This window comes from Oncorhynchus masou, chromosome 33 (assembly GCF_036934945.1).
Source record: "Oncorhynchus masou masou isolate Uvic2021 chromosome 33, UVic_Omas_1.1, whole genome shotgun sequence".
In the NCBI taxonomy this organism is placed as follows: domain Eukaryota; kingdom Metazoa; phylum Chordata; class Actinopteri; order Salmoniformes; family Salmonidae; genus Oncorhynchus; species Oncorhynchus masou.
This window is the reverse complement of record NC_088244.1, coordinates 22,445,353-22,703,570: the sequence shown is the minus strand read 5'-3', so window position 1 is coordinate 22,703,570 and position 258,218 is coordinate 22,445,353. Positions and strand designations below refer to the sequence as shown.

The 258,218-nt window shown below is 42.7% G+C and overlaps 11 protein-coding genes, 1 long non-coding RNA gene, 2 other non-coding genes and 3 pseudogenes across 23 annotated transcripts; 8 read left to right on the top strand and 9 right to left on the bottom strand.

Annotated features, from left to right (window-relative positions):
* The first annotated feature begins 3,319 nt into the window (after positions 1-3,319).
* On the top strand, positions 3,320-16,374 carry LOC135528038 (actin-related protein 5-like; annotated as a pseudogene).
* A 4,433-nt stretch (positions 16,375-20,807) lies between these two features.
* On the bottom strand, positions 20,808-25,192 carry LOC135527540 (B-cell receptor CD22-like). Its single transcript, XM_064956040.1, has 3 exons — positions 24,631-25,192; positions 24,125-24,195; positions 20,808-23,931 (listed from the first exon to the last, which is right to left on the bottom strand). Exons 2-3 carry the CDS (start codon positions 24,177-24,179, stop codon positions 21,986-21,988), a joined length of 2,001 nt encoding a protein of 666 aa, XP_064812112.1. The 5' UTR covers positions 24,180-24,195; positions 24,631-25,192; the 3' UTR covers positions 20,808-21,985.
* Positions 25,193-29,795: 4,603 nt separating this feature from the next.
* LOC135527539 (NADH dehydrogenase [ubiquinone] 1 alpha subcomplex subunit 4-like 2) lies at positions 29,796-32,314 on the bottom strand. The gene is made up of 4 exons (XM_064956039.1): positions 32,023-32,314; positions 30,775-30,860; positions 30,388-30,448; positions 29,796-30,176 (listed from the first exon to the last, which is right to left on the bottom strand). Exons 1-4 carry the CDS (start codon positions 32,062-32,064, stop codon positions 30,120-30,122), a joined length of 246 nt encoding a protein of 81 aa, XP_064812111.1. The 5' UTR covers positions 32,065-32,314; the 3' UTR covers positions 29,796-30,119.
* Positions 32,315-50,638: 18,324 nt separating this feature from the next.
* LOC135528037 (NADH dehydrogenase [ubiquinone] 1 alpha subcomplex subunit 4-like 2) lies at positions 50,639-54,263 on the bottom strand. Its single transcript, XM_064956802.1, has 5 exons — positions 54,178-54,263; positions 54,013-54,071; positions 52,857-52,942; positions 52,470-52,530; positions 50,639-52,259 (listed from the first exon to the last, which is right to left on the bottom strand). Exons 2-5 carry the CDS (start codon positions 54,052-54,054, stop codon positions 52,203-52,205), a joined length of 246 nt encoding a protein of 81 aa, XP_064812874.1. The 5' UTR covers positions 54,055-54,071; positions 54,178-54,263; the 3' UTR covers positions 50,639-52,202.
* A 6,800-nt stretch (positions 54,264-61,063) lies between these two features.
* Positions 61,064-61,133, top strand: trnap-ugg (transfer RNA proline (anticodon UGG)). Its single transcript has one exon. It is a non-coding gene; the product is annotated as a tRNA-Pro (tRNA).
* Positions 61,134-62,549: 1,416 nt separating this feature from the next.
* Positions 62,550-70,475, top strand: LOC135528036 (B-cell receptor CD22-like). Its single transcript, XM_064956801.1, has 3 exons — positions 62,550-62,623; positions 62,969-63,046; positions 65,657-70,475. The coding sequence occupies exons 2-3, from the start codon at positions 62,974-62,976 to the stop codon at positions 67,366-67,368; spliced, it is 1,785 nt and encodes a 594-aa protein (XP_064812873.1). The 5' UTR covers positions 62,550-62,623; positions 62,969-62,973; the 3' UTR covers positions 67,369-70,475.
* Positions 70,476-86,234: 15,759 nt separating this feature from the next.
* LOC135527537 (neurexophilin-2-like) lies at positions 86,235-93,437 on the bottom strand. The gene is made up of 2 exons (XM_064956038.1): positions 93,188-93,437; positions 86,235-88,676 (listed from the first exon to the last, which is right to left on the bottom strand). Exons 1-2 carry the CDS (start codon positions 93,239-93,241, stop codon positions 87,906-87,908), a joined length of 825 nt encoding a protein of 274 aa, XP_064812110.1. The 5' UTR covers positions 93,242-93,437; the 3' UTR covers positions 86,235-87,905.
* A 7,914-nt stretch (positions 93,438-101,351) lies between these two features.
* Positions 101,352-101,465, top strand: LOC135528580 (U5 spliceosomal RNA). Its single transcript, XR_010453564.1, has one exon. It is a non-coding gene; the product is annotated as a U5 spliceosomal RNA (small nuclear RNA).
* A 72-nt stretch (positions 101,466-101,537) lies between these two features.
* On the bottom strand, positions 101,538-114,263 carry LOC135528033 (SH3 and cysteine-rich domain-containing protein 3-like). 3 transcript variants are annotated; one of them, XM_064956800.1, is made up of 13 exons: positions 113,868-114,130; positions 113,268-113,329; positions 112,935-113,013; positions 110,508-110,661; positions 110,300-110,397; positions 110,113-110,173; positions 109,937-110,034; positions 109,746-109,809; positions 108,024-108,076; positions 107,806-107,900; positions 107,626-107,677; positions 104,985-105,122; positions 101,538-102,896 (listed from the first exon to the last, which is right to left on the bottom strand). In XM_064956800.1, the coding sequence occupies exons 2-13, from the start codon at positions 113,282-113,284 to the stop codon at positions 102,798-102,800; spliced, it is 1,008 nt and encodes a 335-aa protein (XP_064812872.1). In that variant the 5' UTR covers positions 113,285-113,329; positions 113,868-114,130; the 3' UTR covers positions 101,538-102,797. The 3 variants fall into 3 exon arrangements, with proteins under 3 accessions (XP_064812872.1, XP_064812871.1, XP_064812870.1); XM_064956799.1 differs by lacking the exon at positions 113,868-114,130 and adding an exon at positions 114,181-114,263 and having other exon boundaries at positions 109,937-110,173; XM_064956798.1 differs by having other exon boundaries at positions 109,937-110,173.
* A 222-nt stretch (positions 114,264-114,485) lies between these two features.
* LOC135528034 (uncharacterized) lies at positions 114,486-116,530 on the bottom strand. The gene is made up of 2 exons (XR_010453502.1): positions 116,351-116,530; positions 114,486-114,847 (listed from the first exon to the last, which is right to left on the bottom strand). It is a non-coding gene; the product is annotated as an uncharacterized LOC135528034 (long non-coding RNA).
* LOC135528032 (methyl-CpG-binding domain protein 5-like) lies at positions 114,806-127,678 on the top strand. Its single transcript, XM_064956797.1, is given in 16 exon segments — positions 114,806-115,014; positions 115,889-116,095; positions 116,440-116,548; positions 116,896-117,035; positions 117,221-117,323; positions 117,407-117,575; positions 120,921-121,999; positions 122,084-123,059; positions 123,408-124,208; positions 124,211-124,323; positions 124,439-124,556; positions 124,796-124,941; positions 125,211-125,891; positions 126,104-126,156; positions 126,332-126,398; positions 126,514-127,678. Coding segments are annotated over 14 exon segments (4,557 nt in total). The 5' UTR covers positions 114,806-115,014; positions 115,889-116,095; positions 116,440-116,509; the 3' UTR covers positions 126,586-127,678.
* A 455-nt stretch (positions 127,679-128,133) lies between these two features.
* Positions 128,134-152,755, top strand: LOC135528030 (kinesin heavy chain-like). 4 transcript variants are annotated; one of them, XM_064956796.1, is made up of 29 exons: positions 128,134-128,704; positions 130,334-130,421; positions 130,695-130,768; positions 131,051-131,155; positions 131,300-131,348; positions 131,462-131,517; positions 131,681-131,768; positions 132,369-132,493; positions 133,061-133,165; positions 133,508-133,656; positions 134,080-134,228; positions 134,763-134,947; positions 135,197-135,265; positions 136,765-136,971; positions 137,255-137,401; positions 139,485-139,673; positions 139,920-140,037; positions 140,429-140,490; positions 140,592-140,701; positions 140,869-140,970; positions 141,101-141,161; positions 141,302-141,373; positions 141,483-141,587; positions 144,454-144,670; positions 144,938-145,103; positions 145,226-145,311; positions 150,496-150,523; positions 150,678-150,763; positions 150,931-152,755. In XM_064956796.1, exons 1-28 carry the CDS (start codon positions 128,576-128,578, stop codon positions 150,754-150,756), a joined length of 3,120 nt encoding a protein of 1,039 aa, XP_064812868.1. In that variant the 5' UTR covers positions 128,134-128,575; the 3' UTR covers positions 150,757-150,763; positions 150,931-152,755. The 4 variants fall into 4 exon arrangements, with proteins under 4 accessions (XP_064812868.1, XP_064812867.1, XP_064812865.1 ...); XM_064956795.1 differs by having other exon boundaries at positions 140,589-140,701; positions 145,229-145,311; XM_064956793.1 differs by having other exon boundaries at positions 140,589-140,701.
* A 9,278-nt stretch (positions 152,756-162,033) lies between these two features.
* On the bottom strand, positions 162,034-167,540 carry LOC135527433 (uncharacterized). Its single transcript, XM_064955964.1, has 6 exons — positions 167,312-167,540; positions 165,075-167,091; positions 164,747-164,939; positions 164,038-164,234; positions 163,145-163,318; positions 162,034-162,150 (listed from the first exon to the last, which is right to left on the bottom strand). Exons 1-6 carry the CDS (start codon positions 167,538-167,540, stop codon positions 162,135-162,137), a joined length of 2,826 nt encoding a protein of 941 aa, XP_064812036.1. The 3' UTR covers positions 162,034-162,134.
* A 3,713-nt stretch (positions 167,541-171,253) lies between these two features.
* Positions 171,254-190,389, top strand: LOC135528029 (poly(rC)-binding protein 2-like). 4 transcript variants are annotated; one of them, XM_064956792.1, is made up of 13 exons: positions 171,254-171,413; positions 172,362-172,495; positions 172,781-172,804; positions 173,418-173,450; positions 173,686-173,802; positions 174,271-174,402; positions 174,756-174,884; positions 175,061-175,135; positions 178,362-178,403; positions 187,073-187,145; positions 187,262-187,317; positions 188,960-189,129; positions 189,239-190,389. In XM_064956792.1, the coding sequence occupies exons 2-13, from the start codon at positions 172,427-172,429 to the stop codon at positions 189,273-189,275; spliced, it is 957 nt and encodes a 318-aa protein (XP_064812864.1). In that variant the 5' UTR covers positions 171,254-171,413; positions 172,362-172,426; the 3' UTR covers positions 189,276-190,389. The 4 variants fall into 4 exon arrangements, with proteins under 4 accessions (XP_064812864.1, XP_064812862.1, XP_064812863.1 ...); XM_064956790.1 differs by having other exon boundaries at positions 178,362-178,421; XM_064956791.1 differs by having other exon boundaries at positions 174,756-174,887.
* Positions 190,390-190,506: 117 nt separating this feature from the next.
* On the bottom strand, positions 190,507-201,958 carry LOC135528028 (mitogen-activated protein kinase kinase kinase 12-like). 2 transcript variants are annotated; one of them, XM_064956787.1, is made up of 14 exons: positions 201,739-201,958; positions 199,559-200,121; positions 198,520-198,703; positions 198,097-198,288; positions 197,791-197,949; positions 197,532-197,690; positions 197,224-197,332; positions 196,932-197,041; positions 196,470-196,586; positions 196,058-196,192; positions 195,171-195,882; positions 194,998-195,065; positions 194,459-194,717; positions 190,507-191,750 (listed from the first exon to the last, which is right to left on the bottom strand). In XM_064956787.1, the coding sequence occupies exons 2-14, from the start codon at positions 200,058-200,060 to the stop codon at positions 191,583-191,585; spliced, it is 2,874 nt and encodes a 957-aa protein (XP_064812859.1). In that variant the 5' UTR covers positions 200,061-200,121; positions 201,739-201,958; the 3' UTR covers positions 190,507-191,582. The 2 variants fall into 2 exon arrangements, with proteins under 2 accessions (XP_064812859.1, XP_064812860.1); XM_064956788.1 differs by lacking the exon at positions 196,058-196,192.
* A 493-nt stretch (positions 201,959-202,451) lies between these two features.
* LOC135527432 (aladin-like) lies at positions 202,452-211,656 on the top strand (annotated as a pseudogene).
* A 904-nt stretch (positions 211,657-212,560) lies between these two features.
* Positions 212,561-249,852, bottom strand: LOC135527536 (collagen alpha-1(II) chain-like; annotated as a pseudogene).
* Between the last annotated feature and the right edge of the window lie 8,366 nt (positions 249,853-258,218).

The following is a 258,218-nucleotide window of genomic DNA, read 5'->3' as shown; positions in this document are numbered from 1 at the left end:
GACCAATTTAGCTTTGGGTTACAGAGGCAAAGATTTATTCAGCAAAGATGAAAGAGGGATGTCTGAAGGGGGAGAGATACTGAAGGCCTATAACCTGCTAACATGCACCAACTGGGGGCAATAGACTCAGATAGTTGCCATGGCCACAATAATTGGTTGGCAAGACTCAAAGGAACACAGGTTGTCTGTCTGAAAGCCTCACTAGATGAAAAGGGAAGCCACTCAAGCCAATCTAGAGCCCTAACAATGGGAAGGGATCTAAGAAAATATAGCATCCTGGATTGAGAAAAAACGGAGCATTTTGGTTTAGAATAGAGAAATGTAATCTGCTGCTTATACTAAATGGTCCACAAGGACATGCAATTTCCATAGGAATAGATAAATAAACACACACACAATTTTGAAATCTTTCCTTGGATCCCCTATGAAACACGAACACAACTTACACATACACACAGACACTACACACCCAGGGATTCATGCAAAGTGACAGGTGCACAAACACATTAATAACTCTATGGCCCAAAAATATCGTTATGCTTACAGGGCTTAAGACTGAAGAGAGTGGTAGTGACAGTCTCTGTGTGTGAGGGGGCGGGGTAGTGTTTAGGGGTTGTAGGGCGTTTGGTTTGCTGCTGTGGCTCTGGTATCAGGCAGTCTAGCAGTTAAGAGCCTTGGGCCAGTAACTAAAAGGTCGCTGGTTTGAATCCCGAGCCAACTAGGTGAAAAATCTGTCGATATGCCCTTGAGCAAGGCACTTAACTCTAGTTGCTCTGGTAAGAGCATCTGCTAAATTACTCAAATGTAAATATCAGAGGTAGCAGTAGAAATCTCAATGCATACCTCAGCCTATTATGTAAACGGTGTTCACTTTCCCTCATTCATTTATGTCACAGATAGTTGGAGGTTCTCTTATTATTTCACCAGTCCTGCATGCAAAGATTCAAACGGACATTTCACCATTTAATCTCATGATCAGCACAGAGAGAGATGCAGCAGGAAAGATCACTCTTTTAGGTACTGACAATTGTAACATTGCTATTCTACTACCTCAACTAAATTATAAGAATGATAATATTAACAGAGTAGTAACATGACAATAACCCAATAAATGTCTTAAGAGTCTTGCAGGAACAGTTGAATATGACAGCTGATGACAAGCTAATTAGGATCTCTCTACCCTGCTTCTACAAAATGGAGGAGCTACATCAAGGCAGTCCCAAAGCGCTTGTAGCCTAATTGTTCCTCTGTGGCTCATCACGGTATGACATGCACAACAAGCAAAGGTTCCCAGTGTTAGCGACAGAGGTACAATGTCACGTCTTGCCTTCTGGGAGCCTATGTGGGAGATGACCTAGATCTGCTTATTAACATTAGAGGAGGTCCCCTGACTAGAGCTTTGTGCCTGAGCAGTGAACTGTGCCTCTGATTCAATGACACAGCATCAAGCTACAACATTCCCTGCTCTCAAATCTGTGCTAACCCGCCAATCAAGTCCCTGGACTGAAATAAATATGGAATGTATCCACCATTTGTTTGATTACACAGGGCATATGCCTGTTGTCTCTAAATTAAAGTTTTGTATGATGCATGAATGATCTGATATGTAAGACCCTTGAGCTTAATTCTGTGGTTTTGTAACAATGGTGGCACAGAAAATGCATAGGTGAATGCCAAGTACTCCTCTTATTGACTAGCTCATGATACACTATTGATGAAAGGATGCAGCATGGAGGGCCCTGTTTTTTGGACAATCATGTCACATGACCTGGATTTGAACCTTTATTTAAACCTTTTCCATCAAACTGTCATTATTTATTTTTATGTCAGATGGTCCAGCACCATCCTCAGATAATTATTGCTTTAATTTTTGGTGTAATTCTAATTTCTGGAAAGGCTTAAAATAAAAAGGTTAAAGGTGAAATATGCAGAAATTGCTCTGCAATTTCCTGGTTACTAACTTTCTAATAGTTCACCTAATTTCAGTTTTTGTGACAAAAAAAACCCCAATACATTGTGTAGAGAATTATTGTACCATCTAAACCACTGTGAAATATATTTTCAATAACCAAAAATATTGTATTTTCAGCTGTTTGAAGTTGGTGTACAAAACCGAAAGTAAAAGACAAAAAAAAAAACAGAACAGGAAGCATAGATATCGTGCACGTCAGAGGAGGCTGGTGGGATGAGCTATAGGAAGATGGGCTCATTGTAATAGCTGGAATGGAATTAATGGAATGGTATCAAACACATCAAACATATGGAAACCACGTTTGGCTCCGTTCCATTTATTCCATTCCAGCCATTACAATGAGCCCAACCTCCTATAGATCCTCCTACCAGCCTCCATTGCCACACATAGAACAGATATACCGCTTCTTAGATTCACTTTCAATGAGAATGACAGATCTATAACTCACATTTCTATGTGAATTTGCTTGTGGCACCCAGAAAGTTTAAAAATCTAGGTCATGTGACATGGTAGCCCAAAACACAGGATCCTAAATGGTGTTTCTGGTTATGGGCTGATACTCATATCAGAGGCGAATAAGGATAGATCATCTTCATTTGACCCCTTACCGACAGAGTGATAGGGGACAGACCGTTTGGTGGTGGAGTGTCTATTGTCAGTGCCAAAGGCACCCTATATATCACCAGCTGAGGCTCCACTTTGCCCAGTCAATTGACAGTAATACTGTAAGTGCCAGACCAGAATAAATCGAGACCTTTTCAGATATAGGGGTTGATAGGGATAGGATATCATATAACCATAAGAATAGATTGATAGGAGTAGCTCATCATTTCTTCCAGGACTTAATTCAGAATGCCCAAAAGATGAATTCATGCTTTGTTTGATGCATATTCATCCCAAATGCATGAGACCAGCTTTCATTGCCCCCTCTGTTGGCAAACACTCATTCATGTATGTGGTCTTTAATCCATTAATCCTACTTTAAAAGGGTTCTGGGTTATACAGTAGGTTATCACACCCAGTCTGTACTTACATTAACATGTTCATTGAGGAAACAAAAAATAATGTAGATAAAGCCATGCATCCGTATAAAAACAATAATGGTAGTAAATGACACTGACAGATGCCAGTAAACAGACTACAGAATGTATAAATACATAGTCATAAAATAATAGTTGTTAGGGGGATCTACTATAATAGAGGATGTAATATATACATATTTTAACATTGAACTACCTTCACCTTAATAAAACGATTGTTACCTTGTAAAAATGTTCTGAGCATCCCGGAACGTTTGGATGCTCACACAAGCCTTCGAGTCGCCCGTATTTTGTAGTAACACCTTTTCAAAATGACTTCCAAAACAGACACAACTTGCAAAATATTTTAATTTCAAGACTACAAATTATCTCCCGAGATGATTGTTTAAATTGCTGTCGAATGCTTACAACCAACACCGGTCCCGATGGTAATAGATAACGGCTATTTTCAAAGGAGGCCCGGTTGATCATGCAAAGGGAACTAACTACAGTAGGCGCTCCATGGCTTCTGTTCAAATCCTTGGCGGCGAGGAACAGAGGGACAGCGCGCAGTGAATCCCAAATCCGTAATGACATCTCCAACCTCGAGCCCTTGTGATGGCTCATAAAAAGCTGGTTCGACTGAAATGTGGTTGTAAACTTCAAGATACAGGAGCTGATGTTTCATTCAGCCACCTCTGAGATGGCGCTGATGTGAGGTGTTTAAGTTGTGTTCCACATTTTCTTTGTTGCTTGTCCTGTTGACTGTTGTACCTTCTCACTCTTGAATACAATTTAGCTAACTAGATAGATGCTCGTTCAGGCACATCTGATGTAGTTTCTCTCCCTCTGTTTTAGGGCAGTGAAGAACATCGGATAGTTCTCACAGAGACGCCCTGCAACCCGCTGCACAGTCGCCAGATGATGTCAGTGCTGCTCTTTGAGTGCTACAGAGTCCCAAATTCAGTGGTGGGGGACTCAAGTAAAAGTGAAAGTCACCCAGTAAAATACTACTTCTGTAAAAGTAGTTGGCTTTAAATATACTTAAGTATCAAAAGTAAATATAATTGCTAAAATATACTTAAGTATTAAAAGTAAAAATAATTTCAAATGCATTATAAAGCAAACCAGACGGCATAATTAGTTATTTATTTTTTATTTACAGATAGCCAGGGGCATGCTCTAACTCTCAGACATAATTTACAAACAAAGCATGTGTTGAGTGAGTCCACCAGATCAGAGGCAGTAGGGATGACCAGGGATGTTCTCTTGATAAGTGTGTGAATTACATAATTTTCCTGTCCTGTTAAGCATTCAAAATGGAGCGAGTACATTTGGGTGTCAATGAAAATGTATGGAGTAAAAAGTAGAAGTTGTCAAAAATATAAATAGTAAACTAAAGTACAGATACCCCAAAAACTACTTAAGGAGTACGTTCAAGTATTTTTTACTTAAGTACTTTACACCACTGCCCTCATGTATCCTATGGGGGGGATAGCCTGCACGGCATATATTACAGCACCGCTCTCTGCAACCCCCCCCACACACACACACGGGCATTGTCCTGTCCTCCAGCTACCACTGCGCTCACATACTACCTGTTATCAATGAAAGGTAGACACAGTAACATGAGGTTTTAGGTGACTCCACTCATACTCAACCAGGTAGCCAGATCTGTCTATTCTTTTGCCAAATCCTCTATTGTTTGTTTTCATGCTAGAGGAGTTGGGAAAAGAACCAACAGATGTCGCTGCTATCTCACCAGATGTAACATGCTGTCCTCTGGTGTTTCCCCAGGCTGGATGCATGTGAACGTGGGCAGGAGCCAGGCGGTGTCCTACCTCCAGCGTCTGTTCCAGCTGAAGTACACTGGTCACCTGGCGGCCGTCACCTCATAGAGAGCTGCTCCACAAACACAGCTACACAGCCAATGACTACCACCAAGGTCTGTCTGCCATGGCGCCAGAGAGGTCTATTGAGATTGTATGAAACAGTATGTGGTGCTTTGCTTTATAGAGAGAGTCAGGCAATGAATCACATCTCTCTCTCCTTCAGAGCTGGAGAAGTGGCGCAGTGCAGAGTTCTATGAGCAGCAGGTGCACCGCATGTAGCTGCCATTCTCTGCCAAGGTTCTGGGCGGCGTGGTGATTGTGGAGGAGATGCAGGAGAGACGCGCCCAGCAGCTGCGCAGGCTACAGGAGATAAACGCCTGGCGCAGGGAGGAGATGCTGCAGCAGGACCAAGAGCGTCTGGATAAACTATTGGCCCTGCAGGCAAGAACCATTATCTTTTAACCACTTCGTCAACCATGACCCTTAACTGCTGTGCAATTTCTCACTTAAATTGTACTCCAAAAAAAAAACATTGAATCCAAAGTTTACCTAACCGTACAACCCTATGCACAAGGACTATTTTTAACAATTTACACGGAACATTTTAAAATATTTAAAAACTATGCAGATGCAAAGTTTGGTAACAGAATTTCGTTAAAATTTTAATGTGTCCGCGTTTTCCAAAAGCTCTTACATATCTGCTTCAAATTAGGATTCAATAATTCCTGAGGAAAGAATGGGGTGTCAGCTATGGCATGACACAATGACTTTGAAAAAATATCTGTTGGTAAGTGAGGTGGACTTACACCTGGTAATGGAATTGCAGTATCACGGGTCCCTGATCTGTACTCCACAGAAATGGATATGAATGTCATTCTCTTCATAGTGATGTATCCTGAACAGGTACACAAAGGTATAAATATGCAATATCCTATTTTGCATATTTGGGTATTATTGTACACAATGACTATTATTTTAATGAGCTCTGTCCCAAAACAAAACCACATTTGTTTGGTCAGGACTGGACAAAATCTGAACTAATAGCAGTCTTTCACAATTTTGAACATTAAAATACAGCAGAATAGAGCTCAGTAGAGTAGAGTTCAGAACATTATACAACGGCTGGGTCTAATCCTGAATGCTGATTAGTTAAAAGCGCATTTCAGCCGGTGTCTATTCCACAAATTACTACCGGCTAAATCTATGACGTCAAAATGCCTATTCATTCTGTTCCATCTGACTGCGCAATCCACTGTCTCGGTAACCCAGACAGGGAAGTTATAAACTTGATCTCCACTATAAAAATAATCGAGACATTATCTCATATTTCCTTTCGACTAACATTTAGTTTTCAACAACAGAGATTTGTATAAACCCGTCTGTCTCCCCGACATTTGTAACATTGTTTCAATTTTCAAATTCGATTTCCAACTGTTCCATAGTAATGAACGTGTAATTTTCGAGAATCAGGACGAGAGAGAGAGAGGCAGGCAGCGTTACTCAGCCATTAGAAATCATAAATCAGCTGGATATGTACAAAGAAATCTCAATTGGAAAAAGGTGAAACGAAGTGCAGCTAGTTTGCAGTCTTTCCAGCTTCAGTTTGAAGTTAATGTTAACTGTGTTTGTTGGCTAGCTCCTCTGAACAAGTGTCCTAATGAGAGAGCACATTTTCTATGCCAGGTGAAATCGTGCCTCATTAGCTCATTGTTATGGATGTATCCAAATAAATGTCAATAGAAAACAGCTTAATCAAATGCATCTCCTGTTATTATTCTGTCTGCACTGTTTGGCGTGACTGTAAATGAACAGTAGTTGGCTAGCAAGCAAGGGATCAGAACTTTGGCAGTATGGCAATGGAACATTTAGAATGAATGACTGGGTCGCGTCCATAGATACAAAACAAAAAGACTGAACAACTGGGTCGAGTCTCTGGCAACTGAATCAATAGAACGAAAGACCAGCCGGCTTGGGTAGTAACCCTAGATATTTATTTATAGACTAATAAAAATCAGTAACGGATTTAGACATGGGCGGAATCTTGCTGGGGGTGGTTAGTCAAGGGCGCCATACTAGCTAGAACCGCCACTTACACTTGAAACAAACAGCAAAACTGAGAACTGCAAACAAAAATGCTTTCTGCTACTAAGATCAGTGAAGGACTGCCCGTTCCATGATCTCGCCATCACGGTTGACAACTCCATTGTGTCCTCCTCCCAGAGCGCTAAGAACCTTGGCGTGATCCTGGACAACACCCTGTCGTTCTCAACTAACATCATGGCGGTGGCCCGTGCCTGTAGGTTCATGCTCTACAACATCCGCAGAGTACGACCCTGCCTCACACAGGAAGCGGCGCAGGTCCTAATCCAGGCACTTGTCATCTCCCGTCTGGATTACTGCAACTCGCTGTTGGCTGGGCTCCCTGCCTGTGCCATTAAACCCCTACAACTCATCCAGAACGCCGCGGCCCGTCTGGTGTTCAACCTTCCCAAGTTCTCTCACGTCACCCCGCTCTCTCCACTGGATTCCAGTTGAAGCTCGCATCCGCTACAAGACCATGGTGCTTGCCTATGGAGCTGTGAGGGGAACGGCACCGCAGTACCTCCAGGCTCTGATCAGGCCCTACACCCAAACAAGGGCACTGCGTTCATCCACCTCTGGGCTGCTCGCTTCCCTACCACTGAGGAAGTACAGTTCCCGCTCAGCCCAGTCAAAACTGTTCGCTGCTCTGGCCCCCCAATGGTGGAACAAACTCCCTCACGACGCCAGGACAGCGGAGTCAATCACCACCTTCCGGAGACACCTGAAACCCCACCTCTTCAAGGAATACCTAGGATAGGATAAGTAATCCTTCTCACCCCCCCCCTTAAATGATTTAGATGCACTATTGTAAAGTGGCTGTTCCACTGGATGTCAGAAGGTGAATTCACCAATTTGTAAGTCGCTCTGGATAAGAGCGTCTGCTAAATGACTTAAATGTAATGTAAATGTAAATGAAATGTAGCCTAAACTGACAACCGTGCGAAGAGCAGAAACCTACACTAAGGGGGGATTCTAGCTCCAAACACTGGCTTCTCGGCCATGATCACATTCATATAACGGGATACCAATATATTCAAATAATGATTGACATATTGTCATTAACTTTATTTTAATTAATTTATTCATACTATTTCATCCTTCCACAATATATAGTCACGAAAAATATCTAGGGTTACTATCCAAGCCAGCTGGTCTTTCGTTCTATTGGTGCAGTTGCCAGAGTCTCGACCCAGTTGTTCAATAAGAACACATTTTTATTTTCAATAACGGCCTAGCAACAGTGAGTTAACTGCCTTGTTCAGAGGCAGAACGACAGATTTTTACCTTGTCAGCTCGGAGATTCGATCTTGCAACCTTTCAGTTACTAGTCCAACACTAGGCTACCCTGCAGCCCCAATATACTATGGCTGTCAGCCAAACAGCATTCAGGCCTCGAACCATCCAGTTTATAACAGACCGTATGACAAAACATTTATTTGTACTGCTCTAATTATGTTGGTAACCAGTTTATAATAGCAATAAGGCACCTCTGGGTTTGTGGCATATGGCCAATATGCCACAGCTAAGGGCTGTGTCCCCTTAGCCATGGTATATTGGCCATACACCAGACATCTTTGTCCTTCGTCGCGTCGTATGTATATCTTTTTATATCTTTTTCTTCGCATATCTTTTCAAATATTTTTTCTAAACCTCAACTTCAAAATACTCTCCTGAAACCCACCTCACCCAATGTGGTGTGGATCTGTTTTTTCTAAAGTATTTTTATTTACCTCGGAACCACAATCCCCCAACAGAATGCTAGCCAGCTCACTAGATACTAGCTAGTAGTCAGCTAACCACTACTAGTAGTCATCAGTTAACCTTTAGCTCGGAAAGCTCTTGCCAGTTTGTACAATGCGACTCAAACCACAGCATACTGAACCTATTTTCTCTCCATATCCCCGGATTCCTACCGCAAGCTCTGAACCTTTTCACCTGGATCATCGCAGCTAGCTAGCTGCTATCCGAGTGACTACTCCTGGCTAACGTCAGTCCCAAAGCAAGCACCAATTAGCCTGGAGCTAGCCCACGCTAGGCCCATTCTCCCGGCTAGCTGAAGTGGCCCATCAGCCACTCCTGGGCTACAATACCCGAACCCCTTCTACTGCCAGTACACGGCACGGAACCCCACCGATCCTTCAAGACTGGACTACCGACGTAATCTCCTCGAGGGGGTACTCAACTGCCCCCTACGTTGCGACGTCCCCCTGAATGCCCATCTGCTAGCCGCGGCCCGCTAGCTGTCTAGAGCATATTGGACTGTTAGCTGAATAGATCCATTGGCCAATTTCTTGGGCCGCTATACCTATTTTGCCAATTGGACTTGGACCCCTCTGCTACTCGGAACCCTACAAAACCATCACGACTGGTCTATCAACGTTACCGCACGCAGAGCCTAAAACAGACTTTCCTCCATCGCCACGTCCCTCTTAGGCCCTTCTGCTAGCTTGCTAGTTTCGGCCTGCTAGCTGTCTGAATCGCCGTGTCTCCAGCCAGCCCAACCACTCACTGGACCCCTATGATCACTCGGCTACACATGCCTCTCCCTAATATCAATATGCCTTGTCCATTACTGTCCTGGTTAGTGATTATTGTCTTATTTCACTGTAGAGCCTCTAGCCCTGCTCAATATGCCTTAACCAACCATTCAGTTCCACCTCCCACATATGCGGTGACATCACCTGGTTTAAAAGTCTCTAGAGGCAATCTCTCATCATTACTCAATGCCTAGGTTTACCTCCAATGTACTCGCATCCTACCATACCTTTGTCTGTACATTATGTATTGAATCTATTCTATCTCGCCAAGAAACCTGCTCCTTTTACTCTCTGTTCCGAATGTACTCGACGAACAGTTCTGATAGCCTTAAGCCATACCCTTATCCTACTCCTCCTCTGTTCCTTTGGTGATGTAGAGGTTAATCCAGGCCCTGCAGGGCCTAGCTCCACTCCTACTCCCCAGGTGCTGTCATTTGTAGACTTCTGTAACCGTAAAAGCCTTGGTTTCATGCATGTTAACATTAGAAGCCTCCTCCCTAAGTTTGTTTTATTCACTGCTTTAGCACACTCTGCCAACCTGGATGTCCTAGCTGTGTCTGAATCCTGGCTGAGGAAGACCACCAAAAACCCTGAAATTTCTATCCCTAACGAGTAATATTTTCCGACAAGATAGAACTGCCAAACGGGGCGGTGTTGCAATCTACTGCAGAGATAGCCTGCAGAGGTCTGTCTTACTATCCAGGTCTGTACCCCAAAAATTCGAGCTTCTACTTTTAAAAATCCACCTTTCTAGAAACAAATTTCTCACCATTGCCGCTTGCTATAGACCCCCTCTGCCCCCAGTTGTGCACTGGACACCATATGTGAATTGATTGCCCCCCATCTATCTTCATAGCTCTTGCTGCTAGGTGACCTAAACTGGGACATGCTTAACACCCCGGCCATCCAACAATCTAAGCTTGATGCCCGCAATCTCACACAAATTATCAATGGACCAACCCCAAATCCATAAACACGGGCACCCTCATAGATATCATCCTAACCAATTTGCCCTCTAAATACACCTCTGCTGTTTTCAACCAAGATCTCAGTGATCACTGCCTCATTGCCTGCATCCGTAATGGGTCTGCGGTCAAACGACCATCACTGTCAAACGCTCCCTAAAACACTTCAGCGGGCAGGTCTTTCTAATCTACCTGGCCCGGGTATCCAGGAAGGATATTGACCTCATCCCGTCAGTAGAGGATGCCTGGTTATTCTTTAAAACTGCCTTCCTCACCATCTTAAATAAGCATGCCCCGTTCAAGAAATTCAGAACCAGGAACAGATATAGCCCTTGGTTCTCTCCAGACCTGTCTGCCCTTGACCAGCACAAAAACATCCTGTGGCGTACTGCATTAGCATCGAATAGCCACCGTGATATGCAACTTTTCAAGGAAGTTTGGAACCAATATACACAAGCAGTTAGGAAAGCTAAGGCTAGCTTTTTCAAGCAGAAATTTGCATCCTGTTGCACAAACTCAAAAAAGTTCTGGGACACTAAAGTCCATGGAGAATAAGAGCACCTCCTCCCAGCTGCCCACTGCACTGAGGCTAGGAAACACTGTCACCACTGATAAATCCACTATAATTGAGAATTTCAATAAGCATTTTTCTACGGCTGGCCTGTGCTTTCCACCTGGCTACCCCGATCAACAGCCCTCCACCCCCCACAGCAACTCGACCAAGCCTCCCCCATTTCTCCTTCACCCAAATAGCTGATGTTCTGAAAGAGCTGCAAAATCTGGACCCCTACAAATCAGCCGGGTTAGACAATCTGGACTCTCTCTGAAATGATCTGCCGAAATTGTTGCAACCCCTATTACTAGCCTGTTCAACCACTTTCGTATTTTCTGAGATCGTATTTTCTGAGATTGGAAAACTGCCGTGGTCTTCCCCCTCTTCAAAGGGGGAGACACTCTAGACCCAAACTGCTACAGACCTTTATCTATCCTACCCTGCCTTTCTAAGGTCTTTGAAAGCCAAGTTAACAAACAGATTTACCGACCATTTCAAATCCCACTGTACCTTCTCCGCTATGCAATCTGGTTTCAGAGCTGGTCATGGGTGCACCTCAGTCTCGCTCAAGGTCCTAAACAATATCATAACCGCCATCGATAAGAGACATTACTGTGCAGCCGTGCTCATCGATCTGGCCAAGGCTTTCGACTCTGTCAATCACCACATTCTTATCGGCAGACTCAACAGCCTTGGTTTCTCAAATGATTGCCTCGCCTGGTTCACCAACTACTTCTCAGATAGAGTTCAGTGTGTCATGTTGTTCGGACCTCTGGAACTCTATGGGGGTGCCACAGGGTTCAATTCTTGCTGCTAGTGATTCTCTGATCCGCCTCTACGCAGACGACACCATTCTGTATACTTCTGGCCCTTCTTTGGACACTGTGTTAACTAACCTCCAGACAAGCTTCAATGCCATACAACTCTCCTTCCGTGGCCTCCAACTGCTCATAAATGCATTAAAACTAAATGCATGCTCTTCAACCGATCACTGCCCGCACCTGCCCGCCCGTCCAGCACTACAAAAGCACTACAGTAAACTATCCTTCCAGACTCACATTAAGCATCTCCAATTCAAAATGAAATCTAGAATTGGCTTCCTATTTTGCAACAAAGCATCCTTCACTCATGCTGCCAAACATACCCTCGTAAAACTGACCATCCTACCGATCCTCGACTTCGGCGATGTCTTTTACAAAATAGCCTCCAATACCCTACTCAACAAATTGGATGCAGTCTATCACAGTGCCATCCGTTTTTTCATCAAAGCCCCATATACTACCCACCACTGCGACCTGTACGCTCTCGTTGGCTGGCCCTCGCTTCATACTCGTCACCAAACCCACAGGCTCCAGGTCATCTGCAAGTCTCTGCTAGGTAAAGCCCCACCTTATCTTAGCTCACTGGTCACCATAGCAGCACCCACCCGTAGCACGCACTCCAGCAGGTATATCTCACTGGTCACCCCCAAAGCCATTTCCTACTTTGGCCGCCTTTCCTTCCAGTTCTCTGCTGCCCATTACTGGAACAAACTGAAAGAAAAAAAAGGGGAAAAAAATGTAAAAAATAAAAATTGCTGGAGACTCATATCTCCCACAGATCACTGCACCTGTACATAGCGATCTGTAATATAGCCCATCCAACTACCTCATCCACATACTGTAGTTATTCAATTATCTTACTCCTTTGCACCCCAGTATCTCTAATTGCACATTCATCTTCTGCACATCTATCACTCCAGTGTTTAATTGCTAAATAGTAATTACTTTGCCACTTTGGCCTATTTATTGCCTTACCTCCTTAATCTTACCTCATTTCCACACACTGTATATAGACTTTTCTATTGTGTTATTGACTACGTTTGTTTATTCCATGTGTAACTCTGTGTTGTTGTTTGTGTCGCACTGCTTTATCTTGGCCAGGTTGCATTTGTAAATGAGAACTTGTTCTCAACTGGCCTACCTGGTTAAATAAAGGTGAAATAAAATAAAGATGTTAAGTGACTCCAAAATGACACACTACATTATTTACCATTAATTTCTATTGCACACAAAATAATCTCAAACACAACCAAAACAAAGAGAAAATGCAGCCAACAAATTTGTAGAGTCACAAGCTTGCGTGTTAGGAATTTTTGACTAATTTCATATACATAAGTGGGGGCGGACTATGTACAAAAAGTCATGTAATTTCTAACATGTCATTGTATGTTGTGTGTGGCCGTGTGAATAGGAGAGGTTGGAGGACGGGTACATGGAGCAGTTCCATAAGAACCTGGTACAGCTGAACATGGGACTCTGCTGAGGAGCTGCAGTCCTACATCAACAAGCTGAGCCTGGTGGTGGGTCAGGGCAGGCAGCGACTCTTACAGGTCATCATAGGGTCTAGCTACAATGAACGGAGCAAAGAGATCCTTGACAAAAACCTGCTCCAGAGAGCTCAGGACCTCAGACTGGGGCAAAAGTTCACCTTCCAACAGGACAGCGACCCTAAGCACACAGCCAAGACAACACAGAAGTTGATTCGGGACAAGTGTCTTAATGTCCTTGAGTGCCCCAGCCAGAGCTCGGACTTGAACCCGATCGAACATTTATGGAGAGACCTGAAAATAGTTGTGCAGCAGCGCTCCCCATCCAACCTGTTAGAACTTGAGAAGATCTGCAGAGAAGAATGGGAGAAACTCCCCAAATACAGGTGTGCCAAGCTTGTAGCGTCATACCCAAGAAGACTCGAGGCTGTAATTGCTGCCAAAGGTGCTTCAACAAAGTACTGAGTAAAGGGTCTGAAAACTTATGTAAATGTAATATTACATTTTTTTTATATATACATTTGCAAAAATGTCTAAAAAAACTTTTTGTTTCGTAATTATGGGGTTTGTGTGTAGATTAAGGATGTAAAATAACTATTTAATCAATTTTCAAATAAGGCTGTAACGTAACAAAATCTGGAAAAAGTCAAGGGGTCTGAATACTTTACAAATGCACTATATACAGAAGTATGTGGACACCCCTTCAAATTAGTGGATATGGCTATGTTAGCCACACCCGTGGCTGACAGGTGTATAGAATCAAGCAGAGCCATGCAATCTCCTTAGAAAAACATTGGCAGTAGAATGTCCTTACTGAAGAGCTCCGTGACTTTCAACGTGGCACCGACATAGGATGCCACCTTTACAACAAGTCAGTCAGCCGTGAAGTGGTAGGCCAAACAAGTACACAGAACGGGACTCCTGAAGCGCGTAGAGCATTTAAAATCAGCTGTCCTCAGTTGTAACACTCACTACAGAGATTCAAACTGCCTCTGGAAACTACGTCAACAACAACTGTTTGTCGGGAGTTTTATGAAATGGGTTTCCATGGCCAAGCAGCCGCGCACACAAGCCTAAGATCACCATGCGCAATGCTAGGCGTCGGCTGGAGTGGTGTAAAGCTCGCCGCCATTGGACTTTGGGGCAGTGGAAACGTTCTCTGGAGTGATGAATCATGCTTCACCATCTGGCAGTCCGATGGACAAATCTGGGTTTGGTGAATGCCAGGAGAACCTGCCTGAATGCATAGTGCCAAATGTAAAGTATGGTGGAGGAGGAATAATGGTCTGGGGTTGTTTTTCATGGTTCGGGCTAGGTCCCTTAGTTCCAGTGAAGGGAGATCTTTATGCTACAGCATACAATGACATTCTAGACAATTCTGTGCTTCTAACTTTGTGGCAACAGTTTGGAGAAGGCCCTTTCCTGTTTCAGCATGACAATGCCCCCGTGTACAAAGCGAGGTCCATACAGAAATGGTTTGTCGAGATCGGTGTGGGAGAACTTGCACAGAGCCCTGACATCAACCCCATCGAACACTTCTGGGATTAATTAGAATGCTGACTGCAAGCCAGGCCTAATCACCCAACATCAGTGCCCGACCACACTAATGCTCGTGGCTGAATGGAAGCAAGTCCCTGCAGCAATGTTCCAACATCTAGTGGAAAGTCTTCCCAGAAGAGCGGAGGCTGTTACAGCAGGAAAGGGTGAACAAACTCCATATTAATGCCCATGATTTTAGAATGAGATGTTCGACAAGCAGGTGTCCATATACTTTTGGTCATGTAGTGGTTAAGGTTGGGATGAAGGTAGTGCAATAATATTATATACCAGCAGTATAAATACTCAGTGACTTGTACAAGTTTTAATTTAAACAATATGGTGCTAAGGAGAGGGCCATATTACACTTACTTGAGCAGCATAGTAAACCCCTGTTCTGACTCTCTCCTCCAAATGTTGGTACCCTTCCCCAGATCTGTAGCTCAACACAATCCTGTCTCTGCGCTTTACAGACAATTCCTTTGACCTCATGGCTTTGGTTTTTGCTCTGACGTGCACTGTCAACTGTGGGACCTTATATAGACAGGTGTGTGCCTTTCCAAATCATGTCCAATCAATTGAATTTACCACAGGTGGACTCTAATCAAGTTGTAGAAACATCTCAAGGATGATCAATGGAAACAGGATGCACCTGAGCTCAATTTCGAGTCTCATCGCAAAAGTTCGGAATACTTATGTAAATAAGGTATTTGTTTAAAAAAGAAAACATTTCTAAAAAAACGTTTTCTCTTTGTCATGATGGGGTATTGTGTGTATATTGACGAGGAAAATGTTTTATTTAATCAAATGTAGAATAAGGCTGTAACATAACAATAGGTGGAAAAAGCCAAAGGGTATGAATACTTTCCGAATGCATTGTATATCATGGTGCTGTGCATTTTGGGATTTCATAGCACAGATGATGAGGGACCAATGGACCACTCTTATTGAATGGTTACTACAATAGACCTGTCTGAAGGCATTGGGCTGTTTGATTGTGTTAGTCCTTTTTATACTTCATCACAAGTCAAATTTGTGGTTTTACTTGTGTCGTTTATATAATGCAATCAAGCTTTGTTCAAGATTCATTCAAGGATATGTTGTAAAAAAAAAAACATCTAGATGCCACAAGCAGGCATTTGCTGTCAAACATCACAAAAACACACTGTATATATAGGGACAATGTTCTGTGTAAGACTTTCAAGTTCCTCTTTATTGTATGCGCTATCTAGATTAAAGAGGTGCAGTACACCATTATGCCACAAGGTGGTATTACTCCACAGCTTTTTTGTTATAGAGATAAACACAGCAGTGCTAGTCTGCCCAACAGGTTTGGAACCTGTCGAAGGAGGAGAATAACAGAGATATGATTGATGGTTGTGTAAACTTTTGTGGTTATTGTACAGCTGGCAGCATCATAAGGCAACTCCATCTGTAAATACACTCACCACACAGGAGTGGCAGGAGGGCAAAGCCAGCCATACATCGTCTCAGCACAGGATTTACAGGCATTTGCAGACACTGAGTCTGACTTGGATGAACCCAACCCAATAAAGTGTCTAAATTATGATCAGATGCATTAACAAGCCCTCATAATTATCCCAGAGGACTGATCTACGGCGGAGAGGAACAAGTGCAATCACATGTATATCTTCTCAGAACACACGATGAACAACCTCAGAACCAAAGATGATGGTTAACTAGTTGTTCAACAGGAAGTATTATGACCTTTGCAGCCGTAGAACCACAAGTCAAATAAATGGTTATTACAGCATGATAAACATCCAGTGATCCTTTACTGTACAAAGCTTTCAGCCAGATCCAAAGGGGACGACAGGGAGCATTTTTTACCCCATAGATAGACAATGGAGCAGCTCCAAAGGGGACGACAGGGAGCATTTTTTTACCCCATAGATAGACAATGGAGCAGCTCCAAAGGGGACGACAGGGAGCATTTTTTACCCCATAGATAGACAATGGAGCAGCTCCAAAGGGGACGACAGGGAGCATTTTTTACCCCATAGATAGACAATGGAGCCGTTCCAAAGGGGACGACAGGGAGCATTTTTTACCCCATAGATAGACAATGGAGCAGCTCCAAAGGGGACGACAGGGAGCATTTTTTTACCCCATAGATAGACAATGGAGCAGCTCCAAAGGGGACTACAGGGAGCATTTTTTACCCCATAGATAGACAATGGAGCAGCTCCAAAGGCAAACAAGACAATAATCACATCAACAGAAAAGTATGATGCAGCGCGTCAAAACAAAACACTTATTTCACTAAACTACTTGATATGACACAATCAAAAAATCTAATGTATAAAAGAGAGGGCATTCATTCTATTTTCCAGTCAAGTGGGGAACACCACAGGCTTCTAACCAAATACAATTATCATATTTGACCACCTGACAAATGCACCATCATCACAATTGAGAGAAAACATGCTTTTGTCCAACAACACCACTCCAGCATGTCCTGCTGTGATCCGGAGGACAAAAATCCATATTAAACAGTGCAGAGGCAATGAACGAAGGCTTCACCTTCAGGTCTGTGTGGGAGGATGGTGAAGTGATGTTCTCATGGTGATTTATGAACAATAAAAGGAAGGAATGACTTATTCAGTATGCTGTTATTCTTCCATGTTTTATTTCTGTGATTTGCAGTACTAGTATAATGAGGGCAGCTTCACCTTTTTAAAGAGGAAATTCACCCCAAAACACTTCTGAGCCCTTCATAACACTTGCCTGGCTGTTTTGTCAGTACTCCAGACAGTTTAGGTCCATTGTTTTGAGTAATGCTGACTTTCCGAAATTACCTAAAATGCATTAAAAACGGTGTATTTATTGTTACGTTAACAGTGATTGGTGTCTCTGCATTGAATTGTCAAATACATGTGTTTAATAAAAAACAAAGACCTACTTTGGGATAGCGCAAAGATATTCCATAAAGTCTGTAATCTGGTAGATACTGTTCTTTGTGGTTCTAAAGTGGATAATTACTGGAGGCGGGACGAAGGAGTGTCTTATACTACTGGTCTTCAAGAAAGGAAATCAGAACGACAGGAAGTAAACAAAGAGATGGTAGCTCGCCATTAGTAATCTCTGAAGTAAAGTAAGGCAAATAACGTTAATAGTCAAGTAGCTGGGTGACATTGGCCAAAATGAAGTGCAATAATGTTTGGGTCAGATACCAATACACTACATATTTCAACTCTTTTCATGACTGCGATGGAGCTTTGTGTCCGGCATGGCTGCAAGCGATCCGAAATCCTGTTTATGGTTTCGATACGACGCCTGAAGTAATTTACCAGCTGCGGTTGACCGTGTCCAGTGATCACTTTATGGCCACTGACTGCAATGGGGACACCTGCTTGTCAAATATCTCATTCCAAAATCATGGGCATTAATACTGAGTTGGTCCTTTCTTTGCTGCTATAACAGCCTCCACTCTTCTGGGAAGACTTTCCACCAGATGTTGAAACATTGCTGCGAGGACTTGCTTCCATTCAGCCACAAGAGCGTTAGTGAGTTCGGGCACTGATGTTGGGCGATTAGGCCTGGCTCGCACTCAGCGTTCCGCTTCATCTCAAAGGTCAGTGCTCTGTGCAGGCCAGTTAAGTTCTTCCACACTGATATCAACAAACTATTTCTGTATGGACCTCGCTTTGTGCACGGGGGCATTGTCATGCTGAAACAGGAAAGGGCCTTCCCCAAACTGTGGCCACAAAGTTGGAAGCACAGAATTGTCTAGCATGTCATTGTATGTTGTAGCATTAAGATTTCCATTTACTGGAACAAAGGTGCCTAGCCCAAGCCATGAAAAACAACCCCAGACCATTATTCCTCCTCCACCATACTTTACGTTTGGCAGTATGCATTGGGTCAGGTAGCGTTCTCCTAGCTTTCGCCAAACCCAGATTCATCCGTCGGACTTCCAGATGGTGAAGCGTGATTCATCACTCCAGATAATACGTTTCCACTGCTCCAGAGTCCAATGGCGGCAAGCTTTACACCACTCCAGCAGACGCTTGGCATTGCGCATGGTGATCTTAAGCTTGTGTGCAGCTGCTCGGACATGGAAACCCATTTCACGAAGCTACCAAAGAACAGTGCTGACGTTGCTTCCAGATGATTTTTACGCGCTTCAGCACTCGGAGGTCCCATGAGCTTGTGTGGCCTACCACTTCCCTTCTGAGCCGTTGTTGCTTCTAGACGTTTCCACTTCACAATAACAGCACTTACAGTTGACCGGAGCAGTTCTTGCAGGGCAGACATTTGACAAACTGACTTGTTGGAAAGGTGGCATCCTATGACTGTGCCACCTTGAAAGTCATTGAGCTCTTCGGTAATGCCATTCTACTGCTAATGTTTGTCTATGGAGATTGCATTGCTGTTTGCTTGATTTTAAACACCCATCAGCAACGAGTGTGGCTGAAATAGCCGAATCCACTAATTTGAAGGGGTGTCCACATACTTATGTATCTAGGAAATGTTCTTCCCTCACAGGAGGCTTCTGAGCCTGTTTTGAGGCCTGATTACAATTAGGTTCTTACAGCAGATTGAATATGTTTAGTTAATTTACTTTTTGGTAGTTTGTATGATATGTTATTTATTTTTTACCCAAACGGGATCCTTATTATCCACCCGCACAGTAAGTGGTGGAATGCACATCTAATAGTTGCGAACGACATTATACCATAGAGGACGAAAAACTTCCCATTTTATCAGGTGTGGCACATCGTTTCCAGTTGATCCTGGGGATTCTGAAGAAAGTCTCCAACACCAGGATGTGATGGCAGACAAGAATTCGGAGTGTTTAGTTATATACATACACGCCATCTTCTGCTGCATCATATCGGAGCAAGCTGGTCCCATTGTCGACAGCTGAGACATTCACTGTCTGTCGGTAGAGCTTGCCATCTCCTGCAACTGCACCACCAGTCACAGCGCGTTCTGGGAAGAGCCTGTGTTTCCTCAACATCTGGCCGTTCTCGTCTCTCGAGCTCTTTTCTCTCTGTCAGCCTGCAAATGGAACAACTCAGTCTTAGTAAACTCCGGCTCAAACCGATATGGCACAACAGTCCCATTTTGAAAAAAAGGCAGGGCTCCAATTTCCTCTTCGTTCTTGATCTGACATTCTTTACTCTATTTCATTTTGACGAGGGCAGCAAATAATGAGAGGGAGTGAAAACAGAAACATATTGTTTTCAACCTTCAACCACGACCGCCTCGGAAGTCCCAAATCGCGACGCACATTCTTATACTTCCTGGATTTCAATATGAAAATAACAAAATGCATTGGTAAAAATGTGCCTACTGAAACAAGTTAGCTGAAAATTTGTACAGAGAAAGTCATTACGAGGACTATTGTGGTCATGGGAGGCCAGAGCAGTGTGTTTGGGAGGTATTTACAATGGACTTTAACGTTGCATGGGGTTTCTATGGGGAAGGCGCGGGTATTACCTACATCTAAATACTCAAGCAATGGACCTAAAAAACTGTCTGGGGTACTGACAAACGACCAGGCTAGTGTTTTATAAAGGGCCCAGAAGTGTTAAGGAAATCGTTCTTCTTGCAAATCATGTAAACAAACCAAATCATGTAAACACTATATTAATCTGACTATCCACAATACTCATATTATTGTGTGCGTGTAACCATGTTCATTGATAGCAGTACTATTCTCACTGTCAGTTACTTTTCCACTACTACTAATATCACTACTACAGCTACTAGAACATCTACTATCTGTAGTACTAACAGAGATGGAGCCTCCCTGTATGTAAGAATATTACAGCACCTGCCAAGCAGTCTGGATCTTTATATCACAGAAAGTGCCCTTGTCGTGTAAATGCAGGGTTGCTGGTCAAGTCCCATTTCAGCTGTCCCTTCTCAATTTGTGTAATACTTCTACTACCCTGTGAACATAACGTTGTCTAGGTTGTCCACAGCGTCAGGAAATTGTCATGGTCCCCTGTTTGCTGGGTACTACCACACGTTTTTGATTATTTTATTACATTTAGTAAAGAAACACAATTTAGACAATATAAGAAACATTTGTTCCCTTCAAACATTTTGTCAGAGCCATACCCTTCACAAACACATAAGCTCTGAGGTTACATGTCTATTATACACTGAGTGCACAAAACATTAGGAACACCTTCCTAATATTGAGTTACATCCCTCAGAACAGCCTCAATTCATTGCAGCAGGAACTCTACAAGGTGTCAAAAGCCTTCCACTGGGATGCTGGCCCATGTTGACTCCAATGCTTCCCACAGTTTTGTCAAGTTGGCTGGGTGTCCATTGGGTGGTGGACACACGGAAAACTATTAGGTCTGAAAAACCCAGCAGCGTTGCAGTTCTTGACACAGTCAAAGCGGTGTGTGTGGCACCCATTACCATAACCTGTTCAAAGGCACTTGCATTTTTTGTCTTGCACATCACCCTCTGAATGGAACACACACACAATCCATATCTAAATTGTCTCAAGTCTTAAAAATCCCTCTTTAACCTCTCCTCCCCTTCATCTACACTGATTGAAGCGTTGCACAGGTGATATCAATAAGAGATCAAAGCTTTCATCTGGATTCACCTGGTCAGTCTGTCGTTTAAAGAGCAGATGTTCCTAATGTTTTGTACACTCAGTGTACAGTCTCACTGAGATGCATTTTTCAAAAGCTTTTAATGCTTAACAATATCACCGTACCTATCATGAGTCACATCTTACACCACACTAAATGATCCGGGTGAGTAACTGAAGACAGAACAAACGGAGGTAAGTTTAAGGCAAGCAAAACGTAAAAAACAACAAAACAAATTATATCCAACTTGAGGCTGATACTATGGCACAACATACTATTCATGGCTAACGATCCGGCAGGGAATGGATGTCAGGTCCGGGCTTATGAAGAGGAGAGATGATGATCAGGACCAGGTGTGCAGATAGCTGATGGGATACAGGTGCGGGTAATCAGAACTCCCAACTGGCTACATTGCCCGGCAACCAGACAGGGTGCGTTCCAGGACGCCGGAAAAAACACTCCAGGACAGAACACAGGCAAAAAACAGACTCAGGAAACGGGATTCGTGACAGTTTTTAAATTCATCTCAGTAGGATTACAGTGACAGTAGGCCTGGGAAACTGGATAAGAGGATAAGAATGTACCTTCTTGTGTTCAGGTTCTGGGTTTGTAGACTGTGCTATAGGTTGCAGATGGATCTTCAGCTGCGTGTGCTGCAGGATGGGGGGCAACACCTAGGCGATTGAATTTTAATACAGCATACTGGACTTTGTCCTGTTTCTCAGGGTTAGGCAGTTGGACAGTGGAGTAAAGAGGTTCTTCATGGTTTCTGGAGTGAGATAGGTGGACATTGGCATAGATCCTGACGTCCTCATCTGTGTCCGCATTCTGTGCTGCAGTTGGGGCTGTCCTCAGGATGGTTTCGTACAGGTGACTAGAGCCTCCCTGTCCATCCTCGTCTGTGTCCACTGTCTGTACTGCAGGAGGGGTCATGGCCATGCCTGAGATGGTGTCATACAGGTGACTAGAGCCTCCCTGTCCATCCTCTGCTGTATCCCGTGTGTCAGTTGATTTGGGAGCCCTCTTTCTGAACCACAGAAAGCTAAATAGGAGAATGAGAACCAGAGCAACCACTGTGATTCCTAAAGCTATGTTAATACTAGGTTTTTTTCCTGATACTATGATCAATCTAACTGTGGAGTTCTTAGCTCCCATTTCATTCTGTGCCTCACAGTAATATTCTCCACTGTCCTCCGATCTGATGTTGATGATGCGATAGATCAGACCGGATTCTTTTGGTGTGTTGATGTTCCTCTTATACCAGGTGTATTTCTGAACTGGTGGGTTGGCATCACTGTGGCAGGTCAGAATAACTGAACTGCCCTCCACTATTTCACCAGAGGGACCGATTGACACTGAGATGTTCTTTGGTTTGTATCTGACAGTTAGAGTCACTTCAGGAGAGTGGAGATTCTCATGGCCTTCTACAGCACAGGAGTAGCTGCCTGCATCCTCACTGCTGACTTGGCACAGGTGCAGGCTGTTGGAGTAGTTGTGGCTGTTTGGTATAGCCTGTCTGTTCTTATACCAAATGAAGACTGTGTTGTCACCCAGTCTACAGTTGGCTGTACATGTCAGTTTGGCCATTTCCCTCTCAGAGACAGACATAGGGTTAATCTCCAACAGGACATATGTGACAGTCAGGTATACACCGGGTGAACTGACATATTTCTCTTCTGCAGTTACTAATCTGAATTTGTACTCAGCTGAGTCACTGTCTTTAAGGTCTTTGATTCTCAGGGTGCAATCACTGTCCTCATTTCCATGGTACTCCAGACGATCCAAATAGTTTGGGTCCTTCTTCAGATCTGTAGGCTCCTTTGTAGACTTTCCTTGAGTAAACCAGAATGTGTCTTTGGGTATATGACCATTGGGATATGTGTAAGTGCAGGATATGTCCACTGATGACCCCTTCAAGGCACAGATACTCCTTTTGCCGTAAATCACTCTCCAACAGTTCTGGCCCACGGCACACACTGCAGGAGAGCGGTGGTCCTCGTAACCTTTTACAGCACAGGAGTAACTGTCTTCATCAGAACTCAAGACACTGTAATTTTGTGACACATATTCATGTTGAGGCTTTCCATTTTTGTACCAGATGTAGTCAGGATTGGGGTTGTCACTCAGAGTACAGGTGGTGCTGCAATTCAGTATCACCCATGATCCCTTTGTCACATAGGTAGTCACCTTCAGGTCTGTCACGGAGATGAATATATCTTTCTGATATATCCAGCCGTGTATGTTGGTTTTAAATCCGAAGCAATACTCCGCTGTGTCATTCTCTCTCAGGTCTGTGATTTTCAGAGTGCAGTCATTGTGATTATTCCCAAGGTACTCAACACGACCTGCAAACGCTTGTTGTTCCATGATGTTATAAGTATACCCCACTGTGACGTTCCACCATTTATACCATTCTGTTTCTATGATCTCATTCCCACTGGGATATCTGTAAGTGCAGGAAACATCTACTGATAATCCCTTCAACGCACATATTCTTGTCCTGGTGAAAGTCACATCCCAGCCATACTCTCCCAGTACTCCTGAGAAACAAACACAGGAAAAATATCAAAATGAGCATGAAAATGTACCATATACACCAGAACAACCTTCAAACGCTTCTTGTCCTGATCATCTTTTATGACATTTTAGATGTTTCTCAAAAGTGAAACCCGGAAATTATAAAAAAAAAAGTACTTTAGAGAAAAGTGAACGAGTATTGATACAAATCTGTACCTGCCACAGATAACAGGAAAACCCCAAACATACTTCCTGCTGCTCTCAGGGCCATTGCTGCATTTCCCTCCCTGAGGTATCAAAAACATTGAAATAGTTTAAAAAACACTCTTTAGCTGTTCAATACCTAAATGGTGGTGTAAATAATATCTTATTGAACATATAATAAGCATTGTAATACACAATATTGCTCTAAGCTTGTTTTTTTCTCACAGAAGCCAAATACATTGGGCGGCAACATACACATTTTACTGAATCATATAAATATTTTTTAAATGTTCTTGACATTTTAAGAAATGTTAAGAAATAAACTAAACTAAATGAATTAAACTACAGTCCAGATGTATATCTTACAATCAGATACCAAAACATGCTAACAGAAAACTTTAAGTGAAAGAATGTATCACATCAAATAGCATGACTGTGTCCAGAAGAATATGGTTAAAAACGCATGATGAGATCATTGGGAGAAAAATATATTTTAAGATATATTCCATCATACTTACAGAGGTGGAGAGGTCTGGTGAATGTAGAGCTCTCTGGCAGTGCATGGAATGAAACGGAAGAGTAGGCGTGGGCTCTGTGGTTATATTAATTACCAAGAAAAAAAATTGATTAAACGACGATGCAAAACTGACTCAACTTTGATGCATTTCTTGTTTTCAAATCAAATCAGATTTTATTTGTCACATACACATGGTTAGCAGATGTTAATGTGAGTGTAGAGAAATGCTTGTGCTTCTAGTTCCGACAATGCAGTAATAACCAACGAGTAAACTAACCTAACAATTCCACAACTACTACCTTATACACACAAGTGTAAAGGGATAAAGAATATGTACATAAAGATGTATGAATGAGTGATGGTACAGAACGGCATAGGCAAGATGCAGTAGATGGTATCGAGTACAGTATATACATATGAGATGAGTAATGTAGGGTATATAAAGATAAAGTGGCATAGTTTAAAGTGGCTAGTGATACATGTATAACATAAAGATGGCAAGATGCAGTAGACAATATAGAGTACAGTATATACATATGAGATGAATAATGTAAGGTATGTAAACATTATATTAAGTGGCATTGTTTAAAGTGGCTAGTGATACACTTTTACATCAATTTCCATAAATTTCCATTATTAAAGTGACTGGAGTTGAGTCAGTATGTTGGCAGCAGCCACTCAATGTTAGTGGTGGCTGTTTAACAGTCTGATGACCTTGAGATAGAAGCTGTTTTTCAGTCTCTCGGTCCCTGCTTTGATGCACCTGTACTGACCTCGCCTTCGGATGATAGTGGGGTGAACAGGCAGTGGCTCGGGTGGTTGTTGTCCTTGATGATCTTTATGGCCTTCCTGTGACATCGGGTGGTGTAGGTGTCCTGGGGGGCAGGTAGTTTGCCTCCGGTGATGCATTGTGCAGACCTCACTACCCTCTGGAGAGCCTTGCGGTTGTGGGCGGAGCAGTTGCCGTACCAGGCGGCGATACAGCCCGACAGGATGCTCTCGATTGTGCATCTGTAGAAGTTTGTGAGTGCTTTTGGTGACAAGCCAAATTTCTTCAGCCTCCTGAGGTTGAAGAGGCTCTGCTGTGCCTTCTTCAAACGCTGTCTGTGTGGGTGGACCAATTCAGTTTGTCCATGATGTGTACTCTGAGGAACTTAAAACTCACTACCCTCTCCACTACTGTCCCGTCGATGTGGATAGGGGGGTGCTCCCTCTGCTGTTTCCTGAAGTCCGCAATCATCTCCTTTGTTTTGTTGACGTTGAGTGTGAGGTTATTTTCCTGACACCACACTCCGAGGTCTCTCACCTCCTCCTTGTAGGTCGTCTCGTCGTTGTTGGTAATCAAGCCTACCACTAGTGTCGTCCACAAACTTGATGATTGAGTTGGAGGTGGGCATGGCCACGCAGTCGTGGGTGAACAGGGAGTACAGGAGAGGGCTCAGAACACACCCTTGTGGAGCCTCAGTGTTGAGAATCAGCGGGGTAGAGATGTTGTTACCTACCCTCACCACCTGGGGGCGGCCCGTCAGGAAGTCCAGTACCCAGTTGCACAGGGCGGGGTCGAGACCCAGGGTCTCGAGCTTGATGACGAGTTTCGAGGGTACTATGGTGTTAAATGCTGAGCTGTAGTCGATGAACAGCATTCTCACATAGGTATTCCTCTTGTCCAGATGGGTTAGGGCAGTGTGCAGTGTGATTGTGATTGCGCCGTCTGTGGACCTATTGGGGCGGTAAGCAAATTGGAGTGGGTCTAGGGTGTCAGGTAGGGGGGAGGTGATATGGTCCTTGACTAGTCTCTCAAAGCACTTCATGACGACGGAAGTGAGTGCTATGGGGCGGTAGTCGTTTTCTCAGTTACCTTAGCTTTTTTGGGAACAGGAACAATGGTGGCCCTCTTGAAGCATGTGGGAACAGCAGACTGGGATAAGAATTGATTGAATATGTCCGTAAACACACCAGCCAGCTGGTCTGCGCATGCTCTGAGGACGCGGCTGGGGATGCCGTCTGGGACGGCAGCCTTGCGAGGGTTAACATGTTCAAATGTTTTACTCCCGTCGGCTGCAGTGAAGGAGGTTTTGGTAGCGGGCCGTGTCAGTGGCACTGTATTGTCCTCAAAGCGAGCAAAGAAGTTATTTAGTCTGTCTGGGAGCAAGACATCCTGGTCCGCGACGGGGCTGGTTTTCGTTCTGTAATCTGTGATTGACTTTAGACCCTGCCACATAGGTCTTGTGTCTGAGCCGTTGATTTGCGACTCTACTTTGTCTCTATACAGACACTTAGCTTGTTTGATTGCCTTGCGGAGGGAATAGCTACAGTTTTTGTATTCGGTCATGTTTCCGGTCACCTTGCCCTGGTTAAAAGCAGTGGTTTGCGCTTTCAGTTTCGGGCGAATGATGCCATCAATCCACGGTTTCTGGTTTGGGAATGTTTTAATCGTTGCTGTGGGTATAACATCGCCGATGCACTTTCTAATAAACTCGCTCACCGAATCAGCATATTCGTCAATGTTGTTGTTGGACGCAATGCAGAACATATCCCAATCCACGTGATCGAATCAGTCTTGAAGCATGGAATCAGATTGGTCGAACCAGCGTTGAACAGACCTGAGCGCGGAAGCTTCTTGTTTTAGTTTTTAATCCACCAACCAGAAGACAATTTATTTTTTAAACATTTTGATTACTATTAAATATAGTCTACACATTTTCATTATGAGGAACATAGTTAATAAATGTCCGTTTTGATCATTATAGGTCAAAGAGGTCCATATTGCTTGTTTCTCTAATCTGCTCCTCCAGGGTGTAAGGACAACCACTTGGTTGACCTTTGACCCCAGTGTATGGACGGTGCCCGGGCGGAGTGGGTACTGGATCTTGTGTTCATAACAGGCAAAAAGAACACCTGCCTAGATGACAAGAGTGCTCTCACCCCAGGAGGACTCGGACTAGGTACGGCATTATATGAGAAGAACTTACTGTACTGTGGCATGTGTTAGTTTAGTGGTGTTCATTTACTAAAGGGACTAAACAACTTATAACCTCACTCCTTCATTGTTTTCTGTCAAGATCTAATTTATTGATTGCTGTACAGATGTAGTATCTTAATTTGAGTCAGTTTTCTACAGCAGGAAAAGAATTGTGCAGCAACAGGAAATGTGAATTTTTATGTGGATTATAATTAAGCTATATTTTTTTGTAGGGATTGGTACATTTTTCATAAGGGGAAATCAAGTCTGAAATGTCAAAGTGGAAATTACAAACTTCAGAAGCCTTTTTAAACATTGAATATACTACAAGTTTTAAATGTCCTGCATTGCAGGAAAGTTCTTGTGATCAAATGAATATCCTACATCTGTAGGAGTCCCTGCCTTGACATCGAGGCAGTTCAAGGAATCGGACTTTGAGAAGGTGGTGGAGTTTATGATAAGGGGATCCACATTGACCAGGATGTGAAGAAGAAGACCAGTAAGAAGGGATACATGCACATAGCTGACACAGGCCATGTGGACTGGCCAGACATAGCTTATTATCCCATTGCAAACTTGTACCAAACTATAACACTTCAGTTCACTTTATTATGGGTTCAGCTTAGAACAAGTCCAGAATGGGAGATAAAGGGAAAAGCTTGTGAAACCAAAACAGTTTGGAGGACCATTAAAACATTTAGAGAGAATGACAGTAATATATAGTATAAAGACTTGACCACTGTAAGCTAACCATGGTATATCCCTGTCCTGCACAGGAAGCTTCCAGGGCTTTAAGTCCTTCTTGCTGCAGGATCCAGGGACAGTGGCCTGTATCACTGACCTGTGCCAGAGGGTGGAGGAGTTCACACGGCTGTTCCCCATGCCTGGCTTCACTGAGAGAGACACAGGGAGACTGGACTTTAGGCCCAGGTTATGATCCCATCCTTCAGCCAGATAGTGCAGTAGTTGTGTAGATGAACAAAAGTACAATCATCTAATCTGTTAGTCTTTCCAGGAGAAGAAACTTTGTTCTAATTCTGCCAGACATTGATAGCTGCTATATGGTTCATAAGGAGATTTTTTGTATTCCAATTTTGCTCAATATTTAATCGTATCAAGTTACTGTGATACTACGTTGTATATAGTGCAATTCTTGTTATACTCCTATTCACCTGATGTGTAGAGAATTGACATAGAGATGTTTTCTCCTTCACATTTCTCAGTGCGAATTGAGCATGTGTATATGTCTTGTTTAGAAGAGAGGAGGCTCTGAGATTTCCTAAACAGAGCAGCATTTGTCCCAGAGGGCAGAATATAAGCCTGAGTGGAAGGGTTTGCAAATTCTCAGTCATGCCTGTTATGTGTCAATCATTTTGGATGTTCATTTAACATACGTGATATGTATAAGTGTGTTTGCCCGTTTGTGTTTGCATGTTTTGGTGCACAACTGCACATACAGAACATCCATACAGTGTGTGTGTGTGTGTGTGTGTGTGTCTTCTCTCTATGCTTGTGCCAGAGGATTGTGCTTCCACAGTAACAGGCCACAGTCCAGCTGTCATAAAGGTCAGAGAAAATTTAAATTCTGCTGACAGAAAAACAAACATCTGCTCATCCTGCACTCAGCTCCATCTCTCCGCCAGTTTCTCACGACCTGACAACTCTGACGCACTCTCCTCTGTTTGGTTGTGTTTGTTTGTTTACTTTGTGGCTCCCCCCCCCCCTGTTTTGTGGCTTTTAACCGTCCTATGGGAACTAATTTGTTCCCTTGTGTTCTTTGCTACAAGGGTCATCAGCCTGCCTATTTTGTGGTTTTCCATCCATTCCATCCAAAACAGATCAAAGTGTTTTATATGTGGACATTAACCCGTTGTATGTATGCCTCTGGATCGTCTGAGTGAGGGTGATGGAAAGAGTGCCTGCGTGTGGAACAGTACAAGTGGGTACGTGTTGCCCTGTACGCTGTCATATGTCAAGGTGACGAAGGGTGTCTGTTTTTTGGCTAGCAGTGTCTGTTGTTGTGGAGATGAAAGGCACTGCACTCTCTAATCTCATAGCTGGATATGTGTACAATGCAGTGCTCTGTTGTATGTGAGAAGAAAGAAACACCATATACCCAAAACAACAGCTGACACTGTGTTACTGACTGATGGCCTATGTTCAGCTAGAGTCATGAATGTACACATGATTAGAAATTCACTCTCTAAATTCTAGAAACATTTTATTTGGACAACATTTCCATTCAGAAATTGAGCTTAATAATTTCTTTCATTTTGTGAAGAAATCTATGCACACTCTTGCCTGTTATCATAACGAGCACCTTCGTTGTTAGATTTAGTGACTGCCAAACTAACAATGAAGTGTTTATGATAAAACAAACAGACAAATTTAGATTTGATCAGCAACGTTATGGATCAATTTCCAAATATTCGTATAGAAGCATTGAGAGAAGAATACTTCACAGATTTGAATTCTTCAGTGACGTTCTTCGGGCTGGACTTGGTGCCGTTAGGATAGAGGGAAGATACTCAGAATTGAGGTCCCTCCTTCTTCAGGTTCTTGTAGTCAGTATCGATGGCCACAAACTGGGGAAGAAGACAATATGGCAGGATTTACATAATTCTCTTGGCTACTTATATTGATGCAAAATAAATGATTGGCTTAACTCATGCTATTGATAGGCTACATTACTATTACATTGTTGTCAAGTCAAACAAGAATGGAATAAGATGCAGTAAACACACACTTTTTGGAGCTAAAGTGTGTTTATTGCTGACAGTGTTGGCAGTACTGTACCTTGTACTGGTAGGTAGGGTCAAGCTGATTCCAGGGCTCAGGGTTGTTCTTCTTGTTCCAGCTGTACAGTGACACAGCAGTCAAAACAGGCCGAAGTAGGACAAACACAAATGGGATTAGAGGGAACTGGGTTAGTCTGCCTACGATCAACTATTCATGGGTCAGGTCCAGTTTCAAAAACTCGCAGCAGCATAGCCCGTTAGTAGTGATATGGGAATTGATGCCCCAGAACGGCACAAGAGGTGGGATTACCTCTTGTGCCTTATGATGTTAAAGGGAATTGGCATCCACTACTATATGTTTTAATTGGATAGTATTAAGAAATTGATTAAACCATAATAATTTAAAAATAAAATGGACAATAAGGAAAATGGTAAAGAGTCTTACGTGACATGGGGCCCCTTTGCAAGACGGACCAAATACAAGGAGGCTCCTCCCATTCCCAACAAGATGAAGAAGAACTGGGGGATGAGCTATGAGAGAGTAAGAAGAAAGAGGAAGATAGCATGACCATTGCATTCACTCTGAGGCATAGAAATGTGAACATTTCTACATAACCTTTGTCAATACAGTGTTCCAATGACCAGCTAATCAAGCTGATTACACAGGGAGGGATCCATTATAGACTTTGCTCTGTCATTCTTTAGATCACATGACATATGATTATCCCGTTGTGTGTCTGTGTGTCTGTGCATGAATACGTTCATGCCTGTGTGTGTACTTTTCAGAGCGACTCCTCATGTGGAACTTCCTCTTTCATACTATATACCAGTGTTTCATAACTCCAGTCCTCGAGTACCCAAAACAGCACAAGTTTTTGTTGTAGCCCTGGACAAACTCCCCTGATTCCACTCATCCAGGTTGAATCAGGTGAGTTTGCCCGATTACAAACTTTGATCACTTAGTTGTACTATTTCATTAACAAAGACTGTGTCTGTTGCTCTCTCAAAAAGTTGGTATAGCTTTAATAAGCCTATGTGAATGTAGTCAAATAAATGCAGACCTAGTTAGTAAGTAGTTTACTCAGACGTGACTCTGGTAGGGAACGCTGTGGCGCTGTCCAAGTGCTGATCCTACTACACAGGGCTGTTAGGCTTGCTGGCATCCCTTGGGTTGTCAAGTTTGTTTCATAGCTCCCATTTAGACGAAAGTCAAGAATTTACATCAGATTATCTGCTGTTGAGGACATCTGAGCTAATGTATGAGATGGTAATAGCTTTCTAACTACATCGGTCATATTGCTAGTCATCTTTTTAAATAACACTGTCAATAAACAGAAAAACGAATAGCTTGTTTTCTGTGCCCCTCCTCTTTTAACAAACCATTCACCAACAACTTCAACACAAGACAAAAACACATTTTCAACCCCCCCCCCCCCCAAAAAAAAAAAAAAAATGATGTGTCACAGTTCATTAGTGAAGCCTGTTCAGGGTTGGAACTTTTGTTTAATTTCAATTACCCTGATGACACTATAGGAAACAATGTATGTTTTACTTTGATAATTTCTTGATTCCATTGAGCAACAACTGGTAGCATATTACACACCGACAACAGAAATTATGAAACTTTCATGACATATTATAGACTACTAACTCCCTTGAGGTAATAAAACATAAAACAAAAATAAGTACTTACCCCTGGATGCTTCTTTACGTGTTCTATCGCTATTTTAAACATATTTGCTTACAGTTTCTAAACGTTTTTATTATTATATGATATTAATTTCAAGATTATTATATTAATTTTAACAACAGTAATTTGTCTTGTATTTCGTTTTTGCGGACGCGTTATGCAGACACCCAAAAGCTTGTTTGAGACTATCCGAGATTAGCGGTAAATCCCAAACCAGCCCCTCGCCACTAACAACCACTGAATTTATAAATTAACGCTACGAACTCGCTCCGAGGTCCGTTGTCACGTGTTGCCGACGTAACTCGGAGGGTGACTTCCAGAGTGGCGAGGAGAGCAATAAATCCATTAACTTCGGGACACACTCGTGACTTGAATGATGCAATTCCTGTTCTACATTCAAATAATAAAATGTAAAATTGTTATTTTACAAGATATATACACTCTAAAAAGAAAAGGTCACTGGAGTATCCTGTTTTTAAACATTTATTTACTAGGCAAGTCAGTGAATAACAAATTCTTATTTATAATGACGGCCTACCCCGGGCCAATTGTGCACCACCCTATGGGACTCCCAATCGCGGCCGGATGTGATACAGCCTGGATTCCAACCAGGGACTGTAGTGGCACCTCTTGCACCAAAATGCAGTGTCTTAGACCACTGCGCCACTCAGGAGCTCAAATTCATCAAGTTGAAGCTGTGGGGGAACCCCTATAAGTTCTTTGAAGAACCCTTTAAAAGGGTTCTTCAAATAACTAATTTTAATGGATCCTCAAAGGACCCTATGAATAACTTTTTGGGGTTCATTTTTGAGTTACCCCCTCCCCTTTTATTATTATTAATAATACACATACCAATAAGAACAATAACACAATATTTTAGTTGTCAGTGTTTATTATGATTTTAGTGGCAAAGCAGAATAAAAAAATATATATATATATGAGGTCAACTCCCAGCAGAGTCCCAAGTCCAATGGGTATATCCTCTGGCCTGTTGATGTTAATGTGTTGATGTTCTCCGTATCCATAGCCAGAATGATTTTGCAGTGCATGGTGATCGAACAGGTTTCCTGTTATATTCATCAGAGGTGTAGGGAATCCAAAAAAATAGTAATTATACAGACGATTAACAAAACATGCGCACAACAGTAATCCTACCTTGGTTTTTGTGGTAAATGTGAATATAAAAAACTGTTTTGATAATGTTTTCCATTTACATACCTTGTCCATAATGTAAAGGCCTATGGGCTATTCATTGAAGAGGTAAGGGAGGAGGATGTTATATGTGATCTGCATAACGTACCAATACCAATTGACATACCTTTGTATGCCTCCTCCTCTGTATACCTACAGACACATGTTTCAGTTGGGTAGTTAGGTTCCTGCAAGAACCCCCGTCAACTAAGGAGGTTCCTCGATCAAATCAAATTGATTTATATAGCCCTTCGTACATCAGCTGATATCTCAAAGTGCTGTACAGAAACCCAGCCTAAAACCCCAAACGGCAAGCAATGCAGGTGTAGAAGCACGGTGGGTAGGAAAAACTCCCTAGAAAGGCCAAAACCTAGGAAGAAACCTAGAGAGGAACCAGGCTATGAGGAGTGGCCAGTCATCTTCTGGCTGTACTGGGTGGAGATTATAACAGAACATGGCCAAGATGTTCAAATGTTCCTAAATGACCAGCATGGTCAAATAATAATAATCACAGTAGTTGTCGAGGGTTCTTGGAAGAACCTTTTGGGGACAATTTTTAGTGCCAAGAACCCTAAGGTTCTTCAAAGAACTTTGAGGATCTTAGAAGAACCCTTATTGAACCCCTCATTTTTAGAGTGTATCCTCAGTAAAAGTAAAAATGTTTATTTGGGAGGTATTTCATTATTTACATGTGTCAAGCATTGAAAACAAACAAATATACTTGCCATACAATTAGACATTTGCATTATCATACTCATTTCAAGATTATTATATTCATTTTGACAAAAGTAATTAGAATTTTATTTTTGCGTACGTGTTGCATACGTTGCGTAATGCAGACTTGTTTGTTTGAGCGTGTTTGAGCAGAGGTGATGGTAACCAGGTAAAACTCCGGAACCTAGTTGTAGCAAGGACCTTAAGGGTCGCCCTGACTGGGGCAAGTAAACTGAGCCGTCGGGCAAATTAATCCCACTCTAATATTGCCCAAGGAGATTTTTTTTCTGAAAACAACAAAACTAAGGAATTCCAGCATAGCCTAGCTAGTAGCTAAATCTGGGCATTGCCAAAGCAGTCATTTAAAAAAAACTGCTACACAGGAAGCTAACTTGGTCAGGGCGAGAAGAGTGAGAGACACTTTATCCTATTGCTTCATGCCATCACACATGCACAGAGATAACTCCTATTAGACAATATAACTAACATGGCTGAGTTTGCTTTCGATAGGTTGCATCATGTGGCGGCATGTGGACCTATATAGGCTACATCTGTAATAAAAAAGTTACACGTGCATTAGAACAATCTAGCAAACTATGTCATCCCTATTTGTTAATTTGATGAATTCCAGTTGTTCATTTTGGATTAAAAAAAGGCATAGCTAGCCTAGCCAACAGAAGTTTGAATATAAATTAAATTTGATAATTCACATTTTCTCTTAACATAAATACATTGGCTTAGGCTATACACACATTACATTACCGTTTATTTTCCCTGGACCAGATGGGACAGGACGCATAGTAGGCTACAGTTGATCAGACTGATAGCCTACAGCATGCCCTATAACACAATATATAAACACATCTACAAAACAGTATACCAAATAACACTACACAACCTTTTTACACAGAGGTATTTATACATTTAGGCCTCAACAAAAATACCAAAGGCTTCAAGAGCATTTAGGGTTTGCTTTGCTGAAACAGTATGTCAGATCGCTAATGTTTATATGTACTGTAGGCTGCTACAACATTTCGGTGAAGAGTTTTTACTTGTGTCTGTCGGAAGTGAGTTATTTTTAACGCTTGCTAAAATAATGCTAGTGGAAAGTGGAGAGCCCAGTCTGTTTTCTATAGACGTGTGCATAGCAACAGGAAGTAAGGGTGCTGCAGCATCCACTGAAAAATCATTAAATATTTTAATTTAGCGGACTGATATAGACATCTGTTGTGAAGGCAAAAACATTTTTCACATCTCTGCTTTGGCCAAACAAAAGGTACTTGTATAATTAAGAACCATATCTTGCAGGATTCAATAGTTGGAATTGTAAGAGTTGTTGCCCTGTCCCTTTCTCTGTGATGTCATTCGAATGGCATCCAGAAAGAACAGCACCCTGTCCCTTTCTCTGTGATGTCATTCGAATGGCATCCAGAAAGAACAAAACCCTGTCCCTTTCTCTGTGATGTCATTCGAATGGCATCTAGAAAGAACAAAACCCTGTCCCTTTCTCTGTGATGTCATTCGAATGGCATCCAGAAAGAACCAAACCCTGTCCCTTTCTCTGTGATGTCATTCGAATGGCATCCAGAAAGAACAAAACCCTGTCCTGAAATATTTACATCAAAAGGTGAAAGTTATGGGCAAAGACACCAAACATCCACATCAAACTAAAAAATGTTCTTAATCAAATAACATGGAAAACAACCACTTTTCGTGCAGTATTAATTTACCATATTTACAAACCACTAAGTGCACATTACTGTATTGTAGCCTAAAGGTTAGGTTTGTACCTGTAGACTTTCCATCACCATGAAGAAAAACTATGCACAATACAGTCATTGAATACATTGAAACATCAAGTGGTTTGTGATGATTAGACGTAATGATGTGGCTCAGTTGGTAGAGCATGGTGCTTGCAACTCTAGGATTGTGAGTTCGATTCCCACATAGGAGCAGTATGAACATTTATGCACTCACTACTGTAAGTTGCTCTTGATCAGAGCATCTACTAAAATGTTAAAGGCATGAATAGACTATTTCAGTTTAAAAATACGTTTCATTTGCAAAGTTTTTCAAGAAACTGGAAAACATACATATCAAGCAAGTATTTTATATTCCACATGTATTATCAGATCAGCTGTTTTGAACTGATAAGTATTATAAGCGCAGAAATCGACCCTGCCGCACGAGCATGCTTTTGCGGCACAGTCGATAGCGTGCTATAGAAGGTTGAGGGTTCGAGACCTGCTCCCTGCCTGTTTCATTGCATTGGTGTCGGAAGGGATCGGACCTTGCATCCACGATAGTGCGTGTGCCTGGCAGTTGAGCGCGTTCCTGTAAGACGTGGAGTCGTAAACTAGCGCGAGGACGCGCTCTTTGAACGGAGGGAGTAGTGTAACACCCTGGGTTTATAACCGCGGAAATCGACGAGCGGCAGAGCATGCTTTTGCGGCACAGTCGATAGCGCGCCGGATCCCGGACTCGAGACCTGCTCCTTGCTGTTTCATTACAGTATCATACAAATGCTGGTGAACAATCAAATACATATAGTATTTTTTTTCTCTCACAAAAGTAGTGCACTGGGCCTTTACTAGTCCTGTATTAGTGGACCCATACAGACATTTTCACCGCTGGCAATGTTTTTTCGTTCCTGCATTGCCTACCCCCAAACTACTTCCCACTGCTATGTTTGTGCGTCGTCAGCTGTTTATTCACCGGTACCCGCTAGCAATTGCTAATAACCCATCCACAACCTCCCGACTATATGTGATGAAGTGAAAATCTGAGGCCCGCACCCGACCCTAAACCGCTAATAGCCTATAGTGCTGTAGAATACAGTCAGATGGCAGAACGATTTTTTTGGAATAGGTGTAGGATTTTTTTTGTTGTTGCCTGATTTAGATAGGTTATGTTTCTCCTTATAATTTCAGACATTTTGGTAGGCTATTTCTTAGTCAATGTGTCTATAATTAGACACATGCCGCCTCTCTTCTGTCGTTATATGTTGCCTAGTCTAAGACTAAATAAACCCTTGCTCACCAGAATCATGTCATACATCGATAGAATTAATGCTTCAATCGAGTTGACACCAGTAAAGTTTTCTCTGTCATCTGCTTCTTTCGCGGAGCAAGGGCTTTTAGGGATCAGGAGAAAATGCAATAACAAACAAAATGGCCAAATGATGTCAGGTTGACTGGTTGTAAGGAAATAGAAAGCTGTGAAAACGACCCAACATGAAGATATTTCTGATAAGATATCAGTTTGGCTTGGATGCATATTTTATGTGGTTGAAATAGGCAACTGTCTACTTTTATGATTCTGATAAAGATAGGACCTCAACAGAAAGTATCTAACCGAGCATTTGCGTTCTATCAAGATGCTGAAAGAAATCATATTCTCCACTCCTGTCCCCCGGTCAAAATGTAAGCTACATTTGGTGTAATTGTACTGCAAGAAATGCTTAATTCAGCAGGAGTTAATATGGCGGCTATGTGAGAGGTTGTAGACCTACATACAGACAGTGTCCAGATTTCGGTTTCCATTTAACCCATCTGAACAGAATTTGCATAGCGCCTCACAATCATCACACATAACATAGCCTGCTATCATTCTCTTTTACTACTTCACCAAATCTTTCCCAAACATTACTTTCCAGGCCGTCCATTCTCTTTATTTTCATCTCTACATTTCGCAGCGTTTCTCTTATTCAATTAAACTCCAATATTGTCTTTTTTTCCTTCGTGGATGGATTTTTCGTCAGAGGGTGAATGGCACACATACACAATCCACAAGTGCCTTTGAACGGGGTATGGTAGTAGGTGCCAGGCGCACTGGTTTAAGTGTGTCAAGAACACACTTAAATCTGTGTATTAAAGTATTCAAAAGTTTAGTATTTGGTCCCGTATTCTTAGCGCGCAATGACAACATCAAGCTTGGGACGACAAACTTATTGGATGCATTTGCCGTTTGATTTGGCTGTGTTTCAAATTATGTTGTGCCCAATAGAAATTAATGGTAAATCATTTATTGTGTTATTTTAATTTTTAAATAGAATAGAATGGGTTTCTGAACACTTCTACATTCATGTGGATGCAACCATGATTACCGGTAACCATGAATGAATCGTGAACTCCAAATGTCAAATCCAAAATGCTGGAGTATAGAGCCAAATTAAAAGTTTTAGCTTGACTCTCCAAATAATTACTATATCTAGGAGAGTGTAATCATGCATACTTACAGAGATGGACAGGTCTGGTCAATGTAGAGCTAATACTGCTAGTATATGGAATGAAACAGCAGGGGAACAGTAGGCAAGAGGTCTGAGGTAAACACCAATTAATCATTTATGAAATTACAGAACTAGCATCTTTCACCTTTGATACATTTCTTGTTTTTATCCACCAACCCAAGTGGGCTCCCGAGTGGCACAGTGATCTAAGGCAGGGGTTGTAGTGATGCCAGGGGCGTCACTACAGAACTTGGCTCGATTTCAGGCTGTATCACAACCGGCTGTGATTGGGAGTCCCATATGGCGGTGCACAATTGGTCCAGCGTCTTTCGGGTTAGGGTTTGGTAGGTGTAGGCCTTCATTGTAAATAATCATTTGTTCTTAACTGACTTGCCTAGTTAATAGAGGACAACTTTATTTTAAAGCTTTATTTTGATTAATATAAAAATGTGTTTATATATTTTATTATCTAGGCCTCCACATTTCCATAATTTAGCACATAGTTCATAATTGCCAGTTATGACAATAAGAGTTCACAGAGATCCTTACTGCTTGTCTCTCTAATCTGTTCCTCTAGGTGGTACAGACAACCACCTCTTCCTGGTTTACCTTCAACCCCTGGGTGTGGACTGTGCCGGGCAACTCATAACTTCACTCCTCAATTGTTTTCTGCGCAGTAGTTGTATAGATGGACAATTGACAAATACAATTATCTGTTTGAAAAATAGTTACTCATCCTCTTCCTCTGTCCTAAAAAGGATGGAGGAATAAGCTTTTGATCTCTAATTCTGCAGACTTTGATAGGTGCACTAGGGTTCATAATTAGATGTTTTATTCCAATGTTGCACAATACGATCTTGTTAGTACAATTGTGATCATATTCCTATTAAAGGGGATATCAGAGGTTGCAACATCCATTTTTGGACTTATAAATTATTTGTATATGTACCCATTGATTCTTGAAGACTGCACAGTAGTTTATAAATGCCCCATGAGCCGAGTTCAACTGCCGTACCCCATCAGAATCCAAAACATAAGCTTGTTTTACTCCAATGTCTGTAAACAAAGTCAATGTAAACAAACACTATATAGCCTCAAAACATGGTTAAATCTATCATTTTGATACAATGGATCAAATCAAATTTATTTATATAGCCCTTCGTACATCAGCTGATATCTCAAAGTGCTGTACAGAAACCCAGCCTAAAACCCCAAACAGCAAGCAATGCAGGTGTAGAATCCCAGTGGAAAGAGGGGAACTGGCCAGGCAGAGACAGCAAGGGCGGTTAGTTGCTCCAGGGCCTTTCCGTTCACCTTCACACTCCTGGGCCAGACAACACTCAAGCATATGACCCACTGAAGAGATGAGTCTTCAGTAAAGACTTAAAGGTTGAGACCGAGTTTGCGTCTCTCACATGGGCAGGCAGACCATTCCATAAAAATGGAGCTCTATAGGAGAAAGCCCTGCCTCCAGCTGTTTGCTTAGAAATTCTAGGGACAATTAGGTGGCCTGCGTCTTGTGACCGTAGCGTAATTGTAGGTATGTACGGCAGGACCAAATCAGAGAGATAGGTAGGAGCAAGCCCATGTAATGCTTTGTAGGTTAGCAGTAAAACCTTTTAATCAGCTCTTGCCTTGACAGGAAGCCAGTGTAGGGAGGCTAGCACTGGAGTAATATAATCAAATATTTTGGTTCTAGTCAGGATTCTAGCAGCCGTATTTAGCACTAACTGAATTTTATTTAGTGCTTTATCCGGGTAGCCGGAAAGTAGAGCATTGCAGTAGTCTAACCTAAAAGTAACAAAAGTATGGATACATTTTTCTGCATAATTTTTGGACAGAAAGTTTCTGATTTTTGCTATGTTAATAACTAGGGGGCAGTATTTTCATTTTTGGAAAAATAACGTTCCCAATGTAAACGGGCTATTTTGTCAGGACTAGAATATGCATATAATTGACAGCTTAGGATATAAAACACTCTAAAGTTTTCAAAACTGTAAAAACATTGTCTGTGAGTATAACAGAACTCATATTGCAGGCGAAAGCCTGAGAAAAATCCAATCCGGAAGTGACTCATGTTTTGAAAGCTCTGCATTCCGATGCGTCCCTATTGAGCAGTGAATGGGCTATCAACCAGATTCCTTTTTCTACGTATTCCCCAAGTTGTCTACAGCATTTTGACGTAGTTTCACGCATTTATGTTGAAGAATGAGCGTAAGCGACTATATTGCGTAAGTAGTCACCTGATGGCTCTCAGAGTGATTCTTGCGTAAAATACAGAGGTAGCCATTTTCCCTCTCGGTCCTACTGAAAATACAGCTGTCCCGGTGGATATATTATCAAATAGATATTTGACAAACACCTTGAGGATTGATTATAAACAACGTTTGCCATGTTTCTGTCGATATTATGGAGCTAATTTGGAATATTTTTCAGCGTTTTAGTGACCTTAATTTCGGGTCGATTTCTCAGCCAAACGTGAAGATCAAACGGAGCTATTTCGCCTACAAAAATAATATTTTTGGAAAAAAGGAACATTTGCTATCTAACTGGGGGTCCCGTGAGTGAAAACATCCGAAGCTCATCAAAGGTAAACTATTTAATTTGATTGCTTTTCTGATTTTCGTGACCAGGTTGCCTGCTGCTAGCTAGGCAAAATGATATGCTAAGCTATCGATAAACTTACACAAATGCTTGTCTTGTCTTCAATATATTTCACTTGTGGTTTAATGAATCTGAATATTTTCTAGTAATATTTATGTCCGTTGCGTTATGCTAATTAGTGTCAGATGATGATTACGCTCCCGGATCCGGGATTTGTAGTTACAACATTAAGTAGATGGAAAAAAGATGTCCTTGAAACAGTCTTGATATGTTCGTCAAAAGAGAGATCAGGGTCCAGAGTAACGCCTAGGTCCTTCACAGTTTTATTTGAGACGACTGTACAACCATTAAGATTAATTGTCTGATTCAACAGAAGATCTCTTTGTTTCTTGGGACCTAGAACAAGCATCTCTGTTTTGTCCGAGTTTAAAAGTAGAGAGTTTGCAGCCATCCACTTCTTTATGTCTGAAACACAGGCTTCTAGCGAGTGCAATTTTGGGGCTTCACCATGTTTCATTGAAATGAACAGCTGTGTGTCATCCGCATAGTAGTGAAAGTTAACATTATGTTTTCGAAAGACATCCCCAAGAGGTAAAATATATAGTGAAAACAATAGTGGTCCTAAAATTGTCAGTCCTTCCATCCATAGCTTTGTATATGAATTTCACTGAAGTAGAGACAGGGAGGACACTGTTATTGTTTCTACAGCTGATTGCCCCTTTAACCTATGTCATAATGTAATTGCCCTAAATGGGAGATAATTGTTATAGATTATTGTTATTTCCTTCTTCTCTCTGTGTGATATTGTTATGATATGGGGGGTAGCATGAGGCACATACAGTGCCTTGCGAAAGTATTCGGCCCCCTTGAACTTTGCGACCTTTTGCCACATTTTAGGCTTCAAACATAAAGATATAAAACTGTATTTTTTTGTGGAGAATCAACAACAAGTGGGACACAATCATGAAGTGGAATGACATTTATTGGATATTTCAAACTTTTTTAACAAATCAAAAACGGAAAAATTGGGCGTGCAAAATTATTCAGCCCCCTTAAGTTAATACTTTGTAGCGCCACCTTTTGCTGCGATTACAGCTGTAAGTCGCTTGGGGTATGTCTCTATCAGTTTTGCACATCGAGAGACTGAATTTTTTTCCCATTCCTCCTTGCAAAACAGCTAGAGCTCAGTGAGGTTGGATGGAGAGCATTTGTGAACAGCAGTTTTCAGTTCTTTCCACAGATTCTCGATTGGATTCAGGTCTGGACTTTGACTTGGCCATTCTAACACCTGGAGATGTTTATTTTTGAACCATTCCATTGTAGATGTTGCTTTATGTTTTGGATCATTGTCTTGTTGGAAGACAAATCTCCGTCACAGTCTCAGGGCTTTTGCAGACTCCATCAGGTTTTCTTCCAGAATGGTCCTGTATTTGGCTCCATCCATCTTCCCATCAATTTTAACCATCATCCCTGTCCCTGCTGAAGAAAAGCAGGCCCAAACCATGATGCTGTCACCACCATGTTTGACAGTGGGGATAGTGTGGTCAGGGTGATGAGCTGTGTTGCTTTATGCCAAACATAACGTTTTGCATTGTTGCCAAAAAGTTCAATTTTGGTTTCATCTGACCAGAGCACCTTCTTCCACATGTTTGGTGTGTCTCCCAGGTGGCTTGTGGCAAACTTTAAACGACACTTTTTATGGATATCTTTAAGAAATGGCTTTCTTCTTGCCACTCTTCCATAAATGCCAGATTTGTGCAATATACGACTGATTGTTGTCCTATGGACAGACTCTCCCACCTCAGCTGTAGATCTCCGCAGTTCATCCAGAGTGATCATGGGCCTCTTGGCTGCATCTCTGATCAGTCTTCTCCTTGTATGAGCTGAAAGTTTAGAGGGACGCCAGGTCTTGGTAGATTTGCAGTGGTCTGATACTCCTTCCATTTCAATATTATCGCTTGCACAGTGCTCCTTGGGATGTTTAAAGCTTGGGAAATCTTTTTGTATCCAAATCCGGCTTTAAACTTCTTCACAACAGTATCTCGGACCTGCCTGGTGTGTTCCTTGTTCTTCATGATGCTCTCTGCGCTTTTAACGGACCTCTGAGACTATCACAGTGCAGGTGCATTTATACGGAGACTTGATTACACACAGGTGGATTGTATTTATCATCATTAGTCATTTAGGTCAACATTGGATCATTCAGAGATCCTCACTGAACTTCTGGAGAGAGTTTGCTGCACTGAAAGTAAAGGGGCTGAATAATTTTGCACGCCCAATTTTTCAGTTTTAGATTTGTTAAAAAAGTGAAATATCCAATAAATGTCGTTCCACTTCATGATTGTGTCCCACTTGTTGTTGATTCTTCACAAAAAAGTACAGTTTTATATCTTTATGTTTGATGCCTGAAATGTGGCAAAAGGTCGCAAAGTTCAAGGGGCCGAATACTTTCGCAAGGCACTGTAGATAGACAACATACTACACTTCCACACCTCATCCCTAGGGGCAGCAGCAACCGGTTTAAGTGATGTGCTCTGCCGGGAAACATTGATAATTACTCCGGTGTGGGCCATAAGGATGATTGGCAGTCCGGGAGAAAGAGGATGCTAGGAGCCTCTCAGCCGGCCTATATTTGTTTCTTTGTGTTAGTTAACCTATTTTGTTGGGCATGCCTTTTTGTAGTTTGTTTTTTGTACATATTTATTTTGCCACCATGAACATATAAGTAATCTGCTTGGACTGGCCAACCAAGAGAGCAACATCAGTGATTGCTGCTGGTGATTCTCTGATCCACCTTACGCAGATGACACCATTCTGTATACATCTGGCCCTTCTTCTGACACTGTGTTAACAAACCTCCAAACAAGCGTCAATGCCATACAACACTCCTTCCGTGGTCTCCAACTACTTTTAAATGCTCGTAAAACTAAATGCATACTCTTCAACCGATCGCTGCCCACCCAACTAGCATCACTACTCTGGACGGTTCTGACTTAGAATATGTGGACAACTACAAATAACTAGGTGTCTGGTTAGACTGTAAACTCTCCTTCCAGATTCACATTAAGCATCTCCAATCCAAAATTAAATCTAGAATCAGCTTCCTATTTCACAACAAAGCATCCTTCACTCATGCTGCCAAACATACCCTCGTAAAGCTGACTATCCTACCGATCCTTGACATTGGCGATGTCATTTAGGGGCGGCAGGTGGCCTGGTGGTTGGAGCATTGGACTAGTAACTGAAAGGCTATTTACAGATGGGCTGTGTACAGCTGCAGCGATCGGTAAGCTGCTCAGATAGCTGATGCTTAAAGTTAGTGAGGGAGATATAAGTCTCTAACTTCAGCGATTTTTTAAATTCGTTCCAGTCATTGGCAGCAGAGAACTGTAAGGAAAGGTGGTCAAAGGAGTGCGTGCTACGGGTGGGTGTTGCTATGGTGACCAGTGAGCTGAGATAAGGCAGAGCTTTACCTAGCAAAGACTTATAGATGACCTGGAGCCAGTGGGTGTGGCAATGAATATGTAGCGAGGGCCAGCCGACGAGAGAATACAGATCGCAGTGGTGGGTGGTAAATGGACCTTTGGTGACAAAACGGATGGCACTGTGATAGACTGCATCCAGTTTACTGAGTAGAGTGTTGGAGGCATATTCTAGATTTAATTTTGGATTGGTGATGCTTAATGTGAGTCTGGAAGGATAGTTTACTGTCTAGCCAGACACCTAGGTAGTTTTAGTTGTCCACATATTCTAAGTCAGAACCGTCCAGGTCAATGAAGACGGCTGCACAGTACTGTCTTTTATTGATGGCGGTTATGATATCGTTTAGTACCTTGAGCGTGGCTGAGGTGCACCCGCGACCAGCTCTGAAACCAGATTGCACCGCGGAGAAGGTACGGTGGGATTCGAAATGGTCAGTGATCTGTTTGTTAACTTGGCTTTCAAAGACTTTAGAAAGGCAGGGCAGGATGGATATAGGTCTGTAACAGTTTGGGTCTAGAGTGTCACCCCCTTTGAAGAGGGGGTTGACCGCGGCAGCATTCCAATCTTTAAGAATCTCAGACAATACGAAAGAGAGTTTGAACAGACTAGTAATAGGGGTTGCAACCATGGAGAGCACATCATTTTAGAAAGAGAGGGTCCAGATTGTGTAGCCCAGCTGATTTGTAAGGGTCCAGGTTTTGCAGCTCTTTCAGAACATCTGCTATCGGGATTTGGGTGAAGGAGAAGCTGGGGAGGCTTGGGCAGTAGCTGTGGAAGGTGCAGAGCTGTTGGCTGGGGTTGGGGTAGCCAGGAGGAAAGCATGGCCAGCCGTAGAGAAATAGTTATTGAAATTCTCGATTACCATGGATTTATCGGTGGTGACCGTGTGTCCTAGCCTCAGTGCAGTGGGTAGCTGGGAGGAGGTGCTCTTATTCTCCATGGACTTTACTGTATCCAATAACTTTTTGGAGTTAGAGCTAAAGGATGCAAATTTCTGTTTGAAAAAGCTAGCCTTGGCTTTCCTAACTGACTCTGTGTATTGGTTCCTGAATTCCCTGAAAAGTTGCAAATCGTGGGGACTATTCGATGCTAGTGCAGTATGCCACAGGATGTTTTTGTGCTGGTCGTGGGCAGTCAGGTCTGGAGTGAACCAAGGGCTATATCTGTTCTTAGTTATACATGTTTTGAAAGGGGCATGCTTATTTAAGATGGTGAGGAAATTACTTTTAAAGAACAACCAGGCATCCTCTACTGACGGGATGAGGTCAATATCCTTCCAGGATACCCGGGCCAGGTTGATTAGAAAGGTCTGCTTGCAGAAATGTTTTTGGGAGCGTTTGACAGTGATGAGGGGTGGTCGTTTGACCGCGGACCCATAGCGGATGCAGGCAATGAGGCAGTTATCGCTGAGATCTTGATTGAAAACTGCAGAGGTGTATTTGGAGGGCAAGTTGGTCATGGTAATATCTATGAGGGTGCCCATGTTTACGGATTTAGTGTTGTACCTGGTGGGTTCCTTGATAATTTGTGTGAGATTAAGGGCATCTATCTTAGATTGTATGACGGCCGGGGTGTTAAGCATATCCCAGTTTAGGTCACCCAACTGAACGAACTCTGAATATATATGGGGGGCAATCAATTCATATATGTTGTCAAGGGCGCAGCTGGGAGCTGATTGGGGTCTATAACAGGTGGCAACAGTGAGAGACTTATTTCTGGAGGTTCTAATCTTTAAAATTAGAAACTCGAACTGTTTGGGCATCGACCTGGAAGGTATGACAGAACTTTGCAGGCTATCTCTGCAGTAGATTTCAACTCATCCCCCTTTGGCAGTTCTAACTTGACAGAAAATGTTATGTTTTTGCTGTTGTTGCAGCTGTTTTTATTAACACTATTTGAAGGGGTTGGTCATTGACACATGTTTAATATTACATAAACATAACATGTCAAATGTGCCATGACTTAATGTGTTGTTTTTCCTCTTTAATGTTCAAGGTACTGGATTGTTCTTACTTCTACTACTAAAGTTAAAAAGCATTAGATTGGTGTAACATGGGCAAAAACAGTTTCCTTCCACCATATTTCTTTGCACCAGTCTAGGAGCTTATCCTTTAAATCAAATTCACATTAGGATTGTTTTATAATTTAAACATTACCAAACCTATTTCCTGTACAAAATATGCATGTTTTTATCAAACTGAAACTAAATAAAACTAGTAAATCAAGTCTGAAAACAAGCTGAAACTAAGCTGAATTTCAAATAAAATCTAGAATAGAAATCAAAACAAATAATACATTACAGTCAGCACAGTCAGTAGGTTAGTTATTGGTTTTGTAACTGTGATTTTGTGTAGATGGAGGATGTGGCCTTCAGAGTTCCTAAACAGAGAAGCATTTCCTCTGGCATTTCCTCTCACTGTAGACGAGTAGTGTAGTAATGGACAAGGGGTTGCTAGAATTAGAGCAAACAGAGGATCTCTTAGAGCCCCTGTTAGAGAACACCACACACATGAACACAAAGTAAACATAAATATTATTTTGTTGACCAAAACGTGCCAACCATCTTATTTATGGAATCTTGTGGTGGTTGTGAGAATGACATAACTTGAAGTTCTCAATGTGTCTTGTCTCGTGACTTGTCTGTTTATTTAGAACATTGTCTTTCTCCCTTTACCAGATTCTTCTGTTGTTCATCAGGGAAAATAATGTTTTCAGCTCTATTACTTTTTACTGCAATGCTGTATGTAATACCCTGTTAAAATCATGTATTAGAAACACTACGTTGTCGTACAGCCTTTGCTGTTGAGCCGATGTTGATTTGCATTGCATCAAACAAACGTGTTACTTTCATGTGAAAACTTCAAAAAGATGACCTGTCAATAATTTAAGAATCACGTTTGGTTGAGTTCTTTAGTGTGCTGCCCCCTAATTATTTTCATATATTGTGATTGATTGCATCAATGTGGACTAGAGTATATAGCTCGCCATCATCGCTTCAACAAGTGTTAGCCTAGATTTTGTCGGATCGGGCGCTCGAGAGGATGGCCTTGTTCCGAAACAACCTGAGGACTTTCAATACTTGTTTCAATGGAACACATTGGGATTCGCTCTGGGAATCACTACTCGGAGAAGACCATTCACACAGCGTCTGTCGGAGAAAGACAGGTCGAGTGGTGAAAGAGGTGAGCACATCCCTCTTTATAGCGTCACTCGCATCACTCGCCCGTCCTTTGGTCATTCTCACTTCTCTTCCTTGCAAAGAACACTACTCCTTTGAAGCTGTCCTCAGCCCTACATGAGCCTGGTCTTCAGCCTGACATGAGTCCTGTCTTCAGCTCAACATGAGTCCTGTCTTCAGCCCAACATGAGTCCTGTCTTCAGCCTGACATGAGTCCTGTCCTCAGCCCTACATGAGTCCTGTCTTCAGCCTAACATGAGTCTGGTCTTCAGCCTGACATGAGTCCTGTCTTCAGCCCGACATGAGTCCTGTCTTCAGCCCAACATGAGTCCTGTCTTCAGCCCGACATGAGCCTTGTCTTCAGCCTAACATGAGTCCTGTCTTCAGCCCGACATGAGTCCTGTCTTCAGCCTAACATGAGTCCTGTCTTCAGCCCGACATGAGTCCTGTCTTCAGCCCAACATGAGCCCTGTCTTCAGCCCGACATGAGCCTTGTCTTCAGCATGACATGAGCCTTGTCTTCCTGCTTAACTGTTCTCAGGCTAAACACTATCACTGGCGAACGTACAACCTCCACTCTTTTCCTTTGTGCTGACCAACTGATTGAAAGTGTTTGCTTCGTGTAGAATTAACTATTTTTGCTTAGAGCCATAGGTAGACATAGGTAGACAATTTCCATTCAGAAATTGACCATACTTTTTATTTAGACTTAACAAAAATATAAACATAAAAAACATAAAAAAGTTGGTTTCATGTTTCATGAGCTGAAATAAAAAATACTAGACATTTTCCTTACATAAAAAAAGCTTATTTCTCTCAACTTTTGTGCACAAATTTGTTAATATCCCTGTTCGTGAGCATTTCTCCTTTGCCAAGATAATCCATCCACAAGACAGGTGTGGCATATCAAGAAGCTGATTAAAGGGCCTCCCGGGTGGCGCAGTGGTTAAGAGACTTCAGAGACTCTGGGTTCGCGCCCAGGCTCTGTCGTAACCGGCCGTGACCGGGAGGTCTGTGGGGCGACGCACAATTGGCCTAGCGTCGTCCGGGTTAGGGAGGGCTTGGTCGGTAGGGATGTCCCTGTCTCATCGCGCAACAGTGACTCCTGTGGCGGGACGGGTGCATTGCACGCTAACCAAGGTTGCCAGGTACACAGTGTTTCCTCCGGCACATTGGTGCGGCTGGCTTCCGGGTTGGATGTGCATTGTGTTAAGAAGCAGTGCGGCTGGTTGGGTTGTGTATCAGAGGACGCATGACTTTCAACCTTTGTCTCTCCCGAGCCCGTACGGGAGATGTAGCGATGAGACAAGATAGTAGCTACTACAACAATTGGATACCACGAAATTGGGGAGAAAAGGGGTAAAAATCAACAACAACAAAAACAAAACAAAAAAAGAAGCTGATTAAACAACATAATCATTACATAGATGCACCTTGCACTGGGGACAACAAAAGGCAGTTTTGTGCAGTTTTGTCACACAACACAATTCCACAATTCAAGTTTTGAGGGAGCGTGCAGTCGGCATGCTGATTGCAGCAATGTCCACCAGAGCTGCTATCAGTTCATTGAATGTTAATTTCTCTAGCATACGTCGTTTTAGAGAATTTGGCAGTATGTCCAACAGGCCTCACTACCACAGACCACGTGTTACCTCGCCAGTTCAGGTCCTCCACATCCGGCTTCTTCACCTGCGGGATCGTCTGAGACCAGCCACCCAGACAGCTGATGAAACTGTGGGTTTGAACAAACAAAGAATTTCTGCACAAACTGTCACCCATTGAACATGTTAGGGGTGATCTGGATCGATGTGTACGACAGCGTGTTCCAGTTCCTGCCAACATCCAGCAACTTCGCACAGCCATTGAAGAGGAGTGGGACAACATTCCACAGCCCACAATCAACAGCCTGATTAACTCTATGCAAAGGAGATGTGTGGCGCTGCATGAGGAAAATGGTGGTCACAACAGATATTGACTGGTTTTCTGATCCACGCCCCTACCTTTTTTTAAAAGATATCTGTGACCAACAGATGCACATCTGTATTTCCAGTCATGTGAAATCCATAGATTAGGGCCTGTTTGGTTCTGAATATTATGCAGAAACACAGGAGGTTCCTCTTACTGGTATGGTCATGGCCCTGCCTAAGTATGACCCTCATGGGCGTAGAAATGTGTGTGTGTGTGAGAGAGATAGGACTACAATCAGATGGTCTTCGGGGTGGGCTCCTGTGGCCCCCCTCCCAGCAGTGTTTTCTCTCTTCAACTGTTGACCTTATCTTGAGTAGAGTTCCACATCCCTCATGATCCTAGTTCATCAGCAACTGGTCTGCCTTATCAAGGACTGAAACTAGACTCTTGGCCTTTGTCTCCCTCCTTAGGAACATTCATATTCAACAATAATACATTTGAACAAATTATGAAATTTCTGCACATTCCCTTTTCTCACTCAGTCACTTTCCACACACCAAGTTCCTCTTTACCCTTCCTTGACCCCCAACATACACATTTCTTATAGATGAAAACAGGGTTGGGGAGTAACGGATTACATGTAATCTGTTACATGTAGGGGATTACAAAAACCCGGTAACTGTAATCCGTTACGTTACTAGCAAAAATATTGTGGTCAGATTACAGATACTTTTGAAAAACTAGATGATTACTTTGAGGATTACTTTTAAATTCAGAAAGGATGTTGAGAAAAAAAAACTTTGACACTTCTCTGTTTTCTCAATGACATTCAACACAGCATTGAAAAAAGGCACAAGTTTAAGTTTGTTCCACCTGAGCAAGTCTGACCACAAGTCAGAGACACTATGATGACACACTAAATGTGTTTGATGGATTGTGGGAAAAGAGCAGGAATAGGCATTCGTAGGCTACAGTCTAAGCTATGTCTTCCAATGGTACGACTGCTGTCGGCATCCAAAGATTATCCAACTTAAATAAACGCTTGGAGGTAAGGATGACAGTAGTGGTGTAGTCTACGGCGATATGGATATCACTTATTATTGATATCTACATAGCACATTGATGTGAATCACACTGCTGCTCTCTCATTTAGCTATTTGCTCCTTACGGATTTTGGTTGTAGTGGATGGCAGTTCAGAAATCTAAATGTGTATTTGAACCCAATAATGGTTGAATTCAAGAAGTTTAAGCTGCCTATCAATCATTGTGAAAATGCACTCTTGCAACAGTTGCAGAGTGCTGATACCAGCCTATGGAATAAAAGTGGGGCTTTTATTGCTCAATCGAATTCATGCTGATTAAAAATAAATCAATCCATAGGCCTAATGAACAAATGCTCAAACAAATAGATTTAAAGGGGCAATCTGTAGTTGCTACATCCATTAATACATCCATCCATATACAGTATGCCCATTGATTCTTGAAGAAAATAACTTATGAATGCCTCATGAGCTTCACATTCCATGAGAACCCAAAATATGACCTTGTTTTTCTCCAGTGTTTGTAAACATTGCAAATGTAAACAAACACTATATAGCCACATAACATAGTTACAACAATACTTTTGTTATCATGGATGGTCAGTCCTTGCATCCATAGCTCTGTCTATTAATCTGAGAGTGGTTACATTTATCCAGGCCCATCCCTCAGCTTTATACCAAAACAGAGGCGGGGCACCGTTTTGTTATTGTTTCATCTGTGGATTTGCCCTTTAAACAGCTGCATATTTTCAAGTTTATCAAAGTGTCACCAACAAAAAAAGTTACACAACAGGCCTATAGCAAATGCAGCATATGACATTCGTTTTTCACATGTAAATAGCACTTTTCAGTGGTGCTTAAAGCATGCCATTCCATGAGAGCAGCATTTATTAATGAGCCCAATCAGTCCTCCATGACAACAGAATCATAAACAACAGTGTAGGGCTGGCTAATAAGTCCTTTGTTTTGGGGTTACACTCAGGTAAACTATTTAGCTAATCTATTCTTCCATATTTCCAAGTCCTATTCTTGAAGATCAAGGGGTATAACATTTATTGGAATGTCTGGAATTCTGATAGACTTTGATTTTTAAATGTAAATATATAATTTAATTGTATTATTATATGTAGTAGAAAGCGATGGGTTAGAAGAACCTACATAACCAACCCATAAAGTAAAATTTAACATCCATATATGACCAGCTATGTAAACTTCAACATGGATTTATCCTGCAATAGATCTGGTTCAATTGGTAACATACATTTTGTCTTCTTCTAATGCCTCTTAAGGGGAAAGTAATCTAATAGTAATCCAAAAATTATGTTACTGAGTACAATTTTGGACAAGTAACTAGTAACTGTAAACGATTAAATTTAGATAGTAACCTTCCCAACCCATCATGTAAAGTAATCACTAAGTTCTGGTATGGTAACATGAATAAGTATATTTCAAGCTAGAATCCAAAAGGCCAGGTTAGTTTGTTTCAAATGACTGATTTCCTTATATGATCTGTAACTCAGTAACATTTTTGAAATTGTTGCATGTTGCATTTTTATATTTTTGTTCACTGTAATTTGGTGAACAAATCTATGCACACTCTTGCCTCTTTTCATAATGCGCACATTCATGGTTAAATTTAGTGGCTGTCAAACTAACAATTAAGTGTTTATGATAAAACAAACAGACACATTTATAGATTTGATCATCAACATTATGGATCAAACTCCCAATATTTGTATACATTAGAAGTGTTGAGAGACAAATTCTTCTCAGATTTGAATTCTTCAGTGACGTTCTTCGGGCTGGACTTGGTGCTGTTAGGATAGAGGGAAGATACTCAGAATTGAGGTCCCTCCTTCTTCAGGTTCTTGTAGTCAGTATCGATGGCCACAAACTGGGGAAGAAGACAATATGGCAGGATTTACATAATTCTCTTGGCTACTTATATTGATGCAAAATAAATGATTGGCTTAACTCATGCTATTGATAGGCTACATTACTATTACATTGTTGTCAAGTCAAACAAGAATGGAATAAGATGCAGTAAACACACACTTTTGGAGCTAAAGTGTGTTTATTGCTGACAGTGTTGGCAGTACTGTACCTTGTACTGGTAGGTAGGGTCAAGCTGATTCCAGGGCTCAGGGTTGTTCTTCTTGTTCCAGCTGTACAGTGACACAGCAGTCAAAACAGGCCGAAGTAGGACAAACACAAATGGGATTAGAGGGAACTGGGTTAGTCTGCCTACGATCAACTATTCATGGGTCAGGTCCAGTTTCAAAAACTCGCAGCAGCATAGCCCGTTAGTAGTGATATGGGAATTGATGCCCCAGAACGGCACAAGAGGTGGGATTACCTCTTGTGCCTTATGATGTTAAAGGGAATTGGCATCCACTACTATATGTTTTAATTGGATAGTATTAAGAAATTGATTAAACCATAATAATTTAAAAATAAAATGGACAATAAGGGAAATGGTAAAGAGTCTTACGTGACATGGGGCCCCTTTGCAAGACGGACCAAATACAAGGAGGCTCCTCCCATTCCCAACAAGATGAAGAAGAACTGGGGGATGAGCTATGAGAGAGTAAGAAGAAAGAGGGAGATAGCATGACCATTTCATTCACTTTGAGGCATAGAAATCTGAGCATTTCTACATAGCCTTTGTCAATAAATGGTTAGGGTTGTGAGTGACATCAGCAGAACGGTTGAGGATAGATGTTCAGCAGATGTTCACCATGTGAAATTAACTATTTACAGTGAAAACAAGGCCTTTCTTCCATAGAAAAACATTACCTACAGCCCTAACATAACCATGACGCACCCATGGACTCCACTAAGCTAGCTAACCATCCTTCCACGAAACCCATAATGACTTAAAAGTCAATCAACCCAAAAGCATTTTTTACCTCCATTGGATACAATGGTCTTGCAGTTCAAAAAACTAGTAAGAGCCTTGTTAGAATGAATTCTGAAAAGGATATTGGTCACATTTTTACATTCTTGAAACTGTCCTGTCTGTGTCTGTCTGTGACTGTATATGTCTCCGTCTGTCTGTGACTGTCTGTGACTGTATATGTCTCCGTCTGTCTGTGACTGTATATGTCTCCGTCTGTCTGTGACTGTATATGTCTCCGTCTGTCTGTGACTGTATATGTCTCCGTCTGTCTGTGACTGTATATGTCTCCGTCTGTCTGTGACTGTATATGTCTCCGTCTGTCTGTGACTGTATATGTCTCCGTCTGTCTGTGAGAGGAATGTCTGCCTGATACTGTTTCAGAAAAAAACATTTAACGGGTCAAAATGCAGAAGTGAAGCCTATTTAGAGTTTAAACTTTTATTTCATTTTATTTTGCCTAATGACACTCATCATATGGGTTTAATTCAGAGGGGTTGGGTTAAATGCGGAAGACACATTTCAATTGAGGCATTCAGTTGTTCAACTGAAAAGGTATCCCCCTTTCCCTTTCTCTAACTGATGTTTGGAACTGCCATCTCAAGTCATTTTGATTAATCACTTGATTCCATTGAGCAACAACTGGTAGCATATTACACACCGACAACAGAAATGATGAAACTTTCATGAAATATTATAGACTACTAACTCCCTTGAGGTAATAAACCATAAAACAAAAATTAGTACTTACCCCTGGATGCTTCTTTACGTGTTCCATTGCTGTTCTAATCATCTTTTCTTACAGTTGCTCTACTTTTTGTCAAAATAATAATTTAAAGATTAATACATTAATTTCAGCAACAGTAATTTGAATTCTATGTCAAAAAAGCTTGTTTGAGACTATCCAAGATTAGACCTGTTGCGTTCTCTGTCCGGGCGACTGCTCGCAGGATTGAGGAGAGGAGAGGAGGAAGGTGAAGATGCTATCTGTTCCTCACAATTACATCTGGCCTCTTGGGACTTTTGTGCACGTACTAGCCCATCAACCGGGATTTAGAGCAAAAACATCCAATTGAACTATTTTCTGTGTGCATAGAATGATTGTTGTTGCCAACAAAATATACATTTAAAAAAACGTTAAGTTACTTGCAAAAACATTTTTTACAAAGTTGTTACGACTTCTCTAGCATTCTCAGAAACCCACTTGGCTGATTTCCTTTGGACCCCATTCCCTTGGGACAAGACTGGAGGAAATGGAAAGAAAAGAGATACAAATATTTGTCCTAGTAAAGCTCATTACACTAACTACTGTAGTTCCCCTAACATTTGTTTTTCTGCTTATGGAACTTTCACCGGGCACAGACATCACATAGCATCCACATCTGTCATTACGTTGAGTATAGTATAGAGTCGATAGATGAGGCATAAAATATTCAGAGAAGACAAAGGATTTAAAATGATTTTATACATACAGTTTGTTCAGGTTTGTACTGGTTTGGGTGAAAAGTTTTAAGGAGTCAGAGAAAGGTCTGGGCAGCATAAACAAAGTCAATTATCACCAACCATTTTTTTGTTGTATTATAGCCTAAAGGTGGTTTATTAAATTCTTCCCATTTTTTAATGACTTTGTCAAGCAACTTGTTCTTAAAGTAATTATTTGCCTACCTCCTCATGCCTTTTGCACAATGTCTCTTTTTTTTCTCTTTTGTTTTCTACTGTGTTATTGACTTGTTAATTGTTTTCTCCATGTGTAACTCTGTGTTGTCTGTTCACACTGCTTTTCTTTATCTTGGCCAGGTCGCAGTTGCAAATGAGAACTTGTTCTCAACTAGCCTACCTGGTTAAATAAAGGTGGGGGGAAAAAAGGCCCCGTGCAGTCAAAAACGTGATTTCTCCTACTTAATATATATTTCCACACTATGAGGTTGGCAAAAATACTGTGAAATTGTGAAAATAATGATAATACACTTTTAGTGTAAGAGCTGTTTGAAAAGACCACCTGAAATTTCATTACATTTTGGCTTGCCTGGTGAAATCACCAGGCAGAAAATGTGTTAATTAAATAAAATACAAAAGTATTAATCCAGAAGGGCAATTCATTTCAGAGCTGACAGGGTGCTTCAGACAGGACAAACACACACAGACAGTATAATACAAAAAAAACAGTTACAAATCCGTCCTCCTGACCTGCTGCTCAAAGAATGAGCCCAGACTTCTGAGATCAACCCTGGGGATTTTAGATGAGGTGTTCACAACGGCTTGGAGGCACGGGAGGTTGGTGGCAACTTGGGGAGAATGGGCTCTGGTAATGACTGGAGTGGATAGGGTGGAACAGTAACAAATACATCAAACACATGGTTTCCACGGTTTCCAGGTGTTTGATGTCATTCCATTTGCTCCATTCCGGTAATTATTATGAGCCTCCCCCAGTAGCCTCCTGTGCTTGGACAGAGAGAGATGTGAACTAGCATTATGAAGGAGAAACAGAACACTCTTGATTAAAGAAACTGTAAAAGGTTTGCAATATTGATTTGTGGACACCTGAGGAAGTATTGTCTCTGGTGGGCTTTTTTGATGATGGTTTCTGTGTTTTGCTCAAACTTCAGGATGTAATCAAAGACGGTACCAAGATATTTAAACTGGTCAACACTGTCCACCTCCTCACCATGGATGATCACCAGGTCCATCCTGGCGGACTCCCTCTGATGTTGACAACCATTTCCTTAATCTAGGAGACATTCAACTCCAGCAGCGCACTGTCACACCAGTAAATGAAGTACTGGAGGGCCAGGCCGTGGTCCTGCTCAGACCCTGAGAGGAGTGAGAGGAGGACTGTGCCATCAGCAAACTTAAAAATATGTCAGTTGGCATGGTGTAAAGCAAGCGTATTAAACTCTTACCCTACGAGGTCCGGAGCCTGCTGCTTTTCTGTTCAACCTGATAATTGCACCCACCTGGTGTCCCAGGTCTAAATCAGTCCCTGATTAGAGGGGGGAAATGAAGAACAAAATGCAGTGGACTGGCTTTAAGGTCCAGAGTTGAGTTTGAGGGGTGTAGAGAATAAAACGATGGGTGACAGTATGCAACCTTGTGGTGAATCTGCGCAATTGAGTAGGGTGTCTGGCATGGCACCATTTGCATCGACCCTCTGTGGCCTGTCAGTTAAAAAATTCATAATCCAGGGGATAAGGCAGTGGTCAATTGAACTGTGAGTCAAGTTTTCTGGCGAGAATGGCAGGCTGCATGGTGTTAATTACCTTGACTAACCTGTACCCCCGCACATGGACTCGGTACCGGTACCGGTATATAGCCTCATAATTGTTATTTTATTGTGATACTTTTATTTACTTATTTATTTTTAGCAAATATTTTCTTACTTTAAAATAAATTATGCATTGTTGGTTAAGGGCTTGTCAGTAAGCATTTCACGGTAAGGTCTGTTGTATTTGGCGCATGTGACAAAATTTGATACTGTTGGAGACCTGCCTCAGGTGGAGTCACTCTGTCTGTGGTTGACAACTATCACGGTGATCAAGGATTCACAGATGAAACTGACCTGCAGAACCATCTCCCCTTTGAGTGACAACCCCCACCTACATCTGGTACAAGAACAAACAATATCTACAAATAAACTCTTCCACTTGGTACATATATTCAGTCAACTGTGAGGATGCAGGCAGCTACTACTGTAAATGGATTAATTGTGTCAGGAAAACAAACACCTGTTAAGAATTAAGCTATAAGAATCACAGCTGTTGCTGTGGTTCTCATTCTCCTCCTCTGCCTTCGGTGGTTCAGAAAGAGGGCTTCTTAATCCACGTCTGTCACAAGGGACATAGCAGAGGATAGACAGGGGAGGCTCTGATGTGGTGAAATTCAATCGCCCTGGTGTTTCCCCCCCAATCTACAGCACAGTCAACAAACCCAGAACCCGAACACAGTAAGGTACATTCTGATACTCTTATCCAATGTTTCCCAGGCCTCCTACTGGGTCGCTGTAATCCTACTGAGCTGAGTTTAAAAACATTGTCTTGTTTATTTGGAGGGTCACGCAATATTTTGATGTATAAAGCATATATTTCAAAGAACCTGCAGTGACCCTATCACTGTACAAGACAATACAGCAACAATTCCAGTGTAGTGAGGTGTAAGATGTGACATATTTTTGCTGGTTAACATTGTTAAGCTTCAGTCAATTTTTTAAAAGCTTTTACTAAAATGCACCTCAGACTTGTATCCTCGGGGTGTGTGAAGGGTGGGGGGGGTGTGAAGGGTGGGGGTGTGTGAAGGGTGGGGGGTGTGAAGGGTGGGGGGTGTGAAGGGTGGGGGGTGTGAAGGGTGGGGGGGTGTAAAGGGTGGGGGTGTGTGAAGGGTGGGGGTGTGTGAAGGGTGGGGGTGTGTGAAGGGTGGGGGTGTGTGAAGGGTGGGGGGGGTGTGAAGACATTTTTAAAGGGAAATTGGATAGCACCTCATTTTAAGGGGTCCTTATTAAAGTGTATTTACATGAGCAATTACACTTTACGAAGCATTATAAGTAATTGTAGTAATTCATAATTACATTGTAATAACAACATGTAACTTGGTGGTAGTTAGTCTGTAATTACAGGAGTGTAACAATGAATGCTTGTTACCCTGCTTGTTACAAATGTTAAAGTTTTCAATAGCATCCCAATGCACCATATTTCAGCCTGCACATAGCATGTGAAAGTGTTAGCCAATTGAAAACCGACCACCTCATTGACACAATGCTTCAATTAAGGGCTCTGGAGTCTGATGCCCATGCCCAATCGCAAAAACGGTTCACAACAAAAAATACTTTAAATTGTTAAATCATTTAACAGTGCATTTAACAATACTTCAACCATTAATAAAACATTTTTTGACACATTCATAAAAAGCTATAGTTAGAATTGTGAGAATCATTCATGCTTGTCAAATTATAAGCCTAAGTCTATTAAGCTTGGCTGAATAATTTATAAATGCACTTCAAATGTTAAACTCTTATTCCAAAGACAAACTCTTATTCCGTGATGCAACACTGCAAGGGTTTCATTGTTTAGGAACATTCTCACGTTTGGATGGGATTCATTGGTGCAATTATTTATTTAAACCAGAAATTAAGGCATCATGTCAAGATCTGCACAGCATGATCGAAATAAGGCAGACTTCGAACGTACCCACATGTGTTGACACTGACATCATGTGAACAGGGTCGAGTGTGCAAAATCCAGACATGAAAGATCGCCATGAAAGAAACAAGGAATTGTAGGTCAACACAGGAGTGAGAAAGTACATTTACCATGCAATTTGTTTAGCTTGTTTGGAGATTAATTCTGCAGGATTATTTAACATAGGTAGTTAGCTAGCGTTTGCTGGCTCATCTTAAATGGCACTGACTGACACTATAGTCTCCACCTACAGAATAAACTTTCCAATGTGATCTGTTGATTTGTTTTTGATTAGCTTGCATGGTAGCTAGCTATTTATTTCTAACCTTGGCGAGCTAGTAAATAGGCTATGTTCGCTACTCACTAGCGAACTAGCTAGCAAGCTATCGTTAGCTGGGCTCGATAGTCTTATCTTCTCTGAACCTTATTCTTAGTGTATCTGTTACCCATGGGTATTACGTGAGACACACGCAGAAACGAGGAAGAGCTCCGCTTTGGTGTTTTGAAAAAGTTGGTTGTTTGCTGTTTTGAAAGTGTATCGGAAAGTTTATAGTAGCTAGCTAACTTTTTAGTTTGGATCCCGCGACACAGTTGGCATCAGTTGCTGAGACTGCTAGTCTCTGTCCAGTGATCCTGCTGACCAAGTACAGTTCTGAGGAGCTATTTGGGGTTGCAGCAGGGTTTTCTTGAGGGCTTGAATGCAGCCCACAACGTGGTTAGCCATTGTGGCAGGCCTCACATATTGTCCCAGGTTTGTGGCTGTCTAGATCCCTGCTCTTTGTTGTTTTCAATCTTCCCTGTGACCTGCCCTGTCTGGAACAGCGAGGAGCAACATCGTAAATGACACTGTTAGCTACCATAACAAAGACAAAAGCCGTCAGGTGTACCGTTGAGTACAGTGGTGTCTCTCTATCACACGTGGAGGATCTTTTAAACAAACATAAAGAGTTTACAGTTGTTACAACAACAAGAAAATAGCGTCAAGTGTGTTGTCCAAATACTTGTGGATTCTACTAATAAAAGAATGGACGACCTGACCATCGGACTGTACAGATGAAGTCGGACGTTTACACACACTTAGGTTGGTGTCATTAAAAGTAGTTTTTCTACCACTACATACATTTCTTGTTAACAAACTATAGTTTTGGCAAGTTGGTTAGGACATGTATGACACAAGTAATTTTTCCAACAATTGCTAACTGACAGATTATTTCACTTATAATTCACTGTATCACAATTCCAGTGGGTCAGGCTAATTGACATAATTTGATTCAATTGGAGGTGTACTTGTGGATGTATTTCAAGGCCTACCTTCAAACTCAGTGCCTCTTTGCTTGACATCATGGGAAAATCAAAAGAAATTAGCCAAGACCTCAGAAAAAAAAGTCCACGTTCATCTGTACAAACAGTAGTACGCAAGTATAAACACCATGGGACCGTGCAGCTGTCATAACGATCAGGAAAGAGATGCGTTCTGTGTGCTAGAAATGAACGTACTTCGGTGCGAAAAGTGCAAATCAATCCCAGAACAACAGCAAAGGACCGTGTGAAGATGCTGGAGGAAACAGGTACAAAAGTATCTATATCCACAGTAAAACGAGTCCTATATCGACATAACCTGAAAGGCCGCTCAGCAAGGAAGAAGCCACTGCTCCAAAACCGCCAGTTTGCAACTGCACTTGGGGACAAAGATCATACTTTTTGGAGAAATGGGGTTCACTTTAAATAGTTTAATACTGTGTAATAAGTAGCGACAACCTTGTACTCATGCAGATACAGTATGTACTCTGTAGTGTATTACTGTGTTGATTTTCTCACTTGGATGGCGCTTTCAGAAGATGACGATTACATTGTCAGAATGGGTAACCTACTTTGGAGGTACACAATAATTACAATTAAGTACACCTCAAGATAGACTTTATTTTAAGTATCTGAATCTTGTGTAACACCTAGTGATTCAATTCTACTTATGCAGATATTACATGTACTTTGGTGTACTTGTGTGTGTGTGTCCTCTCACTTGGATGGCAGGGAGGTTCAGGTTGTCATAATGAGTAACGTTACACAATATGTTTGTAACGGGTTTCTTCCATCTCCTCCTCTGACGAAGAGGTGGAACAAGGATCGGACCAAAATGCAGCGTGGTTCGTTAGATACATCTTTAATGATGAAGAAAACACGAACAATACAAAACAACAAACGTCGAAAACCGAAACAGCCCTGACTGGTGCAACAAACACAGAGACAGGAACAATCACCCACAAACACACAGTGAAACCCAGGCTACCTAAATATGGTTCCCAATCAGAGACAACGATAATCACCTGACTCTGATTGAGAACTGCCTCAGGCAGCCATAGACTAATCTATACACCCCACACAACCCCAAGACGAAACACACTACAAATAAACCCATGTCACACCCTGGCCTGACCCAATAAATGAAGATAATAAATATAGACCAGGGCGTGACAATGTTTTTATTATAATCTGGGATGACAGCTGTATAGTAGACCCCAGTCAGTGAGGTTGACCTACAGTATATCTGATCTGTTTTTGTAAACTCAACCAAGTTAACCCAGATAGTATACTTTTGGGAGGCAAGTGCTCGCAACAACATTGAGTGAAGATCCTGTGTGGCTCAGTCGGTAGAGCATGGCGCTTGGAACGCCAAGCGTCGTGGGTTCGATTCCCGCTGGGACCACCCATATGTAAAAGTAGTGGCCCCAGCCGACTTGTAAGTCGCTTTGGACAAAAGCGTCTGCTAAATGGGATATATATATATAAGATTTGGATGTGCGCATTCACGGGTAGGTAATTAAAGCCTATTGAGGCTACAACCTTTGTAATTTTTGACACCCAGCACATCTGTCCACAAGAGATTACAACCAAGCGACAGTTATTACTGAATTGGATGCAGCTGAGAAAGAAATCATCCCTACATTTGTGAATTCAGTGAAAACATTTGTAACAAGCATGGTAAACAAGCATCTGTTGTTACACTTCTGTCAATACAGACTGTAATTACCACCAAGTTACATGTTATTAGCATAACATTGAGTTACTACAATTAACTACAATACCTGTTAGTGTAATTACACATGTAATTACACTGTAATATGGACCCCTTAAAATTAAGTGTTTTCAGAAATCAGTAAACAAAACAAAAAAACATTTGTGGTTAGTATTGTAGCAACTGAGAGGGGAAAACTGAAATGTCATCTCTGCAGTTTCAGGGCAAGGGCACTACTTTCTGTTCCATTAGGTTCAGACTGCTTGGCAGGTGCTGTAGTATTCTTACATACAGGGAAGCTCCATCTCTGTTAGTACTACAGATAGTAGATGTTTTAGTAGCTGTAGTAGTGATAGTATTAGTAGCGGAGATGTAACCTACAGTGAGAATAGTACTGCTGTCAATGTCCTCACCAGATAGAGCTGAGACAGCAGTAGTAATGGGGCTACAACAATGAAGAAAGTCATGAGCATGATGGTTTTGAGCCAGTCTGTCCATACCCTGGGGTCAAAGGTCAACTAGGACAAGGTGATTGTCTGTACTCCCTGGGAGGAGCATGGTAGATATACGTAACAAGACCATTGGGATCTCTTTCTATCATCTTCTACATTTTTGTAGCAGTATATTTTATTATATATATATATATATATATATATTTTTTTTTTAACTAGGTTTAACTAGTTTAACTATTTAACTAGTCAGTTAAGAACAAATTCTTATTTACAATGATGGCCTACTTGTAAAGCATAAACATTTATGAACAAATGGCTTTTGAAAGGAGAGGTAGGGAATTTAGAATGGTATTTTCAAGAAAATGCTAAATTATGAAAATGTGTAGATTATAAATAATGATGCATGCTACAATACTTGACCTTAAAGCTTTAAATAAAGTTGTCATCCAATGAGAGTTGTTGGTGGGTAAAGTGCTTCTACACCTGCATTGTTTACTGTTTGGGGTTTTAGGCTGGGTTTCTGTACAGCACTTTGAGATATTAGCTGATGTAAGAAGGGCTTTATAAATACATTTGATTTGAATTGATTAAAAGTAAGCCACTTCTGCACATTCATTTTGTCTACTTCTGATTGATGTTAACCATAGACCACACGCCTACTGTTTCCTCTACTGTTTCATTCCTTGAACTACCAGCAAGAGCTCTACATTGCCAAACTTCTCCACCTCTGTAAGTATGCTTGGTTATATCGTGAACATTTTTGCACCCCTAACGATCACATTTAATATGTTATTGGTTATGAACAATATTCTTCAGGACACAGTAACACTAATGAAATACTTATTTTCCACCATAATTTGCAAATAAATTCATTAAAAATCCTACAATGTGATTTTCTGGATTTTTTTTTTCATTTTGTCTGTCATAGTTGAAGTGTACCTATGATGAAAATTACAGGCCTCATCTTTTTAAGTGGGAGAACTTGCACAATTGGTGGCTGACTAAATACTTTTTTTGCCCCACTGTATATATAAATAATACATGTTGTTGACAATCTTTGTTTCTTGATAATAGACTGCATGGTGGGAAATGCAAAGATGGCCTTGAGAACAACAGGAAGTGTGATTGTGGTTTTCATCTTGTCAGTGTCAGGTATGACTACAGTCAAAGTTTTAAAATCTCTCTTATGGTTATTCACTCTTGTGAAATATCTCAAATGCTATAAATCAATTCAGAATAATGTCTCTGAATGTTGTTATGTCTATAGTAGGGCTGTGGTGGTCATGAAATGTTGTCAGCAAGTAATTGTCATGCAAATGACTGCCGGTCTCATGCCAATTGACCGTTAATGAACTTAAACATTTTTACCACCTCTGGACTTCCATGCATACAAGCTGCTTATGCGTGCCTTTGGAACATCTACATTTTAAAAAGTTGAACAAATCAATTTAATATAGCCTAACTACAGTTGTCAAACTCATTTCATGGACTGCCTAATGTATGTCATTTAGAGAAAAAAAAGCATGCGCTCTGATCCTTCCTGCAGAGAGAGAGACAAATGCATTGCTGCTCTGCTTGTGTGGCAAACAATTTAGGGGATATATAATATATATAATAATATATAGTCAATGGATGATGACCTGCTGCCTGCTGCATAGGCAGTGAGTGGAGTTCGAGTTTGATGAAGCAAATTTTCACCATAAAAATGCTATTTTATAATAAAGCATTCCATGCATCCTCGCATTTGCAGACTTATGTAAGAGAGCCTACTATTCCCAATGTGATGATTAAATAGGATAGTCATAATTTAGACTGATAATATAACTCAATCACTGTTTGAAAAAAATACTTTAATGCAGCACATAGTGGCGTAGGCCTAACGTAGCCCTAGGCTATAGTATAGGTTATATCAGATACATTTCTTCTCCTTTCTTTGCACAGGAAAATGTTGGCCTTTTATAAACACATTTCATACAATTAATTCTACTACACTTAATATGACGGGAGGCACGAGCTGAGTCTTTTTTATTACGACAAAAAATTACAGGGTAGCCTACTCTCCTGACACTGTCAAACATATCAATTAAAAGGATGTTGTCTGATCCATATAATAGGCCTATGAAAAGGGGAGACGAAAACAATATGACATCCATCTAACCTGGAAGAAGAAACTATTGTCCGAAAACAAACAAAAGTGGCACTGACCCAATGATAGTCAGTGGATATGCACACTCACCGGGCATATGGTCTCTGTTCTCCACTGGTGCCTATAAAATAGGCTGCAATTTTTCCATGTGTTGTATTAAAAAAATATATATATATATTGCGATATGCCAGGCTGGGTCTCTCTGCTTTCCACTGACAGTTGCAACTCAACAATCATCTATTTGTTATTTTCAGCTCATGCTGCCCAAATCGTGGACCCTTCTGACTGTAACCTGTGCGATTTAAAACAATCCACAGCTTTTTGTAACGGTTCTCGTCTGTCGAAGGAGAAGTGGATCAAAATGCAGCGTGGTAGTTATTCATGTTCTTTAATAAATGAACTAGACATGAAATAACGAACAAAACAAAGAACGACCGTGAAAACCTATACAGCCTATCTGGTGAACACAAACACAGACAGGAACAATCACCCACGAAATACTCAAAGAATATGGCTGCCTAAATATGGTTCCCAATCAGAGACAACGATAAACATCTGCCTCTGATTGAGAACCACTCCAGACAGCCATAGACTATGCTAGATACCCCCACTAAGCCACACACCCAATACCTAACAAAACCCCAAGACAAAACACACCACAATAAACCCATGTCACACCCTGGCCTGACCAAATAAATAAAGACAAACACAATAAACTTCGACCAGGGCGTGACACTTTTTATATTTAAGAAGCATATGACCCTCTGTGGCCAAATTATGCTTTCTGTTGTTGTTTATTTTGAATTATTTTATTTATGTCTGTTTTCAGAAGTAAGCTAATAGGCTATATAATGTTGGCAATGAAGTGATTTGCTTCCTCTAGCCTTTTGTACACACTGCCTATACTCCAGTGTCTTACTCACACAATCACACCATATGGCCTCTACTCACTAATAGGGAAAGGGGGACACCACCTAGTTAGTTGTACAACTGAATGCGTCTTCCACATTTAATCAGACAGTATACCACGGGTATAACAAAACATTTACTTGTACTGCTCTAATTACATTGGTAACCAGTTTATAATAGCAATAAGGCACCTCAGAGTTTGTGGTATATTGCCAATATACCACGGCTAAGGTCTGTATCCAGGTACACCGTGTTGTTGTGGTTAAGAACAGCCCTTAGCCGTGGTATATTGGCCATATACGACACCCTCTCTGGCGTTATTGCTTAACTAGAGCACTGAGTACCAGGCTATTAGCGAGGGCCGTTAGCAAGTTGGTAGGCTACGCATCAGTAGCATTCATTTGCGCAGTTTTGGATGAGATTACCATGACCAACGGTCACAGGGAATTTGACTGACTCGTGACTGCTGGTGTGGTGGTAATACAGTCACCTCAACAGCCCTGGTCTATAGTACATTTTTATGTTCATTTTGATAGCTGTCCTTCACACCTCACACAGATGATGATCTGTGGTTTGGTTTATGTTCACACTTATCTCAGCAGCAGTGGAACAAAGTGCACTTCATAGGCAAAGTGAGCAAGTAGGTCAGGTTGACTTTTGTGCATATTTATGCTGCATTTTTTAAATTGTGTGTGTGTGTGTTTCAGGAGGACTGGGTCAGTTCATTGTGACTTACAACAAAACCAGTATCTTTGCCTTGAAGGGGTCATCAGTGGACCTCCCCTGCTCTTACACATATCCCAGTGGGTATACAGTCACAACAACACAATGGCATAATTGGAAGTATAGGCAGTATAATAATGAAATGATGCACCGATCAGAGTATTCAGGTCGTGTTGAGTACCGTGGGAATAAGATCAATGACTGCACCCTGAGAATCAGAAACCTGAGAGAGAGTGACTCAGGAGAGTATCGCTTCAGATATGAAACCATCACCCAACACACATGGAGCTACATTTGGAGACCTACCTCAGGTGGAGTCACTCTGTCCGTGACAGACCTGAAGGTGTGGTTGACATCTACCATAGTGACAGAGGGATCACCGGTGGCACTGACCTGCAGATCCATCTCCCCTCTGAGTGACATCCTCGCCTACGTCTGGTACAAGAACAAAAAATATCTACAGTACAACTCTTCAATTTGGTACATATATTCAGTCAGCAGTGAGGATGCAGGCAGCTACTCCTGTGCTGTTAAAGGTCACGAGGATTTCCACTCTCCTGAAGTGACTCTAACTGTCATATACAAACGTAAGAACATCTCAGTGTCAGTCAGTCTCTCTGGTGAAATAGTAGAGGGCAGTTCAGTGACTCTGACCTGCAGCAGTGATGCCAACCCACCAGTTCAGAAATACACCTGGTACAAGAGGAACATTACGACACCAAAAGCACCAGGACAGATATATAACATCTCCTACATCAGTTTGGAGGACAGTGGAGAGTACTACTGTGAGGCAGGCAACAAGTATGGACTTATCAACTCTTCCTCCGTGTTTGTAAATGTTCAGTATAGACCAAAGAACACCTCAGTGTCAGTCAGTCCCTCTGGTGAAATAGTGGAGCGCAGTTCAGTGAATTTGACCTGCAACAGTGATGCCAACCCAGCAGTGCAGAAATACACCTGGTTTAAAAAGACTGTCATCTCACCAAAAGCATTCGGTCAGATCTATAGCATCACCAACATCAACTCTGAGGACAGTGGAGAATATTACTGTGAGGCACAGAATGAGAAAGGAGCTAGTAACTCTACAGTTAGATTGATCATTGTATCAACAAAAAAACAAACATCTAGTATTAACATAGCTGTAGGAATCACGGTTGTTGCTCTGGTTCTCATTCTCCTATTTAGCTTTCTGTGGTTCAGAAAGAGGGCTCCCAAATCAACTGACACACGGGATACAGCAGAGGATGGACAGGGAGGCTCTAGTCACCTGTATGACACCATCTCAGGCATGGCCATGACCTCTCCTGCAGTACAGACAGTGGACACAGACGAGGATGGACAGGGAGGCTCTAGTCACCTGTATGACACCATCTCAGGCATGGCCATGACCCCTCCTGCAGTACAGACAGTGGATACAGATGAGGAGGATAACATCCACTATGACAGTGTCCACTTCTCTCCCTTCAGAAACCAGGAAGTGCCTATGTACTCCACTGTCCAGCTGCCTAACAAGGAAATCCAATACACTGTGGTAAAATTCAAGCACCTAGTTGTTGCCCCCCAACCTGCAACACATGGAGCTGAGGATCAATCTGCAATCTACAGCACAGTCAACAAACCCAGAACCTGGGCACAAGAAGGTACATTCATATGCTCTCATACAGTGTTTCCCAGGCCTCTTACTGGGTCGCTATAATCCTCCTGAGCTGAATTTAAAAACATTGTCTTGTTGATTCACACAATATTTTGATGTATAAAGTATAGATTTGAAGGAACCTGCAGTAACCATATTACTGTCCAAGACAATACAGCAACAATTTATAGTATTGTGAAGTGTAAGATGTGGCATAATAGTTTTGTTTATGAACGTTGTTAAAGCTGCAATATGTAACATTTTTGGGCAACCTAACCAAATTCACAAAGAAATGTGAGTTATAGATTTGTCATTCTCAGTGAAAGCAAGTGTAAGAAGCGATAGATACATTCTATGTGCACCATTTGTATGCTTCCTGTTCTTAAAGGGATTCTTTTTTTAAACTACAAAACAGACATGCACCATTTTCACATATGTTGTTTAACCAAAAAAGTGTTAAACAAATCAAAATATATGTTATATTTGACATTCTTCAAAGTAGCCGTCCTTTGCCTTTCGTGACAGCTTTGCACACTGGTACTGTATATCAGATAGGAGCAGACAAAAGGTCCTTCAATATGCCTTTGAAGGCTATATTCACAAAATAAAAATAACAGAGACGTGTAACACAACAAGCAGGAGGTCTAGGATAGAGGCAAAAGCCTTCCTGTCCCCATGTAAAAGAGATAAACCCCACCAGCTGACTATCAAGGCAGGGGCAGATGAAAAAAAGGAGCAACATTGTGCCTTCACTGCAGGGTATGTCTCACAATTTGTTTTCTTTAAATCAAACGCATACTATATTGTATACAATATCAGCTGTAGCTAGCTGTATGCTAACGTAAACAACCAACACCCTCACTCCAACACAGTTCTATGCTAACTCCACAGGTTACTGCTCTCATGTTGTCAGGCTGATCCACACCCTGGATCTTTGGAGAGCCCAAGATAAAATGTCCACTACAAGTCTGCCACAACAGTGGTATAAGTCGAGGCAAGAAGATTGATGCCAAGCCTATTACAGCTGTCGTGCTGGCAAAGGCAAAGTGAGTTGGAAGAGTAGACCAGTCTACTGCAAGGTCAGGTCACCCGTGATACAAATCAGTATTCAACGTCCATCCACGGCTGAGGACGTTGGGAGATGATATGGAAACTGGCCACTAGAGGCAAGAGTGAGCGATGTTACCTTCAAGTAGGTTTAGGGTTTGCTGGAGCAATAGGATGGTTGGTGGATGGTTACATGTTCAAATCCAGTAAGAGAAACATTTTGCATTTTTTTAAAGTCTATCCCAAACCCAACCTTACGTTAACCATTTTGAGTTAATGCCTAATCTTAAGATTTCGGGGGTTAATGCTTCAACTCCTTGTTCGCACACGCTTTTTCAGTTCTGCCCACAAATTTTCTATATGATTAAGGTCAGGGCTTTGTGATGGCCACTCCAATACCTTGACTTTGTTGTCCTTAAGCCATTTTGCCACAACTTTGGAAGTATGCTTGGTGTCATTGTCTGTTTGGAAGACCCATTTGCGACCAAGCTTTAACTTCCTGACTGATGTCTTGAGATGTTGTTTCAATATATCCACATAATTTCCCTTCCTCATAATATATCCACATAATCTTCTTTCCTCATGATGCCATCTGTTTTGTGAAGTGCACCAGTCGCTCCTGTTCTTCGGCTTGCAAGCCTCCCCCTTTTTCCTCCAAACATAATGATGGCCATTATGGCCAAACAGTTCTATTTTTGTTTGATCAGACCAGAGGACATTCCTCCAGCATCTTCACAAAGTCCTTTGCTGTTGTTCTGGGATTGATTTGCACTTTTTTCGCACCAAAGTACGTTCATCTCCAGGAGACAGAACGTGTCTCCTTCCTGAGCGGTATGACGGCTGCGTGGTCCCATTGTGTTTATACTTGCGTACTATTGTTTGTACATATGAACGTGGTACCTTCAAGAGTTTGGAAATTGCTCCCAAGGATGTACCAGACTTGAGGTCTACAATTTTTTTGAGGTTTTGGTTGATTTCTTCTGATTTTCCAATGATGTCAAGCAAAGAGGCACTGAGTTTGAAGGTAGGCCTTGAAATACTGTCACGTCTAAACAAGGTGGGTGGAATCAGGCGCAGAGAGCAGATAGCGATATTACAGTTTATTCTCCGGCGAACAAGAAACACGGTCAACCCAACACACACAGGGTGAACAATCCAACACAGGATAAAGACAAACCAGAGAATATGAACACAAGATACACCAACTGACATGAATACACAAATAACAATCCTGCACAAAACAGGGGCGGGACAACCTACGACATATACAGACACTAATTAACTAAACAACACACAGGTGAAACCAATCAGACAAAACCAACAGATACATGAAAAGGGATCGGTAGTGGCGAGTAGGACAGTGACGACGACCGCCGAGCACCGCCTGAACAGGCAGGAGAGTCAACCTCGGAGGAAGTTGTGACAAATACATCCACAGGTACACCTCCAATTGACTAAAATGTAAACTTCTGACTTCAACTGTACCTATACAGATATCTATCTGTCTGTGTGCATAGGTGTGAGAGGACCAGTGGAGATTTTAACATGTAAATCTTGGTGGGGCAAACTCAACCAATTCATTTTTTGATGCATGCCAGCAAAAGCCACAACACATCAATGTATTCTTTTATTAGGCCTATGTGGTCTAAAAAGGAAGGATATTACAATCATGAGGATCCACTTTTATAGACAATATACAGACAGCGCTGTCAGAAATATGTGTATAGGTGGCAGGGAAGTCAGGCGCAGGAAAGTCAAACGAGGTGTAAAATGGAGTCTTTTAATAAATGTTCAAGTAACATGCTCCATAACACTAATAAGAAAATTGAATATAAACAAATATGGGTACTGACAATAAACACTGACAATAAACAATCTCTGACAAAGACATGAGGGGAAACAGAGGGTTAAATATGCAACAGGTAATGAATGGGATTGAAAACAGGTGTGTGGGAAGACAAGACAAAACCAATGGAAAATGAAAAATGGATCAATGATGGCTAGAAGACCGGTGACGTCGAACACCGAGCACCGCCTGAACAAGGAGAGGCAACGACTTCGGCAGAAGTCGTGACAAGCGCATTGCGCAAACAAAACAGCCCTCGCAATATTAACTGGAATTACATGGGATTACAAAAGTATTCAGCCCCCTTAAGTTAATACTTTGTAGCGCCACCTTTTGCTGCGATTACAGCTGTAAGTCGCTTGGGGTATGTCTCTATCAGTTTTGCACATCGAGAGACTGAAATTTTTTCCCATTCCTCCTTGTAAAACAGCTCGAACTCAGTGAGGTTGGATGGAGAGCATTTGTGAACAGCAGTTTTCAGTTCTTTCCACAGATTCTCGATTGGATTCAGGTCTGGACTTTGACTTTGCCATTCTAACACCTGGATATGTTTATTTTTGAACCATTCCATTGTAGATTTTGCTTTATGTTTTGGATCATTGTCTTGTTGGAAGACAAATCTCCGTCCCAGTCTTAGGTCTTTTGCAGACTCCATCAGGTTTTCTTGTATTTGGCTCCATCCATCTTCCCATCAATTTTAACCATCTTCCCTGTCCCTGCTGAAGAAAAGCAGGCCCAAACCATGATGCTGCCACCACCATGTTTGACAGTGGGAATGGTGTGTTCAGGGTGATGAGCTGTGTTGCTTTTACGCCAAACATAACGTTTTGCATTGTTGCCAAAAAGTTCAATTTTGGTTTCATCTGACCAGAGCACCTTCTTCCACATGTTTGGTGTGTCTCCCAGGTGGCTTGTGGCAAACTTTAAACAACACTTTTTATGGATATCTTTAAGAAATGGCTTTCTTCTTGCCACTCTTCCATAAAGGCCAGATTTGTGCAATATATGACTGATTGTTGTCCTATGGACAGAGTCTCCCACCTCAGCTGTAGATCTCTGCAGTTCATCCAGAGTGATCATGGGCCTCTTGGCTGCATCTCTGATCAGTCTTCTCCTTGTATGAGCTGAAAGTTTAGAGGGACGGCCAGGTCTTGGTAGATTTGCAGTGGTCTGATACTCCTTCCATTTCAATATTATCGCTTGCACAGTGCTCCTTGGGATGTTTAAAGCTTGGGAAATCTTTTTGTATCCAAATCCGGCTTTAAACTTCTTCACAACAGTATCTCGGACCTGCCTGGTGTGTTCCTTGTTCTTCATGATGCTCTCTGCGCTTTTAACGGACCTCTGAGACTATCACAGTGCAGGTGCATTTATACGGAGACTTGATTACACACAGGTGGATTGTATTTATCATCATTAGTCATTTAGGTCAACATTGAATCATTCAGAGATCCTCACTGAACTTCTGGAGAGAGTTTGCTGCACTGAAAGTAAAGGGGCTGAATAATTTTGCACGCCCAATTTTTCAGTTTTTGATTTGTTAAAAAAGTTTGAAATATCCAATAAATGTCGTTCCACTTCATGATTGTGTCCCACTTGTTGTTGATTCTTCACAAAAAAATACAGTTTTATATCTTTATGTTTGAAGCCTGAAATGTGGCAAAAGGTCGCAAAGTTCAAGGGGGCCGAATACTTTCGCAAGGCACTGTATTACTGAACTTTTTGTTTAAAAAAGATTTGAATAGGAAGAGTCTGTCACTGGAAAACATTGTTACAGACCGAAGAACATTATATATTATCCCCTCATCGTGAAGAAAAGCACATTAACTAATTATAGTAGGCAAAACAATGAAATCATTCCAACATTGCCTACAATTATGAATATGATACTAATGATAAGCAATATAACAATTTAGATGTACAAACTATGGCATAAGGGAATGATGAATGGATAAGAGGCAAACCGTAATTTTGATTAAGACATTAACGAGCAAGTAGTCGATATAACTATTTGTTCAGCACTTTTGAAATGTACAGTGACAGAATTCAGAACATGGGCTTTTCTTGCAGTATTCTCCCTGTACACCAAGTCAGAACCATAAGATAAATAACGGGAGCATATAAGCAGTCACTGAAAGCTCTTACAATATTTGATGACATCTCTCTAAAACAGGCAATAGGCTACATGTGCACCACTAAGTCAGAACATTAAGATAAGTTCTGAGGGGGAGAGGGACCAACTTCTTAAGATGAAACACGTGGGCTATTGACAGCTTACTACACAACATACACTTAGTATTACTTTCTTAGCTGCTGTATACATATCTCCCTGGTTGGCATATTACATAATTTATTCCGCAGTATACAAGACATATTTTGTCATCAAAGTCTGACATTCTCTGGATTTATGGCATTTTCAAGACAACTGGGAACTTGATTGGAAAAAAACAAGGTTTAATCATGACGTCCGAGTTCCAGAGTTGGAATTCCGAGTTGGATGACCGTTCAAAACCCTCCACCGAATAGCAGGCAGGGGAAGCTAAATAGTGATTGCTTTGTGATGCTATTGGTTCCTTCCAAACCACTCATTGTCGAATTGTCGACTTCTATAATGTTTATATCAAATAGCCGATGAGCACCGAAAATGTTTATCTGTAATTTCTCTTCATATGACAAGGATTGAAAAGGATTTGCCAGTAGATTATTCGATGTGATTCATGATGACTGCTTGTATGAGGTTGACATGATCAGTCCAATCAAATGGTAGATATAATGTGATTTGAAATCATTTTATCTGTGGCCAATGACCTTGAGCCTTCTTGGAAGGGCAATTCTAATGTAAATCTATGGCAGCACCCAAGGGGGATTTGAATTGCCTTACTATAGTGTCCCCATGAGCGACAGAACACTGAGCCAATTATGGAGCAACTAGAGAAGATTACCAACGCATTTGCTCTGTATTCTCACTGGCTGCCCCGCCACCACAGGAAGCACTGAGCTAGGCTGAAACACCTGCATTTTGGAGCTGCCCTACTCAAGAAAGAGACCATGTTAGTATGAGGCTTTATTAACTCAAGAAAAACATTTTTTTACAGTGTCTGCAAACTGATATGTGGCACAAATGAATGCCAAAATAACATGAAAAACATTTTTATTGTGTTACATTTTTTGCTAAACAGTTGGAGCTCCAAACAGGTGGGGCTCTGTCGCCACTGGAGAGGACTAGCCAGCCCACTTCTTATGAATCACACACTCCCCAACAACTCAGAGTTTGTGAGAGGTAGAGGGGTTTAGGAAATGTTTGAATTATTATAGCTAACCATTTGTAGTAGTATTGTAGCAATTGCTACATGCAGGGAAGCTCCATCTCTGTCAGTACTACAGATAGTTGATGTTTTAGTAGCTGTAGTAGTGATAGTATTAGTAGTGGAGATGTAACCAACAGTGGTAATAGTACTGCGATCAATGTCCTCCCCAGATAGAGCTGAGACAGCAGTAAAAAGTAGGTTACAACAATGAAGAAAGTCATGAGCATGACAGTTTTGTGGCACCGTCCATCCATACTCTTGGGTCAAAGGTCAACCAGGAAGAGGTGGTTGTCTGTACCACCTGGAGGAGCAGATTAGCAATACAAGCAATAAGGACCTCTGTGACCTACTATTGTTATCTTTTAAGATTTAGCAGGGTTTTTGAAAGGAGAGGGAAAAAATAGTATTTTCAAGAAATGCTCAATTAAGAAAATTTGTAGAAAATATTATATAAATGATACATAATACTAAAAAGGAAAATACATCTTTAAAAAAAGGTGTCCTCTGATGATGGATGTTGGTGAGTAAAAATAAGAAATGTATCAAAGGTGAAGGAAGTCAGTTCTGCGCCATAGTTTAATCTATTTTTAATTGATGTTAACCACAGACAACATGCCTACTGTTTCCCCTGCTGCTTCATTGCACTACCAGTAAGTACATTGAGTACCTCCACCTCTATGAGTATGTGCATCAGAATTCTTGATTGGAAAGAGCCTGCTATGACTATATCACCGTACAAGACTATACAGCAACAATTCTACTCCACACTGAAGTGAAGAAGGTGACATTTTTTGCTTGGTGACATTTGTGTAAAGCCTTTGTAAAAATGCATCTCAGTAAGACTGTAAAATCAACCTCAGTTCTTGTGAGTTTGTGATGGGTAGGGGGTTTGAGGAAATGTTTTTCTAATCCATGTAATATGCAATGGTGTGTGTTCATGGGTACCAAGGGAAGCCAGTCTTCCCCCAGAAATGTACCAAGAAAAAAAGAAAATTGCATATAAAATAATGTATCTTTCATCTCTCTGCGTTTTATCATTTTCCTTCAATTCACAAGAGGCTGAATGTATCTCACCGGAGAAAGCATCCAAGCTAGCGAAACAACGCCCCTTTGTCTCTGTATGTGTAGCCCATCTATCTGATGCTGTCTGGTCAAAAAGAGTATGACATTGTTGCCACCCATAGCATTGAATGCAAGGGAAGCCAGCGAGCAACTGGCCTCCCTTGATTAAAAAAGTATACAATAGTAGCCAATCAACATTGAGCTAAACTGAGCTAGCTCAGCTGTGAATGGTCCTAGTGCACCAAGGGAATCCAGTAGGGATTTGTCTTCACATTAAAATACTAAAAATCATTGACAGAACTTGAATTGTTGCATCTCATTGTATTGTTGTCCTCCGGTGGATAGATAGCTAGCTATAATGGTCCCTCATCTAAATTAGCCATGGATGGAGATAGGGATTTGGACTTGTGGTTTTACTTAAGGCTAATGTTAGCTAGTTGGCTCATTGTTGCTCATGAAAGGAAGTTACGCTAGTGAGCAAGCATTTTAGCCAGGTAGCCTAGGACAATAAAAAGTACAAGCATCAGTGGCGTTCAGTGCTGTTTATGAGGGAGGACAACAACAAAAATCATAAGCGTGGCCTTATTTCTATTACAGCATATTGGATTGCTGTCATTCATCCAGTTCAATGTAACATCGATAGGTTTAGGCTACTACATGATACTCAAATTTTCCCTATACCCATTATGAGGTTGCTACAACTTAGCCTAGCCTATGAATGAAAGTTTACAATGTAGGTGCATACAGGTCGAGAGACAGTGTCATGTCTTGTTATGTCTGTTCCTGTCCTTTCTCTTCATTCTCTCTCTCTGCTGGTCTTTTTAGGTTACCTTCTCTGTCTCTCATCCTTCAGCTGTTCTACATTTCCCCTAACTAGCTCATTCTCTCTTTCCCCATCTGTTCTCTCTTCCCCCTCTGATTAGGTCTCTATTTCTTTCTCTGTTCCTGCTACTTTCAGTGTCTGATTCTTGTTTGTGTTTTTTGATGCCAGAAGCAAGCTGTCGTCTCGTTTGCTTCCACCTTGTCCTGTCCTGTCGGAGTCTGCCTGGCAGGAGCATCCTGCACTATACTAACGTTCTTTTGTTCTGCTGACAACGTTGGAAGAGGATTTATGCCATTCCTGTATTTTCATTAAAGAACTCTGTTTTCTGTTAAAACCGCTTTTGGGTCTTCACTCAAGTTCATAACAGAAGAATCAGACCAAGAATGGACCCAGCGGCTCCGGACCCTTTTCACTCCGCCGTCGAGATCCAGGGAGCGATGCTAGGCAGACACGAGGAGGAATTGTCTGCTGCTCAACATGCCGTTGAGACCCTGGCCGTTCAAGTCTCCGACCTCACAAGACAGGTTCACCAACTCCTCCTCGATCCACCGCCCACTTCCAGGGTTTCCGAGTCTCCGGAGCCCAGGATCAACAACCCGCCGTGTTACTCTGGGGAGCCCACTGAGTGCCGCTCATTCCTCACTCAGTGTGATGTGGTGTTCTCTCTCCAGCCCAACACTTACTCCAGGAGCGCAGCCCGCATCGCCTACGTCATTTCTCTCCTTACCGGACGGGCGCGTGAGTGGGGCACGGCAGTCTGGGAGGCGAGGGCTGAGTGTATTAACCAGTATCAGGACTTTAAGGAGGAGATGATACGGGTTTTTGACCGTTCTGTTTTTGGCGAGGAGGCTTCCAGGGCCCTGTCTTCCCTATGTCAGGGGAATAGATCCATAACGGATTATTCTATTGAGTTTCGCACTCTCGCCGCCTCTAGTGACTGGAACGAGCCGGCTTTGCTCGCTCGTTTTCTGGAGGGTCTCCACGTCGAGGTTAAGGATGAGATCCTCTCCCGGGAGGTTCCTTCCAGTCTGGACTCCTTAATAGCTCTCGCTATTCGCATAGAGCGACGGTTTGATCTTCGTCGCCGAGCTCGTGGAAGGGAGCTCACGTTCTCCGTTGCTCCCCTCTCCACATCACTGCCACCTGCCGCATCACTGCCACCCTCCTCCGCCGGCTCGGATGCTGAGCCTATGCAGCTGGGGGTATTCGCATCTCGGCCAAGGAGAGGGAACGGAGAATCACCAATCGCCTGTCTCTACTGCGGCTCCGCTGGTCATTTTGTCACCTCATGTCCAGTAAAAGCCAGAGCTCATCAGTAAGAGGAGGGCTACTGGTGAGCGCAACTACTCAGGCCTCTCCTTCTGGATCACGCACTACCTTTCCGGTCCATCTCCGCTGGCCCGGTTCATCTGCTTCCTGCAGTGCCTTGATAGACTCTGGGGCGGAGGGCTGTTTTATGGACGAGACCTGGGCTCGGGAACATGACATTCCTCTCAGACAGTTAGGGGAGCCCAGGGCCTTGTTCGCTTTAGATGGTAGTTCTCTCCCCAAGATTCAGCGTGAGACGCTGCCTTTAACCCTCACTGTCTCTGGTAATCATAGCGAAACCATTTCTTTTTTAATTTTTCGTTCACCTTTTACACCTGTTGTTTTGGGTCATCCCTGGCTAGTGCGCCATAACCCTTCTATTAATTGGTCTAGTAATACTATCCTATCCTGGAATGTTTCTTGTCATGTAACCTGTTTAATGTCTGCTATCCCTCCTGTTTCCTCTGTCTCTTCTTCACAGGAGGAGCCTGGCGATTTGACAGGGGTGCCGGAGGAGTATCACGATCTGCGCACGGTGTTCAGTCGTTCCAAGGCCACTTCTCTCCCTCCACACCGGTCGTATGACTGTAGTATTGATCTCCTTCCGGGAACTACTCCCCCGGGGTAGATTATACTCTCTGTCGGCTCCCGAACGTAAGGCTCTCGAGGATTATTTGTCGGTTTCGCTCGACGCCGGTACCATAGTCTCCTCCTCCTCCCCCCGCCGGAGCTGGGTTTTTTTTTGTTCAGAAGAAGGACGGGTCCCTGCGCCCATGCGTGGATTATCGAGGGCTGAATGACATAACAGTTAAGAATCGTTATCCGCTTCCTCTTATGTCTTCAGCCTTCGAGATCCTGCAGGGAGCCAGGTTTTTCACCAAATTGGACCTTCGTAACGCCTACCATCTCGTGCGCATCAGGGAAGGGGACGAGTGGAAGACGGCGTTTAACACTCCGTTAGGGCACTTTGAATACCGGGTTCTTCCTTTCGGCCTCGTTAACGCTCCAGCTGTCTTTCAGGCACTAGTTAACGACGTCCTGAGAGACATGCTGAACATTTTTGTTTTCGTTTACATGGACGATATCCTGATTTTTTCACCGTCTCTCTCGATTCATGTTCAGCACGTGCGACGCGTCCTCCAGCGCCTTTTGGAGAACTGTCTTTATGTGAAGGCTGAAAAGTGCACTTTTCATGCCGCCTCTGTCCCTTTTCTCGGTTCCGTTATTTCCGCTGAGGGCATTAAGATGGATCCCGCTAAGGTCCAGGCTGTCATTGATTGGCCCGTTCCTAAGTCACGCGTCGAGCTGCAGCGCTTTCTGGGCTTCGCTAATTTCTACCGTCGTTTCATCCGTAATTTCGGTCAGGTGGCAGCTCCTCTCACAGCCCTTACTTCTGTTAAGACGTGCTTTAAGTGGTCCGTTTCCGCCCAGGGAGCTTTTGATCTTCTTAAGAATCGTTTTACATCCGCACCTATTCTTGTTACACCTGACATCTCTAGACAGTTTGTTGTTGAGGTTGACGCGTCAGAGGTGGGCGTGGGAGCCATTCTTTCTCAGCGCTCTCTCTCTGACGGCAAGGTCCATCCTTGCGCGTTTTTCTCTCATCGCTTATCGCCGTCAGAACGTAACTATGATGTTGGTAATCGCGAACTGCTCGCCATCCGCTTAGCCCTAGTCGAATGGCGACAGTGGTTGGAGGGGGCGACCGTTCCTTTTGTCGTTTGGACTGACCATAGGAACCTTGAGTACATCCGTTCAGCCAAACGACTTAATGCGCGTCAGGCTCGTTGGGCTCTGTTTTTCGCTCGTTTCGAGTTTGTTATTTCTTATCGTCCGGGCTCAAAAAACACCAAACCTGATGCTTTATCTCGTCTCTTCAGTTCTTCTGAGGTCTCCACCGACCCCGATGGGATTCTCCCTGAGGGGCGTGTTGTCGGGTTGACTGTCTGGGGAATTGAGAGGCAGGTAAAGCAAGCACTCGCTCACACTCCGTCGCCGCGAGCTTGTCCTAGGAACCTTCTGTTCGTTCCCGTTCCTACTCGTCCGGCCGTTCTTCAGTGGGCCCACTCTGCCAAGTTAGCCGGCCACCCCGGCGTTCGGGTACGCTCGCTTCCATTCGCCAGCGTTTCTGGTGGCCCACTCGGGAACGTGACGCGCGTCGATTTGTCGCCGCTTGTTCGGTCTGCGCGCAGACTAAATCTGGGAACTCTCCTCCTGCCGGCCGTCTCAGACCGCTTCCCATTCCCTCTCGACCGTGGTCTCACATCGCTTTAGATTTTATCACCGGACTGCCTTCATCAGCGGGGAAGACAGTTATTCTTACGGTTGTCGATAGATTCTCTAAGGCGGCTCATTTCATTCCTCTCGATAAGCTCCCTTCTGCTAAGGAGACGGCTCAGATCATTATCGAGAATGTTTTCCGAATTCATGGCCTTCCGTCTGACGTCATTCCGACAGAGGCCCGCAGTTCACGTCTCAATTTTGGAGGGAGTTTTGCCGTTTGATTGGGGCTTCCGTCAGTCTCTCGTCCGGCTTTCATCCCCAGTCTAACGGTCAAGCCGAACGGGCCAATCAGACTGTTGGTCGCATTTTACGCAGTCTTTCTTTTCGTAACCCTGCGTCTTGGTCAGAACAGCTCCCCTGGGCAGAGTACGCCCACAACTCGCTTCCCTCGTCTGCTACCGGTCTATCCCCTTTTCAGTGTAGCCTCGGGTACCAGCCTCCGCTGTTCTCATCTCAGCTCGCCGAGTCCTGCGTCCCCTCCGCTCAGGCTTTTGTCCAGCGTTGCGAGCGCACCTGGAAGGGGGTCAGGTCGGCACTTTGCCGTAATAGGGCGCAGACTGTGAGGGCCGCTAATAAGCGTAGGACCAAGAGTCCTAGATATTGTTGCGGTCAGAGAGTATGGCTCTCCACTCAGAACCTTCCCCTTAAGACAGCTTCTCGCAAGTTGGCCCCGCGGTTCATTGGTCCGTTCCGTATTTCCCAGGTCATTAATCCTGTCGCAGTGCGACTTCTTCTCCCGCGCTATCTTCGTCGCGTTCACCCGGTCTTCCATGTCTCCTGTGTTAAGCCCGTTCTTCGCGCCCCCGCTCGTCCCTCCCCCCCCCCCCCCCATCCTGGCCGTGGTCATCAGTACCTAGTGGATTGGGAGGGGTACGGTCCTGAGGAGAGGAGTTGGGTTCCCTCTCGGGACGTGCTGGACCGTTCGCTGATCGATGATTTCCTCCGTTGCCGCCAGGTTTCCTCCTCGAGTGCGCCAGGAGGCGCTCGGTGAGTGGGGGGGGGGTACTGTCATGTCTTGTTATGTCTGTTCCTGTCCTTTCTCTTCATTCTCTCTCTCTGCTGGTCTTTTTAGGTTACCTTCTCTGTCTCTCATCCTTCAGCTGTTCCACATTTTCCCTAACTAGCTCATTCTCTCTTTCCCCACCTGTTCTCTCTTCCCCCTCTGATTAGGTCTCTATTTCTTTCTCTGTTCCTGCTACTTTCAGTGTCTGATTCTTGTTTGTGTTTTTTGATGCCAGAAGCAAGCTGTCGTCTCGTTTGCTTCCACCTTGTCCTGTCCTGTCGGAGTCTGCCTGGCAGGAGCATCCTGCACTATACTAACGTTCTTTTGTTCTGCTGACAACGTTGGAAGAGGATTTATGCCATTCCTGTATTTTCATTAAAGAACTCTGTTTTCTGTTAAAACCGCTTTTGGGTCTTCACTAAAGTTCATAACAGACAGTGACACGTGGACAGACAGTGACACATTCAATTCTGCCTTGTAATCATTAGTCCAACAGTTGCAAACAGGTTTATTTTGGGCAAATTCAGGCATTTTTATCCCTGTTTCGTTAGTTTCTGCTTAAGAAAGGTTTTTCAACAGAATCGGCGGAACGAATACGCCACTGATCACGCGTAAACACCACGTTGTATTCCTTCTCGCCTCTATGCACTCTCCTCCATCCTTTGTGGACTTCAATGCACAACACATCAGCTGTATGTGACCAGGCCAAAAAAACTTTCCAAGCCAAATCATATATCATACCTGCTACACACAACCTACATCATTGTCCCCTTATCACCACTTCATTAAGTCAGGGTTTCGATTTGACTCAGCCATGCCTTAAAGTACAACTGTTCACAAAACATTTGTAGTAAATTAGTATTGTAATAAAGCTCACTAGACCACATGAGTGGTGGGGAAAGTACTGGAGCAGAGTAGCTTGAAGCTGCCACCACATTTCTTTGACCTGTACATTCCAGCGTCAAAGGATGGTACACAAACTCAACACAGATATAGCAAACAATGATCTTCATTAACTACACATTTGCATAAGACAACTTGCATGAAATGCTCAGACCTACTAAATTCCTGCAGTCTTTGTAACCCAATCAGGAGTTCTCCAATGACCCGAAGTTGTAAGGCACACAGGCTGTTAGGTGTAACAGATAATATGCTAAAAAGTAACATTACACACTAGTGAGATATACAGTTAAGGAGAACTGAACATCTAAGGTTCTACTACTACTACTTCACCCCAAGTAGTAGTAGAAACGGAGCCTAGGTCAATAAAATACAAGCATGCAAACTCATTGCACACAGGAGCATAATAACCTACACATGGTCCAGAGAACCTCACGTGATACTGCTTCAAAAGCAGGGAAGATGGTTCGCATTCCTAGAAACCACACTATTCTATCTGGTTCTGCAAATTCCTTCTCACTACCAGTCTTTGTTGCCGGCTGCCCTACTCAGCAGCAAACAAGAACCTCCCCCCCCCCCGTTAAGGTGAATGTAATGCAGAGACTTGCAAGGGCTATAAGACCAATGTTCATCAAAGCACAGCTCCCCCGCCAAGACCTGCCTGCGCCTTATATCAGTTTCTCCGAGTCTTGGGCAGAGTCTTACAAGCAGTCACAGGTGCAAGCAATTAGTTCATGATTTGGTGAAGACCTCCCTTGCAAGCTATGTCACGTCCTGACCTTAGTTCCTTTTTTATGTCTCTACTTTAGTTTGGTCGGGGAGTGAGTTGGGGTGGGCATTCTATGTTTGTTCTGTGTGTTATAGTTCTATGTGTTTGGCCTGGTATGGTTCCCAATCAGAGGCAGCTGTCAATCGTTGTCTCTGATTAAGAACCATACTTAGGTAGCTTGTTCCCACCTGGTGTTTGTGGGTAGTTGTTTTCCATTTCAGTGTTTGCACCATACGGGACTTTTTCGGTTTTCATTTATTCTCTTGTTCTTTTGTATTTAGTGTTCAGTTAATTAAAGGAAATATGAACACTTACCACGCTGCGCTTTGGTCTACTACTTCTTCCTCAGACGAACATCATTACAAGCTGTCCCACAATTTAGAGGGGAAAGCTGAAATGGGACTTGAACCAGCAACCCTGCAGTTTCAGGGCAAGGGCACTACTTTCTGTGCCATTAGGTTCAGACTGCTTGGCAGGTGCTGTAGTATTCTTACATACAGGGAGGCTCCATCTCTGTTAGTACTACAGATAGTAGATGTTCTAGTAGCTGTAGTAGTGATAGTATTAGTAGCGGAGTGACCTACAGTGAGAATAGTACCGCTGTCAATGTCCTCACCAGATAGAGCTGAGACAGTAGTAGTAAGGGGGCTACAACAATGAAGTCATGAGCATGACGGTTTTGAGCCAGTCTGTCCATACCCTGGGGTCAAAGGTCAACTAGGACAAGGTGGTTGTCTGTACTCCCTGGGAGGAGCATGGTAGATATACATAACAATACCATTGGGATCTCTTACATTTTTGTAGCACTATATGTTATTATATTCATTTATTTAACCTTTATTTAACTAGGTATGTCAGTTAAGAACAAATTATTATTTACAATGATGGCCTACTTGTAACGTATAAACTGACATTCATGAACACATGGCTTTTGAAAGGAGAGGTAGGGAATAAAGAATGGTATTTTTAAGAAAATGCTTAATTATGAAAATGTGCAGATTAGAAAAATGATGCATGCTACTATACATAAAACATTAAGCTTGGCACAACTGTGCCACAAGCAGAATTACAGAAAACAGTGTGTCTAATATACAGTAATTAATGTGAGATGGGGAAGAAGAGACAAGTGGTCTTCTCCAGTTGGTCATAGTCTGGCCTGTCTGAGGCTACAGTACATGAGAGAGGGGAGCGATCTTCAAAGAGTTAGGAACAATGACATGTTTAACATGTACCAGAAGCCATGTCACACATTTGGTTCAAGTTTAGTAATCACATCTAGTTTGTCGGTCATTGATTCAAAGTAGATGGAGGTGGCTGAGATCCTCTTTGTATCAGACATGTCGCCATGACTTAAGCTGTAACATGGGAGGTAAAACACATCGTAGTTGAGACAGCAAAACCACAGTAGTTTTTCAAACATGAAGATATTACTCTGGACTTGCCTTAATCAAGGATAAAGATGAGTTCAAGATTACATTTAAGTCAGTCAAAATCTGTCCTCTAAATTACATCTCTGGTGTCTTCAACCAGGATCTCAGCGATCACTGCCTCATTGCCTGCGTTTGTACGCAAACGACCACCCCTCATCACTGTCAAAGGCTCCCGAAAACACTTCTGCGAGCAGGCCTTTCTAATCAACCTGGCCTGGGTATCCTGGAAGGATATTGACCTCATCCTGTCAGTAGAGTAGAGTAGATGCCTGGTTGCTCTTTAAAAGTGCTTTCCTCACCATCTTAAATTTTATTTTACCTTTATTTAACCAGGCAAGTCAGTTAAGAACAAATTCTTATTTTCAATGACAGCCTAGGAACAGCGGGTTAACTGCCTGTTCAGGGGCAGAACGACAGATTTGTACCTTGTCAGCTCGGGGGTTTGAACTTGCAACCTTCTGCTTACTAGTCCAATGCTCTAACCACTAGGCTACCCTGCCGCCCCGCTCTAACCACTAGGCTACCCTGCCGCCACTAAGCAGGCCCCGTTCAAAAAATGTTGAACTAAGAACAGATATAGCCTGTGGTTCACCCCAGATTTGACTGCCCTCGACCAGGACAAAAACATCCTGTGGCGTTCTTCATTAGCATTGAATAGCCCCCCGATATGCAACATTTCAGGGAAATCGTAAAATAGCAGACCCAATTACCTCATCCATATTGTTATTTATTTATTTTTTGCTCTTTTGCACCCCAGTATCTCTACTTGCACATCATCATCTGCGCATCTATCACTCCAGTCTTAATGCTAAATTGTAATTATTTCGCCTCTATGTCCTATTTATTGCCTTACTTTATTGCCTACTCTTCTACATTTGCACGCACTACATAGATTGTTCTATTGTGTTATTGACTGTACGTTTGTTTGTAACTCTGTTGTTTTTGTTGCACTGCTTTGCTTTATCTTGGTCAGCTCGAGGTTGTAAATGAGAACTTGTTCTCAACTGGCCTACCTAGTTAAGTAAAGGTGAAATAAAAAATAAAACATGAGACCCACCTGGATAAAGAAAGTTGCTTTCATTGAACCAATCTAAAATCAGTAAAAGGGGACTGACTGTCCTCCATCGGGCAGGTCTATCCATCAGGCAGCAAAGTTAGCGGGCGAGCCTGAGTAGGTGTTACAGGAATTAAATTCCTATATGTTTTAATACCCAATTCAAATTAAACACTCTGTCAATTCCTAAGAATTTGTAAGACTCTTATTTGCATAAAATGGACAGAGACCAGTCTCAAAATCAACCAGCAGCGTTTATTCTCGAGAGTACTGAACATGATACAGTTTACCACAGGTTATAAACTGAAAATGACGTCATTAGTTTTCAAACTATCCCGTCTCTTCTTCACCCTGGTACAATGGCTGTATAGTTCTCAAGCCTTCGCACATCATCTCTCCTTATTTAGATGATTTATGACCCGAGCCAAGGTCTGCCTGTGTAGATAAGCATTCTAGCCAGTCTGGCGATAAGTTCATTCATTTCTACCAAGGAACAGACAGTCATTGTTCTACTTCTTGATTATAATTACACACATTATACTCAGTACTAGGATAAAAATAGAATTCATACATATACAGTAACATAATAGTATTCTGATTAGTCAGTCCTGATTGAAATGTACACATAATTATTGATTTAAAAAAATCCCTTAACAGTAGGGCTGGACTTTCACCCCTCACAGGGCTTGGTCCAGGTCAAAGGCAGGCAGCGCCCACTTCTGACAGAGCACCTCAATCTGGTCTTCCACCTCTGAACGACCATAGGACCTAAGACAGCACAGGGAAACGTTTCAGTAATGATATGAGGCTGTATAAATCAATTAATCCATCAAAGTTTATCTACTGTAACGTTCAAAGGTAGGATGAAACCTGAAGAGGAACCAGACAGGTGCCGTCCATTCTGACAGGTTAAGATCAGGGTACATACACTGTGACCATTACATGTACTGACAGTGTAGCAAAATTGTAACTCAGAGGTAGACGAATTCTTATGGCTTTTGTGGAATGTTAAAAGACAATAGTGACATTCACTGTAGTGACCTTCATGGCAGACCAGTGCATATTTAATGATCATACTCAGTTACTATCCATTCAAGATGAACAATCCCAGTTACCGTTGTTCAGTGTATTTCTCTGGGTTCTTGTTGTTCGGACAAGAGCCTTAAGCCTCCAGAGCAGCTTGACAGCAGAAGTTCTAACAAGTCAAACAGACATGGTCAAATTATATATTTGAATAATTATAGAAAGATAATTACTACCCAAATTGAGATTGGCCTGACACGGAGTTAGAGAAACAGGTTCTGGATTTCAGGCTAGCATTCAACTTCCATTGATTGAAAACCCTCACTTGCCATCAAATGTATGCATGACTGTAAGCCACTTTGGATAAAAGCATCTGCTAAATGGCGTTTTTATTATAATGTTATAACAGAGGAGACAAATAATATACATGTACATCTTATGTAGAATCACATTGATAGAAAAACCCAGGACAACAAACACATGAAGATGCATGTTGCATTGGCAAAATCATTCTGGGGTTGACTTCCCATGTGATGCATCATATCAGTGTAAATGACGTCACTTACACAAACATCCGAGAGAGAAACAACTGCTGCTCAGGGAGGGAGAATAGAGAATAGCATCTTTCTCTCCCTCCCGGTGTATCTCTAGTGTTACCCTAAAACTGTCAGTGTGTAGGGATCTTTCAGTCACACATCAGTGGTATTTCAATGGCACTTCACTGTGACTGAGGAGTCTTTGCTACTTGAGGGTATATCATTCTCCCATGCAACTCATTCCTCCTCCACGTTCTTAGAGAACCTGAGAGAATGGATATATGATGGGATCAATCATGCAATCCAATAGAAGCTTTTGACAGTTTTGACTATTTCCAAAGTCTCTGTTGCGCTGTGGTGTTGAATGTGTAACAGCATCTGCACATTTGAATTTCTCTCATTTCCTCTCCTACTTCAATGTGAATGACTTAAGATGAGGGAACTCCTATAATTTAGGATGAGAAATTAATAAATAATCTGATCATGTATAACTTCTCAATAAAACATCAACATTGGTTTTAACAGACCAGCATTGGTCACCCAACCAATCAGTCATTAATTCTGTCAGTCACATTTTCTCCTACCTTCCTTTCTCTGGGTATGTTTCTGTTTCTCTCTATCTCCATCTCTTTGTATCTTTGGATGATTTTGTAGTTTAAACTCTAGCCTCAGTGGCAGGGTTAGGGTCCACATCTCTGGCTAGGCTGTCCTGCCCTGTCCATAGCTCCACACTGGCTAAAGCACACTTGGACACCTGCAGGGGAGGCTGCCCCTCTCACCCCACTGCTAAGTAAACAATAGATTACTGCGCACATGTGGGAGAGATACAAAGTAATCAAGGTTTGTTTATTTACTGGCCAAACCCTTGCTGCATGATATTATGCAACATCTCTTACTTTGGCCAGAGGGATGTTCAATTAGCATTTTGCTAAATAATGTTTGGTTTAAAATGGTAGAATAAACCTGTCTAAATAGCAGTCAATATAGTAATGGTGATACACACCATAATGACCATTTCTATAGTCCAACAGCCAAATCTGAGATGAATCATTTAGGGTTTAAACCTCAGATTAATCACTCAAGGCAACATACTGACCTATTTTTAACAAATCATTTACAAATCAAGAAAAGTCATAACCATGCATCTGCCAAAAGATATGACAAACGTATAGGTGCAATATGCCTATTGAAAAACTGTGAAAGACAGCTACGTGTATTATCCTAGTAGTATCTATAAACTTGCACATTGTCGGCTGGTTTAAAAAACACTTCACACATTGCAATAGCAGGTAAGTATACAGGTAAGTATACGCAGGACATACTCACTCACCAACACTATTTGTGGCAGTGATAGAGAGAGCATGTCTTGAAGCGCCGATAATGAGATAGTGAAATATTGACGGGACGCATGCGAATTGAGCACTAATTCACACAAATTAAATTCCAGATCTTTGTTTCTGTCCAGAACAGCTGCTTTATTTCTGTACAGTACAGTTAGTTTTCCTTACTAATGTTGTTGTCCCAACTCATTAGGAAACTTAGTGTGTGATGTATGAACTCAATATCACATCAAGCAAAAAACCTACTCATTTTAATATGCATTTCAAATCTACATTTTGCTTTCCATCATACATCATTTCATATCTGCTTGTAAAAGTTAATAAAATGTAGATTCCGTATGTGAATCATACAGTATGACCAAACTCAATAATCAACATCCAGATACCTTGCCTTGGTTGCGTTAGGATACCCCCAAACTAACAGGGAAAATGTTCATGTAAGGGGCAACGTGTGACAAATAAGCAGAACATTTCCCCAAACATAACCACAAGTAACAAAAGCAGGGATTAGTGTTGTGCTGGAATTGGCATGCACATAGGGCATCACTCCCCCCAAGTCAATATTTTACCACAAATAGTTTACAAAATAATCTTACTATTATCCTACTTGATCTTCTGTCTTCTACCCTTCAGTGGTGAATTTTTTTTTTTAGGTTATTGTCCATATGCTGCTGACTTCCATTCTACTAAACACAAAGCTCTCCATCTGAATGTCTGTGTGAGGCCTGAATGTTGGTGTGGGACCATCCATCCTTGCCGTTCAGCACAAGCCCCTTTCTCCACTGGGATAGGAGATGTAGAAAAACATGCCTTATCAACCTTTCTCGTTCATCGACTATCCTCGTCCACCAAATTGCTGGAGATCTGCCTAGAAGTTGTAGTCTGGACAGACCTTCTGCACCAGTTTGTAGTCGGTGCTGAGAAAAGAGATGAATACACAGAAGACCTTGAAGGGCTTGGCACAGATCCAGGCGGCGTGAGACTGGGTGTGTTCTGAGTAGCAGGTCTGGGAGGGGTCATAGAGGCAGGGTTTGGTCTTCTTGGCCCTGTTGGTCCTCTGGTACTCCACCCTGCAGTTGAGGGCCTTCATCTCTTGCAGGTGCGCATTGATGGTAGACTGTGGCTGATTCTGGAACTGGAGCTCCGGGCTTCCCACATCATCCCATTCCACGGGTTTGGAGGGAGGAACAATGCTCATTGAGATATTCCCCAGATGGGACGAATTGTGATGGAAGTACACACTGAAGGTGCCGTTGATGTGGTCCACTATCTTACTTGTCACCAGTAGGCTGAACTTGGTGGTTTTGATGTTGAGGTAGAAGTTTCCCCAGCCAAAGGTCTTCTTAGCTTTGATAGGTGCTTTCATGGGGGGCTTGGGTTTGGAGTGTAACTGTGACTGATCCAGGGGTAGGGAGAGGTTCTGTGACCAGCCATGTGGGCCCACAGAGCTATAGTTTGGGGACTTAGTCTTGGTGGATACGATCTGGAAGTCTTTGGAAAGGTGTTTGACTTTCATTGCAGCTCCAATGTTTCCATCTACCCCTAACCTTCTTATGTCATAGGGAGAGGGCTGTGAGAGGGAGTCAAATGTGCTGAGGTTCAGATAGTCCAAGGTCTTCACAGCATCCTCCTTTTGCACCTGTGAACACATGAATGAAGGATACATTTAGTGTTTTTTTTATTTCTCTGCCAGTCTGTGTCTCTCTCTCTTTCTCTGTATCTAACAAATTGTTGTCAATCGTCACGTGCCTGGAGGCTTTATATGGATATAACCTTGATCAAGTACATTAGGTAGAAACCTACTGATCAGTGTGGACATAATCCTAAAAATACAATTAAGAGGACATGAGCGTTAATGGGGAATTGACTAAGACATGCTAAAAATGATGGGATGATGTTATGAGCTCATGAAAATGTATGAAAAGATGGTTCATCTCATCGGTCCATTATCCACTCAAAAAAACATTCGATGCAGTCTCTTTGTTCATGGCCTGAGCCATTGTAGTCCAGGAGTGTTTAATTGGTTGGTTGTGTATAACATTAGATTATAGACTCTGCTGCAGTAAGCTGCACCCTTGTTAACGGTGACTGTCAGACACAGCTGAGGGTGAAGTCAGCTTGGCTCCATGTCCTCTGCTGTAACCATCTGTCTTGAACCCTTCAAACGAATAAACATATCTCCGTTTTGGAAGATTTTGGTGATATGGTATATTTCTAGTTATACAGTGGATATGAATCATCCAAAGTCTTGGTATAATATGTAGATTATAAATAGACAACATGTACATGACATTTCCAAGTCAGTTGACAGCTCTGGACATTACAGTGAATTTATAATAAGAAACATAGAAACCCATGGCCATGGCATAATCTGTCAATTTTCTTCAAACTGGAACTGGCAAAGGTTGACCTCGTTCATTTTCAGGCTAAAATAGAAAGGGAAGGGCCTCCCAAGTGGCACGGTGGTCTAAGTGCTAGCTGTTCCACTAGAGACTCTGGGTTCAAGTCCAGGCTCTGTCGCAGCCAGCCGCGACCAAGAGATTCATGGGGCGGGGCGCAATCGGCCCAGCATCATTCGGGGTAGGAGTGGTTTGGCCAGCACACCAGTGACTCACTAGCAACTCACTAGTGCGCACTAGTGACCCCTGTGGTGGGCCGGGCGCAGTGCACGCTGACACAGTCACCAGGTGTACGGTGTTTCCTCAGACACATTGGCATGGCTGGCTTCCGGGTTAAGTGGGCATTGTGTCAATGTGGACAATGTGAAATGGCTAGCTAGTTAGCGGTGGTGCGCGCTAATAGTGTTTCAGTCGGTGACGTCACTCGCTCTGAAACCTAGAAGTAGTTGTTCCCCTTGCTCTGCAAGGGCCATGACTTTTGTGGCACAATGGGTAACGATGCTTCGTGAGTGACTGTGGTTGATGTGTGCAGAGGGTCCCTGGTTCAAGCCCAGGTTGGGGCGAGGAGAGGGACGGAAGCTATACTGTTACATCAAGAAGCAATGCGGCTTGGTTGGGTTGTGTTTCGGAGGACGCACGGTTCGACTTTCGCCTCTCCTGAGTTCATACGGGAGTAGCAGTGATGGGACAAGACTGTAACTACCAATTGGATACCATGAAGAAGGGGTAAAAAAAATGTATAAATATTGTAAAAATGGAAAACGAATAGTGTTCTTCATCAATTATCCTTGGAAGGAACTTTATAAGGATTCTCACTGTCCTAGAAAGCCTACCACTTGTCAACATGTTCCATAAAAAGACAGAAATATTGATAAACCCATAAGTCTTTTTTGATTTTTATCAATCCAATATTTCAAATCAAATCAGAGTTGGCCATGTACCATACAGCATAGAATATTCCCAATCCTACCCATTCATTGCTAATTTGATATATTCTTGCTATATACCCTGATCCATCTCACTGTATGTTAGCCTACACAGCATCAATGTACAGTATACTTATAACTACACTTCCCCTCCCTGTATGTCTTCTTATAACTACTCTCCTGGCTGTAATACACTGTCTAACAAAAGTTCCGTTACAGAACCCTCAGCAGGCTAATGAACTCTGAGCCACTGCATTCATCTCCTCCACTACAGGGTGATGTGTCAGCCATGCCCGTGGCTCTGTGTCAGGGTGTCTGTATGCCAGGCCATGGCTGGGTTAGAAGACAACCTTACATGGGGAATCTCAGCTCATGGCAATGGGGATGACCGTGAAAGATGACAACATGGTTCTCACTGCTTTATTGTCTAGCATGGGAAATAATCATTACTGTACTCACATGATCATCATACATGAGAATGATGTTGGGGAACTCTGAAGTGAAGAAAAAAGTTTTGAGACACTGCTTATGGCCATCAGCTTCTGTGAAAGGAATATCTAACCAAAATGGTGCTGCTGTTTAAGCTTAGGTATTGTGATGTGCGCCTCAGTGAAGCGCCCTACCTGAGTTGCCGCACTATGATAAATGTGTTAGACAAACTACAGTGAGCAATAAATGAACCGTATGATTCTCCAGATTGTGTATGCTGAGCAAATGATCAGTTTAACCAGACGCAGCTGTCAACCCTTAGGATGATGTTTACAGGCAAACCATATCCATCAAATGCTAATTTGTAACTCATATATTTCCAGTGATTATTAGTGCATGAATAGAAAGGTGTTGACTCTAAGCAAAAATGCATTATAGCCTATAGGTTGATTGCATGAATTCAGTCTGTCTAGAAAATAATCCCAGTTCAATAAGAATGGGTGTTCTTCAACCTTAGTGGGAATTCTTTGAATTAATTCCTGATTTTTTTTCAGTGCATTCATAACAGGTAATGAATTTTTCTAAATGTGGAAACAGTGTCATTACTGGGCAAAAACTGGTTCAATCGTTGTTTCCACTTTATTTCAGCAAAGAAATTCAATGTGATGACGTTGAATCAAAGTGGAAAACTGATTGGATTTGAGAAAAGCTATCAAAGTAAGGGAATTTCATCTTTTTTTGCATCCAACTTTTAACCTAAATCACATGACATGGTGACATTTTCTGTTGATTTCACATTGAATTCACATCAGTTGACAACTCAACCAAATGTAAATCAAAACTAGACATCTGTGCCCAGTGGGTAATTAATGCCATTAAGTAAGAGAACATCTTGAGACCTTACAAATGCATAGACGCAACTATCAGTTGGAATTATTCATCACCATGAGACATTTTTAGGGAACCAGAGTCCTCTGGGGTATGTTGAAAATAAGATAATAACTTAGATAAAGAGAAATGAACTTTGACTAAGTTCTACCCAAAGCCATTATCCAATGTTATTGCGATCAACATATCTCTTCATAGCCTACAACATCATAACTATCAACCTCTACAATAGATATAAAGAATGTCTTACCATTGATTTCCATATGTAATCTATGGCTTTGTGGTAGTGTGAGGTGCACTGAAGAACTACTCCCTCTATGTTCAGCGTAATAATTATCCACATCATTTATATGATCCAGTTGTTTTCTTGCTCCAGGGATAGATGTGCGATACAATGAATTTAATCTAGGACATATTTATGCTTTATTATACTGAACAAAAATATAAATGCAACATGCAACAATTTCAAAGATTTTACTGACTTACATTTCATATGAGGAAAACAGTCAATTGAAATAAATTAAATTAGGCCCTTATTTATGGATTTCACATGACTGGGAATAAAGATATGCATCTGTTGGTCATAGTTACTTTAAAAGACACGGGACTCAGGAACTTGTCATTATATTTCTGTGCACTCAAATTGCCATCAATAAAATGTAATTGTGTTCGTTGTCCTTAGCTCATGCCTGCCCATACCGTAACCCCAATGCCACCATGAGGCACTCTGTTCACAACGTCAGCAATCAGCTCGCCCACACAACGCCATACACGTGGTCTGCGGTTTGTGAGGCCGGTTGGACATACTGACAAATTCTTTAAAGCAACTTTGGATGCGGCTTATGGTAGAGAAATTAACATTCTCTGGCAAGAGTTCTGGTGGAAATTACTGCTGTCATAATGGCAATTGCATGGTCCCTCAAAACTTGAGACATCTGTGGCATTTTTTTGTGTGTCAAAACTGCACATTTTCGAGTGACCTTTTATTGTTCCCAGCACAACATGCATCTGTGTAATGATCATGCTGTTTAATCAGATTCCTGGTATGCCACACCTGTCAGCTGGATGGATTATCTTGGCAAAGGAGAAATACTTACTAACAGGGATGTGAACAAATTTGTGCACAAAATTGGGGGAAAAAATCCGCTTTTTATGGAACATTTCTGGGATATTTTATTTCAGTGCATGAAACATGGGACCAACATTTGACATGTTGCCATTATATTTCTGTTCAGAGAGGTTTGGTGCATCAAAGTGGTCACTGGTCAGGTTCACAGTTTACTCACTCCTCTTCTCAAATAAGAACCAAAAGCAATTGGGCAACGCCACAGACATATGGACGGCACCTAAACATGAATGGGCACAAAGAGCCAAGTACTATTGTTATTTTATAAAAGACACATGGAAAAAATACAGCCACACATTTTTACTTTAACTCTCTGAATAGCACCTGTTTATCTGAAAATGATTGCCTGCACTTGTCACGTGAAATATGTGAAATAGCTTACCGTTGGTAGAAGCCACAGACTGAAGGTGGCAAAGTTGATTAATAGTACCCTCATTTCTTCTCTGAATGTCTTATGTTGACGTACAAATCTAGACACCGGGGCAATCAATCAAAGTCTGACAGCAATCCACTTGGAAGAAAACGTAGAACCCTTTAGACTAACAAGAAAGTCAAATCACATTTTGTTAGTGGCTTCAATAACATTTTATCGTGAGGTCCATGGCTCTGTGAAAACAGGATGAACTGGGAGGAAAGAGAACATCAGGAAATTGTTTGAGAGATCCACCCTGCTTATATTATTAGACAGCCCCTGTATTTTCATTTGCGCTCTCACGCTCTCCCTCGCACACTCTCTCTCCCTTTCTGTCTGTGCCATACATGCACATGTCAGTTTTCTTCTCATCATTGTATAATGAGAGCAAATTAGAACTCATGTAAAAGAGCATAATTTCACAAACCACCTACACTTTGTAGCTGGCATTCTTTTGAAATTGACCATGGTAAATATAGATCATGGTCCAAAAATTACAATTGTGAAGCTATTATAATCATAATTATATACTCCAATATGTACGCTATCAACTGTGGGCAGCATGTGAGAGCATTAAAATCATAAAGACGCTCTCATGAATCTGGTAATACATTCCAGGGGAAATTTTACAGGATGGTGGTATGGAGGCTTGTTACCACTCTGCTACTGTCTATCTGTCACTAAACCTCCTGGCTCGTTACGACTCTTACCCAGAGATGTGACTTCTTAAGCAGCACAATTTGACAGCCTACCCCTATGTTCCTGGTTCTGCCACTGGGAGGCTGACACAATGACAGGAAATCTCTCCCTGGGGAGTGGGGAATATAAAGACAGTACCAGCATAGTGTCAGTATGTGTGCAGAATGTGGATAGAGTTTCTGTAGTCTATTGGTGGTTGCTGCTGACTATCTTATGTACAGTCTTGGTATGTGTGTGTGGAAACAGCCTGATAAGGCAGGGAAATTATTGTTTCTCAATTGCCCTCTTGTCTTTCTTTTTTTACCATGTGGTCCAAATTTCTTTGTCAACATGCACTGAACCAAAATCTAAGCGCTGAAATAAAAGATCCCAGAAATACTCCATTTGCACAAAATGCTAATTTTGCTCAAATTTTGTGTACAAATGTGTTTACTTCCCTAGTGCGCATTTCTCCTTTGCCAAGATAATCCATCCACCTGACAGGTGTGGCTTATCAAGAAGATGTTTAAATAGTATGATCATAACACAGGTACACGTTATGCTGGGGACAATAAAATGCCACTCAAAAATGTGTAGTTTTGACACACAACACAATGCCACAGATGTCTCAAGTTTTGAGGGAGCGTGCAATTGGCATGCTGACTGCAGGAATATTCACCACAGCAGTTGCCAGAGAATTTTATGTTAATTTCTCGCAGTGGAGCAGGTAGACAACTTCAAGTTCCGTCGTGAAGAAGGCACGACAGTGCCTCTTCCACCTCAAGAGATTGAAAAAGTTTGGCATGTGCCCTCAAATCCTCAAAGTTCTACAGCTGTACCATTGAGAGCATTTTGCCTGGCTGCATCACTGCCTGGGAAGGCAATAGCACAACCCTTGATCGTATGGCACTACAGAGGGTGGTGCGGACAGCCCAGTACATCACTGAAGCCGAGCTCCCTGCCATTTAGGACATTTATATCAGGCGGTGTAGTAGGAAGGCCCGGAAAATCGTTAAAGACTCCAACCACCTATGCCATAGACTATTCTCACAGCTTCTATCCCCAAGTAATGCGCCTGATAAATAGTTAACAATATAGCTACACTGACTATCTAAGTTAACCTTGTACAGTGAGGGGGCAAAAATATTTCATCCCCTGCTGATTTTGTACGTTTGCCCACGGACAAAGAAATTGTCCGTCTATAATTTTAATGGTAGGTTTATTTGAACAGTGAGAGACAGAATAACAACAAAAAAATCCAGAAAAATGCATGTCAAAAATTGATTTGCATTTTAATGAGGGAAATAAGTATTTGACCACTCTGCAAAACATGACTTGGTACTTGGTGGCAAAACCCTTGTTGGCAATCACACAGGTCAGATGTTTCTTGTAGTTGGCCACCAGGTTTGCACACATCTCAGCAGGGATTTTGTCCCACTCATCTTTGCAGATCTTCTCCAAGTCATTAAGGTTTCGATGCTGACATTTGGCAACTCAAACCATCAGCTCCCTCCACAGATTTTCTATGGGATTAAGGTCTGGAGACTGGCTAGGCCACTCCAGGACCTTAATGTGCTTCTTCTTGAGCCATTCCTTTGTTGCATTGGCCGTGTGTTTTGGGTCATTGTCATGCTGGAATACCCATCCACGACCCATTTTCAATGCCCTGGCTGAGGGAAGGAGGTTCTCACCCAAGATTTGACGGTACATGGCCCTGTCCATCGTCCCTTTGATGTGGTGAAGTTGTCCTGTCCCCTTAGCAGAAAAACACCCCCAAAGCATAATGTTTCCACCTCCATGTTTGACGGTGGGGATGGTGTTCTTGGGGTCATAGGCAGCATTCCTCCTCCTCCAAACATTGCGAGTTGAGTTGATGCCAAAGAGCTCCATTTTGATCTCATCTGACCACAACACTTTAACCCAGTTGTCCTCTGAATAATTCAGATGTTCATTGGCAAACTTCAGACGGGCATGTATATGTGCTTTCTTGAGCAGGGGGACCTTGTGGGTGCTGCAGGATTTCAATCCTTCACGGCGTAGTGTGTTACCAATTGTTTTCTTGGTGACTATGGTCCCAGCTGTCTTGAGATCATTGACAAGATCCTCCCGTGTAGTTCTGGGCTGATTCCTCACCATTCTCATGATCATTGCAACTCCACGAGGTGAGATATTGCATGGAGCCCCAGGCCGAGGGAGATTGACAGTTCTTTTGTGTTTCTTCCGTTTGCGAATAATCGCACCAACTGTTGTCACCTTCTCACCAGCTGCTTGGCGATGGTCTTGTAGCCCATTCCAGCCTTGTGTAGGTCTACAATCTTGTCCCTGACATCCTTGGAGAGCTCTTTAGTCTTGGCCATGGTGGAGAGTTTGGAATCGGGTTTTTAAAATTGTTATTCTGTCTCTCACTGTTCAAATAAACCTAATGATAGACTGATCATTTCTTTGTCAGTGAGCAAACGTACAAAATCAGCAGGGGATCAAATACTTTATTCCCTCACTGTATCCTCATTGACCTTTTTATGTTTTTCTCTCTATGCACACTCACCGGGCCGTACACACTCACTCCATCTACTCACTCACCGGGCCCTACACACTCACACACTCACTCCATCTTCTGCTCACTCACACATAATAAACACATTCATTTATATTGACTCTACACACACACGCACACCCATTCAAATACAAGCTGCTGCTAATCTGTTGATATTATATCCTGATGCCCGTTCACCTTACCCTTATACATATCTACCTCCATCACTCCAGTATTCCTGCACATTGTAAATATGGTATTGGAATTGACTCTGTATATAGTATGCTTACTTACTTATTGTGTTGTTCATATTTTTTCTTATTTCTCATATGTTTTTTTTATCTAGGATTACAATGTTCCTGATTCTTGCATTGTTTGATTTTGAGTTTGCAATCAAGGCATTTCACGTACATGTGAACATTTGCATGTGACATTAAAACTTGAAACTTGAGTTGGACAATATTCCACAAGCCACAAACAACAGCCTGATGATCACCTCTAAGCAAAGGAGATGTGTCACCTGAGGCAAATGGTGGTCACACCAGATACTGACTGGTTTTCTGATCCACGGCTCTACCTTTTTTGTTTTTACTGTATCTGTGACCAACAATACCTGTTTTCCCAGTCATGTAAAATCCATAGATTAGGGCCAAATGAATTTATTGATTTATTGTAATTGACTGATTTCATTATATGAACTGTAATCTTTAAATTGTTGCATGTTGCGTTTATATTTTTGTTCAGTATAGCCTAACATAGGATGTAGCACCTACCATCGGGAGTCTATGTAAAAAAAAAAACAGGGTAAGAAAACAGTTGAGTAGCCTACCTGCTAAGAGTACTTTGTGTCTGGTGTAGCAGGCCAGTAAATAGGCCTATTTATATGCAACATTTTCTTCAAGATGTATTGTTACAATTTCTATGTATAGGCCTGCTATGTGCTACTTTTACCAGACTAGATTTCTAACTCTTAGTAGGTGTACAATGCCACTACTTGTGCCATAGGTGTGTGCATGACCTTCACAGTGATCAGTAGGGCATCAAAGTAACCAAGAGGCATGTTCATTTCGAGGCCCCTGACCTCCCATTTCAAGGCCCAACAGGGACAGGGAGGGTGATGTAATGAATTGAATTTGAGAAGCTCGTGGAATTTCAACAAATCTGGAATCAACTTTCTTTTTAAACCTCTACGGGATCGGTGTTCCTAAACCGGGACGGTTGTTGCTCAATATGCGATAATGTGACTAGAAAACGTTGTGTATAACAGCCAACTTTCCGGGACATAGACATGTCTTATATGGGCAGAAAGCTTATATTATTGTCAATCTAACTGTATAGTCCAGTTTACAGTAGCTATTACTGAAAGGAAAAATACAGTGCTATTGTTTGAGTATAGTACACAACAACAAAACTTTTATCACGGCAACTGGTTTGATACATTCACCTCTGAAGGTAAATAATGTACTTACATTCAGTAATCTTGCTCTGATTTGTCATCCTGAAGGTCCCAGAGATAAAATGGAGTGTAGGTTTGTTTTAAAAAATACATTTTTATGTTCAAATGTCGGAACTTGGTTCTACAGTTTGACCCCACTGCTGTCTCTGGCTCCACACCTACCCCGCCCGGCCATCTAGATATGTGAAGGTTAGTGTATTTTCTGTAGGGAAGCTAATGATCCATCATGTATGAAATTCCTGGGAGTGTGTCAACTTTATTTTTTTATTACCATAGCAATTTTGTGTGTTCTCTATAGCTATGTACTTAAAAATGCATACATTTACCAAACATTTACCATACATTTGGCAAACTCCTGGCAGACTTGATGCAAAATATTGAGTGAGTGAGGAAATTCTTCACTGGATTAGTCTGAAACTTTGCACACACACTGCTACCATCTTGTGGACAAAATTGAAGTTATACCTAGGATCCTATCTTTTAATGTATGCTCTTTCTCTTGCATTTCAAATATGATGAAAACACATGTTTTTGGTTTGTATTATCTTTTGCCGCGTCTAATTTGTTATATTCTCCTACATTCATTTCACATTTCCAAAAACTATGCATATCATTGCTTCATGTCCTGAGTTCCAGGCAGTTAGATTTGGGTAAGTCATTTTAGGCTAAATTGAAAAAAAGGGTCCGATCCTTAAGAGGTTTTTCAAAGTAGGCTACACTTTTCTGTGAAACTAACAAATTCTGTGAAACTGACACTATCACAGCCTATTGTGAAATAGACACAAATTTAATGGAAATTCATGACAGGCACAAGAAAAATAACTTTCTTGTGTAATACACAATTTCTTCACAACGCATTTCTTTTTACACACGTATCTTTTTTTATAGCATATTTGTGTACATTACACAAATTCCAAATAGTTTTGGCTAACGTTAGCTAGGGTAGCTAGGTGGCTAACATTAGTTAGGCTAGGGGTTACAGTTAGCGTTTAAGGTTAGGGTTAGCTTTAGGGGTTAAGGTTAGGTAACAAGCTAGGTAAGTAGTTGAAGAGTTAAAGTTAGGAGTTAGGTTAAAGGGTTAGAGGAAGGATTAGGGGAAGGGTTAGCTAACATACAAAGTAGTTGCAAAGTAGCTAAGAATGTAAGTAGTTGCAAAGATGCTAATTAGCTAAAACGCTTCATTTGTCAATGATGAGATTTGAACACATAACCTTTGGGACACCCATCCAACCAGCCAACCTCCATCCTATTGTTTATGTCTTAAGTAACCTACTGTCTTTATGTTATTGAAATGCACGGTATACAAAATTGGAGGTCAATTATTTCCTCCCCTAATTCTGTCTATTCCCCAGCTCTAATCCCGGCTTCAGCATGAATTGTGGTGTCTTTGTCTTACCCGGTTCTGACGCTGTTCCTGTCCCGTTCCATGTCTGTGCTAAATTAAATGTTCAACTCTCCGTAGCTGCTTCTCATCTCCAGCGTCGGTTCTTACACCAGTCCTAATTGTTTAAAAATATATATTTTGGCACTCTGATTAAAGCCAACTTATCATCTTGTGATTTCTTTATTCTGTATTAGCTAAAATTATACAGCATTATACAGCATGCAGGCTTTTAGCATAGCCCCTTTTACACACCTGCTGGTTTACCCATGTGTAAATGTAATTCAAATTGCAAAAATAGAAGTGTATAATTTGATTTTTTATCAACTTTTGCATAACGACCATTTAGATGGAATATAATCAATCTATGTTATTAGATTTGTTCAACATATATTGTGCAACCTTTTACTTCATATTATGAGGCGTGTCTTTAACTTGCTTCAAAGTAGCCTATAGCTAAAATCCCACCATAGAAACGTTGAGGCAATTATTTTATAGACTTCCTCACATGCGTTCTCCTGTTCTATTGGTTTTCTTTCAACTTTCTTTAATTGTCTATCAGTCAACAGCCTTATCCTAGTCATATTAACAACCCATGATAGTTGTTTCATCTTTAGATCTTCCCTGTTTCAAAATCTCTAACAGATATTTCTATCTCAGATATTTCCCGTAATTGCATTTTGGAACATTCGCGCATAGGCCTACTGCCATGTGCACATTGCTGTGCTTAAAATGTGAAGAAATAATAGTTTATCAACATTTTAAGCTAAATGTTCTGATCAGTTCCATCAGCCATATTAACAGATGCAGCATATACCACCACTACACTACTTTGATACGCATTTTGGGGTGAGTATTAAGAAGTGAGTATATACACAATGGCCACTGAAAAATAAGTGGGTATATGGCGTTTTACCCATGGACACCTGCTACTACACCTAGGACACCTGCTACTACACCATTGAGAGAAAGCCCCATTGTCCCATTTTTTTAGGGTGGCAGGTAGCGGTTAGCATGGCCAGTAACCGAAAGCTAGCTGGTTTGAATAACCGACTGACAAGGTGAACAGTCTGTTGATGTGCCCTTGAGCAATGCACTTCACCCTAATTTGCACCAGGTGTGCCATACAACTATGGCTGACCCTGTAAAACAACACATTTCATTGCACCAATCTGGAGTATGTGACAATGCAACATTTTCATTTATTTTTTATTTATCCATTATCCTTCACACCGTCACGGGCCACGGCCCTCTTTTCAGAACACCCAAGAGTGATTTACATAATTTGATAGTTCAAATTTACTTATGATAGTGTCAGTGTCACAAAAGTGACAGGGCCATCTCAAAATGGTTGAAGCCAAACTGCCACCGTGCGCGCTGCAGCGTTTATGTTCTGTCATGGTGGTGTGTAGTACTTAGTATTGACCAAAGCGTGTCGCTAGAATTATTTGTATGATGAAAACAGTTTGGATCATATCGATTTTGCATGAAGTTGATAAATTACCATATACAGAATGATGCTTTATAAATATACACTTATGCATAATAAAGGCTTCCAGATCTAATGAAGTTAGTTAAGGTTACGACAGACGAGTTTAGAGAACGTAAGCTTTGTTTGAGAAATGCACGCACTAAAGTGGGGAGAGATGTTAGCTATACCACATAAGCATGTAAATGTGTTGAACGCAGTGGCTCAGTAAAATGCAGACGTAACGCATTTGAATTGAGTTTTTTTCTCCCTTTTTGAGTTAATGACCTTTATTGACAGCTATAAAATAATTCTCCAGGCATAATTCGATTGAATAAAAGTCGTTGAGTATGGGCACTGTACTATAAATATTCGAAAATTAGGAAGTGGGTGTAAATAATTCCCAGCCTGCCTTTCGCGCATACATTTAGGCTATTAAATATATAAATATAATAATTCTTCCAAATTTTGCCATTAAAATTGTGTGATTAATTGAATTTCAAGTTGCGAAGACTGCGATACTCTGACCTTACAGTTTGGGTGATATTGCTATGTAAACCATTATCGGGTTTTATAATACATTGAAATGTGAGGGAGCCGTTTCCTTCGTTTTGTAGTACGCTCTAGTATATTTTCAGATCGCTTAAATCTTTCGCCTTTTTACTAACGATTTCCGTGGAAAGGAACATTGAGTATCAACACATTTTTTAATGTCCGGCTGTATGGTTGCACATTCACTCTTGTGAATTAAAATGATAGTTTGTTGAGGAGGTATATATACATATGTGTTCTAACCATACAATGTTCTGTTGTATGTCCGTCTATTCAAATTGTCACCATTAGAGCCATGCTTGCGGGTGAATATATAATAGTATTAGATATCTATATATTAAAATATTAAATTTTGAATAAATGTAAGACACTATTTACAATAATTCCATGTGACACTGCTAGCATTCACACAGGATAATGAAGGCTGCATTCTCCCCATCACAGGATCAATACATGACACAAGTAGTATCTGTATTGACTATTTTGTAGACAAGCTGAACCTCTTTAGGTTGGACACAAAAGTCACGAATCATGGTACACACAAGAATCAGTGAATGCAAAATACTGATTCAAAAATAGAGGACTTTATTTCGAATTGTGAATTGATTTCACCACAATGATGGTGTCACAGAGGATGCATATCAAGTAAGACAATAAATGGGAAAAGCCTGCACTCCGCTGTTAGTACTAAAATTAGTACATAAATTCATAACAAATGACTGTTGCGTAATGTTACAATATTGTATCAATGATTTCAACTTCATTTGTCTGGCAAAAGTTTGTGGGTCTCTGTCAGCCAGGCTTACATTGTCTATTGCTCTAAAAATACAACGAATACACAGCACACTGTTATGTTAAAGATGATAAAAGACCGGCCCAAGCTAAAATAAAATTACAACATGCTCTTTAACAAGCCCTCTTGAACATTTGCATCAAGGGGAAAATGAAGCACTAGAATTTCAGCTGACTATATATAAAAAAGGAACTATTACAATAAGAGTAAGCAATACATTAGCCTCCAAGACAATTAGGTTTGCATAACAAAAACAATGTAAAAATCCTAGTTACTTAATAGATACAGTCAGTAGTTACAGCCATTGGGTTTAGAAACTTTTTTTGCTTCAAGTTTCTGAACATGTAGTTTCAGGTTGTCCGGTTTTGATCACATTAAAATGGCACAAACATGTTCACTTTTTAGGTGTCCACCACACACTCCTGGTCCTACGTCACACGTCTCTGTCCAGCTCGGATTGCATGGATAGCTGATCCAGTTCACTAGGGTGGGTAGGCTGCAGTATTAAGTTACACTCAACACAATTTACAGAGCTCAAAGAGCTTACACATTCACCAGATCAGCTCTATAGGCCCCTAAAAGTGGAAAATACAAGTGTTAGTGTAACTGTTGTGTTAGAAAATGTTGTGATCATGTGTTTAGGTCTTGGGTTTGGTGTTATGTGGTTATGGTCCTGGTGTCGGTGTGACTCTAGACCTGTGGTTGTGATCCGGTCAGGCTCAGATCTCCTGGAGCAGGTCAGTGGGAAAGAAGCCCAGCTTGCGGCCTGTGCTGACCTTCAAGTAGCCATTCACCTCCTCTCCCTTCTTCACCACGATCTGCAACACAAAGAGAATGGAGGACAGTGTTATGGCAAAGTACTTAAGTAAAAAATACTTTAAAGTACTACTAAAGTTTTTTGGGTATCTATATTTTACTTTATTTTACTATTTAAAGTACCAGCCAAAGGTTTGGACACACCTACTCAGTTAAGGGTTTTTCTTTATTTTTTGCGTTTGAGCCAATCAGTTGTGTTCTGGCAAGGTAGGGGTAGTATACAGAAGATTTGGTAAAAGACCAAGCCCATATTATGGCAACAACGGCTCAAATAAGCAAAGAGAAATGACTGTCCATAATTACTTTAAGACATGAAGGTCAGTCAATCTGGAAAATTCAAGAACTTTGAAGGTTTCTTCAAGTGCAGTCACAAAAAACATCAAGCGCTATGATGAAATTAGCTCTCATGAGAACCGCCATAGAAAAGGAATACCCAAAGTTACCTCTGCTGCAGAGGATAAGTTCATTAGAGTTAAATGCACCTCAGATTGCAGCCCAAATAAATGCTTCACAGAGTTCAAGTAACAGACACATCTCAACATCAACTGTTCAGAGGAACCTGTGTGAATCAGGCCTTCATGGTAAAATTGCTGCAAAGAAACCACTACTAAAGGACACTAATAAAAATAAGAGACGTGCTTGGGCCAAGAAACATGAGGAATGGACATTAGACCAGTGGAAATCTGTCCTTTGGTCTGATGAGTCCAAATTTTAGATTTGTGGTTCCAACCGCCATGTCTTTGTGAGACGCAGAGTAGGTGAACAGATGATCTCCGCATGTGTGGCGTCCACCGTGAAGCATGGAAGAGGAGGTGTGATGGTGGGGGATTCTTTGCTGGTGACACTGTCAGTGATTTATTTAGAATTCAAGGCACACTGAACCAGCATGGCTATCACAGAATTCTGCAGCGAATACACCATGCCATCTGGTTTGCACTTAGTCCCACTATCATTTGTTTTTCAACAGGACAATGACCCAAAACACACCTCCAGGCTGTGAATGGGCTATTTGACCAAGGAGAGTGATGGAGTGTTGCATCAGATGACCTGGCCTCCACAATCACCTGACTCAACCCAAATGAGATGGCTTGGGATAAGTGAAAGAAAAGCAGCCAACAAGTGCTCAGCATATGTGGGAACGCCTTCAAGACTGTTGGAAAAGCATTCCTTATCAAGCTGGTTGAGAGAATGCCAAGAGTGTGCAAAGCAATCAAGGCAGATGGTGGCTACTTTGAAGAATCTAAAATAAAAAATATATTTTGATATGTTTAACACTTTTTTTGGTTACTACATGATTCCATATGTGTTATTTCATAGTTTTGATGTCTTCGCTATTATTCTACATCACTACATTCCAAAAGAAAAGAATGTACTTTTTACTCTTTACATTTTCCCTGACACCCAAAAGTACTTTAGAATGCTTTGCGTGACAGGAAAATAGTATAATTCACGTACTTATCAAGAGAACATGCCTGGTCATCCCTACTGCCTCTGATCTGCTGGACTCACTAAACACACATTCTTTGTTTGTAAATTATGTCTGAGTGTTGGAGTGTGCCCCTTGCTATCCGTAAATACAAATGACAAGAAAATGGTGCAGTCTTGTTTGCTTAATATAAGGAATTATAAATTATTTTACTTTATGTTTACTTTTGATACTTACGCATATTTAAAACCAAATACTTTTATTCAAATAGTATTTTACTGGGTGACTTTCACTTTTACTTGAGTCATCTTCTATTAAGGTATCTTTACTTTTACTCAAGTATGACAATTGGGTACTTTTTCCACCACACATGACCAGACACACACGCATTGTAGCAACAGTCATTACAGTCACTGTCCACATGCACACATTCATCCATACTGCTCATGATCATAAATCAGTTGACATCAGTTTCTTGTGCAAAGAAAAACTAAGAAACGTTATTTTCATAGACAGACAGCTGACCTGGGTCAAATACTTGAGCTGGGCTTGATTCAGTGTGACCAGCAGTAGCGAAATAAAGCACACCTCAGTTACACTACTTTCAACTGCTGTATGCAACAGTATTTGACTCGGGTCTGATACAGAGACACCCGTTTCTTACCTGGTCTTTTTTCAGTGTTATCTGACCCATCTCTCGGTTTCCCACGACGGAGCGCGTCACCTTGAACACCCTCTCTCCCGTTTTTATTCTAATGATGTAATTGGTGGGGAGGTAACCTGTCTTCTCCCCAATCTTCCCCTGAGAATAAAAAATTGCCCTTATTTACAATGGTGACAATAAAATAGAAAGTAGATCTCATGAGGCAGTATTTATTCTTTTTTTATTTGATTTATTCAACCTTTATTTAACCAGGTAGGCCAGTTGAGAACAAGTTCTCATTTACAACTGTGATCTGGCCATGAAAAAGCAAAGCAGTGCGACAAAAGCAACAACACAGAGTTGCACATAAACAAACAGAGTCAATAACACAATAGAAAAATCTATGTATAGTGTGTGCAAATGTAGAAAAGTAGGGAGGTAAGGCAATAAATACAGTGGGGCAAAAAAGTATTTAGTCAGCCACCAATTGTGCAAGTTCTCCCACTTAAAAAGATGAGAGGCCTGTAATTTTCATTATAGGTACACTTCAACTATGACAGACAAAATGAGGGGGAAAAATCCAGAAAATCACATTGTAGGATTTTTTATGAATTTATTTGCAAATTATGGTGGAAAATAAGTATTTGGTCAATAACAAAAGTTTATCTCAATACTTTTATATACCCTTTATCAAACGTTTTCTGTAAGTCTTCACAAGGTTTTCACACACTGTTGCTGGTATTTTGGCCCATTCCTCCATGCAGATCTCCTCTAGAGCAGTGATGTTTTGGGGCTGTTGCTGGGCAACACAGACTTTCAACTCCCTCCAAAGATTTTCTATGGGGTTGAGATCTGGAGACTGGCTAGGCCACTCCAGGACCTTGAAATGCTTCTTACGAAGCCACTCCTTCGTTGCCCGGGCGGTGTGTTTGGGATCATTGGCATGCTGAAAGATCCAGCCACGTTTCATCTTCAATGCCCTTGCTGATGGAAGGAGGTTTTCACTCAAAATCTCACGGTACGTGGCCCCATTCCTTCTTTCCTTTACACGGATCAGTCGTCCTGGTCCCTTTGCAGAAAAACAGCCCCAAAGCATGATGTTTCCACCCCCATGCTTCACAGTAGGTATGGTGTTCTTTGGATGCAACTCAGCATTCTTTGTCCTCCAAACACAACGAGTTCAGTTTTTACCAAAAAGTTATATTTTGGTTTCATCTGACCATATGACATTCTCCCAATCTTCTTCTGGATCATCCAAATGTTCTCTAGCAAACTTCAGACGGGCCTGGACATGTACTGGCTTAAGCAGGGGGACACGTCTGGCACTGCAGTATTTGAGTCCCTGGCGGCGTAGTGTGTTACTGATGGTAGGCTTTGTTACTTTGGTCCCAGCTCTCTGCAGGTCATTCACTAGGTCCCCCCGTGTGGTTCTGGGATTTTTGCTCACCGTTCTTGTGATTATTTGACCCACGGGGTGAGATCTTGTGGGGAGCCCCAGATCGAGGGAGATTATCAGTGGTCTTGTATGTCTTCCATTTTCTAATAATTGCTCCCACAGTTGATTTCTTCAAAAAAAGCTGCTTACGTATTGCAGATTCAGATTCAGAGGATAAATAACAATATGGGGATGAGGTAGTTCGGTGTGCTTTTTACATATTGGCTGTGTACAGGTACAGTGATCAGTAAGCTGCTCTGACAGCTGATGCTTAAAGTTAGAGAGAGAGATATAAGACTCCAGCTTCAGTGATTTTTGCCATTTGTTCTAATCATTGGCAGCAGAGAACTGGAAGGAAAGGCGGCCAAAGTAAATGTTGGCTTTGGGGATGACCAGTGAAATATACCTGCTGGAGCGTGTGTTCGGGTGGGTGTTGCTATGGTGACCAGTGAGCTGAGATAAGGCAGGGCTTTACCTAGCAAAGACTTATAGATGACCTGGAGCCAGTGGGTTTGGCAATGAATATGTAGTGAGGGCCAGCCAACGAGAGCATACAGGTCGCAGTGGTGGATAGTATATGAGGCTTTGGTGACAAAACAGATGGCACTGTGATAGACTACATCCAGTTTGAGTGTTGGAGACTATTTTGTAAATGACATCGCCGAAGTCAAGTCAAGTCAGTCAGTTTTACAAGGGTATGTTTGGCAGCATGAGTGAAGGAGGCTTTTTTGCGAAATAGAAAGACAATTCTAGATTTAAATTTTGGATTGGAGATGTTTGATGTGAGTGTGGAAGGGGAGTTTACAGTCTAACCAGACACCTAGGTATTTGTTGTTGTCCACATATTCTAAGTCAGAACCGTCCAGAGTAGTGATGCTGGATGGGCGGGCAGGTGCGGGCAGCAATCAGTTGAAGAGCATGCACTTAGTTTTATTAGCATTTAAGAGCAGTTGGAGGCCTCAGAAGGAGTGTTGTATGGCATTGAAGCTCGTTTTGAGGTTAATTAACACAGTGTCCAAAGGGCCAGATGTATACAGAATGGTGTCGTCTGCGTAGAGGTGGATCAGAGAATCACCAGCAGCAGCAAGAGTGACATCATTGATAAATATAGAGAAAAGAGTCGGCCCGAGAATTGAACCCTGTGGCACCCCCATAGAGACTACTAGCAGAGTCATTGCTAGTTTTGATCATTGTCAGCTTGCATGAACATTTTTCAGGAACACTTACCCTCCACCATTCCTCATTTGCATCATCAATTATAGTGATTCGATCACCAGGACTGAAAGACACAAAGGTTTGTATATTATTTATCAAATTGTATCAAATGTTTCATATTACCACAAGACTTAAATGTTGGGACATGAAACCTAATTCATACAATATAAGGAAATGTATTGGTAAACCCACTGGAAGTCAAGGTCGTCTTTCTCAATAGCCTTGAAGCGATACAGAGCCAGGTAGTAATGTGACTGATTTCCCATGTTTCCCATCTCCTTCTTTTTCTGTGGCAAACATACACCAATGTTTATTTAACTACTAATTGTATTGATGTACCAGACAGGGTGTTATTATTGATATTTACATGGTTAGTGTATACATGATGTCAGGCAGTTTCAGTCCCTTACCTTGTCATCTGCTTTGTCAGCCTTGTCTCCTTTCTTATCCCCCTCTGGCTTTCCTATAAGGACATCACACAGGGTCTTTGTAGAGTTTCAATACAACAATGGTCAACTCCACAACTTTATAGTCAGTATTACATTAATTTTACGTTGCTCCTTGACATTCAGCGTAAGATACATTGTTTGTTCTGTACTGGATGTCATTCTGGTTAGTCTGGGAAAAGATTGACATACATACAGTACCAGTCAAAATTTTGGACACACCAACTCATTCCAGGGTTTTTCTTTATTTGTACTATTTTCTACATTGTAGAATAATAGTGAAGACATCACAACTATGAAATAACACATGGAATAATGTAGTAACCAAAAATGTGTTAAACAATTTAAAATTTAAAATATTTTAGATTCTTCAAAGTAGCCACCCTTTGCCTTGATGATAGCTTTCCACACTCTTGTCATTCTCTCAACCAGCTTCACCTGGAATGCTTTTCCATTAGTCTTGAAGGAGTTCCCACATATGCTGAGCACTTGTTGGCTGCTTTACCTTCAATCTGCAGTCCAACTCCTCCCAAACCACCTCAATTGGGTTGAGTCGGGTGATTGTGGAGGCCAGGTCATCTGATGCAACACTCCATCACTCTCCTTGGTCAAATAGCCCTTACACAGCCTGGTGGTGTGTTGGGTCATTGTCCTGTTGAAAAACAAATGATAGTCCCACTAAGTGAAAACCAGATGGGATGGTGTATCGCTACAGAATGCTATGGTAGCCATGCTGGTTCAGTGTGCCTTAAAATCTTAATAAATCACTGACAGTGTCACCAGCAAAACACCCCCACGCATCACATCTCCTCCATGCTTCACGGTGGGAACCACACATGCAGAGATCATCCGTTCACCATCTCTGCATCTCACAAAGACACGGTGGTTGGAACCACAAATCTAAAATTTGGACTCATCAAACCAAAGGACAAATTTCCACTGGTCTAATGTCCATTGCTCGTGTTTCTTGGCCCAAGCAAATCTTTTCTTATTATTGGTGTCCTTTAGTAGTGGTTTCTTTGCAGCAATTCGACCATGAAGGCCTGATTCACGCAATCTCCTCTGAACAGTTGATGTTAAGATGTGTCTGTTACACATCTGTGTCTGTTACACAACTGATTGGCCAAAACGCATTGAGAAGGAAGGAAATTCCACAAATTAACAAGGCACACCTGTTATTTGAAATGCATGCCAGGTGACTACCTCATGAAGCTGCTAAAGAGAATGCCAAGTGTGTGCAAAGCTGTCATCAAGGCAACGGGTGGCTACTTTGAAGAATCTTAAATCTAAAATATGTTTTGATTTGTTTAACATTTTTTTGGTTACTACCTGATTCCATATGTGTTATTTCATAGTTGTGATGTCTTCACTATTATTCTACAATGTAGAAAATAGTAAAAAATAAAGAAAAACCCTGGAATGGGTAGGTGTGTCTAAACTTTTGACCGGTACTGTATATTGTTTAGCAACTGCTTGACAACCAACCACCCCTTATGCTTTGGTTTATTTATCATTCACTTTGATGAGCTTCAATATAATTTCATATGGCACAATAGGTTTAAATAAAATACGTTGTTTTAAATAAATAAAGTGTATTTTTCTATAGTTGATGCAGTGGAACCATAGATGGCATCACCTTGAATTGTCACATGCTTCAATATGGTCATGCTCATCCTTTTTCAATACCTTCTGCCTGCTCATCTTCTTTGGGTTGTTGGGATTCCTCTTCCTCCATCATCATCATCATCATCTTGGAGGGAAAAAAAGATGGTTAACATGCCATTTATGATCCCTATGCAAATGGTTGTCAGTAAATTACACCACTTATTGTCATTAATTTATTTTTTGGCTAATATGGACACGAGGTCCACACTCACATTCTTCTTGTCCTCAGACCCCTTCTTGCGCTCCTTGTTTGCCATGACGACCCCAACCCGCAGGGTGTCAAACACAGGGTCGTTACGGTTGGAGTGGGCTAGACAGGAGGGAAGCAACAGAGAGAGCACATAGTAAAAAATAAGTTGAACACTTGTTGAGATGGTTAGTGTCTTACCTGCATCTGTCTGGTCACTACTGTATAGAGGGGAGCTGTAGGCCCGTCGGAAACCTGGGGGCTATAGGAGAGACAGCAAAATTAATATGTAGAATAATTGTTGTTTTTGGCAACTGCATGCAATGGCAACTTGATCATGTTCTGACATTATAATGACTATCTAAATTATGAATTGAAAATGTCTTACAATTTTGCCAAAGCACTTCTGATACTCGACATAGGACTGGCATGAGTGATGGATGTTGGTCTTGCAGTTTTTGCACCGTAGAGCAAACTTGTTGTTGACTGAAAGGTTGAAAAGTCAACTATAAGAAGCTAGTCAGTATTATTAAGCTTCAACTTTACAGATACTATTAATAAATACAAGAGCCACTGTGGCCAATGTTATAACTTACGGACTATCATACGAGCACAGACGTCACAGAACTTGGGCGTCTTGCAGTAGTGGTCCTTGAACTTGTGTGGTTTGTCATTCACCAATATAACAACGGGCTCAGGCTCGGGCTCCTTCTCCTCCACTTCCACCTCCTCTTCATAAATAAAGTATACCTGCAGAGAGGGTGCCTATGTCTCAATACCTTTACAGATGTCCTTCCTTTCCCCTGCCTGGTGACCGCTGATTGGATTGGTATATATTGGATTGGTATATATATTATATATTTCTTATTTGCATTGTTTTACTTTTAAATCTGTGTATTGTCTAAAAATTGTTCAATATTACTGCACTGCTGGAGCTAGGAACACAAGCATTTCACTACGCCCGCAATAACATCTGCTTAGTATGTAATTTGATTTGATTCAGCTGGAGGTAGAACGTTTTTATTGAAATCCAAAGAATCAGTCTCATCAAAACAATGATTTCCTATCATGATTGTTATTTATATCATACAGTGCATTTGGAAACTATTCAGACCCCTTTCCTTTTTCCACATTTTGTTATGTTACAACCTTATTCTAAAATGTATTATATTAGTATTTCCTCATCAATTTACACACAATACCCAATAATGACAGAGAAACAGGTTTTTAGAAATGTTAACAAATATACTAAAGATAAACAGAACTACCTTATTTACATAAGTATTCAGACCCTTTGATATGAGCCTCAAAATTGGGGCGGCAGGGTGGCCTAGTGGCCTAGTGGTTGGAGCGTTGGACTAGCAACCGGAAGGTTGCGAGTTCAAACCCCCGAGCTGACAAGGTACAAATCTGTCATTCTGCCCCTGAACAGGCAGTTAACCCACTGTTCCCAGGCCGTCATTGAAAATAAGAATTTGTTCTTAACTGACTTGCCTGGTTAAATAAAGGTTAAAAAAAATTGAGCTCAGGTGCATACTGTTTCCATTGATCATCCTTGAGATCTTTCTAAGACTAGAGTCCACCTGTGATAAATTCAATTGATTGGACTTGATTTGGAAGGGCGCACTATATAAGGTCCCACAGTTGACAGTGCATGTCAGAGCAAAAACCAAGCCAGGAAGTCAAAGTAATTGTCCGTAGAGCTCTGAGACAGGATTGTGTCGAGGCACAGATCTGGGGAAGGGTACCAAAAAATGTCTGCAAAACCTAAAGAAAAGCAAAGATACCTTAATAGAATATTGTAAAAGTGAAAGTCACCCAGTAAAATACTACTTGAGTAAAAGTCTAAAAGAATTTGGTTTTAAATGTACTTAAGTATCAAAAGTAAATGTATGTATATATCCTTTCACATTCCTTATATTATGCAAGCGGCACAATTTTCTTGTTTTAAACATGTATGGATAGCCAGGGGCACACTCCAACACTCAGACATCATGTACAAACAAAGCATCTGTGTTTCGTGAGTCCGTCAGATCAGAGGCAGTAGGGTTGACCAGGGATGTTCTCTTGATAAGTGTATGAATTGGACCATTTTCCTGTCCTGCTAAGCATTCAAAATGTAACGAGTACTTTTGGGTGTCAGGGAAAATGTATGGAGTAAAAAGTACATTATTTTCTTTAGGAATGTGTTAAAGTACAGATACACCAAAAATCTACTTAAGTAGTACCTTAAAGTATTTTTACTTAAGTACTTTAAACCACTGTCAATAACACAGTGGCCTCCATCATTCTTAAATGGGAGAAGTTTGAAACCACTAAAACTCTCTAGAGTCAGCCGCACGGCCAAACTGGGCAATCAGGGGAGAAGGGCCTTGGTCAGGGAGGTGATCAAGAACCCGATCACTCTGACAGAGCCCCAGAGTTCCTCTGTAGAGGTGGGAGAACCTTACAGAAGGGCAACCATCTGCAGCACTCCACCAATTCGGCATTTATGGTAGAGTGGCCACTCCTCAGTAAAAGGCTCATGACAGCCCAAATACAGATGTGCCAAGCTTGTAGCGTCATACCCAAGAGAACTTGAGGCTGTAATCGCTGCCAAAGATGCTTTCAGTGTTTAATTTTTGATACATTTTCCAAACATTTCTAAAGAGTAGTTTTTGCTTTGTTATTATGGGGTATTGTGTGTAGTTTGATGGGGGGGGGGGGGGGAATCAATTTTAGAACAAGGCTGTAATGTAATAAAATGTGGGGAAAGTAAAGGGGTCTGAATACTTTCCCGACTGCAGTGTAGAAAAATGTCCATTGAAACCATTATTTCACTTCTGGAGAGTAAGTGGTAAATGAAAAAGGCTCTGTGGATTTAGCCCACAGTGTCACCTTACTGCAGAATATAAATAGGGGAGCAGAGAGCCTCACATATTAAACTAATGAGGTTACTGTATTCTGACCATCCTAGTTGGCTGCTATTTTAAACTGTTTGAGGGATGGTGTTACCAACAGTGGCAGATTGTCATGCTACTCACAGTATTGTCTTCTTCTTTCACAATATTGTCAGGGGCTGTGGGGTTATCGTGGATATCCACAGAATGTTTATCTTCAAGTCTAACTCAGAGAAACAAACAGAGACCATTAAGTAACATCAACAAACAAGGATATCTGACATATATTTAAGGGCAGATATTGCAGTAGTATTGTTACGGTGGCTGAGCTTTACATTTTTACCAAGTTTTACATGTCTATTGCAATGAAAAATCTAATACTTAAATCTTTCCCTCGTTGTTTTGTTTAGAAGCAGGTAAATCTATTAAAAAGGAATATCCTATGTATTCAGTTCAGCAACAGGAGAGCAGACTCACTGGTCATATTGGGCCATGGTGTAGTGTGTGAGCTCTCACTCTCGTCCTGCAGTGCTACCCACCTAAGACAGAATACAGTTTAGGGGAACAGAAACACTGGCTCTCAATTTGAATGGGACCATTTTAATGAGACACGTGACCCAATCATGTCCTCTCCTCTCGCATGTAGTAAAGGGGGGAGGGGGAGATTATTTACTCGCCTGCACACACACACACACACACACACACACACACACACACACACACACACACACACACACACACACACACACACACACACACACACACTCTCTCCAAAATACACTCGTCCACTCTACTATTTTGGGGCAGGGTAACTCAATCTCATCATGGCTAAATTTGGGTGCCTTGCCAGACTGGGCATGAGATGAGAGATTCTGAAAAATTACAATGATATAAAACCAGAATCAGTCTTAGTGAGAATTTGACTATTCGGTCCCCTCTCAATAATGAAACTTATAGAATTTGCTATATATCTAAATGATAAAATATATGATATCTATTTAGAAAAGGACTAAGCTGAACAGATCACACATATACACAAAAAAAGGGGCATGCAATATAGTTACAGTTTAGACATACTTGTTCCTACTGGTTGCTAGTCCAGTCAATGAAGAAATTAAATCTGGTATGTGGATGTATGGTAAAGGCTTTCTTCACCAGTTTCCTTTCATGTGTGATGAGCAACCTGTCACACCGGAGGCCTCCGAACCATTCCAACTCTTGATATTTCCCTTTTCAGGTTTATGCAGGTAATTTCCAAAAAGCGATCCAATGGTTAGTGGTTAGAGCAGAGGGGTTGGTGAGTGAGTGAGTGGGGGACTGTAAAAGCAGGCATCAGTTTGAGTGAGTGAGACAGCTGGGTACCGGTGACGAGGGGAAATCTGATACTCACACCCATTCCTTGGCCCTGTAGATCGGTCATGGCTAGATGAGATCCAGCTTTATCTCACTAAAATGGGGGAAAAAATACTTTTGATGTTAATTTGACACAAGCTGTATCCCTTCTAGCCATGACCCCGCAGACCCCTGTCACAGCCTGAGAGGACAGGCCAAGACACACACAGCCAACTGTTGGCTTACTATACAAACTGCAGGCATAATCAGTATTGTTTTAGTTGCTCTCATTGTTGTCAACATCGTTATGACAACAATAATTATATTTCTATGGAAAATACTGACAAAGGAATGGAATGGAAATAGGCTATGTTTATCTTTATTGTACTGCCAGGTTAAAGAACATTTTAAACATAAAGAAAAACTTGTAGTTTATATATAAGGAGAGGATCTACATAATATATTAAGAAAAAGTACAGTATTGTATTGTGAAAGACTGATGGTAGTAGAGGTAGCTAATCCATGGAAGAAAACATGACATTCTACAAAAGCCTATTTTTCCCTAGCCCAGTTGAAGAACAGAGAACCATGGCCAGTTTATTCTTCATTTGGGGGGCCGCGTCAGCTACCACTACAAAGGTCCGGTTGCATTGTGGGTACAATAGTCCCTCGCCGCCCCATTGCGCATGCTCCATAGAAAACTCCATTATTTTTTTGCACGGAATCTGCAAGAAAAAATAATAACTGTGAAATAGAGATTAAAAGATGCATCGGATGAGCTCCATTTTTTCTAAACATACACCAGCTTGATCGAACAGTGTCTGGAGATAACGACTGAATAATTTGGCGACACGATCAGACATCCTTGGGTCTTGGGACACTCCAGAATCAAGTAAATTTCTGTCAACGCTAGCTAGCCATCTAACGTTAGCCTAGCCCCGAGATCATAGGCGCAGTAAAATGAAGCATTATTGTCCTTTGTTTTTAACGAGACGGGCAGATGCAGCTAGAAAGACGGATAGTTGATTGATGGCGCAAATCATTTGAACTGGAGGGTTGATCACCACATTGTCTGTCTAGATAAAGTTAACATCCAAAACAATTTAGCGTTAGTAAGCCAGCTAGCTAACTCTGTCCGGGGTTCTCCCGCGAGCTTACTGGAGAAGACTCCAAAAACTTCGCGACCTTGTTTGAGAACAGAATGGTAGAATACATTTCGCACAAATGGTCGTTAGCTAGCTAGCATGCATGACAATATATAAACAAATTTCTCCCAAGTTCCCATTATTGAAATGTTACTATTTTGCAAGGTGTGTCTGTCAATCTGTTACGACACTTTAGACTGCAATATTAGCTAACTAACGTTAGTTGGATGAAGGTAGCCTAGCTAGCTATGTAGGACAATCATTGCTGTGACTGTGATTTAACTTTATGTGCCATTTCTGTAATGGCTATATTATAAAGTATAGTGTGCATGTGGGCTAGATAACTATTATCAAGTTACAAATGCTGTTTTCCCTTTCAATTTCAACATCCAGCTGCACACACCACCAGTCTCATTTAGCTCGCTAACTATCTAGGTAGCTATTTGATAATAGGTCACTCAATTGAAATACCACTACAAGGCCTATCCTAATATATGCATCCCCTTCCTCGAATGCTATGTGGCTGTGTTTCAGAATCGAGAGATTCTTTTTGTTCATCATTTTCACGTATTATTTTTTTAGGGCTTTCTAACGTCAGGTCTATCTCAATCTTCTTTGCAGTCAAACTGTGGCCTTAGTGTCAGCTGCAGAGTTTTGGAGGAGTTGACCTCTGAAGCAGGGCCAGAAAACTTAACGTTACTTCTTGGAGAGTTCTGCAAGGTGTTGGAGGGTGGTTGGCAGAGTGTGTGTGCTTCTCCCCTGACACAATGGCCTTCACACGGTGGATACCATAGCCAATAATATATTTGGCATTTCAAAGATGACAAGGTAGGCTTGAGAACATGATATCCTTCCTCACTTATCAGGCTAGCCCAATAACAGGCTAAAAGAGCCTAACCTTACTCCAAGTCCAAGGACCTTACATGTTCTTTTTAGAGGCGAAATGCCCCTGGCATCCAAAACAGCTAAATACTCCATCTCAATGTGAATGGATTCTCAGTTGCGGTACGATTCTAGAAACATAATGCCCTCTACTTTCATATCACATCAAAATAATTTCACAAATGCAAAATATATACTTACTGTACACTGTTTTAACTGGTTTTAACACAGTTGCAGCCAGCAGTATTTTTCAGTGACAAGTTTGTGGCGTCCGTCTTCCGTTTACACAGGTGTTCGGAGACGCAGATAGCTAATTAGCACAATTGGTCGACTCTGTTTTCCGTAAACAGACGCTGTAACATGGAAATATGGCCGTGTGGGAACCCCAACCCTATAAAGGTGTGTAGTAATTTAACCTTTTTTTCCTAACAGATATGAAAGATAAGATATGTTTTCAAAACCGTACCGCAAGTGATGTGTGTAAACGTTTAGCACAAGCTTAACAAAGCTACCCTGGCCAGAAGATACTCTCCACAATAGGTGCTAAAGGTAGTTAGCATTGATGAATGGGCTATCATCAGGCATGCTTTATGTTAGACTTTATATTGGTTTCTACGAGTTGGAACTCTGGTTGTCTTTTTTTGTGGGAAAACATTGGTGTCAGAATCTCAGTATAGTGGTCGTAATAGTTGTTCATCAAAGCATGTATTCATTCTACATTTGTTCCTGCTTCTTCTATCCCAAAGGTGCTGCAAAGCAGTTTTTACAAAATGATGGGAGGCAGTGAGAGTGGCAGTGGAGACAAGGATGGAGTCCACTCTGTGGCAATACAAGTCCCCATTGGCTGGCAGAGGAGAGCGAAGGACGGGCTTGTGGTGTATGTCAGGTAAGCAAGTTCAGTAACACAGGCGGGTATAATACTGTTTATACTTGTGTTGTAAGCATATATGGGCCATTATAATGTTTTCATTTCCCAAAAGCTGGTCTGGAGCAGGGAATTGTAAAATATATTTGATTTCCCCTTCCCTTTATTTCATCACTCATCTCCTGCATCCCTGTCCATTCCTACAGTCCAAGTGGCGCAGTCCTGTCCTCACTGGAAGAGGTTAAGTCATATCTGTTGACCGATGGCACATGCAAGTGTGGCCTCGAGTGTCCGCTGGTCATCCACAAGGTGACTCCCTCTACATCTCACTTATCGTCTCACAACCGGTTTTGACTGGGGTTTGCTGAATGTATGTTCCTTTGTCTCTGCAGGTGTTTAACTTTAGCCTAGGGGTCAAAATTCAACAGCACAGCCAGCCGGTGGGGAAGGCAGAGCAGGACATGACAAAGCTCTGTAACCATCGGAGGAAAGTGGTTGCCATGGCAGCGCTCTGTCGCAGTATGCAGGCTTCACAACTGCCCTATGTTGCCCGTCACACAGGTAAATACAGTGCCTTCAGAAAGTCACACAGATAACTATAGTGCCTTCAGAAAGTATTCACACCCTTTGACTTTTTCCAAATTTTGTTCAAAATGGTATTCAAATGGACTTAATTGCCATTTTTTGTCAACAATCTACACAAAATACTCTGTGAAAGTGGAAGAAAAATTCTAACATTTGAATAAAAAAATAACAATAAAACACTATCTTGATTAGATAAGTATTCAACACCATGAGTCAATACATGTTAGAATCACATTTGGCATCTGTAATCACTTTCTCTGTAAGTCTCTGAGATTTGCCCACCTGGATTGTACAACATTTGCACAAAAATCCCCTTTTTCTTCAACCTCTGTCAAGATGATTGTTGATCATTGCTAGACAGCCATTTTCAAGTCTTGCTGTAGATTTTTAAGCTGATTTTAAGTAAACTGTAGCTGGGCCACTTGGGAACATTTAATTTTGTCTTGGTAAGCAACGCCCGTGTATACTTGGCCTTGTGTTTTAGGTTATTGTCCTGCTGAAAGGTGAATTTGTCTCCCAGTGTCTGTTGGAAAGCAGACTGAACCAGGTTTTCCTCTAGGATTTGACCTATGCTTAGCTCTCTTACGTTGATTTTTTTATTGCAAACACGATGCATGCTCTGGTATATTTGCATTCTGTACAGGCTCCCTTCTTTTCATTCTGTCAATTAGGTTAGTATTGTGGAGCAGCTACAATGTTGTTGTTCCATCCTCAGTTTTTTTCCTATCACTGCCATTAAACTCTAAATGCTTTAAAGTCACTATTGGCTTCATGGTGAAATCCCTGAGCGGTTTCCTTCCTCTCTGGCAAGTGAGTTAGGAAGTACACCTGTATCTTTGTAGTGACTGGGTGTATTGATACAGCATCCAAGTGTAATTAATAACCACATGCTCAAAGGGATATTCAATGTCTGCTTTATTTGTATTTTTACCCATTTACCAATCGGTGCCCTTTGGGAGTTATTAGAAATCCTCCCGGGTCTTTGTGGTTGAATCTGTATTTGAAATTCACTACTCAACTGAGGGACCGTACATATAATTGTATGTGTGGGGTACAGAGATGAGGTAGTTATTCAGAAATCCTGTTAAACTCTATTGCCCCGAGTTCATGCATTTATTATGTGACTTGTTAAGCAAATGTTTACTCCTGAACTTATTTAGGCTTGCCATAACAAAGGGGTTGAATACTTTTTGACTTATTTAAACATTTCGAAAAACATAATTGAATACATTTTAAATTTGAGCTGTAACACAGAATGTGGAAAATGTCAAGGGGTGTGAGTACTAGATCTAATGTAACAGAAATGAAGTGCTTTCAGGATCATTAAACGGCTATTGATGGTCAGGTACCAAAACATTTTTACATTGTGCTATTCAAATAGTGCTCTCAGAAATGTCATTAATCATGCTGGTTAGGGCTGTGACAATATGGGATTTTTAGTAACAATTAATTGCCATGGTTATTGTTGTAATTGCCATTTTTTGTGAAAAAATGTTTTGAGCTTGTAATGTATTATAATACTGCATCTTTGAAAATGAGCTACGACATACCTATGATACAACACAGCTTTGGTGACAAAACAAATGGTTATGACCACTTAACTTTTGGAAACGAAGCTTCTACTCCTGACCATGCCTTTTTTCTCGTGAAATGATTAGGCTACCAACTTTACCCACTTCATGTAAAAATTATTAAAAACTGCTATTGGGTAAACTACATCTACAGTGCCTTGCGAAAGTATTCGGCCCCCTTGAACTTTGCAACCTTTTGCCACATTTCAGGCTTCAAACATAAAGATATAAAGCTGTATTTTTTTGTGAAGAATCAACAACAAGTGGGACACAATCATGAAGTGGAACGACATTTATTGGATATTTCAAACTTTTTTAACAAATCAAAAACTGAAAAATTGGGCGTGCAAAATTATTCAGCCCCCTTAAGTTAATACTTTGTAGCGCCACCTTTTGCTGCGATTACAGCTGTAAGTCGCTTGGGTTATGTCTCTATCAGTTTTGCACATCGAGAGACTGAATTTTTTTCCCATTCCTCCTTGCAAAACAGCTCAAGCTTAGTGAGGTTGGATGGAGAGCATTTGTGAACAACAGTTTTCAGTTCTTTCCACAGATTCTCGGTTGGATTCAGGTCTGGACTTTGACTTGGCCATTCTAACACCTGGATATGTTTATTTTTGAACCATTCGATTGTAGATTTTGCTTTATGTTTTGGATCATTGTCTTGTTGGAAGACAAATCTCCGTCCCAGTCTCAGGTCTTTTGCAGACTCCATCAGGTTTTCTTCCAGAATGGTCCTGTATTTGGCTCCATCCATCTTCCCATCAATTTTAACCATCTTCCCTGTCCCTGCTGAAGAAAAGCAGGCCCAAACCATGATGCTGCCACCACCATGTTTGACAGTGGGTATGGTGTGTTCAGGGTGATGAGCTGTGTTGCTTTTACGCCAAACATAACGTTTTGCATTGTTGCCAAAAAGTTCAATTTTGGTTTAATCTGACCAGAGCACCTTCTTCCACATGTTTGGTGTGTCTCCCAGGTGGCTTGTGGCAAACTTTAAACAACACTTTTTATGGATATCTTTAAGAAATGGCTTTCTTCTTGCCACTCTTCCATAAAGGCCAGATTTGTGCAATATACGACTGATTGTTGTCCTACGGACAGAGTCTCCCACCTCAGCTGTAGATCTCTGCAGTTCATCCAGAGTGATCATGGGCCTCTTGGCTGCATCTCTGATCAGTCTTCTCCTTGTATGAGCTGAAAGTTTAGAGGGAGTTTGCAGTGGTCTGATTCTCCTTCCATTTCAATATTATCGCTTGCACAGTGCTCCTTGGGATGTTTAAAGCTTGGGAAATCTTTTTGTATCCAAATCCGGCTTTAAACTTCTTCACAACAGTATCTCGGACCTGCCTGGTGTGTTCCTTGTTCTTCATGATGCTCTCTGCGCTTTTAACTTTATAATTTTGCACGCCCAATTTTTCAGTTTTTGATTTGTTAAAAAAGTTTGAAATATCCAATAAATGTCGTTCCACTTCATGATTGTGTCCCACTTGTTGTTGATTCTTCACAAAAAAAATACAGTTTTATATCTTTGTTTGAAGCCTGAAATGTGGCAAAAGGTCGCAAAGTTCAAGGGGGCCGAATACTTTCCCAAGGCACTGTACTTGAAAAGGAAGTTGAATCTCACCCCCTACTAATGTATTAAGAATTATGAAGGAAAATGTGAGTTCATGGTTATTGCCCATAATTGTCGGTTACACTATTATACAATTATTGTGCAAGCTCTAATGTAGATTTTTTGTTGTTGCAGAGGTCACCAGTGGCATTATGGAGAACAGAGATCCTAAGAGGATGAGAGTGGACAGGGAAGAAAAAGAACGTGGCACTTACTCCTCCAAACACAATCTCGTCCAGTCCAGGCCCAACAATAACCTCCACCCCAACTCTTGTGGCAGTCCTAAAAATTCTCCCCAACTTGTGTATTCTTACAATGGCTCCTCACCCCTCTCACACAATAGCACTAACTCTTATCACACGCCTGATATTTTGAGGAGACTGCCACCTCCTCTCAATCTCGCCCCCAACACCTCTCCATTCTCCAGCTATGGGGCACCTCAGAGGTCCCCACACACACCAACGCCTCAGAATCTCAGTCAGGGTCAGAGGGCACCACAGACTCCAGAAGCCCTCAGATCTCCTCATATGGGGCCCCTCTCTCCCCCTCCTCCCTCCTCCCCTGGGACACTGGGGAGGGGAGGGCAGAGTCATCAACATTGTATCATCGTTGGGTCTCCCCTGTCCCCCTCATGTTCCCCCTCTCCCTCTGTGAGTATGAACTGCCCCTCTCCCCGCCAGCGCTCACGCCACCCCTCCGCCTCTTCTGCTCACTCTGAGCAGGGGGTGGGAGGGGTGGTGCTTGGTGGCTACGCCCCCAGAAGGATATCCTCTTCCTCCTCACACTCTCCTATACCAGGGGGGTCCCCTATCCTCCATTTCTCAAAATACAAGCTTGAGGACATCTTAGAGCAGTTTAAGAACTCTGGCAACAGTAGCACTAATAATCACATCCTTCACCCAAACTCACTGAGCAACCAAAACAATCCTCATATCCTCTCTCTAGCTCTTGAAAAGGTTGGGAGGCCCACAAAGGCACCTGCTTCTGTCTCAGGCATGGAGATCAGTGCTGGTCCTTCTGGTTTGCCTCTTGGAAAGTTCTTGAACCACCAGAAGCAACCCCACCCAGCTTCTTTTCCTGCCAGTAGTCTCCTCTCGGCAGCAGCCAAGGCCCAGCTGGCCAGCCAGATGACTCACAACCAGAGCTCCAATTCGCGCAGCATCCTCAACTCAGCCCTCTCTTTGGAGGTCTCGAGGGAGTCTAAGCAATTGAAGGTAACAAACAGCACTTTACACAACAGCCTTCCCTCAATCGCTAGGCCCCTGTCTGCAGCCTCCCCCCTGCTTTCTCTCTCCCAGCCCCTAGCCTCCAGTCCCCTTCACCTCTCCCGTACGGACCGGACATCCCACAGGAAGCGGCAGCGGCGTTCGCCCACAGTGCTCAGCATGCTGAAGGAGTCCCAGATGACCGGTCCCAGAACCCCCGGCGACGTGCTCAACCTCTCCTCGCACTCTCAACCCTCCTCTACCTCAGCCTCGCCCTACCCCGCCATGTTAGAGAACCACCTCCAGGCCCTAAGGCTCTCAGTCCGGCACTCTGGCACACTCGCAGGGCCCCAGAAGCAGCCTGACGGCGCCCTGGATTTCACAACAATCATGGCAGGTCAACCGGATCCCCCCACCCAGCCTCTCTCTGCTCTGCTTCACCTGCTCAGTGTGCAGAACGCTCAAGCCACTGGAGCCCAGCCCGGCTCTGGACACTGCACAGGAGGCATGAGGCAGAGCCCCAGGCAGTCTCCCTCGCCCTCCCATTTAAACATCAGACCATTCCCCGTGCAGTCCCCCACTAATCACAGTACCACACAAGGCCCATCACAGCCCCTCTCTCCCTCTCAGTCAAAGTCCAGGCGAGGTAATGCACAGTCTCCGTCTCGACCACATACGAGGACTAGTCCCAAACAGAGACGGTCTCCTTCCATGGCCCTGTCCAACGCTCAGTCAGCACAATATTGCAGTAGCCCCTCGCCCACCCCACACACCCCTAATAGGCTGTGGCAGGCCCAAAACCAACCTATGGATGCCACCACCATCCAGTCACCCATTGGCCAGGCCTTTCCTGAAGTCAGTGAATCAATGGAGATGGAGAGCATGTCAACACTAGGCCCTGGTCTCAACAGCACCTCCAACCATAGCAGCAGCGTCACCAGCTACAGCAGCACCACCTCCCCCAGACCCCTGGATCTCAGTAACCACATGCTGGCACTGCTGGCAGCCTCTTCCACCACACCTCTTGGGGAGGGGGGCCTGGACAGAAGCACCGGCAACAACACTACAGGTGAGGATGAACCTTTAAAATGTTGTATTGTCACTTACACCGACCGGATAGGTGCAGTGAAATGTGTTGTTTTACAGGGTCAGCCATAGTAGTATGGCTCCACTGGAGAAAATTAGGGTTAAGTACCTTGCTCAAGGGCACATCAACAGATTCTTTACATTGTTGTCTCAGGTATTCAAACCAGCGACCTTTCAGTTACTGGCCCAACGCTCTAACCGCTAGGATACCTGAGGCCTAGGAAAATACACCAATTTTTCATTAGACGTGTTAAGATTTGTTGAGTACTGTCTGTTTTGAAAAAGAACATTCATCATGCCGTTAATCCTGGTTCTCTCCAATCCTCTCTAGGGGTACAAGAGCCTCAGAGTGTTGATCATCAGGGCTCCACAGTGACCAAACCCCCGGGAGGCTGCAGCCCCCAGGCCCTGGGGGACTCTACTTGCTCCTTACCCCTGGCTGAAGCCTTCCCCTTCATGAGTCAGGAGCAGCTTCTCCAGCTTCTATCTGCCACGGCCGGCCTGCCCTCCCTCCTGGACCCCACCATCCTGGGCTCTCTGCCCCTGGGCCTGTGGATTGGCGGTCAGCAGGGTCACCTCCCCATCTCCAACACACCTCAGCAACACCATCAACTACCCGATCAACAACTACTACAACAATCAGAACAACAACTACTGTTACAGCATGAGCAACAGCAGAAACAACACCAGACTGCCCATCTGAACCACAACTTTCCATTTAGCTTATTCCCCTGTCTAATGGGAGGTCAGGGAGAGCTGCCTCTGAATCTCCTGGGTCTGTTGAACCCACTGCTACCCCCTTCTGCTGCCCCTACCCCAGGCCAGGAGTGTGATCTGGGGATGGGGGAGAAACTGGGCCTCCAGGCTCTCCTCATGGCCTCCCTGCTACTAGGCCAGCAGCAGACTGCCATGTTGCCCCTGTCTGGGCTTGGCCAGCTGAGCCTGGACCTCCCCTTCCGGCAGCACATCCCAGCCCTGTTGGACGGTTTGTCTCTGGATAAAGGGTCTGGACTCCTGGACCCGTCATCCCTCCCCGGCCCTGGGCTCCTTGAGGCCCTCCAGGGCCTGCTTCCCCCAGCTGATGGGCCGCTCCAGGCCCTGCAGTCGCTCCTGCTCTCCACCCCCCTGCCTCCCCGGCCTTCCTTTCCCTCAGCCCTGATCTGCTAACTGCTGCCCTGGGCTCTACTGGCCTCCCGCCTGCCTCTCATCTCCCCCTAACACAGCAACCCCAACAACCCCCACCTCAGGTAGGTTCTCTCCCTTAGCCTGGTCCTCTACCCTGTAGTTTTCCCTTGTCAAATAGTTAACACTGTATCTCTATTAGAGATGTCAGTTTGATGTTTTGATCCTGTCTCCATCCAGGTCTCAGCTTCAGGCCATGATGGGGGGATGGAAACTCTAATCCCCCTGTCTGTCCAGGGAAAGGACAACCCTGGCCTCCACCAGTTACTGCCTACTCTCCTCAACCCAGGGGTTCTAGGTTAGTCACAGCAACATTCATTTACACTGCTATAAATATCAAGGTTTTGTTGTCAATTACAAATGCGGAATCATAGTTAGTCTTTTCTATTACATTTCACTTTATTAATAGTGAATTATTTACAAACTTTGGGAACAGCTACAACAAAGCTATATCTTGTACATTACCCACATATTGCTTAGAATGTCACCGTATCCCATTCACAAACTGTTTTAATGATGAACCATGTGTATTTGTAGGAGACCTGTCTGCTCTGACCAGCCTCCACAGTCTGCTGGGGCTAGGTGCAGGCCCTCTCTTCCTGCCCCCCGTACAGGCCTCTGCCTTGGGCATGCCTCTGCTCCAGGGCCCTGATGGGGCCATCAACCTCCTCAACAACATCCAGGTACTTGTTGTGTTCCACTTATTTTTTTTAGGAGTGGCGCCGTCCTACTCCTTTTGTACATTTTGTTGATTTATTGAAGAGATTGAAAGGCCAAGGGAAGGAGGGGGAGTAAAATGCCAGTGTGGCGGATTCGAACCCATGCCGACTCTGGCATACATGTGTGCCGGGATCAACGGCTGTAACCACTGGACCACACAGGCCATTGTTTTCCACTCCTGACACAAGCCTTGTCTTGTGATTTTTGAAATATCTGTATCTTCCTTCTTCAGCTCAACATGGCACCACCCTCAGAGGGAGAAAAGGCCATCTCCTTACAGGAAACAGACAGCTCCTCCCTTCAGGAGGATATTCCAGCCAATCGGCTTACCCCAGAGACTGCACCCAGCCCCTGTCCCGCCCTGGCCCCCGTATCCCAGCGTGGAGAGGGCTCCGTGGTGAGCGTCCTGGACCCCTACGCTTCCTTCATGGACACTATCTACACCTCCTTCCTCCAGGTCAGTGCTAAAGAGCAGGAAGCAGTTCAGTCTGGGGCGGATGCCTTCGGTGCCTTACCGCCCTCCTACCCTGGGGAGCGCCGTTCCCCCTCCGCTCTCCTCCCTCAGGTCAGTGCCCCCCTCTCCCTGAGCCCTCGGCAGGCCTGCACCCTGAGGAACCCGGACCTGTCCCGGCTCAATATGGAGGCAGCCCACTCCCCGGCTCAGGGCACCCCTAAACCCAGCAACGATGGCTCCAACACGCCCCCGCAGAACAAGTTGGAGTTCCCAGAGTGTCACACTAACCCTCCTCTGCTTCCCATCTACCTGGAGGAAGCCAAGACAGACTCGTACAGCCAGGCTGTGTCAGATCGGCAGGGGGACAGACCCCAGGCAGGAGGGTACCAGAGTCCCAGAGACGGGAGCAGCTGCCCCAAGGAGGAGACTGGGGGTCTACAGCACACGGAGCAGGGCAGGGTGAGTCTGGCTGCTGTTTCCTTTAGTTTATTGTCCGGGTTTAAATACAGTCAAAAAGGATCCCTAAATCCATCCTCCAAGCGCCAAGGAGGTCATTTTGTTTTACCACTGCATGGCTAAAAATGCCATTTAGACACAATATTGCATTACAAGCAGTGAAAGATTTATGTAATTTGTGCCTTATTGATTACAGTGTCCCTTCTCCCTTTCAGAACCAAACTGCACAAATGGGGGGGGCCAGAAGAGGCAGGAAAAGGAAACAAACGTGAGCTCATTTTGATTCTGTACTTGAATCTTTGATAACGAAGAGCACCGATTTACTATTCTGCCCATCTTCTCGATGGCACTTATAACACTGCCACTTTTCCAAAGAACAAGGAAATTTAATACCAGTGTAAATATACTGATATTATTGTGTGTGTTTAAAAAAAACAAATCAGGCTACAGAATGTGCTAGAGGACTTCAGAGAACTGGATTCTCCAGCCCTAGAGGAACCTAAACCCAGGGTAAAACACTAGACCACCCCACAACCCTTAACTTCATTAGACCTATTATATCAGTTTGTCCCTTAGTGTCTGCCGTCCAGGCTGCTAATGATGATGTGATGTGTGTGTGTTGTAGGTGGTGCTGCTGAAGCCTGAGAGGTCGGTCCGGGGCAGGAGGCGGCGGGGAGCCAGGTCCCAGAGACAGTGACGGGAGCAGGTTCACCCCAACCCCACCCCTATCACTGCTTTATATTGTCTAAGCTCCCCCACTCTGTTTTTACACTGCACTAATATATTGTCATGCCAACCTCTTACCTTTTGAATGGGAGTGAACTAGATGAGAAAATGAAAAATAGTTATGTGGATGCTTTCACTTAGGTCCTCTCTTAAGTCTGTGTGGTTGCTTGACATTGTGATTGATTGAGATCCGTTATGATGTAAGTGTTAGAATTATGTCTACAAAAAACTGCACTGTTTCTCAGTGTGTTTACTGTGAGTCAGGATAAGAGTATCTACTTGAATGACCTACATTTGCGCTCTGTTTGAGATTGTATGATGTCTGTGTGCGTGTGGATTGTGCACATTTGGGTGTTCAAGATGCTCAAGGTAGAAGTTGCCCCTGACCACAGATCTAGAATCAGATTGCTTGGGGAGGGTGTTGTGTATCACCAAGCAGATGAGTTAGCCAGCTAAATGTACTGTCTAAATAATCTGAAGTCACATTTTCAAATTAATAAAGATAGATGTGAAATTGGCAAGACTCGACACTTCCAACAACCCACATTCAAGATGAGCTTTCTTATAGAACCTGCTCTATAAAGTGGTCATGCTTTGTGATACACCCCTTTGTATGTTCTCTGTGGTGTGTTTAGTAAACAATGCACATTTCAATTAGGTCCTTTCACAGGGGAATGGCTGATGAAAAAGTGTGAGCTATGTGTGCGTTTTTAACTCAATGTATTTTTGGGTGGGATGTAGTTGTACTTTCTCTCATTGTCCTTCAGATCGCTGTGCTATACACTATTGCAGCCCAGTAATGCTGGCATATCTTATTTAAATGAAAAGAAGCAGATTATGCAATTTCTACACATGGAGATTTGTAAATATGTACAGTTAATGTGTTTTATTTTATATTGTTAGAGACAATGAATTGTGAATTTTCGGGGAATTGTAATTAAGTATTTTCTCATTCTACCCTTGCTTTCAATACTTATGTTAAAAGAATATTCAATTGTTGACTGTAGCTTTCTTTTTTATATGGGAGTCTTTTTTTTATTTAATATTAAACTATTTACAGAAAATGTGCCTCCTTGTTTGATGTTGGCAGCTTAAATCTACTGAATTTTCTAGCAAGTAACCACCCTCTTATTTGCAAAATTTTACGTGTTGCATCAGTAGAAAGGACCACGAGCCCAAACTCTGCTTTTGATCAATAAATGTAATTCCTTCCCATCGTGAATGTGGTTAGCTTTACATTCCGGGAAGAATGTCTTCCTAGCAGAGAGAAGAAACAATCCAAACGACAAAACGTTCACAACTGAAAAAGCAACATAATTTACTTAAGTCTTGGTTGCATATGAAATCTTTCATTTATATATAGTTGAATCAAGCAGTTGATTCCATAAAACGGAATAGGCGTACGTAAATGACGTGGTGATGCTGCTGATAGGCTACATCCGGTGCCTGGATGCTGATATGGACGCTGAGGCGGGTACCACTTTAAGGGAAGAGGCAGACCACGCCCTACGCTCCACACAGTAAAGCAGTCTCACCTTCAACCAGCCTGACCGACTGTGCCGCCATCTATCTGACAACGACACATCTGAGAAAAACACCCGTGACTACGTCCATCTTTCAAGATTTAGCCAGAGGAGGAATTTAGCAAAAAAATCTATATATTCTTACAAGAATGTAACCCATTGCGATTTTAATTATAATATACATGGCCTAATTTTGCTGCGACATGCCCGAAGCATCATTTTTGGCCTCTAAATCGTAGTTTATCTGTTGTCAACTGTCAAGCGTTACCTCTGAGTTGAAATATTGTTCTACCTTTACGTTTAAGACATACGTTGAAGGGCGTTTCTGGTTGCATCTTAGCAGATCGTTCATTAATTATTTTACGATCGGCGGGCTGCAAATTGCTTTAATCTGATTCTCGATCAGTTTATTCCAACCCCATCCATTGAATTTGCGCAATGGCCGATGTAACCTCAGAATGTAATATCAAAGTTTTGTGTCGCTTTCGCCCCCTGAATCAATCGGAGATTCTGCGTGGGGATCAATTTATCCCTACATTTCAAGGAGATGACAGTGTCAACGTTGGGGTAAGGCGCTTTGTTTCTCATATGCTCATTAATAAATAATTAACCTATTATGTTTTCGTTTGGACTGCCAATAATAACAATGATTTGTGATTGAAATTAGGCCCTACCTGATTATTTACAATCGTTATTACTGCGTACCCTAGCCTGTAAAGGCAAATGTGATTCTATTCAGTGCAGTCGGCTCAGTGTAGGCCCATTTACTGGTCACGTTTTATTTTCTGCAGTTACATCGGCCCCCATAAAATCGACACCAATTTACATGACCCTTTTCCCTGCTTAGACTATGGATAACATACATGAAAACGGGCTGAAGATGCTACACGCCTATTTGGGTGATCAACCTAGCCTGTATATAACACCAGTGTAATGAAACAGGCAAGGAGCAGGTCTCGAACCCTCGACCTTCTAGCCCGAGGTCCGGTGCGCTATCGACTGTGCCGCAAAAGCATGCTCGTGCGGCAGAGTTGATTTCCGCACTTATAAACCCAGGTTCGTTACACGATTGCTTTGATTATCGGGGAGACATTCAGGCTGCTGTTTTTCCTGTTGTAATGAGTTGGTTCTTAGGTAGTGACAATGGTACATTAGATGTATGTACAAGGAATGTAGATACTGTAGGCCCAAGATCAATGCCAGTACATAAAACACAATGCCGCTTAATCAGTCCCTCTTCAGACAGGCCTACTAGTCTTTATGGGTCGATCAGGGCCAGGACAGAGTGGAAAGAGATGGTGGATTCATTTAGAGCTTAGCTAAGGATGTTCATGGAAACCTTAGACTGACCTCTTCAGTCATAATTCTTAACAATGGGCCAAGAACCTGTTCTCTTATTGCACATGGAGGAGAGGATCAATATCATTCTACTGTTTAGAACGGATCCACTCTCCTCTGTGCCAGACTGACTCTGTGGACAATGATTTTGTCATGGGGATGCGTCTGTAGTGCTAGTGATCAGATACTCTTCTGTTTTTCTAAAAGGATTGAAATTCAATATATTATAGGCCTACAATGCAAGTTTGAAGGATCCTATATGCATTCTGACTGATTTCCATATTTGAAGACCTGCTGTGTTAAAATCCAGTCTGAGTCAAATTCTTGGTTATGTGTCATCTGCTTCAGTCAATGATAACCTATATGACATCATTTCCCAAAGGCTTACATGACTAGCATGTGGTGAAGAGACAAGCAGGGTTGCATTCAAGATCACATCGTTGTGAGACGTTGTGAGATGATTCTAAACCTTTTTGGTCGGCATGCAGATTAAACACTATGCCCGCCAAACTCTATCCTTGGACGTTTTGGAAACGGGATTATTTCTCTACGGTTTTAATACTGATTGTCTCTGACCTTTTTTCATCTGTCCCTTTAATTGAATCCGTGATTGACAAACATATATTGTCTATCACTATCCATAAATAAGGAACCAAGAACAAACTTGATTGCATTTCCATTGTTTGTTTGTTTGGCATATACAGTATACATGAAATAGCGATGCTAATTGGAAAGACAATTGGAGACAAGAAAATGTCCCTCATTATGTCTAGGCTATATCTTGCTTCATCCTGGTCTGTGTAGTTCCAGCTACCATTTTTGGTTTACAAAATGACCTAATGTCTTTGTGTCTCCCAGGGGAGGTCCTATGTGTTCGACCGGGTTTTCCCCACCAACACCACTCAGGAGCAGGTCTACAATGCCTGTGCTAAGCAAATTGTCAAGGGTAAGGACCAGATACTGTCAACAATGGCAGAACAACATCCACATGCAGTGGAGGTGTAGAGAGAGAAATGAGAGATCGACATGGGGTTTTGACTCATCGGTTGATTAAACCAGTCGGTGACATCATACAGTATTACTTGCTGCCGTTGTTTCCCATAACTGTTCATATTAAATGTTGTTGGTGTTTTTTTTATTTTCAGACTTGAAGGCCTGAAGAAATTCTTTCATTTGTATAATTTCCTCAAATTATCTTGGTTTCCCTCTGTTTATATAGATGTGCTGGGTGGATACAACGGCACTATTTTCGCATATGGACAGACTGCCTCTGGGAAGACTCACACCATGGAGGTACAGTGGGAGTCATTACAATGATGAGAAAAACGAATATACATAATCCAGTATTTTAAAATACTTTTTATCTTCTTAAAAAGTGATGATCTCGCATTATGAAATAACTCCATAAATCAGCATAATTATGGCTTCAGTTTGGTTTCAATCAAAATGTAATACCCCGGATCTTGCTTTGGGGGCATTTGTAACCCCTCTGGTAAGTCTTTTTGGAAAAACACTGCTTGTAATGATACGAGGATTTTAAACACCAGAGACTGACTGCACAGTATGTCTTTATAGGGAAAACTGCATGACCCCAATCAGATGGGCATCATCCCCAGGATTGCAGAGGACATCTTCAACCATATCTTTGGCATGGATGAGAACCTGGAGTTCCACATCAAGGTTTGGATTCATCTCCATCTCCTCAACCAAATTTAGGATGATACCACAATGACTCAGTGGCAATAACTATTGCTCTTACATGAAGCCACAGCATGTTTGACTTTTGATTGTGATTATCTTATCTTTTCTCTTTCCTCTTCTAAGGTTTCATATTTTGAAGTCTATATGGACAAAATTCGTGATCTCCTGGATGGTTTGTACACAGTTTACCGAAATGTTATATACCAAGTCCACATCCAATGTCAGTACTGAGCCAAATCTTCTTCAAAGACTGTCTGCTCTAAATGTTATTTATTTATCTTGTAGTGACCAAGACTAACCTGGCTGTTCATGAGGATAAGAACAAGATCCCATATGTAAAGGTGGGTTTACCAAGGCCAACCATACCTAACTACCCCAACATCTGTTTATAACTGTGCATTAGATTTTCCAATAAAAAAGGAGCATGCATATTCATTATTAACCCTTTATTATCTCACTCCTCTACCATCCCTGTCTCCCCCTTCCCCACTCCCTGTGATGTAGGGTTGCACTGAGCGCTTTGTGTCCAGCCCTGATGAGGTCATGGATGTCATTGACGAGGGGAAAAACAACCGCCATGTTGCCGTGACCAGTAAGCCTTCAGAATGTTTCATTCCACCACTATTCATCTAAGAAGATAATCCAGTGTCATGTTTTTCTGCTAGCAGGAGAGTTGCATGGTTAGTGAAGTGTCTGGTGACAGTTCAGCCATGTGACTCATTGTGGCTTATATAGTATCACTTCTCCCCACTTGTATTCTACTTACAAGCTGTATCTCTACGTATATGGAGGACCTTCTCAATTACAAGGGTCCAACTGGGTGTCTGCTGGCTAATGTAATGCTGACTCACTGTAGCATAGTCATAACACTGTAATGGGCTCAGGTCTGCTGATAATGAGTTGGTACTATAAGATAGGAGCAGCTTACTAACATGAGCCTTTATTCTGGGCACTGTAGGTCACATCAGGAGAATGACTCCGATATTGGTCCTATCCTGAAATGGTTTTTATAGAGTACATTGCGTACTCTCATTTGCATCGTATATCAGTGAGAAACTTGCATTATTGATCCAGAAAAACATTGATTCTGCCCATCAAAATAAACAAAACACACGTAAATCCCTTAATACACTATAGGCTTATTTTGTGCAAAGATGCTCATTCGACTCCATGTTGTTCTCTCTCCCCATAGACATGAATGAGCACAGCTCTCGCAGTCACAGCATCTTCCTGATCAACATCAAGCAGGAGCATACGGAGACAGAGCAGAAGCTGTGTGGGAAACTCTATCTGGTGGACTTGGCTGGTAGTGAGAAGGTAAGACATGTCTGTCTGTCTGCTTGTCTGGTTTACCTGGCTGGGTTAAGGTGAGAGAGACTATGGACTGCTAAAGCCATTTCTCCTCTGTATACTCCATTGTGGCAGCATTTCTCCTCTGTATACTCCATTGTAGCAGCATTTCTCCTCTGTATACTCCATTGTGGCAGCATTTCTGCTCTGTATACTCCATTGTGGCAGCATTTCTGCTCTGTATACTCCATTGTGGCAGCATTTCTCCTCTGTATACTCCATTGTAGCAGCATTTCTCCTCTGTATACTCCATGGTAGCAGCATTTCTCCTCTGCATACTCCATTGTAGCAGCATTTCTCCTCTGTATACTCCATTGTAGCAGCATCAGCAGCAGCATTTCTCAGAACCAAGAGATGATGTATGGAGCTATGTCCACAAGGACAGATTTTAGTGACCTTTTAGTGACCTTTCCATGGGTCATTAAGTCACAGTCGGTAATTGAGTTTCTCCATCTCTCCCTCTCTCTGTTTCACTCTCTCTCTCTGTTTCTCTCTCTGTTTCTCTCTCTGTTTCTCTCTGGCTCTCTCTCTCAGGTCAGCAAAACCGGTGCTGCGGGTGCCGTCCTTGATGAGGCCAAAAACATCAATAAGTCTCTGTCCGCTCTGGGCAACGTGATATCTGCTCTGGCCGAAGGGACGGTGAGTCCAGTACATAGGTGGACTGACACACAATACACAGCCGTCCACCTTACTTCTCATTCATCCCAGCACCTCCACACATCCATCCGTATCAACTTACTGCACATTCATCTCCAAGCCACCAACCCAACCCAACCCCTGGACCTGCTAATGAAGGTTCACAACTCAGTGCCAACCCATCTGAAGCCTAGTCAATGCCAACTCACTACTCACCACACACACCAATGCCAACCTTCTTCTGGCCTTACTCTGCCAGCAAGGTTAACTGAATGCTGCATTTTGTACTCCTACTTCCCCGTCTCTTACTCCCTTTATCTCTTCTTCCTCTGTTTTATTTGGCAGAAAACTCACGTGCCGTACCGTGACAGCAAGATGACCCGTATTCTGCAGGACTCTCTGGGGGGAAACTGTAGGACCACCATGTTCATCTGCTGCTCCCCCTCCAGCTACAACGATGCCGAAACCAAATCCACCCTGATGTTTGGACAACGGTAACAGACACTCAGCCCACTCTGTCTTCTCCCTACACTGATAATGTACTCATTTAGCAGGTTCTACACTCTGCTAACAGTTCTATTCAAAAATATCCAATGTGTTATCATGTCCCTAGTCAAAGGATTTTGAATCAGTATTTCCTAAACCCGTATTCATAATCTATTGCTCCAGAATAAATATACTGTATAAACCTGTATTATATTATCCCCACTATAATTTATTTAAGTAGGCAAGTCAGTTAAGAACAAATTCTTATTTTCAATGACGGCCTAGGAACAGTATTCAGGGGCAGAATGGCAGATTTGTACCTTGTCAGCTCGGGGTTACTAGTCCAACGCTCTAACCACTAGGCTACCCTGCCGCCCCAATCTGTGACTGCATCATCATGGCATTAACCCCCATTCGCTCTACTTTCGCAGTGCTAAGACCATCAGGAACACGGCGTCCGTCAACCTGGAGCTGACGGCCGATCAGTGGAAGAGGAAGTACGAGAAGGAGAAGGAGAAGAACAAGACCATGAAGGAGACCACCCAGAGGCTGGAGGCTGAGCTCAACCGCTGGAGGAACGGTTAGACTTACTGAGAGATAAAAGAGTTTACTGGATTGAAACATTCTATAGGTCAAACCAGTCTGATGTGCACATACACGTATCAACAAACAATTCCACACACAGACAGGGGGGGAAACAGAGGGTTAAATACACATCAAATAATGAGGGAATGTAAACCAGGTGTGCGGGAAAACAAGACAAAACAAATAGAAAATGAAAAGTGGATCGGCGATGGCTAGAAGACCGGCGACGTCGACTGCCGAACGCCGCCCAAACAAGGAGAGGAACTGACTTCGGCGGAAGTCGTGACAACAGTCTTAATATACTTTGCCTTGCAAAATGCTTGCCTTGCATATTCTTGATACGCCTATAACTCTGTTTACCTAAGGATGGGAACAAGGCACATCGTGTCAGCACACTTATGTCCCAGGAAAAAGCTTGTCTTAGCTTCTCTAGACAGATGAATAGGAAGTCCATTCTCTTAAGAGCTGACATAGGCTGCTGACCCATCATCTCCTTTCTCCATCCTCTCCACTCTTCATGCTCCTCCAGGGGAGAACGTTCCTGAGACGGAGAGGACCACTGCTGACGTGGTGCGTCTGGAGTCGGTGGAGGAGCGGAGCCCCGTGTTGATCCTGGACAACGACACCTCCTCCATCGTGGTGCGTATCTCCGAGGAGGAGCGTCAGAAATACGAGGAGGAGATCCGCAAGCTCTACAAGCAGTTGGACGACAAGGTTAGTGCCTGTTCAAACACACACACACACACACACACACACACACACACACACACACACACACACACACACACACACACACACACACACACACACATACTCATTGGAGGGTATGGAGATCTACACATGCACACACTGTATACAAAAAAACAAAGTAAACCAGTATCCTTTAAAACAAACAGTACAATGTCCCCAATTCATTTCCACCAGTAAACCCAGTGACCATAGTGTGTGTGCGTGTCTCCACAGGATGATGAGATCAATCTGCAGTGTCAGTTGGTTGAGAAACTGAAGGAGCAGATGCTGGATCAGGATGAGGTGAACTCTCTCGGACACCCACTGTTCCTCTCTCTGTCTGTATCTCTGTTCCCCCCACTGTCTGTATCTCTGTTCCACCCACTGTCTGTATCTCTGTTCCCCTCTCTGTCTGTATCTCTGCTCCCCTCTCTGTCTGTATCTCTGTTCCCTTCACTGTCTGTATCTCTGTTCCCCTCTCTGTCTGTATCTCTGCTCCCCTCTCTGTCTGTATCTCTGTTCCCCTCACTGTCTGTATCTCTGTTCCCCTCTCTGTCTGTATCTCTGCTCCCCTCTCTGTCTGTATCTCTGCTCCCCTCTCTGTCTGTATCTCTGCTCCCCTCTCTGTCTGTATCTCTGTTCCCTTCTCTGTCTGTATCTCTGCTCCCCTCTCTGTCTGTATCTCTGCTCCCCTCTCTGTCTGTATCTCTGCTCCCCTCTCTGTCTGTATCTCTGTTCCCTTCTCTGTCTGTATCTCTGTTCCCCTCTTTGTCTGTATCTCTGCTCCCCTCTCTGTCTGTATCTCTGTCTGTATCTCTGCTCCCCTCTCTGTATCTCTGTTCCCCTCTGTCTGTATCTCTGTTCCCCTCTCTGTCCGTATCTCTGCTCCCCTCTCTGTCTGTATCTCTGCTCCCCTCTCTGTCTGTATCTCTGTTCCCCTCTCTGTCTGTATATCTGCTCCCCTCTCTGTCTGTATCTCTGTTCCCCTCTCTGTCTGTATCTCTGCTCCCCTCTCTGTCTTTATCTCTGCTCCCCTCTCTGTCTGTATCTCTGTCAGTATCTCTGTCTGTATCTCTGCTCCCCTCTCTGTCTGTATCTCTGTTCCCCTCTCTGTCTGTATCTCTGCTCCCCTCTCTGTCTTTATCTCTGCTCCCCTCTCTGTCAGTATCTCTGTCTGTAGCTCTGCTCCCCTCTCTGTCTGTATCTTTGTTCCCCTCTCTGTCTGTATCTCTGTTCCCCTCTCTGTCTGTATCTCTTTCCAGGCATCTCTTGGCCACGCAAAGGTCTTCTTCACAAATGTATTGTGATTCAAATCTTGATTATCCTGAATCTAAACATGTTGGTAATATAGGTAGTATATAGTGCTCTTTGTGTTATGGACACTAGGGGGAGTAGTGGTAGAGGTGACGTCTAATGGGGATTCAATGTCAGTGCATGTGCACTAGATCTATACAGAAAGTAGTAGAATTATAACCAAGCAAACAAATAGCCTGGGATCCTCTACATATAATACCCAATATATGTGATAATCTGATACATTTCACTGTATAAGCCATTTCCTACCCTTTCAGTTAGCCAACAAATCTCTTTCAATAGATCAGTTGTCATAGCAGCAGGGATGACTCTGCGCCAGTTCTAAATCTAGGCCATCTGTGTGTGCCTTGTGTGTGGTTGTGTACTGTATGTGTACTGTGTGTGAATATGACTTATATTGTGTGTTGTCTGTATACTGTGTTCCTACATATGATCATGTTTGTGAGGCTGTGTTTATGTGATCGTTATCACTCTCTCGGTCTCTCCAGCTGCTGGCATCTTCTCGTGGGGATGGGGACAAGGTGCAGGCAGAGCTGGGTCGTCTGCAGGTGGAGAGCAGCTGTGCCAAGACAGAGGTGAAGGAGGTGCTGCAGGCCCTGGAGGAGCTGGCCATCAACTATGACCAGAAGAGCCAGGAGGTGGAGGAGAAGGGCCTGCAGAACCAGCTGCTGGCCGACCAGTTGGCCCAGAAGATGGTGGGTCCACAGGGCATAGAAATACATGCCATAGAGTGTACAGAAAGTCTACTATGAACTTCTATAAAGTCTTGCATGGATTCTTTGCTCTACTTGAAATTACCAGAGGTCTGCCAACGTGGTGGCATTACTTAGCTGACATTTTTGCTTAAGTAAATCTGTAGCCTATGTCTCTCGTTTATTCCACTCATCCCTCCCTCCCTCCCTCCCTCCCTCCCTCCCTCCCTCCCTCCCTCCCTCCCTCCCTCCCTCCCTCCCTCCTTCCATCCTGTCTGCTGTGCAGGCCAGTCTGATGGAGCTGGAGGCGGAGCTATCTCACATGCAGGAAGTGAGTGGTCAGCAGAGGAAGCGCATCGCTGACGTCCTCAACGGCCTGATGAGGGACCTAAGTGAGTTCAGCACCATCGTGGGCAACGGGGAGATCAAGCTGGTGAGTTAATTACATCTCATACTGCTCTCCTCTGGAACTGCTGAGTGGTAGAACAATTAGGTAGATTAGTAGCAGAGGAGGTTGGTGAGGGAAGGCTCATAATAATGATGGAATGGAGTGAATGGAATGGTATGAAACACATCGAAAACCAGGTGTTTGATGTGTTTGAGATCATTCCATGCATTATGTTCCAGCCATTACAATGAACCCTACCTCCCAATTTATAGTGCCACCAGCCACCACTGATGGGCAGATAGAGAGGTTTTTGTATACAGTACAGTGCCTTGCGAAAGTATTCGGCCCCCTTGAACTTTGCGACCTTTTGCCACATTTCAGGCTTCAAACATAAAGATATAAAACTGTATTTTTTTGTGAAGAATCAACAACAAGTGGGACACAATAATGAAGTGGAACGACATTTATTGGATATTTCAAACTTTTTTAACAAATCAAAAACTGAAAAATTGGGCGTGCAAAATTATTCAGCCCCTTTACTTTCAGTGCAGCAAACTCTCGCCAGAAGTTCAGTGAGGATCTCTGAATGATCCAATGTTGACCTAAATGACTAATGATGATAAATACAATCCAACTGTGTGTAATCAAGTCTCCATATAAATGCACCTGCACTGTGATAGTCTCAGAGGTCCGTTAAAAGCGCAGAGAGCATCATGAAGAACAAGGAACACACCAGGCAGGTCCGAGATACTGTTGTGAAGAAGTTTAAAGCTGGATTTGGATACAAAAAGATTTCCCAAGCTTTAAACATCCCAAGGAGCACTGTGCAAGCGATAATATTGAAATGGAAGGAGTATCAGACCACTGCAAATCTACCAAGACCTGGCAGTCCCTCTAAACTTTCAGCTCATACAAGGAGAAGACTGATCAGAGATGCAGCCAAGAGGCCCATGATCACTCTGGATGAACTGCAGAGATCTACAGCTGAGGTGGGAGACTCTGTCCATAGGACAACAATCAGTCGTATATTGCACAAATCTGGCCTTTATGGAAGAGTGGCAAGAAGAAAGCCATTTCTTAAAGATATCCATAAAAAGTGTCGCTTAAAGTTTGCCACAAGCCACCTGGGAGACACACCAAACATGTGGAAGAAGGTGCTCTGGTCAGATGAAACCAAAATTGAACTTTTTGGCATCAATGCAAAACGTTATGTTTGGCGTAAAAGCAACACAGCTCATCACCCTGAACACACCATACCCACTGTCAAACATGGTGGTGGCAGCATCATGGTTTGGGCCTGCTTTTCTTCAGCAGGGACAGGGAAGATGGTTAAAATTGATGGGAAGATGGATGGAGCCAAATACAGGACCATTCTGGAAGAAAACCTGATGTAGTCTGCAAAAGACCTGAGACTGGGACGGAGATTTGTCTTCCAACAAGACAATGATCCAAAACATAAAGCAAAATCTACAATGGAATGGTTCAAAAATAAACATATCCAGGTGTTAGAATGGCCAAGTCAAAGTCCAGACCTGAATCCAATTGATAATCTGTGGAAAGAACTGAACTGCTGTTCACAAATGCTCTCCATCCAACCTCACTGAGCTCGAGCTGTTTTGCAAGGAGGAATGGGAAAAAATGCCTCTCGATGTGCAAAACTGATAGAGACATACCCCAAGCGACTTACAGCTGTAATCGCAGCAAAAGGTGGCGCTACAAAGTATTAACTTAAGGGGGCTGAATAATTTTGCACGCCCAATTTTTCAGGTTTTGATTTGTTAAAAAAGTTTGAAATATCCAATAAATGTCGTTCCACTTCATGATTGTGTCCCACTTGTTGTTGATTCTTCACAAAAAAATACACTTTTATATCTTTATGTTTGAAGCCTGAAATGTGGCAAAAGGTCGCAAAGTTCAAGGGGGCCAAATACTTTCGCAAGGCACTGTATACTCTTCAGCTTCGGAGCCACCGCCCCATCATTAAAATCCACCCTGGCCACCCCCTTTCTCATCCCTGCATCTCTCTCTCTCTGTGTACCTTTCTTTCAATCCCTCTCCCTCATTTTCTCCAATCTGTCATTCTCTCTCTCTCTCTCTCTCTCTCTCTCTCTCTCTCTTGCTGCTGTAGCCGGTGGAGATCAGCGGGGCGATCGAGGAGGAGTTCACGGTGGCCCGTCTCTACATCAGTAAGATCAAGTCGGAGGTCAAGTCCATGGTGAAGCGCTGTCGCCAGCTGGAGAACCTGCAGCTGGAGTGTCATCGCAAGATGGAGGAGACGGGCCGCGAGCTCTCCTCCTGCCAGCTCCTCATCTCACAGGTCAGCCTCCAGCTCTTCTGGGCACCTCAGTATCAACATCACAACTTGCTAGAATGACTATACACAGCATGTGTAGAAATACATAGGGTATGTTGATACCGTGTATACATACAGTAGATACACTATGAAAACATTCTTCCCTCATGTCATTGACAAACTTTAGAGACTTTGTACATTTTCTAAACTGTATAGATGGGAGTGTAGAGTGCCACGTCAGCTGAGTGACTCTGTTTGGGGTGTTCGCAGCATGAAGCCAAGATCCGGTCTTTGACGGAGTACATGCAGAGTGTAGAGCTAAAGAAGAGGATGCTGGAGGAGAGCCACGACTCCCTCAGCGAGGAGCTGGCCAAGCTGCAGGACCAAGGTAACACATCGCTATACACCTGTAACACACCTGTACACACCCTCCACCCTCACTTCAGCCAGGTTACAGGACCCAGGTAACACACCTGTACACACCCTTCACCCTCACATCAGCCAGGCTACAGGACTCAGGTAACACACCTGTACACATCATCCACCCTCACATCAGCCAGGCTACAGGACTCAGGTAACACACCTGTACACACCCTTCACGCTCACATCAGCCAGGCTACAGGACTCAGGTAACACACCTGTACACACCCTTCACCCTCACATCAGCCAGGCTACAGGACTCAGGTAACACACCTGTACACACCCTTCACCCTCACATCAGCCAGGCTCATGGACTCAGGTGGGAAAACATATCTTATAGATCTCTTTCTATGTTACAGATAACTCACTGCTTGAAGAGAAGGATGGAGAGAAGGGTGAGACCGAGGAGGGTAACGTCAAGGTAAACAAGGATTCCAATAATGCTAATCATGTCACCCAGTAATGACTGAAATCAGATGAAACCGGCAGTGTGATTTTCCTCATTGTTCGGTGGTTCAGAAGGTTCCTCGGCAGCAGGGGGAGGAGTCTCACCGTGGTCTGCACCACATGCAGATGGCCCGTCTCCGGGATGAGATCAACGAGAAGCAGAGGATCATCGATGACCTCACTGAGTCAGTGTCATCAGAACTACTGGAAGCCTCTACATTTATGTGCCATTGATGAGATAAAACAAAACAATGATGAAAACATTCACTTCACTTTTAAAAACCTTCAACATTCAACTTTTTCTCTCTTTTATTAAACATTATATTATTATCGGTCTTTCTCTCTCTCTCAGTCATAACCAGAAGCTGCAGATTGAGTTGGCTCAGGTGCTTGCCGACTTTGACCGTCTGAAGAGCGTGGACACCAGCAAGAGCGAGCGGCTGGAGGAGCTGTCGTAAGTCTGAACACACACACACACACACACACACTGACACAATGTGAACTCACTTCACAGTTTAACAAAGTTAAGAAATGTGTTCTGATTTTGATGTTGCTGATGAGGATGTGTTTCCTCTTCCTGTCAGATTTCTACATGAGCGCCATGAGCAGACCAAGCAGGATCTCAAAGGGCTGGAAGAGACTGTCGTGAGTGGCCCTCTCTCTCGTACCCTCCTTTCTTCCTCTTTCTCTCCCTCATTCCCCCTATATCCCTTTTCTTGTCTCATCTCCCTCTTTCTTCTCTCTCTGCTTTAGCTCTTATTTTCTTCTACATCTTTGTTTTTCAGGCCCGGGAGCTCCAGACCCTCCACAACCTGCGCAAGCTGTTCGTTCAAGACCTCACGTCGCGGGTTAAAAAAGTGAGTGAGAGATGGAGAAAGAAAGACAGAATATAACCCTATTAATAACTATGAAGGGTACGAAACCCCCCTTTCCTCTCTCTTTCTGTTCCTCCCTTCATTCTTACAGAGTACCGAAATGGAACCTGATGATAGTGGGGGGTCTTGCACCCAGAAACAGAAGATTTCCTTTCTTGAGAATAACCTGGACCAGCTTACAAAGGTTCACAAACAGGTGAGAGCCTCACAGGATAGTTGTGTTGTCTGACTTGTTTTGATAAAGTAAAACCGAACTAGAAACCTCTCTCCAGCTCTAAGTGTGAACACCTCACAACCTAGCATCGTTCCCTTTCCCCCTTGCACAGTCAACTCTCTACCCTTCCCACTGGGCACAGATGTGAATTCAACGCCTGTTCCACATTGGTTCAATGTAATTGAGTTGAAATGATGAGGAAACAACGTTGATTCAACCAGTTTGTGCACAGTGGGTTGGCTCCTCTTGGCTCTGTTCCACTCACTCTTTTTTCCACCTCTTGTCCTTGTGCTGTTTTGTGTGTGTGTGTGTGTGGGCAAGGATGTGTGTTTGTGTGTATGTGTGTGTTTGTTTCATGGGTTTCTGTTGTTGTTGTTATTGTTGTTGTGTGCATTGAGAGCACACCCTACAGATGATGGAGTGTTACGGACAGGTACAGGCCCTCGCTTCTCCTTCGCCTCCATGCATCCCTTTTCTTTATATTTTCAACCTAAAACTTCCCTCTGCTTTGGGCACTATCCATTAGGCTTCTAAAGGGACACAAACGGCTCGATGCTTCCTTAACACTCTTTCTTTGCATGCAATATTTTTGATGAATCTTTGAGATGTTTGAAAGAGAAAAAGAGTGAGTTGTATGTGAATGTGAGTGCTCGTGTGATACAATACTCACAAAGATGTTGTCACGTGTTATCTGACTGGTTTTTAGCTGTTTTAGTCTGGCATGAACCAAAATAAGAGGAAAGGTTTCACAGTATATCTACTAGAGGTCGACCGATTATGATTTTTCAACGCCGATACCGGTTATTGGAGGATCAAAAAAAGCCGATACCGATTCACCGGACAATTACATTTTTATTTTATTTGCAATAAGGACAATTACAACAATACTGAATGAACACTTTTATTTTAACTTAATATAATACATCAATAAAATCAATTTAGCCTCAAATAAATAATGAAGCATATTCAATTTGGTTTAAATAATGCAAAAACAAAGTGTTGGAGAAGAAAGTAAAAGTGCAATATGTGCCATGTAAGAAAGCTAACGTTTAAGTTCCTTGCTCAGAACATGAGAACATATGAAAGCTGGTGGTTCCTTTTAACATGAGTCTTCAATATTCCCAGGTAAGAAGTTTTTGGCTGTAGTTATTATAGGAATTATTGGACTATGTCTCTCTATACCATTTGTATTTCATATACCTTTGACTATTGAATGTTCTTATAGGCACTATAGTATTGCTAGTGTAACAATATAGCTTCCGTCCCTCTCCTCGCCCCAGGGACACATCGACCACAGCCATCCTCGAAGCATCGTTAACCATCGCTCCACAAAAGCCGCGGCCCTTGCAGAGCAAGGGGAACAACTACTTCAAGGTCTCAGAGCGAGTGATGTCACCCTGCTAACTAGCTAGTCATTTCACATCGGTTACACCAGCCTAATCTCAGGAGTTGATAGGCTTGAAGTCATAAACAGCTCAAAGCACAGCGAAGAGCTTCTGGCAAATGCACGGAAGTGCTGTTTGAATGAATGCTTACGAACCTGCTGCTGCTTACCATCGCTCAGTCAGACTGCTCCATAAAATATCAAATCATAGACTTAATTATAACATAATAACACACAGAAATACGAGCCTTAGGTCATTAATATGGTCAAATCCGGAAACTATAATTTCGAAAACAAAATGTTTATTCTTTCAGTGAAATACGGAACTGTTCCGTATTTTATCTAACGGGTGACATCCCTAAGTCTAAATATTACTTTTACATTGCACAACCTTCAATGTTATGTCATAATTATGTACAATTCTGGCAAATTAATTACGGTCTTTATTAGGAAGAAATGGTCTTCACATAGTTCGCAACGAGCCAGGCGGCCCAAACTGCTGCATATACTCTGACTCTGCTTGCACGGAACGCAAGAGAAGTTACACAATTTCCCTAGTTAATATTGCCTGCTAACATGAATTTATTTTAAGTAAATATGCAGGTTTAAAAATATATACTTGTGTATTGATTTTAAAGAAACAACGACAGTGCTTTTTTCGCGAATGCGCTTGTTAAATCATCACCCGTTTGGCGAAGTAGGCTGTGATTTTGATGAGAAATTAACAGGCACCGCATCGATTATATGCAACACAGGACAAGCTAGATAACTACAATTGGTTGATGATATTACTAGTTTAACTAGTGATTATGTTAAGATTGATTGTTTTTTATAAGATAAGTTTAATGCTAGCTAGCAACTTACAGTGGCTTCTTGCTGCACTCACGTAACAGGTAGTCAGCCTGCCACGCAGTCTCCTCGTGGAGTGCAATGTAATCGGCCATAATCGGTGTCCAAAACTGCCGATTACCGATTGTTATGAAAACTTGAAATCGGCCCAAATTAATTGGCCATAGATTAATCGGTCAACCTCTAATATTTACCTTTGAATGATATCATGATTTTATGCTAAGGGATATGAGAGAAGAAACATTTAAATTCAAAATACTTATGTGATACAAACTTGCTCATGTGGGTAAATTTAGCATTTGGGGAGTCATAAACGCATAGTTTTATGCCAAGGTCAGTATCCAGTCTCCTCTCCTTCCCTGTTGTTAATACAATCTCCTTTTCCCCTTTATTACCCAGTCTCATCCCACCCCTCTCTTACCTTATCCATCCCTGATCAATAAATATTCAGGCAACAAATCTCTCTTCCCTTGTGTCACTCTTATTTCTTCTCACTTCCTCTCTTCTCTCTCTCTCTCTCTTTCTGTATTTCTCTCTCTCTTTCTGTATTTCTCTCTCTCTTTCTGTATTTCTTTCTTTCTGTATTTCTCTCTTTCTTTCTGTATTTCTCTGTAGCTGGTTCGTGACAATGCAGATCTGCGCTGTGAGCTTCCAAAGTTGGAGAAACGTCTTCGGTCTACTGCTGAGAGAGTTAAGGCCCTGGAGACGGCACTGAGGGACGCCAAGGAGGGCGCCATGATCGACAGGCGTCGCTACCAGCAGGAAGTGGACCGCATCAAAGACGCCATGAGAACCAAGAACACTCTGAGACGCCCCCATGCAGCACAGATCGGTAGCGCACCCACTCCAAATACAGTTCTACTGACTGTGCTGACGTGTCCTCTGTTTATGGATGGAGAGCTTCATAGACAGTCACTGATAAATAGAATACATTATCGGAATGACACAGAACATTTTGAAGATAAAATAGCAGCTTAGACATGGGTCAAATATAGCTATTTTAAGTAACAGGTGGTATATATATATATATATGTTTTTTTAAACATAATTTACCTCTGTATTGTAATACTGATTGATTGGCCTCTGTGTTACCCTGTAGCCAAACCAGTGCGCCCGAAGCAGCTGCCAGTGTGCTCTCCTACCAACCCGTTCTACACTCATGTCCGTGAGCCGGCCAACACCTACTGTAATGCCCTGTTCCAGAGTGCCATCACAGAACAGACCACCGTACCTAACTCTCAGCTCAGCTCCGTCCAGACAAACATGTGAGTCCCATCTCACACACTCATATTTATATAGATCATTCATTTAAGTAAATTTAGCTTTGAATAGTGTACTTGTGTGTTATTAGACTCAGGAGTGACTGTGTTCAATTGTCTATGTTAAGCAGAGTGTCCACAGGACTGGGCAACAGAGCAGTCAACCCCACAGACATGCTCGAGTCTTACCCACTCAACATGGACAGGGATAACGGTGAGTACCAGAGCCATACAGATCACCCACACCAACAGTTCTGGTTTTTACTGTATATTACATTTTACCATGGTTAAAAGCTTGTAATTAAGTCATTGAATGTCAGAAAAAAATATAGTAAAAAGTTTAGACACACCTTCTCATTCAAGGGTTTTTCTTTATTTTTTTTAACTATTTTCTACATTGTAGAATAATAGTGAAGACATTAAAACTCTACAATAACACATGTGTTTGAGCCAATCAGTTGTGTTGTGACAAGGTAGGGGTGATAATCAGAAGATAGCCCTATTTGTTAAAATACCAAGTCCATATTATGGCAAGAACAGCTCAAATAAGCAAAGAGAAATGACAGTCCATCATTACTTTAAGACATGAAGGTCAGTCAATCAGGAAAATGCTAAGAACTTTGAAAGTTTCAAGTAAGTGTAAGTGAATGTAAGTGCAGTCACAAAAACCACCAAGCGCTATGATGAAACTGGCTCTCATGAGGATCGCCACAGGAAAGGAAGACCCAGTGACCTCTGCTGCAGAGGATAAGTTCATTAGAGTTATCAGCCTCAGAGATTGCAGACGGATCTCAACATCAACTAATGAGCTAAATTACATCTATGCTCGCTTTGAGGCAAGTAACACTGAAACATGCATGAGAGCATCAGCTGTTCCGGAAGACTGTGATCACGCTCTCCGTAGCCGATGTGAGTAAGACCTTTAAACAGGTCAACATTCACAAGGCCGCAGGGCCAGATGGATTACCAGGATGTGTACTTCGAGCATGCGCTGACCAACTGGCAAGAGTCTTCACTTACATTTTCAATTTGTCCCTGACTGAGTCTGTAATACCAACATGTTTTAAAGCATGTGCCCAAGAACACTAAGGTAACCCACCTAAATGACTACCGACCTGGAGCACTCACGTCTGTAGCCATGAAGTGCTTTGAAAGGCTGGTCATGGCTCACATCAACACCATTATCCCAAAAACCCTAGACCCAATCCAATTTGCATACCGACCCAACAGATCCACTGCCATCCACTGCCATTTCCCACCTGGACACTGCCCCTTCCCACCTCAACACTGCCCTTTCCCACCAAAGGAACACCTATGTGAGAATGCTGTTCATTGACTACAGCTCAGCATTCAACACCATAGTGCCCTCAAAGCTCATCACTAAGCTAAGGACCCTGGGACTAAACACATCCGCCACGCTGATCCTAAACACGGGGGCCCCTCAGGGGTGTGTCCTTTACTCCCTGAACACTCATGACTGCATGGCCAGGCACGACTCCAACACCATCATCAAGTTTGCCGATGACACAACAGTGGTAGGCCTGATCACTGACAACGATGAGACAGCCTATTGGGAGGAGGTCAGAGACCTGGTCTTGTTGTGCCAGGACAACAACCTCTCCCTCAACGTGATGAAGACAAAGGAGATGATTGTGGACTACAGGAAAAGGATGACCGAGCACGCGCCCATTCTCATCGATGGGGCTGTAGTGGAGCAGGTTGTGGGCTTCAAGTTCCTTGGTGTCCACATCCCCAACAAACTATCATGGTCCAAACACACTAAGACAGTCGTGAAGAGGGCACGACAAAGCCTATTCCCCCCAGGAGACTGAAAAGATTTGACATTGGTCCTCAGATCCTCCAAGGTTTCTATAGCTGCACCATCCAGAGCATCCTGACTGGTTGCATCATAGCCTGGTATGGCAACTGCTCGGCCTTCGACCGCAAGGCACTACAGAGGGTAGTGCGTACGGCCCAGTACATCACTGGGGCCAAGCTTCCTACCATCCAGGACCTCTATACTAGGCAGTGTCAGAGGAAGGCCCTAAAAATTGTCAAAGGCTCCAGCCACCCTAGTCATAGACTGTTCTCTCTGCTACCGCACGGCAAGCGGTACCGGAGTACCAAATCTAGGTCTAAAAGGCTTCTTAACAGCTTCTACCCCCAAGCCATAAGACTCCTGAACAGCTAAGGTCTACCAGAACCATCTTTTATGCTGCTGCTACTCTCTGTTTATTATCTATGCATAGTCACTTTAAGTCTACCTACATGTACTGTACATATTACCTCAACTACCTCGACTAACCAGTGCCCCCGCACATTGACTCTGTTCCGGTACTCCCTGTATATAGCCTCGCTATTGTTATTTTACTGCTGCTGTTTAATTATTTGTTACTTTTATTTTCTACTTATCTATTTTTTTACTTAACACTTATTTTTCTTAAAACTGCATTGTTGGTTAAGGGCTTGTAAGTAAGCATTTCACTGTTGAATTCGGCGCATGTGACAAATCTATTTGTTCAGAGGAGACGTGAATCAGGCCTTCATGGTCCAATTGCTACAAAGAAACCACTACTAGAGGACACCAATAATAAGAAGAGACATGCTTGGGCCAAGATACACGAGCAATGGACATTAGAACGGTGGAAATCTGACCTTTGGCCTGATGAGTCCAAATCTGAATCCAACCGACGTGTCTATTTGAGACGCTGAGTAGGTGAATGGATGGTCTCCATGTGTGGTTCCCACCGTGAAGCATGGATGAGGAGGTGTGATGGTGTGTGAGTGCTTTACTGGTGACACTGTCAGTGATCTATTTAGAATTCAAGGCACACTTAACCAGCATAGCCCACCCAATTTTACCTACCTCATCCCCATACTGTTTTTATTTATTTACTTTTCTGCTATTTTGCACACCAATATCTCTACCTGTACATGACCATCTGATCATTTATCACTCCAGTGTTAATCTGCAAAATTGTAATTATTTGCCTACCTCCTCATGCTTTTTGCACACAATGTATATAGACTCTCTTTTTTTCTACTGTGTTATTGACTTGTTAATTGTTTACTCCATGTGTAACTCTGTGTTGTCTGTTCACACTGCTATGCTTTAACTTGGCCAGGTCACCGTTGCAAATGAGAACTTGTTCTCAACTAGCCTACCTGGTTAAATAAAGGTGAAATAATATTTTTTTTTTAAATGGCTACCACAGCGATACACCATCCTATCTGATTTGCGCTTAGTGGGACTATCATTTGTTTTTCAACAGAACAATGACCCAACACACTTCCAGTCTGTGTAAGGGATATTTGACAAAGAAAGGGAGTGAGGGAGTGCTGCTTCAGATGACCTGGCCTCCACAATCACCCAACCTCAACACAATTATTGTTTTTAAATTTTACCTTTATTTAACTTGGCAAGTCAGTTAAGAACAAATCCTTATTTACAATGACGGCCTAGGAACCGTGAGTTAACTGCCTTTTTACCTTGTCAGCTACGGGATTCAATCTAGCAACCTTTCGTTTACTGGTCCAATGCTCTAACCACTAGGCTACCTGCTGCCGCAATTCCTAACCCTCTTTAGCAATTGAAATGGTTTGGGATGAGTTGGACCGCAGAATGAAGGAAAAGCAGCAAACAAGTGCTCAGCATATGTGGGAACTCCATCAAGACTGTTGGAAAAGCATTCCAGGTGAAGCTGGTTGAGAGAATGCCAAGAGTGTGCAAAGCTTTCATTAAGGCAAAGGGTGGTAACTTTGAAGTACTTTGTTTCACACTTTTTTTTGGTTACTACATGATTCCATATGTGTTATTTCATAGTTTTGATATCTTCGCTCTTATTCTACAATGTAGAAAATAGTAAAAAATAAAGAAAATCCCTTGAATGAGTAGGTGTCCAAACTTTTGACTGGTACAGTATATACAGTGTATTCAAAAATTCACTTTTTCCATGTTTTGTTACTTTACAGCCTTATACCCTCATAAACCTACATACAATATCACATAATGACAAAGCAGAAACAGGTTTTGAAAATTTTAGCAAATGTATAAAAAATATTACATTTACATAAATATTCAGACCCTTTATTCAGTACTTTGTTGAAGCACCTTTGGCAGCAATTACAGCCTAAATTCTTCTAGGGTATGACGCTACAAGCTTGGCACACCTGTACTTGGGGAGTTTCTCTCATTCTTCTCTGCAGATCCTCACAAGCTCTGTCAGGTTGGATGGGGAGCGTCGCTGCACAGCTATTTTCAGGTCTGTCAAGAGATGCTCAATTGGGTTCAAGTCTGGGCTCTGGCTGGGCTACACAAGGATATTCAGAGACTTAGTCCCGAAGCCACTCCTGTGTTGTCTTGGCTGTGTGCTTAGGCTCGTTGTCCTGTTGGAAGGTGAACCTTCGCCCCAGTCTGAGGTCCTGAGCGCTCTGGAGCAGGTTTTCATCAAGGGTCGCTCTGTACTTTACTCTATTAATCTTTCCCTCGATCCTAACTAGTCCCCCAGTCCCTGCCTCTGAAAAACATCCCCACAGTATGATGCTGCAACCTTTATGCTTGTCTTTTGGAAAACTCAAAGCAGCCTGTCATATGCCTTCTACTGAGGAGCGGTTTCCGTCTGGCCAATCTACCATGATTGGTGGAGTGCTGCAGAGATGGTTATCCTTCTGGAAGGTTCTCCAATCTCCACAGAGGAACTCTGGAGCTCTGTCAGAGTGACCATTGGGTTCTTGGTAACCTCCCTGACCAAGGCCCTTCTCCCCCGATTGCTCAGTTTGGCTGGGGGGCCAGCTCTAGGAAGAGTCTTGGTGGTTATTAATTTCTTCCATTTAATAATGATGGAGTACACTGTGTTCTTGGGTACCTTCAATGCTGCAGACATTGGTACCCTTCCCCAAGTCTGTGTCACGACACAATCCTGTATCTGAGCTCTACGGACAATTCCTTTGACCTCATGGCTTGGTTTTTGCTCTGACATGCACTATCAACTGTGGGACTTTATATAGACAGGCATGTATCTTTCCAAATCATGTCCAATCAATTAAATTTACCACAGGTTGACTCCAAGTTGTAGAAACGTATTAAGGATGATCAATGGAAACAGGATGCACCAAAGCTCAATTTGGAGTCTCATAGCAAAGGGTCAGAATACTTATGTAAATTGTTGCTGATATTGATATTGAATACATTTGCTAGAATTTCAAAAAAACGATATTCCCTTTGTCATTATGGGGTATTGTGGGTAGATTGCTGAGGATTTTTTTATTTAATACATTTTAGAATAAGGCTGTACCGTAACAAAATGTGGAAAAAGTCAAAGGGTCTGAATACTTTCCGAAGGCACTGTACAGTATATACACACTAATCCTAACTATTCCCTGTTATATTCATGAACAGGAAACACCGTAGACATCAATGACAACAGGTAAGCATATCAGCGTCTCAATTGTATATTGTAAAAGCATTACAAAGAGACTAATATTACTCCCACTTCTACCTCTGTTACTCTATTATTACTACTACTACCAGTGCTACTTCTCCCACTCTACAGTAGTGAACAGTGTAGTGTGTGTCTGCAGGAGTGATGGGCACTGTGGCAGTGAGGTGGAGGACCCAGGCAGACTGTACATCATTCAGCAGGAGACTGCTGCAAGTTAATGCCATGGTAACTAACGCGCACGCACACAGGTGCAAACACTCATTAACTCTCTCATCAGACGCATTGTTTACATTCACAACAAATGATGAATTCAATATACATGTTGAAGGATGAATTCCTACTCCTTGTTTGAAATGCATCTCCTAACGACCTATTTCCTTTTCTTTCCACAGATGACCAAATATTGTATTCAGGACCGCTCCCATATATTTGCATGCAGCCGTCTAGCTTCCCTCCCCCTGCACCCATACCTGGCCACGGATTCTCCCCTGTAGTCCCAAGCTCAGCCCCATGCTCCCAATGGCGACCACCCTCACACTCCTGTGATTAGAACACATCGTAATGTATACTCCTGTAGAGGTATTGACCAGCACTGTTTCTGTGTATGTACAGTTCCACTTTACTCGACAGTGGCATCATAATGCTGACCTATAGCACCGTCATAACCATGCCCTGGCGCCTCTCCTATAAGACGTTATGCCAGCCTACAACAAAGGATCTCACTCTGCATGTTGCCCAGCTAGCTGAGTAGCCAACTAAATCTGTGCATGTTTCATGACAGTGTTACTCAATTTGCTTTAAACTGTCATGAACCACTATGGTGGTATTGACAGATGTCATGTAGAGTTTATGATGCTGTTTTATTAGCTGTATGATGTCATTGTCCAGTCAGTACTGAGGCATGTGGAACTCAGCCATGCCCGATGCCCTTTAGAGTCTAACCCAGCCTTAATAATAATGACAGCTGATTTCACATGATTATAACATGCAGTCATGTGTGTACATATATAGAAGTACAGTATCTGTGTATTTACTACCTCTAGATCTACTGATACAACTTATCAACTTAAATCATTATTCCAACATGTTATTATATTAGTGGATTGTAAAGGCAGTGAAGGGAGCTGTTATGTCCTGTCAACTGATTTGTTTGTACAAAGATTCCTCCTCCTTAACATCATGAAGTAAGGTATGATGTTATTGATGAGATAGTCACATCTCTATTTTAAAATGGTACCCCTTCTACCTGCTCTGTGTATTCTGTTATAGGACACAACATTCTGCCAACATTTCCCAACCCCTATAAAAAAACATTATTCAATATACCAAAAAACACCTCCTGGATGTGTTTTTAAACTGCTCCCAACCGAGCTGCCACCAGTATGGGGTTTGAAAGCATTTCATTTGATTGTAACAGTGGCATGTTCGTAATGGCAGCTTACCAATGTGAACTTTACATGGTCCTGTGCCCTGCTGTGTTTTCTCAGTCAGAATCCTGATCAACCAATCGGGACAGAGAAAACCAGCAGCTGCTGGAGATGTGATTGGGAGACCAAGGTCTTTTGACAAGTACTGTACAGTAGAGTTGGTTCACTAACTAGCCGGACTGTACAGTGTTTACTCCAGGTCTATCTAACACACACTATGACCTAGAATTTGGCCTACTAATGATTGACACCTACAGCACCTCAGGATCTCTGATTGATAACAGTGTGTTGTGGGGCCAGGGCCACTTATATCTTTCAAATCCTTTTGGCTGCTAATTGCTAATTACTGAAGAAAGTGATGAGATAAAGTAACAGTTTGAAAAACTCATTATCCCCTCCATTTGGATAAATTAAAGACTGAATTATTTCAAACCAGACCTGCCCCCAACGATTATTTAGATTCCCATTTGAGGTCATTTTTGGATGTAACAAGTTTGAGAAATTGTACCAGATATTCGACTGTCTGACTTGAGCATATCTAAAAGATGTGATAATATTGTTAAACTTGTAAGTATAACAGCATATCATTATGTAGTAAAATGAAAAAATTACACACATAATATTACTTTGTTAGGGAACCATAATGTGTACTGTATGTATTTATATATTTCTGTAGGCCTATATGCTCATTGTGTGATTCATCGTGCGACATGCATATTTTTGTATATACTCATTAAAATATGTGAATCATTATGTTGTAGTTGGCAGAAATAAACCCTTACAGAAATAAGTTCATAGAAGAAAATCATGTCCAAAGAATCATTGTGTTGTGAAAACTTTTGGACTGTGTATTGTGTGAGTGAAGACTGTCCGAATGGTTACTGAGTGAGTGCACAATACAGTGCATTAGGAAAGTATTCAGACCCCTTGACCTTTTCCATATTTTGTTACGTTGCAGCCTTATTCTAAAATGGATTAAACTGTTTTTCTTCCTCATCAATCTACACACAATATTAGAAAATGTAGCAAATGTATAAACATTTAATCAATTAAATATCACATTTACATAAGTATTCAGACCCTTTACTCATTACTTTGTTAAAGCACCTTTGGCAGTTGTCATGACGTTGCCCTCTTTGGGTACAGCAAGCCCATCCCCCTCTCCCTGCCTCCTTCAACTAGGCTGCTGTGGTCAGAGAGAGGTCGTAAATTCCTGAGAAGACCCTGCCTCATGGCCACACAGTGTAAGAGACAGAGTGAATTTTCATAGAGAGCAAAGGAATTCCTTCCACCTCACAGACAAATTTCATGTTCCGGACAAGGTATAAAAGATCGGGGAAGAATCCAGCTCCGAACTGGTCCGTTTGTTACATTTTGGGGAAGCTCATGGGAGACGGTGTGGCCACATTGCCATATTTACCTGGGGCGGCAGGGTAGCCTAGTGGTTAGAGCATTAGACTAGTAACTGAAAGGTTGCAAGTTCAAATCCCCAAGCTGACAAGGAACAAATCTATCGTTCTGCTCCTGAACAGGCAGTTAACTCACTCTTCCTAGGCCATCATTGAAAATAAGAATTTGTTCTTAACTGACTTGCCTAGTTAAATAAAGGAAGAGTTTTTGTTGTTGTTGCCATAACACTGTTTATATAATAGCCTCAGATACTGTATGAGGTTTACATCTAATTGTTGTATAAAATGAATGAGTGAGTATGATACTGTTTGTGAAATTGTGTGATGTGATTTTGGACTGTTTAATGAAGGAAACTCCAATTCCCTTTTGAGTTTAACTAAATCAGACAACCGCCCCTGAGCCCAGTTAGGGTCATGCATCCTAGGACAGCCTTTTTCTGCAATTCCGAATAAAACCCAACTTTGAGAAATTATCACCAGACCATGTTTTTCTCCATTAGGAGGGGACGAAGGTTGCAGACCATTGCTGAATCTTTTAACCATACCACGTGGTTAAACTCTTAGACTACCGATACCGACAGAATAAGAACAAGTCTTTGATATTAATTACTAGTCTGCAGCTAGGAATTCGGTATCATTGAACGTGAAGAACGACAACCACCGAAACATCCATTCTATAAGTTAATTAATGTCACTCTGAACTATCCCCTCTAACCAAGACAGAGAGAGAGAGAGAGAGACAGAGAGAGAGAGAGAGGACGAAACAGGACGAAACTCTCCAACAGAAACAAACTTTTCAACAGCGATCAAGACGACACACTGAGCGTAAATATATATATATATTGATTGCATTTGTTCCCGAATGAGTGAGAGTTCATGTGCAAAGGATTAGCATTTCAATTGTTATAATTATCACTCTGTAGTGACTTCTCAGCTGACTCCCCCTTTTGTCCACCAAGCCGCGATGCCGGTTTAGCCCACTAGGGCACATTCCCCTATCATTTCTTGTAACCATATTTACCTTGTTTGTTTGTTTATGCATTTCTGTGCCCTGACTTCCTAGTTAATTACAGTTACATGATGAATCTGTTTAATCGAGTAATACTAATTACAGAGAATCTTTTTCATTTAATGAAAGTAAAGACACGACACAGTGATTACAGCCTCGAGTCATCTTGGGTATGACGCTACAAGCCTGACACACCTGTATTTGGGGAGTTTCTCCCATTCTTCTCTGCAGATCCTCTCAAGCTCTGTCAGGTTGGATGGGGAGCATCATTGCACAGTTATTTTCAGGTCTCTCCAGAGATGTTTGATCGGGTTCAAGTCCGGGCTCTGGCTGGGCCACACACGGACATTCAGAGACTTATCCCGAAGCCACTCCTGTGTTGTCTTGGCTGTGTGCTTAGGGTCGTTGTCCTGTAGGAAGATGAAACTTCACTCCAGTCTGAGCTCCTGAGTAAATAAGGTATTTCTGTTTTTTATTTGTAACATATTTCGCTTTGTTATTATGGGGTAAGTGTGTAGATTGGGATTTTTATTTATTTAATACATTTTAGAATAAGGCTATAACGTAACAAAATGTGGAATAGGTCAAGGGGTCTGAATACTTTCCGAATGCACCGTATATGCTGGGAATATACACTGAGTGTATAAAACATTAAAGACAACTTTTGCCCTCAGAACAGCCTCAATTCGTCAGGGCATGGACTCTATAAGGTGTCAAAAGTGTTCCACGGGGATGTTGGCCCATATTGACTCAGTTGTGTCAAGTTGGCTGGATGTCCTTTGGTTGGTGGACCATTCTTCATACACACTTGAAAACGCGCTGCAGTTCTTGACGGTGCATCTTTTGTCTTGCCCATTCATCCTCTGAATGGCACACATGCACAATCCATGTCTCAATTGTCTCAAAGCTTAAAAATACGGTCCCTCTTTAAATTACGTTCAGCTTATAAAGCCTTCATAAACACTACATAAATGTGTTTCAAAGCATCTATAACCTTATATCATGCTTTATAAAGGGTTCATAAATGTGGCATACTTGTGTGACATAACCACCAATGTCAAATGTTTCATAACCCACTATGTCAAATATGACATAAACCTGTGCTTTATAAAGGGTGGCGTAAGCTCCCCTTAATAAAGGCCTTATAAATCATATTAAATTGAGGCTTCGCAAAGCATTTAGAACCCTGTCATGTATGTTGGTAGAGCATTGCAAGGCCAGGATATTGGGTTTAATTCCCTGGACCACCCATACTGTAACGGTTCTCGTCTGTCGAAGGAGAAGCGGACCAAAATGCAGCGTGGTATTTACTCATATTTATTGTTGAAAAATGACTAGACATGAAAATACTGAAATGTACAAAAAACCAACAGACGGAAATGTGAAAAAACTATACAGCCTATCTTGTGACTACAAACACAGAGACAGGAACAATCACCCACGAAACACTCAAAGAATATGGCTGCCTAAATATGGTTCCCAATCAGAGACAACGATAATCACCTGACTCTGATTGAGAACCGCCTCAGGCAGCCATAGACTACGCTATACACCCCACAAAACCCCAAGATGAAACACACCACAATAAACCCATGTCACACCCTGGCCTGACCCAATAAATGAAGATAAACATAATAAATTTTGACCAGGGCGTGACACATACGTAAAAATGTATTCACGCATGAATGTAAGTCGCGATAAAAGTGTCTGCAAAATTGTATATATAATATTATATTTCACTAAAACACTTCTAGGATGGCCAACCTATTTCCCTCTTGGGTGCATAACTAATATTGGACCTGACCTCAACTTCCCCCAAAATGCTGTGCTGAAGGATGACACACACTTTATAGTACAGCAAAAAATGCTTCCTTCTGTTTGATTTTAGATTTTGAGTGTAGTTTCCCATTATTTCAGTGAGCTGCACTGTTGTTTGGTTAGCGTATTTTCTGTAGTGTGTTAAGCGCACGTGATGTGATTCGGCAACCAATGGAATGGGTGGAGTAAAAGGCCAGCAACAGCAACACTCCCTATTATTCAGAGAAATGAAATGACACCATATTTACATTCTACAGACCCTACTCAGTATTCCCTACAATGTTTACTGCTGATCCCAGAATAGTTCTTGATTTAACCCAATCTGTATTCCATATACAGTGATTCGCATAGGGGGCATTTATTTGACCTTGGAACATGTTTTAAAACCCAAGTATAATGCAAATGTCACTTAAATATGAACAAATAGGAATCATTCATGTTTAGACAATTATTGTTTCATATCATCAACGGTTATTGGCACTTTTCTACTATTGTGTGGAGGTCTTCTATTTAGAACATGTCTGTAATTCCGTGACCCAGAAGTTACATTTTTGTGTGTTTCTGACGAGATACTGATCATGTGATGAGTTCGCCAATCAAATGCCCCACTTGTGCTGCCACTGGGAAACAGCGAAACACAGCGAAACAAGTAAGTTAGGCTTTAGTTATTGTAATTTAAATTAGTTTGTTGTAGGTACAGTTCAAGTCGGATGTTTACATACATCTTAGCCAAATACATTTAAACTCAGTTTTTCACAAATTCTGACATTTAATCCTACTAAAAATTCCATGTCTTAGGTCAGTTAGGATCACCACTTTATTTTAAGAATGTGAAATGTCAGAATAATAGTAGAGATAATTATTTATTTCAGCTTTTATTTCTTTCACCCCATTCCCAGTGGGTCAGAAGTTTACAAACACTCAATTAGTATTTGGTAGCATTGCCTTTAAATTGTTTAACTTGGGTCAAAAACTCGGGTAGCCTTCCACAATAAGTTGGGTGAATTTTGGCCCATTCCTCTTGACAGAGCTGGTGTAACTGAGTCAGATTTGTAGGTCTCCTTGCTCGCACATGCTTTTTCAGTTCTGCCCACAAATGTTCTATGTCTTGAGATGTTGCTTCAATATATCCACATCATTTTCCTTCTCATGACGCCATCTATTTTGTGAAGTGCACCAGTCCCTCCTGCAGCAAAGCACCCCAACAACAAGATGTTGCAACCCCCGTGCTTCATGGTTGGGATGGTTTCTTCAGCTTGCAATCCTCCTAATTTTTCCTCCAAACATAACGATGGTCATTATGGCCAAACAGTTCTATTTTTGTTTCATCAGACCAGTGGACATTTCAATCAATTCAATCTTTGTCCCCATGTGCAGTTGCAAACTGTCTGACCTTTATTATGGTTTTGGAGCAGTGGCTTATTCCTTGCAGAGTGGCCTTTCAGGTTATGTCGATATAGGACTCGTTTTACTGTGGATATAGATACTTTTGTACCGGTTTCCTCCAGCATCTTCACAAGGTCCTTTGCTGTTGTTCTGGGATTGATTTGCACTTTTCGCACCAAAGTAGGTTAATCTCAAGGAGACAGAATGCGTCTCCTTCCTGAGCCGTATGACGGCTGCGTGGTCCCATGGTGTTTATACTTGCGTACTATTGTTTGTACAGATGACCATAGGTACCTTCAGGCGTTTGGAAATTGCTCCCAAGGATGAATCAGACTTGTGGAGGCCTACAATTGTTTTTCTGAGGTCTTGGCTGATTTCTTTTGATTTTCCCATGATGTCAAGCAAAGAGGCACTGAGTTTGAAAGTAGGCCTTGAAATACATCCACAGGTACACCTTCAATAGACTATCAGAAGCTTCTAAAGCCATGACATAATTTTCTGGAATTTTCCAAGCTGTTTAAAGGCACAGTCAACTTAGTGCATGTGAACCTCTGACCCACTGGAATTGTGATACAGTGAATCACAAGTGAAATAATCTGTCTGTAAACATTTGTTGAAAATGTCACAAACCGACTTGCCAAAACTATAGTTTGTTAACAAGTAATTTGTGCAGTGGTTGAAAAGAGTTTTAATGACTCCAAACTAAGTGTATGTAAATGTCCGACTTTAACTGAAAGTGTTGAGTTAGATTACACAATGTAGTTACCTCAATCATTATTTCAAATAATTTTGGTGACTTCACAGCAATTGTGTGAAGATGAAATGTCGCTAGCTAGCAGGTTCAGCTAAATACATATCCCCTAGATGCAACCATGTCTGATAGTCACATCATGAGATTTGTAAATGAAAGAGGAATATAATATTATGAATTGAATGGAGTTTTCCATCTTTCCATTTAGAGTTTCTGGTGCAGTACAGAAATGCCCTTATCCAGATGGTGTAACAAAGGCATTTCCTAACAGAACTGCTAACTTTCTTTGATTTTACTTTTAAGGGTGGAACCAACATGCAGTAACTGCAGCAGGAGAGGCAAGAACCAATTTCATTGCTGGACTTTTTGAAACGTCATGTATTTGTTTAAAAAATTTACAGATAAAAGGGTTGTTGTATGGTTTAAACATGTCTTTAATGTTTAGTTGTTTTAGCTGTTAGTGATAATTCCCTAAGTGTTAATATATTAGTGTTTACATAATCCTTTATGTATGTGCTATGAATGACCAAAGGTGTCTGGCCTTATAGTAAGTACAGCGTCATATGATACAAGGCATTTATGTATAAGTTATATATGACCAAAGGGGTCTGACTTTAAATGAAGTTCAGTGTCATGCAGTACAGTCTTTATGGATGTGTTATGAATGACTGAATGTGTCTCACTTCAGAGTAAGTATTACAGGACACTGCATAAAGTTTCAATAAATAGGTTATTAAAGTTCTGATGATTTATGAAGATTTTCTCATGATCCACAGTTTACTGTAGGGTGTGATAGGTATTTAAATGGATTAATGGACCTGCAAAGCTTGTATTTGTGTTAGTGTCAGTGTGCCAGAACCAAGATGATTTGGAGTAGTCCAAGCTGAGACTACTGCACCAGGTATTTCTCTTCTGTTCCCATGCTGGAGACCAGGCCTTGATTACAACCTGTTACAATGGTGCCAACATTTTGTGGCTGATCTTTCAGCAGGGGGAGTAGGTGAATGTGTCAAAGACCTGACTGGGCCCAGTACCACGAGGTCTGGATAGTTTTTGTTGTGTGTGTGTTTGTGTACTGAGGAACATGTAACTTAGTTCCAGATGAAAGACCTTTTCAATTTCTTTAGGTTGGGGACTTTCATCAAGATAAGTATTTCTTGGTGTAACGTTGTCTCCATCAACCATTCAAAGTCGGCCTTAGTGGGTGTGCCATAGAATTCTATAGGATTCTTACTGAGTAGAATGTTTGTCATCCTCACTACGTAACACAGTCAAAAAGTCATAATTATTGCTAAATCCTGCCCATTTCTACAACTGATCTTCTTAAAATTGTATTTGAAGCCGAGCCCTAACTAATGAAGGCCAAGTTTTATGCATTGGTCCACCAGAAATACCGTGCATTTGGGCAGAATTATCTGGGAACAAGACTAGGTGTAATGTGACTAACATGACATCACGTTAGAGTGTATCCTTCCTTCAGCACAATATGTCGCCCTTTATAAAGCACACGTTTATATCATATTCGACATAGTGGCTCAGGTCACATTTGACATTGGTGATTATGTCACACAGTTATGCCACATTTATCAACCCTTTATAAAGCATGGCATATGGTTATAGATGCTTTGTAACACATTTAGTGCTTATGAAGGCTTTATGAAGCCTTTATAAGCTGAATTGAAGTGGGCAGCTGAGCAAAAATGAAGGAAAACTAAACATCCAGAGGACCTATCATCCTTTCACTCCCTCCTCTCTACCTTCTCTTCCTCTGTATCTGCTGCTAAAGCCACTTTCTACCACTATACATTTCAAGCTGCCTCTAACCCTAGGAAACTCTTTTCCACCTTCTCCTCCATTCCTTATCCTCCACCCCGCCCCCCTCCCTCCCCCCTCTCTATGAACGACTTTGTCAACCACTTTGAAAAAAAGGTTGACAACATCCGCTACTCATTCACTCAGCCTATTGAGTAAACTGGTCTCACTCACACATACAGTGGGGCAAAAAAGTATTTAGTCAGCCACCAATTGTGCAAGTTCTCCAACTTAAAAAGATGAGAGAGGCCTGTAATTTTCATCATAGGTACACTTCAGCTATGACAGACAAAATTATAAAAAAAATTGAAAAAAAATCCAGAAAATCACATTGCAGGATTTTTAATGAATTTATTTGCAAATTATGGTGCGAAATAAGTATTTGGCCACCTACAAACAAGCAAGATTTTTGGCTCTCACAGACCTGTAACTTCTTCTTTAAGAGGCTCTTCTGTACTCCACACATGACCCTACCTCACACAGGAAGCGGCGCAGGTCCTAATCAAGGCACTTGTCCTCTCCTGTCTGGACTACTGCAACTCGCTGTTGGCAGGGGTCCCCATGTGTGACACTTGAACCCCTGCAACTACCCCGCCCTACCTTCAGGCTGTGCTCAAACTCTACACCCCAACCCAAGCACTCTGTTCTGCCACCTCAGATCTCTTGGCCCTCCCACCCCTACGGGAGGCCAGCTCCCACTCAGCCCAGTCCAAGCTTTTCTCTGTCCTGGCACCGCAATCGTGGAACCAGCTTCCCCATGAAGCTAGGACAACAGAGTCTGACTCTACTGACTCTACTGATAGCTATGTTATTGAGGAAAAGTGTACTTTCTATGCCTGTGATATATGGTTGACCCACCTAGCTATCTTAAGATGAATGCACTAACTGTAAGTTGCTCTGGATAAGAGCGTCTGCTAAATTACTTAAATGTAAATGTATAGTGTGAGTGTACATACACCTTTTGTTGTGCAAAGGTATATGGTGGATATTGTGTGCGACTGTGAGTGAATTATTATTTGTAGTCACTGTGCTACTGCTGCAACAATTGCTCTACAAGCGGTCTTCACCTGCTGGTGCGCAAACAGAAAAAAAGTGAATTCTCAGAACTGCTCTGGAAAGCCGGATACACTTCTAATAGTGTCACGACTTCCACTGAAGGTGGCTCCTCTCCCTGTTTGGGCGGTGCTCGGCGGTCGTCGTCGCCGGCCTACTAGCTGCCACCGATCCAATTGTCCTTTTCGTTTGTGTCTGTCTGTTGTTATCACCTGTGTCTGATTAGTTAATTTCGGTGGGTTTATTAACCTCCACAGCCTGCTAGTCTTTGTGCGGGATTATTTTACTGTGTTAGCTCTGTTAGGGGTGCGTGTTTGCTCCACAGGTTTTTTCCCCCTCGCAGTCGTTGTACCGTTGGTACTGTGTTAGGAGTAGAGGTTTCTCCTCCGTGTGTTTCGTGATTTTCCCCGCCTGTTGTTGGTGGGTTGGGACTTATTATAAACGACTGTGCAAACTGGAATTCCTTGCTCTCCTGCTCCTGACTCATGCACCTACCTCTTCTTAGGAGGCACCTAACAAATAGGTTTTCAGGAAGCAGTTAAAGACCCCTAATATACTTCTGCATGCATTAACATACTGTAGGAATCAACCTATGTCCAGTCCTGATACCAAGGCAAACAATGAGGGAAAGTCTTATGGAAGGGGAGAGGAAACCCCTCTCAACAAGGTTTTTAAAATCATGTGGCTATGTGAATGGATTCACTGGATGCCTCTTCCCGACAGCTCAACAACTGTACCTTTTGCACATGTGCTTGTTCAGCTGTCCTGTGACGCCACTGAAAACTACAGTGTGGGAGTAAAGGAGGCATGGAGCATGGGGCTGGAGTGAACGTATTCTTTATTGGCTGGCGTTTGAGATTAGTGACAGACTGGATCCCTTCAGTAGGTCATCTCCCTATGCATCAACACATCTCCTCTAGAAAGCATGCAGCTATCCCCCACTCATCCTGAGACAGAGAAGAGATGATAACACATTCAATAACTCAGACTTTAGTTTAGCTTGTCTTTAGACATTTGTGCTGGGTACACTACACACAGATGACAGAAGTCAGTTTCCTGTGCCCCTGCTCTCTTAACATCCAATATCCCTGTAATAAAACCCAGAGGTCGATTTGCCTCTCTGGGACTCAATAAGTGCAGTGGCTTATCCCGTTCACCAGTGATGGAAAAAAGTACCCAATTGTCATACTTGAGGAAAAGTAAAAATACCTTAATAGAAAATGACTCAATAAAAGTGAAATTCCTCCAGAAAAATACTACTTGAGTAAAAGTCTAAAAGTATTTGGTTTTAAATATACTTAAGTATCAAAAGTAAATGTAATTGCTCAAATAAAACTTAAGTATCAAAAGTAAAAGTATAAATATTTTTCAAATTCCTTATATTAAGCAAACAGCACCATTTTCTTGTTATTTTAATGTACAGATAGCCGGTGGCACACTCCAACACTCAGACATAATTTACAAACAAAGCATGTGTGTTTACTGAGTCTGCCAGATCAGAGGCAGTAGGAAGACCAGGTATGTTCTCTTGATAAGTGTGTGAATTAGACAATTTCCTGTGCTGCTAAGCATTCAAAATGCAACGAGTACTTTTGGGTGTTAGGGAAAATGTATGGAGTAAAAAGTACATGATTTTCTTTAGGAATGTAGCGAAGTAAAAGTTGTCAAAAATAGAGTAAAGTACAGATACCCCGAAAAACTACTTTAAGTACGTAGTACTTTAAAGTATTTTTACTTAATTACTTTACACCACTGCAGTTCACGCGTCACAAACCAATGAGAATTTAGAACTGAAACTCAATATCACAAGCAGTCTATACCTTTCACCAGGGGAAGGACATAATCCTAAAATACTAAGATCTTGCCTTGAATTGTCCAAACATTGCTGCTCTCTAAGCTCCTATCCAATGATACCAGTTAATGCAGTGTGTGAGGCCTTACCTGCCCTGTGCAGAGCGCAGTGCAGTGGCTCGGCTATGGTTGACGTCCATCTCCATCAGCAGGGGGATGGAGGAGAGGTTGCAGGGGGGAGAGGCCATCTTCCTGGCCAGCTGCATGTTGTTCATGGTCAGATTACAATGCCACAGTGTGGGTAGCTGACCCCTCAACAGCTCCCTGAGAAAGACAAAGCACTGAGTTACTGTATCTGTACCAATTAGGAAGGGGAGGGAGAGCTGAGGCTGAACATTGCAGTATGGTTCCATGACTGCATTATCATAATAATAATTTACTGCAGCAACATAAAGGCCATTTAATGAGTTCACAATACTGATGAGTTCACAACATTTCCATCCAAAACGGATCTTCGTCAGGTCAAAAACACTGAGTGTTCACATCCCCAAATATACACATATCACCTCACATGACCATGTGACGCACGGTGGGTGCAAAATACATTTGTATATCTCTAATAAAGAAATAACAATGAGATGGGTGCATGTCATGGTTCCAGAACATAATATATATTTACAAAATGACCAAGTGGGTAACCTGGAAGGCAATACAAATCAAAGTAAAGTGACATATTCAGGTAACAAATGGTCTGATATCAAACTCTTGGTTCAGACATCTAGGAGACATTGTACGCAAACAGTAAATCCAACACAATTCTCTTCTCAGTGATAGATCATCAGTATCGCCTCCCCTCCTAGGAGTCTTAACATGTTCAATGCCAATGTATCTCAGAGCTAATGTTGTGACGAGCCCTGATATTACTCCTGTGTTCTGCTATCCTTGTTTTCAGAGCTTGTTTTGTTTTTCCCACATAGCATAGACCACAAATACACTTGATCAGCTATATTACATTTTTTTAACCTTAATGGCCTTGCCCATACCTGACTCCGCTCAGGGGTCCGGCCTCTGAGGTGGGCATCACCAGGTGGGGGGTCTGGGCTGTAGTGGGCAGGTGGCGGCGCTGGCAACCAGGGCTCAGGGACCACGTCAGCTTGTGGGACTTGATGGCCAGATGTTGACGGGAGAGGCTGGAGCACGGGAACGGGGTGAGCAGGTGCACATTGTAGTCTTGTCTTATCTGAGGAAATTGTAGGAATTGTGGTTGATTTATTTTAAAGGTGCTGTGCGGTAAGTCTTTTGGACCATCGTTTACTAATCTAACCTTCTACATTTCAAAGTATAATATGAAGTATGGTTGTATAGTCCAAACAATACGCTGTGAAATACCTTCTGAACAGCCATTACTCTTGTATATTTTCTGTTGAAATACCCAACAAGTACCAGACGGAGAAAGCAAAAGTAGGAAAACTGTACCGCCTACTGCCAGAAGCAGGATCAGTTCACATAGAAAGGATATAGATCAACAGAGTTTGCTTTCCATGGAAATTACCATTCTAAAATGTATGTGTTTGAGGAAAGGCTCTGAACCCATTGGGTTTCAAATGTTCCATTGAACAGCTTTAACATTTTAAATGACCACAATATGATTAAAGATAACCAACGATAAAGCCCCATGAAAAGCCATATGTCTGTAGGATGAAAGTGAATGTAGCAACCAAATTAAGGCTTGTGTCTACTATTCTTCCTCACCTCACTGAAAAGATATAGCATGCGAGCAAGGCAGGTCTTGCGGCTGTGTTCAATAGCAGCTTGTTTAGCACTCCACCGACGCAACGTCCGTTTCTGGTACACATCCAGTTTCGTCAGGAAGGAGTATATTTCTTTTACCGACTGTCCATCCTTTAGCTCCCGAGCAGCAACCAACTGCATATTTAGATTGTAACTGACAAGAAAAAATAGAGGTTAAAAAATAAGTTGTATTCCAAAAATACAAGTTCTGATCAATAAATGGTCCCGTGAATCATATGAACAAAACAATTCTACCAAAAAAGAGTATGAGCATAAATTCTTATCATACCGGACTTGCTGCACTGATCTGTAGGCCATGAACTTGCGGAGCAGGCAGGCCAGTCTCATCTCATCCATGCCCAGAATGTGTGTGATGAGGTCCTTGGCCATGCTGTACAGCTCAGTGGAGATCTCCCCGCTGATCGCCGCCTGCCTCAGGAGATTCAGGTTGGTCCTCTGAGACACCACGTTCACCTGGTATGTCGCCCCCACCATCACCGTTTTCTCTATCTTCCTCCCCTCCTCCTCAATCTCCATCTTATACCGCTCTATGTCCCCCTGGTTGGCTGTCTCTATAAGTCTGGGTTTCAGTACTTGCCTTGTTGTCTGATGTGGAGTATGTCTCCTCTTGATTTGCTTCTCTACAGGTACTTTGACAGTTTTCTCGATGTGGTGGTGGCGTTTCTTCTCCACTCTGATCTCCTCTTCCTCTACAAAGCTGTCAGAGGACGAGATGGAGAAATGGCTGGTGAATGGCTGTTCCTCCTCAGTCTTGGGCTCATTATCCAACTTGTTGTTCATGAGGTTCTCCAGGGCCAGGCGCATCTTACAGGTCTGCTGCTTGCTCATGTTGTTGCTGTTCTTCAACTGGATCAGGACCTCAGACACAGAGTGGTGGCATTCTTGGTGGGGTCCTTTCTTGGAAGCAGACTTGGCGTTCTTGTCTTCTTCTTTCATGAGCATGTGCACATTGGCGCCCAAACTCTCAATGTTCTGGTCATGGCTGACGAACATAGAGTTGATCTCTTTGAGCATGTCCCCTGGTGACTTGGTGGTGTCATCCCAGAACCCCTCCCAAGCCACTTTGTCCTCCTCAAACGGCATGCCCAGGATGCTGTCTGTAAATTTCCCATGGAGTTTGGAGGTGATGTTGTTGAAGGAGTTTCGGATGGTTTTCTGAAGGATGATGTAGAGTTTGATGGCGTCGTTGGCCTTGTCTGCCTCTAGGCCTATATCCTTAACACTGAGGGACTTTTCAATTATGTTGAACACAGATGACTGGAAGCCATCCAAGAGGCTGGTGCTGTTCTTCTCCATGGCCTCAAAGAGGTCCAATTCATCAGGTGATGTCTCGGGGTTGATCTCCTCTTCAGACACAGGGGAAGGTGTGGGAGGTATCTCCTCTTCGACATACTCCTCCTCAATGGACTCTGGCTCCGTACCAGCCGCAGTCTTGGGTGGGCTCTTGGGTAGCTGTGATTCCACCACTGATGGCGCTATCTTTGGCTTCTGCTCCTTCTTAGACAGAGGGGGCCGTCTGGGATATTTCGGATTGAATGGGACTGAGGTGCTCTCTGGCTGGGTTTGGCTCTGAGTCATGGGGAATTCCATCACCGGCTCAATCACTTTAATCACAGAACCCTGTTGTCCTGACCTGACCATCCCCTCCAGCTTGTGGATCTGGAACTTGTGCGCTGCGATCTCCTCCTGAAGGTTATAGTTATCTCCCTCCAGTTTGGTGATCCTTGTCTTGCCCCCTTCCAGCTCTGCTTTGGCACGGGCCAGGTTAGCACGGCAGTCATTAGCCTTCATCTCATCCAGTTGGGCTTGGGCTTTGTGGGCCTCACCTGTGCGCTCCTGCAGAGCCTCGTTTAGGTTGTGGAGCCCCGTCTGAATGAACTTAAAGGCCATGCTCATGGCCTTGTTGCAGGACATGGACTTGGAGATGTCGCCCAGCATGAAGGACAGATCTGTAGAAGACTTGGTGGCCAGGCTGGGCTCCGCCATCATGCGTTCCACTGTGGGCGGCTGCAGCTCCTGGATCTTCAGTATCGTCCTGGCATCGACTTTTGACTCCAGCCACCAGTGCCACACACCTCCCTTCTTATGTTCTGCTTCTTTCTTTTTGGTTTTCCTGGTGTCGAGTTCAAAGAGGAATCCACAAAGCTCGTGAAGACGTACAATACAAGCTTGGATGTCCGACATGAAACTCTGGATCTTGTCTTGCATCTCCTCAACCCATTCCTCAGTGATACCATCTACCTCCCGGAAGTCCTCGTCCTCCTCCACCTCCACCAGCTCCTGGTCTACAGCAATCAACCAATTAATAAAATTGTATTAATAAAGCCCTAACAAATGTCACAATGTTATTTACAGTATCCTGACTTAAACCCCTGAAGAGCAAGCAGTGTATAAAAATAGATTGTACAGAACAGATATCACAACCATGGTATGAGCATTAATTACTGAAGCACTTTGGTCCAATTCTAAAGCACTTTGAACAGCTAATGGCACTGTGCCACTCACTCATGTTTCTGAGCCACTGGAGGACCACGCTGAGCTCATTTTCCTTGTCCAGGCTGGACTGTAGGAATGCTTGGATAGTGACGAGCTGCTGGCCACGCCTGCGCTTCTCCTCTAGATGCTGTGATTGTGTTATCAGGTCATCATCCTCCTCCTCTACAGCCGAGGCCAAGCGCATGCGGCACAGCGCCTTGTTTACACTGTTCAGGATCACGTGCAGTCTCCCTGCCATGTCCTGTAGGTATTTGTATTTGTTAAGGATTCCTAGCAGCCTTGGCTGCAGCTACTCTTCCTGACGTCCAGCAACATTAAGGCAGTTATATACCATTTAAAATATTGCACGACATTACATTAACACTTTTCACAACACATTAAGTGTGTTCCCTCAGGCCACTACTCTACTACCACATATCTACAATGCAAAATCCATGTGTGTGTAAAGTGCGTGTCTTATCATCTGCATGTGTAAGCTTGTGTCTGTGCCTGTGTGTGTGTTTCTTCACACACACAGGCAATTGTCCTGATCTCGCATCAGGATGGTTTGTATGAGGCTAGAAAATACTGGATAGGCCTACATGGAATACTACTACAAATAATATTGTGTAACGATGGAAGGGGAACAGCAGTAGAGAGACTTGAACCTGACTCTGAGGTTACAGTGGGGCGAGTGCACTACCACATGTGCCGTAAAAACAGGGATGCCACACTACTATGAAGTGATTAGATTAAGAAGTAGAACACGTGGCATCGTGAAAAAGTGCTTCTCTGCCATATGACCTACAGGTAGTGAGGGGATATTGTTAACTATGCTCCTATCTCATTCCAGCTAGCACATATGTTTCTTAGAGCTTGGTGAGATCGTGGTTGTCCTACGGTTATTTTGCATACAACCTTCACACAACTTCCTGGGAATGTTGCAGGATAGTTGCTTGACTTTGGAACATTCTCAGCACATTTAAGGAATTTGACAAAAAACAAACATACTTTACGTATGTGCTTGGAGTTTAACAAAAAGTTACGCCAAAATAAGCTAACAGAGTTATTAAAATTGTTAATGACACATTCAGGAAGTTTTAACAAAGTTATTAAAAAACCTCCAAATAACATACAGTGGGGCAAAAAAGTATTTTGTCAGCCACCAATTGTGCAGGTTCTCCCACTTATAAAGATGAGAGAGGCCTGTAATTTTCATCATAGGTACACTTCAACTATGACAGACAAAATTGAAAAAAAATCCAGAAAATCACATTGTAGGAATTTTAATGAATTTATTTGCAAATTATGGTGGAAAATAAGTATTTGGTCACCTACAAACAAGCAAGATTTCTGGCTCTCACAGACCTTCTTTAAGAGGCTCATCTGTCCTCCACTCGTTACTTGTATTAATGGCATCTGTTTGAACTTGTTATCAGTATAAAAGACACATGTCCACAACCTCAAACAGTCACACTCCAAACTCCACTATGGCCAAGACCAAAGAGCTGTCAAAGGACACCAGAAACAAATTGTAGACCTGCACCAGGCCAAGAAGACTGAATCTGCAATAGGTAAGCAGCTTGGTTTGATGAAATCAACTGTGGGAGCAACTATTAGGAAATGGAAGACATACAAGACCACTGATAATCTCCCTCGATCTGGGGCTCCACGCAAGATCTCACCCCGTGGGGTCAAAATGATCACGAGAATGGTGAGCAAAAATCCCAGAACCACACGATGGGACCTAGTGAATGACCTGCAGAGAGCTGGGACCAAAGTAACAAAGCCTACCATCAGTAACACACTACGCCGCCAAGGACTCAAATCCTGCAGTGCCAAACGTGTCCCCCTGCTTAAGCCAGTACATGTCCAGGCCCGTCTGAAGTTTGCTAGAGAGCATTTGGATGATCCAGAAGAAGATTGGGAGAATGTCATATGGTCAGATGAAACCAAAATAGAACTTTTTGGTAAAAACTCAACTCGTCGTGTTTGGAGGACAAAGAATGCTGAGTTGCATCCAAAGAACACCATACCTACTGTGAAGCATGGGGGTGGAAACATCATGCTTTGGGGCTGTTTTTCTGCAAAGGGACCAGGACGACTGATCCGTGTAAAGGAAAGAATGAATGGGGCCATGTATCGTGAGATTTTGAGTGAAAACCTCCTTCCATCAGCAAGGGCATTGAAGATGAAACGTGGCTGGGTCTATCAGCATGACAATGATCCCAAACACACTGCCTGGGCAATGAAGGAGTGGCTTCGTAAGAAGCATTTCAAGGTCCTGGAGTGGCCTAGCCAGTCTCCAGATCTCAACCCCATAGAAAATCTTTGGAGGGAGTTGAAAGTCCATGTTGCCCAGCAACAGCCCCAAAACATCACTGCTCTAGAGGAGATCTGCATGGAGGAATGGGCCAAAATACCAGCAACAGTGTGTGAAAACCTTGTCAAGACTTACAGAAAACGTTTGACCTCTGTCATTGCCAACAAAGGGTATATAACAAAGTATTGAGATAAACTTTTGTTATTGACCAAATACTTATTTTCCACCACAATTAGCAAATAAATTCCTTAAAAATCCTACAATGTGATTTTCTGGATTATTTTTTCACAATCTGTCTGTCATAGTTGAAGTGTTCCTATGATGAAAATTACAGGCCTCTCATCTTTTTAAGTGGGAGAACTTGCACAATTGGTGGCTGACTAAATACTTTTTTTGCCCCACTGTTATTTCTGTTCTCAGAGCATTAATAAAACCTACCAGGAAAAATTTCAAGGAGCCAGAGTGAAATGTTCTCAGAACCTCTCTGCAACCTAAAAATAAGCTTTCCCAGCACAGGTGAAATTTTGACTTCTGTTCTGTTCTTCAGTTTTATCGGTCAGGAAATGTATGTCTTCGTTCCAACAACCAATGTAAAACCAAAAACATATGTTCCCACAACTTCCAATGAACCAAATATGCTCGCTGGGCTCACATGCTCTTCTTAAATACATATTTTTATGACAATTCTTCACAGCAATAATTTCATATGGGCATGGGAGTTACAAGTGGAACCATTTTTGGAATGTGACTCACTCGTTTAGCTCGACCCATTTCAGCAATTTCCAATTTCCTCAGTACCACCTCAACGGAATGTGGTACTTCTTGAGGTGTAGAAAGGATCTTGTCCAAATTGATATCACTCATAGTTGGTTTCTCCTCCATTTTCCCCTATGATAAATAACTATTTCTCTGAAAATAAAAATAGATATACTTTTGAAAGAAAAATAGATATGATATAATCTCCTATTTATCTCATGGGCTCTTTAAATAAATACACATTAAGTACCAAAAAATAAACATTTTTGATGAAGCCGAAGCAAAGTCTCATTCTTTCAGAACTGAGAACTTTGAAACACACTAACATAATAATAATAAATTACGTCATATACTTTGTTACATCATAGACTCCTTTCAGTTTTGGGGAGGAAATTCGATTTTACAAGTGAAACCTAGAATTATTGTAGGCCTAAGTGGATTTCTCCATCACCATTCTGAATAATACATTTTGCCCAGACATACTCTGCTATTTTCCCAGGAATGAGCTAACTAACACTGCGTGGCCATCTGGTCAAATTACTCTCACATCAGTGGTTTTGCCTCTATTATACTCCCTGCTATCGTTTAACACAGATACAAGACCATTATACTGTCAATGTACAGAAAAGGAATAACAAATACCACGTTATTCAAGAAAAATAAAACAGATTGCTTAGCTAGCTACATGCGTTTGTCTTATTGTTCATATGGCCGCCTTAGAGTAAGCACTGCCAAAATAAACGTTTTTATATTTTTCTCAAATACAAATAGATGTACTAACCATCATCAATATGTGTGGTTTGTAAATAGGGATAAAATGGTGACGACATCCAGTGTTTTTAATGGGTGGGGTTAACTCGTTGGGGAGGATCGGGTTAAAGTTGAAAGTTGAACAATTTTCCTTTTGTTGTCTTTTGTGTTGAGCAGAAGAGTGGAACCCGATCGAGCAGCAGCGTCTCTTCCCTTTTCCCCGAATCCTTTTAAAATTCCCTCCCGAACCTCTTCCCTTAATACCCTACCCTCCCCCTGAACACATCTCACAGTACGGTTCAGGTAAGGCTGCCCTAACTACTGCATTTTCTTTGGAATGAAGGACAGGGTTAACGGCGCCTGAACGAGTCTCAGGACCTAGGCCGCAACATTCAAAATTGCGGATTATCGTTACACATGCTAGTTTGCTAACATTGTGCTCATTCTGATTTGATTAACGTTAGTTAGCCAGTTAACGTTTGATATCTTCCTTTTTTAACTAGTTAGTTAATGGTTTTAAAAACAACCTAACGAGAACATGCAGCTTGCACAATATTGATGTATCCACACTACTGTACCCAAGGTATGGATAGTTTCTTATTAATTGATTAATTTAGGTTTTTCAACTCTTAACTAGTTTAGCTTGCTAGCCAATGTCACTGCTAGCCATACTGCTAGCTAGCTAACTCGTTGTCATTTCAAGTAGGCACTTGAAGTTTTGTCATTTTATTTCCATTATAGCAAGCATTCTGGTTTATATCCATAAAAAATGCTAGCTAGCAAACTTTACTACTAGCTAGCTACTACAGTAACTTTGTTTTAAAGTGTTTTGTATTTTCCAAGGTGTAAATAAAGGTAGTTAGCTAAGTAACTGTTAGCTAATGTTAGCAACTAAGTCTAGTTAGCGTCGCTACACAGGGCTGTTTCTTCCAGAGTTGTTTTACGTTAGCTAATCAATAGGCCGTTAACTAGCTAGCTACTATTATTATCTGAACCGGTACACTGCAATGTGAACGGAGTCAGTGAATCTTTGGTGTAGTTAAGGAATCAAGTTAATCGACGTGATTCACTTACGAGATGGCATCATCAGACTGGTACTATATCCATCTCATCTGGTCAACACATTCAGCAGCTAGTTATACTCTTTTCAGCTTAACACTCTATATAGAACAGTAACTAGTTCTGGTTGTTGGTTGTCCTCTGTAACTTAAAACTCAGCCGTTTATCTCTCTGGTCCCTCTTGTCTTGCAGACCTGATACTTTTGACCAGAGACTCGACTTCTTGGCCAGTCTAGACTAAAGACACTACAACAGCTATGGACACCAGTGTGGTTGAAGGAGGGCTCAATGTCACCCTTACTATTAGGCTACTTATGCACGGAAAGGTGGGTATGAACAGGAGATGGGTGATAGAGTTATGACCATTATTACACCATGGTTGTTCCGTTCACAAAACTCATTCATTACTGTGAATAGTCAGCATAAACCTAATCTCTTGCCACTGTCTTTAGTGAGGCACCAGAGACTAGCATAAACCTTGCACACTACATTGGATAACTTGGATATAATGGGGAAAACTAATACAGACAGGTTTCTTTCAATCTTGAGTAAAGCTATTAAGTGAATATGAAAAACGGATGGATTAGTGATATTGCTTTTCTTGTCTGCAGGAGGTTGGAAGCATTATTGGCAAGGTGAGTGTGTCTTTTTCCTGATGTTTCTCACTGTGTTCGGCTTTGTGCTGTTCAATCATGGCTGTGACTGTTGTGTAAACATCTAGCTGTGTTTAGCAGCGTAGGTATATTTACATACACTAGTGTTGCTTCCCATTGTATGGGTTGCACAAAAACACTCCATGGCGAAGCTAGAAGTTAAACCAAATCCATTTCAACTTACTGTGCCGGTGGGTAGGACAGTTGGTCATTATGAGAGGCGGGATTTCAGACAAAATATTGAAAGTGATGTATTATTAAAAACACTTTCCAAACGTGGGTCTGTTGTAGACTCACTTCCTATGCGCCATATATATTCACTTCACATGCGCCATATGTGGACAAAAAAGTAATAACTTGCGGGGAACTTTTATTTTGACGAGGTAACCAGAGAGGAATTGGGTCTACAACCGACCCAAGTTTGGCAAGTCAGTTTGGTAATGCATTCTTTTAGATATTTTCTCATTCACCCCGTCATAATCACCAACTGTCCTGCCCACCGGCCCAGTAAATTTGACTGTTTTTGTGCAACCCGATTCAATCGGGAGCAACAGTAGTGTATGTAAATATTGTGGTTCCTGTAATTTTTCTGCAGAAAGGAGAGTCTGTGAAGAAGATGAGAGAGGAGGTGAGTTGTCTGTATAGAAGTGTTGAAAGGAGTTTGAGAGAAGTAGACAATTCTATACATTTTACATGTCTGATTCTGACTCATGCTTCAGGGTTGACAGATTGCAATTTTAGAACCAAAATCAGGCTGGCACTGACAGAGCTTTAATTAATGACTGAATTCCTAAATGAAATATATGGAGTCTTAATATTTTAGCATTGTAATAAAGAAACAAGTGACTGTTTGTCTTGTGTAGAGTGGTGCTCGTATCAACATCTCAGAAGGGAACTGCCCAGAGAGGATCATCACCCTGGCAGGCCCCACCACCGCCATCTTTAAAGCCTTCTCCATGATCATCGAGAAGCTGGAGGAGGTTCGAATGAATCCTAACTACAGATTTCAAACAAGCCATGTATAACTCCCGAGGGGCGCAGCAGTCTAAGGCACTGCATCTCAGTGCAAGAGGTGTCACTACAGTCCCTGGTTTGAATCCAGGCTGTATCACATCCGGTAGTGTTTGGGAGTCCCATAGGGCTGCGCACAATTGGCCCAGCGTCGTCCGGGTTGGCCCGGGGTAGGCCGTCATTGTAAATAAGAATTTGTTCTTAACTGGCTTGCCTAGTTAAATAAAATATGTTTCAATCTGACTGGAACTGTATTAAAATGAAATTGTAAAGAAAATAGTTTTTATGCACCCAAAACCACACAATTTTGGAGTAAAAATACTAGTAGCAATTTCTGATTTTTCATAGTGAAGATCCTAAAACATCTATACAACCTAGATTCTAGGTCTTTGGACTGACGTCATCCTGACCAGTGTCTCCTATTGTATTCCCCACAGGACATCAGCAGCTCAATGACTAACAGCACGGCCACCAGTAAACCGCCAGTTACCCTGCGCATCGTTGTGCCTGCCAGCCAGTGTGGCTCGCTCATCGGCAAGGGCGGCTGCAAGATCAAGGAAATCAGAGAGGTAAGTATAGTACAGCCACACATGAGGCAGTCATCATTACAGCTGGTGGTTTCATGAGATATATTCTAAAGAGAAGTATTGACAATGGAATTTGAATGAACCCTTAGGAAATTCATCCAAAAACCTTTTTTGACCATTTGACCAATGGAAGATTCTTGCCAAACACCTGTCGTTGAATGCTATGATCCAACCTTTACTGACACCAGGGTTATTTTCGCCTAAGAATAATGCATCTTTGGCACAGGGTCACCACATGCAATTTTAATGTTTATTCAAAGAACTAGCTTTATTATTAGTAGTAGTAGTAGTATAATTGTCTGAAGATATTTTAAAAGAGAACTGTATCTCTGTAGTCGACAGGAGCTCAGGTGCAGGTGGCAGGAGACATGCTACCTAACTCCACGGAGCGGGCCATCACCATTGCAGGGACCCCCCAGCCCATCATCGAGTGTGTCAAGCAGATCTGTGTCGTCATGCTTGAGGTAGTAGTATGGGAACAATGGGGCACTACCCCTTATTTATCTTGGATTGTCAGGAATGTTACTTAGCTTCCTGATTTGATAACCATTGTTTTTCTACATTTGAAGTGCCTGCAAAATAACTACTGTGTATGTATAGTTTCCAGTTCCTAATAGTATTTGTTTCTCTCTCTCCTCAGTCTCCACCTAAGGGTGTAACCATCCCTTACAGGCCCAAACCCTCAGGCTCTCCCGTTATCTTTGCAGGTGGTCAGGTAAATAAACCAACCTAGTTAATCAACTAATTAGTCTGTAATTCATGTCAGTTGTTTGTTAATGAAGTTTCCCTTCTAAAATGATAGATAGCATTGTCATTTGTTTTAGGGAAGTTGAATACCACTGCATCTTTAGGTCTGTGTTACTACATTTAAGTAGTATAATTCTGCACTGTGCAGATGTCAGCACCATTGCCGATTGGCCAGCGTTTCTATGTTAGAAATCCCCTCCAGTAATTGTAGAGTAGCTGAGCTGACAGATGGGTTGAATGCCGGCTGGAGGGTGCATATGCATTTACCCGCATGACAATATCATTGTTTTGTGTGTAATGTGTTCTTTGTGTGTGTGTATACAGTGCCAGTCATAAGTATTCACCCCCTTTTGGATTCATTCACATTTTGTTACAAAGTGGGATTAAAATTGATTTCATTGTCATGTTTTGTCAACAATCTACACAAAATACTTTGTCAAATTGAAGATAAATGTATATATTTTTTTGATGAATGAAAAATAAGACCCTAATAAACCATGATTTAGATAAGTATTCGCCCCCTGAGTCAACAATGCATGTTAGAAACACCTTTGGCAGCGATTACAGCTGACTCTTCTTGAGTAAATACTTTGCACACCTGGATTTAGCAATATTTGCCTGTTATTCTTTTCAAAAGCTGTCATTGTTGGGGATCATGGCTGGACAGCAATTTTCAAGTCTAGTCATATATTTTCAAGTAGATTTAAGTCAGAACTGTAACTTGGCCACTCAAGAACATTTGCTGACTTCTTGAAAAGCAACTCTAGTGTAGATTTGACCTTGTGTTGTAGGTTATTGTCCTGCTGGAAGGGGAGTTATTTTCCCAGTGTCTGGTATAAAGCAGACTGAAGCATGTTTTCCTCTAGGATTTTGGCTGTGCTTAGCTCCTTCCCGGTTCTTTTTATCCTGAAACTCCCCAGCCTTTGCTGATGTCAAGCATACCCACAACACTGCAGTGACATGTTGGATTTGGGTGGAAGGTAGGCTAGCGGTTAGTGTTGGGCCAGTAACTGAAAGGTCGCCGACAAAAATGTGTGCTATTGAGCAAGGCACTTAAGCCTAATTGATGTGTAATGATCATGCTGTTTAATCAGCTTCTTGATATGCCACACTCCAAGTGGGCTGTCATGTGCCTTTTACTGAGGAGTGGCTTCCGTCTGGCCACTCTATCATAAAGGCCTGATTGGTGGAGTGCTGCAGAGATGGTTCTCTTTCTGGAAGGTTCCCCCGTCTCCACAGTGGAGCTCTGTCAGAGTGACCATTGGGTTCTTGGTCACCTCCCTGACCCAATGCCCTTCTCACCTGATTTCTAATTTTTGCCAGGTGGCCAGCTCTAGGAAGAGTATTGGTGGTTCCAAACTTCTTCCATTTAAGAATGATGGAGGCCACTGTGTTCTTGAGGACCATCAATACTGCAGAAATGTTTTGGTGCCCTTCACCAAATCTGTGCCTTGACACAATCCTGTCTCGGAGCTCCATGGACAGTTCATTCGACTTGGTTTTTGCTCTGACATGCACTGTCAACTGTGGAACCTTATATAGACATGTCCAATACATTTAATTTACCACAGGTGGACACCAATAGTTGTAGAAACATCTCAAGAATGATTCATGGAAACCGGATGCACCTGAGCTCAATTTCGAGTCTTATAGCAAAGGGTCTGTATACTCATGTATGTAAGGTATAAAAAAAAATATATAGGTACATTCTAAAACCCTGTTTTTGCTTTTTCATTATGGGCTATTGTATGTAGATTGCTGAGGGGGGGAAATATTATTTAATCCATTTTAAAATAAAGCTGTAACGTAACAATGTGGAAAAGGTCAGGGGGTCTGAATACTTTCCATATGGAAGGGGTAGTTATTACACCCCTATTTCATACAGGGTGAGTCCATGTAACTTACGTGATTTGTTAAGTCAAATTTTTACTCTTAACCTATACTGAACAAAAATATAAATGCAACAATTATATTTTTTAGTGTTACAGTTCATTTAAGGAAATCAGTCAATTGAAATGAATGAATTAGGCCCTAATCTATGGATTTCTCATGACTGGGAATACAGATATGCATCTGTTAGTCACATATGTCTTAATAAAAAGGTAGGGGGTGGATCAGAAACCAGTCAGTATCTTGTGACCATTTGCCTTATGCAGCTCAACACATCTCCTTCGCATAAAGTTGATACTTACGACATGGCCGTGCATTATAATGTTGAAACATGAGGTGATGTTTGAGGATGAATGGCATGACAATGCGCCTCAGGATCTAGGCACGGTATCTGTGTGCCATCAATAAAATGCAATTGTTGATTGTCCGTAGCTTATGCCTGCCCATACCATAACCCCACTGCCACCATGGGGCACTCTGTTCACAGCGTTGACATCAGCAAACCGCTCACCCACAAGTCGGCATAGACTTGGTCTGCGGTTATGAGGCTGGTTGGACGTGCTGCCAAATTCTCTAAATCGACGGAGGTGGTAGTTGCCAAGTTCCATTGGCAGCAGCTCTGGTGGATATTCATGCAGTTAGCATGCCAATTGCACGGTCCCTCAGAACTTGAGACATCTGTGGTGTTGTGTGACAACTATAAATTTTAGTGGCCTTTTATTGAACCCAGCACAAGGTGCACCTGTGTAATTATGCTGTTTAATCAGCTTCTTGATTTGCCACCTGTCAGGTTGATGGATAGTCTTGGCAATGGAGAAATGCTCACTAACAAGGGTGTAAAGAAATTTGTGAGCACCATTTGCAAGAAATATTTTTGTGTGAATGGAAAGTTTCTGGGATCTTTCATTCTTATGAAACATGGGACCAACACTTCATGTTTCGCTGATATTTTAGTTCACTATTTTTAGAAATGCCTAAATTACTATTTTAGTTATTACATTTTTATTGTTAAAGATTTCTCTTCACTTTAACATTATGGAATACTTTATACAGATAAATGACCAATTACAATAAAGCATTTTTAAGAAAATAAATCCATGGGGGAGTGACTACTTATGTGTGTTGATGTATGAATTACCCCATAACATTTTTCTCATTCCAGACATCCAAGGTCATAGGTCCCCAGTGTACTACAGCCTATATATTTGCGTGTTTGTCTGTACATTCACTTGGTGTGTATGCATGTGCATGCACTTTGTTTCTGTTTCCCTTGCGCCCTCCTAAGTGCTATTCTCTCATTGCAGGCATACGCTGTCCAAGGACAGCACGCCATTCCACAGCCTGACGTAAGTGAAGGTCATTCTGTAAGTGAGCCCATATATCTACACATACAGTCAACCCTCCTGGGTAGCCATGGCATCCACCCTCTATTACATGCTGTACTTTTTGTCCCTCCCCCCTGAGCACCCAAGTTCCATTTTTTGTTTCAAGTCATGCACTGCAATGATGCAATGCTAAGGCCTAATTGTAGTTCTAAACACAGTTGGTTGTTTCAATGACTTTGTTGCCGTGTGTATTGTTTAGTTTCTCTGCACACCAATTATGTTTGATAGGAATTCTGAATTTAGGCTTTGACTCATTGGCTTGATTGTGATCCTATGCTAGTCTTCTATTGTCAATCAATCCATTGTGTTGAGTTGCTGCATGTATGGTAATTATAAAAAATTGACAGCACATAGTACTGTAAAGTAATTGCTCAGAAGCCCCGCATTCCGGCCTCCTGAGTGGCGCAGTGGTTTAAGGCACTGCTTCGCAGTGCTTGAGGTGTTACTACAGAACCGGGTTCGTTCACTGGCCATGACCAGGAGTCCAATAGGGAGCTGCACAATTGGCCCAGCGTCGCCGGGGTTAGGGGAGGGTTTGACCAGGGGGACTTTACTTGGTTCGTCGCGTTCTAGCGACTCCTTTCGGCGGCCGGGCGCCTGCAAGCTGACTTCCGATCGTAGTTGAACGTTTCCTCTGACACATTGGTACAGCTGGTTTCCAGGTTAAGCGGGTGGGTGTTAAAGAGCGCGGTTTGGCGGGTCATGTTTCAGAGGACGCTTGACTCTACCTTCAATAATTGGATCACAATTGGAGAGAGAATTAAATTAAAGAGGCCTACATTCTCTATGTAGGATGCATGATATTTCAGCCTATGGTATCGGCTGACAATGGCCCTTAATCGTTCCAGTATCTGACGATAATTTCATAGCCAATGTTTTCTGCAGATATTTCGTAGTGTTAAATCTTCGCCAATAATTTATCGTTGTCGACAGAATTTTTTACATTTATTTTGTAGGTATTTTATTAGGATCCTCATTAGCTGTTGCAAAAGCATCAGCTACTCTTCCTGGTGTCCACACAAAACATGTCATAATACAGAACATTAATGGACAAGAACAGCTCAAGGACAGAACGGCGTCAATTAAAAAAAAGGCACTCGTAGCCTACATATCAATACATACACACAAACGATCTAGGTCAAATAGGGGAGAGGCGTTGCGTTATGCTTGTTTTTTAAATTCAGGTTTGCTGTTCATTTTAACATTATGAAATAGAACAGAGTTCCATGCAACAATGGATCTATATAATACTGTACACTTTCTTGAATTTGTTATGGATTTGGGGACTGTGAAAATACCCCACCAGACATGCCACCAGGGATAAGTGTGTACCGTATGTCAGAGCTTTGTGTATGTTGACTATGCAATCAATTTGGGATTTAATCAATCAATTAAACTTATTTAAAGCCCTTTTTTACATCAGCAGATGACTCGGGGAAAGTGCTATACAGAAACTAGGGATGCACGATATATCGGTGAACATATCGTAATCAGCCGACATTAGCTAAAAATGCCAATATCGGTATCTGCCGATGTCTAGTTTAACGACTGATGTGCAAAACGATGTCAAAGCTGACGTGCATACCTATATAACGAAGATGCATGATGTAATGACGCCACATAAATGTTGCACTATACGTGCAACACAGCATTCCTAAACTAGCCCACAATGTCTGCTGTGTGGATCAAGCAGTCAACAAGTCAAAATTTTAGCGAGACAACTCAAAGGCAATCCATTAAAGCCAAGATAATGGAATTCATTGCCCTTGACAATCAACCGCTCTCTGTTGTGGCTGATGTTGGCTTTCGCCGACTGGTCGAGCACCGGTTAACACTACCAAGTGTGCTATTTTTCCGATGTTACACAGTAATAGTGTCACTGCTATTACAGTGCCTTGCGAAAGTATTCGGCCCCCTTGAACTTTGCGACCTTTTGCCACATTTCAGGCTTCAAACATAAAGATATAAAACTGTATTTTTTTGTGAAGAATCAACAACAAGTGGGACACAATCATGAAGTGGAACGACATTTATTGGATATTTCAAACTTTTTTAACAAATCAAAAACTGAAAAATTGGACGTGCAAAATTATTCAGCCCCTTTACTTTCAGTGCAGCAAACTCTCTCCAGAAGTTCAGTGAGGATCTCTGAATGATCCAATGTTGACCTAAATGACTAATGATGATAAATACAATCCACCTGTGTGTAATCAAGTCTTATATCTTTATGTTTGAAGCCTGAAATGTGGCAAAAGGTCGCAAAGTTCAAGGGGGCCGAATACTTTCGCAAGGCACTGTAGATACATACTATGGAACGCTAGCCAGCTATTTAACCCTGTTGCCCAAAGCTAACTTCATCTGGCTAGTGAGGCTCAACCGGAGCGGGTTATGTGTTGTGAAGCTTGCCACAATAAGGATTAGGCACAATAGTGGAATTTACGGTTTGCCTTCAAATTTAAAGTATGTCATTGAGTGATGCAAATTAATACAAATAGTAGAATTATACTATACTTTTATTTTGAAGGCTAACCGCAAAGTCCACTATTGTGGCTAGCTTCACATTGATGGGTCTGACCACCATTAATCAAATAAGAACTCTCATATAAATTAGGGTTATTTTAGATGACACCTAGCTATTAGTATCCTAGCTAATTATAGCTACTGAAACAGGTTATTTGACTTGTATCATTTTTGACACACAAAGACCCAAACGGCGTTCCATAGAAATCCTGGTTGAGAATGAAAAGACTGGACAAATGAACAAAACAGCACAGCAAGTAAGTGAAATAAATACGTTTTGATGAAGTTTTATTGGTAACGGGGACATAGGTAAATGCCAACAAATGAACTTTTTTTGTGCGTAACCTTTTTTTAAACTAGGTAAGTCAGTTAAGAACAAATTCTTATTTACAATGACGGCCCGGACAATGCTGGGCCAATTGTGCGCCGCCCTATGGGACTCCCAATCACGGCCGGATGTTGTTATTATTACAGTCTAGACTAGTGATGCCTCTTACCCTGAGATACAGTGCCTTAGACCGCTGTGTCTGTATGTAACTATTTACCTGTACTAGATTGCTTAAAATGCTGCTAAAATTTGAAATGTCGGTTATCGGTATCAGGGTTTTTTTGTCAAAGAAAATATTGGATATTGGCCAAAAAATGTCATATCAGTGCATCACTAACAGAAACCCAGCCTAAAACCCCAAACAGCAAGCAAAGCAGATGTAGAAGCATGGTGGCTAGGAAAAACTCCCAAGAAAGGCAGGAACCTAGGAAGAAACCTTGAGGAACCAGGCTCTGAGGGGTGGGCAGTCCTCTTCTGGCTGTGCCGGGTGGAGATTAGAACAGTACATGGTCACGGTGTTCAAACATTCATAGATGACCAGCAAGGTCAAATAATAATAATCGCAGTGGTTGTTGAGGGTGCAACAGATCAGCAACTCCGGAGTAAATGTCAGTTGGATTTTCATAGCCGATCATTGAGTTAGAGAAAGCAGGTGCGGTAAAGAGAGAGTCGAAAACAGCAGGTCCGGGATAAGGTAGCACGTCCGGTGAACAGGTCAGGGTTCCATAGCCGCAGGCAGAACAGTGACACTGGAGCAGCAGTACGACCAGGTGGACTGGGGACAGCAAGGAGTCATCAGGCAAGGTGGTCCTGAGGCTTGGTCCTAGGGCTCAGGTCCTCTGAGAGAAGAGCGAGAATTAGAGGAAACATACTTAAATTTACACATGACACCGGATAAGACACGAGAAATACTCCAGATATAACAGACTGACTATAGCCTCCCGTCACAAACTATTGCAGCATAATTACTGGAGGCTGAGACCGGAGGGGTCGGGAGACACTGTGGCCCCGTCTGACTATACCCCCAGACAGGGCCAACCAGGCAGGATATAACCCAGCCCCCGCACCACTAGAGGGATATCTTCAACCACCAACTTACTACCCTGAGACAAGGCAGAGTATAGACCATGAAGATCTCCCCCACGGCACAAACCTGAAGGGGGTGCCAAATCACATCAGTGACTCAACTCACTTAAGTGACGCACCTCTGCTGGGGACGGCATGGGTGAGCACCAGTAAGTCAGTGACTCATCCCCCGTAATATGGTTATAGGCAGAGAATCCCAGTGGAGAAAGGGGAACTGGCCAGGCAGAGACTGCAAGGGTGGTTCGTTGCTCCAGTGTCTCTGTTCACTTTCATACCCCTAGCTCAGACTACACTCAATCATAGGACCCTGAAGAGATGAGTCTTCAATAAAGAGCTCTATAGGAGAAAGCCCTGCCTCCAGTTGTTTGCTTAGAAATTCTAGGGACGATAAGGAGGCCTGCATCTTGTGACTGTAGCATAGGGGTAGGTATGTACGGCAAGACCAAATCGGAAACATGGATAGGAGCAAGCCCGTGTAATGCTTTGTAGGTTAGCAGTAAAACCTTTTAATCAGCGCTAGGGAAACTAGTGTAGAGAGGCTAGCACTGGAGTAATATGATCACATTTTTTGCTTCTAGTCAAGTTTATTTAGTGCATTATCCGGGTAGCTGGAAAGTAGAGCATTGCAGTAGTATAATCTAGAAGTGACAAAAGCATGGATTAATTTTCTGCATAAATTTTGGACAAAGTTTCAGATTTTTGCAATGTTACGTAGATGAAAAAAGCTGTCCTTGATATGTTCGTCAAAAGCGAGATCAGGGTTCAGACACGCCGAGGTCCTTTACAGTTTTATTTGAGACGATTGCACAACCATCAAGATTGTCAGATCCAACAGAAGATCTCTTTAGTTTCTTGGGACCTAGAACTAGCATCTCTGTTTTGTCAGAGTTTTTAAAAGTAAAACATCCACTTCCTTGTGTCTGAAACACAGGCTTCCAGGGAGGGCAATTTTGGGACTTCACCATGTTTCATCGAAATGTACACCTGTGTATCGTCCTCATAGCAGTGAAAGTTAACATTGTTTCCAAATGGCATTACCAAGAGGTTTTTTATATATATCAGTGAAAACAAGAGGTCCTAAAACGGAAACCTTGAGGAACACCGAAATTTTATAGTTGATTTGTCAGAGGACAAACCATCCAGAGACAAACTGATATCTTTCCGACGGATAAAATCTAAACCATGCCAGAACTTGTCCGTGTAGACCAATTTGGGTTTCCAATCTCTCCAAAAGAATGTGGTGCTCGATAGTATCAAAAGCAAGTACAGTCTCAGTGCTATGATGGGGTCTAAAACCAGACTGAAGCATTTTGTATGCATTGTTAGTCTTCAGGAAGGCAGTGAGTTGCTGCGCAACAGCTTTTTCAAAAAAATTAGCGCAATGGGAGATTTGATATAAATTTAAATTTTTGTACATTTTCTTTTTTTTTAGTCTTAAGTTTTTAAAAATATATATTTTCTGGTTCCAGGTTTGGCTTTTTCAAGAAAGGCTTTATCGCTGCCACTTTTTAGTGAGTTTGGTACACATCCGGTGGATAGGGAGCTGTTTTATGTTCAACATATGAGGGCCAAGAACAGGAAGCAGCTCTTTAGTTAGTTTAGTTGGAGTAGGATCCAGTATGCAGCTTGACGGTTTAGAGGCCCTGACTATTTTCATCAATGTGTCAAGAGATATACTACTGTATTAAGAAACTTGAGTGTCTCCCTTGAGCCTAGGTCCTGGCAGTGTTGTGCAGACTCCGGACAACTGAGCTTTGGAAAAATATGCAGATTTAAAGAGGAGTCCGTAATTTGCTTTCTAATGAGCATGATCTTTTTGTCAAAGAACTTTATGAATTTATCACTGCTGAAGTGAAAGCAATCCTCTCTTGGGGAATGCTGCTTTTTCGTTAGCTTTGCAACAGTATCAAAAATAAATATATGATTGTTCTTATTCTCCTAAATTAAGTTGGAAAAATAATGATCGAGCAGCTGTGAGGGCTCTACTGCACGGTACTGTCTTTCCAATCTAATCAGAAGACTTAGTTTGGTGTAGCGCCATTTCCGTTCCAATTTTCTTGAAGCATGCTTCAGGGCTTGGGTATTTTCTGTTTACAAGGGAGCGAGTTTCTTATGACAAATGTTTTATGGGTGCGACTGCATCTAGAGTATTATGGAAGGTTAAATTAAGTTCCTCAGATGGTTAACCGATTGTTGTACTCTGTCCTTGGGTAGGTGGAGGGAGTCTGGAAGGGCATCCATGTATCTTTGAGTTGTCTAAGATTTTATAGCACGACTTTTGATGATCCTTGGTTGGCGTCTGAGCAGATTATTTGTTGTGATTGCAAACGTAATAAATTGGTGGTCCGCTAGTCTAGGATTATGAGGAAAAACATTTAGATCCACAACATTTATTCCACGGGACAAAACTAGGTCCACAGTATGTATGACTGGCATGGAGTAGGTCCGGAGACATGTTGGACAAAACTCACTTAGTCGATGATGGCTCTGAAAGCCTTTTGGAGTGGGTCTGTGGACTTTTCCATGTGAATATTAAAGTCACCAAAAATTTGAATATGATCTGCCATGACTACAAGGTCCGATTAGGATCTCAGTGAGGAACGCTGTATACGGCCCAGGAGGCCTGTAAACAGTAGCTATAAAAAGTGATTGAGTAGGCTGCATAGATTTCATGACTAGAAGCTCAAAGACATTTTTTCCCCTCTTTTTTTTTATGTGTTAATTGAAATTTGGAATCGTAAATGTTAGCAACACCTCTGCCTTTGCGGATAGGTGGGAGATATGGTCACTATTGTAACCAGGAGAAGAGGCCTCATTTAACACAGTAAATTCATCAGGCTTAAGCCATGTTTCAGTCAGGCCAATCACATCAAGATTATGATCAGTTAATTGTTAATAGTTAATTGACTATAACTGCCTTGGAAGTGAGGGATCTAACATTAAGTACCCCTATTTTGAGATGTGAGATATCACAATTTCTTTCAATACAGACAGGAATGGAGGTCTTTATTCCAGTGAGATTGCTGAAACGAACACTGCCATGTTTAGTTTTGCCCAACCTAGATCGAGGCACTGACACGGTCGCAATGGGGATAGCTGAGCTGACTACACTGACTGTGCTAGTGGTAGACTCCACTAACCTGGCAGGCTGGCTATCTCATTGTGAAGTTAGAGCCCTGTCTAGGTTCATAGATAAGATGAGAGCACACATCCAGCTAGGATGGAGTCCGTCACTCCTCAGCAGGCCAGGCTTGGTCCTGAGTTCCAGAAAGAGGGAGAATTTGTAGATAATTGGATCTTTTGAGAGGGGCAGAAAACTGTTTTCAACCAGCGATTGAGTTGAGACTGCTGGAGAGCTCATCACTCCCCACAAACTGGGAGGGGGCCAGAGACAATTACTCGAATGATTGCTCATTGCTACAGCATTTCCTTCCAGAAGCCATGAGAAAATTTCCCGGCTGCGGGGACTGTGCGAGGGGATTTATATTACTATCTGTACTTAGCTTCGGCTGGTGGAGGTCCTGTAGAACCATGCCAAGATAAAGCATCCAGGTAAAAATAAAAAATTGAGGGGGGAGATATAAAACGGTAATTTAAAAAAAGTAAAGTTGGCAGGTAGCAAAGTAACACGTAAACAAGTCCACAATTTGTGACAGGAAATGACATCAGCAGTCTCTTTTTATATAGTTTCTTATTAACATAAGTGATGCAGTCACTCTCTTCCTCCTCTTAGCCAAAAATATAAGAGTTGAGGGCCTAAAGAGCTGCCCTGCAGTACGCCACACTTTGTTTTTGACATTAGAGAAGCTTCCATTAAAGAAAACCCTTTGAGATCTATTAGATTGCCATATTGTGGATTTAGCGCGGAGGTTGAAAAGCCATAACACAAGTTTTCTCAACAGGTTATGGTCAATAATATCAAAGCTGCACTGAAATCTAACAGTACAGCTCCAACAATCTTAGTATCAGTTTCTTTCAACCAATCATGAGTCATTTGTGTCAGTGCAGTACATCTTAAGAGACCATCTTCTGTATACCATCCCTACCTTATCATAACAACTGATTGGCTCAAATTCATTAAGAAGACAAATTAGGTTTTAACAAGGCACAGCTGTTAATTGAAATGCATTCCAGGTGACCACCTTATGAAGCTGGGTGAGGAAATGCCAAGAGTGTGCAAAGGGGCGGCAGGGTAGCCTAGTGGTTAGAGCATTGGACTCGTAACTTCAAGGTTAAAAGTTCAAATCCCCGAGCTTACAAGGTACAAATCTGTCGTTCTGCCCCTGAACATGCAGTTAACCCACTGTACCTAGGCCGTCATTGAAAATAAGAATTTGTTCTTAACTGACTTTCCTAGTTAAATAAAGGTTAAAAAAAATGTTTTAAAAAGCTGTCATCAATGCAAAGGGTGGATACTTTGAAGAATCTCTTAAATATATTTTGATTTAACACTTGGCTACTACATGATTCCATATGTTAGTTCGAAGTTTTGATGTATTCACTACAATGTACACACACGTTTTTATTTTTACTATTTTCTACAATCTTTTGACTGGTACTGTGTATATATATAATTGGCTGATCATAGCCCTCTGTCTCCTGACTTATTATGTCTGTCTGTCTGTCTCCTTTCATCCCCCCCCTCTGTTAATCTCTTTCCATCTTTCGCTCTTCCTTTCCATCTCCCTCTCCAAAGCTTACCAAACTCCACCAGCTGGCCATGCAGCAGAGCCCTTTCCCCATTGCTCCCAACAACCAGGGTTTCCAAGGTAGGTCACAGAGGAAGGATTGAGACAGGAAGCATTTGATTGACGTGTTATTTGTTTATACGGTACATTGTGTGCAAAGTTGGCTTTGTAGGTACTGAGTGTTTTTCTCTCTTTAGCTGGGATGGATTCTTCTGCACAAACTAGTTCCCATGAGCTGACCATTCCAAATGATGTAAGTGTCCCCATCCACCCTTGAATTCTCTCACCTGTTCTCGTTACTTCAGCTGAAGTTTAATGTAAATAATTCAGCCATTTGGTTAGTCTATTTGTCTAATATACTTGTCTGATCTGTGTTCTTAGCAGACACCTATTTAAATCGAACTTCCCATTTACAGTGTGTTCGGGAAGTAGTCAGACTCCTTTGACTTTTTCCATATTTTGTTACATTACAGCCTTATTCTAAAATTGATTAAATCATTTTTTTCCCCTCAATCTCCACACAATATCCCATAATGATGGAGAGAACCAGGTTTTTAGAAATGTTGGCAAATTCATTAAAAAGAAAAAACATTACTTATTTACATAACTATTTGGACCCTTTGCTATGAGACTTGAAATTGGGCTCCAGTGCATCCTATTTCCATTGATCATCCTTGATGTTTCTACGACTTGATTGGAGTCCACCTGTGGTATATTAAATTGATTGGACATGATTTGGAAAGGCACACACCTGTCTATATAATGTCCTACAGTTGACAGTGTATGTCAGAGCAAAGACCAAGCCATGAGGTCTAAGGAATTGTTCGTAGAGCTCCGAGACAGGATTGTGTCGAAGCACAGGTCCGGGGAAAAGGTACCAAAAAATGTCTGCAGCATTGAATGTCCCCAAGAACACAATGGCCTCTATCATTCTTAAATGGAAGAAGTTTGGAACCACCAAGATCCCGATGGTCACTCTGACAGAGTTTCTCTGTGGAGATGGGAGAAACTTCCAGAAGAGCCCAATCTCTGCAGCACTCCACCAATCAGGCCTTTTATGTTTGAGTGGCCAGACGGAAGACACACTTTAGTAAAAGGCACATCACAGCCTGCTTGGAGTTTGCCAAAAGGCACCCAAGGACTGACCATGAGAAACAAGATTATCTGGTCTGATGAAACCAAGATTGAAGTCTTTCGCCTGACTGCCAAGCGTCACATCTGGAGGAAACCTGCCACCATCCCTACGGTGAAGCACGGTGGTGGCAGCATCATGCTGTGGGGATGTTTTTCACCGGCATGGACTGGGAGACTAGTCAGGATCGAAGCAAAGATGAATGACACGAAGTACAGAGAGCCTTGATGAAAACCTGCCCAGGACCTCAGACAACGACAATGACCCTGAGCACACAGCCAAGACAACACAGGAGTGGCTTTGGGACAAGTCTCTGAATGTTGTTAAGTGGCCCGGACTTGAACCCGATCTTACATCTCTGGAGAGGCCAGAAATGGGTGTGCAGTGACGCTCCCCATCCAGCCTGACAGAGCTTGAGAGGCTCTGCAGAGAATGGGATAAACTCCCAAAATACAGGTGTGCCAAGCTTGAAGCGTTATACCCAAGAAGACTTGAGGCGGTAATTGCTGCCAAAGGTGCTTCAACAAATTACTGAGTAAAGGGTCTGAATACTTGTTTCATTTAAAAAAAATACATTTGCAAGAATTTCTAAAAACCTGGTGTGTGTGTGTGGATCAAATGAGAAAATAGATTAAGGTTTTAACATAACAAAATGTGGAAAACGTCAAGGGGTCTGAATACTTTCCGAATGCACTGCATCTCTTGAAGTGGTTGAAATGTCTTGTATTCTCTGACTCGCTCCCTCTTCCCTTCCTTGCCTCAGTTGATTGGTTGCATCATTGGCCGTCAGGGGGCTAAGATCAATGAGATCCGTCAGATGTCTGGGGCTCAGATCAAGATCGCCAACCAAGTGGAGGGCTCCACTGACAGGCAGGTTACCATCACCGGCTCCCCTGCCGGCATCAGCCTGGCTGAGTACCTGATCAATGCCAGGTAAGGGATAACACACTGGACTAGACTAGTATGACTGGGAAATAAAAGCAGCTTGTATACAAATGTTAGTTTTTTGTTTTGATTCACCTCATTTGTTGTGTTGCTGTAGGCTGTCCTCTGAAGCTACTGGACTGGCCGCCAACTGACACAGAGGATCTTCATCAGCACCTGACGTAACCCCCCCCCTGCTTTTTTACAGAGTCCCTCACTGAAGTTAATGCAAAAACCAAGTATTTTCAACTTACTGTTTTCTCTTTTCCTTTGGTTAAACACCTACATACTCAGTTGTAATTACATCAATGTATTTTATTTATTTATGTTTTTAAATTCCCTTTGCAAATAGTTATTTTGAAAGATATTTTGTCTTTGGTAATTTTTTTGATGTTCTGTTTTGAAATGGGAGAAATCTGAAAAAGCATAATATTTTGTCAGATTTTTCTTACAAAATGTTTTTTTTTAAGAATACCCAATAATAACATACTAGATGGACTGTTTTTTTCCCCCTGCATTTGATTAATTTTTATCTGTATTTATTTTTTATTTAATACACACCAGTCCTCGTGTTAGAATTCACTGATATTTGACATTCTTTAAAGCTGAACTTCCAGAACGAGGCATTGTGGGCAATGGGTATACGTGGGGTGTAAATGATGTACTCTTTTAAAAAATAAAAAAAATGTAATGAAAGACAATGTCAGAAAATAATTGAAACGTCTCTAAAGTGGGACTATGAGGAGAATTTAACTGAATTCTGTGTCACCTCTTATTTACTGTATAATTATTTTGTCATTCCTGTTTCCATCCTCTTTTTTTTTTTTTTTTATCTGGACATTTGAGTGTTGTGTACTGGATTCTGATAGGGTTGGGTGGGTGGGGCATGGTAACCCAGAGACAATGGGCTGGAGGGATGGATTTATTTTCTCAGAAATTACTAAAATAATAATGATAATAACATTGGAATATTTGTTTTAAATAGAGAAAATATTTTTTTTAACTGCTGGGGGCTAGGGGCAAAACTCCCCAAAAAGACTTGTGGGTCTTTATATGATCAGACTTGAGGTATTAATTTAAAATAACTAGAAGGGAGATTATATAACTAACACTAGTTTCCTCCTTTGCCTGGGTCAGATTTTATTTTGTATTATTCTTTGCAGGATGAAGAAACATGTTTTTGTGCACGTTTTCAAACTATTGTAGATTTGGGTGCAACTGAATTGTTGAACTTAAATACAGAAATAAAAATGTGAAATGCTTAAACTACCTCTGGCTATAAGCAGTCTTTTTATTTAAACATTTCCTGGGGTAAACATGAGTAGCTTTCCTACTACTAATGTAAAAATAAACTGCCTGAACTCAATGAATAGAGATGGCACAATGTAGTTGTTGCGCGTTTTGGTTTTATTTTTATTGGATTGGACTTTGTCATACAGGGGTGTCACCTAGTCATAGGGTCTTCAAGGCTACATATTCCCAAATATAACACACCTGTCACACCTTGACGATTTGCCAACAGTTTATTTTGTTCCTCATATTTGGATATCATTCCTATTTTACAGTTCATGTGTAAACCTCTTGAAATTCAAAGGATGCTTACTATTCCACTACTTCTACCAGTGTATTCTCTGTTCTGGCTAATTCCTGTGTGATCTTAAAGGGATGTGTATTCAAAACTCAGTGGTAGGAGAGTTAAGATCAAAGTATGACTTTAACATTACCAACTGAGGGACCTATCCATGAAAGGGAACATTTCGGTGAGATTTTCATTCCCATTTGACATAACTATTTAAGTGCCGACATCAATAATAAAAATATATGGAAATAATACAGGGTAAAAAAGTGTAAACCTTCTCACAAAATATAAAATGGATACATCCAAAACTTAAAATAAAAGCATGTGTAGTCATGCATTTGTTCATTGGGCTGCATACGTCTTTTTCTTTCATCAGTTCTTGTCTTACACGTAAAATACATTTAGATTTGTCATGTGATATCTACATTATTATTAATTTGCATGAGAAAAAAGTGAATTGGAAATTAGGCTCCTCCAAGAGCAGTGATGGTAAAGTACCAGATGGCAAGTTACCAAAGGGGACAGTTTGTATTTCTGAGTATATTTTTTTTTTCCTGAACTGGAGCAGTGGCTATAGGTACTTATATTAACACTTATCTAAAGTCTATAAAATCAAATCTAAACAAGTCAGATATTACAAACTGTCATAACTGCTATCAGTTTATAACAAATCACCTGCATTGTCTTATGAAGGCTTGCTAACTAACAAACCCATATTGCTTTATAAGACACTGGTAGATAACTTGTCATAGCTCAGGCTAAGTGGATATGACCCCTCATCACATTCAGTCAAGTCCTGCTTTAGAGACTGGCGTATGTAGGCTCTTGTGATGGTTGTTTACTGTAAGGTAGCTGTAGTTCTATAGTGTCCAGTGTGTTGGCTCTATGGAGGCCCTGTCTGGGGCCCCTGTGGAGACCCTCGTTGGTGCCCAAAATGGGACCCTGATGGAGGTGCATAGGCCCCAGCGCTGGGTGGATGACTGGGCTCCCCACTTCCTGACTGGTCAAGCTCAGCGCTGTCGCAGTCTGAGTCGTCGCACAAGGCCTGACTCTGAGGGGTAAAGATGGAGAGAGAAACATTATGCTAGAGGTAGATTACAGAATTAACTGAAACCTCAGAGTTATGGGAACCGTTAATCACTATCGAAGAAGAGATTGTGGTATAATAAAAAAAATCACACTAGAAGTTGTAGATTAGAAACTGGTGGTAATGAATAGATAAATGATAGGTACAAGTACAGTGCCTTCAGAAAGTATTCATACTCCTTGACTTATTTAACATTTTGTAGTATTACAGCCTGAATTAAATACAGCTGTGAAGTTGGACCCATTCCAAAATGGACCTGGGGCTTTCCCACCTGGACCCGATATGCATAAATAAAACAATTTAAATACAGAGACCCGTTCCAAACGGACCCGAGGACAACTCGACCCGTTCCGTATAGACATGGTCGGATCCAAACCAGGGCCGAGCCGAGTGAGGGAAGCAGCAGAAAATCATGTTTGATGAACCAGAGCTGGTAAAGCATGAGAGGGAGAGAGCGGTGCCGCTCTAGCAAGCGGGGTCGGGGACGTACTGTGTGAGCGAGTGACATGAGAAGCAGCGAGGGAGAGACCGCAACCAATCAAGCCGACTTGTGCAATAGCAGACGAACAGCTGCTATGCAGCACAGTGGAGGTGTCATAATACCCATAAAACCTAGCGGTCAAACAGCGAAATGGTTCCAATCCTTTTCCCACCATTTATTTTTCCCATAGGGGATTTTAGAAACGATTAAATTAAGGGCTGTGTGTTCGTGTGGCTTGACATTTTAATAACCATGTAAATCTCTTTCAGACAAGGTGAATTTCATAAATATATTCGGCTCTATTTACTCATGTTCGAACATGCTATTTAATTAGTACAAATTTCAAAAAACATAATTCCACTTGACATTATGCGGTATTGTTTGTAGGCCAGTGACACAAAATCGCAATTTAATCAATTTTAAATTCAGGCTGTAACACAAAATGTGGAAAAGGTTGTAGGGCCCCCGCAATGTCTGAGTAAATACTATTTTTGCCATGGGGCAGAGAGAAAAGATTTGCAGTTCTATAGCTAATCTCGTGCTATTTTACACATTTTGCTATAAGGCTGACAGAATATTTTGCTGTTTTAGAGCACAGGGATTCTTTTTTCCCACAAATATTTGTCTTAATATTTACAAAATGTTTAATATATATTTTGATAGACCAAAGTGTTATCACACCAGGTAAAAGAACAACCTCCTTTTCTTAAAAAAAAGAAGAAATAAAAAAATAAAAAATTAACAATTAACTCAGACACCATAAAAAGCATGCATGCATTTCTAGATTTAAAACATAAAACAACATTTCTAAAACAAACATTATCCCGTAGGTCACAGCAAATACTTAAATTGTTTCACCTCTACGGAATCTTTCTGTGTCGGTAAAATGTATTATGTTGGAAACGTTGATGGAAACGCCGTTATGCGCAAATATTGATAAAATAACCACCATTTAGAAGTAAATTAGGAGTCACGTGATGATATGGTGTCTGGTTCTCCCACTACGACTCAGGAAACCATGCAGTTTATAGGCTACATATGAAATAAATTATGATGAACTACACAGTGTGGAAAGTACACGGTTATGAGCTTGATGCTGCTTTCCAATAAATATTGAGGGTCTTATTCTGGTGATATGATGGTCGATGCTTGACTACCGTTTAACAAATACAAATATTATTGCTCTTATCCATAAGAATCTCATCATGTAGACTAGACAACCCGCACTGCCTACCCGCACTGTATCTGCAGGCTGTTGGCTAGAGCGCAGGCGCCAAGACCGATGGAGGCACATTTGCTATTTAACGCAAAAGTTTTTGAGACAAAACTATCACGAAAAAGTACATTTTGTATGCACTACGTCATCACGCACTGATTTTTTTCTCAACAAGTCCATTTAGTGGAAACATACAACTGGTGGAAAAATGCGCATATTTTATTTTTGCGGATTCTGGAGTATTCGCATGAAACTCTGTCACCAATTGGATGTAAACCTAGCTAGTAATAAAAAACATAATTCAGAATATTGACAAAAATATATATTTTAAGGGGGTTAGCCATCAGAGACGGGGTGACAAGCCACTGACGGATTTGACAACAGATACTCAAAACAGACATTTTTTTGCCTCAAAAATTAAAGTTCAGTACAAACATTTGTAAAATATGGAAAATTATTCATTTGAAAATCCCAAATAAAAACATAACCTTTCTATCAGATCTTTCAGTACTCAGAGTTGAGTTGACAATAGACAAAAATCTGAAGAATTTTGTGTTTTTCTGACTATTTCTTCAAGTGGTATGCACTTGAAGAAACATCTTTGAAGAATTACAGTTTTGAGAAAAATATTCTTTAAAGTCACAGAGGGCTATTGCAAGAAACTACATAAGATCATTTTTCAGCTAATATCCATTATTGCAAAAATATTGGGATGCTTTGCTCCGGACAACGGCATTTCCAAGCATAGAACTGACATGGACATTTATAGTACTGAAAGTATTTCAAAAACAAAACCTTTTCCCTTAGAAAATTCCCGTAAATGTACATTTTAAGATCAAATAATGGAGCTGAATAAAAAACATTTAACTATAAAAAAAGGGATTTTTAAAGCTTGGTCAAAGCTCGTGGACCCCCCCCCCTTGCAGGGGCTGCGGGGATGTGCGCTACAAAAGTGCCAGTATCAGATTGTGTTACCTGGCCCAGAGCACTTTTCCTCTCAGACAACCCGTCAGAGCCCTGCGCCAGGTCCGTGTTGTCTGCCGGGAACTCTGACCCCTGCGACAGGAGGTCATCGCTGCGGTCGTACAGACGGTCGTCCGTGTTGTTGCTGACCACGTCCGGGGTGCCACTGTGGGAGTGGTCGGTGGTGTGACCTTCCTCGCCGTCTGACACAGAGAGGTTCTCTGAACTGAAGGTGGACCCCGACTGGCACTGGTTGATGCTGGTCGGGCGTCTGGGGAGAACGAACAAGAGAGAAGAGGGAGATAAAAGAAAGGAAGAATCCGCTTTTGTTTCAGTTTTGATTAATTCCATAATTAATAGTCATCATACTGCAGGTCACTTGCAGATTCACTTATACTAGCAACACAAAACATCTCTGATTGGAATTACAAATGTCATTTTCATAATGGTGTCAAACCCTGTGATTCCTAAAATCATATTACAGATCAATGATGAGACAAAGGTAAATTACGGGCAGTTTTTTGGGTACTGGAGTACAGCAACATTCTCACCGTCTCCGTGGCAACTCCACTTCGCTGTCAACCTCCCCCTCCTCCTCCTCTGAAGACACGCCACGCCTCTGTGGACACAGCCCATAGAACAGAGGGAGTTAGCTAAACACATTCACAGAGATGAAAGGAGAGAGTACATACTGAACATGACTAGCTTTTCATTGGGATTGTACCTGTTTGCGTGTGATGGCTGCCCTGTACAGGATAGCTGAGGGAGTGAGGTGCCCTGACGCCACCCGGGGTAACCTCACACCACTCACTCCCTCCTCCTTATAGTCCCCATCGTGGGGCAGGCGTGGGGCACCCAGCACAGACCCCCTCCCGGCGGCCACCCCCCTCCCGCATGGCGAGTCTGGGCTGCTAGAGAAGGGGAATGATGCTGCGTCCTCACTGGGAGTGTTGCTATGCGGGGGCGTCTCTGTGAGGTCATCCAGACCTGCCGCTCCCCGCTCGGACCCCCCCATGCCCGCGGAGGCATTCAGGCTGCCACCCTTCTCCAGCCCCCCCATGGTGGTCTCTCCTTTCCCCTGGCCCTCAGCTGCCAGCGTGATGCATATGAGGTCTGGGCTGGAGGAGGACAGCTGCCTCTGCTGCTGCTCGTGGCCCAGGACCCGCAAGACTGCGCTGGGGTCCAGGAGCTGCTTAGAGGGTTCCGTGCTGAAGCTGTTGGCCTGGGCAGGGTTGTCCCCGCCAGGGGAGGGTTGAGTGGCCTTCAGACCAGCTAGGTCCCCGCTGCTGCCCTTGCCAGGCTTGCGGTGGCGGGTCTTGATCCTCCGTGAGCGGCTAGGAGACGTGGAGCCCCTGTTGGTGCAGGAGGGGATGGTGACCTGCATCACGGAGGAATCCATCTTGGGAATGATCACCTCTGACTTGAGGATGTCTGGCCTGTGAGAACAAGATAGAATAGAAAACAATGGTCAGATACATTGTGATATAATCTGATTATACATTTATTTAAAGTGCTTTCAATTGGGTTACATGAGTAAGTTAATTCTGCATTGGGCTCACATTAGAACTACCCTTGCCTCCTATGCTTTTGGCTCTCGGAATTAACGCTCACCTCTTTCCAGAGGGCAGTTTCTGTGGGACGTTTCTCTTCTTGATGAGTTTGTCCATGGAGTTGGAGGAGCTAGTCTGTCTGGAGCTATGGTGCTTGAACAGTCCTGGAAACTTCTTATCTAAAGACTGCTCTCTCCTAGGTACACATCAACACGATTAAAGTTGATTGCATGCGAAATCCAGTAACTACTCTGTTCTACATATTCTATTTCTATGACTTGTACCTTATATAACCCTAATTACCAAATACTTATTATCCATTTATTTTCAAACACTGCCTGTTCAGTATGTCTATATAACATCCTAGCTGATATCATTGATGTGCTAAATTAGAATTTTCTTTATAAATGATCTGAGAATTTGCTGAACAACTCCACATGCATTGAAGTGCTTTGCCTGATGGATCCACCTACTTCTGTAGCTCTTTCTCTTTGAGCTCCAGCTGCAGCATGACAGCATTGAGCTCCATGTAGAGGTTGTTGGCCCTCTCCAGTTTCCTCTCATAGTGCTCACGGATGTCCAGAGCGTGCCTGAATAGAAAAGAGTGCACAAGAAGTGACATCATGTTTACGCATGAAAGAATCCAAATGCTGTGTAACAGAAATGCGCCCTGAGCCTATTTATTTGATTTTTTTCCCTCCATCTCTTTCTTTCTTTTTTATATCTCCAAAGGTAGATAAAGGAAGGGCAAAGGAACTGGAGCCATTTGATGTTAGTGAAACTGCCTGTCTACATGACCCTGGACTGCTGTCCTGTAGTTACACAGCTCATAACAAGGCACTGGTGGCTTTCTCTTTTACAATACTGGCATTGCATCACTTCCAGCAGGTAAAAGAGAAGAGTAACTCTGTCTGTCAGAGTGTTGTGGTACAGACCTGAGCTCCTCTCTGCGTCGGTTGATCAGTTCCTCGTCCAGTCGGTGCAGACAGGTCCCATCAGACTTAATCTTCTCAAAGTGCTGCTTCACCTCCTCCCGCCACTCAGCCTGCTCAACACACACAGAGACTTAGGCACTCTGTGTGTGTGTGTGTGTGTGTGTGTGTGTGTGTGTGTGTGTGTGTGTGTGTGTGTGTGTGTGTGTGTGTGCGTGTGCATTTCTGTGAATGTGTTTGTTTGTGTATACATTCATTATGTTGTGTGTGTGTGGCATAGTGTCGAGTAGGCTACCTGAGACTTGAAGTATGTCTCCTGTGGGGTGGAGAGGACATCAGCTGAGGCTATATCCAGATGGAGGAGGATCTGACGGAAAGAGGGTCTATTTCTGGGTTTACAGTTCCTGCAAAACCGAGGAGTCAGAGACAAGTTTGGTATATCTTCTATATAATCATTATGGATCTACATTGGCCAAGTCTACCTAGGAAAGATTTCAAAGGAAATTATTTCCCTCTATCTATTTCCACTAACTCCTCTCTCCTCTTTTCCACCATCCCTCTCTTTCTCCCCCTCCTTCCCTCCCTCCCACCATCTCCACTCACCAGCACTGCCTCAGGAGGATTTTGAAGCCATCGGGGCAGCTCTTGGGGATAGGGAGGTTCAGGCTGTTGTTGCCCACCCCCCAGATGATGGCGGAGGAGTCCACATCCTTATAGGGGACCTCCCCGGTCAGCATTTCCCACAACACCACCCCAAACGACCTGCAGTTCACAACACTCTTTATATTAGTGATCACTGATTAGAGATGGAATTGCATTGGTCCTCTTTTCTATGGTCAATACGTTGAATTCCTTCACTTACCAGATGTCCACCTTCTCTGATACGGGTTCATTCCGAATGACCTCTGGGGCCATCCAGGCCACCGTACCAGCAAAAGACATCTTCATGCTCTTATCAATGAGCTCCTTGGAGGTGCCAAAGTCAGAGATCTTCACCAAGTCATCATGTGTAATCAACATACTGCCATGGATAGAGCAAAAAACTATTTTTTTTAGATGTTCTTAAGCCAGAAAATACATTTTTTAATGAAAGAGCTAATTGATTTACTTTGGGGCATTCTGGTCTATAGGCAGATGGTTTTTTATAATACCCAACACAGTGACTCACTTGGGGGACTTGAGGTCTCTGTGGATGATCTTGTGGAGGTGTAAGTAGTTCATGCCCCCGGCAATGCCCATGGCCCAGTCGATGAGTAGGGAGGGGGTGATGTTCCTGCCCGCCCTTAGCACCTCGTACAGCTGGCCCTGCGCACAGTACTCCATCAGGATACAATAGCAGGGAGCCTGGGTGCAGATACCCCTGGGGGAGTGAGAGAGGAGGTAGGAGGAATGGGGAGAGGGAGGGTGGAGGCAGTGAGACAAGTATAAAGAAGAGAACATTTGAAAAAGTCAGTGTCTGATGATGTCAGTCTTGATGGAGTGCTAGTTACTGCTGGTCAAGGCTACAATACAATAGCTTGGACGAACAGTTGATATGTTCATAGAAATCTCTACTGTTTTCTTGGGGTCTGGGTCAGGGAGTTTTCCTCACTTGAAGGTGATTATGTTGGGGTGCTTGAGTTTGCGTAGGTGCTTGATCTCCGTCTCCTTGATGTCCCGGACTTTCTTGACAGCCACGTCCTCTCCATGGAACTTCCCCAAGAAGACGGCACCCTGGGCCCCGCTGCCCACCCACTGCAGGTCTGAGATCTCCTCAAACGGAACTTCCCAGGATTCTAAAAACACAATATCAACACAAGGAAACAGTCCGTCACAGGCCATGAGGGGCAGATGGAGAGGACTCCAGGCCAGTAAGCAGACCAGCTAAGTATCATATAAACCTCATCATCTGTTTATAGGAAGCTTTCCTGTGAAAAAAAGTACTTTACATCAGAAAATTAGTAGGTGTTTTCCCCATGGTAGCATCATAGCTACGATTTGATCAATATGCTCAGTGTACAGTATGATGGCAGTTGGGGAGAGATGTAGAGGCAAACAGCTGCACATCTTCCCAAATCTAATCTCTCCTCCCTCCATCATCTGTCATGAGACTACATTAGATAGATGAATGACTGAGAATTTGGTCACTGTGAGGAAAGAGAAGCCAGTAGGCGGGATAAGAGAGACAAGCAGGAGAATTCTTCATGAGAAAAGTTGTGGTCTCCAGGGACCTGCTGCTGTGGAGGCAGCTGCTGGTGTCATCTGTAGCTAACTGTGAATAAGTCTAGTGCACAGGTAACGTCAGCAGCATTGCAGGGGGCATGGTGGCAGGAGTAAGAGATAAACAGTGAGGAAAATGGAAGCCATTTTAGTGATGTACCTCCATAATGAAATTAAGTCAAGTTGAACCTTTATACAGTATATAATGCATCACCATGGTGTGCGGATTTACCTCAACATCTTGACTATCTAACATTTCAAGTGACAAAAGTTTCAGTGTCGTATATATCCTACACAGAGTGAAATATTCTGAAGTGTCTCTCATGTATTGGTTTGGTATTCAGTATCCTAAAAGTATACAAACGTCTTTGTTAAACACAGGAGACCTTGTGCAAATAGTGAAGTGACATAGAATTGGCTGTTATACTCACTCCACGCACCTTCCTGGTTATGCTTGTGTTCGGTGGAGTAGGCTTTCCCGATCATGGTCCAGACAGGTTTCAGGCAGCCAAACAGCCCCTCCAGGAACCCTCCACTCCCTTGCTGCAGCCGGATGTTGTCTGATTGGCTGTGGACGGCCCCAGCCTCTGAGCTAAGCCCTGCCTCCTCCCCGCCGCCACACTGGCAGGCTTCATGCTCGTGCAACTTCAGCACGCTGTGGTCAAAGTGGGCCAGGGGCCCGTCGCTGGGGGTCGGGCTGCCGCCACAGGTGTGGGGGGACCCCTCACCTCCGCCTAACACAACTGGTGCCCCACCTGTGTCGATGCACAGCACGTTGCGGAGGACACACTGGGTGGGGGTCAGGTCGGTCTCTGGGGTGCAGGCGGGGGGGTCTGCATCCAGCCTGCGGAAGGTAGGTTCTGAGATGGGGGTGCTGAAGCCTGAGAGGGAGGGGGAGGGGACGTGGGGCTCGTGGAGGCAGGTCCCACTCATCAGGGGGTCCCACAACACAATAACCAATGATGTATGGGAGTAGAGAGGGAAAAGGGGAGGCCTGGATGGAGTGACACAAAGATGAATAGGAGAGGAAAAATGCAATGAGTCACTATAAATCAGTGTAATTAATTTGGCTGTTTCAGAGCTGTCCATTGATGAAATAGTCCTGTATCTAGACTTCTCATTTTAAAACAGTGTATGATGTGTGATTGGCCTTGTCAGTATGGTACATAGTTGAAGTAAATTATAGATTATTGTAATCAAGTACTATGCAGAATGACTGTCTGTAACAGATTAACCATCAGACAGATGGGCCTTACTTTGCAGGAGAGGAGAGGGAGAAAAAAAAAGAAATCTTACTCTTTCTTTAAAAACACTCCTGTGAGAGCAAGTCAACCATTACATCCAGTTTCTCCTCAATAAAGACAAAAGCCTCAATTATTCAGCAGACCACATCTTAATATTTATGAATGGGATTGAGGCAGTCAAACAGTAGCATCTCAAGCCACCTGATCTTGCACGCTTACATGAATGTTCGCGACAGTGGTAATCAGTCTGGTAATTACAAGGCTAGTCAATGGGGAATAGTTTTATGAATGAACCAAGGACATAGCACTGACTACAAAATAGACCTGACCTTTATCCCCAGGGTGTTTCCTGTTGGACGGTCACCATAGGTCAGGATAGCCTATGTCTTGTTTTACACAGTGATGGATATGGATGATGCACTGCTGGAATCAATAAGGATGAGTACTATGCCTCTCCTGGTACTGTATGCATTGAATGACACTTATGGTCCTGATACATGCTTGGCTTGACATTTTAATGTTGCAAACTATACATATACAATACTGTATGTTTTTCAGTCCTGACACTTTAGTTCTGCAGATTATGACGAAATTGCAACCCTAACCACTGAGGTGTGTGTGTGTGAGTGTGTGTGTGTGTGTGTGTGTGTGTGTGTGTATGCGTGTGTGTGTGCGTGCGCGTGAGTGTGTGTGTGTGAGTGTATGTGTGTGTGTGTGCGTGTGTGTGTGTGTGTGTGTGTGTGTGTGTGTGTGTGTGTGTGCGTGCGTATGTGTGTGTGTGTGCGTGCGCGTGAGTGTGTGTGTGTGAGTGTATGTGTGTGTGTGTGTGTGTGTGTGTGTGTGTGTGTGTGTGTGTGTGTGTGTGTGTGTGTGTGTGTGTGTGTGTGTGTGTTTGTGTGTGTGTGTGTGTAGGAAGGAGGGAGGGAGGGAGAATTGCCACATGTACCCAATTCATATTACAATATGACTCTCGAGCGAATAGAGAGCGTGAAATGGGAAAAACACTGGGTCTGTGTGAAGGAGCTCTTTCTCGCAGGAAGATCAATCTTTAAATAACCACGGATGTGATGTTGACACTCACTAGCATCACAGTCGACGTACGTCAATTAATGCCCGAACCGTACAAGTCCATGCCAAGTCTAACTGCCGCAGCGTCTGTAGATTTACTGAAATTTTGGCACCAACATAAAATATTTCGTAACAGACTATGATACTGATGCAGAAATATGATTTTTCGTATTAATCGACGAGTATGCATTTTTTTGCCAGATTGACCTGGTGGTAGCCTATGCTAATGTGAACAGAGTACATAACGCACAACGCATAATATTTTATATAATATAATTCATTGAATGACATTCCATTACCTTTCTGTCTGGTTGCTGTCGCGTTCTCAAGTAAGGGGTGGGTTCAGCTTCCTACATGTAATAGTGAAGAGCAATCGTCGTTTTTTTTTCTCCGGACTGTCTGTCGTTGTATTGCATGAAAGAACCTTCCCACGAGTTCACGTTATCAGAACGAATCCCAGCGGGCAAATTGTGTTATCAATAACCGGGGACCCATGGAACGTGAGGCGCGCAGGGTTGGGGGAGGGAGGGAGCTGTCTCCTTCCTAGTGCTGAATTGACGTCACGGAGTTGCAAACCCACAAGGGGGCGTGGATATCGCCCCCACAAAACTACAGTGGTTTCCATCTTTTCAGCAAAGTTAATCAACTGTCTTCGTGTCATGTCTGTTCCACTGACTACTTAGTTCTGTCTTCGGAAATCTCTAAATTACAAACACAATTAACGGTTCAAATGTGGTATAGCTAATAATTTGTCCACCAAGGTCTACACACCATGCATTCTCTCATCAAAACGGCATTTGAATTGCAAACAACCAGCACGTTTTTACAGTTTGCTTATTTCATCCATGTCACAAATGGATGAAACAGCACCAATGTGAACTGCGAACAGAAGTAGGATGTAATGCCACTATTTATCCGATAGATGACAGCAGAGTATTCACCTCTGGGAAAAGTATGTCCGGCGTTGTGGAAATTTGCCGTTTTGTATGCCTTCTTACAGGCCTCCGTAGTTTATGAATCCAGCACGGCGGGATTTGTTAACTGGCCGATCTTTTTGAAGCTGCTGTAAACCTAGCTACATTTTACAGGAAAATAAAGGTAACAACAGTACATGGACAATGTACCACTACATGGATAACTGTGTAGTTGTATTTTGTAATTGTCGGTCTAGCTAGCCTGCTACGTAGCTAGCAAGTCTAAAGTGTCAATCCAATCTAGCCAGCCAAGCTTGCTCGATAGCTAACGTTAGTGACTAGCTAGCTAATTAAGCTAGCATCTGCAAGTGATGGCTGAATGTTGAGCTATTAAATGTGATGTCTTTTTCAGGAGTAATGTGGTTATGATGTGTTCCTTGGCTCTGTTCCCCCCTCCGCACACAGATCCAGCAGTCTGGTTTGGGGTGGGTGGGCTATCATATCAATGCCAATCCTTGTACTAGTCACCACAAACTTCAGTTACCAAAAACTGTTTGTCACTGTAATGTTTAGATGTTTATTCTTTATTCTTATTGTGTGTGTGTGTGTGTGTGTGTGTGTGTGTGTGTGTGTGTGTGTGTGTGTATATATATGTCTAATGTATGTCCATTTGCTGTAGGATTCACATCCTCTGAATCTGTACTTCCCGGGAGAGACACTGAAACCTTGCAGCCGCCAAGAGAGCAGCAGCAAGGCAGCCTTTCGGGACCACTGTGAGACACTGTACACAAGGAGTGCAGGGGCTTGGTGTGTGCGACACATACACACAGACAGAGACGCACACAGTCAATTCTAAGGCCCTGTTCACTAATTCCTACCTCTGTGTCTGTCTGCTAGGCGTGATGCAGGCCTCTCTGGACTCCTAAATGAAATAGCCAACTCCAGTGCAGGGGGTGAGTGCCATGTTATCTTCATTATTTTACGGTCTTGAAAATATTACGTGCAGACTGCGCTTCAGATAAGAAAGTGTTCTATCATGCAAGAGTGTGTAACTCTTTAATGTGTGTGTGTTCCCAGTGCCCAAGTGGCTAGAGGTTAGCTCTAGCTGTGTCCTGGCTTTGCTACGGTGGGTCTCCTCCTTCCACGGCTCTCTGTTTCCTCATCTCACAGTAAGTGGCCCAGTCTCACAGTCAATTCACATGGCACATTTTCCATCAGTAACAATCAGACAATACTAAACTTGCCAGGGTGTTTTGACTGTTGTCTGCCCTTTGTCTTCAGTTAAGCAGCGAGGACATGACCACTGAGTTTTCCCAAGTGCTCAACTGGTAAGACCACCTTTTTAGTTTGTCCCCAATTAGATCCTTAAATATACCCTCTCTTATGTCCTTGTCAAATATGAGTTATTTATTACCTTAGGACAATGGTCACCAACCGGTCGATTACGATCGACTGGTCAGGTCAATCTTCAAGGCATTCCGAGTCGATCACTTTCTTGCGCTCCTTTTTAAATTGTATTTGTCCTGGATCGCTCAAATCACCTTGCCTACAGTTTCCACAACTCCGGCCACAGCAAAATGTTATACTAGCCTACCTGAGATTCATCTAACCTTGACCAGAGAGAGAGAGAGCGTCAAAGAATACAGCAAAGAGCTGCTTTTTTTTGAGTGAGTTTGTCTGTTTATATTCAGCACTGTCTACACTGTTTTATTATTTTATAGTTTGTGTCTATGCGTTGATATGTAGACTACGTGTGCCTTTTAAAAATGTATGTAGTTCTGTCCTTGAGCTGTTCTTGTCTATTGATGTCATTCTGTATTATGTTTCATGTTCTGCGTGGACCCCAGGAAGAGTAGCTGCTGCTTTTGCAACAGCTAATGGGGATCCTAATAAAATAACAAAATCCACACTATACTGAATGAGTAGACAAGTGAATCAATAGCCCTGCGTTTATATTATTATTAGCAGGTCGTTGTGTCTATTCTAATAATGAGGAATATTTAACATTCTCTGTTCATAGGAACAACATGAATTTGTGCATGAGGCAGATGTGGTGCAAGTAGAGTATCGCCATCAAGTGGAAGATGATGTCCCCTCTCTCTGGTCAGTCTCACCGGAGGAGAGAGCAGGGACCGTGAGAGGCGTCAAATCTTAGGAACGCGCCTTTGAAACCTATATTAAAATAAAAATCTAAATCCATTTAATATACACTTCACAATAAATTATATTAAGAAATGTTTTATTTCAGAAAAACAGAATATGAGTCGGCCTACAGTGCATTCGGAAAGTATTCAGACCCCTTCACTTTTTCCACATTTGGTTATGTTACAACCTTATTCTAAAATTGATTAAATGTTTTTTCCCCCTCATCAATCTACACACAATACCCCATAATGACAAAGTCAAAACAGGTTATCAATTTTTGCAATAAAAAAAATAAGAAAATGTAAGTATCTGCTTTACATACACTACCTTTCAAAAGTTTTGGTTTTAGAAATGTCCTTTTGTTTGTTTTTGAAAGAAAAGCATATTTTTTTGCCCATTAAAATAACATCAAATTGATCAGAAATACAGTGTAGACATTGTTAATGTTGTAAATGACTATTGTAGCTGAAAACTGCAGATTTTTTATGGAATATCTACATAGGTGTAACAGTATAACTTCCATCCCTCTCCTCGCCCCTACCTGGGCTTGAACCAGGGACCCTCTACACACATCAACAACTGCCTCCCCACGAAGCATTGTTACCCACTGCTCCACAAAAGACGCTGCCCTTGTTACTTCAAGGTCTCAGAGCGAGTGACGTCACTGATTGAAATGCTATTAGCGTGCATCCTGCTAACTAGCTAGCCATTTCACACCGGTTACACTCACCACCCTTTTGACCTCCCCCTTTTCCGCAGCAACCAGTGATCCGGGTCAACAGCATCAATGTAACAGTATAGCTTCTGTCCCTCTCCTCGCCCCTACCTGGTCTTGAACCAGGGACCCTCTGCACACATCAACAACAACTGCCTCCCCACGAAGCATCGTTACCCATCGCTCCACAAAAGCCGCGGCCCTTGCAGAGAAAGGGGAATAACTACTTCAAGGTCTTAGAGCGAGTGACGTCACCGATTGAAACGCTATTAGCTCGCACCCCGCTAACTAGCTAGCCATTTCACACCGGTTACATAGGCGTAGAGTGGCCCATTATCAGCAACCATCATTCCTGTGTTCCAATGGCACGTTGTGTTAGCCATTTTAAAAGGCTAATTGATCATTAGAAAACCCTTTGCAATTGTTAGCACAGCTGAAAACTGTTGTTCTGATTAAAGAAGCAATAAAACTGGCCTTGTTGAGACAGCATTTGTGGGTTCGATTACAGGCTCAAAATGGCAAGAAACAAATAACTTTCTTCGGAAATTCGTCAGTCTATTCTTGTTTTGTGAAATGAAGGCTATTCCATGCGAGAAATTGGCAAGAAACTGAAGATCTCGTACAACGCTGTGTACTACTCCCTTCACAGAACAGCATAAACTGGTCCCAGCTTTTATGCACCTGTTATGACCACGCCTTCTGGATGATAGCGGGGTGAACAGGCCGTGGCTAGGGTGGTTGATGTCCTTGATGATCTTTTTGGCCTTCCTGTGACATTGGGTGCTGTAGATGTCCTGTCCTGCTGTAGGTGGCCCGTTCCTGTAGGTTCATGCTCTACAACATCCGCAGAGTACGACCCTGCCTCACACAGGAAGCGGCGCAGGTCCTAATCCAGGCACTTGTCATCTCCCGTCTGGATTACTGCAACTCGCTGTTGGCTGGGCTCCCTGCCTGTGCCATTAAACCCCTACAACTCATCCAGAACGCCGCAGCCCGTCTGGTGTTCAACCTTCCCAAGTTCTCTCACGTCACCCCGCTCCTCCGCTCTCTCCACTGGCTTCCAGTTGAAGCTCGCATCCGCTACAAGACCATGGTGCTTGCCTACGGAGCTGTGAGGGGAACGGCACCGCAGTACCTCCAGGCTCTGATCAGGCCCTACACCCAAACAAGGGCACTGCGTTCATCCACCTCTGGCCTGCTCGCCTCCCTACCACTGAGGAAGTACAGTTCCCGCTCAGCCCAGTCAAAACTGTTCGCTGCTCTGGCCCCCCAATGGTGGAACAAACTCCCTCACGACGCCAGGACAGCGGAGTCAATCACCACCTTCCGGAGACACCTGAAACCCCACCTCTTCAAGGAATACCTAGGATAGGATAAGTAATCCTTCTCACCCCCCCCCTTAAATGATTTAGATGCACTATTGTAAAGTGGCTGTTCCACTGGATGTCAGAAGGTGAATTCACCAATTTGTAAGTCGCTCTGGATAAGAGCGTCTGCTAAATGACTTAAATGTAATGTAAATGTAATGTCCTGAAGGGCAGGAAGTTTGCCCCCAGTGATGCGTTGGGCAGACCGCACCACCCTCTGGAGAGCCCTGCGGATGCGGGCGGTGCAGTTGCCGTACCAGGCTGTGATACAGCCTGACAGGATGCTCTCAATTGTGCATCTGTAAAAGTATGAGGGTCTTAGGGGCCATGCCAAATTGGCATGGATGCGCCTTCTTCTTCACCACACTATCTGTGTGGGTGGACCATTTCAGATCATAAGTGATGTGTACGCCAAGGAACTTGAAGCTATCCACCTTCTCCTCTGCGGTCCCGTTGATGTGGATAGGGGCGTGCTCCCTCTGATGTTTCCTGAAGTCCACAATCAGCTCCTTTGTTTTGTTGATGTTGAGTGAGAGGTTATTTTCCTGACACTACTCTCTCAGGGCCCTCACCTCCTCTCTGTAGGCTGTCTCATTATTGTTAGTAATCAGGCCTACTACTGTTGTGTCCTCTGCAAACTTGATGATTGAGTTGGAGGCTTGCGTGGCCACCCAGTCATGGGTGAACAGGGAGTACAGGAGGGGACTGAGCACGCACCCTTGTGGGATCCCTGTGTTGAGGATCAGCAAAGTGGAGGTGTTGTTTCCTACCTTCACCACCTGGAGGCGGCCCATCAGCAAGTCCAGGACCCAGTTGCATGGGGCAGGTTTCAGACCCAGGGCCCCAAACTTAATGATGAGCTTTGAGTGTACTATGGGGTTGAATGCTGAGCTATAGTCAATGGATACATAGGTATTCATCTTGTCCAGATGGGATAGGGCTGTATGCAGTGCGATGGCATTGTCTGTGGATCTATTGGGGTGGTAAGTAAATTGAAGTGGCTCTAGGGTGTCAGGTAAGGAGGAGGTGATATGATCCTTAACTAGTCTCTCAAAGCACTTCATGATGACAGAAGTGAGTACTACAGGGCGATAGTCTTTTGCCTTCTTGGGTACATTAACAATGGTGGACATCTTGAAGCAAGTGAGGACAGCAGACTGGGATAGGGAGAGATTGAATATGTCCGTAAATACTCCAGCCAGCTGGTCTGCGCATGCTCTGAGGACGCGGCTAGGGATGCCATCTTGGCCGGCAGCCTTGCGGTGGTTAACACGCTTAAATATCTTACTCACTTCAGCCACAGAGAAGCAGAGCCCACAGTCCTTGGTAGCGGGCTGCGTCGGTGGCACTGTGTTATCCTCAAAGCGGGCGAAGGTGTTGAGCTTGTCTGGAAGCAAGACGTCGGTGTCCGTGACGTGGCTGGTTTCCCCTTTGTAGTCCGTGATTGTCTGTAGACCCTGCCACATAAGTCTCGTGTCTGACCCGTTGAATTGCGACTCCACTTTGTCTCTGTACTGAAGTTTTGCCTGTTTAATTGCCTTACGAACAGAATTACTACACTGTTTGTATTCGGCCATATTGCCAATCACCTTGCCATGGTTTAATGCGGTGGTTCGCCCTTTCAGTTTAGCGCGAATGCTGCCATCTATTCACGGTTTCTGATTTGGGTTCACACACTTGCTCTTCTACACTCGCTTACATGCACCCATTCACACACACACACAAGCACACAAACCCGTCCATTTAAAACATGTACATTTTACCTCCTGATACAGACTAAATATTTCATACTATAATGTTTGTATTTTATATTTTTTCCCATTGTATCTCAAGTAGTAATTTGGTTTCTTATTCTATAAGTTGTCATTTCCATACTATATATTGAATACATTTTTTCTTTCCAATTGCTTATTTGTGGTGCCAGCGGTTTAAGCCAATTTCTAGTTATCTGTTTAAGTGCTGTTATTCTCAGAATTCTGAAAAGGTACTTATTAGAGTTGAGGAGCAGTGCATGATGGGTTGTGAACATTCAAACAAATCATTCAATACTTTTTATACTTCGATCCAGAAATGATTGAGGAATGGGCAGGAATATAATATTTGAGTATTGGAGAGCAAAGCTAAGCACAGTTACGCCAGTAAGTTGGTGTGATGTCAAGGTTGTATTTTGATTTTATTAAAGGAGTTGTAAAAAAATCTTGACTGAATTTTCAAGAGTATTCCCTACAGAGTAGAGAGGTGTTTGTCTTGGAAGTGTTAATAGATACAGTGCCTTGCGAAAGTATTCGGCCACCTTGAACTTTGCGACCTTTTGCCACATTTCAGGCTTCAAACATAAAGATATAAAACTGTATTTTTTTGTGATGAATCAACAACAAGTGGGACACAATCATGAAGTGAAACGACATTTATTGGATATTTCAAACTTTTTTAACAAATCAAAAACTGAAAAATTGGGCGTGCAAAATTATTCAGCCCCCTTAAGTTAATACTTTGTAGCGCCAACTTTTGCTGCGATTACAGCTGTAAGTCGCTTGGGGTATGTCTCTATTAGTTTTGCACATCGAGAGACTGAAATTTTTTCCCATTCCTCCTTGCAAAACAGCTCGAGCTCAGTGAGGTTGGATGGAGAGCATTTCTCTACCAGGTATACATGCTCATTATTATACTCTTCAACTTTCTTTTTCTCCGTCCTCCCTATTTCTCATTCAATCTCTTTCTATCTCTTCTTCCCTCTCACAGACCTTCTTCTGGCTGTGCCCAGGTCCTGTCCCACCCAGGCCACTCCCCTGTCACTTCCATGGCATGGTCACCTAACGGATCTCTCCTGGTGTCGGCCTCTCCCAGGGACAGTGCCATGCTGGTAGGAACCAGCAGTCTCAACCTCTACTCTACTGCTACTCAACTGTGAAAGTATTTTACTGTGATGCTGGAACATCCTTGTGACTCTCTTTCTCTCTGTCTCTGTTTCTATCTCTGTCAAGTGTGGAATGTAGCTGTTGAGATCTGTGTGCCTCTCTACTGTGTGGGAGGGGTAGGAGTCACGTACCTACCCTGGTCCCCTGATGGCAGTCGCGTGCTGGCAGCTACACCCTCCTACCTCTTCAGGTCAGAGACAGTAGTGCAGGAGAGCTTTATGTCGTTAAGGCCCGTTATCAGCAACCAACCTACTCCTGTGTTCCAATGGCACGTTGTGTTAGCTAATCCAAGTTTATAATTTTAAAAGGCTAATTGATCATTAGAAAACCATTTTGCACGTATGTTAGTACAGCTGAAAACTGTTGTACTGATTAAAGAAGCAATAAAATGGGTCTTCCAAAGGAACACATGAGTGATGGTTGCTGATAATGGTTGCTATGTAGATATTCCCTTCAAAATCACCCGTTTCCAGCTACAATAGTCATTTACAACATTAACCATTTCTACACTGTATTTCTGATTAATTTGATATATTAATGGACAAAATATGTGCTTTTCTTTCAAAAACAAGGACATTTCTATGTGAACCCAATCTTTTCAACAGTAGTGTATGTCTTATGTGTGTTGTTGCAGGGTTTGGGAAACCAGGATGTGGACTTGCGAGCGGTGGCCTTGTCTGAAGGGATGCTGTCAGGTGAGACACCTGGTCTGTGTGAGTGTTTGTGTGTTTGGCTAACTGTCTCTCTGTAACTGTCTAGTCTGGCAGTTGGAGTCCTGATGGGAGTCGGCTGCTCTTTAGTGTGCAAGGAGAGACTGTCATCTATGCCCTAACTTTCACTGACACCCCAGGTACAAACACAAGACCATGTATGATATGAAGCACACCAACCTCTTACAGTTGTTTTACAGTGTGTGCTGTGTGCTTGCGTTGTTTGTTTTGATGTAAGTCCTCTTTCGCCACTAGGGATGCCCTTAGGGATGTCAGGGGGGCCGAAGGCAGCAACAGTGGTGGCCGACCTGTCTGAGACAACCTTAAATACACCAGATGGAGATATGGCGTAAGGAAAGGCCTGGGTTAACTAGTCATTCCCTAAACTAGTTATTGATTAACCTTACAGATTAGCCTATTGTGTATGCATGTTTTTCAAGGTCGGAGGAGAGATCCAGTCGCTAGCGTGGGACCCGACAGGAGAGAGACTAGCCGTGCTTCTCAAAGGTCAGGCTCCTTCCCTCCTCTCCTCTTTCTCCAAGTTGGAAAGTGTGTTTTGTCATCTTCTCTCCTCCACTCACTTCCTCCCTCTTACCTGTTCCATCAGGAGATGCTGAAGCAGGCCGCCCTGCCATGATCGCAGTGTTCAAGACTCAAATCAACCCCGCTTTTAAGCTTCTGCCATGGTAGGTGCTCTAGTATGTTACATATCCAGGAGGGTGTCTCAGTGTTGTGTATCTCTGTATGTCAGTGGTAATAACTGTCTGTATGTGTGTCAGTGGTTTTGTTCAGGGGGAGGCTGGGACAGAGCCCAGACTGATGCAATTCAACCCCAACTACAAGCATGGAGCCCAGCTCACTGTGGTCAGTCTCTACAAACACTGTTCTTTACATTTAGGGGCCAACCAGGCACTTAGATGTTTCCCCACAGTGCTGCTTAAACTGATCTTAACGCTATAGTTTACTTTTGATTTTAAAGTTATTTGTTTGTTTTTTGTTTTACTCAAACGTAGTTTATGCATTAATGTAATTTGAATGGGAAAGATGGGCAATGAGACATCAACTAGAAATTGTACATGGTCTACACACTGATCATTCCATTTGACATGGCTATTGATGTGCTGCAGTGAATAGAGCACGAGGTCTAGCTAGGTGGCGCTAAACTCATCTCAGTGACACTAGTGATGTTGTCTCTCCACAGTGTTGGTCTAATGGAAAGATTACTCATGTGCCTTTTTGCTTAATGAGTGCTGGGAATCCCCAGCCCGGCCTTGGAGGCAGCCCCTCTCCCCCCTGTCCCAGGGCAGGCCAGCAGACTATGCCAACCAGACACTCTACACAGAACTCATCTCCTAACCACACAAACACACACAAACTAACACAGAAACCATATTTCAAGCCATGTTTAAGTACAATTTATAATTTTTGGAACACTTGTTAAATAAACGTGTACAAAGTGTTATGCAAATGGTTATTTGTGTCTCTTTTTTTATGCCTAGTCCAAGACATGGCAAGGGGGTTGGTGGGATGAGGTTAAGGTCAAGCCATCACCAGTTTGTTCTTGCAAAAGAGGTGAATGAGTTGATTGGGAGGCTTCAGTGTGTCTTTAATGATGTTTCTTAAATCATCTCCATGTTCTAGGTAAAGGAGTATACTGTATTGTCAAGTATAGAATAAGTATACAATCTGGCATTAATATGATAGTTTGATGTTTTACCTTCCTGATTTGCCCTTCACTTTCGGTCAAGAATAACTCTAAAAGATTTAAGTAAACTAAAATGTGACATTTGTGATAATGTCAATGTAGGTTTGTAATAACAAGAATAATTTCCCTTTAAAGAAGAATCACTGTTTAGTCTTTTGTCTAATTTTTATTGCTCAGAAGAAAGATATGGAGAGGTACAGAGAGGAGAACGGAAGTGTAGAGGATAAGGGAAACAGACAAGCGGATCACCAAACGCCGACAAACACCTACGTGGCCATGTCTTGAAGCATCATTAAAACATTACTGTTTATGTACAAAATACTTCAATTCCATTCAGCACATTTTCTCTACTGTATTTATGCCTTCTAACAAAAAGAAGCCAACCATGCCTGACGCCACCCTGAAACCGGTGAATGAATACAGTACTTTCATTCCTGTGTTACGACATTCTCTCATAGGAAAACACACACAGTCGCACACTCACACATGCATACTTACACACGTCATGCACTCACTAACATTCAAAAAGGGTAACTGACCTCTCAACAACAAAAACAAAGTACACAGGCCTTGGGTTCAGTTAACAGAAAAAGCTATCCAACCCTCATGCCTTTTCTGTACTTATTTAAAAGAAACTCAGTTAAAAGTCAACATAATTTTCTTTTTATTTCCAATTTACATCAATTAAAAGTGTAACAAAATAAACAAAACAAAAAAAATGATCATAATAAAATGTAATAATAAAAAAAAATATACACACCCTCACACACACACAGAGACAACCCACCCTGGTTGTTTGGGCGGCTCTCCTTGGAGTCCCGTGATTCTATTTGTGGGGCATGGACTCCATAGGGTACTACCCAAAGTCCCTTGGTTCTCTGCTTTGCCTGGCTGCACCTGTCCTCCAGGGTGGGGTGTGTGTGTGTGGTGTGAGGCTAGTGGGAATTGGGGGGGGGGGGGGGGGGCGACGACAATGGGCAGAGACTGAATTCTAGAACTCATAGCACCTTCTGAAGATGGAGCACCCCAAAGCAAAGATGGCCGTTCAGCCCCAGTTCCACCCAAAAGCACATGTTGGTCAGCTCAAGATTTAAGGTGAATGTTTTCACTGTGTTTTTCAGCGTGAGGTAGCTTTAAACAATCAGGATGACTACAACTTTCCCCAATTTTATTAGAAAATGTAGGTTGTTTGTGAACTGAGATATTTTCCTCTAATGGACAGTGAAGGGGTAAAAGACAATGGAAAAATACGTCCCAAATGAATCCTCATTTTCCAAAAAGTGTTGGTGTGCATATATCTAGACATGTACACACACAATGTGGAAATATATATAAAAGCATCTGGCTGTTTATAAACACACTTTTACAACACAGAACCAAAGATTTATAATGCACAGTATAAGTTTCTCTCCTCGTCTTGATGGTAAAAAACATTTGGAGCACTTGGACTTGTTTATAATAACTGAAAATATGTTTTGGTCCAAATTGATTCAAAATGGCATATTTGTAGCTAGGTTGGGGAGGAGACGGGGGAGGGAGGTGGAGTAGAAGTGGGAGGTTCTAGGTCTTCTGTGGTAGGATGGGCTTGTGTTGCTCTTATGGTGAAGCTCCCCAGTCCTACTGTACCTAACCTCTGCCCATGTAAGTTTTAGACAATAAATAAGTGACATCGAGTCATGTTTCTGTTTCTTCATCACTCGTCTCTTGGCTTGGTCCCTCTTCCTCCTGGCTCATTCCCGTCAACTGTGGGCCATGGGAAACATGACTGGATCTCAGGAAGTGGGTTGACAGGGAATGCTGGAACGCCGGTGCCCTTCAGTGCTAACATCCATGGAGTACAACTTGGAGAGCACTTTGCCAGAGAAAAAGTTTCCTTTTTTTTTTAAAGTCAGTCTTCTTTTTTGTAGAGTGTGTATTGTTTCATAGTTGAGTTATTTCTTTCATATTTGAGTTTTTTTGCCGTTGTGTTTATTTCACTTTACAAGAAGCAGACTGTTCCCACATCCACACCGAACTCCTGGTCCGCTCCTCCAATGTCCATGGGAGCAATGTCCACGATGGGCAGACGGGAGGTCTTCTGTGTTTTGTACTCGAAGACAGTCTTTCCCCACTGGCCTGTGTGTTTCTGTGGGACGACAACAGAGATGTGTTGAAGCACACTAACCCTCTATATATTTCCATGGACTACAATAACAGAAAAATTGCTGTTTTTTTATATATTTTTTTTACTGTGACTGCACTGTGCCTTCCCCCATGGTCCTACTTAACTATGTCCATCCTTTCCCTGACCTAACGTGACAGTGCCTATCCCTCTCACCTTGCAGCCGTCCTCCGCCACGCTGTAGGTGAAGCGGCTGTTTCCCTCAGCTCTGATCTCCACGTCGTTGGAGCCCTGGAGCAGCAGAGCCTTCTTCAGGTTGCCCGTGGATGCATCCATATAGGCCACGCTGTTCTTGCAGTGGTAGGTGAGGCTCTGAGATGCTTCCGTGGACAGCAGCCTCAGGAAGGTCAGCTGGATACTGGCAGCGTTGGTACCGTCCTCAGCGTAGCTGAACTATACAGGGAGAGGGAGGGTTAAGTGTGACATGGTAAGGACGAGTGCAGTCGCAAAAACGGAGGTCATAGGTTTATGGATGGTAGGATTTTGTGATGTCTATCAATTATCTGCGAGGCTGAAATATAGGTTTAATTCATAAAAGGAAACGCTGAGGAAGGGTTTGACTGATGATCAGGATAACCCTTGAAATGAAGTTCTACTAAAGGAGTAGCTATGTTTCACTCAAAGGTGCCAGTAACATTATTATTGATAGCGAGAAGAGGCTCACGTGGAATCCTCCATTCATGGTCTCTCCGAACCAGACATGTTTGTGGTCGTTGCTCTTGCTTGTCCACCAGTTCTTTTGAGGCACGTTGGCTATGCTGGGGTACACACAGGTCTCGCCAGTCTCCATGTTGCAGAAGACCTTGATGGCATCAGCTGTGCTACCAATGTTAGGATCCACCCAGTAGTCACCTGAAGAACGAGAGGAGCAGAGGAAACATTGTTCAACCCCTAGCACTGTTTGGACTGATCATGTTATACACGTGTTCTTTCCTTTCTACACTGTATATTTTGGGGGAATCTTCCTTGATGAATAAAAAACAAAATTCCATAAATCCATTTCTCTCTTTTCTTTCCATTCACACTCTTTTCCCTCTCCTCTGCCCGTTCCCGCACTCACCGCTCTTCCACTCTGGGTGGCACAGTTTGAGGTCTCTGCAGGTGCGGGCAGGGTTCTTCTGGCTACCATCAGGGCTGCGCAGGTTCTCGATCTGGTTGTTGAGGGACTTGAGTGTGGAGTCCACCTCCACGTCGTGCTGCCTCAGGGAGCTGGACGCCTCGTCAGCTCTCATGTACCTCAGGGGATCCGGAGACTTCTCAGGCTGAGACAGGCCAGCAAAGGCAGACATGTCGATGCCAGGGCCGGGAGGACCAGGAGGACCAGGGGGTCCGGCGTTACCAGGTGGACCCTGAAGGAGGAGAGGAGATCAAATATGAAGACTAAGACTTTTGCTGCTACATGTACAGTATATATAGTATATTCAGGTAAGTCTAATGTTGACAAGCGTTACTCACAGCAGGGCCAGTTTCTCCAGAACGACCACGAGGTCCAGGGGGTCCGAGGGGTCCAGGCTGACCGTTAGATCCATCCTTACCAGCGGGGCCGACTGGGCCAGGGGGTCCCTGAGGAGATGGATAGGGTGGGTCAGTCATGGCTCATACATATGGATGCTAGCATAGCATGAATACATGGAAACCTCCCTTTAGTGTTTGGTTTCACATTGTTTTAAACTTTTACCTGATATAACGTTATTGTCCAATTGTTGTTAATTATGTGTGAGAGTACTCTTGCTTTAATTCAAGAAAAACCTGCTTATTGCACATTACAAATTTAGCATTTATCTCACTTTGGGTAAAAAATGATTCACGTTGTAGTGGCCAGCCCTTTCCCTCTCTTTATCATGCAATTCATTTTAATGGATTATTTTAAAAGTAGTAACCTCTCCTGTCTGTCTTCCATTCTTCCATAGCATGTTGTAATCACAAAAGCATTAGCCTTCGTTGTTATCATAGAATAGGCTAATTAAAAACACAGCGGCTATTTCCTTCCTCCACTTTATCATGGTGTTGGAGGATTATAACTAGATTATAATTGGTGTTGGTGGATTATGACGAGCCTGTGCCCCTCATTATCATAGCATGGGATAACTACTGTATAGGAGTAGTCTCTATTTGTCTCATCAGAGTATGGAGGGATTAGAGAAGAGTTCTGTTCTTTTCTCCACCTCTTCTCTTTCGTCTGAACTCACCTTAGCACCACTAGGTCCGGCAGGTCCAGCAGCTCCCTGGTCTCCAGCGGAGCCCTGTTAAGATAATGACGACAGGAAGTCAGGGAACATAACTTATTCCACATTGAAAGTCAGGCATTCTACTTCTATGCAGATAGAGAGGTATAATAACTGGTGCAGCGTGGCCAGAGGATTTGGGTGACTTACGGGAGGTCCGGGAAGACCCTGCAGACCGGTGAAGCCACGGTGTCCCTTCTGTCCCCTCTCTCCTGTCTCGCCAGCCTCTCCCTTGTCTCCACGGGGTCCTTGGGGTCCCTGATGTGGAGAGGCAGAGGGTGTCAATCAACTTAGTGTGCCAATGCAGGTACAGCTACAGTAGGTATAGTTTATTAGAGAATGGTGTGTGTGTGTTTCACAATGAGGAACATTGACACTCACAGCCATTCCTCTAGCGCCAGCTGGTCCAGCGGGTCCGGCAGGTCCTTGAGCACCCTAAAAACAAGAGTGAGGTTCTTCCATTAGACAGGCTAACAACAAGTACCATCAATTACAAAACACCAACATTTCTCTCATTCATATTGTGTGTAGTTTTGTAGGGGTACTCACTCCCTCTCCTCTGTCTCCCTGCTTGCCCAGGGGGCCAACAGGCCCGGGGGCACCGGGAGCGCCGGGGGCACCAGGTGCACCTGCAGGACCAGTGTTACCACGCTCACCCTACAGGTGGAGAGAAGATCATAGGATATAAAGACATTTCAAGAACATTTGATATCTTATCCATCAATTGGACTGATTGGTTTGATTGGTGTATAATGCAGGTAAGTAAGCATCTCAGCAAATCCAAATTGGTTCTGTGAAAGTGCCTGAAACATTTGTTAGGATGTGGCAAATATTCTCATAACACAAAAACGGCCCAGTTGTGCTGATGATTATACAATGTTTGTATAAAACATTTGCCTGACGTTCCCAGAACACATTTCATTCTTCACTGGTACATTGTGTTGTTACATTACCTGGAAACCTAATGAGAACGTTTGGAGAATGTTCTGTGGTGGTTGTTACAGATGTTATGCACAACATTTTTGTGAATGTTAGAATATTTAATTTAAAACATTAAAAAAAAACATTTTGTTATCAAGAACATTATTTGAACGTTTTTGTGATTACCATCCTAATGTTAGATAAACCCTAACTAGAACTTAATGGGAATCTTAGCTAATGTTCTGGGAATGTTCGCACTTTGTTGGATTTCACTCCAAGATCTACAACACAGCGTGTTATTTGTCACATGCACCGAATACAGCAGTTGTAGTCTATACCTGTTGTATTCGGTGTATGTGACAAATAACATTTTATAGAATAAAATACAATTTGATTTGGAGTGTCTCACCTTGACTCCGGTGGATCCATCTCTACCAGGGGGCCCATCAGATCCAGCGTTGCCCTGTGAGGTAGAGACAGAGATTTAATCAATAGATGAAATGTATTGGCTTCCAGTCCTGAAGTAGCTGCCAAAGCAACACGTTTGGGATCCATGGGTTAACGGTGCTGTAGAAATACAGATGGCTGTGGTTGTTGTTTGCGATTGACTATGGTTGTGTTTTTTTTGTTTTCTGTTGTGTCATTGTTTGTTTTGGTTGTTATTGTTACAGTTGTGGTGATTATTTACATTTTTGTTTTATGGTTATTGTATGTGTGTGGAGGGAGGGGTGTTCTTGTTTTGGAAAGTCGCTGTTGTTTTTCTGGTGATTATTGATGCATTTTTATGTTGTTGTTGTGGGTGTTGTTGTTGTTTATGTTGCTGTTGTCGTTCCTATGGTTCTTGCAGTAGCTCAACCCAGAGGTGTAATTATATTGGCCAGCTGGTGGCACTATAGTGCAGCTATAGCCTTTATCCCGGTAATTGCTGCGTGCAGCTTCAGTGGCCTATATTTGTTATTGTTGTGGTTTATATTGTTGTTGTGGCCTGTGTTGTCGTGGTTTAGTTCTAACCTCTCTTCCGGGCTCGCCAGAAGGTCCAGACAGTCCAGGAGGCCCCACAGGCCCAGGGGGTCCACGGTCACCACCAGCACCAGGAGCTCCCTGCTTACCGGGCTCACCCTGGGACACACAGAACATCAGCAAATAAGTGTCAGACATCATCACATCATCATATAACCACAAGGATGTAACATTTGACTAGTCAATGGGTTAATGGACTTAGCTATTGATTTGCATGCAACGTAGGACTTCAGCAACTGGGAAAAGGCAGCAAAAGAAAAGCAGCAGAACCCCAAAAGAAAGTCTGTTGTAGGTCGTAGTATGATGGAAATGAACGTTCTGAATGCATCCCCGTTACAGCCAATTAGTCACTGAGTGATTGACTTCTTTGTGACAGTTTTAAGGAGAAAGAATTCTGGATGTAGACCTGTCATATTGAACGTATGTGGATATCAGGACTCCATGATTTAACAGTCGATCACACCATGCATCCCAGATATGATATTCTGGTAAATATGTTGCTTAGTTGCCACTCAATGGTGCAGGACTAGTGGGAGTTACAGTGGGGCAAAAACATATTTAGTCAGCCACCAATTGTGCAAGTTCTCCCATTTAAAAAGATGAGAGAGGCCTGTAATTTTCATCATAGGTACATTTCAACTATGACAGACAAAGTGAGAAGAAAAATTCCAGAAAATCACATTGTAAGATTTTTTATGAATTTATTTGCAAATTATGGTGGAAAATAAGTATTTGGTCAATAACAAAAGTTTCTCAATACTTTGTTATATAACCTTTGTTGGCAATGACAGAGGTCAAACGTTTTCTGTAACAAGGTTTTCACACACTGTTGCTGGTATTTTGGCCCATTCCTCCATGCAGATCTCCTCTAGAGCAGTGATGATTTGATGACTGGCTAGGCCACTCCAGGACCTTGAAATGCTTCTTACGAAGCCACTCCTTCGTTGCCCGCGCGGTGTGTTTGGGATCATTGTCATGCTGAAAGACCCAGCCACGTTTCATCTTCAATGCCCTTGCTGATGGAAGGAGGTTTTCACTCAAAATCTCACGGTACATGGCCCCATTCATTCTTTCCTTTACATGGATCAGACGTCCTGGTCCCTTTGCAGAAAAACAGCCCCAAAGCATGATGTTTCCACCCCCATGCTTCACAGTAGGTATGGTGTTCTTTGGATGCAACTCAGCATTCTTTGTCCTCCAAACACGCCGAGTTGAGATTTTACCAAAAAGTTCTATTTTGGTTTCATCTGACCATATGAAATTCCCCCAATCTTCTTCTGGATCATCCAAATGCTCTCTAGTAAACTTCAGACGGGCCTGGACATGTACTGGCTTAAGCAGGGGGACATGTCTGGCACTGCAGGATTTGAGTCCCTGGCAGCGTAGTGTGTTACTGATGGTAGGCTTTGTTACTTTGGTCCCAGCTCTCTGCAGGTCATTCACTAGGTCCCCCCGTGTGGTTTTGGGATTTTTGCTCACCGTTCTTGTGATCATTTTGACCCCACGGGGTGAGATCTTGCGTGGAGCTCCAGATCGAGAGAGATTATCAGTGGTCTTGTAAGTCTTCCATTTCCTAATAATTGCTCCTACAGTTGATTTCTTCAAACCAAGCTGCTTAACTATTGCAGATTCAGTCTTCCCAGCCTGGTACTGCTCTACAATTTTGTTTCTGGTGTCCTTTGACAGCTTTTTGGTCTTGGCCATAGTGGAGTTTGGAGTGTGACTGTTTGAGGTTGTGGACAGGTGTCTTTTATACTGATAACAAGTTCAAACAGGTGCCATTAATACAGGTAACGAGTGGAGGACAGATGAGCCTCTTAAAGAAGAAGTTACAGGTCTGTGAGAGCCAGAAATCTTGCTTGTTTGTAGGTGACCAAATACTTATTTTCCACCATAATTTGCAAATAAATTCATAAAAAATCCTACAATGTGATTTTCTGTATTTTTTTATCATTCTGTCTGTCATAGTTGAAATGTACCTATGATGAAAATTACAGGCCTCTCTCATCTTTTTAAGCTTGCACAATTGGTTTCCGACTAAATACTTTTTTGCCCCACTGTATATGAACCTGGATTTAAAGAGAGCTTAACATACAACTGGACCAGTAAGAGCAATGGTTCCATAACAATGACCTGGCTTTCAAGTTCATAGCCTACTGCAAGTGTGGTAGTACTATCAGGGGTGAGATACTCACAGAAGGACCAGGAAGGCCAGGGAAGCCCCTTTCTCCACGCTGCCCAGGCAGACCAACAATACCACGTGACCCAGCCAGACCCTGGGGACCTGAAGGACCATCGGGACCCTAGAGATAGAGAAGACAATAGGTCAGTTTAATACATTGACTTCACAACTCCAGTTCCAGCTCATTGACTTCACAAATTCAGTTCTAGCTCATTGACTTCACAACTCCAGCTCTAGCTCATTGACTTCACAACTCCAGCTCATTGACTTCATAACTCCAGCTCATTGACTTCACAAATTCAGTTCTAGCTCATTGACTTCACAACTCCAGCTCTAGCTCATTGACTTCATAACTCCAGCTCTAGCTCATTGACTTCAAAACTCCAGCTCTAGCTCATTGACTTCATAACTCCAGTTCTAGCTCATTTACTTGAAAACTCCAGCTCTAGCTCATTGACTTCATAACTCCAGCTCTAGCTCATTGACTTCATAACTCCAGTTCTAGCTCATTGACTTCACAAATCCAGTTCTAGCTCATTGACTTCACAACTCCAGCTCATTGATTTCATAACTCCAGCTCTAGCTCATTGACTTCACAACTCCAGCTCATTGATTTCATAACTCCAGCTCTAGCTCATTGACTTCATAACTCCAGCTCTAGCTCATTGACTTCATAACTCCAGTTCTAGCTCATTGACTTCACAAATCCAGTTCTAGCTCATTGACTTCACAACTCCAGCTCATTGATTTCATAACTCCAGCTCTAGCTCATTGACTTCACAACTCCAGCTCATTGATTTCATAACTCCAGTTCTAGCTCATTGACTTCACAAATCCAGTTCTAGCTCATTGACTTCACAACTCCAGCTCATTGATTTCATAACTCCAGCTCTAGCTCATTGACTTCTCAACTCCAGCTCTAGCTCATTGACTTCATAACTCCAGCTCTAGCTCATTGACTTCAAAACTCCAGCTCTAGCTCATTGACTTCATAACTCCAGTTCTAGCTCATTTACTTGAAAACTCCAGCTCTAGCTCATTGACTTCATAACTCCAGCTCTAGCTCATTGACTTCATAACTCCAGTTCTAGCTCATTGACTTCACAAATCCAGTTCTAGCTCATTGACTTCACAACTCCAGCTCATTGATTTCATAACTCCAGCTCTAGCTCATTGACTTCACAACTCCAGCTCATTGATTTCATAACTCCAGTTCTAGCTCATTGACTTCACAAATCCAGTTCTAGCTCATTGACTTCACAACTCCAGCTCATTGATTTCATAACTCCAGCTCTAGCTCATTGACTTCTCAACTCCAGCTCTAGCTCATTGACTTCACAACTCCAGCTCTAGCTCATTGACTTCACAACTCCAGCTCTAGCTCATTGACTTCACAACTCCAGCTCTAGCTCATGGACTTCATAACTCCAGCTCTAGCTCATTGACTTCACAACTCCAGCTCTAGCTCATTGACTTCAAAACTCCAGCTCTAGCTCATTGACTTCATAACTCCAGTTTTAGCTCATTGACTTCATAACTCCAGCTCTGGCACATTGAAATTAAGTGATAGACAATCAAGGTGGCTGAGTTGGTGTTACTAAGCCTACAAGGGGTAAAAAGGCTGGATGGCATTTCCACCATGAGATATCATATAAGAGTGGAGGGGGAAGACTCACTGGGAGACCATCCCCTCCAGCATCTCCCTTCTCGCCAGGGGCTCCAGCAGCTCCACGCAGCCCAGCGTCTCCCTGTCTTCCTGGGGTGCCTGCGTCACCACGGACTCCCTTAGGACCGTCTTTACCAGCAGGACCAGCGGGGCCAGCAGCACCAGGGTTACCCTGAGAGAAGGAAACAGAGAGATGCAGCATATTTTAATCACACAGATATACACAGGAAATCTCAATGAAAAGGTGACTTTCTATTGTCTATGGATACTTGTGATGATGTGATACTCACGTTAGGCCCGGGAGAACCAACTCTTCCAGCAGCACCAGGGAAACCAGTAGCACCCTACCAACATGAGAAAGGGACAACACAATATTTCAGTAAAAGCAATTACAGAACATTTTATATTGTCACTTACTATTGGGTAATAATCTCTTATCATTGGAACTGTTGACTTACAGAAGCCCCCTGGGCACCACGAGCTCCTTTAGGTCCAGAAACACCAGTGGGACCCTGGAATAAAAAGCAACCAGAAACACAATTAGACAAAGAAACAAGAAGTGCATCAGTTGTGTTCTCAAATACTCTTAATTTCTTATAGATTATAGAATGGTAATGTCTTGGGCAATACGACATCTGTCTCTGGGACATACAGCTATTTTATATCTCAAAGTTAATTTTGAGGGGTACCTACCACAGGTCCAGGGGCCCCAGAGGGTCCTTGAGGTCCATGGGCACCACCATCTCCCTTCTGTCCAGCCTCGCCTAACTCTCCCTTGGCTCCAGGCTGACCATCTGCACCCTGGAGGATGGAAGATGCAGGTCAATAAAGATCCAGTGTTTTATATGGATTAGATTATTGTTTGCATTGAAACTGATGTACTTAATGTGGTTCTACTCACAGGTGGCCCAGCGAAGCCAGCAGGCCCGGGGGGACCACCCTCACCACGGTCACCCTACAAGAAGAGAGAAGGGCTCAAAACAGGTGCCACAGAGGAAGACATTCTGTAAATGTATGTGTCCCTGTCCATCAAGTTGCAGGTGCAGTGATTTAATGTGAAGGAAGCTACAGTATACTCAAGAAGTTAACCATTTTGGGATGAAATTCATTCTGAGGGAATCAAGATGGTGTACTTGGAAATGATTGTACTATTCATAACTGTATATGCTGGGAAACTTGGATAGTGAGTGGTCTTTGAATCAATATGAACAGTATCTTCAGATCAAAATGTCTGGTAACTTTGACTAAATATTTGGATCTGTAGAGCTCTACATTGTTTCATGGCAGGGTCTGGTTCTCTAGTTTCTTCCTGCTCTCTGTACTGTAGTGAAGGTAGTTTGCACTTTGTACATTTCAAACCTGGGCATGTTGACAACATGATTGATTTAATACAAATCTAAAAACGGACCATATGAAACTGGAGGCAGAGAGATACAACTTACAGGAGCACCACGGGCACCAGCAGCACCAGTTGGGCCAGAAGGTCCACCCTCACCCTGAGAGGGAAGGAGAGAGGAATGACAAACCCATACTGTACACATACAGTACATTTTTACATTGCAATCATCTGTCAAATAAACATTAGACCATACACCTAATAACAGGTGAATTTTGTAATTCTTATGGTAATTCTCACCTTTATGCCATTGGGACCAGCTGGGCCAGGAGGACCAATGGGACCAGTCAAACCCTGAGGGGGAGGAGAGAAGACAGATGGAGAGGAGAGAGATGGAGTTATTATCGACCTCACTTGGGGTCATTGGATCATTGTATTTGAATATGCTGACAGAGTTGGCACAGGAGAGTGTGGCTATGTTCTCTATTTCTGCTGAGTACTCACTCTAGAACCGTCTTTTCCAGAAGCGCCCTCAGGTCCTTTCTCTCCATTGTCACCCTGTAAGACACAGAAAACCATGGCATCTTAGTATGTATCTAGCAGACATCATGATATAACCTTGCAATCCACTGTCTAGTTTTCTACGACTATGATTAGAGTATATTTTTTAGGGTTGTTACTCACTCTGTCACCCTTGGCGCCGGAGATTCCACCAGCTCCCCTCTCTCCTGGCATACCCTGCAGACCTGGGGGTCCCTGAGCTCCAGCACCACCAGATGGCCCAATGGCTCCCTGTCAGAGAGGGGGAACATGGATTTGGAAGTTGGCTGATCACACTTTCTGATGTTTCTCTCTTCAGTAGTGGCTTTGTGATTGCCAGACTATAGGGACTCAGAAGTTCTCCAAGTGCTCAATAAAAGCAGAAACTCTTATTGAAGATGAGGTTGGCCGAAGGGAGTGGCTCTTAACCTTCGGTCCATCACTTCCGGGAGTTCCAGGAAGTCCACGAGGTCCCTGCAGACCCTGAGGTCCAGCACCGCCTCTCTCACCAGGGAAACCACGCTCGCCCTATAAGGGAACAGAGAGACAGGAAGTGAGAGGCAGAAACAGGAAGGACTACAGATGTAAAGGTTTGACAAGTAGATGGCGGTGGCTATGTCGATGATTAAGGCAGTGAGAGAAAATATAGAAAAACATCTATATCAGACTTATTGTAGAAATGAAAACTCACTCTAGGTCCAGTAGCACCAGCAGCACCAGCCTCTCCAGGAACACCCTACAGAGAGAGGAGAGAGACATTGTAGCTGCATATTTTTACAGTAGATAAATAATGTTTTAGAATACAGCATGTGCTTGTATTTGCTAGTATAACTTGATCAGGATAAAGTGCTGAGGTGTGTGATAACAAATGTGACGTGAGTAACATGGTTAGATGTTCCTAATGTGTTCAATCAATCAGGGACCTGGACAGGTCTGGTGTGTTGCTGTGGCAGTGTGGACACTCACCGCATCACCAGGCTTGCCTCCCTCTCCTGGGGGGCCAGCAGGTCCGGGCAGACCCTGCACAACAACACAAGACAGTCAGTGACATCATAAACAAATGGACATCAAGTTATTCTGAATGGAATCATTTATGTTCTAGCCGATCCAGAAAAGTAAGGTGAACTCACCTGGAAGCCTGAAGGTCCAGCAGCTCCTTGCTCTCCTCTCTCTCCAGCAGGTCCCTAGGATGGAAGCACCTCAGATGATCAAAAAAGGTGATCAAGTGATTGACACAGCATTAGCACCCTATGGAGCTGTGTGTAAGTTTGGGAATGGCATTGCATTCTCATGCTCAAAGAGAGATGCTAGCTATTACAGATACTATGGCTACACTTATGTTATGAGTGCACCAAATACATTGATTATATCACTATGGGGTGCAGTTGTCATGTCTAAAATAGATGACTCCTTAAGAACGGTCTAACATACTTTATATTGCTTTGTTTTATTTTACAATATGTCTATCAGTGGTTGAACACTTACAGGAGGGCCAAGAGGTCCAGCAGCACCAGTCTCACCATCTTTACCAGCCAGACCCTGTTCAGAGAGAGAAAATGTATCAGTTCTTCATGAACCCCCACTGCAAAGGAAAGGATCGGTGTCAGATCCTCCACTAATTTACTTCTTGAAACTTTGTGACGGTTAAACACCAAAATTGCACAGATGTTAACTCAACTTCGCTAAGACCAAAGGATACAGGAAGGTCATCTAAAAGGTTAATCTACTTACGATCAGACCTTGACGACCCACAAGACCCTTCTCTCCTGCCTTGCCAGGCTCACCCTGTTGAAAGAAAAATACACTGGTCAGTCACAGAGAAGAAGCATGGACATCAAGTGCAAGGGGAATTAATGGGGATGTTTACATAGTTATTTGCCTGTACTGTCAGATACTGTCTGTATCTGGTGCTGGAGGCAAATCTACAGGCAATTTCTTCCCTCTGGGAAGACATTATTAGAAACCCCTGTGACACTTACATTGGCTCCCTTTGGTCCAGGGAATCCCATCACACCAGGCTGGCCACGGGCTCCCTGAGGACCAGGTGGGCCGGGGCGACCATCCTCTCCAGCAGCACCCTACAGTACCACACACCGAGAAGAGAGGAGCAAGTCAACATCACTCGGGATCTCTTTTGGTTTGTATTTTACCCCCTTTTTGTCCCCAATTTCGATTGTCACATCGCTGCACCTCCCCAACCGGCTCAGGAGGCGAAGGTTGAGTGATGCATCCTCCGAAACATGACCCTCCTAACCGTGCTTCTTAACACCGCCCGCTTAACCCGAAAGCCGGCAGCACCAATCTGTCGGAGGAACCACCGTTCACCTGACGACCGAGGTCAGCCTGCAGGCACCCGGCCCGCCACAAGGAGTTGCTAGATCGCGATGAGCCAGGTAAAGCCCACCCAGCCAAACCCTCCCCTAACCCGGTTGATGCTGGGCCAATTGTGTGCCGCCTATGTGACTCCCAATCACAGACGGTTGTGATACAGCCCGGGATCGAATCCGGGTCTGTAGTGACGCCTCTACCACTGCGATACAGTGCCTTAGACCACTGTGCCACTCGGGTGGCCCCTCCATTGAGATCTTGTACATCTTATACATCTCACGGGTTTAGAAAGGAAAACTGTACTCCTGCACCAAATCTTGGTTAATTGTATGGCAAAATGTTTGAGTGGAATACAGTATGTGGTCTAGACGGGAAAAGAGGCATACTTACACCAGGACCAACTTTGCCTTGAGGACCAGCATCTCCAGGGCGACCAGTGAGACCCTGTGAGCATCACACACAATGAGAGAGTGTCAACCCAATACATGAAGGCTGACAGGCTGAGCCACAGCTCTTGTTCTGGCTGGTTGTGATGATGGCAGTGGTGTGGACCTGGGGTACTACTACTCACTCTGGCTCCAGGAAGACCAGGCTCTCCTGTGCGGCCGGGGTCACCAGTGCCTCCTTTAGGCCCACCCACGCCGGGAACACCACGGTCACCAGAGGCTCCCTGTTTAGGAAGAGTGGAGAGAAAGAGAGGTATTAGTGTTTTATGCATTTATCACTCAAGCTTAAACGAGATTGTTTATAAAATGTGACTGGCCATTTGTATTAATCACAGCTGCTACAACAGGATACCAGCAGTACAATATAACAGGTTTGGTTGTTTTGAAACTACTCAGCCGTCTACAACATCTTACAGTTAGGGACTCATTAAGTAGACTTGTGATTTTGCAACTACTTCTGTCCATTCCTGGATATCAGGTGAGATGGGGCATTGAGAACTGTAAAAGTGTCAAGACCCACCTTAGAACCAGCAAGACCATCCTGACCTGGGAAACCACGGTTACCGGGAGCTCCCTAGAAACAAGGACAGAGTGAAGAGGGAATATTTAATTGATGAGGAATAGGATATGGGAAGAACTGATATGACCCAATGACTCAGAAGAAAAAAATCTGTGGTGAGATCTGTGATGGTTCAAATCCTTACTCTCTCGCCAGGAGGTCCAAGTGGTCCCGCAGCACCGGGCTCTCCTCTTGCTCCTCTCTTGCCCTCCTCGCCAGCGGGGCCAGGGGCGCCATGGGGACCTATAGGGCCCTACAGGGGGTGACCAAGAAGATAGCAGATTAATTTCAAACATACTTCAAGGTTCATATCAGTAGAATGAAAAAGTGAAGATTTGATATGAATGATATGTGTTTCCTCAAAACAGAACTCACAAGCTCTCCCTTGGGACCAGCCTCTCCTTTGAAGCCAGGAATACCAGGGTCTCCCTACAACATAAACAGGTGCAAAGTCAAAAACATCTGAAATAGGAGCAATGTTATTCACAGCACATTATCTGTCATGACCCCACCTCCCTGTACACCCTCCAAAACTAACCATTGTAAACCAACCTACAGCACCACCAACATATAATTGGTGTGTCCAGGTTTTGGGGTGAATATAGGGGACTTACAGACTGTCCCTTGGGTCCAAGAGGTCCTGTTGCTCCCTGAGGTCCGGGGGGGCCACGGGGTCCGGGGAAACCAGGTGCACCAGCAATTCCAGAAGCGCCCTACAGAAAGAGAGAGATAAAGTAATTGAATATTACTGACTGAGCAGTAGACTGATAATGAACTAAGAGCAGTGTTTATTTCATGCTGAGTATATAAAGAGTATAGAGGGTACATTCTACACCCATATAGTGTAAGAATATGCTTACAGCAGATCCTTTAGCTCCAGGGATACCATCAGTACCAGGGTTGCCCTAAAGGAGCAGAGGAGCAGAGACAAGGTGAAGAGATGAAAATAATCCATCAGTTAATTGATGAGAGATGATCAGTGTGAGATAATGCACTTCAGAGTTACGTACAGAGGCACCAGCGGGTCCAGGAGATCCGGGTGTACCAGCCTCTCCACGGGGTCCCTGTGCGCCCTCAGTTCCACGTGCACCAGTGGGGCCAGCTTCTCCCTGTAGGATGGAGGAGATTCAGAGGACCATTAGGACTGCTCTGTTATTCAAACTGTACTCAGTGATGAAGTCAAATGGTATGGTGATTGGAGCTCATTGTCTCCAAAAGATGTGATCGACAGATCTACAGTGACTGTTCAATGTGTCCTTGAGGTAGAGTGACTCTGAGAATCTCATCTCATTGCAGCTCATCATTATTGATCATCTTATTAGAGCGGTTCACTAATGTTGTAGTGAAATTAAGTGTCACCTGATGATTGGGAATTCATCAGACACACCATTTGTCACATCAATAGGCTTCCATTGGGTTCAATAAGGTTATGACTGACATGATGCATGATACAAACATAATGGCAATTAGTACAAACCTTGGCTCCTGGGGATCCAGGGAAACCGGGTGCTCCAGCAGGCCCAACAGGCCCCTGTAGGGATCAGAGGTCAGTTAACTAATGTACTAATTCCTGATTTTGCTATTATTGCACAAAAATACAACATTGAAGAAACAGTCAAGCAATTCTAAATCTATTCAAAAGTTTTTGAAAATGTGTACAATTGTGATTGTGTTGTAATACATGAAGTGCATAATTGATTTCTGCATTGCATTGATGGTATCTTGTACAGCAGTGGTTCCCAACCTTTTTTGGCTACTGTACCACCAACTGAATTTAGCTTTGCCCGGAGTACCCCTGAAGTACCTCCTCATGCATTTTATCAGTAGGCCTACGTTCTCATGAGTCTTCTCAAGTACCCTCTGTGGATAGGTCAACTACTCCCAGCGGCTCTAGTCCCCCTGGTTTGAAACCACTTTTGTACAATAATAATGAAGCTATATGTCTTTGAGACAGTGAGGAAGCAACACGATGAGTGCAATACGTACGGGAGGACCAGCAGGGCCAGGCAAGCCATCATTACCTCGGGCACCCTGAGGAGAGAGCAGACATGGGAGACATTATGATGGTACAGTACTCTGGGTGTTTATCGATGGACACATTTACACCATTGAGCAGGTTTACCTAAACATAATTGTCATTTTGACTAATTAATTTGCTACACAGCACATATTGATTAGGTCTTCATCAGGTGTCCACATTAACCAAAGAGAAAGTCCTAAACACTGGGCTGGGATTGTCTGGTAGGTTAGTGTACAGAATATCACTGGGTCTGGTTGGGATTGTCTGGTAGGTTAGTGTACAGAATATCACTGGGTCTGGTTAGGATTGTCTGGTAGGTTAGTGTACAGAATATCACTGGGTCTGGTTGGGATTGTCTGGTAGGTTAGTGTACAGAATATCACTGGGTCTGGTTAGGATTGTCTGGTAGACTAGTGTACAGAATATCACTGGGTCTGGTTAGGATTGTCTGGTAGACTAGTGTACAGAATATCACTGGGTCTGGTTAGGATTGTCTGGTAGGTTAGTGTACAGAATATCACTGGGTCTGGTTAGGATTGTCTGGTAGTCTAGTGTACAGAATATCACTGGGTCTGGTTAGGATTGTCTGGTAGGTTAGTGTACAGAATATCACTGGGTCTGGATAGGATTGTCTGGTAGGCTAGTGTACAGAATATCACTGGGTCTGGTTAGGATTGTCTGGTAGGCTAGTGTACAGAATATCACTGGGTCTGGTTAAGATTGTCTGGTAGGTTAGTGTACAGAATATCACTGGGTCTGGTTAGGATTGTCTGGTAGGTTAGTGTACAGAATATCACTGGGTCTGGTTAGGATTGTCTGGTAGGTTAGTGTACAGAATATCACTGGGTCTGGTTAATATTGTCTGGTAGGTTAGTGTACAGAATATCACTGGGTCTGGTTAGGATTGTCTGGTAGTCTAGTGTACAGAATATCACTGGGTCTGGTTAGGATTGTCTGGTAGGTTAGTGTACAGAATATCACTGGGTCTGGATAGGATTGTCTGGTAGGCTAGTGTACAGAATATCACTGGGTCTGGTTAGGATTGTCTGGTAGGCTAGTGTACAGAATATCACTGGGTCTGGTTAAGATTGTCTGGTAGGTTAGTGTACAGAATATCACTGGGTCTGGTTAGGATTGTCTGGTAGGTTAGTGTACAGAATATCACTGGGTCTGGTTAGGATTGTCTGGTAGGTTAGTGTACAGAATATCACTGGGTCTGGTTAATATTGTCTGGTAGGTTAGTGTACAGAATATCACTGGGTCTGGTTAGGATTGTCTGGTAGGTTAGTGTACAGAATATCACTGGGTCTGGTTAGGATTGTCTGGTAGTCTAGTGTACAGAATATCACTGGGTCTGGTTAGGATTGTCTGGTAGGTTAGTGTACAGAATATCACTGGGTCTGGATAGGATTGTCTGGTAGGCTAGTGTACAGAATATCACTGGGTCTGGTTAGGATTGTCTGGTAGGCTAGTGTACAGAATATCACTGGGTCTGGTTAAGATTGTCTGGTAGGTTAGTGTACAGAATATCACTGGGTCTGGTTAGGATTGTCTGGTAGGTTAGTGTACAGAATATCACTGGGTCTGGTTAGGATTGTCTGGTAGGTTAGTGTACAGAATATCACTGGGTCTGGTTAATATTGTCTGGTAGGTTAGTGTACAGAATATCACTGGGTCTGGTTAGGATTGTCTGGTAGGTTAGTGTACAGAATATCACTGGGTCTGGTAAAGATTGTCTGGTAGGTTAGTGTACAGAATATCACTGGGTCTGGTTAGGATTGTCTGGTAGGTTACTGTACAGAATATTACTGGGTCTGGTTAAGATTGTCTGGTAGGTTAGTGTACAGAATATCACTGGGTCTGGTTAGGATTGTCTGGTAGGCTAGTGTACAGAATATCACTGGGTCTGGTTAGGATTGTCTGGTAGGTTAGTGTACAGAACATCACTGGGTCTGGTTAGGATTGTCTGGTAGGCTAGTGTACAGAATACCACTGGGACTGGTTAGGATTGTCTGGTAGGCTAGTGTACAGAATACCACTGGGTCTGGTTAGGATTGTCTGGTAGGCTAGTGTACAGAATATCACTGGGTCTGGTTAGGATTGTCTGGTAGACTAGTGTACAGAATATCACTGGGTCTGGTTAGGATTGTCTGGTAGACTAGTGTACAGAATATCACTGGATCTGGTTAGGATTGTCTGGTAGGCTTGTGTACAGAATATCACTGGGTCTGGTTAGGATTGTCTGGTAGGTTAGTGTACAGAATATCACTGGGTCTGGTTAGGATTGTCTGGTAGGTTAGTGTACAGAATATCACTGGGTCTGGTTAGGAGTGTCTGGTAGGTTAGTGTACAGAATATCACTGGGTCTGGTTAGGATTGTCTTGTAGGCTAGTGTACAGAATATCACTGGGTCTGGTTAGGATTGTCTGGTAGGTTAGTGTACAGAATATCACTGGGTCTGGTTAGGAGTGTCTGGTAGGTTAGTGTACAGAATATCACTGGGTCTGGTTAGGATTGTCTTGTAGGCTAGTGTACAGAATATCACTGGGTCTGGTTAGGATTGTCTGGTAGGTTAGTGTACAGAATATCACTGGGTCTGGTTAGGATTGTCTGGTACGCTAGTGTACAGAATATCACTGGGTCTGGTTAGGATTGTCTGGTAGGCTTGTGTACAGAATATCACTGGGTCTGGTTAGGATTGTCTGGTAGGTTAGTGTACAGAATATCACTGGGTCTGGTTAGGATTGTCTGGTAGGTTAGTGTACAGAATATCACTGGGTCTGGTTAGGAGTGTCTGGTAGGTTAGTGTACAGAATATCACTGGGTCTGGTTAGGATTGTCTTGTAGGCTAGTGTACAGAATATCACTGGGTCTGGTTAGGATTGTCTGGTAGGTTAGTGTACAGAATATCACTGGGTCTGGTTAGGATTGTCTGGTAGACTAGTGTACAGAATATCACTGGGTCTGGTTAGGATTGTCTGGTAGACTAGTGTACAGAATATCACTGGGTCTGGTTAGGATTGTCTGGTAGGCTAGTGAACAGAATATCACTGGGTCTGGTTAGGATTGTCTGGTAGGTTAGTGTACAGAATATCACTGGGTCTGGTTAGGATTGTCTGGTAGGTTAGTGTACAGAATATCACTGGGTCTGGTTAGGATTGTCTGGTAGGATAGTGTACAGAATATCACTGGGTCTGGTTAGGATTGTCTGGTAGGCTAGTGTACAGAATATCACTGGGTCTGGTTAGGATTGTCTGGTAGGTTAGTGTGACAGAATATCACTGGGTCTGGTTAGGATTGTCTGGTAGGTTAGTGTACAGAATATCACTGGGTCTGGTTAGGATTGTCTGGTAGGCTAGTGTACAGAATATCACTGGGTCTGGTTAGGATTTTCTGGTAGGTTAGTGTACAGAATATCACTGGGTCTGGTTAGGATTGTCTGGTAGGCTAGTGTACAGAATATCACTGGGTCTGGTTAGGATTGTCTGGTAGGTTAGTGTACAGAATATCACTGGGTCTGGTTAGGATTGTCTGGTAGGTTAGTGTACAGAATATCACTGGGTCTGGTTAGGATTGTCTGGTAGGCTAGTGTACAGAATATCACTGGGTCTGGTTTGGATTGTCTGGTAGGTTAGTGTACAGAATATCACTGGGTCTGGTTAAGATTGTCTGGTAGATTAGTGTACAGAATATCACTGGGTCTGGTTAGGATTGTCTGGTAGGTTAGTGTACAGAATATCACTGGGTCTGGTTAAGATTGTCTGGTAGGCTAGTGTACAGAATATCACTGGGTCTGGTTAGGATTGTCTGGTAGACTAGTGTACAGAATATCACTGGGTCTGGTTAGGATTGTCTGGTAGGCTCGTGTACAGAATATCACTGGGTCTGGTTAGGATTTTCTGGTAGGTTAGTGTACAGAATATCACTGGGTCTGGTTAGGATTGTCTGGTAGGTTAGTGTACAGAATATCACTGGGTCTGGTTAAGATTGTCTGGTAGGCTAGTGTACAGAATATCACTGGGTCTGGTTAGGATTGTCTGGTAGACTAGTGTACAGAATATCACTGGGTCTGGTTAGGATTGTCTGGTAGGCTAGTGAACAGAATATCACTGGGTCTGGTTAGGATTGTCTGGTAGGTTAGTGTACAGAATATCACTGGGTCTGGTTAGGATTGTCTGGTAGGTTAGTGTACAGAATATCACTGGGTCTGGTTAGGATTGTCTGGTAGGATAGTGTACAGAATATCACTGGGTCTGGTTAGGATTGTCTGGTAGGCTAGTGTACAGAATATCACTGGGTCTGGTTAGGATTGTCTGGTAGGTTAGTGTACAGAATATCACTGGGTCTGGTTAGGATTGTCTGGTAGGTTAGTGTACAGAATATCACTGGGTCTGGTTAGGATTGTCTGGTACGCTAGTGTACAGAATATCACTGGGTCTGGTTAGGATTTTCTGGTAGGTTAGTGTACAGAATATCACTGGGTCTGGTTAGGATTGTCTGGTAGGTTAGTGTACAGAATATCACTGGGTCTGGTTAGGATTGTCTGGTAGGCTAGTGTACAGAATATCACTGGGTCTGGTTAGGATTGTCTGGTAGGTTAGTGTACAGAATATCACTGGGTCTGGTTAGGATTGTCTGGTAGGTTAGTGTACAGAATATCACTGGGTCTGGTTAGGATTGTCTGGTAGACTAGTGTACAGAATATCACTGGGTCTGGTTAGGATTGTCTGGTAGGCTCGTGTACAGAATATCACTGGGTCTGGTTAGGATTGTCTGGTAGGTTAGTGTACAGCATATCACTGGGTCTGGTTAGGATTGTCTGGTAGGTTAGTGTACAGAATATCACTGGGTCTGGTTAGGATTGTCTGGTAGGCTAGTGTACAGAATATCACTGGGTCTGGTTAGGATTGTCTGGTAGGTTAGTGTACAGAATATCACTGGGTCTGGTTAGGATTGTCTGGTAGGTTAGTGTACAGAATATCACTGGGTCTGGTTAATATTGTCTGGTAGGTTAGTGTACAGAATATCACTGGGTCTGGTTAGGATTGTCTGGTAGGTTAGTGTACAGAATATCACTGGGTCTGGTTAGGATTGTCTGGTAGTCTAGTGTACAGAATATCACTGGGTCTGGTTAGGATTGTCTGGTAGGTTAGTGTACAGAATATCACTGGGTCTGGATAGGATTGTCTGGTAGGCTAGTGTACAGAATATCACTGGGTCTGGTTAGGATTGTCTGGTAGGCTAGTGTACAGAATATCACTGGGTCTGGTTAAGATTGTCTGGTAGGTTAGTGTACAGAATATCACTGGGTCTGGTTAGGATTGTCTGGTAGGTTAGTGTACAGAATATCACTGGGTCTGGTTAGGATTGTCTGGTAGGTTAGTGTACAGAATATCACTGGGTCTGGTTAATATTGTCTGGTAGGTTAGTGTACAGAATATCACTGGGTCTGGTTAGGATTGTCTGGTAGGTTAGTGTACAGAATATCACTGGGTCTGGTAAAGATTGTCTGGTAGGTTAGTGTACAGAATATCACTGGGTCTGGTTAGGATTGTCTGGTAGGTTACTGTACAGAATATCACTGGGTCTGGTTAAGATTGTCTGGTAGGTTAGTGTACAGAATATCACTGGGTCTGGTTAGGATTGTCTGGTAGGCTAGTGTACAGAATATCACTGGGTCTGGTTAGGATTGTCTGGTAGGTTAGTGTACAGAACATCACTGGGTCTGGTTAGGATTGTCTGGTAGGCTAGTGTACAGAATACCACTGGGACTGGTTAGGATTGTCTGGTAGGCTAGTGTACAGAATACCACTGGGTCTGGTTAGGATTGTCTGGTAGGCTAGTGTACAGAATATCACTGGGTCTGGTTAGGATTGTCTGGTAGACTAGTGTACAGAATATCACTGGGTCTGGTTAGGATTGTCTGGTAGACTAGTGTACAGAATATCACTGGATCTGGTTAGGATTGTCTGGTAGTCTAGTGTACAGAATATCACTGGGTCTGGTTAGGATTGTCTGGTAGGTTAGTGTACAGAATATCACTGGGTCTGGTTAGGATTGTCTGGTAGGTTAGTGTACAGAATATCACTGGGTCTGGTTAGGATTGTCTGGTACGCTAGTGTACAGAATATCACTGGGTCTGGTTAGGATTGTCTGGTAGGCTTGTGTACAGAATATCACTGGGTCTGGTTAGGATTGTCTGGTAGGTTAGTGTACAGAATATCACTGGGTCTGGTTAGGATTGTCTGGTAGGTTAGTGTACAGAATATCACTGGGTCTGGTTAGGAGTGTCTGGTAGGTTAGTGTACAGAATATCACTGGGTCTGGTTAGGATTGTCTTGTAGGCTAGTGTACAGAATATCACTGGGTCTGGTTAGGATTGTCTGGTAGGTTAGTGTACAGAATATCACTGGGTCTGGTTAGGATTGTCTGGTAGACTAGTGTACAGAATATCACTGGGTCTGGTTAGGATTGTCTGGTAGACTAGTGTACAGAATATCACTGGGTCTGGTTAGGATTGTCTGGTAGGCTAGTGAACAGAATATCACTGGGTCTGGTTAGGATTGTCTGGTAGGTTAGTGTACAGAATATCACTGGGTCTGGTTAGGATTGTCTGGTAGGTTAGTGTACAGAATATCACTGGGTCTGGTTAGGATTGTCTGGTAGGATAGTGTACAGAATATCACTGGGTCTGGTTAGGATTGTCTGGTAGGCTAGTGTACAGAATATCACTGGGTCTGGTTAGGATTGTCTGGTAGGTTAGTGTACAGAATATCACTGGGTCTGGTTAGGATTGTCTGGTAGGTTAGTGTACAGAATATCACTGGGTCTGGTTAGGATTGTCTGGTAGGCTAGTGTACAGAATATCACTGGGTCTGGTTAGGATTTTCTGGTAGGTTAGTGTACAGAATATCACTGGGTCTGGTTAGGATTGTCTGGTAGGCTAGTGTACAGAATATCACTGGGTCTGGTTAGGATTGTCTGGTAGGTTAGTGTACAGAATATCACTGGGTCTGGTTAGGATTGTCTGGTAGGTTAGTGTACAGAATATCACTGGGTCTGGTTAGGATTGTCTGGTAGGCTAGTGTACAGAATATCACTGGGTCTGGTTTGGATTGTCTGGTAGGTTAGTGTACAGAATATCACTGGGTCTGGTTAAGATTGTCTGGTAGATTAGTGTACAGAATATCACTGGGTCTGGTTAGGATTGTCTGGTAGGTTAGTGTACAGAATATCACTGGGTCTGGTTAAGATTGTCTGGTAGGCTAGTGTACAGAATATCACTGGGTCTGGTTAGGATTGTCTGGTAGACTAGTGTACAGAATATCACTGGGTCTGGTTAGGATTGTCTGGTAGGCTCGTGTACAGAATATCACTGGGTCTGGTTAGGATTTTCTGGTAGGTTAGTGTACAGAATATCACTGGGTCTGGTTAGGATTGTCTGGTAGGTTAGTGTACAGAATATCACTGGGTCTGGTTAAGATTGTCTGGTAGGCTAGTGTACAGAATATCACTGGGTCTGGTTAGGATTGTCTGGTAAACTAGTGTACAGAATATCACTGGGTCTGGTTAGGATTGTCTGGTAGGCTAGTGAACAGAATATCACTGGGTCTGGTTAGGATTGTCTGGTAGGTTAGTGTACAGAATATCACTGGGTCTGGTTAGGATTGTCTGGTAGGTTAGTGTACAGAATATCACTGGGTCTGGTTAGGATTGTCTGGTAGGATAGTGTACAGAATATCACTGGGTCTGGTTAGGATTGTCTGGTAGGCTAGTGTACAGAATATCACTGGGTCTGGTTAGGATTGTCTGGTAGGTTAGTGTACAGAATATCACTGGGTCTGGTTAGGATTGTCTGGTAGGTTAGTGTACAGAATATCACTGGGTCTGGTTAGGATTGTCTGGTACGCTAGTGTACAGAATATCACTGGGTCTGGTTAGGATTTTCTGGTAGGTTAGTGTACAGAATATCACTGGGTCTGGTTAGGATTGTCTGGTAGGTTAGTGTACAGAATATCACTGGGTCTGGTTAGGATTGTCTGGTAGGCTAGTGTACAGAATATCACTGGGTCTGGTTAGGATTGTCTGGTAGGTTAGTGTACAGAATATCACTGGGTCTGGTTAGGATTGTCTGGTAGGTTAGTGTACAGAATATCACTGGGTCTGGTTAGGATTGTCTGGTAGACTAGTGTACAGAATATCACTGGGTCTGGTTAGGATTGTCTGGTAGGTTAGTGTACAGCATATCACTGGGTCTGGTTAGGATTGTCTGGTAGGTTAGTGTACAGAATATCACTGGGTCTGGTTAGGATTGTCTGGTAGGCTAGTGTACAGAATATCACTGGGTCTGGTTAGGATTGTCTGGTAGGCTAGTGTACAGCATATCACTGGGTCTGGTTAGGATTGTCTGGTAGGTTAGTGTACAGAATATCACTGGGTCTGGTTAGGATTGTCTGGTAGACTAGTGTACAGAATATCACTGGGTCTGGTTAGGATTGTCTGGTAGGCTAGTGTACAGAATATCACTGGGTCTGGTTAGGATTGTCTGGTAGGTTAGTGTACAGAATATCACTGGGTCTGGTTAGGATTGTCTGGTAGGCTGGTGTACAGAATATCACTGGGTCTGGTTTGGATTGTCTGGTAGGTTAGTGTACAGAATATCACTGGGTCTGGTAAAGATTGTCTGGTAGGTTAGTGTACAGAATATCACTGGGTCTGGTTAGGATTGTCTGGTAGGCTAGTGTACAGAATATCACTGGGTCTGGTTAGGATTGTCTGGTATTTTAGTGTACAGAATATTACTGGGTCTGGTTAGGATTGTCTGGTAGGTTAGTGTACAGAATATCACTGGGTCTGGTTAAGATTGTCTGGTAGGTTAGTGTACAGAATATCACTGGGTCTGGTTAGGATTGTCTGGTAGGTTAGTGTACAGAATATCACTGGGTCTGGTTAAGATTGTCTGGTAGGCTAGTGTACAGAATATCACTGGGTCTGGTTAGGATTGTCTGGTAGGTTAGTGTACAGAATATCACTGGGTCTGGTTAGGATTGTCTGGTAGACTAGTGTACAGAATATCACTGGGTCTGGTTAGGATTGTCTGGAAGGTTAGTGTACAGAATATCACTGGGTCTGGTTAGGATTGTCTGGTAGGCTAGTGTACAGAATATCACTGGGTCTGGTTAGGATTGTCTGGAAGGTTAGTGTACAGAATATCACTGGGTCTGGTTAGGATTGATTGGGATTGTGGACATGAATCCTCAAAAATATTAGGCATATCATTCAGGGCTTTGGATCATTTGGTGTGTAATTGCCTGAATTGTTGAGTTCATGTATTATTCAAGAGTGCATTTATAACAGAGAGAGTTAAAGCCACATGTCTGTGTTAACTCACAGCAGAGCCAGAAGGTCCGGGACGGCCTCTCTCGCCAGGCAGACCACGTGGTCCCTACAGGAGACAGAGACACAAGATGAACACTTAGCTTGGTCACGCTAAGCAAAACAGTAGGTGATAAGGGCTTTTTACTCACATTATTCTGGTAATGCACAGGTGTACTGCTCTCTTACCATTGGTCCAGACGCGCCGTTCTCTCCGGGAGCACCACCCTCACCCTATAGAGACGACACAGTCAGTCTGTCAGCCAATCAGACTGCTAATCAGACAGTCAGTCAGATAGTCAGACACAGGAATAGAAATGGAAAGATTTGATGAGTTGAAGATCTAGTTGCCAGTCTTACCTTGGCTCCAGCAGCACCGCCTTCTCCCTTAGCTCCATCCAGACCAGGGTGACCCTACACACAGACAGGCAGACAGACAGACATAGAGAGACACTTAATCTACATCCGTCTCATTAGACTGATCAATTAACACTAATTAGCTCAGTGATTGTCTTGTTAATCACGTTGAACGTGTAACATCATAACATCCTTTCTGCTGGAGTTGTGATTATAAAGGAAGCATGATGAAACACCCACCCTGTGTCCTTTGATTCCAGGAAGACCAGGAGTTCCGGGGAATCCACGAGCTCCCTGAAATAAAGAGATCAATTAGATAATAAAGGATTCTGTGTGGGATTCATCTGTTAAAGGAACATCTGTCTTAGAATATTGAATGTTTAATTGAATTTAATTCATCAGGAAATTTTAAGATGTAACAAAGGCAATTGATGAGTAAAACTAGAGAGCGGTGATCCATGGCAATGTGCTCTAATGTTGTGGACATGGTTTTGTATACCTTTTGGGACTATGTCTCTCTGTTTACCTGAGGCCCTGCAGGTCCACGCTCACCAGCCTTGCCAGGTTTGCCAGCCTCACCCTAGAAATAAAGAGAGGAAGTAATGATTGATTATCACCCTAGAAATAAAGAGAGGGAGTAATGATAGATTATCACCCTAGAAATAAAGAGAGGAAGTAATGATTGATTATGATTATAGGTATGATTATCAGGAGTGTATCAACTGAATAATAAATGTCCAAGAGAACTTTTCACATTTTATATTTCAAGCAGATGAATTCAGCTCAGGAAGAGAATGCCCCCTGGTGGACATATTTGTGTACATGATGGGGGGGTGGGGTGGGTGGGTGGGGGGGTAAATATGGAACTTCAGATTGTGGACATAGAGCTGAAGATTATTTAAACTATAGATATTCAATGGGGGACAATGGTAGGCAAGTGTGGTGCTTTGTGGACTGCTTCGTGATACTGTGTCAAAGAGAAGCATGCTTGTGGTTTTAAACAGTGGGGGAAAACAAGGTCCACTCTTCATGATGGAACAACGATGGGGCACTGGAGTATGGCCTGGTCCCAGATCTGTTTGTCCTTTTGCCTCCTCCATTCTCATTGTCAAGTATGACAATATCATAAGAAGTTGGCAAGAGAGCAGAAACAGACTGCCGCTCAGGCTACTGGAATATGGCAAGTCAATAGGTTAATGATAGTTTGGGCAGGTGGTAAGAACTTTGTTAATGCGCTCTATGTACATAACACAACTGAAGTAACGCAGCATATTTAGAGCTCTATATGTGATAGTGAAGCCTTTTGTCCTCAGTGTGAAAATAACATGGTGTGTGCTTGTGCTCTACTTGACAACAGAACTCAGACCTGAGCCATGGATCTGGTTTTGTTGATGAAGATGACAATACTTACATCACTTCCTGGTTTGCCAGAAGGTCCGGGTGGTCCGTGTGGTCCCAGGGGGCCCTGTTATAAGGAGAGAGAGGTGGTTGTTATTGTTTAGGCTGGAGGTTGTACACTTAATTGTTGTGACTAAGAACAAACTAGTATAAGAAGCTACCTTCCCATAGTTAACTCAAATGAAACAACGCCATTCCACATTTACATAATAACTTCAGTGCCTTCAACCTTGTCTTCGAAGTCTCCTTGCCAACTCTAATGAAACTGTTATGTAGCAGGCAGTTCTGTTTAAAAGGAAACCCTGTCTATGTTTATCTGATATTCACAGCATGTAGAGGACGGTGGCATTTTCCTGTTGCTAGTGGTTTGATTTTAATGAAGGGTAAGGATGTTGGTGATCTTCACTTGAACTCTGTGGGGGATGGAGGTCCATGTGATCCTCACATAAACAGACATTCCATCCACTTCTACAGGTCAGGGATTTTTGGTCAAACTGGGTTGCATAAGGTCTTTTTTATAGAAACAAAATGCATAAAACGGCTATCAGTGCTGAGGATGAGAATTTTTAATTATATTGCCCGTCTGAGTGGGTTTATTAGACACTTTCACTGTAAACCCTAATTTCTCTGTTTCATGTGGTAAGTATGCAATCAAATAGCGTAAAATGGAAAACTACTCCCTAGATAGCTAATACTAGAATGTGCCGGTGTTGCTGCCAAGGGCTATGCATTCTAATTCTATGTTGTTATCGTGACACCGAGATTTGTGGTGCACCCTGGGATAGTTTTGGATACTCACAGCTGGGCCTGGCTCTCCAGTCTCTCCGGGGTTACCTTGGAAACCTTGTGGGCCCTGGAATTGATTAGAAGGAACATTTAGTCAAAGACATCCTGATAGTCTGCATATTGCTATTGGCTTAGGGTGTCCACAATACGGATCCATACCGCATATTAGGATAGAGATAAGCCATGAAATAATGTCTTAACCATCCAATACTGAAGGCTAAAGGGTCAAGTACTATTCTACAGCACTGAGTCGTATGTACATAGACATCTAACACAATGTCAGTAGCTATTAGCTATTAAATTACAGTAGCAATTACACAACATTCTCCTTCTGTTGTGGTTATTACTAAGGCTTAGAGAGGTGTCCGGCCTGCAGTAAGGAAGGTGTGTATACTTACAGGGGCTCCAGAAGGACCAGGGGGACCACGGGGACCCATAGGGCCCTACAGAGTGAGAAGAAATACATCATATTTAGAACAATTTATAGCTCAAAACTGTTGGGATATTTGATAATTAGTCAAAACCCTTTGAATTGTCAGGCAAGCCATTGTAGCCAAATAGCATGGTCTATGTGTCTTATGATGTTGCACAATTAGTTAGTTCTCAGCCTGTGGTTGTATGGTGGTATAAGAACAAAGAAGGAAAATAAATACAGTACATGTCAATGGGTTGACGGACAGCATACAGTGGTTCATTTTTACCACCAGGTGGCAGTGTGGCTTCAAGTCTGTAATACAGCATGCTACTACCACCCTACATTCACCATATACCTACCTATCTATTTAGCTTAAAACTATAATTTTAGGTGTTTCATTCATTCATTTTGAAGCATTTTTAACCCCTCTGGATTCTGTTAAGTTCATTTACAGTAACGTCTCCTGTCCCCTTACCATAGGTCCTTGCATCACTCCCATCTGTGCACCTCCAGCTTTCTCGTCGAATCCACCAGCCATCTGAGCAGCAAAGTTCTGCAGAAAGGTAAGGGGACATTGTTACTGAATTGACAGGGTCTACAGTAGATTCACTGCCCCCTGGTGTCTACCAAAGCTTTCACAGGCTGTATTTCTGCCTCGCCACTGCTCTGGCGCAACAAAACAATATGGTGGCACATTTACTTAGTAGTTGTCAGGAGGTATAATAATGGTGAGATTGACTGTGGTACAGTAGCTTAGCAATGTGTCTTCCATAGAGCAACACATAGAGCAACACATAGGCTTATAGCTTAGTGTCTTTCACACACACACGGTGAGATTGACTGTGGTACAGTAGCTTAGCAATGTGTCATCCATAGAGCAACACATAGGCTTATAGCCTAGTCTCTTTCACACACACACACACACACACACACACACACACACACACAGTAGCGTAGCAATGTGTCATCCATCTTTGTTTCTCGATCCCTATTCTACTAACACATAGAGCAACACATAGGCTTATAGCTTAGTCTCTTTCTCACTCACACACACACACACACACACACACACACACACACACACACACAGTGAGATTGCTAAGCTACTGTACCACAGTCAATGTATCATCCATCTTTCTTTTCTCAATCCTCTTATTCTACTAACACATAGAGCAACACATAGGCTTATAGCTTAGTCTCTTTCTCACACACACACACTGAGATTGACTGTGGTACAGTAGCTTAGCAATGTGTCATCCATCTTTGTTTCTCGATCCCTATTCTACTAGCACATAGAGCAACACATAGGCTTATAGCTTAGTCTCTTTCTCACTCGCGCGCACACACACACACACACACACACACACACACACACACACACACACACACACACACACACACACACACACACACACACACACACCTGACCATTAGAGTATTCCCGATGCTCTACTGCTCCAGTCTGTGTGGTGCAGAGTGCTTCTCTGCACCACACAGACAAAGACACAGAGTTTTGTGGTGGTGACGTCCTGCCCCACTGATCTACTGTCCTGTCATTTGTCTCATGCCACTTACCCCGCCAAGGCCTGCAGGTCCGTTAGGTCCGGGTGGGCCAGGGGGTCCGGGGTTCCCTGGGGTGCCAGGCTCGCCATCTCTGCCTCTGGGGCCAACATTTCCCTAGGGAAAATGAGAGAGGGACAAACGCATTCAACAACGGGTTCAATACCTAAATATGTTCAGTATTATGACAGAATGTTATTCTGTTTGGAATCAATCAACAAATCAGTCAATCAATCAACCAATCAACTGTAATGCATCAATTAACCTTTCAATTTGCTGCATTACTAGCCTGGCCAATGGTGAATAATTGCAGAGAACATATTGAGGTGCTTTAGGGATACATGCCACTATGTTGTTTGAATCTTATTATATTATTTTAGTCATTATAGAGGAGAATCTTCTCCATATTGGGGAGGTTTTCCAAAATAATGCAGGATATATATCTTACTATCGTGGAGCTAAATTCAAAGTCTCATACATAATAAACTATGCAGTGATCTCTCACAGCAATTACCGATGTTGAATGGTTAGCATTGATTTCAGTCCACACCACAGACAGATTCCTAAAAGTTATAGGGATTCTGTGTCTTACCTTATCACCCTTAGCTCCGGCTGATCCACGAGGTCCCTGCTCGCCTGAGGGGCCCTGCGCAAACAAACATATTAGGATGACCAATAGTACTTCATCAAGGATATTGTGCTGGGGCAAGATGCAAATTACAACTCATGAAAGATATTCTGCAAGGCAAAATACAACACAAATCATTTTTCATGGAATATATGTAAACAATTGTCATTATAATTCATAAAACAAATGATCAAATAAATATATGAGAGTATGTTTACCATAGGGCCTGCTGGTCCATGTGCTCCTACAACCTGGACAATGGGACATAAAGGATAGCTTGCTCAGATAAAAGTAGTCTTATGAAAGGCTTGATGTCTTTGATACGGTGTTGGGCTGCACTGACTTGAATAGCTAAGCTGCTGGGAAAGAACATTCCAGGACACTGTGGCCATGGACAAACAGCACAAAATAGACTTCACCAGGAACTCTGTTGCCAGACAAGTTAGTTTAGCTGAAAACATCTTCTGCTTGTCAAGGTTCGTTTTCTAAGGATCCTTGCATACCAGTGAATAAAAACATTACTAAATGGATGTATGGTGATTGGTTTGGATCCGTTATTTCCGAGGAATGTAGGTTTCCTTCCATATTGTCATTCAAGGCCCTAAAAAAACAGCAGGTTCAAAGCATGGTAGCTAATCACTTATCAACTGGAGGCTTTGGCTTTCTTGGAATCATATTATTCCCCAAAAGAAGAAGAACAATATGCAAATCGGTCATCCGTAACACTCAATGGAATGTTGCCTGTCCAGCCACAGTTCATCCAAGATGCTGAGGAGAGTCAACCCAGATACTGACTTGGATAGCTTTACTGCATGTATGTGAGTTTTAAGTGAGGCTATTGTAACATTGTCACAGTCTTGAAAATCTTTATATGCAGTTGTTCGCGAATGCTTGGCAATGGCATGCATGGGTACTTAAACAGAACCCTCAGTGCCTTCACTTAGATTTGATGGACAAAATAACCTTCTGATGTCTTTCTGAGTAAGCATGAGCTATCGTGCAGCCCAATAAGCTGTCATATGAATAAACGATACTGAGAAGAAATCAGAGCGTGAGATAATACAAATCAAGAGATCCCCTGTGTCAAGAATAGCAGCTAAATAATTAGACTAAACTGTAAATCTTAGGGTGCATACTTACATCTGCAATCTCGCCGGGTTCCCCCTTCTGGCCCTAGTAGAGTACATTAACAAGAAAGTCAGTGGTCATAATTTAAACTCTGTATTAAGACATACTCACATCATGTAAGTCTAAGTGTTGTTTAGTGTGTGGATGCAGTGTTTAGATGATCACTTAATACGATACAGTGTGAAATTTGATACATTGTCTGAAATAACACATTGCTGATCCAACAACAGAAAATATCCTTCAATTGTGATTTGTCCAGAACAGCTTTCAGTATAGCTATCATATCATCGTTGCCCATGGTCTCACCTTAGCACCAATCGCCACGTCTGATGTTGCAGATGGGTGGGATGAGGAAGAGAGAGAAAACAACATTAAAAAGGGTGAACCTGAGACTGCCGGATTGCTGTGTGTAGGGGCCAAACCTCCAGGGGTTGAAAACCCCTGATTAAAAGCCACACATGTGGAAACCAATGGAAACCAAAGACAGTAGTCCAAACCCTAGACTCTGAGAACCATCCAGAGTGTGTTGGAGGGTAAGCTGCAGTTCCACGTTGAGGGAGATGGTGCAGAAGCAAGCAAAGCCAGGGGATGGAACAGGTGTTTGGATCAAATCCTCAGTGTGTAGTGTGTAGACTAAAATATTTGTCTCTATAGCGTATTTTGGAGCCTACAACTGAGAACATTGACACATCCTATGGAGTTCAAAGCATAAATGGCCTTAGGGAGGAAAGCGTCCTGTTATGAAATGGCACACAACATGGTTATTATGATAGATTGATGATACATATCCTGAAGTACTTAAAGTCATTACAATTGAGTTTTTAAAGACAATTCTCAATCTTTCAAAATGCAGGAAAATGAATGTTTCAGAAAAGAAAGACATAACACACAGACAATGACTGAGGTGTGAAAGCAGCTTTGGTTTCGTTGTGTTGTTCGATGAGCAAATATGTATTTTCTACATTGAAAGTGAACATATCTTAGAATCTTGATAGTAAAATATTATAATACTCAATATTATCCTATCTTTGCATCTCTTCTCTTTGCTAATGTTATATATTGTGTGTTGAGCCTGGGAGGAGGTTGGGTCAAGTCTGGTAAAGTGAGGTACAGTAATGACCCTCCCATGTGTGTCACTGGAAATAGGATCATATCCATACATAACAGGAGTAATATGTGACAGGTGTATAAAAAGATGATGCTATAGAAAATGTGTCTTCAGAAAAAGGGCAAAGCAGTCAAAATGGTATGTATGCACACTAGTGATGGAAGAAATTAGACTTCAGAACCCCAAAGTTGGTGGGACTATCATGTGTTGTCAATCATTGTCTTACTTCACCCAATAGGATCGCTTTGATGTGGTGGGAACGGAGCTTCCATTGGACAAAATGAGACGGTGATTGGCAGCTCAGGATAACAGCCTCCCATAGGTTCTGAGGCTTCTTAGCCACCTGCCACTAAAATGAAAGCAAACTTAGAAGTGTCTCATTTTCATTATTGACCCTTGTTGTTTCTGGTGGAAAGCAGATTCCACGACTAAGGGATTAAACTCCTCATAAAGTGAACATCCATAGAGAGGGATATCCAGACGACGTTGCAGGTTTAGTCTCCAACCCAAAACAAGCAGGGAAAAAGGTAACACTTTTGAATAGGGAACATCACAGCTAACTACTTGTAAATACCTTTCGTATCAATTTATGAGCCACGAACTCTGTCCTGACTCACATCTGCACACCAAAGTCATGTACAGTATAATAAGCTACTGGGGACCTGTTAACCCCAGTTAACATCTTAACTGCAATTTACTTCCCCATTCAAAAATGTTGGCATGATAAGGGCACAGTAATTTATTCATGAATGTGTGAATAAATAAATGACAACCAGTGGGGGCGCTGGCGTCCGCAGGGCAGATGGGGTTGGATGATGATCTCCAGGTTGGATGATGGAGTTGGCACACTCTTTTATCTCCTCGCAGATGATCTCATCACACAACACTGACCCGCTGTCACACACACAGATACGACACGGCTCCGGCTTCCACACATCCTTATCATTATAACGATGGTCATCCTGGATGCAGGAGCCTGCCTCCTCTGTGGCCACCAACGGGGGTGATACAGAGGGCATGGGGCAGAGATGGGGTGGAGGGTGGTGGTTTGGCAAAGAGGGTACGACAGTGATCATAGTAGATAGGTGAGGGGAGGGAGCATGAGGGGGTGACATGGGTAAAAAAAAATGGCAGGACAGGTTAGAGGGCAAGCAGGATGGGCATTGCATGCAAGATGGTGGAGGAGAGGGGTGGGGGTCACAGAGAGACAGGGGCGGAGGTGAGTGGTGGCAGTTGGGAGGAAGAGGGGGAGGGAGAGAGACAAGCTTAGCATGAGGCCTCATTTACACCCCACGCACAGCACACAGCATCACAACACCACAGCATCACAGCATCACAACACAGCATCACAAAACTCTCACTCACATGACTGCACACACAGCTTGGGAGAGTTATCAACCACATTAAAGACAGAAGCATATCAGCATAATTCATCAAAAACATATGACATCAATATATCCATCATATCCAGGTATTAGACCTAATAGACTCATCTCAAAACTCTTCAACATGGATTAGCAGCATGAGCAGACAGGATCTGTCAAGGCATTGGTCTGGGTGGGTGCTGATTCGGGACATTGATTTTACCTGGGGGCCTCAGTCTCACAAGCTCTAACCACCAGCCTGTGGTTTATTTTCATAAAACAGCACAGCTCAGGAAGCCTCACCCAGGTTTATTTATCCTGCACGCAAACTGCAAGATTTATTCATTTAGAAGGAAGCCAAAGCACCAGAAACATCCATTCAGATTACAGTAATCATATGCAGAAAGCAGCTTCAATGCAACCAACAAATAGTACATTTAGCAGTGCCATTTAAAGGGAGTAGTAGGTATTTCTCCCAGTGGAGTGAGTATATTTAACCTGTAGGCCTGCTGCACTCTCTGGTGACGAATGGACCTGCATGAATGAGTCCCTCACATTGGGAGACTGTGCCCAATGACAAGCTGCTGCCCTAAGTAAACAGGGAATCCTTCATAAATTCTCCATCTGGATCGCATAGCTGTGTCAAGCACCAGTTCAGACACATTGGAGAATTAAGAATGGTGAGCTTTCATGCATAGGGTCTCAGGTTTGGCCTGCTAAATATAACGAAATATAACTATTTGTTTTTCTTGCATTAGTTTAAAAGTGGTTCTTATCACATACCTGCTACCAAACTATACTATATAACATGAGTAGTCCATTTAAGCTTTCCCCACATAAGGTGGGGTTGGTTGGTAACGTTTTGTTCCACAACTTTTTTGAGTTGTGGTGAGATATATATGGACACACGATCCCTAATTCATTACTAAAGGCTTAAACTACCACTACACTGAGCATGTGGCCCCTACATTATCTTATTCCGGGTACTAAATGGATAAAAAATTAAAGCCTATGTAGCACAGGTCCATGAATATGTTGATTATAAAGCAGCACATGATATATTACACGTTGCGTGATGTAGCATAGCCCATCTCTCTAGCGACATACAGAGAGTATCCTGTTCCAAAGTTTGTTCATAAAACACCTACTCCTCCCTCATTAAGTGACCAACTGCCATTCACTTCCTGATACCCTTTGAGCCTGCTCGTCTGGGGTCAAGATGTGTCTGACCCTGTCTCTTCAAATGATGAACTATTTAATCTACAGTATTTCAGCCACCACCCAGAAACTCAAGCTATTTCATTCGCTCAATTCTAACAAAGAGTCACCTAAAACAATATAACTATTCATTTGAAATCAGAGCTGATAATGTTGTTTTCTCAGGAGGATAAAATGCCACTCTGAACAACAGTAAAAGTTCTCTAAATTGCCTAAAAAGCTACAGAACTGCCAAAGCATCTCAAGAGAGCCACTGTGTCTGTCTGATGCAAATAGATTAGTGCTGTTAAATACTGGCACTAGAGAGAGTGCTTGTGCAGCGACGGGATCCACAGTGAATATCCAGTAGTGAAACAAACACACACTTGTTCACCTGGTCCTCCATCCCACACAGATGTGCCTTGATAGCCTCACCTATGTTCCCCACAAAAAAAACAATTTCAATGCATAGGCCCTGTATATCCTCAAACACTTACAATGTAATTAAAATGTTGCAATTAACTATGTCATTATCAAACCAGTATTAGGATATACTGTTCAATTCAATACCATTATTTAAATAGTAATTTCTTAATTTGACATCATGGACAATATAACAGTCCAGATAAATCACATTTAATCTCTGAATTGTATCTGCAAGAATTGTAATTCATAATTGTGCAATTCCTCCAATGACTGACCAATACTTTTCGGAGTATGTGCCCTTCCATCAATGCCAATGTTGATATATCTTGTATATCATATCATGTTCGCAGCAGTTTTACATTCAACACTCAGCCTATTCATTTTGCAGGCGAGAATTGCGCAGAAACTGCACACTTTAAATACCAAGGTAGTGCCACAGTCATACAGAAAGAAAAAGATTAGTTGATCAAATGTTATCATAAGAAGAATCCAAAAGAAAATTCAACAGAAAGATGCAACTTACGGTCATCCTCTTCCTGACATCTGACAATGGATAGTAAAACAACTTGGGATGCTACAAGTAGCAGAACAGTCCGTGAATCCACAAAGCTGAACATGTCTAAATATTAGACATGCAGGAACTTGGGTGAGGAAAAAGATGGGACAGAGCAGACGCAGCTCTCTTTCAGTGGTGTGTAATGTGTGGTCCCAGAGACTACAAGGGAACCATGCAGTCAACCTTCCAAAATCGAAGTGGAATCCAACGCGGGGCCCCAGCCGGCACTTTACACCCACCGCGTCAGAGCAAGAACCGTGGTTATGTCCACTGTGCCTTCTACGAATCTTCGTATATTCCAAAATACAAGTCCTCCCCCCGACCCCCAGTGGAGCTGAAACTCGACCCACATCTCCCTCCCCTCCACTCCTTCAGCGTCTATTCTCCCAGGGACCTCTCTCTCCCTTTCCTCTCGTGACATGTGGAGATGAGGTAGGCTACCTATAAATCACACTTTTTGGTTCTCTTTCAACCCCCCCATTACAATAGTGTATGGCCACTCACCTGCCAAACTCATATAGATAGACAACTTCACAATATGGAGATTAGAATATCTGAGGTAGGCCTAGACCTATTAAGAAAGTCATCAACAACAGAATTATGATTTTACCATTTGCAGGTGGCGAGGTGCATTGAGGCCTTCACTGAATAGGAGTAGGCCTACACTCATTCATTGGTTTCATTGTATCGGCATGCAAAATAGCCAACTCTCTTATGGGTGTATTAATACACATTTGTAACTCAATAACATAATATGTGATCTGAATAACTTACTGTTGATGTGGTAATGGTAGTGCAGGTCTGATTATGTCACATACAGTTGCAATTTATGTCAACACCCTAGGACTCATACAGGTGAGAAACAGGGATTTACAGATCAGCTCCTGTACTGAAGTTACCTGGTTAAATCCCACACATCTCTGAAATAGTGCTTGAAAGTCCATGGATTCTCCCAAGGGGAAGCTTCAAATCAGATCTCCTCACTTGGTTTGCCTAGCCGACTGTCAATCATGTCAATCACACCTGAAAGTGAATTAAACTGCTGAGCTGTCTGCTTACACAGGCCCTCACACTCAGCATTGGTTGTGCATGGCAAATGTTGTAGGCCCAAAATGTCAACATTTGAACATCTCTCTCGCTCTCTCTACCTCATTCTCTCAGAATTATTAGCAATTTGTTCCACACCTTTTTTACTAAACATGGTGTTCATTCTCTCACTGGCCCTGAAAGGGAGGTGGCTCGGTATTTGCGGGAGACTGTTGAGTATATCTCCCACAAAGGTGTTCAACACACCACTTGGACACCTTGAATATTTGGTCATGCCTTTTGGTCTCACTAACACCCCTGCTGTTTTCCAGAGCCTAGTCAATGATATACTGAGGGATGTGATTTGACGCGTCATTTTTTTGTCTATGTGGATAACGGTCAGATTTTAAGGACTCTTTTGGCTCACCAGGAACACGTTCACCAGGTTCTCCAACGACTGTTGGAGAATAAGCTTTTTGTTAAAACTGAAAAATGTGAGTTCCATGCTTCCTCTGTATCTTTCCTGGGTTAAATTATTGCACAGGGATGGTTACGCATGGATCCTTCCAAGGTCAGGGCAATCGCAGGCTGGCCTGCGCCCTCAAACCTGAAGCAGCTACAGCGTTTCCTGGGGTTTGCAAATTTTTACAGATTCATCCGCAACTACAGCCGTCTGGCAGCACCTCTCACCTCCACTCCGTTCCACTGGACCCCTGATGCAGAGGCAGCATTCCTGGAACTCAAGCATCGCTTCACTTCCACTCCTGTCCTAACTCAGCCAGACCCAGAACTCCAGTTCATCGTGGATGTGGATGCCTCCGACACCGGGGTAGGTGCTGTTCTGTCTCAACGTTCCCCCCTCTGATCAGAAGGTCCAACCATGTGCATTCTTTTCCCGTCATCTCTCACTTGCCGTGAAATTTTGACATGGGTAACCAGGAACTCCTGGCAGTGACGCTAGCTCTTGAGGAATGGCGTCACTGGCTGGAGGGTTCTATTCTCCCCTTCATAGTGTGGACGGACCACAAAAACCTGTCCTACATCCAGACCGCCAAGCGTCTGAATTCTCGGCAAGCCAGTTGGGCATTGTTCTTCGGGAGATTTAACTTCATACTCCTTTATCTCCCCGGTTCTAGGAATACCAAGCCTGACGCCCTCTCCTGCCAGTTCACCATCGACAACACTGGTTCCGTGCCAGAAGCCATTGTGCCATCTACCTGCATTAGAAGCCATTGTGCCATCTACCTGCACCTCCGTCATCTCCTGGGAGATCGAGTTCTGCATTCGCCAGGCTCAGTAGAGCCAGCCTGACCCCGGTCCTAGAAATGCTCTATTTGTTCCAGATTCAGTTCGCTCTGATCTTCAGTGGGCCCATTCTACTCACGTCGCCTGTCACTCGGGTATGAACCAGACCCTCGCCTGCCTTCGTCAGCGCTTTTGGTGGCCTACCATGGAGAGATACGTCCGGGAGTGTCTCAGCCTGCTCGGTCTGTGCCTGGAATAAGACCTCCACGAAACCCACGTCCGGCCTGCTTCGCCCTATTCCCATACCCAGTCGCCCCTGGTCACACATAGCTCTGGACTTCGTCACTGGCCTTCCCTTATCCAACAGTAACTGTCATCCTCACCATAACTGACAGATTTTCCAAAGCTCACTTCAGTCCCCCCCAAGCTTCTGTCCTCCAGGGAGATTGCTGACCTGCTGGTGTCCCATGTGTTTCGTCTACATGACATTCCTACTGACATCGTTTCTGACAGGGGACCCCAGTTCACATCCCAGGTATGGAGATCTTTCTGTTCAGCACTGGGTATCAATGTCAGTCTTTCATTTGGCTGTCACCCCCTGACCAACGGCCAGACTGAACAGGCCAACCAGGAGATGGAGACTGCCCTACCCTGCGTGACTTCTGCTAACCCTTCCTCCTGGAGTGCTCAGCTACCCTGGGTTGAATATGCCCACAACACCCTCAACAAATCCTGGTCAGGTATGCCACCCTTCGAGTGTGCTCTGGTTATCAACCCCCCTCCCCCCTTATTCCCCGCCCGAGAGGTCGAGGTGGCGGTACCCTCAGTCCATGACCATATGCGGCTTTGTCTTCGCACCTGGAGGAAGGCCCAGGCTGCCCTTCTACGTGCCTCTGCCAGGATCCACTCCCTAATCCAGGGCAAAAGGTATGGCTCTCATTGAAGGACCTGCCAATGAAGGTGGCTTCTAAGAAACTTTCCCCTCAATTGATTGGGCCATTTAAAATTGTTAGTATCATTAATAACCCCTTTGCTGTGGCCTGAAACTCCCACCCTTCCTTCCACGTATCCCTGATCAAACCTGTCAGTTCCAGTCCCCTGTCTCCTCCTGCCGCAGCTCCTCCACCCCCTCGGCTCATCAATGACCATCCTGCCTACACCGTCCGGCAGCTTCTGGACATTCGCCGTTGGGGTCGTGGCTGGCAGTACCTGGTGGACTGGGAGGGATACGGGCCTGAGGAGCACTCCTGGGTTCCCCGCTATAATTCTTGACACCTCCCTCTTACGTGCATGCTATACCTCACACTCAGATAAGCCTTGTCTTGGTGCCCTTAAGGGGGGGGGGTGTTTGTGTGGGTTGAGACAGGTGTGCTGGAGGCAGAGCAGATCCCCACCAGCTGCAACCTGTTCCATAATCAAGACCTACAAATACTCAGCCAAGCCACTTCCACGCTGCCAGATTGCAGCCTCTTCTCAGTTAGTCTGTGTTTTTTAGCCCTTTGTTCCTGCTTAGATCCTGTTTTCGTGTTATGCCTGTTTTCCCTTGCCTGACGCTGTTTTCCTCTCCGCTGCAGTTCTGCCCACTCTGTATTTGGCCCATGTCTCGTCAGTCCTGCCCCACTCCACAGCGTCCTTGGATTCCTCTCTGGACCTGCATACCCAATACCAACTCCAGCCTCAGCCTCCGCACCTGGCCTCCTGCAACCCGCCCGAGCTTCCCCTGGCCTGCACCCCATCTTCCCTCTGTTTCAATAAATACCTTAGTTACCTCATCCCAGTCTCCTCGTCTGAGTCTGCTCTTGGGTTCACCTGCTCCGCACCACGTGACATTTTTACTATTTTCTACACTGTAGAATTAATAGTGAAGACATCAAAACTATGGAGTAACACATATGGCATCATGTAGTAATCAAAGTGTTAAACAAATATATTTTAGGTTCCTCAAAGTAGCCACCCTTTGCCTTGACAGCTTTCCAGCAATGGACTGTCGTTTCTCTTTGCTTATTTAAGCTGTTCTTGCCATAATATGGACTTGGTATTTTACCAAATAGGGCTATCTTTCCCTACCATGTCACAACACAACTGATTGGTTCAAGCGCATTAAGGAAAGAAATTCCACAAATGTACTTTTGACAAGGCATACTTAATTGAAATGCATTCCAGTGGACTACCTCATGAAGCTGGTTGAGAGAATGCCAAGAGTGTGCAAAGCTGTCAAGGCAAAGGGTGGCTACTTTGAAGAATCTGAAATGGTACAAAGCATTGTATGAGATCTTCAATTTCTTGCATGGAATAGCCTTCATTTCTCAGAGTAGACGAGTTTCAGAAGAAATAATACAAATCCTGGCCATTTTGAGCTTGTAATCGAACCCACATGCTGACGCTCCAGATACAACTAGTCTAAATGAATTTTATTGCTTTTTTTAATCAGCACAGTTTAACTGTGCTAACATAATTGCAAAAGACTTTTCTAATGATCAATTAGCCTTTTAAAATTATAAACTTGGATTAACGTGCCATTGAAAGACGAGGGATGGCTGATAATGGTTCTCTGTACGCCTACGTAGATAAACCATTTTTAAAAAATCCTGTTTCCAGCTACAATGGTCATTTACAACATTAACAATGTCTACACTATTTTTGATACATTTGATGCTATTTTAATGCACAAAAAAATGAGCTTTTCTTTAAAAAAAGACATTTCTAAGTGACCCCAAACGTTTGAATGGTGTGTGTGTGTATATATATGAGGCATATCAGCTTTGCTAACAGTAGGAGTTGAGTGTAGATGAAGCGGACCATGTGAACTACTGTAGGGAGCGCTGAGGGCATGAGAACCGGCCAGTGTGTCTCTGAGGATTAACTACATCTAGCCTGTCAGATTCTAGAAAGATTCTTGGATTATGGCTTTATGGGTATCCAGTTATTGCAGGACCTGAAGCAACCTCTGGGTGTGAAGAGCACTCCAGTCAATGACTGTGTACTAAGGGTCAGTCAGAGTTTCGACAAGAGGCCTCTTTGGGCAAAGACCAGTTAACATGAGGCTGTGAGAACCAGTTAGAAGAAGATGTCTGCCACCACTGTTTGCAATGGATATTAAGGGCTGGAAACTGTAGGCGTGTTGCCGGCATTTCCAGTAAATGTTGTGAATATCCAGTGATATTATTTGCTTGAATAAAATGAAATGGTGAACAAAATATACAAACCAACTGTAATGAGCTACTCATCAACAGTGTTGGGGAATCTACTCTGAAAATACAGTTTACCAAGCTACCAATTACTTCACATTGGAAGAAGGTAAGATACACTAAAGCTACCCAATGAAAAATGGTTTACTTAACTAAAGTTACTTTGAAAAAAATAGTTCACTACATCCAAACTACTTTGTGAAAAATTATTATACGTACATTTGAAATGTCATAGACTATAAATTGCAAGAATATATCACTTTGGGGTCTTATGTAAAACAGAATGTGTAATGTAGCCTATTAAACACAAAAAAACAATATTTCAAGGGATAATTAGGCAGGTCTGATGCCGAGAAAAGGAAATGATTGCCTACTTCACCCATATTTTATTTTAGCAAAAAAAGTAGTATGTAGATTTAAATGTATTTCAACGACCACCAAGCTACTGCAAAATGTACTTACATTTCTAGTTGAATTACATGTAGTTCACTACTCCACAACACTACTCACCAAGTACCATTAATACTGTCTATTGTAAACCAAAAAAGTATCCCTTCACAGCCTGGCCTCAGAGCCATACGAAACATACTTGACATATTTCTGAACACCTCCAAGTTGTATGATAGCTACTAACGGTCTAGCTGCTTTAGACAGAAACAAAAGTAGGGAGGTTGTTAATCCGTGACCGTATGCAACCTCTGGATTGCTATGTTTTAGTTGCGTTGGGGCAGCTGTAGCATTGTAGCTAACCCTTCCCCTAACCCGTATTCTAAACGTAATCCAAATCCCTTAACCTGCTGCGTAAATTCCGCAGATTAGCATTGTTCATCATGAATCTTGTTCTGGAGGCAGCTCTGCAGAGTGGTCAATAGCTGGCACAGCCACAAAGTCATAAAATCAGATTTGAACCCTAACCTTAACCACACTACTAACCATAATGCCTATCCCTAACCTTAAATTAAAGCCAAAAAGCAAATTTATGTTTTCATGAAATTGTACAATTGTACTTTTCAGCTGGCAGAAATGGCTCAGTTTTTCCTCCAGGGCAATGTTCATGACAACAAAATACAACCTGCATAAATTCCCCTGACCTTTGTTATTTTAGTTCTCCTAACCTTTTACGTAAATTATCCTAACCTTGTCCTAAGTTCCCCTAACCGCCAACATAAATTCTCCCCATAATTCTCCTTTGTTGTTACAGTGCAACAAGCAACCTGTTCTCACATGTCGTACTATACGTTCTCCAATATGCCTGCTAAGTTACATAATCCAATTCATATGCTATTGTACGACCGGGTAAGATGTATGACTATATGTCCTATAATTCATATGATATTGTACCACCGCAATTCCATTCATCATGTAACGTAACGTAATATATCATACTAAATGGAGTCACAGATTTACATACAGAATAATAAGAATTTCCCTGAGACCGCATTGCCCTTGATGACAGTAATGTCCACTAATATGTCGAGATTGTTGCTGATATAGTAGTGCTAACCTGCTACAATGTGGTCAGATGCCCAACAGCCCCCTCCAAGCAAACAGAATGGGCCATGGCAGTGTTTGCTTCTTCTCCAGAACCTTAACATTCCTGATAGAGACAACACATGTCAGACTCTCTTCATTGTGAAGCCCTGCAGTGGTGGATGGGGATAAAAGGGGATAAAATGTCTATGTATGATCTTTTCCGTGTACCTCTCTGTGGCAGACAGGGTGGGCCAGGTGAGAAAGCCTGAATGTGGGTCTTTGTTGAGTGGAAAGGCACAGTCCTTCCAGGGTCATGACCTATTAGAGATAGCCCTCATTAATCATACAGGGAAGAAAGAGACTGAACCCTCTACCCATCTCACCTTGGGTCACTTTCTGCTCTTACTGTAACAACTGATCCAGGGACAGCTTTATAGTGAATATTGGTTAAGGTTAGGAATAGGGAACGGAGAGCTGATCGGAAGGAGGTAGTGATAATTTCTTACTTCATAGCAGGGTTTTATGATAAATGCAGCTGTTTTCAATCATACATACAGTTGAAGTCGGACGTTTACAAACACCTTAGCCAAATACATTTTAACTCGGTTTTTCACAATTCCTGACATTTAATCCTAGTAAAAATTCCCTATTTTAGGTCAGTTAGGATCACCACTTTATTTTAAGAATGCGAAATGTCAGAATAACAGTAGAGAGAATTATTTATGCCAGATTTTATTTCGTTCATCACATTCCCAGTTGCTCAGAAGTTTACATACACTCAATTAGTATTTGGTAGCATTGCCTTCAAATTGTTTAACTTGGGTCACACGTTTCGGGTAGTCTTCCACAAGCTTCCCACAATAAGTTGGGTGAATTTTGGCCCATTCCACCTAACAGAGCTGGTGTAACTGAGTCAGGTTGTCACGCCCTGACCTTAGTTCCTTTTTATGTCTTTTTGGTTTGGTCGGGCGTGAGTTGGGGTGGGCATTCTATGTTGTTTTTCTATGTGTTTGGCATGGTATGGTTCCCAATCAGAGGCAGCTGTCTTTCGTTGTCTCTGATTAAGAACCATACTTAGGTAGGTTGTTCCCACCTGGTGTTTGTGGGTTGTGTCACCTTTCAGGACTGTTTCGAAATTTCGTTGTCGCACTTCATTATTTTGTATTTCGTGTTCAGTTTATTAAATTAAAATGGACACTGACCATGCTGCGTTTTGGTCCGATCTTTCCTGTTCCTCAGATGAAGAATATAGTTACACAGGTTTGTAGGCCTCCTTGCTCACACACACTTTTCAGTTCTGCCACTCTAATACCTTCACTTTGTTGTCCTTAAGCCATTTTGCCACAACTTTGGACATATGCTTGGGGTCTTTGTCCATTTGCAACCAAGCTTTAACTTCCTGACTGATATCTTGATGTTGCTTCAATATATCCACATAATTTTCCTGCCTCATGATGCTATTATTTTGTGAAGTGCACCAGTCCCTCCTGCAGCAAAGCACCCCCACAACATGATGCTGCCACCCCTGTGCTTCACGGTTGGGATGGTGGTCTTCAGCTTGCAAGCCTCGCCCTTTTTCCACCAAACATAACGATGGTCATTATGGCCAAACAGTTCTATTTTTGTTTCATCAGACCAGAGGACATTTCTCCAAAAAGTACAATCTTTGTT

What these genes read in the sequence shown, in the direction of transcription:
- LOC135527540 (XM_064956040.1), bottom strand. Translation starts at nt 24,179, where the DNA reads ATGGCCCTGAGAGCAGCAGGAAGTATGTTTGGGGTTTTCCTGTTATCT. An exon ending in TTTCCTGTTATCTGTGGCAG is followed by an intron (nt 23,932 to 24,124) that starts GTACAGATTTGT and finishes TTTGTTTCTCAG; the next exon opens with GAGTACTGGGAGAGTATGGC.
- LOC135527539 (XM_064956039.1), bottom strand. Translation starts at nt 32,064, where the DNA reads ATGTTTAAAATAGCGATAGAACACGTAAAGAAGCATCCAGGG. An exon ending in ACGTAAAGAAGCATCCAGGG is followed by an intron (nt 30,861 to 32,022) that starts GTAAGTACTTAT and finishes ACTCTCTCATAG; the next exon opens with CTCATCCCCCAGTTCTTCTT. An exon ending in GCAAAGGGGCCCCATGTCAC is followed by an intron (nt 30,449 to 30,774) that starts GTAAGACTCTTT and finishes GTCACTGTACAG; the next exon opens with CTGGAACAAGAAGAACAACC.
- LOC135528037 (XM_064956802.1), bottom strand. Translation starts at nt 54,054, where the DNA reads ATGATTAGAACAGCAATGGAACACGTAAAGAAGCATCCAGGG. An exon ending in GCAAAGGGGCCCCATGTCAC is followed by an intron (nt 52,531 to 52,856) that starts GTAAGACTCTTT and finishes GTCACTGTACAG; the next exon opens with CTGGAACAAGAAGAACAACC. An exon ending in ACCCTACCTACCAGTACAAG is followed by an intron (nt 52,260 to 52,469) that starts GTACAGTACTGC and finishes CTTCTTCCCCAG; the next exon opens with TTTGTGGCCATCGATACTGA.
- LOC135528036 (XM_064956801.1), top strand. Translation starts at nt 62,974, where the DNA reads ATGGTGGGAAATGCAAAGATGGCCTTGAGAACAACAGGAAGTGTGATT. An exon ending in TTTCATCTTGTCAGTGTCAG is followed by an intron (nt 63,047 to 65,656) that starts GTATGACTACAG and finishes TGTGTGTTTCAG; the next exon opens with GAGGACTGGGTCAGTTCATT.
- LOC135527537 (XM_064956038.1), bottom strand. Translation starts at nt 93,241, where the DNA reads ATGAGGGTACTATTAATCAACTTTGCCACCTTCAGTCTGTGGCTTCTA. An exon ending in GTCTGTGGCTTCTACCAACG is followed by an intron (nt 88,677 to 93,187) that starts GTAAGCTATTTC and finishes ATGTGTTCACAG; the next exon opens with GTGCAAAAGGAGGATGCTGT.
- LOC135528033 (XM_064956799.1), bottom strand. An exon ending in AGAAGATGAGCAGGCAGAAG is followed by an intron (nt 108,077 to 109,745) that starts GTATTGAAAAAG and finishes ATGTCCTTATAG; the next exon opens with GAAAGCCAGAGGGGGATAAG. An exon ending in CAAATGAGGAATGGTGGAGG is followed by an intron (nt 105,123 to 107,625) that starts GTAAGTGTTCCT and finishes TTTTATTCTCAG; the next exon opens with GGGAAGATTGGGGAGAAGAC.
- LOC135528030 (XM_064956793.1), top strand. Translation starts at nt 128,576, where the DNA reads ATGGCCGATGTAACCTCAGAATGTAATATCAAAGTTTTGTGTCGCTTT. An exon ending in ACTTGGCTGGTAGTGAGAAG is followed by an intron (nt 132,494 to 133,060) that starts GTAAGACATGTC and finishes TCTCTCTCTCAG; the next exon opens with GTCAGCAAAACCGGTGCTGC. An exon ending in ACCAGTTGGCCCAGAAGATG is followed by an intron (nt 136,972 to 137,254) that starts GTGGGTCCACAG and finishes TCTGCTGTGCAG; the next exon opens with GCCAGTCTGATGGAGCTGGA.
- LOC135527433 (XM_064955964.1), bottom strand. Translation starts at nt 167,540, where the DNA reads ATGGCAGGGAGACTGCACGTGATCCTGAACAGTGTAAACAAGGCGCTG. An exon ending in TGCTATATCTTTTCAGTGAG is followed by an intron (nt 164,235 to 164,746) that starts GTGAGGAAGAAT and finishes CAATTTCCTCAG; the next exon opens with ATAAGACAAGACTACAATGT. An exon ending in GGACCCCTGAGCGGAGTCAG is followed by an intron (nt 163,319 to 164,037) that starts GTATGGGCAAGG and finishes TGTCTTTCTCAG; the next exon opens with GGAGCTGTTGAGGGGTCAGC.
- LOC135528029 (XM_064956789.1), top strand. Translation starts at nt 172,427, where the DNA reads ATGGACACCAGTGTGGTTGAAGGAGGGCTCAATGTCACCCTTACTATT. An exon ending in AGATCAAGGAAATCAGAGAG is followed by an intron (nt 174,403 to 174,755) that starts GTAAGTATAGTA and finishes GTATCTCTGTAG; the next exon opens with TCGACAGGAGCTCAGGTGCA. An exon ending in GTGTCGTCATGCTTGAGGTA is followed by an intron (nt 174,888 to 175,060) that starts GTAGTATGGGAA and finishes CTCTCTCCTCAG; the next exon opens with TCTCCACCTAAGGGTGTAAC.
- LOC135528028 (XM_064956787.1), bottom strand. Translation starts at nt 200,060, where the DNA reads ATGAGTGGGACCTGCCTCCACGAGCCCCACGTCCCCTCCCCCTCCCTC. An exon ending in AGAGACCTCAAGTCCCCCAA is followed by an intron (nt 197,950 to 198,096) that starts GTGAGTCACTGT and finishes TATCCATGGCAG; the next exon opens with TATGTTGATTACACATGATG. An exon ending in ATCCTCCTGAGGCAGTGCTG is followed by an intron (nt 197,333 to 197,531) that starts GTGAGTGGAGAT and finishes TCGGTTTTGCAG; the next exon opens with GAACTGTAAACCCAGAAATA.